The 288,358-nt window shown below is 38.3% G+C and overlaps 1 protein-coding gene across 2 annotated transcripts; it reads right to left on the bottom strand.

The window, feature by feature from the left end:
• Positions 1-36,405: 36,405 nt before the first annotated feature.
• LOC120535614 (BTB/POZ domain-containing protein kctd15) lies at positions 36,406-161,593 on the bottom strand. 2 transcript variants are annotated; one of them, XM_039763565.1, is made up of 5 exons: positions 160,791-161,593; positions 156,129-156,304; positions 116,959-117,103; positions 62,839-63,144; positions 36,406-41,142 (listed from the first exon to the last, which is right to left on the bottom strand). In XM_039763565.1, the coding sequence occupies exons 1-5, from the start codon at positions 160,797-160,799 to the stop codon at positions 40,984-40,986; spliced, it is 795 nt and encodes a 264-aa protein (XP_039619499.1). In that variant the 5' UTR covers positions 160,800-161,593; the 3' UTR covers positions 36,406-40,983. The 2 variants fall into 2 exon arrangements, with proteins under 2 accessions (XP_039619499.1, XP_039619501.1); XM_039763567.1 differs by lacking the exon at positions 160,791-161,593 and adding an exon at positions 159,361-159,624.
• Positions 161,594-288,358: the final 126,765 nt, after the last annotated feature.

Raw genomic sequence — 288,358 nt, forward strand, 5'->3', positions numbered from 1 at the left:
CATGATCAGCAGTTGATGAACCTTTTAATTATGATCGAGCGGGCCAGAGTACTTGCTCTCCCCTTTGTTGTGCTGTAAGTCCTGCTTTTTTGCCCTGATTCTAGCTACAGTTTGATTTATGGTTGTGTCATTTCATGGTGCTCACTGAAACCTGTGTATAAATGGATCCTGTCTGTTGATTTAAGCTGCTATGATCATCTCCTCTATTGGCAATTACAGTACTGGATTTCCAAAGGGCTGGTGTGCAAGTGATTGAGTCAGTTGAAGGTGGCTCTGGTTAATGCTAGATCCCTATAACAAAACATTTGTTCACCTCTCGATGACTGGATTTTTTATTTATAATTGAAACTTGGTTAACTGCTGGTGATTTAACCCCTTTTATTGAATTAGTACCCCTCGACTGTAAGTCTTTTCCTCGAAGTCTGTTGGTCAGGGTAGCGGGTGAGCAACAATATTTAAAAGCCATTATTACTGTTGTCAGTTGACAACTGACAGTTACTCCAGCTTTGAATTACAGTTGTTTCAAATTGATCGACCTTATTTTGTGTTATGTGCCGTGGTGTATCAACCACCAAAATTTAATAAGAATTGTATGCGTGAGTTCTTTGAATTTCTGGCAGGAATTACACCAGATTATGACAGACATTTAATTCTTGGGGATTGTAATTATGTGTTGTCCAAGCAAACCTCTGGTTAAAGACTTTTGCAACCTCATTCATTCTTTTCATCTTGTTTAGTATGTGAGAGGCCAAACACTTGAGCTTGGGCGTGCATTGAACCTTGTTTTATCACATTGTTTGCCTGTCTGTAGCACTGAAGTTGGTGATGCCTGCTTTTCTATTCACATGCTTGTTATAATTTATTCTTTCCTTTCCTTTGCAGTCAACGTTGCTATTGAGACTCGCTGCTCTCGCATATTGAGCTGCACCACTACTAGCAAGTTCTCAACGGCTTTTATAGATGCAGAGCACTGTTGGTGTAGTCACTCTGTTTAATGATACTTCTTCCAACATTTTAGACTCTTTTGCTCCATTTAAGGTTAAGCGTTCAAAATCTAAACCTGAGCCATGGTTAAATGATGCCACTCGTACAATGAGGCAGGCATCTAGACGGGCAGAACACAATGGAAAAAAGGACGGGCTTCAGGGAAAGGGAAAGTTTGTCAAATTTTCATAAAGCTGTAAAATATATTATAATAAAGTATTTTTTTTAGATATTATCTCAAGTACTGTAACTGACACAGAGCTAGAGTTTTTTATTTAACACTAAGCACTAGTGATGAGCGAGCATGCTCGGCTGACCATGTGTTTGGCTCGAGCATCGCTATGCTCGGAGCATGGTGCTACTTGAACCAAATGTGCTCATGCGCCATGCTTGAGTCTCCGTCCCGCACATTTCACGGGTTGGAGACAGCCAATCAAGGGGCAGGTAAGTACTGCCATCACTGTAATGCCATGCCTCAATGTAATTTCTAGCATTATTATACCATGGAAGACCCAAAGAGTGTCGGATTTAAAGAGAACATGCCGTAGAACTGAGCGTCAATGGAGGAAGACTAAACTAACTATCCACTATGAAATATTAAAAGTTAAAATAACAGAATACAATAACACTGTCTGTCTTGAGAGGCGCTGCTATTTCTCTAAGATTATAAATAACAATGCTAGTAATCCCAGAGTCTTATTCTCTACGATAGATCGTCTGCTAAACCCAGGTAACTCAAAGGAATGCCTCCTAAGTACTTCCAGTAAAACCTGTGAGGCTATCGCTGTATTGTTCAACCAAAAAATTAATGATATTAGAAATAACACAGTATATCCCTCCAACACTAAGGATCCTCCTAAACCCCAGCATTCTGTTATAAACAAATTAAACTCTTTCACTAGGATAGATTTACCTGATTTACAAAAAATAATCTCTCAATTAAAACCCTCTACATGCGTCCTTGACCCAATATCAACAAATTATTTCAAAGAAGTATCAGGCGTGCTAATTGATAATGTTCTTGACATAGTAAATTCGTCATTAGATACGGGGGTCTTTCCAGACTGTCTTAAGACTGCTGTAGTTAAACCCCTTCTTAAGAAACATAATCTTGACCCCTCGGCTCTTGAAAATTTTAGACCCATTTCTAACCTGCCTTTCTTAAGTAAAGTTCTGGAGGAGGTAGTCATTATGCAGCTAAATGACCACCTAAATAAACATGCTTTTCTTGATAAATTTCAGTCGGGTTTTAGAACAAATCACAGCACAGAAACTGCACTTGTTAAAGTAGTAAATGATTTGCGAGTGAATGCAGACAGAGGCCATTTATCTGTTCTCATCCTCTTAGATCTGAGTGCTGCATTTGACACCATTGATCATAATATTCTAAGAAATCGCCTTAGTCAATGGGTGGGCCTCTCTGGCAGTGTCTTAAATTGGTTTGAATCCTACCTGACAGGGAGAAAATTCTTTGTTAGTTGTGGGAATTACAACTCGAAGACACATGATATCCGATATGGTGTTCCACAAGGCTCAATCCTGGGTCCGCTGCTCTTCTCAATCTACATGCTTCCGTTAGGTCAGATTATCTCAGGGCACAACGTGAGCTACCACAGCTATGCTGATGACACACAGCTGTACTTATCAATAGCACCTGATGACCCAGATTCTATTGATTCACTAACACAATGTCTGACTAGTATCTCAGAATGGATGAATAGTAACTTTCTCAAGTTAAATAAAGAGAACAAAAAGATACATTAGAATTAAAAGTCAAGACGGAGGTAAAAAGCTTAGGGGTAATTATTGATTGTAATCTGAATTTTAAATCGCATATTAATCAGATCATTAGGACAGCATTTTTTCACTTAAGAAACATAAGTAAAGTTAGACCTCTTATATCACTGAAAGATGCTGAGAAATTAGTTCACGTGTTTGTTTTCAGTCGACTAGATTACTGTAACGCATTCCTCTCAGGACTACCCAAGAAAGACATAAATCGTTTGCAACTAGTGCAGAACGCAGCTGCTAGAATCCGAACTAGGAAAAGAAAATCCGAACACATCTCTCCAGTTTTGATGTCACTACACTGGTTACCTGTGTCATTCAGGATTGACTTTAAACAACAACAACAACAACATTTATTTATATAGCACATTTTCATACAAACAGTAGCTCAAAGTGCTTTACATATTAAAGAATAGAAAAATGAAAGACATAATTATAAAACAAAATAAATCAACATTAACATCGAATAAGAGTAAGGTTCAATGGCCAGGGGGGACAGAAAAAACAAAAAAAACTCCAGACGGCTGGAGAAAAAATAAATAATATAAATTTTTAAATAAGAATTTAAAATTCTGCTTATGGTTTATAAAGCCTTAAGTAATCTCGCCCCATCTTATATATCGGAATGCCTGACACGCTATATTCCAAATCATAACCTTAGATCCTCAAATGAGTGTCTCCTTAGAATTCCAAGAACAAAACTTAAAAGAAGTGGTGAGGCGGCCTTCTGCTGCTATGCACCTAAAATCTGGAATAGCCTGCCAATAGGAATTCGCCAGGCTGATACAGTAGAGCACTTTAAAACACTGCTGAAAACACATTACTTTAACATGGCCTTTCTATAACTTCACTTTAACTTAATCCTGATACTCTGTATGTTCAATTTCCTCATAATAACTATTCATGGTGGCTCTAAAATCCATACTGACCCCTACTCTCTTTCTGTTTCTTTTTCTGGTTTCTTTGTGGTGGTGGCCTGCGCCACCACCACCTACTCAAAGCTTCATGATGCTCCAACATTGATGGACGGAAAGCCAGAAGTCTACGTGACCATCTTCATCAAGTCCTTCCATGAGAACCCTAAATCCAAAGAGGACTTTTTCATTTATGTTAGGTAGATTACCCAGAGGGGACTGGGCGGTCTCTTGGTCTGGAATCCCTACAGATTTTATTTTTTTTCTCCAGCTGTCTGGAGTTTTTTTTTGTTTTTTCTGTCCACCCTGGCCATTGGACCTTACTCTTATTCTATGTTAATTAATGTTAACTTATTTTATTTTCTTACTGTGTGTTTTATTTTTCTATTCTTCATTATGTAAAGCTATTTGAGCTACTTTGTTGTAGTAGTAGCCATGTCAGGTGCTGGCATTACAGTGAGTGGCTGGCCGGAACATGTCAGCGGGTGCTATATATGCAGGCACTGTCATATAATGTTTTAGAGCGTCATTTTTCCTGTAAAATTGATTTTATTTTGGGGTTTGGGTGTTTTTTTGTCAGTCTGTAAAAGTGGCATACAACTCGGACAAACTGGTTCCCAGCAGCAACTTGGTAGTCCAAGATGCATCCAGATATCATCCCCATGCTGTTCCCGGTCCATTTGGGTGGTGTTTCTGTCACTTTCTGACCTTTTCCAATGGATCAGGCACCCTCCCCTCTTCAGAGCAGGGGGTGCCTGGTTGTCTCCCATTGACTTACATTATACTCGGGTGCTCGGTAGAGCACATGAACATCACAATGTGTTTGGACCGAACACCCGAACACTTTGGTGCTCTCCCATCACTACTAAGCACTATTCTTCACCCGTCTCTTCCTACATGGCTGGATAAGGCACAAACAGTCTGAGAGGATTTTCTCCAATTTTTTGTTCCCACATTACACCACCTGTAGATGAACCGTCTGTTCCTCCTACGTGTACAGCTGTGTGAAAAGATTGGACAGACGCAGGAAGAGGTTTGGGGGCAACCACCCGTATACTTGAATTATCCATCCATTATCCAACCCGCTTTATCCTAACTACAGGGTCACGGGGGTCTGCTGGAGTCAATCCCAGCCAACACAGGGTGCAAGGCAGGAAACATCCCCCGGGCAGGGCGCCAGCCCACTGCAGGGCACACACATACACTCACTAGGGACAATTTAGGATCGCCAATGCACCTAACCTGGATGTCTTTGGACTGTGGGAGGAAACCCACACAGACATGGGGAGAACATGCAAACCCCACGCTGGAAGGCCCCGGGAAGCGAACCCGGTTCTCCTAACTGCGAGGCAGCAGCACTCCCACTGCACCACCATGCCGCCCTATACTTGAATTAGGCTGCCAAAATTTAAAAGTTGGCTCCATAGAGCAGGTCTCAACAGACTTCATTCCAACACTAGAAAAAAAACATTCCGGGCAAAAATGGCAGTTTAAAAGCTGAACAGGGAGAGTATTGTCATTGGGGCAGAAATCGGAAATGACAGTCCAGGCAAACTTTTCATATTTTGGTTGGTCTGCTGATGAAAAAGAGGGAGGATCAGTGCACCCTGCCACCCCCTGGTCTGGCATGGAATTATCCCTTTGTGAGCCCTTCAGCTGCCTCCCATGCACCCGTGTGTGACAGCTGTTTTTCATCCATTTGAACTTGTATCCCGCCCTTTCTTGGCAGAAGTAATTAGTCTGCTTAAACCCTGCTAGATGTTGTTCCCACTTGTCTTCTTAAAGATACTTTTGAAATGATTAAGCCTAGCATTTTGGACATTTTAAACAGATGTCCTGTGACTGGTTCAGTCCAAGCCTGTTTTAAACATGTTGTGATGCAGTCTTTGATTAAAAAACCCAAACTGCATTTTACAGATTTTTTAAATTTCCAACCCATCTCCAAGTTTCCTACTCTTTCTAAACTTCTAGAGAATGTTGTCTCTCTACAGCTGCAAACTTTTTTAAATGAAAATGGCATTTTTGAAGTATTTCAGTCTGGTTTTAAGATACACCACAGCATGGAGTCTGCACTTTTACTGGTTCTAAGCAATCTCTTGTTAATAAGTGACACTGGGGATACTACTGTCCTGGTGCTATTAGATCTGACTGCAGCATTTGATACAAATGACCGTGACATCCTTATCGCTCTTCTTGAACAGTATGTGGTTATACAAGGAACTGCTTTGGAATGGTGCAGGTCCTACCTCTCGGGCAGAAGCTTTTCAATCAGCCTGGGCAATCTCTCCTCTTCTTCGGCCCGTCCCACCAGTGGGATCCCTCAAGGATCTATTCTGTGGCCTGTTCTTTTTTCACTGTACATGTTGCCCTTAAGGTCCATTTTGAAAAAACACAGTATTTCTTTCCATTGCCACGCAGATGATACACAATTATATCTTCCACTGAAACAGATCAAATCAAATTATCCTAGACCTTTATTGGAATGTCTGGAAGACATAAAAACATGGATGTCACAAAAAATTTTATCAGTTTAAAAAATGACAAAAAAAACAAAGATTGTGTGTTTTGGACCTTCTGATCATACTTCTGCTACAGAAATTAATCTTGGCCCCTTGACAACTTTCTGTAAACCATTTACAAGAAATCTTGATGTGATTTTTAATAATACCCTTAAATTTGATAAACAAATCAACTCCATGTTTAAATCCTGTTCCTATCAGCTTAAGTTATTGGCTAAAGTCAAGCCCTTTCTTTCTCTTGATGGTTTTGAAACACTAATTCATATTTTCACACGAAAATAGAATCACATCACATCAGTCTTACTTTCTCTTCACTGGCTTCCTGTTCATTACAGGATTGAGTTTGAAATTTTACTGTTTGTTTTTAAGTCCCTGAATGATTTAGCCCCTTTTTATCTCACTGACCTCTTACACCCTTACTCTCCTTCACAATCACTAAGGTCCTCTGACCAGAAGTTATTGGTCCTGCTGAATTTTAGACTTAAGCTTAGAGTGGACTGTGCTTTTATAACAGCCACCCCTAAGCTTTGGAATAGCCTACCTTTTTATGTTAGGCCAGAACCAACTTTTCGCTTGAGCTTTGTAAAGTTTTTATTTTATTTATAATATTACTTATACTATTTATGCTATTTATTTAATCAGTTTTAATGTATTTATTTTTATCTATGTGATTTTATGGAAGCTGTGCACCACTTTGGTCAACTTCTGCTGTATTAAATGTCCTTTATAATAAACTAGCAGGAGTACCCAGCGTTGCCCAGGAATCTATAACCGATGAATTTCCCAAATGAAAGAATTATAACATCGAAATAGAACAAACTGTTTTCTGATTGACATTTTATTGTAAGTTCCTTCACTGTGGATTCTGTCTGCTGTGCCGTTTCAGACGCCCTTGAAGTAGACTTTCTTGTGGCATCTGAAGTGGACCTTCCAGTTCTACATCTTTTTTTCGGTGGCACAGATATATTAGCGAAAAGCAGGACAAATATAATGTGTTACATAGTATTACGTATGGAATAAGCACCACAGTGAGATGAATCTACATTATTTACAATACGTCGGAAAGCGAACAAATAGCACCAGTCAGTCAGAAAGAGTAACACTGAAATTGTACTGTGAGTCGGAAAGTGAGCAAATAGCACCACGAATATGGAAAGCCAGTGAGAAAGAGTAGCACTGAAACCGTACTGGGAAAAATGGTGGGGAGGTGTGCTCAGTTTCTAAGGAGCGTCTGTGTTGAACCGTGATGGTATCTAACGGACGTTGGCAATGGTAACTACAGAGAGAAGTGACGTACAACCGGTGCTGCTTTTGGGGAAATTGGTGGGGGAAAGATATTGTCTTTTTAAGGCAAGTCTCTGTTGAAACGTGCTTGCATATAACGGACATTGGCGAATGAAATACAGCACTATCAGTGAGTGTGGAAGTGTGACGTGCAGAAATGCGGGTGTGTCAGCCGCTCACGCTTTCTGGGTCATTCACGTTTAACATCCATACGGCAGTTCGCCTTCACCCGATCAAAGCAGTTGGCCTTCTCATACTTGGACACTTCCACCATCTCTTAGCAATTTAAAGAAACATGGGTAAAGAGTGATGCACAGTGACCAAAGCTGCCGCTAGATGGCGCCGAGGTGAAGTTCTGTTACAACGTGCAGCCATCTTAAGTATGGGAAAATGTGCCGAATGTTGTGTCGGGAAAAAGGTGACCTGCGGTTAACCACAAACATTTTTCCAAACCAAACATACCCCATGACCTTTTCCTGGTCACAAAGGACCCCCAGGCCCAGTTTGGTGGCGATCGGACGCCCATTGCAGATTTGTTTAGCGGACAAACAAACATATACACACACATTGACTTTGCTTTATATATTCGACTAGCAAAATACCCGCGCTTCGCAGCGGAGAAGTAGTGTGTTAAAGAAGCAATGAAAAAGAAAAGGAAACATTTTGAAAATAACGTAACATGATTGTCAATGTAATTGTTTTGTCACTGTTGTGAGTGATGAGTATTGCTGTCATATATATTAACACACACACACAAACATATATATATACATATCTATACATATACACATATATATACACACACACACATATATACATACATATATATCTACATATATACATATACATACACACATACACACACATATATACAGTACACACACAGCTATTTCGTATCAGTGCAATACGCTGCTTGTTAAAACGGATAACTCCCTCTCTTACGTGCAAGTCTGCGTGGATATTATGAACTATCGTATTTGTTCAAGTTCTATTTAAATTTTAAATAGAAGGAATTTTTATTTAGTCGACAGAAATATCTTTGGTAGGAATGGTAAAAACAGACAGGAATATTATTCCTGAATAAATCAACTCAAACCTTAAACAACTTATAATATTTTGCTCTCCATAAAAATATATCCTGTCTAAATTATACAAGTTAGAAATAAAGTAAACGTTAAAAGAACAAACATTCAAATTTCTTTACTCTTATGTAATTTTATATAAAAAATAAACTTAGATTTTAAATATCCCAAAAGATTTTGCTCTCCATAAAAATATATCCTGTCAAAATTATACAAATTCAAATATGAACATGCTGCATAACAAAACCTGGAAATATAAATAAAATGTGTTCCTTTCAGCAATAACAAATCAAATCATTCAGTTGTCTTTGCTCATATGTCATTTTAGAGCTGGACGCCTGGCATCTTTTTTGGCACAGGTTCGTTTCTGTTTGGTGTGAGGTTCTGTGTTGTGGAGATTCTCAGGATGGATTGCAGGTGCTCATCAGTGAGGCGACTCCTGTGTGCTGTTTTGTTAGTCTTTATCACTGAGAAGAGCTTCTCACACAGATATGTGCTACCAAACATGCACAAGGTTCGAGCCGCATGTAGACGGACTTTTTTTGTTCTTCAAAGTCACCAAAGCGCCGTGCAAACTCAGTGCTCTCAGTTTATCAGCAAAGTGCGAATTTGGGAACACCGTAGTGACGACTTGGTTTAACATTACTTGGCAACAGGGAAAGTGGGGCAAGGTGCACTGGTGCATTTGTGTCTCCCATAAAAGCAGCTTCACTTGAAATCACTTTGTGATTGTGCACGGTTAAAACGTCCGCTGAAGTGTCAGATTCTTATTTAATTATTCTGCTTTCTGTATCTTCTGCATTGCATTCAGGTTACCCTGATGTTTTGTCTCATAGTGCCGTCTTAGATTAAATTCTGTAATTACAGCCACATTAGCTCCACAAATGAGACACACGGGTTCAGTAAACATATACTCAGCCTCCCATCGGTTTTTAAAGGCTCTATTTTCAGAATCAACTTTTCTCTTCAGCATCGTGTGAGCTAGCTTCGCAATAACTTGCAGCATCATAAGCTAGACTTGATTAACGCGGTAAGTGTTCGGCAAGGCAGCTGAAGCGCTGCATTATGGGATCTGTAGTTTATTGTGTTACCAGCGCTTCATATACCGGGCTTTAATAACAATAATACAGTATATAAAATGATCTCGGGCGGATATAATTACGCCGGGCGGATGTGGCCCGCGCCCTTGAGTTTGACACATATGGACTAAATAGAACTTGAAAAGATATATTTTTCAAATGTGATCGCGCAATTCAGATAGAGTTGACGCGCACTACAGCCTGCATCCTCCCTCGCTCTTACTTTTTACCGTTCATCTAATGAATACACTGAGTATGGCTTTACCAAAACAATCATTGATGGCGAATAAAGTATCCATTATTCGAGTATGTAGATCGGGTTATATATATATACATATATATATACCCGCGTATCAGCGGAGAAGTAGTGTGTTAAAAAGCTAGAAAAGAAAAGGGAACATTTTAAAAATAACGTAACATGACTGTCAATATACAGTATTTGTTTTGTGAGTGTTACTGAGTGTTGCTGTCATCAAGGATTTGATTATCATTATTTCTTTCAATCAGGTTCGTATTTGTAGGATGTGTTGTGTTCAAGTTACATTCCGTGTTTGTCAATCGTTGTAAAGATGACAGGTTTCATTCATCGATTCGTTTCTTACTGCATCAATAAACAGCTCGTCTTCTTCTTTATCTGAGACCTGACACACTGCATGCACGGTTTTTTACACTGTCTTCCTTTAGCGGGACATTGACTTTTTCCACGTGTGCTTTGTTTCCGCAGTAGCTGGATTTATGAATATGCTTATATGTATCAGACGCTTCATATTTTTGCTGCCTTTTCAATTGTGTAATTCGGTTTTGTTCAGCTCTTTGGAACTGTTGCTTTTATCTGTGCACTGCGTCAGTTCACGTGAGCCGCCGGTGTACATGCATCGAAGGTTCCCAGCTGTGCTGGTGCCATCTCGTGCTATGTCCATGGCTGTATTTAATGTTACCTTAGTCCTGGCACTTAAAACTTTCTCTCACAGTTTCGCTGAGTTTGTGTCAAACACCACCCTGACCATCTCATCTTCCTCTGCATAAGCACAGTCCTTAACCCGTGAATATTTAGTGGGAGTTTGCTATTGGATTGCCGCTGACGGACGGCCTTATATGGGCAGGCACTAAATTACAAACGCCAGCGCAGCCTGTCTATGAACTTAATTTAAAGTGTAGGTTTACATCGTGCTTTGTTTCAAGTAGCAGAACTCATGAATATGGTTGTATATGTCACTCGCTCGCTTCTTATTGTTTCGCTGCCTTCTCAATTTTATATAATGCATGTTTTCTTAAGCGCTTTTTTGAGGTCTTTCTGGTTTTCTATGTACTGCGTGATTACGTGGGAGGCGTGATGATGTCACACGAAACTCCGCCCCCACGGCGTTGAAGCTCATCTCCATTACAGTAAATGGAGAAAAACTGCTTCCAGTTATGATCATTACGCGTAGAATTTCGATATAAAACCTGCCCAACTTTTGTAAGGAAGCTGTAAGGAATGAACCTGCCAAATTTCAGCCTTCCACCCACACGGGAAGTTGGAGAATTAGTGATGAGTGAGTGAGTGAGTGAGTGAGTGAGTGAGGGCTTTGCATTTTATTAGTATAGATTAAGTTGACTTGACTTGTATTGACTTGACATGTTGCATATTTGATTAGCACATGCAAGTCACAATTTCACAGTATTCTGTGCACATGACAATTATGACCTCTAAGCACAGGCATTGGGAATGGGCATCAAATAACAGCAAAGAATAGAAAAACAAAACTGTAATCTCAGGGTCCAGCTGTCCTGGTGAACTGAGTGCCACTCTGAGAACCCCACAACACTCCATAGCAAAAACAAACTTTGAGGATTTTGGCAGAACACCATGAAGTTCTGCATTTGGTCCATGACTGGTAGGGACACATCAACTCCAAGGTCAGGAGGATTTTAGCCTGTGGATTGTGATGACCAAGCACCTTGAAGATCGATACATCAGTGTTGTCAGAATACAAAGTAGGGTAATGTCTAATGTCATGGTGGGACAACATTAAGGAGAATTGGGCTGCTTTTGGCCTAAGAATGTGATGCACAGAAGAGTGAACAATCAGCGACTGGCACGTTTTTTATCTGGTAAGGGATTGGTTGCTAGAGGGGAAAATAAGATGATAAATGTTCATCGACGACCATTAAAGGGGCAGAGTCCATACCCAGTGCTAGATTTAAGTGTAAAATCCAGCTGAAGCTGAACAGAAAGAATGACAGGAGGACATGAGTTAACAGAATGTGAGGCCCTGGTTCTAGCATTTGAATAATTTAGCATTGCCATTCAGCTTTACCCAAAGCCTACATGTTGGACAGACAGTTATGCACAGCTCTTCACCGTGAACAGACCACCACTGGCACATTTTCAGTGTAACTGTTCTGTATGACATGTTCACTAACCATGATCAGATTGACAGTTGTCGTCTGTGCTGTGTTTGAATAGAACACAAGATGTCATCTATGTCAGGTACACACTGACTCGCCAGGTCCATCTGAGGACAACACTCACTGACCTTGCAGCCCCCCTCATAGAGCAGAGCTGACAGTTTCCTCTATTAACTGATCTCTCCTCATTTCATGACACACAAAATCAAATGTACTGTATATGACTGCAGAGATGGACATCCCATACAACAAGAGGAACTTGAGCATGAGATCTCCTCCCGCACCCCAAATATGAAAATTCACCCCTCAAGACAATCTGGCGCACCCTCTGCACTTCTGTCCCTCCTTAGGCCCAGTGCTGTAGACACTCAACAACTGTAGAACTCAACAGGTTAGGTAGTCCAGTGCAGAGATCGGAAATATTCGATTCATTACCTTGTTAACTGCTTTGTTCATTATTTCAGTACACAGCAGTTCAGTCCAGCTGTCCATGTCGCCACACATTAATGGAGGGCCAGCACTGCCAGACACAATCACTATGACACAAGGTTGGCACATACTGTACATAAAAACTTCATCATACTTCAGTTTCCTCTTTTTTTGGAAAACCATAAAATGTAACAAAATTGAAAACACACAATACACAAATAAATGATTAGAAGCTACAGACATTTTAACGTGCACTGGGGAATTCACAATGCAAATGAACCACATTAAATCTTTCACAGATGTTTAGTATTTCGCTACTCTCAAACTATTTACAAAAATATTTTGCTTCATTCTTAGATACCATTGAAGGGGTTCCATGTGATTCTGAGGTTTTGAAACCTTCAAAACTCATTATTCTAGTCTTACTTTCTGGATTGACTGCTGTTTTGGACTTGTCAATATGTTATCACTTGCTGCACGTGGTCTTCGACACACACAAAAAAAAACCCCAAGACTCCCTAGCAGTTTTACTATTTAGGTGAACTTGCAGAGGCGTCAGCTAAGTGGGCCGGGACAGGTTGTATCTTGTCCGAGATGGACATGTAGTTGAGTGCAGTTGTGGGACAAATTGAGCAAGACAGGCTACAACCTGTCTCAGGCAAACTTATGGTAGCTTGTTGTGTGAACGTACAGTGTGCATGTACCATGAAGCTGAGTTTGTCTGCTTAGGTTGAATGAGAAGCGATGTGTATGCAAGCAATGAAAAAATTTTAAAGTGCATGCATGCGCCATTTCACCAAGTGCAAGGTACACTTGAATTCACACCGACTCCCGTGGCTGTGAATGACCGTAAGCAGAGCAGACTGCTCCATACACACAAACACATCTGTCATTGTGAGAACTGAAGTGCATGCATGCGCCATCTAGTGGTTGAGGTTGAGTGTGAGCAGAGCGGACTGTTCCATACACACACAGACAGGTCTAATAATATAACTGTGTTTACTGCACTGCCAGTTTGTGTATTATTCTGGGCTTGTTGTCATCAGCAATCTTTCTGTTACATGTCTCCTGGTGGTGGGGACATATCATCAGGATGCTGCTGCTGCTTATAACTGGACACTTCTGAAGTGACACTTGTGGTGTTAGAAATACTTGTTCATGGTTTACAAGGCTTTTTATTGATGCACGCTGTTGACAGTGATTTGTAGTTTCTGTAGTGGGCCCTGGTGCTCTATCCAGACCCCTAGCTGTCCAACTGGTTAGTGTCTGTAGGAAGATCTCTCTTAGGGTTCACAGCCAATGGTGAAATATAACAAATAAGCAGTGATCAAATAGACACTATGGTTGGGGTTTTAACGGCCTTGAAGTGGCTTCCACTAATATACAAGTAAATATTTAGTTTACCTTTATAGCCACATGATTAGCACTCGCAAGAAAAGGTTTTCACTGTACTATAGAATGAATGGTGACAAAATGACCTTGCAAATCTGCCAAAGATCTTAGCTTAATACAAAAGTAAAGTCAGATGCTGTTTGAAACAAAGCAGCATCAGATTTCAAGGAATACTTCACCCAAAAAGCTTATTTTTTTACATGTTACTTACCCCGTTTAAAGTGGTGCTTGAAGAAAAAAAATCAATGTCATGTTTTCATACAGAAAATAAAAAAACAAAAATGATATAATAGCTCTGTACAACTGATATACTGTATATAAAAAAGACTCATTTTGCTTGTGTCTCGTAATCCACATGTCAGTTATCCAGTTGCTCGCTCAAAACATTCAAAATGAATGCCTTTTTCACTAAAATATTTTTTAAGTAGTTACTTCTCGGTTTATCATTGTATACCAAAATCAGAAATGCAAAGCCTCCCTACATTTGTTTTTTAAATTTAAGCCCGCCTCTTCCCCTAATTCATTTGTCAAGTGTCCTGTCCTCCTTTCCAATGCAAAGTATTCTGGGACTGGTGTTTTCTCCACAAAAACATGAGATTACATTTTTTTGTTCAGACACCATTACAAACTACATGGGGTAAATAATATATCAAAAACAATAATTTTTAACTGCACAAAGACACACCCGACTAATTCAAAGAAGATCAGACTGTAGACAGAATACGTCGCTATGTTGAGAAGGGCTAACTTTATTAAACTAGTGGATGAAAAATGGACTCTTTGAACTGCATTTCTTAATTTCTGGTCAAATGCTCATGCTTGTTGAGTCAAATTTGGCCTCCTCAGATATTAATTCAGAACCTTTATTTGTCACTCATATGTGGCTGTATTGCCGTTCATTGCTGTCTCCTTAACCAGCTGCCAATTAACAATGAAATGTAAACAGCAAAGGAAACGAACAGCCCTCCTGCTGACTTCCTCATACTTTGCACCAGCGTCTCATCTTGTTTCAATAAAATATTTGGAAAGAAATCACAAAGGAAAAATGTGAATCGCTTGGTCCATTCCAAAATATTTTGTTAACATATCATCAACCTTCTTGATTTAATTCAGACTCAGGGCTACCAGAGTCTATTCTGGTTTTCACTGAGCAAAAGGCAGGGTTCAACCAGTCCATTGCAGGCCCCACTCACACACAAGGTATGTTGGCTAAGAGTTTCCACATATTTCAGTGAACATGAAGTTCAAACAACTGCACAGACACACAAAGCTGATGGTTGTCCCTTATTGTGATGTTTTTGAGTTGTGAATATGTTGCACTTGTGCATTTTAGTTACAGGTGGTTACACATGTGCCATCTGTGTGTCTTTTGTAGAACATATGCGGTCACTGAAGACAAGGTCACGCCAACACAAAATTCAAGGTGTGCAGAGATGTCTCTGTGCACTTTTTCAATCATCCAGATTGATGAAATTTTAATGAAAAACTCAAGTCTGTATCAATGTATGCAGAAAGTTTCAGTTGCCATCTATATTCTCATCTTTGGGAATGTGAGAAGTGAACCCTAGGAAAAAACCAAAGACACAGCATGCACATTCTGCCTGGACATTGACTGGGTGGATTATTCAAATTCAGGATGTTCATAAAGCAGCAATACTAACCAATAGGCCACATTTAGTGTTTCAAGGATCAATCTGAAAAATGTCTTATCAGTCACCATCTGAGCACACCACCTATTGTGGAGGGTCAAAGAGCAATTGATTGACAAATTAAGACACACTGCACCTTGACACTGAATCTTGGTGTGCAGAACATAACTTCTTAGTAATGGAGGAAGCTGGAACTCATACAGATGGTTTCTAAATATTGGATGGCTAAAATGAGGCTCATCTCTATACACAACACAAGCTCTGAAACCAGACTTCTTAATCAAAAATGGGTCTGTCACTCTTCCCTATTTTGGAGTTTGCCCCCTAGGAGAGGCTCTGGGTTAGTGTGGTGATACTTATTAGCCCCAAGTCGGGTGCCATACAGTTGAAATTTGTTTTGGTGGGTGAGAGGTTTGCCTCAGTGCAAGTAAAAATTTGACTGTTTTTTGAGTGTATGAAGTAGAAGTACCTGGAGGACCATGACTGGGTAGTGAATTGTTACAGGATTGTTGTGCTACTTATGGACTGTCACTACGAGACGCCATGTTTGAACACAAAGTTGCTCAGTGGTACAAAGGGTCAGTGATTGACTTATAATTGTACCATTTGATCTGAGATAATATGCTCTGGAAACTCTAAGATGCTAAGATGGTCACCATTTCTGAGGTGGATCAGAAGATTGAGCACACACTGGACATACTGTACCTGGAAGAATCAAACAGGTAGTAAGAGTTTGCTGGGAATGACTAATGGATGTCTCTAGTCAGGATGAGATCAACTCTCACCTCCAGGATATCTTCAACTGCATGTCAGAAGAGGTTGCGAACACCGTGTTACAAAGGACTGTGTTTGTCGTTGAGATAGGTGCAAGGAGCTGTGATATTTAACATGAGAAGAACCATTGGATCCATTGATGGATAAAAGGGGTAAGGGAAGCTGTCAGATTTAAGAAAAAGACCTTCTGTGGACTGTTAATAGAAAGCTTTCCAGATCGGACCGACTAAAATGGCAAACATCACTGGCAACTGAAGCGAACGCCAGTGTTTGTGAAGAGTCTGATAAGGTCATCAAATATTACTTTCACATGGCCTTAAAAAGTTTCTGAATAATTATTTGGTGACTCAGGAAGTGTAGGTGAGATTTCTAACAAGGCAAATGTGAGGTAATATTGACCTCAATTAGGGTATTGTTGAGAGGTGGAACAAACTCCTAAACCTAACTGATATGCAATCCTTGGACAGTTGACATGCCTGAATCGTTGGTTGAAGTTTGTCTATCTCTGTGGCTGAAGCCACTGTGGTGATTAAAAAATCTCTGTAATGACAAAACTGCAGGGTCAGATGAGATCCATCGGGAAATACAGAAAAAGTGAAATACTACTGGGAAGCTTTGAATAATATGCCTCTGCAGTGTTGCATGAAAGGTGTGGAGGAGTGGCAGACCAGGGGCCTCATGCATGAACGGTGCGTATGCACAGAAATGTTGCGTAAGAACTTTTCCACGTTCAAATCGTGATGTATAAAACATACACTTGGCGTAAAGCCACGCACTTTTCCACAGTACCTCATGCCTTGTCGTAGGCAAGTTCTCTGCTCGGTTTTGCAGACTGGCGGCATCCAGCGTCAAAGCAGTGCTACTGTTCCTGTGTGGTTACTCCTTATTTTCCTGATGCGGCTTTATAAATACACTGAAACTAACCGCATATTGTTTATTAGTGCAATGCATCTGATTGTAATTAATTTGTAACAATATAATGGTCCAGGGAATAGCCATAGTATTCCAAATACCATAACTGCTTTAGCGTTGTTACTCTCACTGCACCTTCTTCTTCTTCTTCTTTCAGCTCCTCCTGTTAGGAGTTGCCACAGCGGATCATCTTTTTCCATATTACTCTCACTGCACCACTCGGAGTATTTATATCACTGTATCTGAGTGTGAATCACAGCAGCAGCTGATCAGAAAGAGAATTATCGGTATACAGCATCAAGCACACGCTCTCTCAGCCACTGCAAAACGTTTTAAAGCCTTTCCTGTACGGACCTCGCGGTTCAGAAACTGTTTCATCCCAAGAACTATAAACACACTCAATCAATTGTTCCTTGTAGAACGGTTTGTACTTATAAGTACAATCACCTCACTGTAAACTTGCACTATAATTATAATATCGCACAACCTGAGCCACTATATAAAGAGCGTATTTACATATGATGACGGTATCATTTGTAAGATGAAATGCAGCAAAATATGTTGATTATATTATACAGATAAAACTTTAATTTCATTTAAATAATCTGTATTGTTAATAATTAAACATGTGAGGACACAGTACCGCATCGCTTGCATGTTCACGTATTGTTCCTGCCTTGCGCTGTATATTTGCTGAGGCTGGTGTGACACTGGAAGGATAGATGGATAGAATAATTAAACACGTACTATGAAGATATTTCAATGTTCCTTAAAAGTTTTGAAGAATCTTCGTTGTAAGCTTACAGATGGCTTAACATCTATTACAGAGCTGATTGTGTGGCGATTGGGTATTTGGGGAAAGAAAAGTAAGGACAAGAATTGAAGGTTAGTACGTTTGAAAGAGACAGTACTGCTACAATAAATTATTTCATCGAAGGTTGCACATCTTGTATGAGACATGCACCACTGTGTTCTTAATAACATGCTTTCATTCCAATCATCATGAAAATGATATCACGTATACATGTCAGTATTTTAATTATTCAGAGAGCTGTAATATCACGAATGTAATGGATTCTGTGTCCTGTCGGGGAAAGAGAAAGAAAGGAAGCATGTAGTGATTCACACACATAGAGCACATTGAAGATCAAATACAAAACAAAGCATTTAAAACGCTACTTTAGTTACAATGGGATTTCAGAAACTAGTAAACTAAATGATTTTGAGATGAAGTTTATGATCTACTTTAATGACAAAATAAACTACGTGATTAAAGTGGAAATTTTGAGATTAAAGTTGAGATTTCGTGCTTTTTTTGCACTGTGTGCCTATTTTTTTTTTTTTTGCACCCTAATAAGCTTCCATATGACACTCAGACGGAGGGCTACGTCTCGCCTTTTCACAGCGACTTTGATATGTGACAACTTCTTTTTTATGTCGGGCACTGTGCGACTTTGTGAACTTGAGCTTGTTTCTCCAACACGTTATGTCACTCGAATCAGCTTCTTTTTGTTGATTATACCACTGTATAAACCAACAAATAGTACGTTTTTCTTTGCCTCCACTTGGTATTCGCTGAAATTCTTAGATTTTCCCTCTTGCTTTTGCCATTGCCTTTACACAGAACGCTGAGCTTAAGGTCTATTTATATTGGTTTGCATATTCAAAGAGGCGTAATTCTGGGAGGAGTCGGGGCGGGGCAGAAGGCGCATGCACGTGTGTTAGCTTTCACGCTGATCGGGATTTATGGAGTGGAAGAACGCGGAAGTTGGAGTACGCACAGAACCTCTAATTCATAGTTCATGGTCCTCTCCTGGAAAAGAATAACTTGCTCTTCTCAGGTCAGCCTGAGCAACTGCTGCAAGTACCTGGAGGTTTTGCTCATGAATGAGTATAAAGGTGATCATGACATTGACCAATGAATGAGAGCAGTAGCAGTTTTATTTCACCCCCAATAGTGGGGTGCATTTGGAATTAAGATCTTGAACGAAGGTTTTTATTTACAGGTCAGTCTGCATCCCCATTCTCAGTGATGGTCATGAACTCTGGAAAGAGAAAATTAAATTTTGAGATTCATGCACTGAGTTGGGGGGCTCAATTTACATAACTGGGTGAGGAACTCAGAAATACCAAAGAGCATGAGCACAGCTTGTCTGTATCAAGTGGAACCAGTTGAGATGATATAAGCATGATATTAAATGATTGCCCAGCACCTCTCACAGATGGTGTTCACAGCACAGCTAACAAGAAGACGACCAAGGGGCAGACCCAGGATATGCTTGAGGGGTAATACTGTAACATTCAGTTAGCCTGGGAGTATCTGGTAATTCTCCAGAAGTGAATGGAAGATGTGGTCGAGGAAAGTGTGGCCTCAGGAACTTCATCAGGAAAAGTGCATCGAAAATGATGATGATGATGATGAAGACTGATTACTGCTTACATGTTTTTTTCCATTGGAACTCAGATTATGTGACTTGATTAGAGTCACATAAAGAGGTTGTGGCAGTGACTTAACTGTAAAACAATGTGGCCTAGTCAATGCAACACCTTTACTAGACATATAAAACAGAAAACAGTCCTAAGACATATTGAGCCAAAACAGCTCCATGATGAAAATTGCATTCCAGATCCCTATCTGTTAACCATGGTAGACCAACTCAGACTCATTTTCAGGTGGCAGTTTAAAATCTTTTAACATCTGCTAATTACAAAAACAGTGAAATGAGAACATCCATCCATTATCAGACCCATCCATCCATCCATCCATCCATCCATTATCCAACCCGCTATATCCTAATTACAGGGTCATGGGGGGTCTGCTGGATCCAATTCCCGCCAACACAGGGCGCAAGGCAGGAAACAAACCCCGGGCAGGGCACCACCCCACCGCAGATTATCAAACCCCCTCAATCCATTTTAGGATTACCAAGAAACCAGAACCAGGGTCATCTTAATGAATGGGCACAATGGGCCCAGTTTTGTTATACAATACAATACAATACAGTACAGTTTATTTTTGTATAGCCCAAAATCACACAGGAAGTGCCGCAATGGGCTTTAACAGGCCCTGCCTTTTGACAGCCCCCCAGCCTTGACTCTCTGAGAAGACAAGGAAAAACTCCCAATAAAAACCTTGTAGGGAAAAATGGAAGAAACCTCGGGAAAGGCAGTTCAAAGAGAGACCCCTTTCCAGGTAGGTTGGGCGTGCAGTGGGTGTCAAAAGTAGGGGGTCAATACAATACAATATACAGAACAGAACAATTCCTTAAGACAGCATAATAATAAAAATGTTAGAAGTGCGGTTTAACAGTAGAAGATATGACATAATTAGGTTTGGATATATTTATATATTTGGTTATCAACACAGGGGCCCCAGCGCACTACTTTGCCTGATGCTGTTAAGATGGCCATGACAAGAACCCAACCTTGATGGAGAGCTAGTCAGTCCAAAATTTACAGTCACTGACTTTTGTGACTTTGTGATGGAGGAGGACAATCTAAGTACCTGTGAGCAGATGTGAGGAGAATGTGCACAATCCATGTAGACAGTGACTGGACCAGGGCTTGAACCAAGCAGTTAGGAACTGCCAGATGGACCTGCTAATTACTGTACCACTTAAAATAAGAAAATGCAGTACAAAATAAAACATCACAAAGAGGTCCACACATCCTATTGAGATCAAAACTAAAGACTCCACAGGTTTTCTCTGTTTAATCTAACAAGGGTACTAAGCTGAGGCACAAATACCTAAACTTGTGTCACCTTTGCTTTACACTTCTTTTGATTTCAGTTTCTTCTCTGATGCAGAATATAATTGTGCTGTTGGACTTTTAACATTGTTTTCTTCTTTTTTGACACACAGATTAATATCTCTGGAAGTTTCCATTGGTTGTTTGGGCTGCTTTTTTCTGCATTCACATACATTCCAGACAGCAGAATAAATTGGCAGGTTTTGACTGGAGTGTGTGTGTTTGTGTGTGCTCTGAGACTGAACAATGGACAATACAGGCATCATGATATGAAGACGCCATGTCTTTTTCTGGAATAGAGTTTGTCATTCTTGACACCCTAAGGTTACAAGCAGATCAAATTAAAATTAATAATTCTTCCTCTTTTTTATTTAGTCTTTTCCATGGAACAAATATCAGTATCACAGACTAATTATTAACTTTGAATAGACCGCACCGGCTGAATTCAGTTTCGCTTGAGGCCTAAAAAAGCAGCATGATGGATCCTCCTAAGTGGCAAGTTTTGGACATGCCGGTTTCATTGGTTTTGTCCCGCAGTCCTGCTATTTAAGACGGATGCAGGCAGCTTTATGCCAGAAGCTGCTTTTTCTAACAATAGTTCTCTCTCTCTCTCTCTCTTTCTCTGTCTCTCCCGCGCTCCTGTCCCTGAATAGTCTGCTTCTAACTTTTGCCAACACCTGATCCCGGACGCTCTACATCCTGACTCAGCTGCCTTGGGAGTGTCTGTGCGTTCAAAGGCACTGCTTCCCTGCAGTCCATCTGGCAGGACGCCCAGCACATCACTCGGGGGACCAGAGGTGCAGGGCACTGTAGACGGCTACTGGGCTGAGGAGCGGGCACTGCCAACTGGAGTGCCGGCTGAGCTGCCACGTGCTTCTCAGACAGCGCAGTGCAGTAATTATGAAAATCATTCAGGAGTCTCAGTCTGGAGTGTGAAAACGAATGGCGAGCAGTGAATACGAGCTCATGTGAGGTGCTGTGTGCGAGCGGCCTTTGAAATGCAGATCCTTCCCTGCACATCCTTTCATGTGGCAATGCTGGCTAAGGGTTATTCGTTCCTGCAGGGGATAAATATCCCAGCGTTGAGGTTATAGGAGAGGCGTTTCTGCCTACATTTGCATAACAGAATTGTCCTTTATTATTTTCTCTCTGTCTTGATTTTTTGCTTTCCAATCAGGTGCGGACATTTCATCCTCAGGGCTTCACAAATGTAGGCTGCCTCCAAAGTGCAGTATGCCAGTTTCTCAGTGAAATAGTAAGTAAAGCAGAATTGAGAATCCACTTGTAATACCAGGGCTGCGTTATGGATGTACTTACTTAGAGTCACCAGATAAACAAATCTACTTGTGGAAACAACCCACAAGAACAAGGGGAGAGCTTGCATACTTCAAGCAGGGCCATTCTGGGTAATGGATCCTGGAGGTGTGCGACAGGCATGCTACCCTCTTCAGCTTACAGTACTGTGGAACGTCCATCTATTCACCCAGCCTGTCTGCCTTCACATTGAGCCTGGGGGTTTGTTTTTTCTCCTTGGCACTCTCATTCCATTCATTTCATCTCTTTGTGTTAACCTTCCCTGTCTGGATGCCCTCTGTGGTAATCAATCTATTGTCAGACATACAGAGTAAGCCTACCTCTATGAGGATGAAAATTAAGGGTACACCAGAGGAAGGAGTCTAGAGTTAAACAGTTGCTTGTGTATCTTCCAGCCAGATGAGTCAGAAGAAGAATGGTGACCATTGAATCTTCTTGCCCACTCAGTCTACCTTACAAATTCCCACAATCAGGAAGACATGAGCAGATATAAGGCCGGTAAGCTGATACAGATGGGCCCTTCTTGTTTCATCAACTTGGTCAAAAACCGTTAGATGATAAACAAGATTGACAACCTTTGCCATGTCTAGTATTTCCTTTTTTTATGCATTTGTCTTCACTGAAATAAACTTCAGTTCTTTAAATTCATCCAATTACGTGATTTATAGTGAGGCCATATTAGTTACTGATGACAAAGGGTCTCAGGGAGTCTACCAGGCATCATGATGGTGGAGCAGATCATCTGTCAGCGTTTGGAATGTTGTTTCTCCAGATGGCTGGATGCCATCTGAATGCTCTTCCTGTGGTTTCGTCCTTCAATCCAAGGACTTGTTACTTAAACTGAAATCCCATCCAGGATGTGTGTGGGTCTTGTGTGCTTTATGCCTGAAATGGGCAAAAGGAGATTGTTGCTGGAAAACAAAGGTGCAGAAAAACTTTTTAACAATTTATTAAAATGGTGCAGAAAGGGCCTAACTGAGGTGAGCCACACTGAGACAGGAAGTGATTTGTGGGAGAGAAACACAGGCAGGATGTGTAAGGATGACTATTGAAATGCTACCTTCATGATGATTTGAGAGAGAGGCAAATACAAGAGAACCCTGAATGTGGATGAGACAACACCATTAAAAACCTATGGTGGATTCCTGCTTCCTTGGGCAAGTAGCCATCATACAGTATGTGGCCCACACTTGATGCATCCAGTCAATCTTTGATTTTGAGCGAGTCCTCATAAGGTCATTTAATATGGAAGATTATTCATGCCAAGAATTCAATGCAATGCATAGGCATATGGTACATTTAATTTTGGCACAGTTTTATCGTGTCATAATTAAACACATATTAACCAAACAATCTATTGCCTTTCAAGATCCCATGCAATATTTGTGTCAGTTTAAAATGCCAATACAAAAGCTTACCACATTTTAATTCATGTCCTAAGTTCACACCTGATAACTAAAAGCAAATCAAACGTGTTGCATTTTGCTTAGTGACTGCTCCCCCTTGTACTCCCAAGGTTTCTTCCATTTTTTTCCCTACAAGGGTTTTTTTGGGATTTTTTCCTTGTCTTCTTAGAGAGTCAATGCTGGGGGGCTGTCAAGAGGCAGGGCCTGTTAAAGCCCATTGCGGCACTTCTTGTGTGATTTTGGGCTATACAAAATATAAGTTGCATTGTATTATATGACATTTTGATTCAAGACCACACATTAATCCTGTCAAAATAGAATGTAATTTAATGTTCAATCAGTGTCAAAAGATGGGTCAAGGGCCTTCAATAGTTGGAATGAGGCAAAATTTTGTGTTTGTCTGACCTTTTTTGCGTATAAAATGTATGTATTTATACCTGTAAAACATCGGCTCCTTGCTGCTTCAGCAAAGGCATCACCAAGCACTGCACTTGACCCTTTAGGAGGTGGGGATTTCTGTTTAGTCCCGAGGTTGTGTACATTGCAAGTTAAGACTACTCATTTTCAAAGGAGGAAGAAGGAGAGAGAAGACAGGAAGCACAAGACAACCATGATGCTCTACATCAAGCACTGCGATTCTTTCATCAAAGGCATCCACAGATCATTCATTACTGCTTATCCGGTTACTCATAGCAGTAAGGTAGACTTTTTCATCATTCATTTCCCAGGGTTGTCATCGGTGAGACTGTGTCTATTCATAAATCGAAACAGTACTGTTTGAATTCAGGTTTTATATCATTTTCGTTATTTGGGACTTGGCCAGCTTTCATCCATTTTTTCATCTCCACAGTTTCTATGCTTTCACTGGGATTTTTTGCGTATTTGAATGTTTGTTTGTCATTTTGTAAATTCTACATGTTTTCGGGTTAAGACAAGGTGAGGACCAGGGAGGTCGGTGCCGTTTTGTTTTTTTTTCTTTTTCCTAAAATTGTTTATATTTGCACCTGCATCAGGTTTGGGGAAAACATGGATTTCTCTGACTTATATTTAATTCTTTTTTCGGTATTGTGGCATGCAGCTGGGGGTGGTACCCAGTCGGAATGACCAGGAGGACCGGAGGAGGGCTTGCCCTTCCTCCAGTCCATTAGGGGGTTACCACCCTGGTTGCTTTGGGGACCACGGGTGCAGAGCTTTGAAGCTCAAACCTGTAGGGGCCCGTGGTCACCGTCAGGGGGCACCCCAATGCCTGGAGAGCCCTGGACCACAGCACTTCCGCCACACCAGGAAGTGCTGGGGGGGAAGAGGAGCAGGGACACCCGGAGTACTTCCGGGGATACAGCTGGCACTTCTGCCACACTGGGGAGTGTTGGTGGAAGATTGCCAGAGCACACCTGAAGCACATCCGGGGGGACATAAAAGGGGCCGCCTCCCTTCATTCAGGGCTGAAGTCGGGTGGAAGAGGACGAGGTCTGGAAGGAGAGAGAAGGAGGCGGTCTGAAGAAAAGGCATATTGTGGTTTTGGCCTGGACTGTTGTGGTGATTGGTGCTGCGGCACTGGGTTGTGCACTTCATTTTCTGTGTAAATATACTTGTGTTGGACTTTAAATGATGTCCGTCTGTCTGTGTCCAGGCTGCTTCCCACAGTATATTCATATTTTAATTTTACATACTGAAACTTTAAAATATGCCCAATTTGTTTGTTCTTACCATCGACCCAGGAGCTTGAGTGAAGGGCGGGTAAGGAACAACGGGGTAAGTACGGCTTGACGTGGCTTAGTCTAGACTTTGTTCCAGCACAGCCAAAGCATGTAACTTGCTGCCTCCGAGTGTGAATGTGGTTGTTACACCTGGTATACTGACATCTCAGTTGATGATCTACATAATTGTATGCTGCAGCTGCTCTCGAATGTGTTGTGAAGATGTCACCGTAGCAGGTGGAAATTCTTCTGATGTTGCTGCTTTTATTATGCCAGCCCTTTCCAGCAACCAGTTGACACAGAGGAGAATTAAATCTTCATTTACATCAGCAGCTTCCAACTGTTCAATTAGAGTACAGATCTTCCTGTTTTATCAACTCCCTGTTCACCATCTGTAGTGCTGGGTGAAAACACTCGTGATGGGACCACCTCTTACCCCAACTGTACCCCTTTTGATGCTGATTGGTCATTTGATTACTTTCAGTTTGGGCTGATTAATTTGTGGTCTTAAATCAAACTGCAATGCACTCTGAGTAGCTGCTAAACAAAATGCATTACATTTCCTTTATTTTTAGTTATAACAAACAATCTTTAAACATAATTTAAAACTTAATACGCTTTTGTATAGAATTTTAAGCTGACATGAAAATTGTGTGCTGTAGTGAAAAGTAATTAATCGTCTAGTTGATATACTTTTAATTACGATACAATAAAACCGTGCCAAAGTCAAATGCACCATGTGTCTATGCATTGCATTGCAATGTGGTTAACACGTTGGATTACATTTGATTTTGGCATTCATTTTAGTTCCACGTATATAAGAAAGGCAGTTAGCATGAAGACTGAGAAACGCAAATATTGAGCTAGTGCTGGTAGAGGTGTTAGATTTGGCAGTATTTCCTTTGTATGTTTTATACAGGAAGTTTTCTCTTCTGGTTCTGAAAGGGAAGTCTTGTTGATTTTGTGAAATTAATAAAGAATTTGGTGAGTCCAAGATAGCTGTGTTTCACATTTATGAATCGCTTATGTGCATTATAAAGCTTTCACTGTGTTTTGAGCTTTAAGTAGTTATACTTACAGTTATGGTGCCAGAGAGTGGTGCCAGGTTGCATGTTGATTAGCACATGTACTCTGAGCACGTGACAATAATGACCCTATAATCCTGCATTCGTATAATGGTGTTGTTTATCTGTTTTTGAAGTTGTCACGGCTTGTGTAACGATGACTGTGTCCTTTAGGGGGCACTCTACATGGACCCAAAAAATAGATCAGAAGGTTACATGTTGTCATGTTATTCCATCAGTAAACGGTTGTATACGGGAAGTATAAGAAACAGGTATTTGAATCTCGTAGACATGTGTTTCCATAAAGATTGGATCACAAAAACACAGACATACAGGGAAGAATGAATAAACACACCAAAGACAGACAATTAAGAATCCTAGCCATATGAGGTACCTGAGCTCCTTCTTTCTGCACAGCTCCCATTCTCTTTATTACCTCTTATGGCCTATCAGTTGTTCCAGCTGAAGCACACCAGTGTCATGGCTGAAAGGGCATTTTTAATGCCAGCCTGTTTGCACTAATGGAATTCCTTCCTGTCCCCTCTGAATTTCTTCCAGGTTAAGGTTGGCCTCTGGTTGGATCAGCACCATAAGGCTAATGGCTCCTGGAGTTCATGGTTTCCCAATGGCAGAACCCCATGGCAGCCCCCTAACTACATCCACTTACTGTCTTTTCTGTTCCTAATTACATTACTACTACCACTGGTAAAACAGAGAGGCTCTAGGAAGTGAGCTTGAAGACGAGTGGCAGGAGGAATAATTAAGAACCAAATTAACTAATTTAATTACCAAAAACAGAACAACCGTTTACTGATGAAAAAACATGACAACATGTAACCTTCTGAAGTCACAATCCGATGAAATTTTAATAAGAAAGCCCTCTGGCGTCCAATGGTGGCTGGCTTCAAACTCGCATGACAGAGCTGGGGCAGACGCCTCCTCCATATTTGATGTCCACCTTGTGATTCTTAATAACAGACTGACATGAAGAAAACAGATGCAAATTATTTCCTCCAGCAAAAATGTATTCGTTTTAGTGAGAGTGTCAAGTGCTGTTGAACCCCGGCAGCAGCGGGCTCTGAGAATGAGGATGTTGAGGGCTTCCAACATGCACTTTCCTGACCACCAAGTCAAAGGGGGCCAGTCCCAAGAGTCTGAGGTTGGGGCGTTGTTTTTTTGGTGTGTTGGTGTTATGTGCAGCTGTGATGGCAGAGAAGGCTGGAGGCCATCATGGAATTCTTTTCAGCAGCTGTAACTGAGAAGTGTGTAAAACTGATAGGCGGGCAAAGCTTGAAAGCAATGAAACCAGAGCGATACAGCAGGCATGGAGACATGCACCAAGGGGGAAATCTTTACCAAAAATGTCTGACTGTTTGTGGGCACATAGGGGACTGAGCTGACATCCTGCAAAAATGCTCAGTTATTTGTAGAGTTAGCTGTGCTTCAAGACTAAAATGAGAAGCAGGATCATCTTAGCAGGAGAGGCTGAATAGTTGAGTGCATTATTAAGAAATGCAACGCTTTGTATTAACTCAGACAAGTCATAGCTGCAGGGTGGGCTATGGAAGCTGGCCAGTGAGATACTTTGAGGGAAATTGTTGTATTTAGAGCCAAACATTCATCCACAGTGGCTCAGCAGTTAGTGCTGCTACCTACATGCTATTTATTAGCTCTCCTTTTTTTGGGGTTGCCAATTTTCTTCCACATCCCAAAGATGTGTGAGTACGTGTGTGTGTGTGTGTGTGTGTGTGTGTGTGTGTACATTTCATGACTCAGAATGGTGATCTAGAGTGCCTTAAGGCCTTCTGGCTTTCCACTTTCTGGTTCATCCTTTCCTTGCAACTGATACTGATACACAACTCTGTAGAAAAAGGCATAACAGAAGAAATCGGGGCAATACAATTTTTTTTTTCTAAGGTTACAATAACTTTGAAAACTTGGCTGTGGATCCTTGCCCACTAAGTGGAAATTAAACTCAGAAGTGCCAAAAGGCAAAGATCAGACCCTATGGTTGAGAGGACTAGAGGAGCTGACCCTGGGACTTTGTCCCAATTCACTCCTGATGCATGGCTCTCTCCTGACTGATAAATTGTCACTGTGAATGCTTCTGTCATATGAATGAAGACTGTGAAGAAGAGGAGATGTACTTTATCATCATTCATCAGTCCTGAGCAGAGGGCTCTGTGCCCACAGAGTTTCATTTCAGTTATTTTGTGGATGACACGATATGGTGACCTGTCAGCTATATTGCATTCTCAGCCAGCAACTGTGGTCAGGGTTGAGCTAGTTCCTCATACAGTGGGCACACCTTTACCTTCACACTAATAATCAGAATCAGAATCAGAATCAGCTGTATTGGCCAAGTATATGTACACATAGAAGGGATTGGACTCCGGTTTTACCTTGCTCTCAGTGCATGTGTATGTGTGTATACAACTGTCACAAAGTAACATTTCTACATATACAAGAAAGAAATATATATTTGTGTATACATATCTACATGTATGTAGAAAATGTGTAAAAGACTATAGTGCAATTGTGCAAAGTGCAAAATCGGAATAAATACAAACTATGGAATATAGAATAATGAAATAAGATAAGCAGTTACATTATATACACATGGGGACCAGTTCAGTACTATGGAAGATTGTTATTGACTGATTTATTGCACAAGTATTATCTCTGATGCTGTGAGATTAACTTAAGTATTCATGAAAGTGATAGCCTGTGGGAAGAAACTGTTCATGTGTCTGGTAGTTTTGGCGTACAGTGCTCTGTAACACCTACCAGAGGGAAGTAGTTGAAAAAGATTTTGACCAGGGTGTGATGGATCTGCAATGATGTTTTCTGCCCGTTTCCTGACTCGAGATCTGTATAGGTCCTGAATGGAGGGCAGATCAGCATCAATGATTTTTTCTGCAGTCCTGACTGTCCATTGTAGTCTGTTTCTGTCCTGTTTTGTGGCTGAACCAAACCAGACTATGATGGACGTGCAGAGAACAGACTGGATTACTGCAGAGTAAAATTGGATGAGAAGAGCCTGAGGCAGATTGAACTTCCTGAGCTGACACAGGAAGTACAACCTCTGCTGGGCCTTTTTGACAATTGTGTCTATACTTCAGGTTTTCCACGACAGACACAGTACTGTTGAGTAGTATAAGAGGGGGCAACACTGGGGGCTCCTCCTGAAGTCCACTATCATCTCCACAGTTTTAAGCTTGTTCAGCTCCAGGTTGTTTTGACTGCACCAGAGAGCCAGCTCTCTTCTGTTTGACCTCTCTTCTGTATACAGACTCGTCACTATCCTTGATGAGGCCAATGACTGTCATATCATCTGCAAACTTCAGGAGTTTAACAGACGGGTCTCTTGAGGTGCAGTCATTTGAGTACAGGGAGAAGAGCAGAGGGGAGAGGACACATCCCTGGGGGGTGCCAGTGCTGACTGTTCGTGTACTGGATATGATTTTTCCCAATCTCACTTGCTGCTTCCTATCTGTCAGGAAGTTTGTGATCCACTGGCAGATGGGGGCTGGTACAGTGAGCCAAGTGAGTTTGGTGTGAAGAACTTCTAGAATAATAGTATTGAACGCCAAACTGAAGTCCACAAACAGGATCCTAGCATATGTCCCTGGAGAGTCGAGATGTTGCAAGGTGCAGTGCAGTCCCATGGCATATTACCAATATGATCCTATACCTTGGGGCACAATTGCTAGTGAATGCCACAAGACACACAAGAGAACTCATGTTTTATTTGTTTATATTTCCTGGTCCAGGTTTCAAGGAATGAGAGCCATTGTGACTGCTATGGCCACAAGGCAGAAACCAAACCTTGATGAGACACTAATCAGCCATTGCAGAACTTAATAGTAAATGACATATCCAGCCATTTTCTAAACCCACTTAATCTATTAGAGGGTCATGATTTGTTGAAGCCCCTGGCAAAAGTCCAGAACCAATCTTGGATGGGATGCTGGTAAAATGTTGGATAACTGTGTAGAATTTCATCACAAGCAGATGCTAAAGTGAAGCTGGAATGGCAGGAGAATTCAATGGAAGGTGTGCTGTGACCTCTTGCATGATAGGTGCCAGGATATTTGAAATTCTAGATAAACCATCCAATGGTATATTCCACTGCTTCTTTATCATGTCTGGCCATGGCATGATTTCAGGCAAGAGCTCAGTCTTAGAAGGGAAACAATGTCAGCACAGTACATTGTTACATTTTCTATAGAGTGCTAGGCAGAGGCTAGAAATCAGTGCTGGCAGTGGGAAGGTTGCCGGTTTGAATCCCATAAACGTCAGAAGTGATTTCAGTCCACTTAACCTGCAATTGCTCTATCCTGTGTATGACATTAACCTGTATCCAACCCTACAAGCAGGTCCTCCAACTTGCATGGAGAACTCGGGGGGTTGATGGCAGGTTTGACACTCTATCTCCTCAAACTGATCCATTCTGTTCAAACTAGTGTGGTACTGAGGTGTCACCGGTTGCATGGCTGCGCTCAGGTCCTAATTTGGGATCCTGAGTTGGTTTGTCATGTGGTGGGTGCAGGAACACGCTATAACAGTGCATGTTTACAAACTCTCCCTCTGGGCAGGATGTCCGTCCACTGCCAATGTAAACTTTACTTGGAGGGACCCCTGCTGTTCATACCTTTGTAACTGAAAGTGAATTCAGAGATCGGACATATGGGTTGATATGTGGCTTTTACTTTTCCCTCCATTCTGACATTCAAAGAGGTTGTGTGCACATTTAGCAGGTGTGGCGGACGCCTGGAGGATTGAAGGACTGGGAGAGAAACAATACCTCCCCCAGGACATGAGAGAGCAGCCCCCCTGGTTTGCAGCAGGGCCATGGGATTGGAACTTAGAAGCTCAGCTCTGTTGGGGCCAGTGGCTGTAGCCATGGGGCATCTGGACAACTATGGACTGCCGCGCTTCCGCCACACCAGGAAGTTCTGCCGGAAGAGCGTCAGGGAGCACCTGAAGCCTGGACACAGACAGGTAGACATGTTCATTTCACCCAACACATGTTTATTCACAGTATATAAAAGTCCATAAATGCACCACAAACCCCGCAAGTCCTCAAAGTCCTGGCCACACAATGCCTTACTTTCTTCAGGCCGCCTCCTTGCCTCCTCTAGCAAGCTCAGTCCACTCCACTCCCGACTCTCGCCTCGAATGAAGGGAGGCGGCCCCTTTTATTCACACCCAGATTTGCTCCAGGTGCTTCCCGGCAATCTCCCACCAACACGCCCCCGTGTGGCTTAAGTGCTGCCTATATCCCCGGAAGCACTCCGGGTGTCCCTGCTCCTATTTCCCCCAGCACTTCCTGTTGTGGCGGAAGTGCTGATATCCAGGGCTCCAAAGGCATGGGGGTGCCACGGGCCCCTACAGGATGGAGCTTCAAAGCTCTGTACCCGTGGCCCCCAAAGGAACCAGGGCCTTCGCGCCCAGATGGTCTGGGGAAGGCGCAAGCCCTCCTCTGGTCCTCCTGGGCATCCTGGAAAGGTCGCCACCCCAGCCACCTCTGACAAGTGGTAAAGCTGTCTCCTGCCTATCTGTGCCTGGGTTGGCTTCACAATGGCGCCCCATCTAGTGTGGTGGAAGTGCTGCAGTCCAGGACTCCGGAGTTGTCCAAGCACCCCCTGACAGTGACCATCAACCCCAACAAGGTTGAGCTTCCAAGCTCCAATCCCGTGACCCCAATGCAAACTGGGGTTTCCGTCCTCTCATGTCCTGGGGGAGATATTCTCTCTCTCCTGGTCCTTCCATCCTTCTGGTGTCCACCACACTGGTTAGACGTTGCTGACTAATTTTTTTCACAGGACCTGCCATCACCCAGAGCCTTCAATGATGTGAATTAATGGTGGCCACTTTTTCAATTAATTGTTACAGCTTCTTATCATGAGCCATGCCTGTGTCACGTTCAGATGATGACATTATACTTTAAAGGTGCCATTTTAAAATACAGAAAATGATAAAATTACTTTATTATGACAAGCTTATGTCACAGCATGCCCCTAAAGAGTGCAAAAAATAACACTTCTTCAACTAGTGATTAAGAAGAGCAGGACCAGTACACTTACACATATTGTTTACAAATTTTATTGTTTACAAGGTCAAGGAAGAAAAAAATATTTACAGAACTGGAAACTCCAAACCGGTAACTGCTTATCCTTGCTTTTATTTATATGAAGAGTACATTTGACCCAAGAGTCCTGGTACATTTTAATATATAAATAACTATACAAGTCACTAGTCATCAGACAGAGAAGCTTCACGTAAAGACATGACCATTTCATGTACATTGGTTCACAGAAATAAATTTCCGTCACAAAGTGCAAGAAATGTTAAGTATACACATATACTTGACAGTTGATATAACATTTGTACAATAACAATTCATATACAAGTCTACAGTTATTTTTACATGAGAAAATGTAAATCTCTGACTGATTGTGAAGGGAGGACGCCAGGGGCGCTATCTGTTTAATGCAGCGCTCGCAGTCTGTCACCAAGTGAGTGCCATAGGAGACCTCGATCCAGGCCCACACTGTAAACAGCAAAACAGCCATCACTTCAGCCCCAAGTCGGGGCCCAGTCCTTTTGTTCCTTAAACAAGTGAGAAATCTGCCTTCTCAAAATTTACTGTACATTAGTTGCTTTCAAAAAGGCTGGGTGATGTCATTCTTATTGAAAATTGTAAAATAAAGACTATTCCAGATTCATGGCATTCATGGAAAATGACAATTAAGCTGAACAGATTTGAAAATTGGAAATAAACATTTTGTTGAGAATCAGTCACTGTGACTCGAGGGCCTGTCCATCCATCCATCCATTTTCTGGAGCCACTGTTTCCATTTCAGGATATGTGGAGGGCTGGAGCCCATGAAGTCAGTAGTCAAGACTGGGTGGGTCACCTACACCCCCACACTCACTTGCACAGGCTCACATTAGCGTATGCAACTTTGAGGTGGGGGAAGAAGCTGCAAATGTCGACACTCTAAGGATGGACCAACCACACATATTAGTAGGTCTTTAATCGAACCCTAAAGCTCCGAGGCAGCACCACCCTCAGGTAACACCATGAAACTTCATTACACACTGGATTGCAACATCAGTTATATCACTTATTGGTTGTTCTCATTTCACTGTTTTGTTCATGTGTTTTATTTGTGTGGTGTCATTTAGTCCAAAAAATAAACAGTGATTCCTGGAAATATGGCACTACCTAAAAAAGACAAGGGGCTGAAAAGAAGCCCTTGAAATGTCTGGCCTATGGCAACTAACTGCAGACCAGATCAGTTAAAAAGAACAGCCCAAATGTAAACTGGGTATGCCTTTTAGTCAATAAATACTCTCATATAGCACCTTTCACGTGAACACCAACACAGGACTTCACATGGGGATGACAATGCAATTTTAAACAATCCACATTACTACAGGTAGAGTGCACAAAGGCCAAGTGACCTTGGTTATGTCACTGCTGCAACTTGTCAGCCATTTCATAACTTACTGTATGTCTTTAACTATACAATACTTTTATTTTTAGAAATATAATGGAAGAACGTAATGTGATGCACCAAGCAGGCCTCAGAGCTTTTAGCTGCCACCCATCCAGGGCAGTGTACTGCTGCTTGGGGACAAAATGCTACACCACCACGTACCAAAGTGTCACAAATTTCAGTTTTGTGGCTGCTGACAGTGTTAGTCTTTTTTGTGATTACATTTTTGGAGGTGAAACATGTTTGGGCAACAATTATTAACAGACATTTTAAATAAAAGTCTACTTTCCTCTTTAATCTTGCATTCTGGCTGAGGTTCCAATGAGTTTTCTTGACTTTAGGAGTTAAGACTACAGTAGACAAGTGCTTCATGAACAAATGAACACTGCATCAGGGACAATCTTTGCGCTATCTAGTTCCTGTCTGGAATCAAACCCACAGGCCTGCGTCTACAGCTCCGCAGCAGACTAGAACCACTGAAGAAAATAACTGAACAAAGGAGGGTCCTATGTTTTGTGGCCAGTCAGCGGTAGCATCTTTATGAGATTACACAAGTAAAACTAATCCTGTAGGTGAAAGGGCACTCCTGCTCTGAATACTACAATAATTCAGGCAGTCTTTGCACTTACTGTCCCTACATCTGACCCCAGGCTACTGCTTGCTTGGGGACCATAACAAAATGAATTAATGGAGATCATCTTTAGCCTGAGCCTTCAGTGCCATTTTTATTTGAGGTGGCAGAGCTATTGGTATACAAAAACAAGGTCACCCTGACTTTGTCGTGGGAGAAGTATAAGTTATTCTAAAGCTATGCAATATACAGTAAGTATGTAACCTTGAATAAATGATGTTAACACCCAAGACTTATTTTATTGCTGGTTGTTGACATTCAAAAGAAGCAATGAAAATAAATACAATTAATGTATATGTGAAGATATTTGTGTTTATTACATAACAGAGCATGGTAAGAGATGCGTGTTTTATGTGCCATGGCATTTTGAGTGAATTGAATAATCTCTTAGAAGAAGCTCTGATCAATTTTAAAAATACTGAACCAACATGTCAAGGGTGCTCTCCACTACAACAAGTAGATGCAAGTAGGATCAATTGGAGTTTCAAAGAAGCAGGGTGAGTGTCTGGCACTGTCCTTAGTGTCCAGAATGTGTGGTCAGATCAGCCCCAAGTGCCCTTCTTCATCCTTAAGACTACCCATCTAGTTCTGTTGCTTGGCAAAACTTATGGTGGGAGTCGCCAAAATAAAAAGGGATTACAACAGCTTGGATTGTGCTCTAGCATTTTGCTGTCCCGCCACTACACATTTAGTGTTCATGTGTTTCCTGTTTAGGTGACACAGTTTTAGATTTATGAGTTGAGTGCTTGGATTTAAGTATTTTTGCTTTTTTTTCTAAGTGCTCTTTGCATACGTCTGTGTTACTGGTCTGTCTGTATTTTATTTGTGCAGTGTTTTCTTTCACCTTTGTCTTTGGCTCCTAACGTCTGCTTTCATTAATGTCCAACCTAAGCCCACTTGTTTAATATGACCGGCCACACTGAGAAGGGTCTTTGAAGTTGGCAGGACTTGACTAGAGCACATAGTCACTCAGAAAGATTAAGACATTCAGCTTGTCAAAACTACATTGAAAAATAAAGCTTGAGTGCAAAGCAAGACTGAGCCTTTCATAAAAAACAATGCTACTGGGCCATCTTCTTGAAGGTCAGTTCTGTATAAATGGGCAAGAACCTCAAGAAAACAGGAAAGGCAATTCATTGACATGCTCTGATAAAACATTTGACTTAATATTGAAGTGTTTATAGTTGATGGAGAAGTGTGTAAACAGCAATTATGATAATTGGGTACATTTTTTGTAACTCTATGAACCTGTGAGTGGATCTGATTTTTTTTATTTCTTCTTGGGAAGACCAATAATTAAAAGTACATTGTATCAATTTTTGAAATCATTAAGTTTAAATGGCAGGAACAAACACGCCATTCAAACGAAACACTTTAAATACTCTGTTCCCAATGTGGATGATGAATACAGGGCTGATGAATACAGTACCAGTCAAACGTTTTAGAACACCTCAGTTATTCTAGTTTTTCTTCAAATTTAATCAGTTAAAATGCACTGAATGACCTAAAATGGTGAATAGGTAATCAGTAAACTGCTAAAGGTATACATTTAAAGTTTAGGTTAGCAAAAACTGAAAAAATATAAATTTCAGAATATTACAAATGGGTATTTGTCAGGGAACAACTAATAGGCTACAACCTACAGCTGTTCTGCAGCAATTAAACTAAATGATGCCTTGCAAGTTGAAGCAAACAGTTGGCACAGGTGTCCCAACTTCTGTTGATTACTTAAAAACCCTCTGTCTATCTTAAAGCAGAGCTGGAACAGACTGTGTTACTATACCCTCTGAAGTACTGCTTGGAAAATATTCCAGTGATAATGGCAAGAAAATGGCAATTAACAAATAAAATGAGACAGAGCATTATTACCCTTAGTAGTGTAGGCCTATCATTTAGAGAAACTGCAAAAAAATCTAAGTGTTAGTGAGTACCTACACAAGCCAATGGCAATTAGAACCTGGAAGAATCTCTAATAGGAAGAATCTCTGTGAGACCCAAAGTCCCAACCCAATCACAAGACAAGTTTCTGAGGGCCACCAGCTTGCCTGAAATGCACCTCACAGCACACCAGCTTCAAGCACAACTTAACAGTGGCCGAAAAGAGCAAGGCTCAGTTTCTACTATGAAGAGACTTTGTGTTGCGGGTTTGACAGGGCGAGTGGCAGTAAAAAAAGCCATTTCTTAAAGGACAATATCAAGGAATATTGCAGACTGGAAGAAAGTCTTATGGACCGATGAATCAAATTATGAAATCTTTGGTTCATTACACAGAGTGTTTGTATGCCATTGAGTTGGTGAAAGGTTGGTTCCTCAGAGTGTGACACCAACTGTCGAACATGGAGAAGGAAGTGTGATGGTCTGGAGTTCTTTTGCTGGAGGCAGAGTTGCTGACTTGAACAGAGGGACTGGCATTTTGAACGAAAAGGGTTACCATGGTTTGCTTTTATATCAGCAAAAGATGGCAACTTTGATGAATCAAAAATGTGAATCAAATTTTGTACACTTAGTGATTCACTGGCTTATTTTTTTATTTGCCATTGTTTACTTGTTCTATGCTTTGATTAAGGTTATTAAACTCTGTGAATTTCCATAAAAACTGAGGTGTTCTAAAACTTTTAACTGGCAGGGTAAGTCCTCACATTCCTGAAGGATTGCAGTTTTCAGCTCAGAACAATACAGACTATTGCCTTAAAGGCTAAAATTGATCATTTAAAAGTAAAAACTAAATATTCATATTCTAGAATGGCTCTCTCAATGCTACTGTCACACAATATTTAATTTAGAAGAAGTATTTGCAGGACCAATAAGAACAAAGGATCCTTCATCTCACTGTCGGTTTTATTGTTTAGTCTGCTTTTTCTCTTCCTTTGTGAATGTGACTTCAAAACACTTCTCAAGGCCTGGCACTCCCTGAGCTTTCTTGTCTCTAGGGTGGCCCACACCTATCAGTTTGCCCCCAGGCATCCTTCTGCAGACACATTTCCTTTTCAGTAAGAACTCCACCTATCATTCACTTTGCCATCCTGCTTAAATAAAAACACTCAGCAATGCCCCCTTTACAATAAGAAGCACTGCAGCTTATTCAGCTCATTTTAAAAATAAACACAAACACACATGCCCCCTTCCTGAATCCCCTGCTAGACAGTCTCCCTTATTCAGTCATGAAACTACAATAACAAAAATGCTTTTCTAAATGTCTGAAGTTTTGCAAGTCTGGCATGGCTCCTTTGTTCTCAGGATCATTTGACAATCAGCTAGTGCAGATGCTGTTAGCCAAGTCAGAAGAGCAATTGATTTTCTTAAAAGATATACAATTTAACAAATAATGCATGCCTGTAATGAAATAAACGCTCATGTTTTAATAACATATGGAAGTTTACAAATGGCAGAATGCCATTCAGTCCATCAGGCCCTTACGGTTTCCCTGCTCCCTAAGGTTGTCGTTGCACGGCTCCATAATTCAAGATTAGTGTGAAGAATGGATTCTGTTTGCAATGTGCTGCCTAATTGCATAAAACTTTCTTTCAGTTTAGGTTACACCATACAGTCTGGGATCAGGGCAAGGGAAGGACAATGCTTTCAGTCAGCAATGGCTCCTGGTTTAATTCAAGATGACTTTTAATCAGGTGCCAATTCTGCATTTTTTAATGCATTAACCGAAGGAGGGTTTGAGAATGCCTGTACTGTCTTGTTCAGCTTTGATATTTCATTTTATCAGTCAACATTCTTGGCTTAGTGGTTAGTTGTACATTCCCACAGTGTCAGAGATCTGGGACTCCATTCCCAGGCTGCCCACTGCCTGTATGGAACAGACTCTAGGTTGGTATGATTCTAAAGCGGAAAAAGCAAAAATAGATGGAATGGTGGGATATTTGTTCAGTTTCATCAGAATCCTTTCTATGTGGGCAGGTTCACGATTTCTATTTAAATACAGATTCTTCTTACAAAACAGTCAAACTCCACTATGCAAAGACAAATGCGTGTGACAGGACACCTCCATGTGCAGCAGCAGCTAATATGATGCTATGTACTGCGCCCCCAGTTTTCATGGACAAGCAACCTTTTAATAATTTTTTTCAGTACAATAAAAGAGGAGGCCATTTTCTATAAAGGACCTGAGAAAAACTGCCTTCCATAGGAGAAATGTGATAGCTGAGCACTTCCTTCTGAAACAGGTCAAAAAAGAATATGCAGATATTGGAAAGCTGACTGATGTGTGTGCCAAAATTAATGCAAGCAGTTGAAATGTTATGACATAAGGAGTGTAGTGGAGTTGGAATCCTCCAGACTTTATTCTTACTGTACTTTATTCATTTTGGAATTGGAGGAAAGAGATTTGAATCACAAGACAGAATTAATTTCCAATAACAAGTTCTGATGAACAGCAGCCATCTGCCACTGTGGCCTTCAAAGAGCAGAACTGAACATCACTACTCTAATTGTTGCATCAGAGAAGTGTTATTAAAAAGTATTTTGTTAACTGAATTTTAGTGAATACTGTAAACCTCAAACATGATTCCCAGTTAATAAATGATTTATTGGGTAGGCAATTGTGAAAAGCATGATGGGAACATGCAGACGATTATGTGACACAATATGAATGGTTAACTTTTGTATACAAAATTGAGAACAACAATTACTGGCAGCAAATGGAGCTGAAATCTTTCCAAAATGTGCTGAGACAAATCGGTGAGTGTTCGGTGGTAATCTCTGATGCTGATTTAATTGTAAGGTGTATTCTGCACGTGCTCTCCAGATTTATTTATCGTTTTGTGCCTGTACAGTTTATTTACTCATTACTTCCAACCTAAACCAACCTACTTTTAGAAAATGTAGCAAGAAACAAAACACCTGCCTGGTATAAAAAAAAATATGATTTACAAGCGGGGTGAAGTGATAATGTGGAAGGGACTTCAGTGTCTTATTTGTGGGAGAAGCGAACTTGTAAGTTAGATATGGCTATGTTGTTGACGTAAATGTAGTGAGCATCACTCTTGCCAGAGGGTATGTTCTAAATGCTGCTATTTTTAAGTCCTTTGCACTATTAGGTCGCGCAAAACTTTTCTTCTAATTGCCTGATGTGGTAGCAGAGATCTCCCGTCATCATTCTCAAGCAAAAATAGGCTTTGTTAAAGTGTGTGAGTCACATGTTCTTTTTGGACATGCATGTATGGGAGGGTGAGACGTCTCTTTTTCTTCATTTTGTCCAGGAAGAGGCATGTTTATGATAAATGTTTCTTTATCGAAAGAAGAAGTGTTGTCTAATAATACATACACAACTCTCTCATTTCACAGAGATCTCCCCACATCAACAGTAACTCCCCAATAAAGGTGTCCTTCAATATTTTCCTAAATTATTTTTCAGGTCCCCTTACAAAACAAATTTCCATTTTCGGGCAGTAAAGACAATCAAAATAATCAGATTCCTGGCAATAAGTATGAACATGTATGTATGTATGTATGTATGTATGTATGTATTTATGCACAGTGAGTATGTGTGTGTGTGTCTATATATATATATATATATTCACACACACATGTTGTGCTGGCTTTATATCTAAGAGCAACCTTGGAAAATCCTTCATGTATTGGAAACTTAAAAAGAGCCAAACAAATAAGGGTGAACAGGAAGGACAAACTACATTGTATATTCATATTGTTTCTATCTCTCACTGTATACCGTATATATATATATATGTATATAATATCTGCAAAATGAATTAATCCTAGAATTATGTATAATATGTTTAAATATAAATTGCTTCAGTCATACGTTGGTGGGATAAGACAGAGCTGTTCCAAGTATAATAAGAGATTGGGGTCTTTCCTCTGTACTGGTTGTCATTTCAAGTTGTTTTTAAATGTTATTATTAGGTACATATTCTTGGGCCCCATAGCACAGCCAAACAGTGCAGTATGTGTCTCTGAGCAAAAGAACAGTACTGTGTCTTTTGGATAAAAGATAGCATCCTCCTGCCATTGACGATTTTGTTGGGCTTCACTACAGCTGTAATCCAAGGTTCTGCAAATGGACAAATACAAAGTGTCAGCCAAAGTGAGATCCACTCTTTTGGAAGCCAGCCCAACTGTTCATTGTTGTGTTGCTAACAGAGGGACTGCACAGCAGAAGAGGGCCATCATATTGTGTGTTTGAAATAGCGACTCCTTTGTTGACCACCATTACACTTAAATAACACTCATCCAGAATGTTGTGCCATCTGGCTCCTTCTAACACTGCAGGTCATGAGATTACATTCTTGTAATGTAAAACTGAGTGCCCTCAGTTCAAAATAATTGTTCGGAGTTAAAGACACCCATTTATAAGAGCAGCTTCAGTAGCTGGCAACAAAAATAAGTTCAGGTTCATCAACTTTGTTGCCTTAAGTTGCTGTTTGAAGTCTTTTTCTCTGGTGGATTTAGTCCAGGGGCTCCTGCTTTATCCTAATGGTGGTTGTTGTTGGCTGACATCGTCGGTCTTCACGACAAAGAACATACTCGCTAAACTGGGATGAATCCACTCCCCCTCCACAAGATGCCACCACATTGAACCCCTTCTGAAATAGCCTCTCCAGCACCTGCAAGGCACAAAAAAACAAAAAATTCTGATGAAACTGAAACATTAGCATATCTTTATAAAACATTAACATTAAGGTCTAAATTAGTAGGATGTCTTATTTTCTAATATACATTTTGAGGCAACACCCTTAGGTCTTATCCACAGCTAAGCATTGTGTGTTCTGTTTTGCATATTGTACTTACCTCATTTTTGACACCCATTGCACACCTATCCTATCTGGAAGGGGGTCTCTCTCTGAATTGCCTTTACCAAGATTTCTTCTGTTAAAGGTTTTGTTTGGGAGTTTTTTTTTTTCCTCTTAGGAAGTTAAGCCTGGGGGCTGTCAAAACACAGGGCCTGTTAAAGCCTAATGAGGCACTTCTTGTGTGATTTTGGGCTATACAACAGATACAATACAATACAATTTATTTTTGTATAGCCTAAATCACACAAGAAGTGCCGCAATGGGCTTTAACAGGCCCTGCCTCTTGACAGCCCCCCAGGTTTGACTCTCTAAGAAGACAAGAAAAAAACTCCCAAAGTAAAAAAAAACCCTTGTAGGGAAAAAATGGAAGAAACCTTGGGAAAAGCAGTTCAAAGAGAGACCCCTTTCCAGGTAGGTTGGGCGTGTAGTAGGTGTCAAAAAGAAGGAATACAATACAATTCACAGAACAGAACAAATCCTCAATACAGTATAAAAATAAAAATTTTAGAAGTACGGAGCAGAATTTAACAGTAGATGATATCCCATAATATAATTTGGATTTGTTTAGAGTCCTGGAGACCTCATCCATCAAGCTGCCTCCCCCATTTGGCCATTCCACAGCTGAAACAGTGCTGGGCTAGCCAATCCGATGAAAGGACCCCTCTTTCCCACGATTCCTGTGATCCTCCATCAGGGATGACTTTACCTTAGGCAGGCAAAACAACTTGGCAGGTGGGCCGTGGCACCAAGTGCCACATTTGAGTACCAAGAAGAGAAACAGAATAGGTGAGGGTTAGTAACAAATTATAACAATCATGTTACTTATGTTTTAGTGCTAATGACTAACAACAGAGATGCAGTATGTACAGTAAATCAGCAGCTCTAGTCAGGATATGCTAAACTGAAGTAGTGAGTCTTCAGCCGGGATTTAAAGGCTGAGACCGAAGGGGAATCTCTTATAGAAGCAGGCAGACCATTCCACAGTTTAGGGGCCCTGTAACTAAAAGCTCGACCTCCCACTGTTATTTAATTAATGACAGTGACAGATACATTTTGTTGTTGTTGTTTTTTTAGTGCTTTAGCGCTAGACCAGGATGCTCCTAATCTACTTCAAAAGTTACTTGCCATTATTTTCAAGAACACTATTCACAACTAAGTACTTTAGCAGTGAGCAGTTTTGAAAACTCCTGCATGCAGCAGTTTCAAGTGTTTTAAGGCAAATGCCTGTTCCATTGAAATCAATGGTAATGTTCATAAAATGCTTGTAAAAAAAAACAAAAGATTGTTTTTTGAAGTGTTTTACAAGACATGCTTTGGTTCTCTATTAATGGGTATTGAGGGACATATTAAGGTACGTACATTGCAATCAAATAAACGGAATTCAAAAAACGTTATAGGTATACATTTAGTTTTAATCAGGTTAAAATTTGGAGGAAATCCTTTAACAAATAGGCAGAGAGGCAGTGCAGAGGTCTTCTTCACGATGCCACATGGAATTTGCATGTGCTCATGCATTTCAGGATTGATTGGTATTATTGAGCATGTTGAACTGAGTAGCATTACCTCTTTTAACACTGAATACTTAAAATGTGTCAGTGATACTTCTCAGTTAAGAAAATATGTTTAGATGGTTTCAAAATATCTTTAACAAATGCTTTTCTGCTACCAGATTGCACACAGCACACTGTTTTCTTCTGGGCTTAGTGAATGAACCCTGAAAATAATTGGCTCACCGTGTACTTCTTATCTTATACCAATGCTGCTGTGATAATCACTGCCTCCCAGTGACCGTAAACTGGGCAGGTTATATTTACCTCTTAGCTCATGGAGGATTAAATGTACATGAAGACAATGTCTGTTCAATACTATCGTACCATTCTGTACGATAACCCCATCCTCATCAGCTGTTACAATACAGACTTGTCCTCTCGACACCAATGCTGCAGAACAAGCAATTTACCCAATATGTGTGCTCATGATGCTGATGAAACTTGTTCTTGAGTACTGATATCGCCAGGATTAAAAGCACTAAAGTCATAGAAGACATTCAGTAAAAACAACCATCACTTCACAACACAACTCTTCACAACCTAAAACATGGAAATGATATCAATCATATTTTCCAGCTTCTCTGAAAATGAAAGCTTCTTTGAAAAATGCTTAAAAAACACAAAAACACACCAAAAACGCTCGGGTAATGATTATAAAATGACATTAAAATGCTTGAAAAATGCTAAGCATAAGTATGAATCAACCCTTAAAGGGTACCACCCACTGATTTTTCCAAACCTTCTTGACACTAGACTGGGTAAGAGTGAACACCACCCGTAAAGAGCTCTGTAACAGGATAAGCTTAGGTGTTTTAACAGAGAGGAAATTTTAGTTTCTAATCATCCTGAAAACAAAACTATAACCTTTGGAAGACAACCTCAAGCCACAGATACAGGCATTTAAATTAAGAGCATATAAAAGCCTCACAGCACACCATCTTGCATGGTCAAGCAATGCCCCAATGCCCCACTGCATCCAGCCCATCATTCATAAAAATCACAAATACTGCCCACAGTAAATGTTCTGTTTTCCCTTCTTTTATCATAATAAAGGGTATAAAGTTAGGATACATGGTTTAGGTATAAGGAGTAGGTTGGGCTTAAGGCTCCTGGCCCCTCCTACCCATGTGTGTTGCTATGCAGCCTCTATGGTGTAGGAATCGCTTGATGGAGGAGCAGTTTTTGATGGGCTGGAGCATTGGGATTCCTACTTTTGATATCAGCCTATCTAGTATTCCACTTGCTATGTTTTGTCAGTTGATTTTCTGATGCTTTCGCTTCACTTTGGATCTTTAAATTTTCCCAATTTGACCCTTTTTGCTTGATTTGGATTCTGATTTTGGTCTAACAATATTTTCCAGTGACTTATTACTTTGTCTGTGTTTGACCTCCTCTGTAATGGATTCTCTTTTTTGGATTACAGACATTTTTGAATAAATCAATGGAGAGAAAGATTGTGACATCAAATTACACAGTCCAGAAAAGACTCCACTGCAGAATGCCCAAGAGCGGGTGGGCAGCTTACTTTGTCTTTAACTTTGCTTGTTATAAGTAATTGCAGATTTATTTTTTCAGGGGCGGTGCTGACTGGAATTTTTATTTTGCTCTCCTACATTGTCAACTGGCAATAATTCAACAATTAGTGCTGGGCTCCATTTATGACACTTTGCTTTACCGTCCGTTTAAATAAATCTGTGTCTTTATTGTGTACTCATTATGTAATTAGTAATTTGCAAAGTTTGTATTTGTATCTGCCTGTGAAATTGTCACAGCGCTCTGTGCCTGCGCTCAGTGAAGAGTGCTATACGAAAGAAAATCTGAATTGAATTTAAATCATTTACTCATTCAACATGTCTGGTTCTTCAAACGCTCACCCATACTTCCATTCTTATTTTAGGGCACATGGTCAACTGGGCTCACACTTCTTTGTGTGTTGTGAGTTAGTGTAATGTAAAATTATTGACATGTACTTTTTAACAGAGTTAGGTACAATTCAGGAATGAACTCAAAAATTCCAATTCAAATAAGGTAATGGAATTGGAATTCAAGATCAACAACAGGAAACTGAATTGGAATTGAACTGGAGTTTCAGGAAATGGAATTCAATTCCGTGTAATTCTGCTGAATTCCGTATATTTGCTGCTTCTGAGCATTGTACATAGGAATGTACATGTTATCTTTATTTATGGTGTCTTACAAATACCAAGTAATATATGAAAAATAGTTGATGAAATGTAAGTAAATAAAACTGGAACTGTACATTAACAATTTATAAATGACGAGTGACCCTGGCCATAAATATCTGAATATACTGATAATACCAGTGATTAGCAGTTTAATGTGATAAATTCTACTACATTGTATATGTCGCAATCCACAAAATAATGAGTCATGTTCATTTATGCATTTCATTCACATATATTCACTTTTTATTGCATCAAAAAACCACGATTTCCTAAAATTTGGAATCACTAAGATTGCATCTCTTAGGCCTAAATATCTGGCCAGCAATACTGAACACACGTTATACAAGAGCAGATGAGGCAGGAATACCTAAATACTAACATGCAGTTTGAGCTAAATAGGGGAACCTATTCTGGTTGCCCTTATAATACAAGAGAGGATAAGACTTCTCAGTATGGCAAGGTAGGCTTAGGTAACTTGGTACCTTCTTTGATGCTGGTAACTCTGTAGATGTGGATGGGATTTGGGTGTCCATAAATGCAAAACGTTTTGTTATCTATATTGGTGGTGAAAAGCAGTCCTTTGTAATTGTTACTTTCGGTGAAGAGTGAAAGGACCTTCTTTGTTAGAATGTCTTTCTCCACCCATGCAATTCAGAGTTCATACAAAAATTAGATCCTCAAAACAGTTCAAGATCATACACAAAAAGTAATCCAAGGTCAATCAAAATCATTGCAATCAAACTCACAGAAAATCTCCAATCTCACACCTTCACCCTGGGCCCTAACTGGTTTTCATTTATACTCATAGGTTATGAACCTTCAGCTTGCATGGACTTTTGGGAAACATAGTTTTAACCTAATTTAAGAAAATGTTGTGAGGGACATTAATGTACAGAATGACACATGTAAATGAGGCAATCAAATTTCATATTTTACTTTGTGATTTGTGAAATTAATGCATAAAACATACATTACTCTTGCATTTCTTTTATATGTTTGTGATTTATGTAATTCATTATATTTAATAATAAAATTTAATTTAATAATATTTAAAGCACTGTAGACTATTTAGAAAATCGAGTCAAAATATCTTTGAAAGTGGAATTTCATGGAATTTATTTGAATTCAATTCCATTTCCATTTCCCTTTAGCTACACTCAATTCCAATTCCAATCCCAGGAAGTGAATTTGAAATTACCATGCCTTCTCAATTAAATTCCTGAACGGCCCCAACCCTGCAATTTAAGGTAAAGTAAGTACTTTTCTAGAGTAGACATCACAGATTTCTTAGTATTCAAAAAACAACTTGGCTCAGTACTGCCAATGTCACATGGTGTACATGGTGAGAATTACTACATGTTCTTGGTGTTGTCTTAGCTTATATAAAAAGCAGTATTTCTTATAGAATGTGCTAGAATTTAGGTATCTATGTAAAGGCACAGCACTCTAACGTCCAGGAGTCTCTTGCTAGAACTGGCAGGCATATACTTCATAAGTTGTCCTCAGTACGCTCGGGAAGAAGTAAAACTCAAAGGTTCCCACAGGCAACTTGCACAGCCTCGGATTTGCTAACCTCTTTTTGTGAAGACATCCTGTGTGAGCAACTTTCTAATAGTATGAAAGAAGCACTGCAGGAGGGACCAGCTGGAGACAGGCATACAGTAGCAAGGCAGTGTTGCACCAAGTGCAGCTAAAACAGCAGTTGCTGGCACACTGCCATGCCAACCTTTGTGGCCTAATAAGTCGTTCTTATGAAAGGCAACACAGACAGATTTGCCCTCACTGCACCAGTAGGCTTTGACCTGATCACTTTCCTTTAATAAATACTCTGTAAATAAGTGAACTTGCACTTTTTTTTTAGCACATGCCAAATGCCTTGCATATAGTAATGTGGTAAGGTGAAATACACAGTGGAAGTCTCTGCTCCGAGCATAAATACAAGTGGGTGCTGAAACACCTAACAGCATGTCGCTAGGGATCTGAGCTGGGGAGGTGCTGTGGTGTACTTTTGACTTGATGGCCACCCAACCCACTTTGGGAAAACAAAGGGGCAGAACAAGTTTGTCTAAGCTTGGTGTCCAGGGTGAGTCATATGACCTCTAAAGTACGCTGAAGTCATCAGCCTCCGGAGAGCTGCGTGCTCAGGCTGGCGCCTTCAGGCTGATTTGCTGGGGGCGGTTTGTTGACTCACACACACCTGCCTCCTGCAGCCCCTCCTAAAGCTATTTAATAAAACCTGTACTTTAAAATGATATTGGAGAAGGTTTGAACAAAACAATGCCAGGCTCACCTGAGGCCTGAGCACATATCCATACATCTGATGGGTGGCATTGATAGCTGCATCAAAATGGGTGGAAATTTACAGGGAAGGCACCTAGTACTTCAGTATTTATAAAAAATGCAAGGAATGAAATGAGGCCTTTTTGCTGAACAAAGCCTGTCTCTTGCTCAGTCATTGCTTTCGGCATTTTTATAAATTATTACACAAGTTTAGCTGTTACAACCTGAACTGGCAAAAAGTCCTACTCTTTTTTTAGTCTACTAAGTATACTTCACATACTTTGGCCACTTACCTGCCAAACCCAGTGTTGGAATAAGCGGGTCTTCAAAAGGAATGAATATTTGGATATATCTTTAATAAAATTTGGGGTTTAAAATGAAAGATCTATATGCAAGTAACAGTAGATGTGGCCTAGTGGTTCAGGAATTAGACTGTAAAACACAAGATTACTGGTTCAGTCCTTTATAATGGATGTGCTGTGTGATTGTTCAGTAAGTCTTTAAACCACCTGCATTCCAAATGTAAATATATAGAGCCTATAGCGTCATGCACACATGCTTTTTGGACATCTTCAAAACTACTCTAAAAGAAAATGTTACCTCCCTGAGCACAGAGGGAACACTCTTGCTAATCACCTCTTCCCTTTTTGCCCTGACTTCTGAGGTTTGAACAGCAGTAGGCTCGTATCTCTGTTTCATTCCCTTCAAGAAGCCCTGCCCCATCTGGAGCAACCAAGACTTAAGCGCTGTAGACATAGGAAGTCTTGGTTCAGTTTGGAATCGATGCTGATGAAGGCAGAAGTTCTCATCTTCTTACGTTTGGCATAGCACAGGTTTTGCATATTCGTGTGCCTTTTCATTTCTACTTTTTGCCAGCAATGGTTAAATGGGGGGATCAGTTGATACCCTCAACCCTTCATATGTCTAGCTGTTTTTTTTTTCTCCCTTACAATATATATAAATAATATTTAAAAAAATATAATATAGCTCTGTAGTTTAGGCTATTAGAAGGTCCTGAAAATTTGAATTTTAGACTTCATTGTTTTTATTTAACTAAGCATTACCTGCATCAACATTCTCCTTCCTCTATTGATCCTTTATTTCCCACCATTTCCTGGCTCCATCAGCCTTTCCAAGGAGAAAAGAAAAACCTTTTGGCTCCTGCGCAGTGGTATTGTCCAGCAGCCACATCCTACAAATGCTGCCTAAGAATCTACTTTCAGATTTATGGGGGTCTGACACTGCAGGGTCTCAGTTAAAGGCCACTCGGTTGCTACATCAATAGAAATATGAGAAGAGCCTCTCCATTAACTTGTACCCTGGCAAAGAACCTGCACAAATCCTTCAGTGCTGGCAGTTCACTTATTAGAGGTGTGCTTCTCATTTCCCCAGTGTTTTGTATTATCTACTTAAAAATGTATCCCTATCTGTGTACTTCACACTCTATACAGCAGTCTTTTATATGGAACAAAATCTGAGGATATTTTGCAAATGGGGTCTCACCTTCATTCTTTAATATGCAATGGAATTTAGCCCCTCTGCAATATTACAGGGCTCCGGTATACAAGGGTGTGTTAATATTGGCACTTATTCGAATATTGAAATAATTATAAAATGTTCTCTTTGAAATATACTTTTTATAATGAACTCCTGCAAATACTGCCTCTTCCTGCAGAAAAATCTGGTTCCAGCAATATTCCAAGTGTTAGGGAGGTGAAAATTGAATGTGGTATTTGAAATGGAGTCATGCTAAGTTACCGATCAACATAAACATCACATCCTGTAAGTATGATGCTTCTGAAGATGGTTAACAAGAAGTTTAACAGACCTTCTGAAATTTGTGAAGGGTGTTAGCAAGGTTGTCTGTTACACTTATTTTTTTTTTTTTTCACAGGAGACAAGTCACATGCACAGTGGAGAGACCGAGAAGAAAAAAAAAATGTAATTCACTGAAGATATTTAAAAATTGTAGGTATGTTACTTAAACAAGACACAAGACAATAAGAGACAAGACAACTCAAGGAAGACTCTTTATACAAATTATTTTTGTGTTATGCCTTTGAACGCGTTATTTTACCACAAGCTGGCGAGCAAATTTGCACAGCGACTGCCAAATGCATAAAGACGAAGGACTCCTATCATGTCTTGGCCTTTCTTCTATAGCCAGCCCTAACACTTTGTTAAAAAGCTTACTGAAAATATTCTTCCCTATAGAGGTTTTAGGAAAAAGTCTTTTATACGCAAAATCCTATTTTTACTGTGTTTAATATTTTATTCAGACAAGTCTCATTAAGCTAGTTCTAAAAGAGTCAGCCAATTTAAATGAAAGGAAAAATAAAAGCAACTAAATATTTCTATGCCGGAAGAGCATGCTTGCAGATTAGTGCCATAAAGTCCAATGATTTAACTCTGTATTTATTTATTACACAGCTCTTTAGAGTGAGAAATCAAAAAAACAAAAAGAAAAAAATATTAAAGGTCTTGCTTAAGGGCAGTACAATGAGAGTAGCTCTGAAAGTTCACAAGAATTGGTGATAAATGCATTGGACATAAAAATATTCCCATTTGCTTTACTTATCATTAATGCGTCTGTTCCCTTCCTGCACCAACAAAGAGTCAATTAGGCTCTGCTGTTCTGCGTTTCGTCTTGTTGTGAAAGTCAAAAGGGAGAAATACTTATTATGGAACACAGCGTGCGGATAAACAGATACCTCTGGTTAAATGGGGGCTAAAGTTTCCATTTGAACTAATCACATTTAAATTATTACCGACCTCGGCCTTGTTTTTTTTTTTGAGATTTTTTTTCCATGCATTCATGCTGGAATAAAGTTGGCAAAATCAGCTGCATGCATCTAATACTAGTTAACTCTTTTTAGCTCACACAGCAATTGAAAACACGTATGTATCTGCGTTACTTTTCTGAATTTGGGTCATTGCCATTAAAGTGAGGAGATACACCTCATTGATTGAATGCATTAAAAAATGTATTTTACATATGGGCTCATAAAACTGGCAAGCTGCGCACTTGGCAGGTTTTCTAATTGACTGCTACAATTAAAACAAATGAACATGCCAATTTTCTGATGAACCTTTGCTCTCCAATTTAACTTAAAATAATAAGTAAAATGATGCATTTGAAAAAAAAAAACAGCTATCATCTTCCTTTTATCTGTATTCTCTGCACATAAATGCCATTTATTCTAAGCTTATAGAGTTGGTATGATGTGGGGCACTAAACTAGGATGATCATTGACATCTAGGACTGGGGCATCACTGACTCACACTCATCTTCAGTCAGGCTGGCAGACAGACGATATCGAGCTGGCAAAAGAGGAGTTGGAACTTGGGTTTTAGGTGCAAATGACATCAGAGAGCTGAAAGAACTAAGAGCCATATCTCCATGGGGTGGAAAGATCTTCACATTGGGATAATCTATGAAGTGCACCTGAGTGTAAATGCCCTAGTATGCAAGACAATCTCTAAGTTATATTAATGGACTAGCATAATGCATCAACTCTGAATGTACTGTCATAAACTAATCACAGAACAATCCTACAGCATACATTTACTGGTTATTTAGTCCAATAAAGCTTGCTAAAGCTATCCATCTAATTTCTCCAAAATAACATCAAACTGAGATTTGAAGGCCCTTAAGTCCTGTTCTCTACCATACTACTTGGTAGTTTATTCAATGTGTTTATGGTTCACCATGTGAAGAAACAATTTCTACTAACAACACAAAATAAACTATGAACAGATGTAGTGGAATTAGCCACTTTGAACTAGCCTTGTATCATAACTCCCAGATATCTACCTCTATGTTTTAGCAAACCATTAGTGATTACGAAAAAATGTTTTTTCTTTCTTGACATTGTGCACCCATGTAAATAAAGCAGCTCCAGCCTTTCACAATTATTTAGTGTCACTAAAATCAACATACTGTCAACATTCTGTTGGTTGAGATAACTCAGTGTTGACACTTTGTTTTAGAGTAGAGTACATGTTCTTGTGCCTACCTCATTACTCAGCTTGAAAACTGCCTATAGTACATCTTAACACATGGTAAGCATTTTGCTTCTAAAGGAAACAAATTAGGAGCCAATAGCTTTGATTTAAGAGACAAATAATAAAATGTGTAAAATATTAATGCTTAATTTTTTTCCCATTCTAACCTCCATGTATTTGTGCCTAATTATTTTCATTCTCATGCAGTGCATCCTTGTGCTTTTGTGTCTTAATGATTTGGGTAACTGAAAGGCATTATAACTTTATAACTATGTACAATCATTAACACTAGTATCCCTGAAACCTATGAAAAAACTTGTAATCCTAGGCCACCTTAAATTCCTTCGCACCTCTCCATTAGCATCTTTTGATCTGCAAATGTTAAATAAGCACAAGCAGCCTGCTATCCCATCCTCCCCACCGCCGCAGCTCAACTCTTGCAAAAATTTCTCCCAGCTCAAGACTCTTTATCTGTGTGGGAGGTGCCTGGAGCTTTATAGGGTAAATAATATATCGTTATTTGGACCACATGCAAGTCATGTGTGTTCCATGTCTGCAAATGTAGGATGACAGGAAATATGAGGCAGTAATTGCTGAACACATAACTAAAAACGAAACGTTTTTCATGTTTTAGTAACAATTGACAAAATGTAGACATGGTGTATAATGTGTGAAGACTGAAGTCCAAATATCAAATAAACATTTTCACAAAAGGTACACGTATAACAAAACAAGTGTGCTTTTAAACAAGAATATAACCGAAGAAAAAGAAATCGGGTTAGGGTACAACACTGACCCAACCACTTGGGTCGTGCAGATGTAAGAACTGCTGACTCAAAATCAAGAGTTTGATTCTGGGCATTTTCCAGAATTACCGTTTTGAGTAGTGTTACTATATACAGTAAAAACATACATTTGATTTGAGTCTGTAAAAGCCAGTGTAAATTTTTGGTACAGTAGAGTCTCGCTTATCTGACATAAACGGGCGGTCAGAACGTTGGATCAGTGAAAATGTCGGATAATGGGAGATGTTAAGAAAAAGCCTATTAAACGTTAAACTATGTTATAAATTTACACATTACGAACCTAATACAGAGGAACCTCGGTTCACGAACATCTCTGGACACGTACAAATCGGGTTATGACCAAAACTTTCGCCAAACTTTTGCATCTGTTCACGACCACACATTAGTTATACAAACGAGCCAGTTTCCCTTTCGGTTTGTGCGGGCCGATGATTTCCGCACGTGTTCAGTCTCTCCCTGTGCATTCCCTGTGCACCAAGAGAGAGAGAGTGCGAGAGAGAGTGACACAGACAGACATATGTGCGCACGAGAAAGAGACACACGCACACACACGTGCGAGAGAGACACATGCATACATATGCGTGCGAGAGAAAGAGAGACACAGGCATACACACACACACACACGCACAAGAGAGACACAGGCGCACATACATGCGCGCGAGAGAGACACAGGCGCACATACATGCGCGCGAGAGAGACACAGGCGCACACACACACGCGTGAGAGAGACACAGGCGCACACACACGCGCCAGAGAGGACAACAAAACAACAGAAAAATTTAACTGAAAAAATGAACTTAACAACTAAAAACAGACTACGCTCACGCTCGCAACTTGCAGTTCTTGTTTCCGATTGATGCGTTTTTTTTTTTTTGCGATGGGACGTCAGATAATACAGAATGTTGGATAAGCGAGACTCTACTGTAATTGTAAAGGAATTTAAGGTGGCCTGGGATTACGAGTTTTTTCGTAAGCTTCAGGGATTCTAGTGTTAAGAATAGTGAATCTTACTCAGACTCTGAGCCTGTGTCACTGACCATCAAAATGTAAGTGGCAGACGGCCATCCTATTTAATTTGGATTTCTTTTCCTTTTGTTTGAAGTGAGCCAGTGTTTGACACAGGGCTCAGGATTACACTGCTTAAGAAATCAATTTTCTGTGTTGATCTGACTAAATCCTCTATGGCTGAGACATTGAGAGAGTTTCATACTTTTGATTCTATACTGAAAAGCCACATTCACACTAAGCTGCTCAAATAGGCAGAACAAGAAAGATATTATCAAGATGTAGAATATTGGAGAAATCTGTATGATTAGGTTCTTTTTCAGTAAGAGTATCTGCAAACTTTTCCCACACTGTCCTGTGTTACCCAAGTGCAGAAAAACAATGTGCCCAGTAAATGTGGGGCAACCAACTCTTGGTATTCACTGCAAAAGGTGTGCATGTAAAACAGCCTAATTCCATATGCTTGCTTTTGGGGCTGAAGTAGCAAGTTTTCATATCAACTGTAGTAAGTCACAAACTTTGTAATTACAGTATTAGCTGTCCGGCGTTCATTTTGAAAGCAGAAGACAGGGGGCATGCACTTCTATGGCAAAGACCTAGCTAAGGAAATGTATCCCCTCGAATGGATGGAACAGAGGGGCACTGTAGACATGAAAGTGATATAGAAGACTTTCTTCAATCTTTTTAAATATTTTTGTATAATTTTTCAATTCCAGTATTCATCAAGTAAACAGCAGGCAGGAGGCACGCATTTCTATAGCTCTATAGCATTGGAAATGATTGTCCCTCCAATGGATGGGACAGAAGGCCATAGCAGATATGAAAGTGATTTAAAGGGTTTTCTACAACCTTTGAAAATACATTTTGAAGAATTTTAGCTGTCCAGAGTTCATTTAGAAAGTAGCAGACAAGGGGTTCTGTTCCAGCTGGGGAAATAGCGGAGAAAAAAGTGACAATAGACTTCCTAGTGTCGTTTAAAATAGGTTTAGCTCAATTTTAGCTGTCCATTGCTCATTCTGTAAACAGAAGAGCATTTCAATGACAAAGAATCAACTGTGGAAATGAGTTTCCCCACTAATGGATGGGATGGAGAGACAAATTAAACATGAAATTGATATTGAAGACTTTCTAAAGACTTTTAAAATAGAGTTTGAACAATTTCAGCTGTCCAGTGGTCATTTTGCAAGCAGCTTACAGAGAAATGAATTTCTATAGTGAAAGACTCAGCTGTGGAAAGCAGTATCTCCTCTAGTGGAAGGGATAGTGGGGCACAATAGATAAGAAAGTGTTATAGAAAGCTGCCTGATAGGCTTATTAAAGACACTGTGCACCATTTTAACTACCCAGTGTTCATTTCACAAGGGGGCACAGCAGATAAAGATTACCATTGAATGCTTTCTACAAGTTTTTTAAAACCTTTTGATCAGTTTAAAACTGCCATCATCAACTATGCATGTAGTATATGAGTTTTATAAGATAGTTATCTTCCCCCAATTTAAAGGGGTGGGCATGACAGGCAAGGGATTTTTTTTTGGACAGAATTTTAACAATTTCATTCACACGGTTTTAAGCACTCATAGGACAGAGGTGAAATTTGAGTTCCACAACAAAGCCTTTTCCGTGGAAATATTTTTCCCCTTTTATCCCCAGAAAAAAAACTACATGTGTAAATGTTTAAGAGCAAGTTACCACAAAAGGCATGGAAGTGGATTAGTATGTTTATTCTAAGGATTTTTCTTTTAAAATGTCTTTGTACAGAGTTCTTGGGTGTCAAGTAATGAATTCCATCCATCCATCCATCATCCAACCCGCTATATCCTAACTACAGGGTCAGGGGGATCTGCTGGAGCCAATCCCAGCCAACATATGGCGCAAGGCAGGAAACAAACCCCAGGCGGGGCGCCAGCCCACTGCATAAGTAATGAAATATTAATTATAATTATTACTATTATTAACATTTTATAAAATCTAATTTTACATGTTTCTTTGTTGATGAGCTCCCATTGAAGAATTTATTGGTAACACAACAAACAGTGTGCACACTAAAACGACTGAAGAAACAACTAACAAGTGGTGTTTTTCAATACCATTTTAACAAAGTTTACTATCCACCGTCAATCACAGAGCCGTCAGGTAAATCGATAATAACATGTAATAAACCTGCAACCTAAGAACGTAGACTTTGTGATGTCGCTGTGTGTGAGGAAACAGTGTGCAGGCACCTGCGTGTGCTTGTTTACTGATGGACAGGCTGGTATTTTGCATGAAGAATCAGTTAAATCAAAAGAGAAAAGGCATGCAAAGATGTGTAAACAAGAGTAGATCCATGACCAGTTTTGCCAGGTCAGAGATTTTCTCCCCCAATATGGCTATTTTTGATTGCCATCTGTGGGGAAAAAAATTGAGTCTCACAAGTTGCGATTTTTTGGGTTAGTTTTTAAAAACAATGCATTATTTTGGGCTATTTTTCAACCCACTCCCAACAAATTTTGACCATGCATTTCATCCATCTGGCACCACTTCCCCTGATATTAGCATTTGTATTATGTTTTTTAAAATTCTAAAATCGCCTCTCAACTGTGTGATGGCATTCAGGGGTGGGATGGTGGCGCAGTGGTAGCGCTGCTGCCTCGCAGTTAGGAGACCTGGGTTCGCTTCCCGGGTCCTCCCTGTGTGGAGTTTGCATGTTCTTCCTGTGTCTGCGTGGGTTTCCTCTGGGCGCTCCGGTTGTCTCCCACAGTCCAAAGACATGCAGGTTAGGTGGATTGTCGATTCTAAATTGGCCCGGGTGTGTTTGTATGTGTCCTGCGGTGGGTTGGCACCCTGCCTGGGATTGGTTCCTGTGACCCTGTGTTCAGATTCAGTGGGTTGGAAATATATATATATATATATATACCCATTCTATCACAGTGAAATATCTCAAAGGTAACCTGCTGCCAACTTGGGCTTTGGTATGTACCCTTTTGCTTTGACGCCACCCACACATTCGTGTCATTTTGTCTACCTCAGGCAATGCGCAATTTTTTTGGGCAAAGTCTGCCATTTTTAAGCAGTCATTGAACTATACATTTTTTAGGAACCTGGCAACGCTGTCCGTGATGATCACAATTTATGCACCTACGCCAAATCACTGGATTCACTGAACTCCATGAGGCACAGATATCCCTATAAAAGGTGACTTACATGATGGGCAGATGCATTTCAAATGTTTTGCATATTTTTCTTGCATTTTGATGAGCTGTTGAATCATATTCTGCCCGTTATCCATCATTATGGCACAAGCGTAACAAACTTATCTTTGAAATTCAACATTTGGGATAAATGTCTGCCACATCAGCACAAGTCTCAAAGCCTGATGTCACTTTTGCTGTTTCAAGTATAAACCAGCCTTTAATGGCATGCAGCTCATGAATCTCCAAGGAGGAACCTCACCCATACAGACATGTATATTAATAGCACAAATGATTAATGATAAAATACAGTCTGTTACAATATAATTGAAATGTCAATGATTTCATTCACCACTGGAGAACTAAGTAGAAATGATAATTGACAAAGCCTATTTTTGGTTGCATCTATAACTTTGTAAAAACTGTTAACAAAACTGTCCGCAAATTGGGGGCAATCATAAAATATGAAATGTTGTGGAAAAGCACAACAAAATACCTCAGATATATTTAACACTGATAGAAACATATTCTTCATGGTAAAAAAAAACTGGGAATGAACTTAAACAGATCTACTGTGTTTAGGAAGATGCAAATCTCAGAAAAAAATGTATAAAATAACTTATTAGATCTTAAAATTTTTCAACCCTGTAAGTCCCAACTGGGTTCATAAAGGAGAAAAAAATACCCTTGCATTGCATTCCTTAAAGCAATTTAAACAAGTTCATGAATTCAAGGCCACCAGATATGCTGGTCATCCAACCACACCCTAAAGGCATGCAGTTTAGGTTGACTGATGACTCTCACATAATCTACTATGAATGATCCTGGGTGTGTGTGCAAAAGGAAGTGTGAGCTATGATAGACAGTCAAACCATTCAGGGCTGGATCCTGTCTTGTCCCTGATGCTGTTGAAACCTTTAAAATGAATTTGGCATGTTAGGACAATTAGCGGAATGGATGGACTCCCAAAACTTGCAAATTTTAGGTTGGGCAGTAAGAGTGAGTGTGAGTTTATGTCTGAGTATATCCTGCAATGAGCTACTAGTGCCTGCAATGTTCCAGAGGACGTACTGTACTGCACCCCAACAATGGAGAGTGGGTTATTCTTAAGTTGGACCAGAAGTAATACTGTCATTTTGTCCTTGTATCCTTTTCTCAGTATTTCACTGGCACTATGGGAAGTGCCACAGGATGATCTCTTCTGAAAGGTTTAATGCCAAAATACCTCCAGTACTAAGCCTACAAACATTTACAATGAAATCAAGGATAGGCTTGGGTGTGGCTTAATTATTTACTGGGCAAACCTCCAGAAAACAAGCTAAATGAGTTTTGGATAGTTTCTGTCAGTTCTTTCTCTTTTTTGTCATTCTTGTTTAGTTTCTTTTTTAATATGTTTTGTTTTATTATTCCCAAGGACAACGAGTGATGTAGTCTTAATTACTCAGAACATTAAAGAGCATGACTTGGGTGTGGTAGGATTGTTTCATTTGTCATCTTGCCTCACAGTTTTGAGGTTGATTTTTTTGTGCCCTGTCTTTTACTTGTGACAGAAAAGCAAGAAAGTCATTTGTGAAAAGCTTCATTCAGCTTTAGCAGATGGTGAGGAAGAAGATGGGCACCCTCTATTCATAAACTGAAGCCTTAGATCGCATGCTATTCCTTTTGACGTTTAAAAAAACAGGATGCCAGTCCATTAACAATAAATGGTCCTTTTTTATAGTTCTAATGTTTTGTTTAAAATTATAATTATATATATTTCTGAAGAAATTCGGATAACTTGCATAGCTCGGTCTCAAGGCTTCAGAGTCTATTCAGGTACACACTGTGTAATGACATGGATTATACTAAAATGTTTTGTTAATACATGTGGCCAATTAAATATACTGTATGTCATTAAATGCCTTTAAAAGAAGGATAAACTAGTTTAAGATGTTTAAAAGATTCTAAGTACAGTATTAAAAAATGCAATACGTGTATTTAAACTGCTTTAGGCAGTCGGTTTAAAAGTGGAGTTATATCTTAAGAGGGAGTAATACATAAATTATGCATGCAAATTTTTTCTTTTTTTCCATTTTCCACACAACACACTGAGGACTTATTTTTTCATTACCTCATTACTGGAACACGCAATGTTCTTCTGGAGCATGCAGTGAGCCAAATGGGGTGGGTAGGGATGGTGAGGTTGAGTTGGGGGTTGGGAGGGCTGCATTTGGGTTACTTCTGTGTGGATCAGCACAAATGATTGAATGGCACAGACAGAGGTGTGTCTTGGTGACTCGGTCCCAGCCTCAGCCTCAACGCCACAAGCTGCATACTGGTTTTGATTCACACTTTAAACAAAAGGGGCCAGGGGACAGGCAGCCATCAATTTCCATTGCCCAACCCCCCTACAGGCTAACACAGACCTTGTAACTTGCTGCATGATTTTACTCTGTGTGGCAAGAGCTTGTTGCTGCAACTAAAAGATAAAGCATTTGCCTCTGTCCTCTCACCTTTGCTTATTATGTGGAAAAAAACCCGAGGCCTGTCCTGTCGTGTAATCATCCCCCCTCACACCATAACAGTACTTGAAGTCAGGGAATTCCTGAGGGATGCCAGTCTTATTTTGTAAACCCATGATTTTCTGAGCGATACTGCAAAAAAATGAAACACTTTTTGAAAAGAAAGCAGCAGGATGTCAGGCCAGTTGGTAGCTCCTGTATTTAATATTAATATCTCTGTAATGAACAACTTTTTTTTCTTTCTAGCTGTTCTTACATTTTTGGATCCAGCACATGCTGGTGCGTGGCAAGTAGAGGCAGTCTGGCAAATTAGGAATGCATTAGTAATATTCCCACACACCACTGCCGTGTGCAGAGTTATAGTCACTTGCATCCTGAAAGACATACAAAGAGGTCACCTTACATTATCCCCTAGCAAAATATTCCTGATGATGCTGTCTCTTTGAACATCTGAGGTCGTTTTTTAAACTTTGAAGAACAAGTATAGTGATTGGCTAATTTAACGTTGAGTTCTCTTTTGAGTAGCACATTGCCACAATCTGAGTTAAATGTTTTCTGTACTGTACTCCATTTAAGGGCAGCGTGGGGCCTCCGTGGGTACTGCGGGGGTTTCTTAGCTCCAGGGCTCTGGGCTCATTTCTTGGACTTAAAACAACAGTTTGTGGAGTTTGCACATCCTCCAGAGTGCTCTGACTTGGCAGTTAAATTGGACTGGTAAGTGTGTAGGTAAATGTGCATGTGCCTTGAAATACAGTATACTGGCATCTCATCTTGTACCTGATGCTCCCAGGGTAGCCCCTCTGTAATATGGCAAAGTAAGCTGGACGAATGTAAAATCAATATCACTATATATGTATTATGGATTGTAGAAGTCAGAAATGCTACTGCAAGCCCTTTCTGATTTAATTTTTAATAAGTACGTTAATTATAATAGGTTAGGAGTAGTGCACATGAGATCTTGGGGTGTACACATTAGCAGGATCCCATTCACCTGAACACCTGGAACACAAAACAGTAAAAACTATCCAAAAAAGTAGGCACTTTTCCATGCAAAGCTGATAAGACACCTAGATTCTGCTGTTCATTATTACTTTAAGATCTAAAAGATGTGGAAGGGAACCATAGTATCATAAAACAATCCACACAGACATGGGTAGAATGTGGAAGATTTACAGTATGTGGATCCAGAATACCACAAAAATGGCAATTTTCTGTATTTGCTTGCTCCAGAATAGTTTAATCCTTGTGAGCCCAATTTTATGTGATTCACGTCATCTTCTCCTCTTCAACAAGCTATACAGCTAGCATCTCATTTCCTTTATCATTTCATAAGTGCAATTACTTTGAAGCATAATGTAATTCTCCCTTTAATTAATAGTTTTATTATTTCATTTAAAAGAAAATGACCAATAATTCCTTTTATAATAGATATCATTACTTGCACCTCCGGCAATGGTGTAACTTTTATTTTGAAAGTGCATAGACAGAAATGAAAATTTTGTATCATGGATTTTGAGATTCGATGGTGTAAATCTTCTCAATTTTGCATCCCTGAGTATCAGTCTAGAGATGCTTACACAAGAAATGCTATCTCTAGACAAAAGTATTTTACTCCATTCCCATTATTCTTAAATCTGTGTTAAAAAGAGAGGTAGGGGCATACATTTATTTAACACTTGTCTTGAAATACTTTTACAGTTCCAGAAAAATACAATAATGTAAAGCAATCTGGTCTTTTTTTTTGTCAAGTTTCATTTTACATCCCAAAGATGTGCATGTTGTTAACTGGCCATTTCAAACTGATGAATGTGGCTGTCAATGTGCTCTGCAATGGAGGCTTATCCTGCCCATTCTGGTTTATGCTTTATGGTGCCAGATTCGCTCTGTCTCACCACAACACTGCATTGGGAAAAACTGCTTCAGATGATCTTGTTGTCTGGGGAGGGAGTGAACCATTTGGCATATCATGGATAATTAAAATGAATTACATTTTCTACGAATATTTGGTTCTGTGTGATCATTCATATTTCAGTTAATCCCTTTACACAATTAAAACTCCCATTGCCTAAATAATGTCCTGCAGATTAACTGCCAGAAAATAAACAGCCCTGAGTATACAGTAGTAAGGTGGAGTCTGGTTTGTTTGCAAAATGACATGGAATGACATTTCTTACCTACAGTGGTATCTTAACAGGCAAGTCAGGGACTTACAAATTGTGGACCAACAACCATAGGAAATATTTGGGTTGAAGCATTTTACAGGGAAAAACAGCTAGTCATAATAAGGAATATATAGTGTTTATCTTATGTTGCTTCTTCTGAATGACTAGTTTTGTGCCTCCAACATGCAGATTTTCACAATGCAATAGATGGTGCTCATATTATCATCAAAGTAACTTATATATATATCAATCACATGAACAATCAGTCCATAAACAAAAATCTTATTTTTGATGCCTGAGTTACCTATAACATAACATTTTCAAACCTGCTCAATCCAATTCTGGATTATGAAGGAGCAGAGCTTATCTCAGGTTTTATTATGAAAGATGATTAGATGTTAATTCTTTGTTCATCATATGGGTGGTGCCACTGAGTTTTTTTGTGAAATCTCATATGAGGAATTTATACTTACCTTCCGCAACATTTTGTTTCTTACTAATATTAATCAGTTTGACTCTATACTATAGAAAGAGAGTGTCTTCAGAGATGAAGACACTGTCAAATCGGGTGCTCCTGCTGTGTGAACATCCACAGTAATAACGAGCTGTTCAATCGAAGGTATGCCTTCTTTCACATTCCCCACCAACCGGGGAGTCAATCATGCAATAGAAAAAAATAATTCTCTAATAAAATTGCAGTGTAGTATTTAAAAGAGAATCTTAAATCCACAATAATCAATAGTCCTGTAACAACATGGTTTTAGGCCAGAAGCAGACCCATTACGTGACTTCTACTCAGAGGGGATGTCAAACTTAATGACTAATGATGCTAGATTTTGTTGCCTTGTGAATATCAAATTACACGACTACAAATTGCATACTACACAGCTCTGTACGGACATTTCAGCACAGTTTAACATTTCCAAAGTATCAAGAGCATTGCTGAATTCTGACAACCAGTAATGTGCTGCATGACATTGTATATTCACGTATGACAAGTTCACTACCAATATCATCCTTTTATTTTCCTTTTTCAATTCTGTTGTGGTATGAACAACACAAGACATCAGAGAAATCAGCCTCCCTTCTGTGGTCTGAAACACCTGGGTTCATTTTTATCTTATGCATTGTACTCACTCAGGTGAGCGCTCACTGCTTGTCAGCCCTTTCACACACACAAATCCACCCCTACGATCTAAGACAAAAATAAATCTTGTTTGACATTGTTGGAGTAAGTTTCAGACCAGTCGGACTGAGCTGCTATGGATGGTAAACTATACAATCGGAGGACACTGGAGCATGTTGCGCCACTCGCTATGATTATGTAAAGGACATCTGGAAAAGTCATGTAATGAATAATCTATTGTGATGATTTACAGTATGCCACTGCCAAGTCCCTTCTCTGCTCAGCTGCAACAATCCTTACCCTTCTAACCATAACACCATTTGAAAAGTGTCATCCTGTTTTGCATAAAAGTAGAAAAGATTACATTTACAAAGGGCAATTCATGAGTTTTTTAGAGTTTGGCAGATCCATGCTGACTTCAGTTGATTAAACATGGTGAGCCTTTGGTAGCTTTTTGGGTGAGTGCTTCCAAATCTTTCTTTTCTTTCGAAATGAACAGATGAGGGGGTATCTTATTCAAATAAGATGTGGCATTGTATGTTTGATTGACTTGTATCTTGCTCATTTTGATTTAATTTTTAATCTCAATAATAGTAAAAAGAAAAGAATACACTTTTTGTCTTGGAAGACCAGTAAGAAGAAACAGAGTGTCACTGTATACCTTCTTTACGAATACCACATAACCTGCAGTCTGCATGTGAAAAACAAAATACAAGTACCTGCACAGAGTTTAATCTGCAGTATCCATTCAAAGGGAATCTGATCACATGAGTTGGATCCTGGTTCCAGCCTGCATTAACTGAATTGCACATGACGTCTCCTGTCTCAGGGAAGATTTCCTCAATTAGCACCTTTTCCCCACTGAGGGCAATTCGCTCGCCAAGGTCAGGAGTTACTCGCACCACCAGACAATCACATGGTTGTGAATGCTTGCGCTGTTCCCTCTCCTGTTTCCACCTCTCCAGTTCCTTGATCATGGGAGTCAGTTGATAGTACCGTGCTTCCTCATACAGCAGACTGAAATCCTAAAAGAAAGCAGGAGTGTTTTTATATAGTAGTCTGTTGCATTAGGTATACTACAGAACACATGTAAAATATAGACATGGAAGTAAGGTGGTGTACCTGTACACAAGTATGTAAAATTTGTGTATATGAATATTTGTATAAAAGTATTGGCAACACTTGGGTACAGCAAAAATGCATTTGTTTATCATATATTGCTATTCATATACGCTATTTCAAAGAATTCTGAGAGGATTCAAAGAAGGAATCAAGACCTATTAGGCCTGTTCCTTTCACGTACACTGCTCTATCCAAATATTAATGCCTTTGAATATAAACCTATGGCACAATCCGAGCCACCAACAAGCCTGTATTGAAATTAGCAGCTCTTTGTTATCCAGACCAGAAGATTTTACGTGTGTTTGCTTTGTTGTTTTTTTTTTTGTCAAGTTTATTTAATTTTTTTGGAGCTTCTGTAAAATTTTTATTTCTACCTGAGGACAAATAAAGTATAATCTATCTGTCTATATAACAAGAGATTAGTTGGTCTTAACAGCACATATAAAATATCAATAAAGTGGTTATTCATCTCTGTTCATTGTGGAATATTAAGAGCCTTTGATATGCTGGTACAGTTACTTGTGAATATGTTGGATATACTGCATATAAAGAGAATGATAAGCCAAAGCTGAGTATTCAGAAATGAAGTTATCTTAGTAGGCCAAATTTCAGAGATAAATAAATAACCACTTTATTGATGCTTTGTAAGTGTGGATAACATCAAAATAAGCTTTTATTAAGGTCTTGTTAAGTAACAGTAAATGAGTATGGTTTTGCAATACCTAAACTGTTATCTATCTATCTATCTATCGCTTATATTATTGCATATATATGTGTATATATAGGGCGGCACGGTGGCGCAGTGGTAGCGCTGCTGCCTCGCAGTTAGGAGACCCGGGTTCACTTCCCAGGTCCTCCCTGCGTGGAGTTTGCATGTTCTCCCTGTGTCTGCGTGGGTTTCCTCCGGGCGCTCCGGTTTCCTCCCACAATCCAAAGACATGCTGGTTAGGTGGATTGGCAATTCTACATTGGCCCTAGTGTGTGCTTGGTGTGTGGGTGTGTTTGTGTGTGTCCTGCGGTGGGTTGGCACCCTGCCCAGGATTGGTTCCTGCCTTGTGCCCTGTGTTGGCTGGGATTGGCTCCAGCAGACCCCCGTGACCCTATTCGGATTCAGCGGGTTAGAAAATGGATGGATGGATGGATATATATAAATGCACATATACAAGATTTTCTGATATATGAATTGCTTACATTAGACATGCACTGGCCATGATACACTTGTAGAGTGTCTCCAAAATATGAACTCACTAAACATATCTTTAATGTCAAGTGGAGTAATAGTTACTGACACATGGTAAGTTAGGAGTTCAAATTTGTTTCTAAACACTTTTACCAATTACAGTCCTGTGACAGATGCAATGTAATTTAAACACAAATTAAAAGACAGACAGGATGTGTACCTTTAACATCATGAATATGATATTTATATATAAAAACTTAACCATCTTTTATTTCTATACCATACTAATCAGACATGGATAAATGCAAGTTAAACCATAAGTAGGCAAACTAAAACTTCCTCACAAGGAGTAATATAAAGGCAATTATTATTTACAAAGGCAAAACAATATACACAATAGAAGAATCCAAAATAATGTAATATGCATAATTATTTATGCACACATACCTGTTGAGGTAAACATTAGTAACTCAAAAATCTAAATATGGAGATAGTTTTGTTTCAAATACACCCAAAGGTTTAAAAAAGATCAGACATGACTGAAGGTTGCTGGATGCTGGAGCCTATCTTAGCAAAACTAGGCAAATGACAGAAGCCAGAACTGGAAGGGGCAACAGTCGACTGAAACACACCATATGCACACCGACTCACACACACATAGCATCAGTTAAACTTACCTGCACATCTTTTGGATACAGATTGAAGTCCCACATGGACAGAGAGAACCTTGTAATATCTACATAGGCAAGAACCAAGTGTTGTATTTGAACCAAGCACACTGCCAGTTAGTATTTGGTGTAAGGAAAAAAAAAGTTGTGAAAACTTTGATGAATTTCTACAAACTTTCAAGGATGTATTCAATATCTGTAAGACACCCAAAGTTACTACTATTGCCTGTTAAATGATAAACAGAGTACCAAGTCTACTAGCCATTGGATCATATCATTCAAAACCTCAGACACTGATTTGAGCTGGGGTGAAGCTGATTTATTTTTCTTTTATAATAATAGTCTTTCAGAAAAGATGAAAGATGAAATGGCCAAATGTTATTATAGTTGTACTTTCGAACAATCATCAGTTTAGAATTGTAATTAGGAACAGGTTTTGAAGGATGCAAAACAAAAATATTTATATAGCACTTTTATTAGTATTTAAAGTGCTTTTACATAGAGAGTTGGGAGTCACTTCAACCACCACTAATGTGTCGCACCCAGCTGGGCAATGTGATGGCAGCCATTCTTGTGCCAGTATGCTCACTACCTAATAGCTAATAGTGGTGAAGGGGTACGAGAGATAGCTAACCAATTAGGGAAAAAGGGAATAATAAGTTGGCAGAAAGATGAGGCCATGGTAAGCAATATAGTCTGGACAACAGGAAATACTCTACTTTTTGCGAAGGATGCCCAGAGATCTTAAATGACCACAGGGAGTCAGGACCATGTTTTTACATCTCATCTGAAGGACAGGGGCATTTTTTCAGCAGTGTGCCCTGTCACTGCACCGGGGAATTTGGATTTACATACAGACCACATGGTAAGTGCCCCCTGCTGGCCTTACCAACACCTCTTCCAGCAGTAGTCCAAGATTTTCCAAGATGGTCTCCTATCCAAGCACTGACTGTACTTGAACAGGCTTAGCTTCAGGTGGATGACCTTTTCTGAAGTGCAGGTGGTATGGCTGTTGGTCATGTACAAACCTAGGCAATCAGCCCATTGATGTTAAGGCCAGCATTGTGGCTAAAGATTTCCCCATCCTTTTTTGGTGGGAAGCACATCTGTTAGTGAGACAGAAGATAATGAATAAAGAAGGGTCTATGTTTTTACAAAGGGTCTCTGGACACTGAGCTTAGAATTGTCCATGTTGGCAGGAATATTAGAATGCTAACCTTACATAAATCAGGCATGGGTAGGAAGGGCAGCAGCTGTGGTCAACCCTACACAATAAATAGTTTAATACATTTTAATAGCTCCAGTTTGTACTGGGAGTCTCCATTAATTTATAAGTCCATTAGTAATAATGATAGTATCATGCTGGTGATTGAGTCTTCAGTACCAAACATATTTTGTGTTTTCCTTGGCTACGATGGTGCTATTCGCAATTTAACTGGCTATGTTGAGACATTATAATTACATTTCATCAGGTAATGAGACATTGTAATCAGCAGGACCCAATTAGGAAAGGGACATGTGGTAAGTATGAACCAATCGGAGAGCAATTTGGGTCTTATTTGTTTTTTTTCGCCTGTCCACACCACAATGCTTAGGCTGCACAGTACATTTAGATACAATCTTATAAGTGCTGAAATGACCTAAAATATATATGTTTTGTTTACTCACAAGTGTAAATTTACTTTTGCTAACCCTACTTTTGTACTGCATAAATATTAGTGGGTGTATTTTGTGAACTTAATCTTTCAATATTATATTAGTACGCAGGATGATTTTTTTTTTAATGCTGTAATTGTACTTGATGTATTGTGCACTGGGTTCATAAGTGTATTTGCACTGAGTAAATATATGTGCTGCTTGTACAAGGAAATTATAGTTTTGAAACAGAATGGAATAGCAACATGGCACGGAGAAATTAGAATTCATGGCGAGGTTGCAACCTGTAAAGATAATAATTAAATAAGAAAGGTCAAGATGTGAATTGCACTCAGAATTGTACTCAAACAACAGAGTAGTAAGTCACATGGCTGAAAAAATTGTTGTCATCAGTAAATTCAAAAAATAACAATATGAAATAACATGAAGGTTTGCTTTGTGGAAGCTGGCCCGGACACAGACAGGCAGACACGTTCATGTCACCCACAACACATTTATTACGAAGTGCCATATTTACAAAAGTGCCACACAAACCCCAAAGTCCCCAAAAGTCCTGGCGACAACACAGTGCCTCACTTCTTCAGGCCGCCTCTTTCTCTCCTCCTGAGCTCCGTCCAGTCCACTCCCGACTCTTGCCATCGTATGAAGGGAGACGGCCCCTTTTATACACACCTGGATGTGCTCCAGGTGCTTCCCGGCAATCTCCCACCGACACGCCCCAGTGTGGCGGAAGTGCCGGCTGCGTACCCATAAGCACTCTGGGTTTCCCCAGTCTTTTTCCCCCCGGCCCTTCCGGGTGTGGCTGAAGTGCTGTGGTCCAGGGTTCCAAAGGCATGGGAGCACCCCCTGGCAGAAACCACGGGCCCTTACAGGGTTGAGCTTCTAAGTTCTGTACCCATGGCCCCCAAAGGAACCAGGGTAGTCGCCCCCAGATGGTCTGGAGAAGGCGTAAGCTCTCCTCCGGTCTTCCTAGGCATCCCGGCTGGGTTGCCACCCCAGCCATCTCCGACAGCTTCTTTCATAAATCCAATTGTGAATCATTTTTAACAATTTTGAAAACTCATAAAAACAGAAAATGAATATAACACTTCACTTCAGAAACACCAAAAACAATACTCAAATCATTTTTAGAGGCCAAGGAACAGTTGGAAAGAATTAAACTGATAAGCCAGATCATGGCAGTATAAACTACATTGAATTAATAAAAATTCCAATTTTATTAAACTATATTATTATTTCAACCAAACTGTACAACCTTTCCATTAGAAGTAATTCAGGAATACATTTTATATTAAAATGTATATCTCTAAAACAAAACTAAATCTTGTCCATCTGCTTAAGAAAATCCTGTTTAGAAATCACAAAGGATTAAAGTTGACAAACAAATGATTAACAGGAAGCCCCAAAGACATTTCCTTGGTGAAATCTGTCGAGCCTTTTGAGAATATAGTATACGCATCCTAAAATGTTCATAACTAATCCTGAAATGGCAATCAAGGCATGGAGTCATCTTGTTGAAAGAGAAAAGAAGCATGACACCATAACAAGGACATGGACAAAAGGTGCCATTATAAAGCTGATATTGTAAATTCTGATTACAGGTAGGAAGCATCAAGTGAAGTCCTTAATTAAGAACATTTCAACAGAATTAGCAAGATCCTGGACATCAGTCAATGACATGAAATATTGTCTTTCACACAGGAAAAATGTTGTGAGCCTAAGAATTTTTTCTTGTCATCTCGGGAGCACTTCAAGTAAAATTTCTCTTTTCTTATTCTTAATTGTCATATGATGGACTTCAGGAACACTGAGTGGCAACTTTAAAATGTATATCTGACCTTCCCACAAATCTGGTTGCTCAAGTAATGACATCAGCATATGTACATGGAATACAATTTAAAGCAGACAGACTGCGCTGCTTGTGTATGTGTGAACATTACTGAGGGAGATTGGACTACCTTAACCATGCCTGTGCTTATACACACAAAGTGTAAAGAGACCCGGGCATAGTATCAAGAGTACATTAGGAATGTCAACTGTTCTGGGGTTGTTTTGCATGACAATGTCTTGGGTGTATTGACAAACAGACCATGGACAACAGTGACTGACAAAATTTGTGCAAAATATTAGGGGGTTAGAGGCAATCAACTAACAGCAGAGTACAGCAGCGGTATCAAAAAAGGCATTTTGCAGTCAACAACTTATTATAACTTGCTACAGATATGGTATGGGTGCCAAAATAAGTGCTAAACCTGTCAGCAAAAACATAAAAGCTATGGTAGTAGTGGGCTAAAGAAGAAAAACAGTGCACGGCGGAGCATTAGAATTGACTGCTCTAATGAATCAAGGTCTCTATTCATTTGCACGTAATGGAGAAACAGAACATGAAAGAAGCACACATTCACATAGTTTAAAATAACACAAGCTGATAGCTGTTGTGTAATAGTGTGGAAAGCAGTTGTATACTGCATTCTGGGTCCCTTGATTTTAAAGGAGCACCAAATGAATGCCAACCAGTGCACCCCTTCATGGCAATCTACTGGGGAATGGCCTTTTTATAGGTTTATAGGTCCATTATTGTCATATGTATAGAGTATATTGAAATTGTGCTGTGATTACTAATTTGGCTTGGAATGTCCAGCAACAAAACAGTTCAGAAAAGTGGCTTTCACACTCATCAGATCTCAAATCAAAAAAGGATTTTCAAACTGAGACATTTGCTTAATGAAGCAAATTTATTTACCAAATTAATTCTTATTTGCAATGGTGATGGACAGGTTGACAGATGAGATTAGACAGAAGTCTCTGTGGACTATGATGTTTGCTGATGACATTATGATCTGTAGCGATAGTAGGGAGCAGGTTGAGGAGACCCTGGAAAGGTGGAGATATGCTCTAGAGAGGAGAGGAATGAAGGTCAGTGGGAAGAAGACAGAATACATCTGTGTGAATGACAGGAAGGTCAGCAGAATGGTCAAGATGCAGGGAGTACAGTTGGTGAAGGTGGATGAGTTTAAATACTTGGGATCAACAGTACAGAGTAATGGGGATTGTGGAAAAGAGGTGAAAAAAGAGTGCAGGCAGGGTGGAATGGGTGGAGAAGAGTGTCAGGAGTGATTTGTGACAGACAGGTATCAGCAAGAGCGAAAGGAAAGGTCTACAGGACGGTAGTCAGACCAGCTATGTTATATGGGCTGAAGATGGTGGCACTGATCAGAAAGCAGGTGGTAGCAGAGTTAAAGATGTTAAGATTTGCATTGGGTGTGACGAGGATGGACAGGATTAGAAATGAGTACATTAGAGGGTCAGCTCAAGTTGGATGGTTGGGAGAAAAAGTCAGAGAGACGAGATTACGTTGGTTTGGACATGTGCAGAGGAGAGATGCTGGGTATATTGGGCAAAGGATGTTAAGGACAAAGCTGCCAGGCAAGAGGAAAAGAGGAAGGCCTAAGAGAAGGTTTATGGATGTGGTGAGAGAGGACATGCAGGTGATGGGTGTGAGAGAGCATGATGCAGAGGACAGATAGATATGGAAAAAGATGATCCGCTGTGGCAACCCCTAACGGGAGCAGCCGAAAGAAGAAGAAGAAGAAGAAGAATTGGCTAACCAGTGTAGTTACACACGTTTTCACCCTGTAGAAGAAAATTAGAAAACAAAATATCAATCCATAAACAGTACAAACAATTTTCAAAGGAAAATATGTTAGAGAAGGGTTAATTATTTGCATATATTGGTGCAGAAAAAGTGTAAAACTTATCTACAATAAGAAAAAAAATCTAATTCACAGTACAGTAAGAAAAAGCTAACTTTTTCAAACTTAGAAACATCTGGAAATACAGCCAAGATAGCTTACAGACAAAAGTGTGCACCTACATTAACAATGTCAAATCAGTTCTATACAACAGCGCTTATTCACATTCCGTATCAGTTGCCTAAGGATGGTTTGCAACATCTACTAAACAAACAAATAAAATAATCAAGCCAAAATCTTTTAACCCTCACAAAATCCAAAGGCATAATAACAAACCTGGGAGATAAGAATTTCAAACAATAAGGCTACTTGGTAGGAAGGGAGAAGGATATGATCATGAAAACTGCCTTTTTTGGATGCTGCAAGAGACTGAGGCCCACCCAACAGCAAAGAACAAACAGGGAGAAATGCTGACAATGAGGATGCCTTGAGCAGAGGCAGCAAAATTCGCTCAAGACCATCTGGCATGGTGTGGGCTCTTTGTGGCCGTGTGCTCCAAGAAGAAAGAAACCGAGTACACAAGTATGTTTTTTTTTTTTGTGCAAGTCATCAGAACACAGTGACTGATGCTCTTTGCTGAACTCTCTACAGTGGGATTAGGAAGTCTGTTTGAAGAATCCTCTTTGGGGGGTTTTAGGGTTAGGGGTTTCTGTGTAGAAAAGAATTTCACTAGGGACCCAACTCTACTTTGGTAAATTTGACAATTTGGCACGGTGGCGCAGTGGTAGCGCTGCTGCCTCGCAGTTAAGAGACCCGGGTTCGCTTCCCGGGTCCTCCCTGCGTGGAGTTTGCATGTTCTCCCCGTGTCTGCGTGGGTTTCCTCCGGGCGCTCCGGTTTCCTCCCACAGTCCAAAGACATGCCGGTTAGGTGGATTGGTGATTCTACATTGGCCCTAGTGTGTGCTTGGTGTGTGGGTGTGTTTGTGTGTGTCCTGCGGTGGGTTGGCACCCTGCCCAGGATTGGTTCCTGCCTTGTGCCCTGTGTTGGCTGGGATTGGCTCCAGCAGACCCCCGTGACCCTGTGTTCGGATTCAGCGGGTTAGAAAATGGATGGATGGATGGATTTCAAGTGGATACATATAATAATTCATATAGATGATCAATTAGTTTCAATCAGGATATTAAATATATCCCAACTTGAACACACATATATTGCTACATTGCTAATGTAAGTGCATGCTTTTGAAATAGATATACAGTATATCTTTCTATCTTGTCTCTGAGTTTGGGAATTCACACATTTTGCATGTATTTATAACATTTAACATTACTCTTTGTGAAAAGATTATTTTACCCTTTCTCCTGCTGACAAGATGCATCATGGGCCATTCCCCTTCAGGGTCATTTCTGTATCAAAGTGTTGCTCTTATCATTCATAAGTCTGAGTCAATGGATGGATATGTTTTTAACTCGGGTCTGTCTTGCAGGCACGTTAGTCATTCAGAGCTGAAAACAACATGGTAATCCTTCCTCATGAAGCAAGGAGAAAAAAGAAATAATGTATTGGGGGAATAAAACAATCCAAACCAATGCAATAGTTTCCTAATGAGTGTAGACCATACAGAGATACTGGGGCATGACAGGTAAGGCTATCAAAATGTCATAGCATACAACGATCCAAAGTTTAACAAGAAATGAAGAAATAACAGCAGATTCTCTAAACTTAGCGAGTGGCGTGTGAATTCTTTTCTTTCAAGAATCTCATAGAGAGTTCTATTAGGATATATTACTATGCCCTCGATGCTGAGCTTTACTCTCAAACTTCCTGTAGGCTTGCTACTTTCTCTGTGATGCTGGGAGATATTATCATTTTGAAGCACATGGTTTTTTGACATTTTACATTTGCACTTTACAGAGGGGTAAAATATCCAGCATGACATGCAGGTTTTACAGGCAGATGGACGACGGCTGCAATTGTCATGTAGATAAGTCGACAAGTATTTTAGGCCAGCAGAATGCCTTGGCAGTCAGAGGGTGGATATAGCCTGGGGCAAAGAAACAATCCCTTGCAAACTCATCTTCCTCACACAGTGTAAGCTGCTTGAAAGACAGCACTATTGCTATTTTTGAGACCTCCTGCTGTACATAACTGAAAAGAGGAGAGGAATGTGCAACATCCATTCAGTGCAAGGCAAGCTGCTGTCTACAGTACCAACCAAGCAGGCTTGCTTGCACAAAATGAAATGCAGAAAATATGAAAAAGTAACTTAGAACATATTACAAAAAGGACCAGCAAAGTCCTTGCTAGGTACCAACGATCATTTTTAAACAGTGGTACGTGCAGCACACCTGTTTTTAGAGGGGTAGCAGAATGGCCTAGTGGTTTGTACAGTACTGTTATCAAGTGATGTGCGGAGTAAGCACATTCCCCTTTTGTGAACTTGGGTTATCTCCAGACACTCTTATAATTTAATTTGAAGACAAGCATATTAGGATAATTACCGACTATATGAGTGAGTATGCCCTGTGCTGTACCTGTGTCTCCCAGCTAAGGTCTTTTTGTGACTTATGCCCAAAGCTGCTGCGATAAGCTCTGATTCTTTGTGCAAGCATAATGGAAAAAACAGGCTTTCAAAAGTGATGTTTTAATTATAAGTGCCAAATCTGTTTCATTTCAGATTACAGTTTTTTTTTTTTTTAATTATTGTCTCCTCTTACAAGTAGCATCAAAACTAATTTGTGCTCCTTCCTTAAACACTGGCTATTAAAGGGAATAAACCTCCTCATTCACACATATCCTTAAATATACAGTAAATCTCTAAATCCCATATTCGATCCATCTGTTTTCCTAAATCTTGAAAAAAATATAGGTTACTGATAGGTTTGGTTTTCATATTTAAAATCGCCACTGAATTGTTGATTACAATATGTTGCTCTTTCACTTGTCTGTCGGTTAAGTGATATGCAAACATTGAATGGGCTCCCTTTAGTGCTAAGCTTCCACCTGGCTACATACACATTGAGTTGTCAAATTCAATTTAGCATCTCAAAGCCACAGGGGACTAGAGCCTATAACAGCAGCAGTGGGTACAAGGCAGGAAAGAGTCCTGGATGGGGTGCCAGTCCATTGCAGGGTACATTCATGCACATGCCCACACTTACTCATATTCTGGGCAAGTTTGGAATCACCAATTTACCTAAAACACGTATCTCTGGGAATGACACTGGAGTACCAGGAGGAGAATGCACACAGACAAAGAGAATTCACAAACGACAGACGATAAAAGGCATGGGATTCAAACCCAGGATGTTGTTTTTGTGAGGCATCAGTGCTAGTGGTCACTGTACCACCATGCTTCTAACAGAAAGTATACATCATCTTACCTCATGTACTCCTTATTTCTGTTTCTAAAATACAAGTGCAATTTATTCAAATCTGAGTGATATGGAGGATTTTCAACCTGTGTTAATGCAGCTAAATTGAAATTTACATTTTCTAACTTTCTGTATAGGCACTGGACAATATCTTAGTCTTATGCATTGTTTTATTACATGTAGCGAGAAAAAGTTAACGTTTCATCTATGAACAAGTCAGGAATCAATTAAACAAACTACAGTACCTGAGATTTAGAGACTAGTATTTAAGGTAACAAGATTTTGAAGATGATCAAAAAATGTCCAATGCACATGGGGTGGGAAATAGATGTCTGCAGACAGATACAGTTGTTAGCCCATGAAAGGGTGAGAAAACAGTCGTATGAGGAACTGTGCAATGAATGATATTGTACCCATACAATGAATGAGCTGCAGGCTAGACTCAATAATGGTGCATTCTGTGACCCATACTTTGGCAAAGTGTGCTTTATGGGAAAAAAAAATATTACGTTATTATTTAAGCTACTCGTGTAGAGGCCTAGAAAGTGAAGAGTATCATAGGCAATTACACTGCAAGAATCTAAACAGCTGCATATGCTCTGAATAAAAAACAGGCAAACCCAGAAGTGGTGGTCATTTGTGAATAAAACTCATTTTGGAAAACATCTGAGATGTAAGTAATAAACTGTTGTAAGACTACAATTAAAGTATGATCTAGATTTGAGACACAGGTACCTGTCATCTATCATGCTTGGTGATAAAAGCAAGAATGACACAGAATCGTATGAATAATCAGTACAGCGCTGTAACATGTTCAAAAATGCTGTTTAAACTGGAGTTAACAGTCTCTAGATTTGTGCTGAGAAAGCTATTTAAATTTCCAGGAGTCTTCCACTATGCCTATTGCAGAGATGTAATGGTGCTGATATCACTTAGACACTTCTAGGAGATAACATCCATGTGTTACTGCATACACCTGTTCTAAAATAGTACCAGGCAAGTCTGCCACAAAAGGCTGAATGATGCTATGCAGCACATCATTGTCCTGTATATGCATAGCCAGCCCACCATTCACAAACAGCAGAGATGACAAGCTATCACATGCTACACCACAACATGCCACAAAGTTTCAGTTAGTCCCAATGACAGGAGTCAAATGCATTGTTCAAACCATGGCAGTCCAGTCGGCTCAAAGCCACTAAGAGTCGGAGGGGCAGTTCATAATGAATGCTGCTTTGTCCTTTATGCTAATGAGAATCAGGTGAAGATTAGGCAGTATGATTTGGAGAATGTTATTAAGTGCCACAACATTACAGCACCAGCTGTCTAACATACAATACTGTATTTATTTAGGGGAAGGTTGGCCCTGTGACTAAATGATGCCCACTTCATGACTTTTGTGACAGGTCAGCCTGGTGCCATTTTCCAACAGGACATTGCCTGATCACTGTTTTGCTTCAAGTAAAGAAAAACAGACATTTTTAAATGAGGACCAAATGATGAACGTTAGTTATAATAATATCCAATGTCATAATTATAATTCCAAATCAATCTTTCACCAAAGCCAAACAAAATAATGAACTCAAGGTCAAAAAATTCTAAGACTTCTTAGTTAACCTTTTCTGTCAGCCAAAAACACTTGTAGCTATGCATAAAAAACAAATGTATACAGTATACCACCCATTATCCAACCCGCTATATCCTAACTACAGGGTCACGGGGGTCTGCTGGAGCCAATCCCAGCCAACACAGGTTGCAAGGAAGGAAACAAACCCCGGGCAGGGCGCCAGCCCACCGCAGTATATATGATTACTGCCATTACTATTTGGAAATTTTATATATCTATACTAATAAAAAGCAAATCCCTCACTCACTCACTCACTCTGAATCCTACTTACGTACATATATACGTCCATAGCCTGCAGCTCGGTCACCGTGTGATATAGGGGACCCAACGCCTCCCACGTTGTTGGCTGCCTGCCTATATAAGGCCGTCCGTCGCTCCAGTCTCTACATTCCCTTCCTTGCTTTGCCATGGGATTCACGTCTCCCTGCTGATAACTACAGCCTTTTTATTTAATCCATGTCTTCTCTGCTGTTTTATTGTTCATTTATTACGATTATAGTTATTGTGTAGGTATTTTAGACTTACTTTACATTGTTCAGGTACCAATTTCCTTTATCATTCCAACCATACCCCCATTAACATGTCTATCGAGGTGATCACCATCGATCAAAGAACTGTCACTTACCGAGTGGTTTCCATGCCCGGAGATGGCACCTACCTTTTCCATTCTCTTTGTTACATATTGCACAGCCATATCAGGCTCACTCTTGATATCCGGAGGAACATTCTGTCTTATGTATTGAATGACTGGGACAGGTTCAAGGTGTGGACCGATGACGGTACAGGAGATAATTATACTACACAGGAGCACTATTAGAGTGAAATGCTTAAGCCCTTCACCTATGGATCTGCATGTGAGTTGATGGCTGCCGCTGAATTGTTCAGTTGTCGCTTTCAAGTGTACCGAAATGGCCAAATATTTTACACCTTTCGACAACCGCCAATGCCTTTTAAACATCTTAGATTCACAGGTGACGATTTCAGTAATGAACACTTTAATGTTTATGTATGTTTAAACTCTCAAAAGCTTGATGTGAAGTTATCGATGAAACCGGTTGTATACTTGCAACGCTTGACAGATGCCGAATGTCTCTTCAAAACAACAAATCCTGCAAATACTGTCATAATTGAAACAAACCATGAAACTCAAACTGATTATGACAGCAGCAATCCAAACTGTGGGATTTGAAACAAGAGTACTGTTCACATGGCCAACTGTACGTTGCATGCTCAAGAGTAAGCTCAGCGCACAGCTTGGTCATATTACAATCGGAGGGCTGAACTCACAATGTGGTATACAAAGAGATCCTTAACAAATAATTATTGGTATATTTTCCCTCAGTTTAAAAAAGTTTAATTTTCTTCTTAATAAAAATTTTAAGGCAGTACTTTGCCGCTGCGAAGCGCGGGTATTTTGCTAGTGTATATATATATGTATATTTATATATATGCATATATATGTATATGTATATATATATATATGTGTGTGTGTGTGTGTATATGTATATATATGTTTATATGCATGTGTGTGTATGTGTGTATATATATATATATATATATATATATATATATATATATACCAGCAACACTCATGACAATGACAAAACAATTACATTGTCAATAATATTACGTTATTATTAAAATGTTTCCTTTTCTTTTTCATTACTTCTTTAACACACTACTTCTCCGCTGCGAAGCGCAGGTATTTTGCTAGTATATATATAAATTTAACTGAAACCCAACATGAGAGACAGTAGTCATGGTCAATAGAACAAGAGGGTTAAGACATAAAGCACACACGAGAAAAGAGATCAAAGATAAACTTTGAATACTTCAGAGATTTGTTGTCTGCAGATTGGATAAGGATTTGAACTCATAGCTGTCCTTTAATCCTATTGTGTCAATTACGCATGGGTATTGACCTCAGGGGCTACGTACCTAGCAACACTGAAAGCAGACCTAATGACAGAAATGAACAATGGCAGCCTTTGAAGATGCAAAATCATACAAATCATGACATTACCAAAAAAACTTTACCCAAACACACTTGTTAACTTTCACTATCGAACCGTAACCTCGGGTGATCTGGGAATGTACACACTGACTTTTATATGGTCATGCTGATGTTGTCAAATGAAGCACAGTTCTGATTCTCTCTGGGTAGCTTTGCTACATCAACTGATAAGAAAATGTCACAAAAATGGTGGCATATACTGTATAATTAGCCATAAAGGTCTCTTAGTAAGATGATTTTTAACTATGTCAAAATGAAAATGAAACAAAAAAATATCAGAAATGAATTCAGCAACCTTAAAGACTATAATAATCATAGGACTCTCCTTTGAAATCTTTCTAAAATGAGTAAAAAATGAATAACAAAACATAATTACAACAATCACACAATCATACATAACTGTCATCTCCTGGTAATACCTAAATGATGTTCTAAAATAATTACAAAATCCCCTCAAGGAGGAGGGTAGCCAGTTGGCTTAGGCCAGCAAAAATGTTACTATGCCTGTTATACCTGTCCGGGGCTCCTCTACAGGTTTAATTTCTTCTGAAATGCCCTTAACTGGAGTTTTCTGTTTTCTACTGTTCACTTCTCAACTGGTTATTTCCCACAATTATGCTGTTTATATTTAAACAATAAAACTGATTCCTCTTTCAATGTTGAAAATTTTGTAAGGTTTTATACTTTATTAGTATCTTATTACAGTTGTAAATAGGAGTAAACTGAAAAGCACAACATACCTCATATTATATAGTCCAGTATCTATACTAATAAAAGGCAAAGGCCTCACTGACTGACTGACTGACTCACTGACTCAATGACTCACTCATCACTAATTCTTCAACTTCCCGTGTAGGTGGAAGGCTGAAATTTGGCAGGCTCATTCCTTACAGCTTACTTACAAAAGTTAGGCAGGTTTAATTTCGAAATTCTTTGCGTAACGGTCATAACTGGAACCTATTTTCGTCCATATACTGTAATAGCCTGCAGCTTGCTTGCTGTGTGAGGTGGAATTGCGTCTCGCATCATCGTGCCTCCCATGTAATCATGTGAACTGACTGTGTACACAGTACGTAGAGAACAAGGAAGAACTCCAAAGAGCACTGAAGAAAAAATGCATTACACAATTGAGAAGGCAGCAAAAGAATATCAAGCGAGTGACGCATACAAGCATATTCATAAGTGCAGCTACTGCAGAAACAAAGCACGGTGTAAACCGTAAGTTTAAATTAAGTTTATAGACACGCTCCTGCTGCCGTTTGTCATGCCTAAGATGAATACGATATTCGCGAGATACAAGTTTAATGAGAAGACACGAGGTATAAACGAGACTTTGGATCACTTTGTAACGGAGTTAAAATTGCTGTAGCGAGAAACTTTTAAGTGCCGCGTCTTAGCTAACATTAAATACAGCCGCGAAGCGAGTGACGCATACAAGCATATTCATGAGTGCAGCTACTTCGGAAACAAAGCACGGTGTAAAACTAAAGTTTAAATCAAGTTCATAGACAGGCTGCCTCTGGCGTTTGTCATGCCCACAACGAATACAATATTCGTGGGATACAAGTTTAATAAGAGGACGCAGGGTATAAACGAGAGTTTTGATCACTTTGTAACTAAGTTAAAATTGATGGTGAAGGACTGCTTATGCAAATTCCAAGAGACTGTGTTTGTGGGGGGATTGACAGTTAAGGCGGGTGGGGGAGTCACGTCATCATCTCCCCTCCCATTCACCTCATTTCATTCACTTCATTTCGCTCCAAGCTGAGCTCCGCACCTGACGTGGTCTTACCGTTTTTTTTCCTTAGTGTTTAGTCCTCTCTCCTTTACTGATTTATATAAACGAGAGTTGAGATCATCAGGGATAGAATTGTGTTTGGCACAAACTCAGCAGAAGTGCGAGAGAAACTTTTAAGTGCCGGGTCTGAGCTAACATTAAATAAAGCCATCACAATCCGAGAAAATGTGTTCGTGGAGGGATTGACAGTTAAGGTGGGTGGGGGAGTCACGTCATCATCTCCCCTCCCATTCACCTCATTTCATTCACTTCATTTCGCTCCGAGCTGAACTCCGCACCTGACGTGGACATGCCTTTCTTTTTCCTTAGTGTTTAGTCCTCTCTCCTTTACTGATTTATATAAAGGAGAGTTGAGATTCGAGAGACTGTGTTTGTGGAGAGACTTAGAGTTAAGGCGGGTGGGGGAGTCATGTCATCATCTCCCCTCCCATTCACATCATTTCATTTACTTCATTTCGCTCCGAGCTGAGCTCCGCAGCTAACATGGTCTTGCGGAAGCAACTTTGTGACGCTGCCACCAAATACTCACAGAAAAATCCACAACTTAATACACACGCTGTCTCTACAGTTTCTCCACACTCGGAATCCTCCAGGCACTACTGAGCATGATCTAATTTTGAGGGTTGGGACACCAATAATGTTACTGAAAACCTTACAGCCACCAAGACTTTGTAACGGCACAAGACTTCAGGTCACGTGTCTGCAAAAGAACCTAATTGAGGCAACTATTTTTACTGGCAGTTGCTCAGGGGAGAGAGTTTGTATTCCTCGCATCCTTGTTATACCCTCTGATCTCCCATTTCAATTCAAATGCCTCCAATTTCCAGTAAGGCTCTGCTTCGCGATGACAATTAATAAGTCTCAGGGACAGACCCTACAAAAGGTTGCCATTGATTTGAGGCAAAATTGCTTTTCTCCTGGACAACTATACGTTGCATGTTCAAGAGTGAGCTCGCACAGCTTGGTGATATTACAACCGGAGTGCTGAACTGACAACGTGGTATACAAAGAGATCCTTAACAAATAATTATTGGTATATTTTCCCTCAGTTTAAAAAGGTTTACTTCTCTTCTTAATAAAAATTTAAAAGCAGTACTTCGCCGCTGCGAAGCGCGGGGATTTTGCAATATATATATAGCCTGAGCTAGTGCGCGAGGTCGAGAGGTTCCGGCTAGATATAGTCGGACTCACCTCGACACACAGCTTGGACTCTGGAACCAATCTCCTTGAGAGGGGCTGGACTCTCTACCACTCTGGAGTTGCCCCCGGTGAGAGGCGCCGAGCAGGTGTGGGCATACTTATTGCCCCCACTGGAGCCTGTGCATTGGGGTTTACCCGGTGGGCGAGAGGGTGGCCTCCCTCCGCCGGGTGGGGAAGGGTCCTGACTGTTGTTTGTGCATATGCGCCGAACAGCAGTTTGGAGTATCCACCCTTTTGGAGTCTCTGGAGGGTTGCTAGAGGGCATACCTTCTGGGGATTCCCTCGTTTTGCTGGGAGACTTCAATGCTCACGTGGGCAATGACAGTGAGACCTGGAAGGGCGTGATTGGGAGGAATGGCCCCCCCGATCTGAACCCGAGCGGTGTTTTGTTATTGGACTTCTGTGCTCGTCACGGATTGTCCATAACGAACACCATGTTCAAGCATAAGGGTGTTCATATGTGCACTTGGCACCAGGACACCCTAGGCCTCAGGTCGATGATCGACTTTGTGGTCGTGTCGTCGGACTTGCGGCCATATGTCTTGGACACTCGGGTGAAGAGAGGGGCGGAGCTGTCAACTGATCACCACCTGGTGGTGAGTTGGCTTCGATGGTGGGGGAAGATGCCGGTCAGACCTGGTAGGCCCAAACGTGTTGTGAGGGTCTGCTGGGAGCGGCTGGCAGAGTCCCTGTCAGAAGTAGCTTCAACTCCCACCTCCGGCAGAACTTCAACCCGCCCCGAGGGAGGTGGGGACATTGAGTCGAATGGGCCATGTTCCGTGCCTCTATTGTTGAGGCGGCTGACGGAGCTGTGGCCGCAAGGTGGTCGGTGCCTGTCGTGGTGGCAATCTCCGAACCCGTTGGTGGACACCGGCGGTGAGGGATGCTGTCAAGCTGAAGAAGGAGTCCTATAGGACTTTTTTGTCCTGTGGGTCTCTGGAGGCAGCTGATAGGTACCGGCAGGCCAAGCGAACGGCTTCGGTTGTTGCTGAGGCAAAACTTCGGGCATGGGAGGAGTTTGAGAGGCCATGGAGAGCGACTTTGGACGGCTTCGAGGAGATTCTGGTCCACCGTCCGGCGTCTCAGGAGGGAAGCAGTGCAGTGTCAACACCGTATATAGTGGGGATGGTGCGCTGCTGACCTCGACTTCGGGGCGTTGTGGGTGGTGGGAGGAGTACTTCAAGACCTCCTCAATCCCACTAACATGCCTTCCAATGAGGAAGCAGAGCCTGGGGACTCTGAGGTGGGCTCTCCCATCTCTGGGACTGAAGTCACCGAGGTGGTCAAAAAACTCCTTGGTGGCAGGGCCCCGGGGGTGGATGAGATACGCCCGGAGTTCCTTAAGGCTCTGGATGTTGTAGGACTGCCTTGGTTGACACGTCTCTGCAACATCGCATGGACATCGGGACAGTGCCTCTGGATTGGCAGACCGGGGTGGTGGTCCCCTCTTTAAAAGGGGACGGAGGGTGTGTTCCAACTATAGAGGGATCACACTCCTCAGCCTCCCTGGAAAAGTCTATTCGGGGTTCTGGAGAGGAGGGTCCGCCGGATAGTGAACCTCGGATTCAGGAGGAACAGTGTGGTTTTAGTCCTGGTCGCGGAACAGTGGACCAGCTCTTCACCCTTAGCAGAGTTCTGGAGGGTGCATGGGAGTTTGCCCGACCGGTCTACATGTGTTTTGTGGACTTGGAAAAGGCATTCGACCGTGTCCCTCGGGAATCCTGTGGGGGTGCTCGGGAGTATGGGGTACGGACCCCTGATAAGAGCTGTTCGGTCTCTGTACAACCGGTGTCAGAGCTTGGTCCGCATTGCCGGCAGTAAGTCGAGCCCGTTTCCAGTGAGAGTTGGACTCCGCCAGGGCTGCCCTTTGTCACGATTCTGTTCATAACTTTTATGGACAGAATTTCTAAGCGCAACCAGGGTGTTGAAGGGGTCGGTTTGGTGGACTCAGGATTGGGTCACTGCTTTTGCAGATGATGTTGTCCTGTTTGCTTCATCAGGCCGTGATCTTCAGCTCTCTCTGGATCGGTTCGCAGCTGAGTGTGAAGCGGCTGGGATGAGAATCAGCACCTCCAAATCCGAGCATGGTCCTCAGCCGGAAAAGGGTGGAATGCCCTCTCAGGGTTGGGGGAGAGATCCTGCCCCAAGTGGAGGAGTTCAAGTATCTTGGCGTCTTGTTCACGAGTGAGGGAAGAATGGAGCGTGAGATCGACAGGCGGATCGGTGCGGCATCCGCAGTGATGCGGGCTCTGCATCGGTCTGTCGTGGTGAAAAGGAGCTGAGCCGTAAGGCAAAGCTCTCAATTTACCAGTCGATCTACCTTCCTACCCTCACCTATGGTCATGAGCTATGGGTAGTGACCGAAAGAACGAGATCGCTGAATACAAGCGGCTGAAATGAGTTTCCTCCGCAGGGTGTCTGGGCTTTCCCTTAAAGATAGGGTGAGAAGCTCAGTCATCCGGGAGGGGCTCAGAGTAGAGCCGCTGCTCCTCCGCATCGAGAGGAGTCAGATGAGGTGGCTCGGGCATCTGATCAGGATGCCTCCTGGACGCCTCCCTGGTGAGGTGTTCCGGGCACGTCCAACCGGGAGGAGGCCCGGGGAAGACCCAGGACACGCTGGAGGGACTATGTCTCCCGGCTGGCCTGGGAGCTTTGGGATTCTCCCGGAAGAGCTGGAAGAAGTGGCCGGGGAGACGGAAGTCTGGGCCTCTCTGCTTAAGCTGCTGCCCCCGCGACCCGACCTCGGATAAGCGGAAGAGAATGGATGGATGGATGGATATATATATATATATATATACACAGTATATATGTATGTAGATATGTATATATGTATATATGTGTCTGTGTGTCACATATATATGTGTGTGTATATGTATGTGTATATATATGTTGATATGTGTATATATGTATATATATGTAGAAGTGTATATTTATATATGTATGTGTATATACTGTATATATATATGTGTATATGTATATATGTGTATATGTAGATATGTACAGTATGTATATGTATATATGTATTGTCACACACATGCGCATGGGAGGCAGCTAAAGGGCTTGAGTGAAGGCAGTTCGGAGGCATGCCGGGATGTGGCAGAGTACCCTGACTCTTTTTCTCCCTTCCCTGTAGACAATTCCCGGGGGAGTCCACCTGGCTCTATTGACATCACTTCCGGGACTGAGCCAATGGAAGTCGACCTCACCAGCTCCGCCCCTCTGATGTCACATCCAGCTGTGATCCAATGGTTGAAGACCACATGCTCGATCCTTATGACCTCACTTCCTGTCTTCCCCTTTAAAAACCTGCCCTTTTTCCCTTTTCCCTCAGTCTTGTTTTGGACTCGTTTGTATGCACGTCAGTGCTGTATATTCTCATAAAAAGAACAAATTTGCAGCCAGGATACCAGATTATACGGGTGGCTGCCCCAAATCTTTATCTTGAGTATGTCTCGTTATTGTGACACTCGTTATTGTGACAGTATATATATGTTTATATGTATGTGTGTGTGTATATATATATATATATGACAGCAACACTCATAACAGTGAAAAAACAATTACATTGACAATCATGTTACTTTATTTTTAAAATGTTTCCTTTTCTTTTTCATAACTTCTTTAACACACTACTTCTCCGCTGCGAAGCGCGGGTTTTTGCTAGTTTATAGCATAAAATTGCATTGAAGATTTTTTTGCTTGTGCATGCTGCTCAGAGAATAATACAATTCTGTCAATGTTAATATGTTTCAGAATTTGCTGAAAGTTTCCTTTTTCATTAATATCTCTGTAGGACTATCTATACAGAAATGCATTTTCAATCAGGGTAAAGACCTGATTATCTTATTTTTAAATGTGTCGGCTAAAGAAATGACTTGTCAATATTTGCTTATACTCTTATTTTGGTGTGGTATAAAAAATATGAGGCGATTCATTTATTCATGCTTTTTGCATCTACTGTACACTTGTGATATTGCACCCAATTTCTTTGAACACCAGCAATATAAACAATAAGTGATTCAAAAACAAGTCTCACAGCTTCAGATTTCTAAGCTGGGCACAATCTTTATGATGTCATGATCTCATGTCATTGTGTCTCTGTGAGATTTCCAAGAAACTCCAATATTATTTCTACATCCTAAAGACATACATTTTAAAAGTGGTGCTCTAGATGTGAGTGTGCCATGAGATGGACTGGCACTTTGTCCAGAGGAGGTTGCTGGCTTGCAGCCAATGGCACCAAAATGGATCATGACTCCAGTAACACGGATCTGGATTAATAGAAATAGGATGAATGGCTAATGACCTAATTACTGTAAGTACATTTTAAAAATATCCAAGATAATGTGTACAGTTTTAAAATAATGCTGGCAGAAGATAATCATTTTTCTCTGCATGACAATATATGAGCAGAGTTAAACATGTTTAAACTGACTGAAAAAGTAATAAGAAAGACTTGATGAAATTTTGATGTTAGACTAGGATTAGACTAGGATTTACTGCTCTGTGTTTCTGTAAATATTGTAAATTAAAGTGATGCTTTTAAGCATTGATTACATATCGGGGAATGAATATAGTAAATGATGATTATTTTTTCTCCAGTCTGGAGTTTTTTTGTTTTTTCTGTCCCCCCTGGCCATTGAACCTTACTCTTATTCGATGTTAATTAATGTTGATTTATTTTGTTTTATAATTGTGTCTTTCATTTTTCTATTCTTTAATATGTAAAGCACTTTGAGCTACTGTTTGTATGAAAATGTGCTATATAAATAAATGTTGTTGTTGTTGTTGTTGAAGGAATAAATAAATCACTCGATTGATCCAAATGTTACTGTACATGTGACCAGGGAATACAGACTGCACGTAAGTACATTCCTAAGAGTAAATCCCTGTTGGTTTTGGTGTTTGTTTTCCACTGTTACACAAGAAGTATTACTTTAAATGGTAATTCATTTGTTAAATTTTGCTTTTTCAGCTACACTCCTGGTTCTTAAAAGGCACAATAATGGGTTAATGTGAATGTGGTCTGTATTGGGATAATATTACAGTAACGGATGCATAGCCAAACAGGAAGCATCAGAATTGAAACAGAACATTCATGGGCCTGGCCAGCTGTTAGCACAGCCATTACCTACGCTAACCCTCTGAATAAAGCATCTTGAGACCTATATGTTTTGGAAGGGTATTTCACCATTAAATAACCATGGCTTTATAAGCGACCTATGCCTTAGGGTACAATGCTCATAGAGCATTTAAATTTGTGCATGTACACAACCTATATTAAAAAACTAATAGTTTTCTAGGTTCTTTACAAATCTGGTTGATAAAATATAGACATATTGGCAGGTGAGGTGATTTGCTCACAATCACACAGAGGTGGACTCGAACCAGTAGCTCGTCCAATGCCGTAGCCTCTAGGTGTCCAAGTCTGCAATAGAAGTAAGGAAACAACATTCACATCTAATGTTTTCATTGCCTTTCCTAATGTCCAATTTAATTTTATTTTCATTACATTCTAAAAGAAAACATGACAAATATTATAAACCAAAATGTATCTCAAGGAAATTATTTGAGGTGCAATCTGTACTTTTAAATGATTACCGGTTGTCTCCATTTGTAAATCTTTGAGCTTAATGAAACGGTTCCCGGAGCTTTTATTGTGGTGTTCTTCATTCCTGATGTCCTTTAACAGCAACTCTTTGCGTCAGGATTAACTTATCCTGTGTGCCTACAAATCGCTGTTAAGCACATATTGCCATTTGCAAACTATGCAGTTCAATTGCCTCCTGCAATAGTTACTCATTTTGCTGCCATTATCTGCTCCAAGCGGCTTCATTTATTCCATCCTTTTAACACTGCTATGAAATAAACGGTAGCCGATTTGGCTCTTTTTCTTTTAATTATATGCTCCCTGCACTCTCTTTGCAAGCCTGCCATTTACTTCTTTTCAAATTTCACTTTTTCAGCTTAACTGCTCACTCGTATAGAACTGCTGGGTATGAAGACACTTGGCTTTTTTAATTGTGCACTTTTGCTGCAGCTCAAGTGGTAACATATGTACTCTGTCTGCTTTAGTAAATGTCTGTTTGTTACTTTCTTGCTAATCTATGCTCTGCTACTAATTACATTGCCCTTCTTTATACCGCATGAATTAAATGACTAACACAGAGGTCACTGTGGATTTTCTAAATGCATGAATTAATTTTTTAAAATGTAAGCATTGCTTATTTCTGTTTTAAGACAAAATACTTAAATGAATAACTGAGAGGGTGGCATGGCGGCACAGTGCTAAGTGCTGCTTTCTCACACTTACAGGGACCTGATTTGGGTCTTGTCTAGTCAGTTTCTGTGTGAAACATGCACATTCAATTTAAACCTGTGTAAATTTGTTTCTGAGTTCTTCAGTTTTCATTAAACATTCCAAAACATGAAGAGTGCAATGACTATAGGCTTTAGTGTGTCCTATGATGGACTGGTATTTGTTATTTCTTGGGCTGGGTTCTGGGTTTTTTGTCGAAAAAACAACAGATGGATGGATGATGGACAATTCAACCCAATTCAATTGTTGAGGTACTGCAGTAGTAGCAGCAGGTTTTATTTAGAATCCAGGACATATTTATATCAACATTTTGTAGAAACTATCTACAAACAGATGAACTAGAAAGTGTATTAAGTGAAGATCTAATTAATCTGCAAGCATTAACCACTGACTCCCAGGCGGGTTGCTGTATAATTCCTTGACTAAGGGTGCCAACCACATAATTACTCATAATTACTGTGTACTTAAAAAAATGGCTAAATAAATATTTAAATTTACACAAACTTTTCTAACAGCAACTAGTTTAACAGTCATTTTATGGATTTGACCAGTTGCCTTCTAAACTCCCCCTGTTTCTGTCTTCTTTTTCTTGTCACCTGCTACTGCTGTACTCTCATCCACCTTCATATTCTACCATTGCCAGCCTTTTACTTTACATGTTTACAACACTTCATCCTTTTTCTTCCAACTATTATTTTCATTTTCGCCACTTATCTTTGTCAGCTTCAGTGAAACTAATTGTCCACGTCATAATGGTCATGTCATACCTGGTACACACTAACCCAGATAAATTTGATTTGGTTTGACCTCCCATGTAGACATTTTTGGCCATTGAAAGTAAATCTTTATGAAATTCCTCTCCAAAATATTAAACTTGAAAATGTCTGGCCTCACGTGGCAGTGTGGATTGTTAAAATGTAGCTTTGTGAATATGCTGACATATGTCATATAATATTCAGTCTTGTGGTGAGGTACTAATTTCAGTTGTGTCCTGACAATTCCCAATGTTATCTCCTTACGTGGTGATAGTTCTTTCCTAACCTCTCTGCATCAATCAACATTTATTTTGCCTTGAAACACCTGAATATTTTGCTATATATTTGATATCAGGAAGTACAATCTATATTTTCATAGTTTTAGTTTATTCTTGTTTATAACGTTTGAAAGCAGTTGTACTTCATTGTGTGTCCAGTCAAAGAAGTCCATTTTGATCTTTTATTGTTAAGTATTTTGATTTATTTTTGTTTTTCACATTTATCTGTTAGTGCAGACTAAGTATCAGTCGCTTCAACGTTAGCTTCATGTTCATGTGACATTTCCCTCCTATACACCACAGAACATAATGTTTCCTTTTCTGTATCAAAGAACATAATTTCAAAGTCACAATTGTAACAGCTTGTGTACACATCTCACTCAAATGACTACCACTGAGCTAAACTTCAGCCATATAAAACATGTCATTTGGGTAGAAGTACTTACCTGTTTTATTCAAAATGGCTCAACTGCAAACAATTAAGCATCTCACACCCATAAGTAAAGTTTGTGTTCACTGCTTGCAGACAACTCCTCTCCACAATAAATCTTTCATAGATCCCCTTCCAGCAGGAGTTGCACCTGACACCTTTACTAAACTTTCTCTATGACCATCTTTTGGAATGACTTGGAATCAGAATGCCTCGGAAAACCACTTCCATCATTGTTCTGAACGGCAGCATAATCAGAAAGAATAAGGATTGAAAGTCCACTTTTACCTCAAATGTTTCATTATTACTTTTTGCCACCATGACCACTGTTTGTACTTTTTTATGAATCATGCCTCCAGGCCTAATCTTCCTGATAACCAAGTAACTATCACTGTCAGTAACTCTCTCATATGTCTTCTACCAATCTGCAGTTGTGCAATACATGGTGTTTCCCTTCATCTGATGCTTTTCTTACATTTTAACTGACATCCATTGTACTTTCCAAAGGAATACAAGAAGACTACGTCTTATTCATTGCTTTAACATAAGTTGCTTTAACATACTCTTTCCTTCATTTCTAACTCTGCGCGTAAATGTTTGATCATTTGATAAAACCCACATGCTAGTGGATCACTCTTTCATGTGAACACCAAAAGGTGTGCATTCATTTTCAATCTGTTGGTAAACCATGCTTTCTACCTGTAAATTCTTTTTTTTTAAAAAAAACCTAGAGGTAGCTCCTGCCATTTTTGTGCTGCCAGACAGTAGAACTAGGGAAGCCATAAGGGCAAAATAAAGATGGGCTTTGAAACTGGACAAAGTCAAAAAACAAAAGAAAAGTCAAAAACCAGGAATAAGAAAACCAATTGTTGGAACCAACACACAAGCTAATTTGGTCTCAACTGAGATACTATACACAAGGCATTGGTTAAAATACCATGGCACAAATAACATCACCAAAGCATGGCTTCTGAAACCATACCATCTGCATCAGTTTCTGTGTCTCAGCAATAGGGCCACAAAATGGCGATGCAGAATTTACAAAAACATAATGTTAATAAAATATAACATTGTTTCAGATCTAACTCCCTGAAGAACTAATAATAAATTCAGTTTTCCTGCTATTAAAAACCACCAGAGAACTGACTAAGAACCTCAAGCAAAATTAATAACGACTGCAAATTTAAAAAAATGTACCAATCTGTTACAATATTCTTATCACCCAGTCTATGACCCATCTTTCTTTCTCCTCATATGTCAATTTGCAATGTAACTATTTTCTCTACATTATAAAACTCCAGATCTTTTTCAAACTCAGTGCTAATGCACCAAAGCTAAAGTTCTCCATCAGCACTAACAACTAAATGTCCATTTAAGCCTCCACACAGTAAAGTTGTGCCTTCACTGATACACTAATTGTGTCACTAAGAATGACTACTCTAAATATGATCTTTCTTTTTGTTGTTTCTGCCAACATGTGTGGCACATAATGTGACGCTTTCCTCTAAAACTATAGATCAGTCTGTCCACCTCTTTACCTAGAAAAATCCACTTTTCCATTCTACCTTTAAGCCACAATTACTGTTATTCTGCCAGAAAAAAAAACTCTGTCCTTCAACACATCCACTGAGTGTTCTCAATCATTTTCCTCTTCACTTCATTTCCAGAACTCAGAATACATTTATTCCCTCTTCCATTTACATCTACTTTTTTCCCACAGATCTCCCAACCATACTTCAATTTTAATCACACCCAGCTCCTCATAAGCATTATCTCTCCAATAGCACCTGATTAGAAAACCATAAAGCTTCAGGTGTAAGTCATAAACTGGGTTTGCCCCAACTACAGTGTGTGGTTCCTATGTTCTCCTTGTATGAGCCTGTTGTTGGCATGTTTGAGTGCATATAAGCTAATTTCCTTTAGTGTCCTGCTAAATGCAATTCTAAAAGAGGGTCTCTGTGGTGGTAAGCCCTTCTGCCTCAACAGCTTTAAGAGACCAAGTTCCAATCCTAAACTGGTCACTCTTTTTGAAGTTTGCTTGTTTTGCCCAGGTCTCCATATGAGAGAGAGAGAGAGAGAGAGAGTGTGTGTGTGGGTGTGTGCGTGCATGAATATGCATTATGATGGGCTGATACCCTGTTCAAGAATGTGCCTGATTGTGCCATGACAGATCATTGATTCTGATGTGGATTAAGCAGTTACAGAAAACCAATGTATAAAAGACAGAATTCTATAGGCTTATATTACTGCCACAAAGCATTGTTAGCCTTCTCCATAAAATACATGACAGAAAACTAGAAGCACAGATTTGCAGTTTGCCAACATTTGAATCATCTACTAATGTTGCAATTCCAACCTTGCATTGCTTCAAAATGTAGCTTTGAATCCTGATTGAGATGCTTAAAAGAAAAAAGTTGCTAATTCTATATCCACAATTTGATTGCAGAGCACCTGTCCTCATTTTATGCAAAGGACTGTTTTGCTGTAGTAAAATACAATAAAAATAATGATAATAAAAACAGTCCAGCTCTCAGTGACCCTCCAATTGGATTAAGTAAATTCAATAAGGAGATAGTTGAACACCTTAACTATGCACAGTTCAGTACATTTTATGTTTTAATAAGCACTGCTGAGAAAGACAGAGACAGAGAAAGGTTGATGAGCCAGGCTGAACAAAGTCCTTGATGTGAAATGTATCAACATAGACTAAAAGGGCCTTCTGTTCAAAACTAATTGTACATTTTAAAATGCCTTATGAAAGCAGCATGAAATAGTTTACTGATTCAAGTCATTAAAGTTTCAGCACATTTTTCCCCAAAAGTACATCAAGCAAACAAATCTATTCATATAACTGCTAACACCCTAGGATATGAGAATAATGGTGTAGCTATATTAGCACTATTCACTTACCGGCACCTGTATTAAAGCTATGTAAACTTCCAAATCAAACACAACCTTATTTTTCTGAAGCATACATTAATTTGGTACCTGAGGCTCTGATTTACTAAATTTGGTGCCTAAACCAAATCGGTGCCAACCTAAAGATTAAAGGCTCTGGCATGGCCTCAAGTTATATTGTACTAGTTAAATGAGAGCATCAGATCTGCCAGAAATGCAAAGAGGACTGATCAGCCAATCAGCACTTGTGCCTCACTAGCTCCCCATTCACCCAAGGGCCCTTTCTAATTGTTTCTTCAATGTTCCTCACAATTAAACTACAACAGAAAATCACCTAGTAGGTTATATTGTGCATTTATTTTTCTCATCACTAAAACAAAGACAAATTCACTTTTTGTGCATGTTTGATTAATACTCAACATTTAATTCATAAATCATGTTAAACACTAATAGCAAGTAACTAAAAGACAATCCGTATTCTTCCATGTAAAAAAAAAAAAATTCTATTAATTTACTCAGCCAGATAAAAGCTTTGTTTCCAAAACTCAAATATCAGGGTCTGCTTTTATGATTAATATACTAACCCGATTCTGAATTTACCAATGCTTCCAATTAACCCAATCCAAAAATTTGCTGGAATAGAAAAAAACCTAACTGATAAAGCAATGAAACCTGTTTCTGAAAGGTGCAATTTTATACATGTCCATTTATTTTTTTCAGTCTCTCAAATGATATGCCATTAAACAGCAACTAGTGCTATGTTATTCCCAACATAGTAAATATCCATGTCATCAACAGAGTAATGTACAACATATTGCTCTTAAAAATACAGCAAACTTGCTAAAGAATGATTTACTTTTCCAAAACTATTTCAGACAGTCTTCATAGTGCGAACAAAGTCAAAACATTTCGGGATGCTCACATATGTCTATTCTGGGGGAATGGGGCAGGGCACAATAAAAGTTGGTTCTTGAGCTTAATATTAATTTGTCAGTTTGTGTACTTTTCACGTGAAAATTAAAAATAAGAAAATGTACTGTAGGTTTGAGGTACAGCCTCTGCAACAATCACCTTGATTGCTAAAGTATATTTGTATGTGTAGGAATGCTCAAGTAATGTAAGCATGAAAGAGAAAACATACTCTGACTGTCAAATACCTGATCATTTGGAGGAATGCCTTGGCTGAAAAAAAAAAAGTGGTTTTGGTTTTTCATTTGGAGGGCAGGACCCTTGATCACATCCCAGATGTCCTGAAGGAGCAATTTGTGAGTCACATAAGTGAATAGAAAGCTAGTTACATACACATATCATAACCCAAATATACAAATAGCTTCTACCAAAAACATGTTAAAAGAAGCTTTGAGAATTCATCGCTGTTTTCATTTTTCTTGAATAAGTTAAAAATATTAATGAGAAATGTACACCATAAATAAGACTGTACTATTAAAAATACATTTCTCATGTTCAGCATATCTATTTATTTTTAATCAAAGCAAAAAGGAATGCTATTAAAAAAAGACACCTCAGAGATACGCAATGCCTCCTTGAATATGTAATACACAGACTTAAACCAGCAGAAGAGCTACTTAAAGGGCTTTCATAATATTACAATTCAAAATATGGTTGTATTAAATGCTGTTTTCCACTTATCTTCATCTTGCATGTGTATTGACATAGGTTGAAGTTGTACATTTATTTTAACAAACATTCACATTATTACATTATTAGAAAGCAGGGGAACAACTGGTAATGTCAAAAAGGGCACTATAGCAACTACAGTTCAATAAAGAAAATGACTGCATAAGATGAGGGTTGCATAAAACTATTATTAAACATAAAAATTATATTCTAGGTATCTGTCCATTGTCTTGATATGGTGAAAGATTGAAATAAAAAGGTATTCACTTAAAGAAAAATTTAAGATAAGACCAGAAGATGAAATATTATAAAGAAGCAGTCTAAATCACTGACTAATATCAGGCAGGGGATGTTGTACCAAAAAAGACCAGGAAAAAATTATCAACAAAAACAACACCAAGCTCAAACATTATAAGTCAAATAAGCAAAAGAAAATGTCAGAACTAAACTAACAATAACTTTCACTAACCAAAATAAAACTTGGCCTCGATAAAAACAGTTTTTAGGGTTTATCCAAAAGCTTGGATGTTGCTGGTAAAGGGATGGCATCTTAAAGAGCAATCTCATGATGACATTACTCGTCAGGACACCACTGACCATTTGGTTAGCAACAGACACTGTAGTCATACACAACATTGCCCGCACACATAAAAACTAACGTAAAATAGTGATACCCGTGAAGAACACTTGCTCTGAAATGATGCCATATGATGTCATTACAAATAAAAATTAATAAGAGACAGAAAAACTAAATAAATTAGCACAAAAATGCACAAAATTAATCTTGGCAAGACAAAAAATGGAATCACGACAACTGCAGATAGGGTACAAGTTTGTTGCTTAGAAAATATAAGTGCAAAAAGCTAAGAGCAGGAAAAATATATTCCCCTGTTGAATAACATCTACACAGTAAGTAACTAATAAATTGAGTTTACTTTCCAATAGTTTGTGCCCCCATTAATTAATTAAAGTGCAACCTATTGGAGATGCTGTATCTTTGCCAGTGTAAAACGAGAGCAATGTAACTTTTTCAAACATTAAATTACTTCAACAAGTAAAAAAAAAACTTCTGAATGAAGAGTCTGAAATGTGAACCTGATTTTAATTCATTTAGACCAGTTTTGCACTTCCTTTCCTTGTAATTCAGAGAATGAACTTTTCAGATGCTTTTAAATTTCATAATGCTTACAAAAGTCCAACAAAATGAGTTTGTATTGTTATTCATTACATAGATGCATACAAGTGATTAGCATTGGCCTATTTTGATTTATGACATGGAGTAGTGTAGCACTTTCCTGAAAATTATGAGCTAAAGCAAAATACCAGTATATGGTCAAAAGTCTGAGGACACCTGACCACCTTTATCAGCTTGTTGGACATCCCATTTCAAAATCATGGGCATTAATATGGACTCTTTGCTGCTATAACAGCATCAACTCTTCTGGGAAGGCCTTTCACGAACTTGTGGAGTGTGTCTGTGGAAATTTGTGCACATTTAGCCAAAAAAGCCTTTGGATGTCAGGTTCTAATGTTGGACAAAAAAGACCTGACTTGCAATTGGGTGTTCCAGTTCATCCCAGAGTTGTTCAGTCGGCTTTGGGCCACTCAAGTTCTTCCATACCAAACTTGTCAAACCATGTGTTTACTGACATGGCTTTGTGCACAGCCTCAGATTCATGCTGAAACAGAAAAGGGTCTTCTCAAACTGCTGCCACAAAGGTAGAAGTGTACAACTGTCTAAAATATCTCTGTATGCTTTAGTAATAACAGTACCCATTAGCGAAATCATGGGGCCTAGCCCAAATCCTCAAAAACAGACCATTATCCCTCCTTTAGCAAACTTCACAGTAGACACCACACAGTCCAGAAGGTAATGATTTCCTGACATCTGTCAAACCCAGATTTATCCATCAGATTGCCAAAAAGTGAAGCATGTGCTTTACACCACTCCATGGCATTGTACACCATGATCTTAAGCTTGCATACAGCTGCTTAACTTAGCCATAGGAAAACCTATTTCATGAAGCTCCTAATGCACAGTTGTTGTGCTGGTGTTATTTGCAAGGGCAGTTTGTAACTCTGTATCAAGTGATGCAGCACAGGATAGGGATTTTTTACACAATATGTGCTTAGCACTTGGCGATCTCACTCTATGAGTTGCTGTGAGTGCCACATTATTGATCGTAAATGTTTCCGCTTCACAATAATAGAACTTGCAGTTGACCAAGGTAGATCTAGCATTGCAGAAATGTCATGTATTAACTTGTGGCAAAGGTGGCATCCAATAACAGTGCCATTTTATAGTCACTGAACTCCTCAGTATAACCCATTCTATTGCCAATGGTTTGTCAATGGAGATTGCATGGCTATGTGCTTGACTATGTGTACCTGATAGCAATTTGTGTGGTGGAAACACATGCACTCAAAAGGGGGGTTGCGGGGAGGGTTTCTGCCCACAATACTTTTGGCCATATAGTGTTACTTCTGTCAGTGACAGTGACAGCTTCATTTCCTGCAGATGGATTACCACTGTGGATCAGTGTATTGATCAAGTTGTCAAAATTAGTATTAATTTACTAACAGGACCATTTTTCTGTCTTCTCTGTTCTTTCTAAAGAAGGAAATAATCACTTCATAGTTCCTGCAAATGACAATGGCTAATGTTTTAAAACATGCAGCATATTCTGAAACCTCCTTATTTCCATGTTTGATGTAAAGTAAACAATTCAAAATAATCACATTTTTGTCAGACCCAACAAAGGCAGGCTTGAATTCTTACAGTTAAATTTCTAGATGTTTGCAACATTGCTCAGAACTCATTAAACCACCATTGGCAAAGGCAAAACCATTTTGGTGAAAAAGGAAAAGGTTATCCAAGGGATAGAAGCAAGTGCTTGCTTGCCATACCTAACCCATGGTGCTCTTCCAGGAAGAGGTGCATTTCAAATGAACCAAGGTGATTTCTGGACATTAGTGGTAGGTCTATTTTGTGCTCAGGGAGAGGATACTGGCGCATGCATGCTGTTGCCGCTCCTCCCTGTTAACAACACTTTTCGCAAAATTAGCCTTAATCCTACACTTTCTTACGCTTGTTTTATTTTCTTTATTATACGTATAGTTTGTGGATGTAGCTGACTCGAATTGTATTGATTTAGTTTAATTTTTACAGATTTTATGGACTTTACTTTGATTGAGAACAACTGAATTGGTGGATGACAGGATGAGACCTACAAAGATTTCTTTGTACCTGACGATCTAGGAGCCTGGGATGATCTGTCTCCTTGATTATATTTGCTATGCTGGTCTCCTCCCGATTCATTTTACTGTGCTGTATGACTAATAACTGATTTGATGTTCATACCCACCTGGCTTGTGGCTCTGGGGTGATCATGCCTGTAATACTTTATGGCTGTATATTGGAACCTCCAAATCCTGCTACCTCCTCCTGCTATGCTTTCTGCTGCTTTGCTATTGCCACTCATCTACGCTACCTCACCTGCCTGTCCTACCGGCTCTGCTGCTTCTCCACTGCTATCAGATAAATATTACTCAGTATCATGCTAAAATACTCTCCTGACAAACTCCTTCATATTAAACAGTTTGTCCAGAGCAAATGGTCTGACTAGAATATCCTAAAGGTCACCAGTATTTTGTGGCGCCTAAAATATGTACATCGCGGGTCAGGTCGCCATCACTGCTGGGCTGCGAATGAAAAGACCACCAGCAGTATTTGCTCAGGAATACGCCGTCCTACTCACAGCTCTGGAAATAGAAGTGTCAGTGTGCCAAATTTACAGGATGTGAAAATAAACTCCGGTCACGGCTCTGTGCTAAAAGAAGCCTCATTAAATAATATTGCATTGTTTAATACAAGATCCCTTAATGGCAAAGCATTGGAGCTGTCAGAATTCATCATTGACACCAAACTTGATATGCTGTGTTTAATGGAGACTTGGCAAAAACTAAACGAATTTACATCTCTCATGGAGGCGACACCTCCTAGATACACTTTCCTCACAGAGGCTCGCAACTCAAGACAAAGTGGTGGACTTGCAGTAATTGTCAGGATGGATTTACACATCAAATGAATCCCAATTAAATGTCCATTGTCTTTCCAGTGTCTGGCTCTTAAAGTAATAATGGAATCAGGTCCTGTCTCACTCTTTGTTATTTGTCTTCCTCCAAAATACAATGCATCCTTCTTATCTGATCTGACTGAACTTTTAACCCACTTAAGCTCCTTTTCCCAGACAGCTATCCTTCTTGGTGATTTCAACATCCATATTGACACCCCCACATCTAAACTGAGAAATGAATTCCTATCCTTACTGGACTGTTTTGATTTGACACAACATGTTGATTTTCCCACCCACTCTGGTGGTCATATATTGGATCTGATCTGTACTTCTGGACTATCTGTTGCCAACATTTACAGCACTGATTTGGAACTCTCTGACCATAAAGCAGTACTTTCATTATCTCTCCGTCCTCTTACCTTTAAATGACAAATTTCTTACAGAAACCTTAAAAATATCTGTCCCTCTGTTCTTTCTGGATCCATTTTTGATCTTTTACTGTCTTCACCTATTCCATCAACACTAGATAATCTTGTTGTCTATTATAACTCAGCCCTTCATTCAGCATTAGATAAAACAGCTCCTTTAAAACATAAGGAGGTTTCCTTTAAGCGTTCAGCTCCTTGGTATAATTCAGAATTGCGATCTATGAAAGCAACTGACCAACGCCTTGAGAGAATGTCACGTAAGTCTGGCCTCACTGTGCACATCCAGGTTTTCTCTGACCACCAAAGAGCTTACAGAGAAGCACTAACCGCTGCCAAGAACACCCATTATGGAAGAATAATAGAAAGTGGCCATGACAAACCAAGGGTTCTGTTCTCTGTAGTTAATAAACTACTCAAACCCGCTTCTCGCCCAACTACCTCTTCTACTGAAGTCTATGAGAAATTCACTTTTTCCATAACAAAATTGAAGATCTAAATAATTCAACTAACATAAATACATCATCTGTTTATATCTTTCCCTGTTCTCCCACTCCATCCCACTCCTTCTCTAAGTTCTCACCAGTCACATCTGCTTTTCTTAATAACCTGCTTTGTAAGATCAGGCCGACTAATTGTGTACTGGACCCCATCCCAGCACACTACTTAAATCCTGCCTTCATGCCATAATCCCGACTGCTACAACAATAATAAACTCATCCCTTGACACTGGCTCTGTGCCGCTCACTTTTAAAACTGTTTCTGTAACCCAAATGTTAAAAAAGTCTGGTCTTGATGCTGACAATCTTAACAATTTTCGGCCTATTTCCCACTTACCTTTTCTGTCAAAAGTTCTTGAGTGTATTGTAGCTTCCCAACTCACCAACTACTTAACTTCTAATAATTTGATGGAACCCTTTCAGTCTGGTTTTAGGGTGCAGCACACTTGTGAAACTGCTCTGCTACGGGTAATCAATGATTTGCTTATGGCAGCAGACTCTGGACAAACCAGAATATTAATTCTATTAGACCTCAGTGCAGCATTTGACACTGTCAGAGATGACATTCTTCTGTCCAGAATGGAGAACATGCTGGGTATCTCTGGCACTGCCCTCCAGTGGTTCAAGTCCTATCTGACTAATAGGCAAGAGTTTGTTAGTCTTGGCAACAACAGATCCAGCTCAGCGCCAGTCACATAAGGAGTTCCTCAGGGCTCTGTCCTTGTCCCTCTTCTCTTCTGTATTTATATGCTTCCCCTTGCCCATATTATTCATAGCTTTGGACTGGGTTATCATTTTTATGCAGACGATACTCAACTCTACTGTATGTCAATGTTAAAAGTGGAACTTCATCAGAGCTTTCTCAGCTCACAAGTGCCTTAGTGAAATTAAAACCTGGATGGAGCAGAACTCTTTATACTGCAACAAAATTGAACTCCTGCAAATTGGGACTAAAGTGCAACTTAATAAAATGAGCTCCTTCCAGTCCATCTTGTTGGTCATTACATGGACCAGCAGCAGTGAGTACATCACACCCATCCTGCTTTGCCTTCACTGGCTCCCTGTGTCTTACAGAATCGAATATAAAATTCTACTAATAACCTACAAAGCCTTAAACGACCTGGCACCAAACTACATCAGTGACCTTCTCCATCACTATGTGCCTGTCCACCCACTAAGGTTCTCTGACTCTGGCAATCTTGTTGTGCCCCACACATGGGTTACAGGGCCTTCAGCTGTATAGCGCCCAGACCCTGGAATGACCTACCGAAATTAATCAGATCAGCTGACTCCATGAATTCTTTTAAAAACCAACTCAAAATTCATCTGTTCAGGATGGCTTTTAGCTCAACCTGACTTTATTACCCTTCTCTCAGTTTACCTCTATGTCAAAATGCTCATGTAACCTGTGTGTATGTTGTAGACCATCAATTATGTTCTCTGTTAGGCTTTTCTCTGAATTTACTATCTTACTCTTCTTTATTTATTTATCTGGTTTAGTACAATTCTATGTATACTCTGCCATTCTTTCTTAAACTCTGTAAAGCGCCTTGAGCATGGGAAAGGCACTATATAAATAAAATGTATTATTATTATTAATTCTTTATTGGGAATTAGTTTACCAAGCGGATGCCAAACTCAGTTCCATCTTTAACACATTTAATGTATTTCAATATTAGACTAACGTCATCCATCCCTTATATCCAAAGTGTAGCAGCACAATTGTACTCCAATCTGTTTATGACCGCTTTGCACCTCAAAAATTTGGGGTTTGCTGTACTCCTCTATTGAATGCAATGATCTACATATTGACTTTGAGATCCAAGCATTTATTGTTTTCAACAGCACTAGATTTAGTATAGATGAAAAATGAAAAGTTGTTTTGCTAAAAATTAAATTGTGGTCATATCTGTCAAGATTTACATTTCTAATACAGTATTCTTAGGTGTCAGGCTATATAAAAGGTAACAAAAGGGGTGCAAAGGTTTAGTCATTGCATAATAACTGAGCATTAATGAGTCCAGAAAATAACAACTAGGGCTGTCAATTCAGTTAGGAAATAATAGAATTTTGTTACTGTCAGAAAATAAAATCCAGGTTACCTTGAAAGTTACATGCCAAAAATGTGTGTCTGCCAGCTCATCACTGAATTAATTTGTTTAAAAACTAAAGTTAACATACAGTATCAGTATCGGGTTCCATGAAAATTGAAATTTATTACAGCTAATGCTATTTTTTTAATTCAGCGTTGACTGCCATGCATATTAAAGTTGACATTCATTGTCAACCACAATCAGGCACTGGTATTTTTACTTTAAAAAATGTGCATATAAACTGGTGGGCTAAATGAAAGGGCCTATTCATGGGTGTTAACTCTAGTTCACCCTGTTGAAATTAGCAGAGTAAATCACCTATTATGAACATATTATATGGAAAAAAATGGTCTCTCTTTATTTGGTTCTTTAATAGCATATTCATATAATATGCAGGACTTTTACTGTCAAGAGAACATCACATTGGTGGGACCCTAGCCAGTGGAGCTATAGGGATATGCCTGCTTTTTATTTACTTATTAACAGCTAATGATGTGTCAGTATCTGTTCCCTTTTCTAGGTTAAAATTAAGTTGCAAATTGTTCAGTTTGGGTAATTTAGATGGGCATTTCCATAAATCCATTTGTAGGTCCATTCTTTGCCCCTGCAGTGATGCTGGTTGAAGATTCTCTTTGTGCTGAAAATACTGTTCAGAAATGTTCTCACTTTTCTAAAAAGTCTTTTACAGACACAATAGTCATTTAAATCAGTCCTGGTGAAGAAAAAACATGCTTAGATTTGAATGAATTGACAAACAGAATCAAAATTGTCCACAAGGGCATTTTGTTTTGGTATTTATGATCAGTGTTATTTTTGACTATACAGTACATTTTGATTTGGTTTCAGTCTTAGTCTTTTGACTAATGTGTGAGTTTAGTTACTGCTAGCTTTAGTCTAGTTTTAGTCAACAAAAAAATCATTAAGATTAGTCAAAAAAAAGTAAATTGTTTCTAATCTACTAAAAATAAAAGTAAGTCAAAATCAGATGGATATCTTGTTTAATATGAATATGTACAGAATATACTGTACCGCTAAACCAGCCTGGGGGTATATGAAAATAATATTGGTAATGGCAGAAAACACCAAAAACAATGAGTTAAGATAAAAAAAAACAAAGTCATAGAGTTTTGATTTACAAAGAGAGACTTATGTGAAAGTTGTCACTAGACCTGCCCACCACTAGTCATATTGCACGATTGCTCCCCCTCTTCTCCAAAACTGTCACTGTAATTGAAATCAGTTTATCATTTTAGTGTTCGATTGGGCATCAAGTGAGTAACATGTATTAATAGGCCTAGATCCTTTTTTTTATGAGTGCTGAATTTGTTTAAAGTATTTAGCTATTACTGTACTCATTGTTTTGAGTGACTTTCTATTGATATTGTTTTGTGCCCCAAAATGGGAAAGTGGTTGAAAACTGGAACTCTTAAGAGAGCTACAGTTAGCATTGAAATTCAACCTGCTGATTCGGCAGCTGCAAGTACTTCAAAGCAGTCTCATGATTTACAAATGCAAGGGGACCAGGGTGCAGTGACTGATAGGCCTGTTCTTGCAAGAGATAAAGTTAGCACTATTAAAAAAACTCAAAACATCACTGCTCCACTAAAGAAGAGAAAATATTCTTTTGATTACTGAAGATAAAGACTGGCCGAAATCATTTGTGGAGAGATATTGTCTAATGGTAGCATGAAACCATCTTTATTGATGCGCCATTTAGAGGAAAAACATCCAATTAGGGTTGGGTAGGCCCTAATCAAACTTCAATGTTGAAGCATTGTACAGAATAAGATACTGTATTGCTAAAAGTGATAAATATCATACAATCACTGAAAATTTGATATCTCCTTGTATCAAAGATGCTGTTCAATGTATGTTCGGTGAAGACCATGTCTGAAAAATAAACAATATTCCCTTCTGAAATTCTCTGAGAATTAAGGAATGTCTGACGACATTGAATCTACAGTAATTGAAAGAATAAAAAGGAGTCCCTTCTTTTCAATACAGGTGGTTGAAAGCACTGATGTTTCCAATCTGTCAATTTTGCTCGTTATTGCAAGATATTTAAATGATAACATGTTTGAAATTTTTTTTTTGCTTTGCTGTCCTCTCACTGAAAGATGTAAAGGCGAGGACATATTTAATGTCATTCAGTGTTATTTCTGTGAAAAGGAAATTGATTGAGCCAATTGCTGTGGTGTTTGCACAGATGGCGGAAAATTTATGACTGGCTGTTATACAGGTTTACGCAGTTGCATCAAAGAAGTCGCTCCCTATGTAGCTTGGAGTCATTGCTGTATTCACTGACAAAACCTAGCGTCCAAACCCCTGCCAGATTCAATGAAGGAAGTGCTCAATCAATCCGTCAAAGTTGTTAATTTTATTAAGGCCAATTCAACATCTCCAGACTATTCAAATTTTCGTGTGAAGAGATAGACAGTCTCCACACTACATTACTTTTACACACAGAAGTGTGGTGGCTTTCACGAGGAAAAGTACTCACAAGATGGTTTAAATTGAGACATGAAGTTCATGTTTTTTTTGAACACCATCCTTTTGAGTTAAGCTCTAAGTTTTATGAAAGTGAATGGCTTCAACAGCTTGTGTTATATTTTTTTAGAAATAAGTAAATTAAACTTAGGATTACCAAACATTTCCATAACTAACATTAAGGTGTCTGACAAAATCGAATCTATGATCAAGAAATTGGATTTTTGGGAATCATGTATCAAAAAAGACCAGTGTGTAGTTTTTGAGAAAAGAAGTAAAAAGTAGTATAATAGCTCACTTAAAAGGAATTAAGGTGTCATTCAGACAGTATTTTCCAAAGCGAAATAGTGAAGATAACTGGATTTTAAATCCATTCAAAGGATTGTTTTTTCAACAAGCCGAAAAACTATCAGTTTCTGAAAAAGCAAAAATGATTGAACTTTCGACTGATTCTTTTTTACAATCTGATTTCAAAAAAGAAATGTCATTGACTTCTGGGCAGCAGTGAAAGAAGAGTACCAAGAACTCAGTGATAAAGCAATAAAATATTTATTACCTTTCACGAACACAAAGCTTGTCGAAAGAGCATATATTAAGAATACATATCGCAACAAGCTTGACACAGCTCCTGATTTGAGGTTATATGTGTATTCATTTGAACCTGATATTAAAACTCGGATCCATGAAACAAACTCAAGGATCGCATTAAAATTATTAAGAGCCACATTGGAAGACTTGTATATCAAGATCAATAATTGTTATGTACTTTCATCATAGGTTAATGTGGGTAAACATTATTTTAATGCTGTTTGTATTTGTTTTGATCTTATGTTAGGCTGCTATTATAAAAAATTGAAATAAATTGTAAAATGTAAAATCCAAAATAAAAGCCTATAAATGTCATTAGGTTAATTTGAGCTGTATGATTATTTAGCTAACCTAAGAAAATTTAAAATAAAGAAACGTTTTTGTGGGATGGGTGGGAGTAATGAAAAGAGGGGGTACTCACAAGTGAAAAGCCTAATCAAGGGGTACGGGAGAGAAAAAGGATTGGGAACCACTGCTCTAAACTATTATACTAACATGTACACTAAGAAGCCAAACCACATGTAGTGATTACTGAACATAAAATGAAGAGTAGGTGTAGAAAGGATTTACTCCAAAAGCTCTTGGTCAGATAATGGAGGCTCTGGTCTATCATCACAGTTTTTTGGCATTCAACATGCCTTAGTTATGCTGCTATAAGATTTTACCAAAAAAGGCTGGACCAAGCAACACAAATTTCATTTCGGCATCAGGTTTGTAAAGAATGAGATCATCATGGACTACCTGATTTATCTGACCATATGCATATTTTGAATTTATTCTCTGATATTTATACTTCAGCAACTGAAAAATACTGCTTAAAATAGTATTGAAGATAAAAATTCAAACATTATTATATCTGTACTGTTGAATTAGTGAATCCCAAAATAATTTAGGAAATTTATATTTAAACATACCCTTAAAAGCTGTTTTTGTAGCAAATACTTTTAAAATCTGATTTGTTAGAGAATCACTCATTTAGGGTTGCAACATTTGCCATTGTAAGATTTATACTTACATTATTAGCTTGTTAAAAAACTCACTAAATAGTAACATTTAACGAATGAGTCATATTTTTCATATTTTTCCAATATTTCAGAATTGTAAAAAAGCCTTTGCTAGGCTGTTTCCAAAGTGAGTGATCAGACTTTGTTACTACTTAGCCTGTGTGCAAATTTACAATTACAAAAGTTACATGTAGTCAATTAATCATAACTGACAGACTGCATTACATTCACCAATGTACCATTCTAATATATGACATAAGTGTTTTTACTATGTTCTTCACATTTTAGAGGTTATGCTCATAAAAATGAGCTTGCCCTCGAAAACCAAAAAACACAAATTTAGTGTCTTCAGATTTGTATTCAACAATGAAGCAGTGCTGTTTTGCCATACTCGACATGCACATATCGTATCAATTGGGAGATGTGCTTCAAGCACTTCAAGGACTGAAATCCTAAATACATATTATGTTAGTATTAACAAATGGAGCAGCTGCATTTCAACGGTGATGTAGAGAAGCCAAATAGCCACTTCATTAGAAACATCCCTCGATTTTTTAATTGCTATGACTGCTGTAATGTTGTAATGTGTTAAATTTTAGCATTGAGTTTAACTTCCAATTCTTTCCTCTCTATAACATGGTTGGAATAGAGACAAGAGTTTTATGGCCAGATACAAGGATTGTTTGCCTCTCTCGGACTGACCCACACAACCTGGCTACATATACACATTGTACTGAAAAACTCATTAGAAACGTCAAAAGACTTTGTTGGACAGTTATCTTGTCCAAAGATCTGGCCTATACATTGTTCTCCTCTCCTTCTTAATGAATCTTAGCCTAAAGAGGTGTATTCATTTTTTACATTTAAGATGTCTCACTTAAAGGTTTTCTAATGTAGTGTCTGTCCTAGGGTCTATATAAACACAGGGAACTCCAGTATCTGTATTACATCGTGCCTAAAGAAGGGGTCTGAGCTGCCTCGAAAGCTTTTTAGTTAGCCAATAAAAGGTGTGATTTTGCTTGACTTCTCATGACACTGCAAACTAAACATACAACTCATGTCTGATTGCGCTCTCAAAGCTGCACAAATCTGTTTCTTAAGTAACTTGTAATACTAGGGTGTTGTACCATGTTAGCCATTATGAATGTAGTGATAAAGTCAAGCAAAATGACACCTTTTATTGGCTAACTAAAAAGATTACAATATGCAAGCTTCTGAGGCGACTCCTTCAGGCAAGATGTAATCATTACATTACATTAGATCTTGTCTGAAGAAGGGACCTGAGTTGCCTCGAAAGCTGGCATATTGTAATGTTTTTACTTAGCCAATAAAATGTGCCATTTTGCTTGACTTTTCACTATATTAAGTAACTTGTAAAGGGATAAAACTGGTAATAACAAAATCCTGTGTGTGTCTGCATGTTGGCTTTTTTTCATTAACATGCACGTTTTCCCAATTCGGACTAGACATATTTGTATTAGCAGGGTGAATGAGAGCCAGAGGTAATGGTATTGGTGTCGGGCAAGTCACCACCTAGATAATGTTACAATACATACCTTGGCATGAATCTCAGGATGGCGTGCCTCTAGACAACTCTTCAGGATTGTGGTGTTCTTTCCTGTGAGCTTCAATCCACGTGGCTTAAATCGGGTTTTATTTTCATCAGTGTTGTAATTAAAGTTGGTCTATATGTCTGATTGCTTTATTCGCCTAAGAATCACGTTGGCCGACAGAGGAGCAGGATTCTGGCTGACTTGATGATTTCCTGATGGTGCCCAAACTTAGTGTTATCCAATTACAAGCGTGCTTACAAATTTTTAAAACTGCACCATTGCATTCATGGTTGTCATTTGTTGTGTAATACCATGTGTAATAGAGATGTGCAAATTAAAAGATTCACATTGCTCACTGTTCAGCTGTCTGTCTCTAACATTTTGGTTTTGTTTAGTTTTTGTCAACAATGATTTTAAAAGCATTCGTCTCAGTTTCCGTCATTAAAGGCACATTTTTATTTAGTTTTCATTCCGTTATCATCACTAAGAAAATATCGTTGATGAGAATTTTTTGTCTTAGTTTTTATCAACAAAATTAACATTTGCGATATCTCCTTTCTGTTCTATTGCTAATGGCCACAGTAATTTTGTGGCTCTGCACTGACCTGGCTAATACTGCAATAAACACATAGGCCTACAAATTAAAAACATAAATTATGCACTATTAGTATGAGATCAGGTACACATGTGCTGAAATGACTAAATGCTTCAATAAACAAGAAAGTAACCTAAAAAACTCTACTAAAACTTCAAAAGAAATGAAATAAACTAATAAGCAATGAAATAATTATTAAATACTCAGTCATTCAGAAAGAACAAAAATAGACAACAGTTTAAACAATTTAAAATCCAATGCCAAAATTGCTAATCCTCAAATACAAAAACGATGTTTCAAAAGATACATTGAAGTTTCAAATGAATACCAACAGTCTTTTACCAAGAGCAGAGGAAACAAAGAAGACGGAAGCAAACTGTAGGTAATGCCCCAGTGAATTTTCACCCCAAGAGACATTTGACACAATTGACAGTAAACAAATGGAGTTAAACTTAAAACACAACACAAGAAAACAGGATAACAGTGTTAAAGTGAAGGAAAATGAAATGATGGACGAAGCACTGCAGTAATCTTAACACTGTAAATATGATAACCAATTGACTTACACCTTTTTTCAGTAGAGTCACAGACACAGTGGAGAAGCAAGGTGTAAAGAATCCAAATCTAGTTAATATCCTTGTACAGTTTGTATGCTTACACCATGCCAGTATTATCTGGTACACTGGTTTTCTGACACATCACAAAGACATGCATGTTATGTTGTCAGCATCAAATTGGCCAGATGTCAGTGAATGGGGATGGGGAAGAATGTCCCTTCCACAGTTTCTGAATTACATTTGAGTAATGTATAGATTGGCTGTGGCTTACCCTGACCCTGTAATAAAATAAGCAGATTCTGAATAGAGACACATTCCTCTGTTTGTGCTCTAACATGGGGAAGTGGGGTACAGAAGGCAACCGTAATAATATTAATAATAATAATAATAATTGCATTTATATAGAGCTTTTCTCACTACTCACTTTTCACAGACAGAGAGGAACCACTTCAGCCATTACCACTGTGGAGCACCCAACTGGATGACGCAATGGCAGCCATTATTGCACCAGTACACTCACCACACATTAGCTGCTAGGTGGTGAAGGGGTGAGAGAAAAAATAAGCAAATTAGAATTAGGAGATGATTAGGAGCCCAGAATGATCCAGCCATGGTGGACAATTTAGCCAGGACATTGGGTTAATTTAGGGACATTTAATGGCCACAGGGAGTCAGGACCTTGGTATTGCAGCTCATCTGAATGACACCACCAATTTTTATAGGGGGCATTGGGATATACACACAGACCACAGGGTAAGTACCCCCTGATGGCCTCACCAACACCTCTTCCAGCATAAATCCAGGCTTTTCCTAGATGGTCTTCAATCCAAGAAACAGTTGGGCCAAAACCTTGCTTAGCTTCAGGTGGATTATCTGTTCTGAAGAGTGCATAGTGGTAAGAGTGCATAATGCATAATTTACCATGCACTATGGCTATTTTAAGGCTAATTCTAGAAAGTTTGTCATAATAAACTCTTTTGTTACACTTTTTACATTGTTATCCAAGAATCTGTTTAACAATGTGGTTTATTTTGAATATATTAATTTGTGTGGATGACACAGTAACAGTTCTACATTTAAGCACTTTGCATATTTTAATGACAGTTATATGCAAAAATGTTCTGTTAAAAAAATGCAAACCTTTAATATTATTTGTATTTTGCCAATATAATAAACCAGGTTTGCAATTTCTTTGCAAGAAAATACTCGAGATCTAACTTGTGTTAAACAGTCCATTCTGAAATGTTTTGACTTCAGTTATTTTCAATTTCTTACTTTGTCCTTATACAGGATTATTTACTAAATTCTATCAGAATTCATTTTTATATTGAAAACCAGGTTTTCTTTGGCACTATATGTGTGGTTGTGATAGAGTGGTGCCTTACCTGGGGCTGGTTCCAGTCTTGCACTCTAAGCTAGGCAGCAGATTTCTGGTCTAAAGGGATGTTATAAAAGTTTGATAGATGTTCGAGTGGTAATTTCCAAACTGATCCTTAGTAACAACATCAGTGCATATCTAACTACAGTATATAACTTTGTGTAGTTACATTAGAATACATCTGGAGCTCACTATTTGGGGTGAAGTGATGGCTCTGAGGCTAAGGATCTGCACTAGTATCCTGAAGGTTGCCGGTTCGAATCCCTGTCACTACCAAAAGATATCCTACTCTACTTAACGCTGTACAATGGCTGATCCTGAGCTCTGACTCCAAGGGGTATGCGAAAACTAAAAAATTCCTAATATGAGAAATTGGATAAGGCAAAATAAAGAACAAAAAAAAAAAAAAAGATATAGGCCCACAGTTCCTACACAAGGTCCATATAGGAAAAATTATGTTAGATAAAAATTATAAAAAAAAGATATTGTTAATGTAAAACTAGTTTTTGTGTATCTTATTTGATGATGACCAGAGGTCTCTGAAAGTATAGAGAGACAGAGAGAGAGAGAGAGAGACAGAGAAAGAGGTTTGGAGCATGCGCTGATTACAGAGCATTGCTGCACCCACCACACGACAAACCACCCATATTGGGACCTGAGTGCAGCCGTGCAATGAGTGACACCTCACCACCACACTGGAACAGTGTGAGGTTTTTTTTATGGTGACTGGAGTGCCAATACATTAATTCTCTTCAACCTTTTTCTCAGCCTGTTTTCATTATTCAAGGTTTATGTGGACAACATGTTGTACTGTAGCAGTTTTTAGCAAGTACCCTTTCAGAGTCCATCTATCTATCTGTCTGTCTATCTATCTATCTAGCCTGAGGAAAATGATGACTGCTGAATAGAAATAATAATGATGAATAGTATGGTAGAGATGGCATTCCTTATCAAAAATAATAAACGGTTATTGTTACAAACTAAGAAATCAAGAAGAACATTGTGAAGAATAAGTAAAGGGTTTAAGGTACTTTCTCTCTAGTGTAAATTCATCAAAGGATGACAATAATAATGCCACCTTGATTTCTAAAAAAAAAAACTGTAAAAATGAAAAAGTGAGAAAAGCACATTCAAATTAATCTTATCAACAATACAATGTAAACTTAGAAATGTGTTATAATGTTTTACTGGAAACACAATTCAGTGCCCGTCTATATATATTACTTCAGGAATTACATCTACTTTTATACGCTAAAAATTACTAGCTTTTGTGGGATTCATTTTAAAACCCCCAAGAGCAAAGGTTAAAAAATGTTACTCATTTGATAGCTGTTTTATTTATTAAAAAAGAACAATGTGTTTTCACACAAAACGTTTTTTTCCTCATACAATTTTCTCTTGGGCTGTCTTTTCATGCAAGGTGTTATAAAGCACCCATAGCGTCAACGAATTTTGGCGGTGTGCTTCTGGGCAGACTTCCTTCAGCATCAATATGTAAGCAAGCTTCTCAGATTTTTCTTATGCTTTTACAATAAATTCTGCAAAACACACAGGGAAATAGCTCCAAGCTGAAAATATAAAGCCGGCAGGGATTTCTTAGTTGATTTCTCCAAAGATACACATCCTTTGTCAATGTTTTCTTTGCATTTTTATTACAGCATTACGTGGATAACGGCAGCATTTTTTTTTTTATTTTATGTGCCTGTTTTTAAAAGAAATAAAATGGAACTGAATATTGCACTAAGTAATTTTAACCACTTATTTGACGCAAAAGTTGCATTTTGGATGCTATAGCCTAAATTAACTCCCTGACCTCTGTATAATTAAAACCAAGGATGGTTAAAGTAAATGTCCATGTGTCCTGGGTAACAATGACACATTTAAAAAAATCTGAATCTGACACTGTTATTCACATCAAAAATTAATTACTGAATATTCACTCAAGTAGTTAATCTTTTAATCTGCATAAATCCCTTCAAAAGTAGTTTTTTCTTGATGTCTTGACTTTTTCATTATTTTCTTATTCCCTATTTTAGAATCTTTTCCAGTGTTACTTGAATGAAGTGGGAGAGGTCACTCGAATTTCTGCACATACTGACGGTCACATGGGAAACCAGAACTAATTCTGATTGGAAGTAAATACTGCAATGAGGCTTTTATCACCTGAAGAAGGAAGGCACTTTGACCTGATGGCTGTACTGAGATTTGAATCAAGAAGTAAGGTCTGAAGATCACAATACAAGAAGGTCACTGTTCTTGAACTGTCATGCGACAAAGCCACCATAATTTATAATTTTTCACATGGAAGGGTTTGGGTGTTATGGAAACTGTAATTCCTTACTAAGTTTTTATTTTGAAAAGTCTGCCTGGGGTAATGTGAAGACAGGAAGGACATTTATAGTGAAGTAAAGTGTGACAAGAAGTTCATCATCTTGTGGATGGTAGAAGAAAAAAAAAAAGAACTGGGGAAAAAGAACAGAAGTTACTGGGGAGAAGGAGATGCTCCATCTTGCGCAACAGCCCTATAAACTAAACTGCTGTGACTAGTATTAAGGATTACAAAGTGGTTGTGGAATTCTAAGTGGAATGGAGAAGCTTCCAGTTAATTTGCTTAATGGTCTAGGATCACTGGATTTTATCAGACTTTAGGAAAAAAAACCAAACAGCATTGGATACAGCAAAAAAGTTCCACGGGATGGGTGAGATTGATCATATTTCATAAAGAAAACAGAGACTATTCCCTCCCTTGCTCCTATTCTTTAGTTTATTCTAACCTTTTTTTTTGGTTATATAGATATATTCCTGTACCTGTATTTGTTTATAATTTTAATGTAAACTCTAAATACATTTGGCTTTGTTATATTCTAAACTTGAGGGTGTATAGTTATTTTTTTCCTTTAGCATTCTAGAGTTCATTCTTGGTATTTTAGTAGCTCAGCTTGGTGATAGTTGATTATTACAGACTGAACTTTTTGCATTAAACCTATCATTAATTATCAGAGCATACTGTCTTCCTTAAGGTTTGTTTTATGAGGTAAGATGTATATTTGAAGCCAATTGAAACAATAATTCCATAATTTTCTTCCAGTGTACTGCACAGTGTAAGGCATAATCCATCCAGTCATCTATCCATTTTCCAAGTCTTCTTTGGTTCATTACAGGGTTGGGGTGACTTGGAACATAGGGAACAAGGCTGGCACCTTACAACAGCAACACATTTACCAACACTAGAAAAACTACAGAAGGCAATAAGATTAACCTGCACATCTCTGAATATAGAACCAAGTGTACTCATCAGTAAAGATATGAGAAAAAAGTATTTTGACAAGAAAGGCTGCTCTCATTTTCATGACTATTTTGGATGTGTTGTCATCAACAACCGACCCAGCATCAGACATTCTTCATATTCCAAAAGTGATTCGAAATTTGTCTGCATTTGAGTATATTCATTAATGTCCAAAGAGCAATGGGACAGTAAGGCTGACCTGCCAAATGTTGATTTCTATAGAATATGTCATAGATTCATTCAGACTTGTGTTTTCGCTTCAGTTGCCAGCTAGCTTTAGCTTCCACTATTTATATCTTAACCTATTATTAACACTCACATTTTAATAACTTGAATAAAATGTCTATCAGTACTGTATATTTATATATGTGTATTGTGTTCTTTTATTGTTGAGCAAGGTTATTTGCATTTTATTGTATGTTCTGTTTTATTTTAACTGCTGTATTTGTGGGGGGTGAGGGAGCAGGGTCCTGTGATTGCAATCCTGTGTAATCCACTGTGCCTGTTCAAGTTTTCCTCCCACTGCCATAAATGTTCCCAGGGAGAATACTTTTTATATGTATTATTTCATTGGTTATGATTACTTTTATATTATTTATATTTATCATTATTTTATTTTTGCTATCACCACATCATTCCGATTGGCTTAGGTAACTCCATTTTAAATTGTATTGTGATGGTGGCCACCATATATTAATTGTAAAAACACTCCATTGCTAGTCACGTATCAAGGCATTGGTTCCATGAATGACATTATCACTCACACAGTATTTAAAATGGTTGCAAATAGCATATGGTATCCAACTTTTTGGATAAGAAACAACACATAATTGCATGGGTATATTTGTTAGAAAAAAATTAGTATAAGTACATTAGAACATCTGGACCCCCTTTTTTAACTCTAACTTTTGTTTTTATTTTGGTACTTGAAGTGGGTCACTATTCACCAGCACCTGTTCCAGTACTGGCACCATTTATTATGTTGTATGCGTGGTGTTTAAAGTTTCTTGGGGATGTCACACCACATTCTTCAAACGAATGCTAGTGTATCATTATAACCAGAGTATTTTTGGTCCCACTTCAAACAGTAATGTAATCATTGGTTTGTTTTGAACCTTGTTGCAAACAAATTCTCGGTTCAATTACATAACCTTCCATTCTGAATGATCTTTGAAAAAAACTCTTCATCTCCCAGTCCTTGATATTTAATAGCCTATTCTCCACTTAGACAGCTAAATACCATCTTGGCCTCAATAACCATATCCTCAAAGCCTTGCTGATGTCTTCTCTGTTAATTGAAGTGAGTGTGTGGATGTGTATGAGTGAGTCCTGTGATGGACTGATATACCCAGTGCTACCAGGATAGGCTTCTGCCTCTGCAACCCTGAACTGGATCAAGCAGGGTTGAAAATGTTATGTTATCATAGCTGTAAATCTGTGCAGTGTTTTTTTGTTTGTAAATGTACTATTAAAAATAAATGAACTGAGGTTAAATGAATCCACTCACAAAATTCAGCAAGATGATGAGGCTTACTTGACATTTCAGTGCTTGTCCCAAAAATGCAATAAGTCTGATGCGATGGCAGCAATTATTGTGCTAATATGGTCACCACACATTAGCTGGAAGGTGGTGAAGGGATGAGTGAGATAGCCAATTAGGGGGCCAGAATGAATTAAGTCATTGTGGGTAATTTAGCCAGGACATCAGAATAAACCCTATACTTTTTTGAAAGATGCCCAGAGAGTCAGGACCTTAGTTTTACATCTCTTCTGAAGTAGGGCACCATTTTTGCAGCACAGTATCCCCAGCAATGTACTGGGGCATTGGGGTGTACACACAGACCACAGGGTAAGTGCCTCCTGATGGCCTCACCAACACCTCTTCCAGCAGCAACCCAAGCTTTTCCTAGACTGTGTGCAGAGGCTGCAGACCCATAAATACCTGGGAGTGAAGCTGGATGATAAATTGGACTGGACTGCCAATAATGATGCTCTGTGTAAGAAAGGACAGAGCTGACTATACTTCCTTAGAAGGCTGGCATCTTTCAACATCTGCAATAAGATGCTGCAGATGTTCTATCAGACGGTTGTGGCGAGCGCCCTCTTCTACACGGTGGTGTGTTGGGGAGGCAGCATAAAGAAGAGGGATGCCTCACACCTGGACAAACTGGTGAGGAAGGCAGGCTCTATTGCAGGCATGGAGCTGGACAGTTTGACATACGTGGCTGAGCGACGGACACTGAGCAGGCTCTTGTCAATAATGGAGAATCCACTGCATCCACTGAACAGGATCATCTCCAGACAGAGGAGCAGCTTCAGCGACAGACTGCTGTCACTGTCCTGCTCCACTGACAGACTGAGGAGATCATTCCTCCCCCACACTATGCGACTCTTCAATTCCACCCAGGGGTAAATGTTAACATTATACAAAGTTATTGTCTGTCTGTTATACCTTCATTGTTATCACTCTTTAATTTAATATTTTTTTATATCAGTATGCTGCTGCTGGAATATGTGAATTTCCCCTTGGGATTAATAAAGTATCTATCTATCTATCTATCTATCTATCTATCTATCCATCCAAGTACTGGCCGTGCCCAAACATGCTTAGCTTCAAGTGAATGCCCTGTTCTGAAGTGTAGAGGGTATGGCTGTTGACAAAAAAAAAGTAAAAAAACAAAAACAAGAATTCAAATCAAAAAGAAAATATATCGCAATACAAAATAATTCAAACACAGGATAAAGTCTAAGGGCACAACTCTAGGAAGGACCTACTGTACAGAATTCTAAATGAACTCATCATATATAATATGGATAAGGAATGCTGTATAATGGTAAATTGGAAATAAACATCAGCATCTTCCCTGCTGTTAACTGGGATACTGGTACTCATATCTTGCCTTCTTCATATGTATCACTATGCAATTTCCTCTGATTCTCCCAGGAGACCTTATCAGCTTCTTTATATGATATGTTCTCCATTAATAACATATGTAAATGTGCAATCTCTGCATAACAATCTCAAGAATACATCAAGAATATATTTCAAATAAAAAGGGTCATAATCATGCCAATTAACAAAGAAGAAAGTAGATGTTTTATTATTCAAATCATGGTAATGTAAGTGACATAGGTACGAAAGTTGAAATTTGTAAGTTAAGGATAAATCAAATAAGTAAAATATATATTTCAAATTCTGAGACTGTATACCCCTCTTTGAAACTTTGAAATACTAAAATATTATCAATGAGATTGTTTTTTTGCTTCTTTGTTTCTTCTCAAATCGAAACAAAAAAATCAATAACAATATTTCAACTCAAACCCTTAGATCTCAGATTATAGACTGTTTCGAGTGTATATGTAATGACTGCAAAAGGCTTAGGCTCATGACAGACAGCATATAGCTAGTCTAATGTCTTTCTATGCTATCATATGATCTTGTTTAGTAAACAAATAAAGGGTAGCCCTTACATTCTTTATTATTGTAAATTAACATAAAACATCTCTCAATAGCTCTGAGTTTCTTAGATATTTGTTGTTGTTATGGGATGAGAATGAAATATGCCAGTTTAAAGAAGACCTCACAACACTGCGCCTTTGTGTTATTCATGTATCAGAAAAGACCACTTACCCTGCAACTTGGCTGAGGTAAAAAAAAAGACAGTAGCTCGACTGGTGCAGAAAAAATATAATTTGCTACAAAAGAAGGATCTTGATGTATATAAGGTAGAGAACCACATGCTTTTTTGGTCCATGAAAGCATCTGATGCCATTATGATGGTTGCAGAAGAAAAATCCTCCAAATGTACTGGTGCCATTTTCACTGTACTAAAGTATGATCCTTAAAGTCTTGTTGATCAACACTCTTCATAAATAAAAATGGCACTCATGAGTATTTTATGATTATGTTTATCACCAAACCTTTTTAATAATCTGTTAGAGGCACCAGAAACAGTATTGTGGTATCCATTTGTTGATAACATATGAAAATTTGGCTTTCACACACACAACTTGGTAACTTCTTCTGTGTACATAATGTTCTTTAAGTGAGGAAATATTTCCTAACATTTTTTAACATTGAACCTTTCCAATCATCCTTCTACAATGTTGTTGAAAAAGAATTGATTTTATATTTAAAGGTAGCATTCACTCTAGTAATACCCTTAAAAATGTTGAATTCTTTGATTTTGTTACCCCTTAATCTTTTCGGAAAACTCATTAACTCTTCAACTCTTTAAATCTTTCCTCATAAATTATGCTTGACAGGCCTTAAATAAGTATCATACTTCTCATCTCTAGACTTTTTCTAACAATGTTTGTGTCCTTTTTGTGGTATACTGTAAAGAATAAAACTGGAGGAGGCATAACAGATGTGACCTCAAAAGTGTGCTATACAACTTTGAAAGTCTGTGTGTTGTTCATGAGTTCATTTCCAATTTCCTCTGCCTAAACTCATGCTAACTACCAGCTAGTGATGAAAGAGGATTATAATGATGGAAAGTGTCCCAGAGAGCTAGGAAAGTGTCTGCTCACTAGGCTGGACCAATTATTATGGCCAAAAATGTGACCTGCGCTATGAGGCAACAGTACTAACCACTATGCCAATGTGCCTTAAACAACTAAAAATGCAAACAAAATGAACATCACAACCAAAATACAACAAATGGCCAGAAACAATAAATAAGTAAATAAAACATAGATCATTGCACTCACAAAGTTACAGTCTTGGGGCACACATTGACTATGACACAAATCAGTGGTGCGGGACTGGCTCTTTCAATTGTTTGAAGTCATGGCTCCATGCACAGCAGGAATGTCTTTGTTTCCTGTGAATCTGTACATATGCTTTGCAATTTTTTCTTCCATCAAGAAGAAAGAAACACCTTGTATATAGTAATAAATCTTCCATTATTATTGTTTCACAGCATCTTCTGTATTTTCTGACGAGGGGTGGGAGAGGGTTCCTTTAAGGATTATTTTTACTCATAATTTCATTATATGGTTGTGCAATTCGCCAATGCTGTGCTCGAACAGGGATCAGTGTTAAATATCTGGTGGAAGTACTCAGAATATTCTCATTCTGGTCAGCTAACATAGCTCTCAAATGTAAATGATGCAAGTTTTTTTTTTTAAACATATGCAGGACAGAAATCCAGCTGGAGTACTGAGCAGGTCGTGATGTCACATATATGCAATGTAGATCAGCAATGATATTACAGCGCATAGCTGTTACAGCTCTCTGATATTACACTGGCTTTGTAAAGCATCATGAGGTGCTGGGAAAAATAAATCTAATCAGGTCACACAATAAATTCTCAGGAAAACACTCATTGAACACTACTGACCACTAATGCATAAACCTACTTGTCTAGTTTGTCTTCTAACATTGCTTCCATTATTAACCTTATAGCTTAAAGTTAGCAGGTTCAGCTATATCATTTTGAACATAGTAGGACAACATTAGCAATGTTCAAGTGATTTGTGTATTCAGTGAATTCTGAAAAAACATACACGCACACGCACACACACACACAGAGTCAGGAATTGAAACGTATAAAAACAACTGCTTCTCAATGCAAGCAAATCTATAATAGTATAAGCACTAATAAAATCAGGCACGGGATAGTAGAAATGCATGTTCTCTTACCTTGAAATCTTCTGGGAGAAGCAGTTTAGAAGTCCGTAAGAAGCTCAGAATGTATCGAAAAATTTCTCCATCTCGATCAATAAAGTAGTGTTGTTTTAAGCTGTCCAGAACAATAGGCTCTGTTCCATTAAACAAACGGCTTATTCTGTAATGCAAAATAGTGAGATATACAAAAAATTTTTTTTCTTCCTAACTCCACTATATAAGGTGAGCAAATAAGTTGCAGTTTAAAAGTATAACAACAGAAAAGCTCTATCCTCACTGAAAATCTATGTCATTATAAATATTATGCCAGAGCAGATATAAAAAGTTTACACACCCTGACAAAATCTCAGATTTATTGTAATAAAAAAATGAAACCAAGATAAATCCTATCAGAATTTATTTCACCTTTATTACAAAAATTGTAATCTTACAAAGAAGGTGAAAACAAATCAGAAAATGTTTGGTGAAAAAAGAAAAAAAATATATACAAAAACCTAGCTGCATTGGTGTGCACACCCCCTAAACTAATACGTAGTTGAAGCACCTTTTGATTTTATGACAGAAATCACTTTTTATGGGTAAGAGTCTATCATTTTGCCACATCTGGGCTTGCAGGTTGCAAATAATTTCCAGATCTGTCAAATTGCGAGGGCATCTCCTGTGCTGACCTCTTTTCAGGTCACCCCACAGATTTTCATTTAGATTAAGGTCTGGGCTCTGGCGGAGCCATTCCAGAACATTGATCCTCCTTGGATGAAGCCATTGCTTTGTTGATTTTGATGCATGCTTTGGGTCAACATGTTGAAAGGTGAAGTTCCTCGTCAGCTTCAGCTTCCCAGCAGATGTTTGAAGGTTTTGTGCCATAATAGATTGATGCTTGGAGCTATTCATGATTCCATCTACCAAGCCCCAGGTCCAGTTGAAGAAAAGCAGCCCTAAAGCATGATGCTGCCTCAATTATCCTTCAATGTGGGTATCGTGCTCTTTTGATGATGTGATGTGTTATTTTTGTGCCACACATAGCTTTTTGTAATTATGGCCAAATAGTTCAACATTGGTCTCATCACCCCACAATACATTTTCGACATGGTTGTGTGAGACTGGGTATACCTTTTTGCAAAGTCAACCAGGCTAGGATGTGACAAAAGGCCTTTGTCCTGCTACACTAGTCCATGAGCCAGATATATGAACTATATAATTTATTGTTGTCACATGTAGGGAAGAGCCAGTACAAACCCTGCAGCTCATTTGCTGTTGCTGTAGGGCTCTTGGTGGCATCCCTGACCAGTTTTCTCCTTGTCTTCTCATCAGTCTTGGAAGGATCTTGGTAGAGTCACTGTTGAACCATATTTTCTCCACTTGTTGATGACTGTCTTCACCATGGTCCATGGGATGTTTAATGCTTTGGATACTTTTTTGTAACTCTGTCCTAATTGATACTTTTCAATGATGAGATCCTGTTCATGTTTTAAAAGCTCTTTGCAGACCATCGCTCTTTGCAACCAAAAGGTTATCAAAATAATATGACAGGAAGAGCCAAACATTACCTGAGCTCAATCAGAGCCATTTCAATTGATGTCAGGTGTATACTAATTACTATTTGAGATAAGACTTATTATGATTAGTTGATTCTGAACGCAGCCACATTCCTGATTATTAAAGGGTGTGCACACTAATGGTTTTTGTAAAATCTTTTTGTCCTTTTTTCACTAAACAGTTTCTGGTTTGTTTTTACCTTCTTTGTAAATTGGAGTTTTGCAATAAAGGTGGAATAAGTGCTGACATGATTTATCTTGGTTTCATTTATTTATTACACAAAATAAATGATTTTGGTGGGGACATGTAGACTTTTTTATATTCACTATATAAAGCCAGTCATGTAATGTTCAAAATGATCAGTTGCCTACAAATACTCTTTAATTACTGATGTCTCTCAAAAACCAATATGTCTTTTTCTATATGTGTATTTCTTTATCAAACACACAGGAAACAATAGTAATATGAAGTGACATATAATCTACACCTGACTGTTCTTTATATGGAGATATTTATAACATTCAAAAAAACACAGTGCAAAAAAATGGCAAACCAGTACATACACAGAAAATTTTAACAATGATGCCACTAAATAATGATGTAAGTCATTTAAAATGTCAAATAATTTGGTACAGCTTGATTTTTTAATCCACTTTTAAATTTGAAATTACAAAGACATTTCCTCTCTCTAATGTTTCATCATTAATCAATATAGATTCCATGATTATCGAGGTCTTCTTAACCTTTACAACTTTTACCAAACAAACATAAACTTATAACTTCAGCTGTCTGGTATAAGAAGTAACCTAAAATATGCACAGCTAAATATGCAGGTTTTTGCCTGTTTTCACCAATACCAATCACAAGTATTCTACAAGAAAACAGTAAAAGTTCTGCCCCTACTTGTTGTGACATCAAAGTATTCAGAGATACCAGGGTGTATTGCCAGCATCTTGTGGATGAGGCCAAGAAGCCACTGTCCAGTATGCAAGCTATTTGCAATAAAATTAAATGTGAATAAAGCCACTAGGTACAGAATTCACATATCACATTTGCTGCTTATACACATTATCCATTTTTAGAAACAATATTACATTCATTCATTAATTTTCCACCACTTATCCAATGAACCAGAATAATGCTTGCTAATATGCAACTATTTTGCTTAAGCTTGACAATTACTATCAAAATAGCATGTGGAATTTTTTTTCCATACAATAGTCTTAGATTTTCCCACTTATTATCACAGCACAGTCATTATTTTTCTGTGTGCTTTCACGGTGTACAGTATAAATAGTGTGCAGGTTTTTAGATGCTGTAGTCTACCACACTCTAATCCAAATTAAGAAAAACAGTGGCATGAGTGGCACCCAAAATAAACTGGCAACATTAAATACTCTAAGCGTGCTTAGTAAGTACCTAAGTATATGGTTTATCATGCACTGAAGAATATTATCATTTAACAATGTACTCTCTTTTCCCACTATTTTGCTTTTACTTTCTCTACATGTGAAATATTTGAACTACTGTTTTGAAAATGTATAACTTTGTGTCTGTAAATGTTATACACAGTAAATTTTATGCAATATTCTGTTCAATCAATCAATCAATCAATCAATATTTATTTATATAGCACATATTCATACAAAAAAATGTAGCTCAAAGTGCTTTACAAAATGAATAGAAAAATAGAAGACACAATAAAAAATAAACATAAGTCAACATTAATTAACATAGAATAAGAGTAAGGTCCGATGGCCAGGGTGGACAGAAAACAAAAAAAAACTCCAAAGGCTGGAGAAAAAAATAAAATCTGTAGGGGTTCCAAACCAAGAGAACGCCCAGTCCCCTCTGTTATTTTAGTCCTACTATTATATTCCTTAATTCAGCACTAAAAGAATTCAATCAGATCTCTTGTTCAGAGTATGGACAAAATTGTATACCTCACATGGTTATGGTGTGGAGAGCCCCGGGCATAATGTGCTATTCAGCATGATTCAAAAGGACAATAAAAAAACTGATCATGTTAAAAAAGAGAGAACTGGTGTACAGTACTAGGAATATGTAAACTAAAGTAACTATATCCTGAAGGAATTTTGCAGTGTGACTACCTGGCAGCTTAGGGCATATGAATGTCTGTATAGTGTCTACATTCCTGAAAAAGTATAAAATAGAAAATTAAACTAATTGAAAGTTGATGAAAGTTACTATTTAACCCTTGACATACTCTTTTTTAAACCCTAATATCAGCTGGTAAACTAATCTGACATGCAATATTTAATTCAAATTGAACTGAAATGTTACACTAAGTATTTATAATTCAGAAATAACCATGAATATGTGTTACATATGTACAAATATACCACTCCAACTCTAGTTGCTGGAAAGGTTAAATTTCAGTTAGTTAAAAATTCCAATTTCTCTGATTTCAGGGAGCATAAGTAGTGGTTTAGATTACTACCTTTGTCCTCTGTGGCTTTTTCCTAAATCTTCTTCAGTACTTTACTAGTCACTGTCAAATCAATGAAACAGCCTTACCTACCTGTTTACATAACATTGCCTGCACATAAAGAACTCATTCAAGACCTGAAATTCTCTGAAGGCATCACATCACATTTCAGAGGGCCTCTTGTATGTCCCGTTAACATGGTAAAGGACACTTAGCCTTTTGATACTCAGTTTATGAAAATCTCTCCCTTCATGAAGCACCTTTTGCTTCACCTTTTCCATTCGTTTCACTATTCGAGCATACTCCACATGTACATCAGGCATTCATCCTTTATAGAACCCAATTAATATGCTGTATTTGACAGGTGCTAAGAAAAGGTGCCCAACCCTAGCATAAAACATTAACCAAACCTGAATGGGGTGTCACTACCATTCATACATTGTGCTATAATAAGGTGCTTCACATAGTTAACAAGAGTGCAAATCAAAGTTAAATACACAATATGCTTTGTATTCAGTGTTCTTAACTATTTTATAAAATGCTGTGGGAATCGGATAGAAAAGAGCATGCCCGGTTTCCTTTGTAATACGGGTTGAAAATATACTTTCAATTGATTTGAAATCATTTTTACAAGCTAAAATTAACTGACGTCATACAATTATCTAAATAGCTTTTTTAAAAACCATTAAACTAATAGAATGGATAATTTATGGTTAATAAAAAAACACCTTTCCATATGGAGCACTGTACATGCTGTTTTAAATGACTTATTCAGGGTCATACTATGAGGCAGGAACTGAATTGATTGTCTCGGGGCACCAAGGAACTCTCCATGATATGATTAAATCCTCATGCTAAGGGTTGTAACAGTGAGCATGTAGGGTAGCTCATTGAAAACTGTGGTGGGGGCAAGAATGGTTCAGGATCCCCTAACACAAAAAGCTTGCAAGTATACTCTGAATCCTCCCATTCCAAATTTAAAGTAAACAGAGTAGATTCCCATTTCTGTTACCTTGGATTTTTGAAACTAAAGATACAACCACTTGATACTGAACACTCTTGTAACAGCAGTGACAAAACAACAGTTATAACTGGTTTTTGGTTCTCAAAAAATGTCTTGATGATAGTATGATAGTGTCCCACTGTCAAAAACTGAGAAAAACAAGCATTTACCTATCAATACAAAGACATACTAATGCAATAAGTGTCGCCCAGTGGCTGAGGTGCTGAACTTTAAACAATAAGGCTTATTATACTAACAAAAATAAATAATGTACTATGTCTGTATGGAGGCGGCATGGTGGCGCAGTGGGTAGCACTGCTGCCTCGCAGTTAGGAGACCTGGGTTCACTTCCCGTGTCCTCCCTGGGTGGAGTTTGCATGTTCTCCCTGTGTCTGTGTAGGTTTCCTACCACAGTCCAAAGACGTGCAGGTTAGGTGCACTGGCGATTCTAAATTGTCCCTAGTGGGTGTGCTTGGAGTATGTGTGTCTGTGTGCCCTGAGGTGGGCTGGCACCCTGCCCGGGGGTTGTTTCCTGCCTTGCACCCTGTGTTGGCTGGGATTGGCTCCAGCAGACCCCTGTGGTTAGGATATAGCAGGTTGGATAATGAATGGGTGTCTTTATGGCTTTGGTTTCTTGCAACTCTGTAATGGAGAAGGCTGGAGAAAATGAAAAGTATGGTTGGACATATTCACCAAAATTAATTAAATAAATTAATAAATACATGCAAATAAATAAATGTATTTTGAAATATAACAATAAAAACATAAGAAAATAATATGTGAGCATAAATAATTAAATAATGAAATATACATCTAAAACATATTTCATATCACATTTATTTAATTACTTCTTCATGTATTTGTTTCAGTTTCAATGTGGCACCACATGCAACATTTTCATCCATCAAAGTTGAGAGGGCAGGCTCTAGAAAGCACCATATTAATCAGTAAAATAGATGTAACTCTTTTGCTAAATCCTAGCCTTGTCCTTGTCAAGGCCTTATATTTCAATTCAATTAATTGTGTGTATTTACAACTGTAAACTTCACCAGGAAAATTATACAGACATTAAAATGAGTTTCTTTGTATATAAAAACTGAGTAAATATAATTAAACCTCTAGAAATATTGAGCTTTACTTTTTCCACCGATGTAAATATCTAACTTTGACACATTACATATTCTCAGAGGAGGAGATGGTAACTAGTATATTCCGATATAATAAACGCCTCTGTGACAATCATGCAGTTTCAAGAGTAAAATTTAATGACAGAACACCTCATACATGTTTTACTGTATTGTAAATGAATCTGTCTTTTTCAAGTGCTGCCTGGATGGGTTCTGGCCCCCCACAACCCCAAACTGGAGACAGCATGCTTGAGAATGCATGTTACATTACTTTTTCCTAATTATCATATTTCCCATTAGAGAATCTTGGGACACAGTGCATATATACACGTACAAAACATTTTACAATAAAAGAAAACACATTAAAACAATATATACTCAACTTATTTTTAATCTTTAGTGTGCCTTTATTTGAATGTTTTACATAATATGGTCCATTTGCATTACTGTATGCTTTTCATTCCTTTAGGTACAAAAGACTTTTTTACAATACACCTAATTTTTAAATCACCTGTAATATTTAGGTCACCAATATGGAACAGTTAAATATAACAATAAATGATCTCTTATGCATTAAGCAGCTGAGCTCTGATTCGGAGTGAAATTCAGTTTAGTAGTAATACATGAAGCATTCAGAATTATGATTTTCTGTAGCTGAAGGAAAAAAATTACCATATTTTGGATTGTTACTTAAGCCGTAACTTCATTTCTTTATTGCAACGTCCTATTTTTCTTCCGCCCCAAATAAAGTGTAAGAGAGGCTGAGAGATTGTTTTTCTTCTTTTTCTCAAATCAATGCAAAATGCTTTACAAAAGAACAATAACCATCCTACTGATAGCCTGAGGTAGAGAGCTTCTCAATGGCTGTGCTGTTCTTCAAGCTAAAATTTCTCTATTTGGTTACAGGCATTATGCACTTTTATTTATTTATCCTTATTTTAATGCAATTAAAATGCATAGACCATATTTTTAAAATGAGAAGGGGGAGGGCATTTGCTAAGAGTTTAATTTACAAACAATTGTATTTATATGGCACCTATCTCTTTTCTGTGAAAGGTAGGTGATGCAGATAACTGGGGCGAGTGTTCTGTTAGCAGCAGAAATGCAGCACTAAATGCAGTTAAAACAGAAAGTGATTGGAAGAGAAGTTGCAAATCTGTGATTTCACCCCTTACCAAAGTAAGCCAGGGTGTTAAGTGAAAACTGATATTTGGAAGCTTAGCGAGGGCGAGATAACTGTAGCCAAGACAATCAGGAACTAGGAGCTTCCTGCTTTTACAGTATCTCGGCAAAGATACCCTTACAGTCTCTGTATAACTGTCAAAAAGGGTTGTTCACTCTTTAAGAGAGTGATAATGTTTATGCTTACACCTTTTTTACAATGCTTATAGAGTTAGCTAAATTGGTATTGTTCTTTTTTCTTTTGTTATTTTGCAACTCTAATAATAATATTATAACAATAATATAACATTGCATTCTCAATCCTAATTAAAATTAAATTCAGGGTTACAGGGGGCTGGAGAGTATTTCAGTAGCAATGGGGAAAAATATTTAACATGTTTACTATAATAAGAGATATGATACAATGTAAATATTGAATAAATGCACTGATGTATATACATAATATGCATATGTACAGATGTAATGGTATTTGGAGCAACTTCTTTGTCAAACATTACAAAAGAAATTGCTATGATAATAACATATGTTGTTGTTAATACAACATCGGATTTCAAATGGCCAGTACTTATGCTGCTATGCTACAGTTTTATAGTTTAAGCTTTGGGCATTTTCAGTATGGATTTTGCACAATTTAGACATCCTCCAGGAACTCCAGTTTTTTTTGGCATGTCCCAAAGATGTGTCTCTTTTTCAGTGAGCCTAAAAGTGCTCTGCAATGATTCCTTACTGTATGCATAAAGCTGCTGCAATTAGATCCTCCTCCCCAAAGCCCTGTAACCAAAATGGATGAAACAAAGTGGTGAAATGTACAAGGTAGTATTGCCTCCTCAAACCACTTGGGTACATAGGACAAAAAGGGCAGTGCCCATTCAGATAGGCCTTAGTGGCACACCATACCTGTTAAGAAAGTAGATTTAACACTGATGTAGGCATCCAGCTGTGCCTTCCCACACTTGCATTCCAAACTAAGTGACTGAACTCTAACTTGTACCAGGATCTACCTGGACTTCATCTGATGACAAAGGTGTAAATCAGAGATGCACTGACACCTTTCCAGAGGCCTCTCTACAAACTTCTTGAACCAAAAGGCATGAAATTCACTCAGGCAGGAGCAAAGACCTATAATTCAAGGGATGACAACTAGGATGGCCAGAATAACTTTTATATTAGAAGACACTGATTTTGTAACTGGAAGTGACTTTAATTCTGTCAATCTTCAATTTTCCTTTAAAACCACATGCATTCCATCTCTCAAAGGAAAAAGCAAAGAATGGTAGAGAATGGGGAGAAGCAAAGAAAAGCTTTGAGAATTGGGAATTGAACACATTCACTGAAATTCTCCAGGGAATCCTACAGAACTCTCAAAGTAACAAGCACTGAGTCCCCCTTTCTTTATTAGGAGCTGAAAAGGTGAAATTCTCTTCTCCTTGTGGACCAGAGCCTGAGACCCAGTCTGTGAAGCCAAAGCTGTGTTCCAGTATTCTGACAAGGCTGAGAAGCCATTGCTTTAAGAAGGGAACTTCAGCATTTAAACTTTTTGGCCAGAATGAGTAATGCCTTTTCCCAGAAAGTGGCAAAAGACTGCAGAAGGCAAGCTGAGAAAGCAGCAGCACAGCACTGACAAGGATCATGCAGCAGAAGGAAAGAGTGCACTGTAATGCATTAAGAATCTTCCTCTTGAACCCAGAGCAACTACAGAGCAACAGCTCCACACAACATCAGACATTACCAACAAGCTATTTATCAGTGCCAAGGCAATTTAGAACTCTGAATAACCAGTAAACAGCCAGCCTATATATTATATGTGTCAAATCTTTGTCTGTGCCCAGTCTTATATGCCAATATATAGTATATATACATTTATTACACTTCTATAATCCTTGTGTTTATTAATAAATTGTATTGTTCTATTTCTTAAAACTATTGTGCCTCAGTCACCTTGATATAAGTATATAGGCCAGAGACCCTCTCCTACAATAGAGAAAGGTAAGATAAATAAAGTAGAAGCCTTGCTGAATTATTGGATTAATTACCGTTATTGCCGAAAGCAAAACTGATAATTAATTAACCAACTTACAAATCGCTAAATTCCAACATTTAAATGGACTATCCCTGAGTGGGAAGGTTCAAATATCTTTTTCAAATCCTACAGGTACTAGTATCACTTCCACATTACCATTTGTGGAGACTCTGCTAGCATTCATAATATTTTCTTTAAAGACTATCAAAGCAAAAAATGCTCTCTGTTACGGCGATAATCATGGCTAGATGTTGTGTATGACCTAATCCGGGTCTTCATGATTCTTAAAGGTAACATAACATTGCATAGTAATAGCGTATGGCATACTTGACAACACATGCTAAATGGAAACCATGAAATCTTGCTTCATACAAACATCTTTGATAATCTGCAACAAACTTCCAAGTCATGTAAAGTGAAGATTATGACAGTGTTTAAGAAACATCGGGATGAGATATTGGTCTAAATTGGCATTAGTTAATGAAAAAGCTTGATTAACTTAGTATAAAAATGTCCTATTATTTATGATTTGTAGGAGATTTTATTGGCTTGCCATTGTTGTGGATTATGTCACCTCTGACACTTCCTTACCCTATTTTTGACTAATCGCTTAAGTGATTCTGAGGCACAACCTGCAAATATAGGGATTAAGGGAAAGAAAATGTAAAAATACATGTGGGAAATAAAAGAGCAATGCTGAAAATGCAAGATAACAGGAAAAAAAAAACTCATAGTGATGGATGTTCACCTATCAACTGTCCCAATACTGCTCTTCAAAATAGGACTTAACAAAGGGTGGGCAACAGTTAAACCAGACTAAAAAAAAGTTAAATGGCACAAAAGATAGGACCTGTACTGTTTAACAATGGGCACCAATTCTTTGTTCTAATTTGAAATGCTGACCAGCTGAAAATTGTGCAGAAAGGTGAAGTATACACTTAGGGGTGTATAACCTTAATTGATAATACAAAAATGCTGAAAACCGAAGGTATAGAATATGCACTTTAGTGAGAAATTTTAATCCATTTCTTTATCCTCAGCAGCATGAGACAAGCTGGTTAAGGCTTCATTTTGTAGAAGGATAATGATCAAAAGAATGCAGCCGGAATAATTAAAACCTATTCCCAAAAGGAAGAACGAAATGGAGTCATTCAGCACATGGAATTTCCTCTTAGAATAATAACTAAAACTGAATGTCATCAGCCCTGATAATTACTGAAAAATATAGGAAAAAAGAAGGTAAAAACTAAAAATGAAATGACCTGTTCACTTGCCCGAATCAACAAAATACAAGCAAAGGGACAGCTAACAGTAATGCTATTAATTGTCCACCGGGACCCCCAGGGACATCCCAGTTCTTTTCTCTTTTTAGTGGCCAGGTCCCAAAAGCAAGATATTGGAAGTATCCCCTTTAACCTAAAAAAAAGGTACCACTTGCTTCACAGGGAAACAATTTGCTGCCCTCTACTGGCTTGGTGGATCTCTAGTAGCTTTCCTCCAATAAGCTGCAGTGTTTCTCTCGTTCATTTTGGTTCCCTTAAAGATTTATCTTCCACATTACCTTTAATATTTTGTGGGCTTAGAAGACATTGGCAGCCCACGTCTGTTCACCCTAACTGCCTAATTACTACTGCGAATATCTTTATTTCTTTAAATGGTCCCTGCAAGTCCTGTTCCATTTTATTATCTATTCGTACCACAGAAAATCTTAATGACTTGACAAAACTGTAAAAAATACTGTAAGCATGATTAAACCACATGTTAAAAATTGTTAGGAGACTGTATACAAAACATAAATGTGTTACATTAAAATATTATTTAACTTGAACAAAACATATTCCATTCATGTAATGAATTAAAAAGCAACAGGATCTGTTATTTCAAATATAAGATTTATTCCAATAGTAGCTGAGTTTTATTACATAAGACCAAGCTGAAACTTGTTATATAGAAACTCAGCAGCTAATTTCCCTCATTTGCAGATTTTCCTAGTCAGTGCAATTTCTATTAGCGCTATGTTGCTATCTGTTAGTCTGGGGTGTTACTGTGAACCAAATTTAAGGAACAATATATCCTCTAGTTCCAACTTTTAAAAGGACATTTCTCACATCCTGGAACTACATGCTCCTCTTTATGGGTGAGAACGTGTTCAATTCTCTTGCTAGCCCTCCAAGGCCCCTTTATTTTTTTTCCCGAGGTCAGGTACTGTATATACCTGGAGGGTGCTGGGTAGCTTGACTTTTTGTGTATTGAGGAAATACTGCCCACTAGGCAGCTCATTTAATTTGAAAGAAATACTTAAAATAACAAACAGAGATAGTGAGATGATATACTGAAAACTGCAGCAAAGTCAGTTATCATTGAATTCAACTCCTAAATTTTGGAATCCTACTAAAATAATTAATATATTATAAATGCATGATAAATTGTATACTTCTCAAAAAGGGGAAAGACTTCATAAAGTCATTATACTCTTTTTAAATGTTGCGAACCAAAACTCAACAACATACTTTGAGACTTAACATTTAAGACCATATATGCAAAACCAAATGAAAACTCTTACCTTTGGTTTTAACTTTCACACAATAATGACATTATAATTATATTGTACATATGGGGGCACTATTGCAAGATTTAAGATAATCATAGAGGGATGCATTTTTATTTTGCTCACCTTATAATCTTGTTAGCTATATTTTACAAACAATAAATTATTGATGTTTTCTTAACCTGCATATCCATTTTTCATATGAGCTTGCAACTTTCCATTGTTACACCATTTTTTGTACCTTACAGAAGTGCTTATCCAAATGTATCTTACATTTATTTGGCTGAAAGCACATGTTTGTAATGGCCAGTTGATTTTCCATCAGGATCTGATCAGTTTTTTTTTGACTAGTCACTTCTCCTAGGCCTCAAATCATCTATTTTAGGCACTTTTTCCTTTGCCAGTCATTGTGCTCCAACCTTCCCTAACCACCAACATGAATTTTTTTTTTTAATCAATTACATTTCTCAGCTTCACCATACTCATATGCAAACACATCAAAGTAATTTGAAATATACATTTCTTCCATTGTTACTTTTGTGCTTACGTGGTATATTTTATACTTAAGAGTGCCAGCCTTTCCATTTCTCATTAATGATTTATGAGTGTTTCTTTCTTTATTGCATTCATTCTCACATTCCAATCTCTAATTTACGTGTACTACTACTTTAAGGATTTCAGTGAAGGATGAAATTGTAAGCTTCATAGTTTTGACCACTGAGAATAATGTTTACAGCCGTCCTAAGTAACATGTTATTGTTATATTATTATTTTCTTTTACTTTTACATTACATTTATGCATTTGGTTTTTGAGAAATAGCAGAGGTCAATTCTAACATCACTGCTCAGGGCCTGCATTGGTATGTGTACCACTCTGCCTCAGACAGTAACTTCACTGACTTACCTCCTCCACTGCCCGGACATGTATAGTGTCTATTGGTCAATAATTATTATATCAGTCTCTCAGAGCTGAAAAGCACTCTCCCTGAGAGTTTAAAGATGCCAATATTAAGCACCGTATTACTGTTTACACTATGTATTCATAAGAGGACTTAACTTTATCTACTTTAATTATGTTAAGTCATCGTGAACTGCTGTTTGCTTTGAGATTAAGTTTCCTGTGAAACACAATACATAAAAAGAACACTGACTGATATTGACAACAAATACAAAACTAACTAATTAATGAATTTGTTCAATCATTTTCTAAACCTCCTTATTTCAGAAGAGCTTTGCAAGGATTTAGAACCTGCTTTATTGGTGCTGACCACAAATAAAGTGTAAATTGCATATTTCTTTAATGTGGGATGAAACAAGAATGCCTAGAGAAAACCTGTTTAGACTTATCCATTAGTTGTTAGATGCAAACTCTACTCAATGTGCTTCTATACCAAGATTCAAGCCTAGAACGTAGAAGCAATAGATACTGCATATACACACTAGAAGCATTAGATACCACATGTATTCACACATACCCAAAGACAGTCAGTGGACTCTTTAATAGATACCTGTGTCTAGTACAGGTAGGACCCAATTGTACCTCTAGAACAGTCTGACTTCTGAGACATGGAATCAAAAAGGTGCTGGGGACATGCATTAAGGAATTTTTATTCATGATAGCATCATGTAGTGTGTGTAGATTTTTTCTCCACACCGTCATGCTGCAAACTTCCCTTTCCACCTCATCACAAAGGTGTTCTAATAAATGGAGATCTGAAGACTGTGCAGGCCTTTGAAATAAACTAAAGCTTCAGGTAATATGTGCTCTTTGACATGCCACTCTACCAAACAAGATTATCAATTAAAAAAGGTTACACTTTGGCCATAATAGAATACTCGTGGTCATCAGGAATGACTTAGTATGATGTGACATTCCAATGATGGTATTAGAAGGCCTAATGTGTGCTAAGAAAATTTTTCCCACACCATTACACTATTTCCACCAGCCCATACAAATACAGGGCAGAATGTATCCATGAATTCATGTTGCTTATGCCAGATGCTGACCCTACAATCTAAATGTTGCAGCAGAAATTGAGATTTGACTGATCAAATAACATTTATCAATTTTAAATCATCAACATTTGGTATTTACATATCCATTGTAGCCTCATCTTCCCATTCTTTGCTGACAGGGTAAAACTTGCTCTGATCTTGTGCTACTACAAGCAATCCACTTCAAGGTCTAACACATTACATGGTTAGAAATGTCCTTCTGTACATCTCTGGTATAAAGGTCTGTCATTTCAGTATTTTGAAAAGCAAACGATTATACACAATAGGGTAGAGCAGTGGTTCCTAAACTCAGGCCTGGTGCCCCACTGTGGGTGCAGGTTTTGTTCCAACCAGAATCAGAATTAATGATAATATTTGATAACTGATCTCATTTAATTTGCAGGTCTTTTTTTCTCTTCTCTTATTGCATTCTCTTCTGCATTCAGAAAAGCGCAGCAGTATGATTTTTACATTTGTAAGACATAGACATAGAAATATGTCTATGTTTTCTATTGCTTTAAATGCTTAACACTCTTGTTTTTTCCTATTTTTCTTTTTTGGTGTACTTTGCTCTCTTCATTGTATCCTAATAATGACAATTAAAAACAGGTAAAGCAGACACCCTGAACAGCACTGAAATATGAAAGGCTGCAACCTCTTTAGCGTCAGACCCACTAATTAGTAAATGGATGAAATAACCAGAACACCTGGAAAAACAAGATGAAAAATAGATTTAAATATTGTTAAACAGTAAACAAGAAAGCTTAGTATATTTTAATAAACCTTATCAAACCTAGTTCTGTAATGTCTTCATTGACTTTAAAACAGAGAAACTGGGAAATAGCTCACTTAATTAGGTTAGGAGTCCAAAAATCTGCAACCACAGTGAGTCCCAAGCACTAGCTGGGGAAACACTTGGATAGAGTATCTAGTTTCAAAATCGCAAAAATAAGTTGTGTTAGGTTTCAAGACTGTGTATTTGTCTAAATTATTTTTTTCAAACAATTCATAAAACTAAGTGGATTATAAACTGCTGCCATCTATTAATGTATGACTGCCATCTGAGGCTCACTTACGATCACATTTTCATACTTACCTCTTATTGAATAATGAAAATATAAAGAGTAAGTTGCATTACTGAGATCACAATAAAGTATAAAAGAAATATATGAGGATGGTACAGACAGGCAAAAGAGAAGGTGTACTCCCTTTACACCTGAATTGACCAGTTCTAATCTTGCTGGAAATTATTTTGCATTTATTTTAGTTTATTACAGTGAGCCCATTGTATCCAGTCTATTGTTTCAGAGGTCAAAGTGTATACCAGCAGCACACACGTTAAGAATAAAGCCAGTCCTGGAAGTGGTATTAATTGATCTTAGGTGACACACATTCACAATAAATAGCTCTGCAAACTGTTCCATTTGTTGTGGAGGACATTTGATATTCCAACTTAAAAAGATTTAATTCTTGTATTTTTTTTACATTTTTCCCAGTGCCCTCTGCTATTTTCAAAATACAAACTTGTCACTATATGGCAATCGCCAGTATTATCATACTCATCAACACTGCTTTTCTCAAGCTTTACGACTGTCTTGCAACACTGCCAAATGTTCTTTTGACATCTGAATAGTCAGTAAATGAAGCTTAATCTGTCTTAATAAACTGGCACACCCCTTGATAATTTGTTAGGGTTTAACAAACTAATGGGTGGTTTTCAAATGGATCTGATAGCAGCAGTAGGATGCACTGTTGATGCATCAAGTAGAAAACTGACAAGAGAACTTCACTTTTTCACTCTTTGTGGGAACATTTTATATTTTAATTTCCTATCTGATTACACCATCAAATGAAAAGTCAAAATATGAATGATTGCCTATGTCAACATTCCTTTGATTGCTCTCATGACCCCAAAAGATTATTTTTGACCTCAGTGTGTTTGTGTTAGGAAGCTTTGGCCACCCCTTTTGAAACACACTGATTTAAAAAAGATATTCTGTGCTTTGGCTTTAGAAATAGAAACTATTTATTTGTGTATAGATATTCAATCTCTGAAACTATAGAAAAACTCGATGTAGTAAAGAATTATTTATTTATTTTTGGTGGGCTCAGGATCATTTTTCATGTCAGATTTAATGCTCTGATGATGTGATTTTTAGGTGCTTTATTTCTAGAAGTGACACCGTTACCATCCGGCCATTTTGAGGAGTCTTAAGTACTTAATCAAAACTGTTCCTTTGTGTTGTGCTCACACTGATCCACAAGCCTAAGCACAAACTCTGCCAAACTTATTTCAAAACTAGCTCATTGTTGTTTGAGTTTTGACTTTTAAGTTTAATTTTGATTGTTCTTTGGTTCTTTTTTTGAATAGTTCTATATACAAATCTGTCAACATAAAAATTGTAGTGTATAACGTATCAGTTAGATTTAACTCACATGTTATTCCTGTATTGCTTCTTCATATTTTGACAGTAAAGTTAATGCTTTGATGGGAAGCATGCAAATAGCTAAGTGTTTGGAGATTGGGAATGAAGGAGGGGTTGCTAAACTGGCAAAGGGTTTCCAGGGTACCATACTCAGCAATATTGCTCACAAGAGTGGGAAATCAAGATTGCCAGCAGACACCATTACTGGTCTCAGGCATTAAAACTTTGACGAGCACTAAGGTGAAAAAGAAATCCTTGTGCTCTGGGAAGAAGGTAACAAATATCCACCAGGATGATATGCAACTGAGCTTACTTTGAAGGGTGCCTGACTCTACCCTAAAGTGAGGAATGTGGGGAAATCAGATGGCAGGCAGGAGACTTATAGACCATTCAGCTGTTAGGTGGCAGCACGCCAGTCCTTGTTTGTTCTGAATGACATCATGCAGACTGTTTGGGTTTCCTGGGTCTCAAGATGCAATTAAGCAAGAGATCACAAGGGGAATCTCTAGAAGTCTTTGCCAGACATTTTTGCTTCTGAGAGTTTAATACATACTGTAGATGTAGATAAGTCAGGTTCAGTGTATTTGTGTAGCAAACACATGAAAAATATTTTTTAATTTGGTAAAACATTAAGAGACTTTTAAAGTAAATTGGGACAAGTATCTTGAACAATGATGTTTTTTATACTTTATATTTATCCAAGATTTAATATAATCTATTCACCGTATGGAAATTGACAAAATAGAAAGAAGATTTTTCCAAAACAATTCAGCATAATATAATATCATCTCAAGGGGCCAGGACCTATTCTAGAAGGTGCAATACAAAATCCAACCATAAAAAATGTGCCAGTCCATCACAGGACCCATTCATGTGAAACCCTAAACTCACACTGGCTCAAGTTTAGAATTGGCAATTAACATAACAAGTATATCCTTGGGATGTGAAAAGAAGAACAGAAAACCCTGAGAAAAACCTATGCAGACATGAAGAGCATACCTCCACACAGACAGTAAAACAGTGCAGAATTTAAATCTAGGATGGTGAATATGTAAGAATATGTAAAAAAAAAAAAACAGTGTCAATATTAGTAAATTTGTTTGCTTCTTGCAACGGTACATTTTGTTAGACAGCAACAAAAACTATTATTAATCTGGATTCATCTAGAAAAATTAAACCAAATAACAACTGTTTATAAAGAAGTGACAGCTGTATTAAGGCTACCCTTAGCATTTCTAAATTAAAAAGTTTCACTCTATTTTTTTCCAGGAATAACTATTATTCTAGTACCATTGAGTTTAGTATTGCATTTACTTTTGAAATTTTCAGATACCACTGGTCATTCTTTAATATAAAAATATCTTTACGTGGCCTACCACTTAGCTGAGTTGCTGTTGTTCCCAACTGCTTCCACTTTGTTATACTACTAACTGTTGACCGTGGAATATTTAGTAGTGAGGAAATTCCACAAATGGACTTATTGCACAGGTGGCATCCTGTCATGGTACCAACCACGTTTGAATTCACTGAGCCACCCATTCTTTCACAAATGTTTGTAGAAGCAGTCTGTATGCATGCCTAGGTGCTTGATTTATACACCTGTGATTGGAACACCTGAATTCAATGATTTGGAGAGGTGTCCCAATACTTTTGGCCAAATATATATATATATATATCTGTCCAGCCTGGAAGTGAGAGGTGGAGTCGGGGTAAGGGCTCCATCTCCGAGGATATGTAAGCGAGGCTAGCACATTGGCAAAATGAAACATCTGACGAGAGAGTCACTCGTTTATCCGCTAATACAGAAGCGAGGCAACTACATCGGCAAAACAGTATCCCTTTTAATTTTCCTCCCACCACTAATACACAAATGAGGCGAGCACGTCAGAAAAATGAAACCTCCTAGGAGAGAAATGCCCAGAGTAGTTCCTTTCAATTACCTGACATCTGTACATTTCAATTTTTTTTTTCTGGCGATTTCAATAATCCCTAGGACCCTGTGCTTTTAACAACACGGGCTTACACAGCTAGTAAATAAATAAATAAATGTCGAACCTTTGCAGGGTGACTTCAAAATATTTATTTAGAAGAAATCTTTAATTTAATATTGTTTTTTGTATCAGTATACTGCTGCTGGAGTATGTGAATTTCCCCTTGGGATTAATAAAGTATCTATCTATCTATCTATCTACAAAATTGGGCAGTGATTTGTCCTTTTCTCTTTAAAGAGTACAGAGATGTCTGAAAGAAAAGACCATTCTAACTGTAACTGCATATTGAGTAGCCCCCTTTAACCACTAGTATATGCTCTGTGTATAATATACCTTATCACAGTAAATATTACTATATTCTGTACCTGTGACGGTGTGGATACACATCCACACACCACATCCACCCCAATAACCTTCTTATAATTATTGTCTCAGATATAGTGTGATAAGAGTTAAACATATCATGTTGCTGTAGGATTTCTTTTAATTTTCTAAGAGTTCTTTCAATCACCTTATAGTTATAGTTAGTCTTATATTTTTTTTTCATGAATTTGTTGAGACATTCCACCTAGCTAATTATGCTACTGTATGTGAAGAATAATACACCATAGTCTTAGTTTGTAACAAGATAAAAACATCTAAAAAACTTCATCAAATGAGTTTCCTTTTTTTACTGTCTTTCCAGTTTGCTGTCAGACTTTGCTTTGTATAGCACAAAGTTCATTGTACGATTTTTTGATTAGTTTTTAAATACTTTGCTACTAATATTAGGGAAACAAGTATAAGCCATCTTGAAAGATTTTTTTTTTCATTTTCAAATAAATAAATATTACTTTCCTCAGCCACCAACCACTTGCCAGTCAGGCATAGCCTAAAATGTTCAATGAAAAGACATGCAAATGATTCATAGTTTAAATTTAACTAAACATCACCATTATTATCTGTATAAACTAAACACTCTTTGTTTCCCTTTAATTACATAATGAGCTAATAACTTGTAATGAATAATTTCCATCTCATTCTTTACACAGATATTCCACTAATGTTCCACAAAGTTTGTTTTATATGTCTTTCATTTCCTCTGGTCTCTATGCTTCTTTATGGTGGGAATGAAATTACATTTTGTAGGAAAGTGTTCGACATGCCGAGTTATTGTATTAATCTAAGCTCATTCAAACTGGATCACATTTTCAGTGTATCTTTCCCATTTAGAATTTGTTTTGCACAAACAAAATGTGATATTGTTTTAGATATCGAGTTCTTTTGGGGGTATTAAATGAAACCTGATCTTTCTATAATGCACACTTCATTAGTATTGAATATGCATTCATTACATTGTTAAACTCACTGCTCCATGCATCCAACTTCACATGGGAGAAAATGGATACAAATAAAGACCATTTTAAAAATAATGCCAAAAATGTGTTTTTCATATTTTAATTGTAAGACCTTTAAAACACAATTATTCTAAATTATTTATCTTTTGTCAATTTTCTTTTTCAAATTGCTTTCAACTTTGTAATTTTTTTCATATAATTTCCCCTTTTAAGAAACTTTTCAGCATTATATTTGACCCAGGAATCAGAAGCACAACACATGCTGCCAACATTCTCATTCTAGACAAAGTCAGAATGTGTGGGTTATATGCTGCTGGAAGAAAAAGTACCCTGGCATTTTTATCATTGCATATAAATTGTCACGGATTTAACAAACTGTATGAAGCCGACTGAAATTGAAAAACAATGCTAAAGTAGGTGTCCAAGTTGTCCAATGCAAATCAATAAAATTGGTTAAATGCAAACATTCCATATTGCTTGATCATTTATTTACAGAATTTATCATGTCAGAAAGTCACAAATATCGTCTGAAATTAGAACAATGTAATACAATGAATAAAATATTAATATACTATCAAACATTTCTCATAAAAGTTACTCAGATAGCCTACGCCTGTCACATAATACTTTGTGTTTCTGTAATCGCCTGACAAAGAAACAAAGCATGCGCTTAAAAAATATAGATTCGTTTTTCCTGCATCCATTTGGTAATTTTACTTTGATATAAAGGTTATTGTTTGCAAAGTTCACCAAACAGCCATAAAGTAGTGAAGAGTCAAAGCTGTTTTTCTCTAATTACTAAGGAATGTTCATTTTGTACTGTATCTATTATTTGTGTTACTGTATATCGACAGTCTTGATGGTTTAGTCAGTAGAGGCTATGGCTCAAACAGCATCAGTTCATTTAGGACCAAGGAAAGTTTAAAGTTTAAAGATTAAAGTTCACAGTAATCCAAGCTTTAGCCTTAGCATACAGCAAAGAAGAAGACAAATGGCCTCACAAATAAATAGGATATATCCAGAAATTTGTAAGCCTGTGGTTACTCTATGTGTTGCTTGGGACTTAAAGAATTTCACTGGTAACTACAAATTTGCAGGTTCAACATCCATCCTTGAGTCATGTCTATCACTTTTACTGCTTCTCTCTTTTATTTCTCTCTCTTTTATATACTTTTTCTTAAGGTTCCTGATGCTACCTGTGAAATGGTGTGGCTCTTGCACTGAAAGTGGAATTCAGGCCAAAAGGGAATTCCTTCTTGGAGATGTTGTGGTCCCAGCTGCTTTCAGCCTTATGTAGAGAACAAAATTGTAGTTGAAGAATTATTTTTAAACACATTATTCACTTGTTTGAATTGTTCAAATGCCTTGGACTGTAGGTGAAATGTAAACACTTATTGCAATTTAGAGTCATAACAGTTATACCTGGAAACTTTAATCTGTAACAGAAAAAATGTTTAGGCTCATCTGAAAGAAAATGGATAATAATAATAATAATAATTCTTTGCAATTATATAGCGCTTTTCTCACTACTCAATTGACATAACGTGCAGTGTAAAATATTGCTGAGAAATAATGTATACTAAGAAAAGGCAGAAAAAAAAACAATTCCCCCCCACATCTTTTCCGTAATGCAGATATCTATTTTGTATGTTTGATGTAATCAATGAACACATAATACTACCTCCTTGAGTGTACTTGCTTATAATGGATGGACAAGGTGGTCAGCCTCATTTTGGTTCAAGGTGCTAGTAAAAACAAATGGCATTACACATACTGGGCTTGCCATAAATAAGTATTTACATTAAAGAAAAATGAAATTTTTTTAACTAATGGGTTGGACTGTAATTTTCAAGGCTATGGGTTTATTCCCCACCGCTGACCTAGTACCATCAAACCTTGTAAAAGCTCCTCATTGAGCTATTGCTCCTTCCATCCATCCATTATCCAACCCACTATATCCTAACTACAGGGTCATGGGGGTCTGCTGGAGCCAATCCCAGCCAACACAGGGCGCAAGGCAGGAAACAAACCATGGGCAGGGTGCCAGCCCACCGCAGGCTATTGCTCCAACTGTACAAATGTAGAAATAAAGTGCACAATGTAAACAGCTTTGAATAAAAGTATCAACTAATAAAATTTCCATAGGTTCATTACCATTTGCTTAATGTTGTGAAAAAATTTGAAGGAAGGTGTTCCTTAGGTTAACAAATAACAGTGACTGAATAATTACTTCAGTAAATGTGATGGTGATGATAAAAGCAGAAACATGTGCATCTGAATTTTGGTTTCTTGAGTTCTGTTTCATTAGCCTTCAATGAGGATTTGCATAGCATACTCTGGAAACAAACACAGGCCATAAAGTGGAGACAGCTGGGCTGTATTACGGCTCTATCACTTGGGGGGTTAAAGCAATGACTGGTAAAAGTTCAAATCTCCTGACTATTCTCTACCATCATTTTAATTTTCACCATGCAGGAATTACAAAATGGCTTGAAGGCATGTGCTCTGTACCCACAAGCTCCAGAGTTTACATAGTAAGGGAAGGACACAAAAAATACAATAATTGTAAGAAAAAACATCTTTTGCTTACTACCACAAAAGATCCTTGAATAAAACCTCCTACTACATCCTTTTACTTTATTTTGTAAGGTTATTTCTTATTAAAAAAAACATGAAGTCAGCAGTACAGATTTTATTTCAGACTGATCAAAGTTGTCAGGTACATTGATAAAGATGTTGTTTTATTTTTCCCTTTAGAATGTCATCTTTGTAAGCATGTTTGCCTATGGAATCCCCTTGGTAGATTCATTGTGTCTGTTCTTTGTTAAGGTGCACTAAAGACAGCTTATTCCCAAATCATTTCCTCACTCCACACAATGCCGACAGCAGCTAAAATGTTTTCACCTCCTAACACTACCTGCAGTGTGAAGATTCAGCCTCACACCCGCCCACCCTCCCCCAATCAACAGCAGCAAGACTTCATGGTGTCTGTCATGCTGGCTGAATATTTTAGTGCTCTTGTGACATCTTCTCCTTTTTTTTCTTTTCATCAGTGCTCCGAATGCTCATGCCAAGAATCTGTCGTTCAAAGGAATTACTGTGAATCCTAAGACTGAGGGTTCAGTGTGACAAAGTTAAAATAAATGAGTTTGTAATTTATATATAGCGCCTTCTTGCTAAAGTTTACAATAAATAGTTTACATGAAAAGCATACTATAGGGGTACAAACAATAATAAAATTAAATTAATTTCAGTATCAGTGGAAGGGCTTTCTTCATCTTATATTAGATGGCAGAATTAAAATTCTTTGTCATTATCATGCCAAAGTTGCTACACTTTTCTTCTCATTAAAATACATTTGTAATATGAAAAAGTATAAAACAGAAACTTTCCAAATGAGAGGAAGGTATGACATGACCTATATTCCATCTTATGGAAGGAGGCAGAAATAATCTGTAATTACTTGGTTAAGCATGGAAAATCCTGCTCATCTTCTTTTCTCTTGGCATTGCTATTAAAAAGTATTGCCATTTATTGGCAATCCAGTGTTATCTCACTCATTCATAATTTGGTATTAATACAGGAGGCACTTTACCGACAAAATGCTGCTACTGTATCACCTGTTTCTTTGCACAATATTCATTGATTCCAGGCACACTTAACCTATACGGTATTTAACTCAAGGAAGTCACTTGGCTTGCAAACCTTTGAGACCTCTATATTGACAATAGGTATGCATCCTTCAAACAATTACACATTAAATACAATATTTTAGTTACACACCACTTTAACAACATTCAAAACATACACTATGCTAAAAGAAACCTTCTAACTTTCCAAATCTTTCATCAGTATGATTGGTCAAAACAATACTATGCAGTAATTATCCATCCATCCATCCATCCATTTTCCAACCCGTTGAATCCGAACACAGGGTCACGGGTGTCTGCTGGAGCCAATCCCAGCCAACACAGGGCACAAGGAAGGAACAAATCCCGGGCAGGGCGCCAACCCACCGCAGATGCAGTAATTAGGAAGATTTAAATAACATTTCTAAACTATACTAATGTATTTCAAAGAGTGCACCCCTAGATTATCTACGGAAATGTGGATATTCTTAATCAATTTGAAGAAAATGCATGGAAATCAATTCAAAACTGTATACATCAGAAATCTTTACTGGCTAACATTATCCAAAATATATTCAGAACAAGATCAAAATTGTTACTGTTGTCTGCAAGTGCCTGCCCCGCCTAGGTTATATGTTTTTGGAATGTCCTACACTCTGATCATATTACAAAAAAATGCACTTAATTTTCACATTAGTCTAGATTTAAAATTACTGTTTGCTCCTAGTCTTTCTTACCTTATTCAATTTGAAGAATACTAACCCACCCATAAAAAATCCATTAGGTTAGGTTAGGTTCAGTGTGGTAGAATTTATAATCTCAGAGGGTAATTTGTTTGCAACAGGAAAGTACAAAAATATAGGGAATTGTTACATAGAACAAGGAAATAAACAAAGATACAAAAACTGACAACCAGTGTTATCATGTATACACATATTTAATATTAGTGCAAAGAAGAATAATTCAGTTCAACAGTATGCAAAATAATAATTCAGAATTTAGCATTTTACAGCATCCCTACAAGTAAAAAACTTCAGAAGGCTTATAGCTCCTGGAATAAAACAGTTAGTCGGTCAGACATTGTCCAACCTGCAAAGTCCTGAGCAGGGTAAAGGGGAGTTGGAGGTTGAACACACACCCCAAACACACAAAAGAGCCAATTTAGTACTGTCAATCCACATAATCTGCATGTCTTTGGGCTGAGGGAGGAGACCAGAGCACCCAGAGGAAACCTATGTAGACACGGGGAGAACATACAAACTCCATGCAGGGAGGACAGCATAAAGGAATTCTTATATTTATTGCTCTTTACCTTCAGAAACCTAAATCTGCAGCCTGATGGCAACAGCTACTATTTGACAGAATTGGGCTTCTTTCAAACCTGTTTGTAATACAGTTCAGTGTCAGAGGTCTGCTGCAAAACAATAATTTTACGGCTAATTTTTACAATGTTATTAAGATGGTTTATATTCTTAATACTGAGGTTGTCAAACCAATATATAAAAGCTATTTTAACAATAGATTCAATAAAGGACTTATAAAATAGTGCCATTATAGTTTTGCCCATTTTAAAACAGTTGAGTTTCCTAAGGAAGAAAAGACGTACAGTATCTGCTCCAACCTACAAATCTGTTCTGTGTTAAGAGGGAAAAGTGTTTTTTATTTAATCCAGAATTCGGAAAAATAAAAATTTCTCTATGACGAATGATTGAAAGCCTTTATAGAATCTGGGCAGAACTCATTGTTATTTTAGAATAAACAAGCTTTGTATCAGTTAGGTGTTACCTTTTGATGTAGAAATACATATAAGGAACAGCTAATGGGTAGAACAAGAGTTTAGAGATCAAATAAGTCTGAACCTTAAATGTTTCAAAACCAAGCATACATTTTATTTATCTGTTTCTTATTCATTGTAATGTGATTTATAGAATAATCCATCTGTCCATCCATTTTCCAACCCGCTGAATCCAAACACAGGGGTCTGCTGAAGCCAATCCCAGACAAGAACGGAACCAATCCTGGGCAGGGTGCCAACCCACTGCAGGACACACACAAATGCACCAAGCACACACTAGGACCAATTTAGAACCACCAATCCACCATGTCTTTGGGCTGTGGGAGGAAACTAGAGCAGCCGGAGGAAACCCACACAGACACGGGGAGAATATGCAAACTCCACGCAGGGAGGACCCAGGAAGCGAACCCGGGTCTCCTAACTGCGAGGCAGCAGCACTACCACTGCGCCACCGTGCCACCCTTTATAGAATAAACAAAAATAAATAAAATTTAGGCAGAACTGCATGCTTTATTGAAGGGCTGGCAGACTCTGAACCATAACTTTGTGATGCCAAGTTCAACTTCATTCACTACACTGTATGTCTAAGTGTGGTGCAAGATGACCTGCAAGAAATGTTCTATCCATTAAAGAAACAGGAGGAGCAGAAGTCTGATAAAAGGCAGAAGCAAACGCTGGATAGGACCCAAGTTTAGGGCAGGACACAAGTACAATAAATAAAGTACATAACTCAAACCGATTCAGTAGCTCATCTTCAAAAAAAAAGAATTAGATTTACCTAAAAACTGAAAAATTATTTTTTTACCATTTTAGTAAGAAAGAAAGAAATTCGAATAATCATACTAAAATTTCAAAAACATTCTATTTTATATTATCTAAATATGTCATCTGACATATGCTTTTCCTTTTTAAATCTTTATTACTGAATAGCATGAAACAAATATAAGTGGATTTAAATGCCTTTGTTTCTCTTTAGTTTCTTTTGTAGTCTCTTTGTTTCTTTTTTTTTTGTGGTGGCGGCCTGCGCCACCACCACCTACTCAAAGCATCATGATGCACCAACATTGATGGACTGAAAGCCAGAAGTCTACGTGACCATCATCATCAGGTCCTTCCATGAAAACCCTAAATACAAAGAGGACTGTTTGATTTATGTTAGGTAGAATGCCCAGAGGAGACTGGCCGGTCTCATGGTCTGAAATCTCTACAGATTTTATTTTTTTTTCTCTAGCTTTTGGAGTTTTTTTTTTTGTTTTTTCTGTCCACCCTGGCCATCGGACCTTACTTATTCTATGTTAATTAATGTTGACTTATGTTTTTTTTTTATTGTGTCTTCTATTTTTCTATTCTTCATTTTGTAAAGCACATTGAGATACATTTTTTTGTATGAAAATGTGCTATATAAATAAATGTTGATTGATTGATTGATTTAGTATTTGTGACATGGATACACTAAAAAGCACAGTGCAGAATATGCTTTAACATTTGTTAATTTAAGCACTTTTCAAACACGCTTACTCCAATTCAGGACCACAGACACATTGTTGCTTAAAACATTCCATTGCAGGACACACTCATCCAAGACCTCTCATGGCTGATTTACTGCCACCAATCTAGAGTATGTGCAGAAATCTGCATCAAAATAGTGGAAATATATGTAAATGTCATTCTGTCAGTAACAGGCTAGGAACTGAATCCAGGATTTTGTACTGAAAGCCACAGTTTCATCAGTGTTAGTTAATTGTTCACTTTAATTTTGCCCTACATAAGTGGTTATTTGTGTATGTGCATATTATGACTGGTTTCAGTCTTGAATTCAGTGTTTTTAGGCTTCAGGTTACAACTACCCTAAAATAAAAGACACAGATTCAGAAAATGGGTAAAGGAAAGTGGACACATTGGTAGGAAATAAATGTGGTCTTGGAGGTTAAAGAGTGTTCTCAAGAATTTTATGTACAATTAAGAAATCAGTTTATCGCCTATATGTATTGTTTATAATAGAAATTAAATTAAAATAAAAAATATAGGAAAAAATAAATATTTCATAAGTTAGATTTTATTTGGTACTGGAAATCTTTCTGATTTTGATAACCAATGCACACAATGCCAAACAAAATAATTTACAGTGCAAGCAGTGTTGTTTTCTAAACTAGAAGATATGCTTGAGAAATGTGTAATCTACTCCTGCTAACCTCTCTGATCTTGAACTAACCATCAGATAAATCAGACTACTTTGACACTGAAAGCCTGACATCAATACATACATCACTTCCAATTTCTGAGTCAACATCTATCAATATTTGCGTACTGCCTAAAAGAAAAATCTATCTTTAAAAAATATATATGCAGTAATTATGAAAGTGTTCGACTACTTGACAAATTGGCTAAACTGGCAACAATTCTTACTTGATATATAACCTATACTATACATACATGAGGCAAATGACAGCTTTCTACCTTGAAAAACAAATTAGAGAAATATTCTAATAGCAATATTCTTCCTAAATACACTACAAGTGCATGTTTTAGTAAAGCAAATTCTACCAACAGGATTGTTACAATACAGTATATGAATAAACTTACTTATCCGTATAGGATCTTTAAAGCAATTAGACAACAGTTTACACAAAATTACATTTTTTTTTTTTACAAAACCCATAAGCCTTCAATTGAGTGTAATTATGAAACAGTGCAACATCCATCTCAGGAAGAAAACTATGATGTGCATGCTGAGGCGTGTGTGAACCTTTAGAAAAGAACACATTGTAACTAAAGTTGGCTTTCCGATGGGAGGAATAAAGTAATGGTGGAACTTCAAAAAAGGAAACAGGAACTAGACAATGATCCTTTTAGCCATGCTACTTTTTCTTTACACACTCATGATTGGCTCAAGTTGCCCCTCTTTTCTTTGCACATTTCCCTACAGCAACACACACAAACTATAGAGATAACTGAACTAACTGCCTCTCATTCAGGCCTGCAATTATTGTAGACGAGGAGTGCTCAGTCTCTCACTTTTGTATGGCCTCTTTAGTCTGATACACTGGAAGTAAAACATACATGTACTCCTGAATTAATTAATATAAATGAATTATTTTCATTCATATCACATTTTTCTAACTTACTCATGCTTTACATAGTATACAGAAAGTAGTTCATGAATAATAACATTATAGGATCTGTATATCATGCTGCCATTCCCAATGGGTGAGATGGTCTTGTTCTCCTAGTGGTTTTAAACTTCAAATTAACCTTACAACTAAACAAAACTCAAACTATAGCACTGCCCTACCTACTACAGTTAGCTGCATGAATAGGCCAATTAGCCTGTCATTATGGAAGGCTGAATTAGCCTTAAATCTGACCTTTGTGTTGTCACAATAAACAATTCTTGTTTATTCCCTATATGTTGTTTATGAAAAATTAACATTGTTTTTTTTGTTTTCAATTTTAGTGTTTTAGTATAAAAGAGTCAACTGATAAAAGAATTAGCTGAAGATGCAACATTATGAGTTTGTCTGCTAATAGAAGCACTATACAAGAGAATGCTGAATTAAACATTTAAATTATTATACTAACAAACTTTTATTGCTAACACTTCTCATTCATTACCAACTCCCTTGAACAGGCAGTCCTCAAAGAATGGCTGGATTTAGCTTTGTAGCATTAGTTGACAATTAAACCTAATCCTGCCAATCAACAGCCCTAGGGCTATTATTTTTGGATCTTTCTGTAAGAGTGTCTTTTTTCCAAATTTCTTTTTCCCTGTGTAGAAGAGATGCCAAAATATAATTTTGAGGGCAATATTTATAATTTATGGCCTTTCTTTGGACCAAAAGAGGATTCATGCAAACTAGGATTGGACTAGCTGTCTGTTATTAGATTTATAAAGAGTACTGTATGCATGCATAACATATTATATTATGTTCTGTATAAAATGAATAATTGCAAACTACATGACACACAAAAATTGTTTTATTCATAATTAAGGTGTACCATAAAGTGGGAAAGAGCAATTAATCTTTCTCATGATAGAATGAAGGTGACTAGCACAATGTTCTTAGATCTCATTTGTTAACTGTAGGAACACTGAGCCCTGGAATGATCTACTTGCCAGTATAAGAGGCCCTATCCATCTCCGCATGTAAATGCAAGCTAAAGATTTGGCCATAATATATTCCTGCTTGAGGTGAAGATATCAATTGCATGTTATTTTAAAATAATTGCAATCAGGTTTTATCATTCTCTCCCTGGTGTCCTCTGATGATACTTCTACTTGGACTAAGTTTTCCATCTGGCAACAGACCACATAAAGAATGAAAACACCACTATGAGTGACAAACCCAATAAAATGAATTTGCCATATTCCACCAAATTCATAGGCACCTGCTTGCATCACAGTATAAAATAATGGCCAAAGAACTGTTGGGCAATCAGTTGGTCTAGTCAGATAGGGTTAGAGATGTGTTTGCAATATCACTTTGGGCCCCATGGCTTTGTTTTATTTTTTCTGAAATCTTTGTAAACTGGACTATTATTTTCAACTTTTCCATTTCCAGCACACATTATACTAAATAAACTTCTATGTTACCTCGCCATTATTGATGAGTTGCATGTAGATGTTTTGGGTAAACACGCCCTTCCAATGTACCTGCCTGCCAAAACAGTGACACCAATATACTGTATGAAAACATAGTCAAATATCAATAGATGATGTGTGTTTGCAAAAATTTCAAAGGGCGTATGCGTAAGACTAAAAATTTAAGTGGCTTTGAATGTAGCATTTGTCCTGGGTATGACGTTAAACTGTATCATGGAGGTTGGTGGCAGAATTGGGACTCCAGCCACTGTAAAAAAAAACTTCACAATGCTCTGAGACGACAGAAATGACTCCTTTCTGCTCTCTGTGGGGATGAGGGAAAGCCCTTGGTAGTCCCATCCCCAGAAGAATCAAAACTGTCAGAGAGCCAATGGGGTCAGGCCTGTTGGGGGTTAGAAATTGTGTAGTGCTGAGGTGTCACCTGCTGCACCGCAGCCCTTGGTCCCAGTTTAAGGCAGCCCACCCGGGTAGGTGCATGGAACGCCTTGTCTGTCCGGCATGATGATCATCTTTCTTTGCTTTTGGATGAGCTGTGTAAACTCCACATTTCACTAGCAGCACTCTCTGAGGTGCACAGACCTGTGACTGGCCAGATCTCTATAGGTGGGTACACCTTTTATTAGTCCAGTTGCTCTGATAGTTGTCATACTCAGGGAATAGCTGTTGATGTTGCGGATTGGCTTCTTCCGATGGTGTCCGTAGTCACTCCTTTCAACGAGTGTATTATGAGACTCAGATTATGGCATTCTCTGCTCTGAATGTAGTGAGTGATGTCTCAGTGAGGGAAACATTTTATTTGTAGCTTCGCTTGGTGCTTGATGGGCGCCTGCGAGGTGACACTCCTCTGTTCATGGGTGACTTCAACTTCCATTGGCATTGACATTGCTGGCTATGAGGATTGTCTCGGTCCCTATGGCTCTGGTGACTGTGGTAAAAGTGGCTCCAGTTCCTTGACTTTGCAAAAGGTCAGGGGCTGCGAATCATTGGATTGTGGTTCCAGCACCATAGACTTTGTATTTCAATACTGGTGGTGAGGTGATGGAGATCAATCACATCCTCGTGAGGAGACACTGGAGGCTATTACAAAACTACAGGGTCTACAGAAGTGCCCAGTTTATTCATTCTGACCACAGACTTGTTGTTGCTACTCTTAAGATCCAGCTTAGGTCCAGTAGGTTACCACCTACTAGGAAAATGAGGCTGGACCTGGTCAGACTCCAAGATCAGGCTGTTTCTGGTGAGTGTGCATGCAATTTGTGTGAGGAACTTACAGATTTGGGTGCGACTGCCGATTCTATTGTGATATGGGAGACCTTCCCTGACAAGACCCTGAAGTGTTGCTGAGAGTTGTGTTGGTGTTACCGGTGTTCCCAGAAGGAGGTATTTCATCTCACAGGGCACTCTAGATATCATCAAGAAGAGTTGCAGCACACGTTTTAATGGCAAATCCAGTAAGTACCAGGAACTGTGAAGGACAGCTGCGAGGGCTCTGAGGGCAGATAAGGAGCCATTTGTTAGAGGAATCTCTGAGCAAGTGACACACCATCTATGTTCTAGTGACTCCCGTCTTGCTTACAGAGGAATCAAAGCATTCCGCACATCCAAATTTGTTCCTCAGAGAGTCGCAGTCAGGGCAGATGATGGAATGGTCCTTAGAGGTGACACTACAGATGTAACCTGCTGCTTGTTAAAGCTGATCCTCTGGCTAGGACATTGGATATCTCTGGGTCCATGGTCCTTAAGGGTGATCCTCCAATTAGCTGTGGACCACCCAATTGCACTGAGAATGCACAGTTGGTAAGGGTAAGGAAGGCTGCAGGGATCTGTGGTATCCAGAGTGAACTTGTCCAGGAGGTAAGGGTGTCCTCCTGGCATTGCAAGCAATGTTTACTTCCATTTGGGAGACTGACTTCATCCAAACTGACTGGAAAATGGGACTTGTCTTTCCTATCTGGAAAGGGAAGGGTGATCGCCTGGATTGTGGCAACTACAGGGGGATAACACTGCTCTTCCTCAATAGGATCCTTGATCACTTGCTCACCTACCAGTGACTGGAGCAGTCTGGTTTTACACCTAAGAAGTCTACCATCAATCGCATCCTGGTACTGAGGGTTCTCATGGAGCACAAATGTGAATATCAGCAGAGTTTCTTTGCAGCCTTTGTCAATTTTTATAAATCGTCCGACTCAGTTGATCGAGCTGCCCTATGGGACATCTTGAGACTTTGCAGGATCTACTCAAGGTTGCTGGATATCATGGCCAGCCTGTACACTGGTAATGCTGTGCAGAGTGGAGGCAGAACCTCTGTTTTTACCAGTTGATTTCCGCGGTTCATCAGGGATGTGCTCTTGCTCCTACTCTGTTCAATTCTTGCATGGAATGGGTGTTGGGCAAAGTCGAGGGGTATCTGTTAATGAAGAAATATTCACTGATCTTTATACTGTGATCTTCGCTGAGTCAATGTAGGCTCTGATTGGGGCTCATGAGAGACTGAGCAAGGAGTCTGAGCGTCTGGACTTGTGAGTATCCTGGATAAAAACCAAGATCCAGGCCTTTAATGACCTCTTAGGCACAGCCATCAGCAGTGTGTCTGACTGCAGAAAGAGTGTCGACCTTGTTGAGAGGTTTACTTACCTTGCCAGTGACATTCATGTCTCTGGTGACTCTACCTATGAAGTCAGTAGACAGATTGGGAGAGCATGTGGGGTCATAAGGTTGATGGAAAGGGGTGTGTGACGCTCCCGATATTTATGCAAAAGGACGAAGGTCGAAGAATTTAGAGGCCTGGTGCTTCATGTCTTTCTATATGGTTCTGGGACATGGACACTATCCATGACCTGAGACGAAGACTGGACTCCTTTGGTACTGTGTCTCTTCAGAGAATCCCTGGGCACCACTGGTTTGACTTTGTGTTGAATGAGTGATTGTTCATGGAGTCCTGAATGAGGCACATTACTTCCATTGTGAGGGAGTGTCAGTTACAGCACTATGGCCATGTGGCTCGATTCCCTGAGGATGATCTGGCTTGCAGGATCCTCATTGTTGAGGACCCGAGTGGCTGGACCAGGCCAAGAGAACACCCACATAACATCTGGCTGCGGAAGATAGAATATCATTTCCGGAGGGTGGGACTGGACCACGTGTCTGCCTGGGGGATTGCCAACCAGGATCCCAAGCTGTTTCGTCATGTGGCCGGTGTGGCAATGCTGTACCTGTGCATGCTCCACGACCAGACCTGACCTGACCTGAATGTAGCATGGTAGTTAGTGCCAAATGCAATACAGACAACTCATCATAAGTTATCTCAAGTAGAATTGTGTAATCAATGACCAAAATGAGTTACACTCCTGTTACCAAAAAAAGCAAATGTGTCTGTAGCAGAAAAAAAAAACAAATACGGTCTTGATACTTAATGATAAGAAAAACATTGTCTGGTCAAAAACAAAACTGTTGGTGGTAGTGCGATGGTGCAGATTGCATTTCTGAGGCAAAAATAGGGTTCAATATTTAAAAGCCACAGGTGATGTGAAATATCATTGTGTTACCAGTTACATTAATCCCTACATAGAAACAATATACCTAGTTGTGAATTAGCTTTTTAACAAGATACAGTAATGCTCTATGCCAGTTGTCTGAATATCCTGTAATTGTTCCAGAATCATGACAGTAAATTAAGCTTAATATAATGACCTCCTAATTATGTCAATAATCAGGAGAATAAGATGTAAACAGCTATTTTACTAGAACCACATGTCAAAGTGGCCTGCCTGCTTATACCACACCTTACTCACCTTGTTAATTCAGGTAATCATGGGAACAAATGGTGTACCAACTCATGATGTGGTAAAAGAGTCAATTAAAGTATCCACTCAGTGCATATTATTGTCTTTATCTAATTTAAGAACATACAGTCATATGAAAAAGTTTGGGAACCCCTCTCAACCTGCATAATAATTTACACTACTTTCAACAAAAAAGATAACAGTGGTATGTCTTTCATTTCCTAGGAACATCTGAGTACTGGGGTGTTTTCCAAAGAAAGATTTTAGTGAAGCAGTATTTAGTTGTATGAAATTAAATCAAATGTGAAAAACTGGCTGTGCAAAAATTTGGGTACCCTTGTAATTTTGCTGATTTGATTGCATGTAACTGCTCAATACTGATTACCTGCAACACCAAATTGTTTGAATTAGCTTGCTAAGCCTTGAACATCATAGACAGGTGTGTCCAATCATGAGAAAAGGTATTTAATGTGGTCACTTGCAAGTTGTGCGTCCCTTTGACTCTCCTCTGAAGAGTGACAACATGGGATCCTCTAAGCAACTCTCAAAAGATCTGAAAACAAAGATTGCTCAGTATCATGGTTTAGGGGAAGTCTACAAAAAGCTATCTCAGAGGTTTAAATGGTCAGTTTCAACTGTAAGGAATGTAATCAGGAAATGGAAAGTCACAGGCACCGATGCTGTTAAACCCAGGTCTGGCAGGCCAAGAAAAATACAAGAGTGGCATATGTGCAGGATTGTGAGAATGGTTACAGACAACCCACAGATCACCTCCAAAGACCTGCAAGAACATCTTGCTGCAGATGGTGTATCTGTACATTGTTCTACAATTCAGCGCAATTTGCACAAAGAACATCTGTATGGCAGGGTGATGAGAAACAAGCCCTTTCTGCACTCACACCACAAACAGAGTCGCTTGTTGTGTGCAAATGCTCATTTAGATAAGCCAGATTCATTTTGGAACAAAGTGATTTGGACTGATGAGACAAAAATTGAGTTATTTGGTCATAACAAAAAGCACTTTGCATGGCGGAAGAAGAATACTGCATTCCAAGAAAAACACCTGCTACCTACTGTCAAATTTGGTGGAGGTTCAATCATGCTGTGTGGCTTAAAGTCAAGGGTCGGATGAATTCAACCCAATATCAACAAATTCTTCAGGATAATGTTCAAGCATCAGTCACAAAGTTGAAGTTATGCAGGGGTTGTATATTCCAACAAGACAATGACCCAAAACACAGTTTGAAATCTACAAAGGCATTCATGCAGAGGGAGAAGTACAATGTTCTGAAATGGCTATCACAGTTCCCTGACTTGAATATCATCAAAAATCTATGGGATGATTTGAAGCAGGCTGTCCATGATTGGCAGCCATCAAATTTAACTGAACTGGGGAGATTTTGTATGGAAGATTGGTCAAAAATACCTCCATCCAGACATTCATCAAAGACTATAGGAGGGATCTAGAGGCTGTTATATTTGCAAAACGAGGCTCAACTAAGTATTGATGTAATATCTCTGTAGGGATGCCCCCAATTTATGCACCTGTCTAATTTTGTTATGATGCATATTGCATATTTTCTGTTAATCCAATAAAGTTGATGTCACAGCTGAAATACTACTGTTTCCATAAGACATGTCATATATTAAAAGGAACTTGCTACTTTGACAGCTCAGCCAATGATAAACAAAAATCCAAAGAATTAAGATGGGTTCCCAAACTTTTTCATATGACTGTATTTTTAAAAACAAATTAAAAAATATCCAGAGAGATATGCATACATATACTATTTATATTTGCACATATATTGTGCAAGGTTTTACATTATTTTGTGTATTATTTTAATGATAGTTCTAAATGTATATATTATTCTGAATTTATCAGTGTGAAATGCATCATAAAAAAGTCAAGAATATCCATGAGAACTCTCTCAATTATATGTAGAAACATACTATTGCAGCTTTATTTTTTTTGATGTACATAACTTGACTATATGAACACCATCTAACAAAAGCCAGCTTCTCCCATTTAGCTAATTACTCTGTTAATCGGAATTATCGATAAGCATCATTACTTCCTAGAGCTCTTTCCATCTAATACTATGGCTTATATTTTCAATGACACTGCCAAAAATAACTAGAACATTGAATAGAAACAAAATAAAAAGGAAATTAAATATAATCTTATGTAAAGCTGTAACATGTACTGATTGCACTGCTGCCTATTACCAGCCTATGGCACGCAGGTGTCTACATGAATATTGAAGAAAATGTACATCAACAAGTTCATCTGCAATTAAGGAAAACGGGAATCACATAAATAGCGAACCCCGATTGTTATTTATTACTCATTGGATTTTATTAGCATTTGTGCATAGGATTGTGTATGTAAGCAGCACAGGTGACATTTAATGATATCTTTTTTTCTGATCATGATATTGACAATTATCCCTATTACAACACCTGTTTTGACAGTAGAATTCTACTGTCAGCTCCATGATCACTGGGTCTACACTTAATAGTCCTTTGTGATAAACTTGGATGATAGAGTAGATCTAGTGCCTCCATATGGAGAACTTTAATAAGCACAATACTGTAAATAAACAATTATAAGGAAAAAGCAGTCATTGTGGGGCAAGAGTAGCAGGAATGCATTGTACTCACAATACATTAAACATGGAGAGACATCACAGAAGCTATTTTACTTTTGCAATGCTGATTTCCTGAACTCACTTTTTTCCATAAAGGATTATGAGGGACCAGGAACTACCAGAGCTATACCATGATATAGGCCAACCCTGGATAAGTTGTCAGTTTTTGGATGGTCACACTCATGCACACCTTCACAATCACTGGGGGTTGTTTTGAATTACCAATTAACCTTATATGTACATCTTTGGGATGTGTGAGGACAACTGGACCAGACAAAGAGAAGAATGCAAATAGATAAAGGAAGAACAAGCCAACCTAGCATCTACGTAGAATAACCAAAATAAAAGAGAATCTATGTATTACAAGTAGTCACATTGTTCTACTGTATATGGATTGTAGTGAATCCATTACTTTTATCTAAGAAGCATAACAGAAAAAGTCAAAATTGGCAGACCGTGACAGAAAGTCAGATTCTATATGCCTGTGTACTACAGAACTATGTATTTCATAAGGATGAGAAAAGGGAAGCTCTTTCAAACATCAGGTAGAGCACTTTGATGTCACACAATACTCAAAAATGTAAGCAAAAGGAAAAAACTTGTTCTGCTACTTAATTCATGCATGCTGTAAATTTTACTTTATTGTCAAAAAATGCTGAATTGCTCAAGGGCAATGGTTTTTAAGAGTAAAGTGAATCTTAAGTCTTACCTTTTTGAAGAATCTATAGAAATTAGCTTTAAATTATGCTATTGGTTAAATACCTTAACCATACATTTGTACAATACACATAAATTCCTTTAAAATTAGATGGTGTCTTTCTTACGTATGGAGCCAAAGAAAATGACTGTGTTAGGTAATAAGTATTTTTACAAAAATGTTTCATTCTTTAAACCAAACTTCACCTGAATATTGATGTTGATGATAGTCATCTATCTTGGCATGTCTGAAAATGCCTTACTACGAATAATCTCATTTTGAATGGAGTCTGATGAATTACAAGTAAAACAGAATGAAAAAAATTAACACCACATATTAAATGTTCCTGCAGATTGCATTTATCACAAACAATGGATATGTGTATTAGTCATTACCTGTAAAAAAACAAAGGAATTTCTCTAAGCTTCCTGTATATATGATGTTTTAGAAGGGTGGTGCTAATTTAACTTGAGCAAAAATCTTTCTTTTTTCATATGAACAAATATTTTACCCACCATACAAACTGGATTTGTATCTGGAATTAAATGAGAGTTCCATTTATTTCATACAGCTTGCATTATTTAATACGAAACACCAACTAAAGCCAGCAGTTAATAAAAAGAATCAATCATTCCACTTTGTTTGAGTTGGGGTGTGAAAAGCAGTGGAGTGCATGCATTATACTTAAATAGGAAAGCTTTAAAGGAAATGATATTTGTCTTGTCCTAATAATTAAGGGAAGTATTCACTAAAAAGAAAGATACTTAATGCATTTTTATGAAGAAAAACCTCTGTCCTAAAAAATTGTAACTTCTTCAAAACTAGTGGTGAATGACGGTCAGTATTTCTAGAAGCTACTATACACTATAATTAATAAACTTTATCACTTAGTATATATTTGAGGAAAACCATTCCTTCGTTGAAGAAGCACATCTTTCTTTAATGTACTTGTATGAAACTTATTTATTAACTTCATCACAAACTATTTAAATGTTTACTTTTTGTCAAACCTATCTACGTTAACTAAGGTTAATAACTACTATTAATCTCCTAAATAGCTTTCATTTTAGGAAACATTTGTAGACTTATGATGTGGCCCCAATTGTTACCATTCCTGACATGTGCTGCGTAAATATTAATGTTGATTTCATTTTTATATACACCATGCATGATGCTCCCAACCTGCCTACTTCCTACCTATGTATGATTTATTATTGTATCATATGAATTTTGTTCACTACTAAGCTTCATTTATTTGTTATATTCAAACGCTTTGACCTTGTCCTCTGTGTTTTTAACATTATATCTTAGTCTTTCTGTATATTCCAATTTCCTTCTTGCCAATAAAATATCTAGTGATTTCCTTTAAATGGATTAAGAATGCCTTCATAAATCGTATATTAAACCAGCATGTTATTAAACACCAACTAAAAATTTGAAAGCACACTTTTACCATTTGATCAACTAAATATGTAATACTTTTTTAATTCCATAGTGTTCACATAATTAGATTAGGTTTTTGGATGCTCGCTGGGCTCACTCTTTTCTTTTTAATAACAGCAAGCTCCAAATATGTAATAAACAGAAAAAACGGTAAAACTGAACAAAAAACGTCTATGAAGAAATACAGCTATATAAACAAAATGCCTCACACTATCTAATGAACTTCATCACTAACTATTTAATGAAGCTCTCATTTGTTGTTTAATCAACGCAACATCCAATTTTATAACCTCCATTACGTCTAAATAAAGCGAATCACTCTGCATCAAGTAACCATTAACAATGTAGTAAGCTAACGCACACTATCAACACAACGATCTGTCTGCAGATGTCCTGCTATATACCGGTATTGTATATAGCACCTCTCGCATCATGTTCTATCACAATAAAGCGTGCCTATCAAACACATTACAATACACAGCTCACATGATTACAATGCAGAGTGTACAGTTCAATGTGGTTTTATTTTCTGTTAGACAGAATTTGTCACTAACTTCTGCAGCTCTGGTCACAAACAAATTAGACGGTTGACACTTCGGCACTCGATTAGTTAAATTTCAAAGCACCTAGGGAGGTGCCTGTGTTGGCTTCTGTCTACAACATCTATCCATTCGCACAGGTCCTTTTGTCTAGGATGTTCGGACACGAGTCTGCATTATATAATGTATACTGTCAATCGCATAAATACTTGGAATTGTAATTATCCTTAAACCTTGTTGCCTCGAACCTAATTCAATCACTTTCGAATTCCCGCCGGTCAGTCGAACGTCAGCTGTCGCAAAACAGAAAGAAGGACTCGACTTCTTGGAGCCGTCCTACTAGTACCGTGACCCTACAAAATCATCTAGAGGCAGTGAGTCAACTTAGTGAAAGCAGCACCCGGCAATGCCAGATAACAGACGCCATGCACTTACCTTGAGTCCGGGTACTTGGTGAGGGTCGCCAAGCTGCTAGTGTACATGTGCCCTCCGACATCGATGTGGACTGGCGCGTTGGCTTTGGTCAGCTGAGCCGGGAGAGGAATTCCCTGCGCGGCCAGTGGAGAAACTGGGGAGCGGGTCAAAGACAAGCGCGACATGCTTCTTCCTTCCTGGAAGCAACACGAAGAGGGAAAAAAATGTTCAAGAATCACTAAAGGGATCTTTTACAGCTAATACTACCCAGAGTCCTATCAGATCAGTTCTCCATCTGCCTGATCGCATATTTAGCTTACAAATTATTGCCACAACTCTAATTAAGTGTATTTGCATCCTTTTTCCCATTATACCGGAGGGGGATTGGGAAGATGCTTATTAGCGATCAAGAAAGAAAAAAAATGCTAGGTGTCAGCCTCAAGGGGCATAAAACAAACTGCAAAATTCTAATTAAAGGTCGTGGGTTTATGTGTTAGACGTGAAATATCCCTTGACAAACGAATAACCAATTTGTGAATTGGGATTCAGGGGGTTTTGCAAGTTTGTCTCAATAACGAGACACCTCTAAATTAGCGACTTCCTCATCACCAAAGGCGCGCTTCTGATATGCTACCGTGCGCCAGAAAAGCAACATTTAATGGGGGGTCTTTTGCCTCACAATAGTTTAAAAAGTTTGTAAATATGATTTCGGCCAAGTGAAGAAAAAGAATATGTATACATTACATATACAAGGAGAATGTGTATATATAACATAGTATATATTAAAAACTGTATAAAGTTAGAAAAAGTCAAATAAAGTGTTAAAAAGAATGCACTTAAAGGACTACAATTCATTTAAAATACGCTAAAATTTCGAGATGAATCAGTTTCTGGGAGCCTATTCTCTCAAAACATTATGAGATTTAGCCGCAGAGCACTTCTTGGCTAATGCGCTCTTCACTGACAGTTACAATATTCTGATGTTTAGCATCAATAAGCTCTTGTTTTAGTTGCGACGTTTTGAAAATTACATACTTCAATACCTTATAGGTCAGCTGAACTGCCTTAGTTCTGAATATTTCATATTTATTTACCACTGACCTAAAAATTATATGTAATTTAAAACAAAATAAGTCTAATTTCCTGTCAAATTAATGAATCTTTTTAATACTTAGCACGTCCACTTCCCTTAAGCAGGAATCTTTTTTTGAATCTCTAGGAAATGATACGTGCTGCCTCGGAAGGTGTCATTATTATTCATAATAGTTTATAGTTAATTGCAATTTTTCAATCCTCGTCGACAAGCGGATTTGTTAACACCTGCTGGATGGGTAGAATCACCTGTCAGACTTTTCCGACGTTGCGGACGCCCCCGTTGATTTCAGAAAAGAGGACATCTTTCCATTCTGCGAATTAAGATGAAGAATTTTCCTCGCAGGCAGCGCCTGTCCATTAAAACTAACAATTGGACGGTATTGTCAGCATTTTACATGATATGTTTTCTCTCCTCGCTTTTGTTCCGTTTATAGATTTAACCTGAAAAGGCATCAGGTGTGGAGTGTTTATCTACTGCTGGAATGCATGTGTATGTAAAAAGGTTCAGCTTTAAAAATAGAAAATGAATATATATATATATATATATATATATATATATATATATATATATATATATATATATATATATATATATAGCGAGAGAGATAGAGATAGATAGATAGATAGATAGATAGATAGATAGATAGATAGATAGATAGATGTGAATGAGAAAGGGGCAATCTTTCCATAAACTGATCCAATCAAAGTGTATTTACTTATTTCAAAACTTATTTAGAAATGTTACATTCAGACACATTAGTAAGTCGGAAAATTAAAAACAACGTCCAACACACCCACGATCAAGCACATACATCATAGACCATTTTGAGTGCTGATATTCCCATTCAGACCTGAAAACATATGACTCTCTCCCTCTCACTCTCTCTCTCTCACTCCCTCCGTCTTCTATCCCTCCCACACGCGTAGCTCAACATGTTACGCATACGATCACTGGCTCTGCTGTTGTATATTTACGGATTGAAGTTTCAATGCGACTGATACCAAGGTCCAATTATCGTGATAAAGAAATAAACAAAAATAAAACAGTTTTTTAGAAGATATGTATTTATATTTTCCTCTAGGGGATTAGCCAGATAATTTGGGAGAAGTCGCCAATGATAAATGGAGGTAAAGTATTGTGGAAAAGAAGAAACTTTGGGGAAAAAATCCAGAGGTCACATGAGAGAAATTGCGTTTCTGCTTCAATGTAAAATAGATCACAATGAAATAGGGCGCCATATGCTTCCCTCTAGTCCATTTCCTGTGAATTAGGAGGGCCAATTACCGGGAATATATCTATAATAATGAATGTAAAAGTTATTTTCTTCACGTTCAAGTTTATGATTATTACTAAAACGAGTTTTACAATATTTTAAATAGAAACAGGCCATTTACAAGGTCGCAGCGAAGATTTGTATATACTGAAGGGCTATCCATGAAGTAGAGTACAACTGTTAATACAATTTGTAGGCCTAAACTTCTTGACCCGCTTCAGAGTCATCGCTGGTCTCTTAACACTCTATCGCGTTTGTGTATTGCACATACTGTATTTTCCGCTACATTTCTCCCACACTCATATCCAAGCAGTGATGCGCACGAGGAGCTCCTGCGGTGCCAAACTTTATTGCCTCTTTTTTTCCAAAGATGATCCTAATGGAATTCCGGCATGTAGATTAACCAATCTGCGGATTCAGCTCATCATGAATAATATACATAAAACCAAACACCGGTACACTTTTTTGTTTGCAGTGGGGCAAGACACTCCTCTCACTAAACGATTTCTTTCTTTCTTGGCTATTGTGGTCGCGCTTCTCGGGGCAATCCGGCAGCCTGCTTAGCTGTTGCGGCTTGAAATCATTTCAGAGAAGCGCTGCTCCATGAAGTTTCTCATTTGCTAAGATGTTATTTTAACCATAAAAGGTAAACAGAAGGCAGTTTGTTCGAGCTCCACTCAGATCCTAGCTCGGGGCCGTGTGCCCCGGGGCTGAGAGAGCTGAAAGACTACACAATTTTCCAGGGTGTTGGCTTTCTTGCTCCGTACAGTGCCTATAGGAATACTGTTCATTTAATACACAGCCAGGACGATACTTTTTCATATCCCTGTGAAAGAAAGACTTCAAAAGACTTAAGAACTTTTGGGCGTATGAAGCTATCCCACCTCTTCATATAGCCGCAAGCCGTGGTAACCAATACTGATGTGAATGCTCAGGGAATACAGCAGAAGTGAAGTTGGCCAGAGACAGAGAGGCGCGGGGAGGGAGGGGCTAGAAGGTGAAAGGTTACAAGAAAAAAAAAACGGCAGCCAGCCGCAGCGAGACGAAAAGACTAAAAGAAATGAAAAACTGGCAAAGGGAAAAAAAGATACAGCGACGAACGCAACGAGTGCTGATTGGATTCTCTTAACACTAAAGCGTCCTTCTGTTCAAGTAAACACCTCAGTTGTATACTTGGATGAAGGCAGATCAAACACCAGAGCCACCCGACAAGATCTCTACTAACTAGTCCGAACTTTGTTGAAGCGCCCGTAAGTCATCTGAGTGAATTTTCACAAAGTGACTCTATAAATACTGCATGAAGTTATTTCAGAGATTTAAGCCAAGAGGCAATTGCAAACGAAGAAAGAAAAGTTACTGATAAACAGTTAAACAGTATGACAGATTACTTGTAATATTCCTAAAATTTAAATTACATCATCCTAGCATCGAACATAGACGTTATAAATAATAATGAGATAAAACAACTCAGAAGTTTTAAGTTCCCGCACTATTGATGCTTACCCACATATCCCCGCATTATATTTTTTTATTTACATTCTTTTATACTGTCTGTAGCTGGAACAGGGAAAACACCAAAACAACTCCAACAATGCAGATGCCACATTTTTCTCCTCGTGTTACATTCATTTGTGCCCAGGGGAGGAATTCTGCCAATTATACAACATGGCGCCTTTTTACAGAGCCACTTTTAAATGATACGGATGAAAAGGGCACAGCTCGTAGAATATATTTTGTAGGACCTATAAATGAAAGAAAAAGTCACCCTTTTGACTTCTCTTTATCATTCTATACGTACTAAGTACAAACACCTTCGTTCGCAAGCGACCTGCACACGGATGGCACTACATGATTAAGTGCCTTTTATTCGATGCCCCCTATCCGCGTAATTCAGAAGCATGATGTCCCGATGCTAAAGTAAAATAAGAGATTGTATATATCCGGACACAGCAGTGGCGAAACGACGCAATCCTCCAGACTTCATATATTGCACGCCCCCCTCCCGGATCGCATCCTTTTCGGCAATATTCCCCATAAGTTTCAGTAAAGTGCACAAGCGCTGCCCAGTAAAAGCGACGCCTCACGAGCTCCGTGCCGCTGTGCTCACTCCGGCGAGAAAATAAGAGGACAAGAGCGAAAGCAAAGAAGGAGTCCTCTCCGCCACGCCGCTTTTAAATCGGCCGAAGTCAGTCGGGCTATACGGCTCTAAAAAGGGTAGCTGTAGCTTTAAAAAAATCTACAGAGTGCAGGCTAGACGAGTTCAGACCAGGCACTTTCCAAATAAGAAACACAGGAAGCAAAGCGGTGTCCTTACCTTGAACATAGAAGAATTCTCTTCTTGCCTTTTGATAAATCCCCCGTACTCTTATTTCTAAACACTTTTAATATCAGATGCTCGGCGATCGCTGTAAGGAAAATCGTTCTTCTGTTTTTTCCCCTTTTTTCTAAAATGAAACTGCCGAGGCTGTTATGAGAAGAAGAAGAAAGCCAATAATCCGTCTCTAAATAACAGAGGGAAGCGAAAAAAAGAATTCTTGCTCAAGGCTTTCCAAACGCCTGTAGGGCAAGGATTAGGCTACAATTAGCTCAACCCTACTCGCGCCCTAGCTAATTTCGCGATGAAAATTTGATATATTCTCCCTTTCCCCCACGCAGAGCTGCTGATGCTCAAAACAAGTGGGGTAATTTTTGAACCCCCTTTTTCTCATGGAAAAAATCCTTATAACGGTTTTCAAGTTCTCATTTGCTGTGGGGATAACGGTTTGATATTGTTGGGTATCAGGCAACTGTCACGTCGCTCAATAGACTTACTGATGGAAAAAAGCAGATTTTAATCATTGTCATTTCGTCTGATGTAATATTTCCCCAGGCATTTTCAACTAGGCATAAATTTTCGGTTCCCAAATAAGTAACGCGGGCACGTTTCTTGCATGTCTTGTACTTATAGAAGCGCTTATGGAAGGACAGGGTAACTTGTTGATAAAGTAATTGAAGAAATGCTGATGTTAAATATGCAGATCTCAATAAACAGTTTTCATGCGGCTATTTTTTTCGCTTTTCCTTTCCCCTCTTACTAATGTCTCGTATTGTAACGCCAAATTTCCTGTAGGCCATTAAAACCAAATGACGTCTATTGACATGCATTCTGCTATAGCAAAGAGCGCCCTCACAACCTGCCTCTGGCAAAACGCGCCATTTCAATTATAGTACACGGCTAGATGGAGATGTCTGCCACCAAGATTTCCCAGGCAGGCAAACAGGCAGGCAGACAGCTTTCAGATCTGCTAGCGTTTTCAACCTTATAACGTCTCTCTCTCTTTTTTACTACAATACCAATAACATGCTTAAAACTAAAAACACACAATTGTGTTGTTAACTCCGACTGCAGTTTATTTATTTAATAAAAGTAGATAGTTCTGCACTCCTCGGCTCTAATCATTAGCCAGTGCGTGAGGATTTTTTGCTTCTTGTTGTTGTCCGTCATTAAGTACGTTTTTAAAATTTGACGGCTTTTAAATCATCATTTAGGCTATGTTTAGAGCAAGGCGTAAAAGTGGTATTTTTGGCGCCTCCTAATGGTCAAGTAGCTTAACACACAAGGTGCTATGTTAAGGAAAGCCGTGGTCACATTTTGTTCCGTTTTAAAAAAAGAAAATTAATGAACAGAAATAAAATGTACAACGGCGCGCCCATTGATCGTACACAGATGTGTAGATGTGAATTTTATGAAATGATATTTTCTACTAGTAGTAATTAGATTGGATAAGAATAGATAGACTTTATTAATCCCAAGGGGAAATTCTTAAAACTCTATGCTTAAATGAAGGTTCTGGTGATAGAACGTGTGCCAGTTTAAAACTTTGGAAATGCTTAAGATAATTTAATAAGATGTCACTTTTTGAAGTTAAGTTCAAAAGTGTACTACATTCTTTATACAATATTCATGAAGTGGGTTTTTATATTGTCCCCTATAAAATATGCCAGTAGAGCCATTTATTTTATAAAGCAGCTATCACAGGGTACACCATAACAAGCACCCTTACACAATAAACCATAGTGTATTTTACACTAGCAAGTATAAGATCATTCAGGACATGACAAATAACAAGAAACAAACCAAAGCATGTCCTGTTATATAATATTAAGGAGTCAGGTTCTCCTAGCCATAGATCCTATTACAAAACAATATGGCAGATGCAATCAATTCAAATATAAGAGAGATAAAGCAACATTTTAAGTGGGATGTAGATGTGACCTCTTAATATAACATTATGGACATTTTGCAGGACTAGCCGTAACAAAACCAAATGAGCTGCATAAGAGGTCTTTGAAATAGTAATAAGGCAGGTGTCTGTGGTTCTGTTTTATCTGGCAGGTTACTTTGAGGATGGCAACCATTATTGATGTTGTAAGTCATTAGCTGTGTAAAGATAATATATTTTCCTTCTAGAAGTAAGTGTTGTGGTGACCATAGAAGCATGCTGTATTTATTATCTAGTAGTCCTATCATAAAGCAATTAATGCATGTAGAAGAGCTATACACCTCCTAAAAACAGTGAATAAAATACTGTAACCATGCAATTTAACAATACAAATTTGTCAGTATTGTACTTTGGTACTGGCTATTATTATAACTTTTGCAGAATGTGTAATGGTGTTTCTAGAGGTTAGTGCTGTTGCCTCACAACTCCGTGGACTTCAGCTCAGTTTGTTGTCTGCTTTTGCAGGGTATTCCAAATTTTTGTCACATCCCAAAGCTATTCAAAATAGGTTAACTGGAGCCATTAAACTGGTCTGATGTTGGTGTGTGCAAGAATTTGTCCTGTAATTGACTATGTTGATTCCTGCTTTCCTGCTCATAGAAGTTCTATATAGTATTTTTGCAACTGTGTACTGAGAAAAGCAGAAAATGAATTAATTGATACCTCTTTTAAAGCATAAGTAGTAATGGCATTTTTTACAAGACTTATTTTCTATAAAAGTGAATAATGTTTAAATTAATTTTCTGCTATTTTGTTTTTATCAGAATGCCATTATTTTAATGTAAAATTTTAAACTTCCATTATTGTTATATCTTTTGAGGAGGCACATTGTTACTTTTGGAATGTGTACACTATATCACTAAGTTGTGGTATAGTATAACATTATTATGTCCATTCCTGTAATATATAATTACAATTTTTACTTCTCCTTTATTTAGGGTTAAATTTGTAGTATGTTTAGCACATGTAATTATATTAGTAAAATTAAATAAAGATTCTTTAATAACTTTATTGGTATATCAATGTTAGCATAATTTCATCCATCTATTCATTATCTATACACATGTCCAATTCAGGATCACAGGGAATATAATATAAAGGATCCTATTTCAAGTGTTATGAATAACATCATATGTTATTATTGTTACAGTTATCAAAAAAAAAAATCAAAGAATCTGCACTTCAAGATTTTGATTTTGATGCAATTAAAAAAGTAATACTACACTGTTGTGCTGACTCTGTGTGAAGCTCAAAGGCAACAAACCTTTGCTAATGAACCCTAAAGGACATCTTCCATAGAGGATTAAAACAGCATAAACATTTCATATGGATGCTAATTATTCTCTTTTTTGTCTGTACGATATCATATTCTCTGTAAAAGTATTAGTGAGTGTACTCAGATTCCAACTTAATTCCAAAGCTCAGAAGTATTTTCCATGTCATGCGCATCAGAAACAAATGAAAGCAATGTGCAGTCAATCTCTTTCTTTTCCATTTCGGTTGCAACAGGAAAAAAGGGGGACTTTTTTTTTTCCTCCCCCGGGCAAATTTTGTTTTGTCTTCTGGAGTACAAACTACAAGGAAGACAGGGAAAAAATTCTCATTAAAGTAACAACCCTGCAGTTAGTTCAATTACACGAAGTATTCAGAAGATGTTGTAAATTTAAAGATTTAAATAGCTTACAAAGTTGCCTAGGGCCCCATCAGTTAATTTCCTTAATTTATGGATTTTTAGCTGAGTGTCTGAAATGAAAGAGAGACTGAGAACTAGGTCAGCTTAAAGATTTGCATGCAACATAGACTAAATATTGAGTGTTCTTGTCCAGTTTGCAGCAGGTAGGGAAGAAAACACCTTAAAGAACCACACACTAGGAGACAGTGAAGTTGCTCCATTATTTTATTGTGACAGGTCTTTTGATTAATTCAATGCAGAAAAAGAAAAGCCTTTCATCAGAGCTTTTAGACTACAAAATCCCAATTTCTATATCTCTACACCTGAAGATCTGTTGAAAATTAATACCTATGTACAGGTATAAATGCAGCTTCTCTTGCATTATGGTTGCGATCCATGCCCATTTCCTAATAATTAAGGCTCCAGTGTTTGTCTTTCTAAGTATAATGACTTTTGCTAAAAACGCTTTGAGTTGGCTTATGGAAATATTTTTCTTTGAAAGATCTTTCTAATTAATATCATGCAAAAATGCGTACTGTAGTAATAGAATATTTGAAGCTGAATACACTACAGCATAAATGAAATCTTTCTTTTGAAATCAAGGGCATTGTATGACTCCTTATTTTGTGATTTGGGTTATTGTGCCTGATTAAACCAACATGAAATAAAATACAGAACAATTGTAGATAACTTTAGGGTAATCAAGTGCAAGCCAAAATATTAATTTCCGTTTTTTTCTTACCAAAAAATGAGTGCCATGCAAGAGTCAAGCCTAAATGGGATGCCAGGCTATCCCTACTGTAGGCACACTGATCTACTCTAGTGTGTAATTTGTGATTTTGCCTTGCTACAAAGAATATTGTAAATATAATTTAAGAATGAGTCTGAATTTCCACTTTCAATACATTCAGTCTTCTTCTGTTGTACTAAAAGGGTAAAAGTCCATAGATGTAGTATGCTTTAGTAATGAAGACATTAGCCTAGGAGAATTCTAGGCTTGTGCTATTTGTCTTGGAAACAACTGCAGTTGTATATGAAATAGCCAATCAATTTCCATTCTTCCTATGTTTGAGTAAGTTTTTCCTCCAGATTTTCCAATTTTCCTTCTGCACATCACTAAACAATGTATGTCAGGTTAATTGGTATTTGCATGAGTTGGGGCTATGTGATGGATTTTCTCCTTTTTTGTTCCTGACACTGCTAGAATGGGGTCTGACTCCCTGCAACCCCAAAGCCTGAACATAAGCAGATTTGAAAATGTTATATGTTACATTTCTCAGTATTCTAATCTATGTATATGCATTTATCTAAAATTTTTTAGCAGTGAATAATGAAATGTGTGTGATATTCAGTTAAACAGTTAAGACCGTTTGATTGAGGATTTCTTCTCAATAGTGATAAAAAAACTTTCCTGGTATGATGTTATAACATATTTTACTTTGAATAGGCCTACATTTTTGAAGAAATAGAACCATTGGAAAGAATGGGTATATCATTAGAAAGATATATGCTTTAACACATGTTAATAACTATCAAGAATAAAGGTCAAAAGACTGGTGCCATTAACAGTGAAACCATATAAACAATCCTTAACCCGAAACCCAAAATATATTTGCTCCCTTGTCTGCTTCCAACATACAGAAAAGTCAGGTTAAAAAAACACTTTTCTTTGTTATGATAATATAATGGTTACACTGTATTCATTATCTACTCTGTGTCTTTTAAGTTTTTAATTTGTGCTATATATTTGTTTGATAATATATCTTGGATTACTAAGAATAATTTCTTATTAACGGAAAAGTTATTTATTTACTTCAACATGCCCAGTGACTATCAGGTAAAAAATGTAATACATTTATTTTCCAGGATCTGCAATACCCAAATAATTTTATTGCAGCTTCAAATTTTTGAGAACTTCCTGTAACTGGTGTAAATGTTTAACCTCACAGTCAATGAATATTTATTTTATACAGAACCATAAAAAACAAGCACCATGACAAGAAGCTATTTTGTAGTAACAAGATCACAGCACTGTCTCAAATATAAAGACTAAAGTGTACATTAAAACGCAGCAAACACAAACAAGCATACATCACATATTTTAAATGTCATCTAGCAAAAAATAGTTCTAAAAAGAAATCTCAGCCTCAGTACATAACTAGTTGAAAAGGTACATCACAATAGTTATATACAAATATGAGGAGTAGGTTGGAAAAGTTTCCGCACTTTTTTATTTGCATTGGAAATGGTGTAGGCAGGAGAAGTAGTAACTGGGCATTAAAAAGTTGGTACGACATTGGGAAAATTACATCGCAAATGAAGGTGACTATGCAGAAAAGTGATGTAATTTGTTTTTGATATTCTTAATAGAGTTAAGTGTGAAAACATTTTGAACGACATTCGTAGATAAGCCAACTAATGGGTAATGTCATCACAGTGTTTTGTTTAAGACTAAACTCTAGCAAACAGCATTCTAAAGTTGTTGAAACGTGCTTATACGCCATGCAGAAAAAGAAAAGTAAAACAAAAAGTTCAAATTAAGGAGTCATACACTATGGCAAAGAACTTTAAAATTAATCTAGAGCAGTATTGTTAAATTCTGATGATGTTTGCTAAATGGGCCAATGAGGTATTACCTGCAGAAGTGATGTAGTATTCATAGGACACTCTATTCTTTAGTATCTTAAGTATGACTTCAAGGCTGGTCACAGAACAAAAACAACGTTTCTTTATACACCACCCTCTCCGATGCAAAGTATAATACATGATGCTTTACAAATGATAGTAAATGGTAACAAAGAAAACCAATAATAATACTAGGGGTCAGATGGTCATTAGGTGGAAAAAAAAATACTGCAATTGAGAAAAGAAAAAAAATCTGTGTGTTTCTGCAACCAAAACCATGTCCAGGCCTAGCTGGGCATTCAATTGTACATTTAAGGTGCAAAAAATTATAAAAGACAATATTAGCCAAAGTAAATGTCATCAAGGACAGGACCTCAGTGTTCTTCTCCCTCCATAAGCCACAATGGAATAATTTGGAGAGATCCAAGGAAAGTAATGTTTTGCTTGCGATTACCTGAATGACACCAGACATCCAGATTCTGAGGTCATTGATGTAGGGGTGTATCCAGAATTGACCTTCAGGTAGTGTCATCAGCTTAGGAGTGGAAAATAATAACTTTTAGTTGAGTGAGTCGTAGCAGGGAAATGTTACAAATACATCTACCAAGAAGAGAACCTTTAGTGGTGGCACAAGATAGGTGCTGTAGGGAATCAGATGCTTTATTTACACACAACACTTTGTATGGTGCTTGGTATGGAAAGAAATCAGCTGCATCAAATTTGTCAAAAAATGAAACCATTTAAGAGGTTTCTATGTAGACAATATAATACACCACCTTACTGATACCATTACTCTGTGGATAAGCTGGAAACTTCAGCAAGTTATGTTTGCATGGTATGATGAATGGCACATCAGCCCTGGGGTCATCAAGTTCCTTGAGGAGGTTCCTACCCCCTAATTAGGATATGGACTAAATACAAGTTGGTAGTCTGTGTTAAGCTGCTTTCATTGAGAGCAAAGACAACAGAGACCTATTCTCAAATGTAAGGGTAAGTGACTGATGACATGCTGGACACGCAATGATGTGGTTCCATCCAAATCATGAATCCTATTATTGAAGCTTTTCCACACTCTAAACCTAAACGGACACATCATTTGATAAATACATATTTCTCAGTCACTGTTTTAACTTTTTAAGATAAGTCCTGCTTATAAGGAAGAGCAGATGAAAGGATACATAAAAATAAAAACAAACAAGCAAAGTATAAAGAGTTATTTAAAATTTGATAAACCATTACTTAGTTATCCTACAAATTATGATGTTATAGAGTCATCAGTTTATTATTTTTACAATCACTATTGCCATAGGCAATGGAGGAGAGGAAAGCCAGAACTCCAGGAAGCAGAATCCTGTAGAAAATAAACCTCTGGGGTTTATTTTAGTGATTTGTACCTTCAGCAAATAGGCTGTTCAATAATAAATAGTAGGTCAGCAATAATTATAAAGCATAGTTTTCTTTTTATCTTATTGTGTACTTTTTGTATATATTTCTTTATGTTTTTACATTCATTTTGCAGATGATAACATTTACCGTGCTCATTACAAAACACCTGTTATTAAAACTCATGTAATATATACATATACAGTTGTGCTTGAAAGTTTGAACCCTTCAGAATTTTTTATATTTCTGCATCAATATGACCTAAAACATCATCAGATTTTTCACTCAAGTCCTAAATGTAGTTAAAGAGAAACCAGTTAAATACACGAGACAAAAATATTATACTTGGTCATTTATTTATTGAGGAAAATGATCGAATATTACATATTTTTGAGTGGCAAAAGTATGTGAACCTCTAGGATTAGCAGTTAGTTTGAAGGTGAAAATAGAGTCAGGTGTTTTCAATAAATGGAATGATAATCAGGTGTGAGTGGGCACTTATTAACAATGGTGTGCATGGCAGGGTTGCAAGGAAAAAAACCACTGCTCTCCAAAAAAAACATTGCTGCTCGTCTGCAGTTTCCTAAAGATCACGTGGACAAACCAGAAGGCTATTGGAAGAATGTTTTGTGGACGGATAAGACCAAAATAGAACTTTTTGGTTTAAATGAAAAGCGTTACGTTTGGAGAAGGGAAAACACTGCATTCCAGCATAAGAACTTTATCCCATCTGTGAAACATGGTGGTGGTAGTATCATGGTTTGGGCCTGTTTTGTTGCTGGCTTGCCTTCATTGATGGAACAATGAATTCTGAATTATATCAGAGATTTCTAAAGGAAAATGTCAGGACATCTGTCCATGAACTGAATCTCAAGAGAAGGTGGGTCATGCAGCAAAGACAACGACCCTAAGCATGCAAGTCGTTCTACCAAAGAATGGTTAATGAAGAATAAAGTTAATGTTTTGGAATGGCCAAGTCAAAGTCCTGACCTTAATTCAATCAAAATGTTGTGGAAGGACCTGAAGTGAGCAGGTAATTTGAGAACACCCACCAATATCCCAGAGTTGAAGCTGTTCTGTTTGGAGGAATGGGCTAAAATTCCACCAAGCCGGTGTGCAGGAATGATCAAAAGTTTCCGGAAATGTTATTGCTGCAAAGTGGGGTCGCACCATATACTGAAAGCAAAGGATCACATACTTTTGCCACTCACAAATATGTAATATTCAATCGTTTTCCTTAATAAATAAATGACCAAGTATAACATTTTTGTCTTATTTGTTTAACTGGTTTCTTTTTATCTACTTTTAGAACTTGAGTGAAATTCTGATGATGTTTTAGGTCATACTGATGCAGAAATATAGAAAATTCTAAAGGGTTCACAAACTTTCAAGCACAACTGTATACCTGTAAACATACAAATATATACTAAACCAGTCTTCTAATCCTTTATGGATCACTGTTTGTGTAGAATTCCCATATTCTCTCTTTATTCTCTGGACACTCAGTTTTCCTTCCACATCCCAAAGACTTGCGTGTTAGATTATTTGGCAATTCTAAATTGTCCCACTGTGTCATATTGAGTGCATCTGCATGAGTATAGCTTGCAAAGGATATGATATTCTACAACCTACTTAATCAAATTTAGGGCCATAGGAGAGTGGAGTCCGTACTGGCAGCATTGGGAACGTTGCAGGAAATAGCTCCGGAGATAGCACTAGCCCACATACTCAAGCTCATACTCATGTAGGATCAATTTAGGGTCATCCATCAAATTCAATACATTTTGTAATTGGATTATATCAGCAGTATTCTTTATTTAAATGAGCAGTTTCAATGTCAGTGCCTACAAAAAGGGCAAACATGCCACAGTTATACAGTCACAGTTTTAGTGTGGCTTAAATAAGGATAGCTAGCTAACTAAAAGAAAGAGATAAAAATGAGCAATAGTCCATTAGATCAGTACTGGCAAATACTGCACTGTTTAGCACTGCATGATTTTTACCTTAAATAAATAATATATACTATATAACATTCAGTCAAAAATAATCCTAACCTTGTTTACTAAGCAGCAAAGGCAGCAACTGTGATAATGGTGATGATTTTGAATTGTTGGTAGCGATGTTTACAGTTCTTTCCTAGCTAGAAGATAGAGTGGTTGTCATAAATTGGGAACCTCAATGTTATTTTTAAGAATGCAGTCAAAAAAGTTGAAATCTAAACAATTAATGTAGACTTCAGCTTTAATGTTTACAGTGCACCATCTATTGAAATGTAATGAATATAGTAATAAAATGCATTACTACAAATATTTGTGATGTGCCATCTGTTGGAATGACAAGTACATCACATTTTATTAATACAAATCTGTCCAACCAGATGGACAAATACATAGCTAACATCTTGGAATAATCTTTTCTCTGTTTCAGATGACACTGTATTTTGTATGTTATTTGGTTTATATTTAATGATGAAGCCAGATAAGGACCTTTAAGGCATTTGTTTATAAAACTACAGACTCTGATGTACTTAGCCTTTATGCAGTTGTGCATCTGGGCTTTCCCTTCTTTCTCTGTCCTGGTTAGAGCCAGTTTGTCCTCTTTTGTCAAGTCAGTAATAGACACATTTGTATTAAATCCTCAGTTTCTTGGCAATTGGTCACATTGAATAACATTCATTATGCAAAACAAAAAACAAAATAAAACAAAGCAAAAAATAGTCTGACATTTTTCTTGAGAAATTTGGACCATTTTTGAACTTGAAACTGAACATAAGCAATGCCTTGGAACCCAAGAGAACTGATTAACAGGTTTTAGTTGTGCCAATACAGGTACAGTACAAAGGTTCCTTGAACAACCAATTAACATTTAAATATATTTAAAATTTAGGATAAGCTAAGGGAGTTTTAGGACACTGAAGAAGTGACTGGTGAAAATGGGGTTTTGCAGTCATATGTGAATAATACTTTAAAAATCCGTCATTTCAATTGGTAATAGCTATTGGAAAAACTCATAATGTCTTGGATATATACACCTGACAAGCTCCAATAAGGGAGGAACACATGTTGTGTACTCTTTGTATTATTTGGCAGGTACTGTATCACATATCTATGATCTGCTTCTCACAAGTGAGAGTACGTGGTGGATGTTTGCTGACTGGCTAACAAATCAGAAGTGTTACCTGGTAGGTAACCACCCAAATAATCATTTTTCGACTCAGACCTAAAAATGTAATACTCTGATCTTCACCCTGTCAAATAAGCGAACCAGCTGCCGTTACACAACTTCAGAGGCTTCACCTTAGGTGCTAGTGTCCAAGGTTCAATCCCTATAAGGGGATGCTAAACTGTGTACACCTGACAAGCCCAAATAAGTGCAAAATATATGTATTATTTGGCAGATACTGTATATCACATACCACATATCTATAAGCTCCTTCTTGCAACTGAGGGGACATTGTGAATGTTTGCCAACTGATCAGCCAACCACAAGTGTTACTTGTTGGGTAACCACCTAAATAATCAAATTGCAATTCAGAGCTAAGAGTGTAATATATATATATATATATATATATATATATATATATATATATATATATATATATATATATATATATATATATATATATATATATATATATATATATATATATATATATATATATATGTATATATATATGTATATAGTCAAAGGCGACACAGGTTGGCTGTCATCCTGACAAGGATGTATGGTTCCTTACTGGGTCTGGGTTGATTGCTACCACATTTCTTGGTCAGGAGGCCTTTATAATGGAAGGACAGTGGGATACAAGAGTTCCCTCTGTATTCTGTGTGGCAGCATCCCTCTGATGGACTTCCCATCTGTGCACATACAGAGCTACATGGGAGATGTATCCTATTGGGTGGTCTTGTTGAGGTACTCATGTGCCACCATGGGGAGCAGCCAAAAATACACTGTTCTGTCCTAGGTAAATTCTGCCCAATGCAGAAATGCTTCTCCATGGCAATCCATGGAATCAGGCAAAGCTCAGCTAGGAACAGTGGAAGAGAAAAGAGATAGAGTAAGAAAGATGAAAAGGAGAATTGTTAGAAGAACAAAAATATTTTCTATAAAATAAAATACTTTATTGTATGCTTCAGTTGTGTTTGGTGTTGGGTTTTGCTTTCCCCCCATTAGGTCTTTCTACAGTATGGGGTTAGGGTCAGCAGAGTGGTATTAATAGTATTACAATTTTTGGTATTCCATACCATATTTTTTTATGTATGCAGACTTCCTTAATGTTAACATTATAACTTATAATAACATTATTACAATAATATCTTTTTCTCCAAAACTGCCTGAAGAAGAGGCCTGAGTTGCCTCAAACTGTGTCATTTTTCTTGACTTCTCATTGCACTCCAGAGTTAATGAACTAGTGAAACATGCTAGATCATGTACGATTTGTATAAAAAACAAAAAAAAATCAAACAATGGGCATAGGTGCTTGGTCCGTCGTGATTGATGTCAGATCATTGAGATACTCACTGACATTATCATCTGACAAAATACTGCAAAACTATCTAAACATGAAGTTAGCTGTAGGCCTTGCTGACACCACCTGCCCATAAAAATCATTTGAGTATGAACTGACTAAATTAAAATAGCAACTACCCATTTTTATAATCAAACAGCTTTGAACATTAGTATATTATAACAATAGTAATGGAAATGAACTATTCTTCCCAAAAAGCATGTTCATCTTATTTACCTAGATTTGCTAAAATAACATTAAGCCAAGATTTGAAGGACCCTAAAGTTCTACTCTTTTCCCATTCAGCCAAAGAACCATTTATGAGGTCAGGTTCTGATGTTGTACAATAAAACCTGGCTTAGATTTGGAATTCATCCCATAAGTATTCAGTATGTTTGAGATCAGGGCTTTTCTCTGGCCACTCAATTTCCTACACATCAAAGTCGTGAAATTATGTCTTTATAGAACTGATTTTGTGCACAGAGGAATAGTTATGCTAGTATAGAAAAGGGCCTTCCATATATTTTTACATATTGTTACACACTTGCACTTAGGAGGCAGCCAACAAGCCCTGAGGTGAGTGAACGATCGTGAGACAAGGTGGTAATACCAGGTATAAATACCTCTTCTTTTTCCACCATAATTACTGAAGAAAAACAATAAGTTCATTCACTCATTGACAGTCCCGGATTCCCAAAAATCAGAAAAAACAGAAAAGAGGATTACGCATTACATGGTGTGCCTGCAGATTTGCAGTTGCACCTGTAGCGACAACCAGTCCCTGCCTGCATTAGCATAGTTTCATTGCACAACACAGTTGGGGGGTTATTGGGGTGTCAAAAATATATAATACTAATAATAAAGTATATACTGTATAAACAGTGCATACAGTGGAAACACAGAGACACATTAAAGGGTTAGGGTACCAATATGGTAAAACCACTTTTAATGCACCACACCTATTAAGAAAACAAAAATGCAAGCAAAAATCAGAAAAACAATAGTACTGTATTGAAGTGATCAGATTAGTTAAGTCTTTGAGAGCGCTTCTGGCGGCTTGAAGTGATTCCACCAGATACAGGTTCTTAGATGAATATAGACTTAAATATGCTAAAATATCACCCAGGGTGGAAGAGATATCAGTAGTCATCCTGTTAAGAATTGACAGGTTTGTGGGTGAATTACACATGTCCAGAAGATGCCTTGAAGATGCACTCTAAGCGCATGTGTCTGAATATATAGATGGAGAAAGAGAGACAGAGACAGAGGGAAAATATGTGAGTAGTGGGCAGCTTAATTGCTCTAGTGATTGTAATCCTCTGCCACCACAGGGCAGTGTTCTAATGCTGTTTATCTTCCTCCCTGTACAGAATGGAAGAATGACTGCTGTAACACCACTGATGTCACTTCCGATGTCTGTCCACATGGCCCTGCCTCTTCATTCCAAAAGAACTTTATACCAGAAGATCAGCCATATTGAATGAGTTCTGATATGAACAGATCTGTGAAAACGTCTCTGCAATTGTTGTGTATTTTCTTTTTTTTTCCAGCCATTCAATTATACAGGGTTACCAGTGCCATGCCACAAATCTTTATACAGTAGATAGATAGATAGATAGATAGATAGATAGATAGATAGATAGATAGATAGATAGATAGATAGATAGATAGATAGATAGATAGATAGATAGATAGATAGATAAGAACTTTATTTATCCCAAGAGAAATTCTTTTGTCATATATATGCTCAGTGCAACAAGAGGAATAAAGATAAGGTAATAAAGAGTTAAAAAGATCAGTAATAATAGTGCAAACAGAATAACTAAATACACAGAATAACAAAATAACTCTAAACAAAATATCAAATAACTATAACTTTAACTAATAGTTTGTATTACAACAACAACAACATTTATTTATATAGCACATTTTCATACAAAAAAATGTAGCTCAGAGTGCTTTACAAAATGAAGAATAGAAAAATAGAAGACACAATAAAAAATAAAAATAAGTCAACATTAATTAACAGAATAAGTAAGGTCCGATGGCCAGGGTGGACAGAAAAAACAAAAACAAAAAAAAACTCCAGACGGCTGGAGAAAAAAAATAAAATCTGCAGGATTCCAGACCAAGAGACCGCCCAGTCCCCTCTGGGCAATCTACCTAACATAAATGAAACAGTCCTCTTTGTATTTAGGGTTCTCATGGAAGGACTTGATGATGATGGTCACGTAGACTTCTGGCTTTAAGTCCATCAATGTTGGTGCATCATGATGCTTTGAATAGGTGGTGGTGGCGCAGGCCGCCACCACAAAGAAAGCAGAAAAAGAAACAGAAGAGAGAGTAGGGGTTAGTACAGATTTTAGAGCCACTATGAATAGTTATTATGATGAATTGAACATACAGAGTATCAGTATTAAGTTAAAGTGAAGTTAGGAGAAAGCCATGTTAAAGTAATGTGTTTTCAGCAGTGTTTTAAATTGCTCCACTGTATCAGCCTGGCGAATTCCTATTGGCAGGCTATTCCAGATTTTAGGTGCATAACAGCAAAAGGCCGCCTCACCACTTCTTTTAAGTTTAGCTTTTGGAATTGTAAGGAGACACTCATTTGAGGATCTAAGGTTACGATTTGGAATATAGGGTGTCAGACATTCCGATATATAAGATGGAGCGAGATTATTTAAGGCTTTTTAAACCATAAGCAGAATTTTAAAGTCAATCCTGAATGACACAGGTAACCAGTGTAGTGACATCAAAACTGGAGAGATGTGCTCGGATTTTCTTTTCCTAGTTTGGATTCTGGCAGCTGCATTCTGCACTAGTTGCAAACGATTTATGTCTTTTTTGGGTAGTCCTGAGAGGAGTGCGTTACAGTAATCTAGTCTACTGAAAACAAAAGCGTGAATTAATTTCTCAGCATCTTTCAATGATATAAGAGGTCTAACTTTTGCTATGTTTCTTAAGTGAAAAAATGCTGTCCTAGTGGTCTGATGAATATGCGATTTAAAATTCAGATTACAGTCAACAGTTACCCCTAGGTTTTTTACTTCCATCTTAACTTTTAATCCTAATGCATCAAGTTTATTTCTGATAACCTCATTGTATCCATTATTGCCAATTACTAAAATTTCAGTTTTCTCTTTATTTAGTTTGAGAAAATTACTATTCATCCATTCAGAAATACCAGTAAGACATTGTGTTAGTGAATTGAGAGAGTCGGTGTCATCAGGTGCTATTGATAAGTACAGCTGTGTGTCATCAGCATAGCTGTGGTAGCTCACGTTGTAACCTGAGATAATCTGACCTAACGGAAGCATGTAGATTGAGAAGAGCAGAGGACCCAGGATAGAGCCTTGTGGAACACCATATAGAATATCATGTGTCTTTGAGATGTGATTACCACAACTCACAAAGAATTTTCTCCCTGCCAGGTAGGATTCAAACCAATTTAAGACACTGCCAGAGAGGCCCACCCATTGACTATTATAACTATATAACTAATTTGTGCAAAGCAACAAACAACTATAACAAAAACTATAACAGATATAATAAAATTACAGATTATTAGTGCAAGTGGTAATGAAAAGTGGCTAGTGTTTATGCTATAAAAAAATGAGATAGCAGCATGTGATGATGAGAAGGATCACCTACAGAATAAGGAAGAATTATACAGTCTTATTGCCACAGGTAGAAAAGATTTTCTGTGGCGTTCGGTTCTACATTTGGAGGCAATGAGTCTTTTGCTGTGTGTGCTCCGATGACCCATCAAGGAGGCATGCATTGGGTGAGAGGGGTTGTCCATGATGCTGAGAAGCTTTTTCAGCATTCTCCTCTCAGACACCTCCGCCAGGTTCTCCAGTCTGACACCCAGGACAGAACCAGCCTTTTTAATCAGTTTGTTCAGCCTGTTGGCCTCAGCTGTCTTCAGCCCACTGTCCCAACACACAGCTGCAAGAAACATCACACTCTCTACCACAGAGTGATAGAACATAGTCAGCATCTTCCTACAGACATTGAAAGACCTGAGCCTCCTCAATAGGTAAAGTCGGCTCTGCCCTTTCTTGAAAACCGTGTTGGTGTTCTTGGACCAGTCCAGTTTACTGTCAATGCGTACCCCCAGGTACCTGTAGTCCTCAACCACCTCAACATCAGTTCCTCTGATGGTGACAGGGGTGGGAAAAGGAGCCTGTTTTCTAAAGCCCACAACCAGTTCCTTTGTCTTTGTGATGTTTATCTGTAAAAAATGTAGCTCACACCACTCCACAAAGCTGTCCACCACCTTCCTGTATTCATCCTCCTGTCCTTCCCTGATACAGGCCACAATGGCAGAGTCATCAGAGAATTTCTGCAGATGACATGACTGAGACCTGTACCTGAAGTCAGACATATAGAGGGTGAAGAGGAAGGGTGATAGGACAGTTCCCTGCGGCACCCCCGTGCTGCTCAGGATGCTATCAGGATCTTATCTTATTTTGATCTTATCTTTCTCTCATAATATATACTGTATATCTATATAAAAATATATGTAAAGATAAATTATGAATAAATTAAATTATATTTCATAATATCACAGCAAAGTGGTTATGTAGTTTTTCTAGCTAGCAATATAGGAAAAACATATTGTACCTTCTCAAAACGCTTGACAAATAGATATGTACCCAGATAGTGTAGTTATGACTTGCAGCTGAATCCGATTTGAGTATATGAAAAGGTCAGTTCTCAATAAATTTATTGAACTGTGCCACTATACCGCTTCTATTTTTATCTCACTGCTGTTTTGATCTGTTGCTCAGATACAAAAATCAAGCAGATAAATAAGTATAAGTATGTTTCTTGAGAGAGATGGCACTGTGGTACAGTGGTTAATGATGCTGTCTCATATTTCCCGTGTCCTGGACTCATATCCTGGTCTAGTCACTGTCTCTGTGATATTTGAATTTTTCTTTATTGTTACAGGTAAGGAAACAAGTAACAAAGGAAGACTAGTCCAAGAACCTTCATTTTATTTCTCCTCTTCCCTTCGCTCTCTTTTAAACTTCTGGCCCTCTCAATTCCTTTTTTAGCTATGACCCAGACACTACCTATCCCCTCCTTATGAAAAAGAAATGAACTTTATATAGAAATTAATTCAAATTTTCTAACTGGAATTTGATATATGCCCTTTAACCTTATACAGAAGTTAATACAAATTAGTGAAGTGAAATTTGCTATGTGCCCTTAAGGCCACCACTTCAATGTGCCAGCAACTTTAATACAAAATTTATAAAGTACTTGATCACAAATCCAAACTGGGGCCCTTCTCACATGGGCTTGTCTATGAGAAACCTATTGCTGAGGTTCCCTTCTAAGGCTAAGGTTCTTCTCTGTTTTCATCCCCCTCTGGAGCCTCAGATGGGGCTACCAACTCCTGAGTGTTTATCTTGTGCTACAACTAGAGCAAGATACAAAGTATTCAAGGTCCATTGGACAGTTTATGAAGTATTAAGTATATGACCACATATTTTGTAACACTTTAAATGAGCAGAATATTTTGAATTTCCTTTGCGCAGTATGCCCGGTTTCCGGACCCAGATAAAAGAGAACATTGAAAATGAAGTGCTCATTTGCTTTTGTTTTTTGTGCACTGCCTGTCTTATCCATTCTAAATGAGAAAGATGGAGCAATTGCTGCTTGTGGAGTCCTGTCAAGTGAAGCTTAGTATGTAGTTGCCTGCCATGCTACTTTATCAATTGACACCTTTTCCCAGGGAACAGGATTGAGGAGCATAGTGTGTGTGCTAGCTGTCTTATTCTGCTGGAAAACAGAACAAGACTTGATGGAATTTTCAACTTGGGTGTCCAATCCTAGGTCACCAGTACAGTCTCTGAGTCTCTGCTTGGTCCTTACAATATCCTGATGAGTTTTGAGTGCTAATTTTATTGATTGTGATTGCAGGTCCAGTGATACAACAAAGCAATGCTGACCCCTCACTACACAACCATCAGCCACAGACAGTTCCATTCTTACATTATAGTAACACATCAATGAAGGATCTAGATCTTTGCTGGATTTAGATCACTGTGAAGCTATTAGTTCACAAAGCTGAGCTTCGACACGGCTTGCTTGACATGCTACCTTAAAGTCGCTTAGAGAGATGGCAGATATACTCATTATAAGAGTTGCTACCTCCATATCCTCTTCATTCTGATTGTCAGTGGACAGTGGAAGCCTTGATAAGTGATCAGTAGTAACAATTTTATATCCAGTTTTGTATTCATTCTCATAAATAAATGACAACAACCTTGTTGACCATTTGATGACTTGCATTCCTGCTCTATCCAACCCTTTTGATGACAGCAAACCCTTTTGTACACCCTTGGAGCTGTATGTATTCTGCAGTGACAGCTGATACTCACTCCTCTTCAGGAACAGTGCACTGTTCTGTTATAGCTCTATTCAGTTTGCCCAAGTTTAGCAAACAGATCTTGACCTAATGTTGTAGTTCTGTGCTGGGTAATATTAAATTCAGAATCAGCAATATGATTATCAAATGATACTGAAACTTGAACACATTCCTTCACAACAATTGGATTAGTAACTCACAAGCCACAGTCTCAGGTTGCAGAGCTTGATGTTCAGAAATATTTCCATCCACAGTGGATATGGCAGAATAGAAACATATGATCCTGTGTCTAACATAAGCTGCACTTCACAAGCTTCATGATCATTCACTGGTCTGATAGAAATAATGCACATGATTTTATCTGCATTATGTTCTGTCATGATATTTAATATTGTCACTTCAGGCACTTCAGCAAGATTACTATGATTGTTTTTCTTCACTCACCCACTTTACTCCTTTGCAGACTCTAGCAAATTTTCCAGTTTTTCTACAGTTATTACTTCATACTGACTTGGCAGGACAGCCTTCATAATAAGCCTTGTGCCCTGGAAAGCTCCATCTGTAGCACATAGAATGTATTTTACAACAAGCGATTTCCTTTGATCCCTGCTTTCATATGTGGCTCTGAGCCTTATAGCCAGTTTCACTCACCACTTGCACTACTTCTGCCACAAGAGATCTACCAGTGGTACCCTGTTCCATTGTTATTGCATCAGCAATTACAGACTCCAATTGGTGTGCAATTGTAATTGCTTTCTATAATGTAAGAGGCACTTTGAGCAGCAGTCATTCTCTGTCTCAATGTGATTTTTTTCAAAGAGCTCAACTCTTATCATTTCTTCATAAAATGTCCTAAAATTAAAAAAAGCTGCTAATTCCCATAATGCAGTGACATGTCGAATCACTAACTCTCCCTGTTGCTGACTCCTTTGGTGGAACATATGCCTTTCAGCTACAACATTCACACTGGGTACAAAAAATTTCTTCAGAGCCTCTGCTGCATATACGAAGATGTCATCCTCCAGTGGTAGCATGTAAAATATTCTTTGACTCTCAATTCTAAGACTGTGAATCAGAAGCATACGCATTCTGCAGTCTAGTATCTTTTCCGCAATAGCCCGTATGTAATTCTCAAAACTACGAAAACAGAAGGTAAATGGCACAGATGGATCACCAGGTGTCATGAAAAAAGGAGGAAGTAGATTCAAATTCACAGCCGTCATAGCCAATATGTTGTAGGTAAGGAAACATGTAACAAGGAAGAATAGCCCAAGTACAGTGTAACCTCGGTTGTCAAACAATTCATTCTTAAATGCTGTTCAGAAACAGATTTGTTTGAAATAATTCTCAAAAGAATTAATGTAAAATTAATTTGCCTGTTCCCAAATGATTGTTTATTTAAACCTTTATAACAAGCACTTAAAGCATAAAATCTTACACAAGAAGAATGAACACAATAAATAGATAAAATATAAATGAAAATTTAGCTTCACTTTACCTGTATGGAGGAGAGCTGATGGTGTAAGTGGAAGGTGGTGAGGAAGGGGAAGGGGAGAGATGTTATCCCCTTTCATTAAAACACCAGGTAACTGTCCTTCTGGGCTGTTTTTTTTCCCCTTTCTCTTTTCTTTCTCTTGGCACCAATCAACTCTGCTTGAGGCTTACTTGGCCTCTGCCTCACTAAAAACCTATCCAATAAAATTTGTTTTTGCCTGCATTTTAAATTGTTTCTGAAGTGAGACAGGGCTTTGTCATTGGAAAGATTTATGATAAGATTTGTTACAGCATTTTCAGGATGACATCTTTCCTCAAAACTTTGCACCTCACCCCATTTTGCACACATTTCATTGATCAAAGAACCAGGAACATCCTCCATTCCTTCCTCTAGCTCTGAAGACATTTCCTCCACCACTGTCTTTTGTGCTCCTTCTGAAGGTGTTCCAGTTCTTTCATGATGAGTTCACTCATGTGGTCCTTCACTAACTCCTCCACTTAAGTATTGTCAACTTCCAAGCCCATGCTTTTGCCCAGAGACACCATATCAAAAGCAATAGACTCTGCCTCAAAGCCCACAATGTCTCTGTCTGCTACACAGACTGGACACAATTACCTCCAGGCCAATTTACAGTCCTGTAAGTCACTTGCCCCCCCCAGGTTTTGTCATGATACTTAAGCAATGGAGGATGTTGAAGTGATTTTTCCAGAACTTTCTCACTGTTAACTCTGTATCAGAGGTCACTTCAAAACAGCTTTGAAACATTGCTTTGCTGTAGAGCTTCTTAAAGTTTGAAATGACCTGCTGGTCCATGGGCTGGATTATAGTGAGTCATATTAGGGGGCAGGAACTTCACTGTGGTAAAATCAAACTCCTCCACCAATTTATCCTCCAAACCTGGATGGTGAGTAGAAGCACTGTCCATCACAAGAAGGCATTTTAATGGCAAAATTTCTTCTTGAAGTTATTTTCTCACACTTGGGGCAAAGGCTTAATGGATCCATTCATTAAGAAATTGCCTGGTTATCAAGCTTTACTATTAGCCCTCCGCATAACAGACAATTTACTTTTTACCATGTTATTTTTCTTAAACACCCTCGGATTCTCAGAGTGGTACACAAGCAGTGGCTTGACCGTTTAGTCACCACTTGCATTTCCAAAAAAAAAAAAGAGTCAGCCTGTCCTTCATTGGCTTGTGTCCTGGCAATGCTTTTTCCTCCTGAGTAATGTAGGTCCTCCTTGGCATTTTTTTCCAAAATAGGCTGGTTTCATCACAGTTGAACACTTGTTGGGGAAGAAATGCCCTAAATTCTAGCATATATTTCTCAGCAGCTCTTTGATCCAAATTTGCAACCTCCCCATGCCTGACCACACTATGTATGCCGCTTCTCTTAAATTTCTCAGACCACCCTCTACTAGGTTTGAACACATCAGTATCAGCATTTGTACCAGGATTTTCTTTAATAGATCATCATGTAATCGCCTTGCTTTTTCAAAATCTATAGCCTCAGAAACACTATCGCCAGCTATTTCTCATTTATCCAAATCAGCAAAAATTCCATTTCTTCAATCGTTTGTGGTGTTTGTTTAGTAAGAACTTTAACTCCTTTTGCAACATCAGCTCTCTTGATCATCTCTTTATTTTTGAATATAGTACAGATTGTTGATTTTGCCATACTGAACTGCATAGCAGGATCCGAGACATGAACGACATTTTGGATTTGACTTCTTTTGTCACCTCTATTGTGGTTATAACAACTTTTCCTTCACTTTGTTGCTATCACTATCCTTCTTCAGCCCCACAGTGGCTTATTTAATAACATTTTATATAAACAAAACAACAAAACACTAAGAAAATCAAGAAAAGGCATTGCAAATTTGAGCAGGAATCTATACTTAGTGGAGACTGCGGCGTAACTGACACTCTTCTGCTGTACATCTCAACCTGTTGAGAATGTGTGGTTGCTGGTTTGCCTGTTTGGGAACTGATCTTCTATTTGGAAACCAGTGCATTTTTTGTTTAGAAAATATCTTTGGGAACTGATTTGTTTGAGATGAGAGTAGTTCGACAACCAAGGTTCAACTGTGCCGTTATTTTATTTCTTCTCTAGTCAATAAGGATTCAGGAAATAAATTGATGGATATACCACAGAGTGATGTCTTTATTTTGTGTTATTCTAACTAGATTTGTAAAAATGTAGTACACTATACAGTATAAAAATAAATTAAATTGAGCTGAATGCTCTACCAAGTCCCCAGGGTGTTTTATTAAAAATGCCAGTTTTCAGTACTATAAGCATTTGCCGAGTCTATGATCTGAAAACACATATTTTCAATAAATAATAACGATTGGAAATGCCAAGTTATGAACCAATTGTATTTGTCTAATTAGGCAGTCTCAAGACAATAAAGAGACAAACATTTGCATTGGTACCAAACAGTAATTTCCAGTACAGCTGTTGTTTTTACAAGATAGTTCTCCTTTGAGTAGAGGCAGCTGTTTACCTACCTGATGTGGTAGTTTATCTATTTATGATTTTGCTTACTTTTTACTTATTTTCATACATATTACTAAATAATGCACTTTAAAAGTTAAGATGTGGGCATGCAAATTAAATGCAAAATATCACCATTTTAAATAAATGTTCACGTTAATGCTGAAAATGAAGACTGTTTGCTTATCATAATTTTTATTTGACTACCAGATGGTGGGTCATTCTGCTGAGACGAACGCAAGCTGGCAAAGCTGTAGAAGTTTGGCAGACAGCATAAATGAAAAGGTATAAAAAGAAAAGTAAGTAGTACTTTTAGATGGAGAAAATCTGATTTTCTCAAACTGCTTTTTCTACCACTTATCAAGATCTTGAGGAGCAGGGATCTATTCCTAGAGATACAGGTACAAAGCAGGAACCAGTCCTGAATTATATGCCAGTTACATCGAATAGCACACTCCCTCACACACCTATTCTCACCCATAGAGGGTCAGTTTAGAAGCTCTAATTGTATAATTTACATGTGTTTGGGATATGAGAGGAAGCTGAAATATCTAGAGAAACCCAGCAACAACACAATTAATATATACAGAATCCACATAGGCAGTGTCCAAACAGGGAACTAATTCAGCATTCTACAAGTGTCAAGCAGCAGCTCTGCTACAACACCTACAGTATAGTTTGCATATAATCTTTCTCCCCTACCTTGACCACATAACTGTTTCTGAAGTGATTGTCTCTAATTTCAGATCCTGTTTGAATAACAGCACATCTGGCTTTTGCTATGCTGGGCTTATTAATTTCTATCTTCAAATTGCTCCAGTACTAACAGCATCCCTATATAAAACTTGTCAGCTTCTTAAAACATTGCTACTATTATACAGTATAAAAGGAAAAAAATGGCATCTTGAGGAAAATGAATAATTTATTACAAGTTCAGCACAGCTCAGAAGAATGCAAAATGCTGAACAAAAGGTTTCACATTTCAATGATTTGGGTTATTCCCTGCTGTTCTGCTGTGGATAGAGAGAATGATCCATAGAACAATTTGGCCGATATTCTTTATTAACTGAGTGTACATTTATGGAAATAAAGATAGGCTTTTAAAGAATAAGAAAAAGACAAACATCCAAAAAGCACGTAATTAACCAGATTCTGAATTATGCAGAAAAAGATCAAAACAATACTTCATTAAAAAGACTGATTTTATGCGAGGGTATGAGTTGTTTTAAATCCAAATATTAGTTCATCAAATATATATAATATAACATTCTCAGACCTGATTAGTTCAGTTCATGGGTACAGAAGACCAGAATCCACACAGGCAGTGTTGCGTGCACGGTGGGAAACAATAAAGTGTGCCAGTAAATGACTCCCCATGCACATAGCCACACTTACACTCACACTTGCAAGAGTAAGAATCACCAGTTCACCTATACATGCACATGTTAGGAATGGTTGAAGGAAAACTAGAATATCTAGAAAAAAACCCACACAGACACAGGATTGCATTTATGTTAACATGAACAGGAACCAAGAACAGGGCTGAAATACAGAAAACTGGATGAGCTAAGGAGCAGTATTTCTTGCTCTGCCTCCATGCAGTCATTTTAACATATGTGACCTATTTTATTCAGTGATATTTATCAGAATGCTGCACTGATTTCTTTGTTGGTTTTTTGGATGCCTAGGATATCTTCAGTTCAGAGAAGAGCAGCACAGCACTATGTCACAGTGCAATGGTGGTGCAACCTTATGGTTCTAGAGTCCTGAGATCCAGTTCTAACCCAATCTTTCTCTCTATGGAAGTAGAATGTCTTATCCTATTGATGACTGAAGTAGGCCCAACTCCTTATAACTCTGAAATGTAATTATTATCTCATTATTGTCACCACTGCCACATTATAGAAAAGGAGTCAGACAAGCCAGACACCGTTATGGAGTTATGGAAACCTCTGCCAACAAGCCACATTCCCCTTACTGACCATTCTACAGCCGAGTCAGTGTTGGGCTGGCCATTCTGATGAAAGGACCCCTCTACCCGATGATTCCAGTGCTCCTTCATCGAAGTGATTTTTCCATGGTAGATAAACAAATTGGCTATAGAGCAGTGGTACCAGTTACCACACAAGGATGGCAAGATGGGAAACAGAATAGGGGAGGTTTAGTAACAGTTTATAAATATTGTATTATTTATACGTTAGCAAGGTGGCACAGTGGCGCAGTGGTAACGCTGCTGCCTCGCAGTAAGAAGACCTGGGTTTGCTTGTTCTCCCTGTGTCTGCGTGGGTTTCCTCCAGGTGCTCCGGTTTCCTCCTACGGTCCAAAGACATGCATGTTAGGTGCATTGGCGATCCTAAATTGTCCCTAGTGTGTGCTTGGTGTGTGTGTGTGTGTGCCTTGCGGTGGGCTGGTGTGTTGCTGCCTTGCGCCCTGTGTTGGCTGGGATTGGCTCCAGCAGGCCCCCGTGACCCTATGTTAGGATATAGCGGGTTGGATAATGGATGGATGGATATGTTAGTGATAATGATTAACAACAGAGAGCCAGTATGCACAGCTAATCAACAGCTCTACTCAGAATATGCTAAACGGAAGGTGTGAGTCCTGAGGCTGGATTTAAAAGCTGAGATTTAAAGAGCATCTCTTACAGTAGCAGACAGACAATTCCACAACTTTGAAGTTATGGGTGAAGATCATAATTAATCTACAAATAAATAGATTATTTGAGAGAATAATGCATCTTCACAGGTTTCTACAGGAACACACTGGGAAACAGTGGAAGCATTTTTAAGAGGACATATTATTTCATATGTGTAATAAAAAAAATTGGAAACCAAGAAGGAGTCAGAGTTAATTAGTAAGATTTCCTGAATAGGTCATTAATATGCTAAGTCTCCAAATTGGACACTTTATAGGAATAGACAGGCTTCTATGATCGGAATTTAATCTCTTGACAAAAAAGAAACTGAACAGCACATCTTTAAATCACAACGTCATCATTATGAACATGGAGAGAAGTCTGATAAGATTTTAGTGCAACAAATTCATAAGCAGGAAGTTCACAAAAAGAAATTACCAACACAACTGATGATAAATCATAGTTCATAAAATATAACTTACACATTCAAGGAATACTATAAATCTTTATTAGTTTAAAGAAGGTAAGACACAGTCTAAGGAGTGTTTTGATTCAGTTAGGTCCATAAATATTTGGACAGAGACAACTTTTTTCTAATTTTGGTTCTGTACATTACCATAATGAATTTTAAATGAAACAACTCAGATGCAATTGAAGTGCAGACTTTTAGTTTTAATTCAGTGGGTTGAACAAAAAGATTGCATAAAAATGTGAGGCAACTAAAGCATTTTTTTAACACATTCCCTTTATTTCTGGGGCTCAAAAGTAATTGGACAAATTAAATAACTGGAAATAAAATGTTCATTCCTAATACTTGGTTGAAAACCCTTTGCTGGCAATGACCGCCTGAAGTCTTGAACTCATGGACATCACCAGATGCTGGGTTTCCTCCTTTTTAATGCTCTGCCAGGACTTTACTGCAGCGGCTTTCAGTTGCTGTTTGTTTGTGGGCCTTTCTGTTTGAAGTTTAGTCTTCAACGTGTGAAATGCATGCTCAATTGGGTTAAGATCAGGTGACTGACTTGGCCATTCAAGAATTTTCCACTTCTTTGCTTTAATAAATTCCTGGGATGCTTTGACTGTATGTTTTGGGTCATTGTCCATCTGTATCATGAAACGCCGCCCAATCAATTTGACTGCATTTAGCTGGATTTGAGCAGACAGTATGTCTCTGAACACCTCAATTCATTCAGCTGCTTCTGTCCTGTGTCACATCATCAATATACACTAGTGTCCCAGTTCCACTGGCAGCCATGCATGCCCAAGCAATCACATTTCCTCCACTGTGTTTTACAGATGATGTGGTATGATTTGGATAATGAGCTGTTCCATGCCTTCTCCATACCTTTTTCTTGCCATCATTCTGGTAGAGGTTGATCTTGGTTTCATCTGTCCAAAGAATGTTTTTCCAGAGTGTGCTGGCTTTTTTAGATGTTCTTTAGCAAAGTCCAATCTAGCCTGTCTATCCTTGAGGCTTATGAGTGGATTGCACCTTGCAGTGCACCCCCTATATTTACTTTCATGCAGTCTTCTCTTTATGGTAGACTTGGATATCGATACGACTACCCCCTGGAGAGTGTTGTTCACTTGGTTGGCTGTTGTGAAGAGGTTTCTCTTCACCATGGAAATGATTCTGCGATCATCCACCACTGTTGTCTTCTCTGGACGTCCAGGTCTTTTTGCGTTGCTGAGTTCACCAGTGCTTGCTTTCTCAGGATGTACCAAACTGTAGATTTTGCCACTCGTAATATTGTAGCAATTTCTCGGATGGGTTTTTTCTGTTTTCGCAGCTTAAGGATGGCTTCTTTCACCTGCATTGAGAGCTCCTTTGACCGCATGTTGTCTGTTCACAGTAAAATCTTCCACATGCAAGCACCACACCTCAAATCAACTCCAAGCCTTTTATCTGCTTAATTGATAATGACATAACGACGGACTTGCCCACAACAGTCCATGAAATAGCCTTTGAGTCAATTGTCCAATTACTTTTGAGCCCCTGAAATGAAGGGATTGTGTTAAAAAAATGCTTTAGTTGCCATTTTTATGCAATCGTTTTGTTCATCCCACTGGATTAAAGCTGAAAGTCTGCACTTCAACTGCATCTGAGTTGTTTCATTTAAAATTCACTGTGGTAATGTACAGAACCAAAATTAGAAAAAAGTTGTCTCTGTCCAAATATTTATGGATCTAACTGTACATTACAATGCCACAGCTCAATATTCATAGCGCAGAAGAACTTATAAAACCTCTAACACTATCAGTTTATACTGGATGCTATAAACTCACTCCAAAATGAGAAAGCAGAAGGCCCTTGAGGCTACCAAGTTGAATTTTATTTAAATTTCAGCTAAATTAGCAACATTATTATTAACAACTTTCATAGAAACTAAAGAAAATAAAATTTGACCTCAAACTTTACACTATGAATTAATTATATTTTTCCAAAGAAAGCTAAGGATTACTACTATGTGCATCATACAGACCATTTTATCTACTGAATGATGATGTTAAGATAGTCTCCAAAGCTTTAACTAGAATGACTGAGAAAGTGCTTCCTTGTGTAATATCAGAATATCAATAATAAGACCAAACCAAATTTATTAAAGGCAGAAACTTGCCCTCAGTTCTTTGGCATCTGTTCAATTCAATACACTTATTTACAAAATCTAACACTTTTATTATATTTGGGCACAGAAAAAACTGATAGAGTTGAAATGGACTTTCTGTTCACTACATCACACAACTTTGGGTATGACACAAATATAACTGCACAGATAAAATTATTTTAGCAATCGGGGTTCCTCAGTATATATTAAGAACTTGATCTCAGACTACTTCGAACTAGAACATTGTACTTGACAAGGATGCTCTCTATCATCTTGGCATTTTGCAGTAGCCATTGTGCCATTGGCAATTCGTTTTTGAAGTACAACAGAAATTAAAGGGGTTATCAGAGAAGGACTAAAACAGAAACTATCACTATACACAGATGATTCAATGATCCCTACCATTAGTACTTAATGCACTCACAGAATTTTAAAAGACATCTGCACTCAAAATTAATTTGAATAAAAGTGTGCTCTCACCAGAGAACTTAACAGCACACCAAACTAGACAGGACTTGTATCTATTCATTTTATCAAAACAGTTTAAATATCTAAATATAAACATCAAATGTAAATATAAGGATCTATTTCAATGCAATTTTGGTAACAGCATTGAAAAAAATCAAACAAGATGTTATTCTTAACAGATAGTCTATTCACCATCTTACCTTAGTAGGAAGAATCTATACTATCAAGATGAACATCCTTCCTAAGCTTTTATTTCTATTTCAGAGTTTCCCTTTATATTTGTAAATCATTCTGTAGAAAACTGAACTTAATTATAACCTAATTTATCTGGAAATCAAGATAGTCATGCATTCAAAAGGTTACTCTGCAAAAACCTAAAGCAGAAGGTAGCATGGCATTACCTAACTTTCAGTTTTATTAATAGCAAATATTATTGATAGCAAATATATATACTGTAAAGACCCAAAATTGGCACAAATTAATGAATTTATGACAGCCTTGTCAGCAATAGAAATTAAATATTTCTGTACTTTTTAATATGACCTACTTTGAGCCCCAGTAAATACTATCATTTGTATACCAATAATCCAGTTGTCCACCAATCACTCATTTGCATTGCAGAGAAGCTTTTATTTGTTGCTTCTTTACAAAATAGTCATATTTTTCAATGATCTCAAATCTACTTAGTATTTAATATTTGGAGAATACTCAGGATTAATGCATTTAGGGAACTGTATATACTGTATATGATGTATTTGCATGTTGTGAACAATTTTGCTTCAAATTTAACTTTCCAGCAATACACTTTTTCTGCAATTTATTATTTATTTTAAGAAACCTATCCAGTTTTCCCTGTTCCACCCATTTATATTAGAGAAACAGTACTGGTCAGTCTTAAAGGCTCAGACAGCATCTCAACAATATATAAAGACATCTCACAGAATTTTCCCTTAAACGATTATAGTATATAGTGTGAAAGGGACTTTTCCCTTTGCATGTCAGAAAAGGAGTGGAAGTCAGCCATACATATAATACACTATAGTTCTATATGCATCAGACACTCAATAATACAACTGAAAATCTTTCACTTATTTAAAATTGTCCTAAATGAATATAGAGCAAGGTCTGACTTGTGAGCATTGCCCTCCAGCTCCAGTATCATTAGACCATATGTTTTGAGAATGCACCAAATTAATGTAATTTTAGACAAAAATATTTAAACACTTAGCAAACAGCCTTGGTGTCACTAACACTCCTAACCGCTATATTTGGTGTACTTCCAGAGGAGCGTAAAGTATATAAGCACAAGCTAAATATAATATCTTATAACACACTACTAGCACTTTGACATTTCCTGCTTACCTGGAAGAATCCCAACCCACCTTTTATAACTCAGTGGGTAACTTATGTTCTATATTATTTCAAATTAGAAAAAAATCTAATTCTTGCTTTACATTTTTTAAAAACATGACAAGATTTAATAAAAAATTAGTCTGTGCATTCACATAGTGGGTGGTGGTACTTGACAAGGATGCTTGTTTTTTTCTGTGCTTTTGGTACTCCACTCTTTCTCTCAGGTAGTGGTTGAATGATTGAATTCTTTTTTGTTACGTTTTATTTTTTCTCTGTTTACTTTTTTGTAGTGTTCTTCCTATATTGTTTTTGAATTAATATGGTGTATACATTCTGCAAATTGTATCTGTTTGGTTGTTTGCCATGTTACTTTCTTAAAATAACATTAATTAGAAAAAGGTCAAAAGGGATAGGAGTTCCAGGCCAAACAGCTTTCAGCCAGCCTTCAGATCAGACTGAACCTTCTTGATACTGGAACTGGAGGACCCATTAATCCCTGATGCAGAGAGCTCAAGAACGACCATGTTATAAAAAGAGTATTTCCTGAGATTAGAGGAAAAAGAGAAGGGGATTTTCAGTATGAGGCTTGTGCCAACTTAATTAGAGTCTAAGAACCTGAAATAATGATTATAGTGAGCAGCACATATCAGTCAGTACCTTAACAACATTATCATGCAAGGAGTTTTTGTTTTTAGATTAAGTTCCAACAAGACATTACTGCAGTCCTTTGCTCTCAAACACATCATCGGTTGATGTCTACATCATTGCACCATGTAGTCTTAAAAATAATGGCTGTATAATGACAAATGGAGACTGTTCTTTCTGGAACCTTTATGTCGATGGGTCCTATGGGAACCAAAAATGGTTCCCTTATGGTGTCATTTTGAAGAACCATTCTGCCACCTTTGATTTTAAGAGTGTGGGAACAGGAAAACCTCCTTAGGTGCAAAGTGCAGAACAACACAGTTATATAATTTCTGAGGCAACAAAAGAGAATGCAAATGTGTTGCCTCTAAAGGCTGCCATTTTGGCTGCCACCGGGTTCACTAGTGAATGCTTAGCCCTGTTTTCATGAGTGTCTGGGTATTTTTAGATTACCATGGATGTTTCCGTTTTACCACCAAAGATCTCTGGCACTGCTTGGCCCCGGTCATGCTCAGTCACTCTTCCATAAGTGACAACTCCCTTTCCTGCTACCCCAAGTGTTGTTATACCAGATATTTCTGAGACTAATGCGTGGGTCCTATATATTCACATCCATAATCTCTGCATGTAGAAATTCATCCTTCTTACATGTATCTTTCACATGAAAATCTTCAAATTTTTGACATTTTACTTTTTGGGCCAGTTTATACTTCATGTTCATGTTCAGAACTTGTACACGCATGCATCATGGCTGTCATGCATCCCTAGCATTCATTTGACATGTCCTCTGAACACATCCTCAGAAATTAACACAATGTGTGCTCGAGTTAGACCGGGTTTATACTTCACACAACATGATGCGTACTCCTATGGACACTACTGCTATGCAAGTGGTGTACTGTTTATACTTCTGCACATGCTTTACGTAAATCTGGGAGTTTCCACCAGGTGTCAGTATGAAATATCATCACAGTGAGAAAATAACATTTGACTTCGCTGTGTTGTGAATTGCCTGATGCATCCATTAAATTCCCAGGACACACATACACTAGCGTTACTTTAGCATCACCAAATGCCCAATTCTGGATGTCCTTGGAAGGAAACTGAAGCACACTGTGGAAACTCACCAGGAAAACATGCAAATTCCAGGCAGTGAACACCAGGGATGTGACTCCCTGCGAGGCAGCAGCACTACTGCTCTGCCATCGTGCAACACCCACATGTGTAATTATTAGCAGTATTCATTATTTAAATTAAGTTAATGTTTTATCTGTAAAATGTAACATACATACTGTAACACATTTCATCATGAAAGTGATATCAAGTATAAATGTAAGGATTGTAAATGTGCAGAGAGCTGAAATATAAATTCTATGTGCTCTGTTTGGCAAGCACGTAGGGATTAACAAATGGGTCAGTTTTAAGATTACATGTACTGCGTTCTACTTTAATGACAAAATAAACTACGAGATTAAAGCTGAAATTTCCACTTTAATCACGAAATAGACCTTTTTTCATAACAGTGTCCCTTAATATTTTTGATGCGTGTGTGTACACATTCTGAGCGTGAAGTATAAATTGGCCCTTACAATACCAGCAAAAAATAAAGACAGTGTGAAAAGGTCTGTTTCGTGATTAAAGTGGAAATATTGACTTTAATCTTGAAATTTTCATGGTAATCTCGTAGATTATTTTGTCAGTAAAGTAGATAGTTATAAACATCATCTTAAAACTGAGCAAGCTATTAATCGCTACATGCATTTGGGGCTTTCTCATGCTCTGACAGCAGTGGCAGGCAGCAATTACCACACAGAACATGTTAAATGTATGATATTCCATTTCTCTGCACATTTAGAATCCTTAGATTTATACTTGATATCACTTTCATGATGAAATGCATTAAGGTTTGTATATTACATTTTACAGATAAATCATTACCATCATTTAAATAATGGATACTATTAATAATTACACATTTGGGGGCAGCACAGTGGCTGCACGGTAGCATCCCTGGTGTTCCCTGCATGGAGTTTGTGTGTTTTCCTGGTGGGTCTCCACAGTGTGCTGTGGTTTCCTTCCATGCAGGTTTGGGGAGTTGGTGATACTAAAATGATACTAAAATGATACTAAAATGATGCTAGTGTATGTGTGTGTTTGTATTCACCTCACGATGAGCTGCCTTGCACCCGATGCCTGCTGGAATGAGCAAATCCCAGGATTGATGGATGTAATTATTAAACATCCTTCCTTTTCAGAGATACAGTATTGTGAAAAGGTGTCCTGAATTTAATGGATGTTTTGGGAAATTGACAACACAGCGAAGCCGAACGGTTCCTCACTGTGGTGTCCCACACTGCCACATGGCGGTGGAATTTTCCAAATTTACTGAAAGTATGTGTGCAGGTATAAACAGTACCCGACTTGTGTAGCAATAGCATCTGCCGGGACACATGTTGCACCATGTGAAGTATAAACCCAGCCTTTTGCTTTTTTTTTTCATGGTCTCTAGTCTACATAACGAAATTGTCCTAGTTATGCTTTCTTTCAGGCTCCTATGCTGTAAACTGCATTTTTTTTTCTGTGTGAACTTTCATTTTATCCCAAGTAGTAATATGTTTACAACCTCTTCAAGTGTAATGAATTAATTTTGAAGCTGACATTTCTTTTAATCTCTGTTTCAGGCAACGGTGTTATTTTTCATACATTTTATTACAAACAAAATAATGTTTACCCTTAAATTTCTTTTCCAGTATTCTCTTTTTTAGAATATTTTAAGGAAGAGCATTTGGCTGCCCTCTTCTGCTAGTAATACACTTTCAAAGTGCTCCCATCAGAATCTCAATTGCTGTTACTCTAATGTTTTGTAGTATATTGCTTCTTCGATAGTATTTTTAAATGTAATCTGCCAAAACCTTGAAGACTTTTGCTACTAATTCCACTGTATTTCCCAGGGAAGTCTTTTGTTCCAATATCAGCTCTTATTTGACTCATGCATTTTTTCTATGAATTGCATCTTTGCCTCAAGCTCATTGCAAATAATGCTGTCACTCTGTGTTTTGTGTCTTCTCGTGTCCACTCCATTACTTTTGCACATAAAAAAGCTTCATCTGTTGCAAATGACCATCTTTTCTCAATTTTTTCACATGGTTCTCATGACAGAAATTTTTCACATGATTCTCCTTGGTACTTGACATGGCTCCAAAAACATCATTCTTTAATGTTGCATATTTCCTTTGCTTTGCCTATGTTTTGCTCATTCTGTTTGGGAAATTTGTTATTAAATTTCACTTCCTGACGGATATAACACATTTCTTTTAATGCTACTTCTTCTGACATTTAGATTTGTTGATCCATAGTGTTATACTTTTATTGGAATGGAGAGACACTATTGGAGGCACTATTTGGAATACTTGGTAAAATGGTAAACACTAGAGGGACATGTAAAATTGTTACCATGGGACAGGGAGGAATTCATAAACCAGGAAGTCAGAGAAATCAAAGTCCAGAAACAAAAAAAGGTGCCAGCCACAAAGGTCCTGTACAGCATTGGCCTTCTCTCCCATAATTGTTCTAACAAAATGAATACCTTTTATTAACATTTTATGATCCAAGCCAGAAAGATTACAGATATGTGTCATAACCTTATACACATGGATAATAACAACCTAATACATCGTGTGACTGACAAGACACATAGCAGCCATACACATCATCACATCATGGCCTCCACTATACAGGTATACTGTAATTACAAAATTGTGGCAACTACCCCAAAAAAAGGATACAAAATAGTCTGATAAAATTATTATTGGAATGACAATACAATAAATAAATAACTATAAAGTTCATTAAATTCTAAAAATTAAATGTTGAATTTAAAGGGAAGCCACAATGTTAACACATGATAGGTTCATTAGTTCTCTTTCATGTTTCTAACATAATAATTTAAGGATTTTTCACGTTTGTGAGAAATTCATTTTATTCTTTCACACCTAGTATTCAAGCACTTACAAGTCTTACATATATTTTTGTTATTGCCTTCACTGTTGATGGCACAATGATTATGACAGCTGCCTCATGACTCCAGATATACTGGCTCAGCCTTGTCACAGTCTATGTGGAGTTTGCATGTGATATCTAGTGTGATCCAATAAACTTCACAAAATACAAAATAAAGATTTGGGGACCGTCCCCGTATATTGTCGTCAGACAATAAGAAAAGAATTGATTCAGAGTCTTTGAAAAAGCACAATGAACAATGAACTGTTTTCAAAATGGCGGTTATATAGCAAGAGAAAAACATGTGAAAGGAAAAAGTTGGCAAGATGGTGATGTGGAAGTGACATCATCGTGACCATTTTGGAACCTGGAAGTTGTGGTATTAGATTTCTTCTTGTTTTCTGTTGATGAGAGAAAAGAGTTCAGGTAAGTACCACGTCACAACCCCTTATCTCGCAATGTTTTACTCACCTTTAGGCTCTTTGACTGCCTCCTAATCGCCCATGTGTGACACTAGGCAATTTCTTTATCTTTGCTCTTCCCACATCCCAATGACAAGCATTTTAGATCAATAGAAAAAAAAGTACAATACAGTTAAACTGTATTCCATTTTTTCTGTTTTGTGAAATAACCAAATCAAAAAGCATCACTACATTCCTGCCCTTGCTCTACCATGTGTCACAAAAAACTAACAAAATGACAGGCATTTTTTACATTTTCATTTGACTAGTGTGCCCTAGTGACCCTTAAAGTCATGTTGTAGGGAGCCTTATACTGCTGGTAAAGTTATTCTTTTTTTTTTTACCGTGTCCTGTTCGGCTGTGAAGCAATCAGAATTGATGTCTGAATGCTGGCGACTAGCCTTACAGTTTTTCTCTCAGGTGGAGCGTTACAGCTTCTGCTGACGTCACGCCTGATACCAAAACTTTATTAGAAATATTTTCAGATGTTTTTAAGATTCGAACCGGACACTGAGACAAAAGTGAAAGAAAAAGAAGAGAGAAAAGGAGGAGATGGAGGTAAAGGGGGAAGGCGGGTTTTCGTATAGAATAAACAATAAATGAACCAGAATCCGCTTCTAGACCTGCAGAAAGGGGGGGGGCACAAGACAAAAACATTGCTACATGAAGATATATAAAAGTAAAAATGTTTGGTGACAATCACACAGTAATTATTACTAAGGCATTTAGGGCCAACCACAGCCTTAGGTCATGTGCTGAAGAAGTCCAAGTCATACTTATGAAAGCACCATGTGAGCACCTGTGTGCGTACGCACACTTGTATGTGTAAGGTTTCTCTATAGGAGCGTCTAATAGTGAGCGTGAAGGGCCACAGACCTGACCCCAAAAACATGCAGAAGATGGAGGGAGTTCCAAGCCCAGAGATTCAGAGGTCACCCCAGAGCGCGGAGACCCCAGGGAGACCGTCACCAGAGAAGCCCCAACCCCCCCTCGAGTGGCGCAGAGGATCACCCCGGGGGGCCACAACCAGCAGCCGACAGAGTCTCGGTAGATATCAACGGTAAACCCCCCGGCCTGCCCGCATCCGCTCACCCCTGAGTCGGCCGGACCCAGAACCCAGCAGCCCGGGACCCAAGGGTGACCCACCCCTCCTAGGACCCAACAGAGCCCAGGGACCCAGATCCCACCAAGCAGCCACTGCGAGCGACCAGACAGATACTTAAAAAAAAAAAATAATATGTGGCAGGGGGAGGGTAGGCAAAGATGTTGTAGCATTGCCAGATGCCCCAGGAGAGGGGAGGAGTCCAAAACCCCACCTGACATATACAGTCACACACAAAAACAGTCATACATTCCCTCCCTCATGCTCTCACATACACATACAACCCAAGACTTACAAGGATTTACGCCAGACACCCATTCACACTCCCCATATACACCCTACTAACTCTGGTCCCGGTGCTGCCGTACCGAAGGCCCAACCATTCCCGGACGCCAGAGTTAGCACCGTTCCGCTGGGGTAATAATGAGCAGGCACCCCCGTCTAACGCAGAGCAAAGCAACCCACCACTCTAGACCACAGGCAGACGGCCAGCTCACTCTCAAGGCCCTAAGTGTGCATTTGTGTGGAATGTTGTTTGTGGAAGTGTTTAATGTGCAAATAAAATTAGGGGGTAGGCTGCCACAGGACTGCGGAAATGGGATCCATACCCGCACCCCCTGACTTACCCACACCCCAAGGCCCTATGTTCATGTTTGTGTAATGATGTGAAGGAGCAGGAGGAGGGAAATGTCTGAGGATGGGGAGGAACGGTTGAGGGGCTTGAGCCCTCCAGGGAGCCAGCTCCCCTACTGGCCCCAATAGGCACCTTCGCTCCCAAAATCCACCCGGGGCATGGAGGCCCCAGCCCCTCTAGCCACGGCCCAAAGCAGCAGCATCAAAGAGCCCCACGAAGTCCGAGGCCAACAACCCACACTACCCCAGCAGAATATTTACTCCCATCCCCACATTTACTCAACATTCAGACTAAGTAAGACATAAGACACCCAGGTAAAGTTGTATCCCGGACATCCCCCTCCCCCATGGTGGAACAGAAGTGTTCTCATCCTGAGCTCCCGGAGCCAGGGCCCAGCACTGCCCCATGTTCTGGCCCTCTTCCCGGCAGCGTACATGCCAGGACCCAATCCCCAAGACCCCACCCAGATCCCCATCCGGGGACGGCCGCCCTCATACCCCAAGCCACCAGGACCCCACCCAGACCCACCCAGGGGCGATGCAGCCACTGTCAAGACCCCCCAAGGCCCCACACACAAGTACCAGAAGTCCACCCCCCGAGGCAACCCAAGCACCACCAGAGTGGGGCAGCAGCCCCCCAGCCCAAGACCCCCCTAGTGAACCCACCCCCAGGGATCCTCCAGATACTCTAAGCTCAGACTCTCCACCACATCAACCACAGCATCCCGCTGGACAATATCAATGACCCTCCATCATCGCTATGTGATGGAACCGATCAAAGGAGCCCAGAGAGATTGATTTGAAGTGGAGGCAGAGGCTGTCTCAAGTGTAATATGATCCAATAAAAGATTTCTATACTGGTTAATGCAAAGATTATCTTTGTTTTTCCAGTTTATGAGGATAGTTTTCTTAGCGATGCATATGGCAGTGAGAACCAAATTTGTTTCAATTGGGACATCCTCTAGGTTCCCCAGCAAGCAAAATGAGGGGGAAGTTGGGATATCACATTTCAGACACTTTGACAGGTCTTCACATACTCTATACCAGAATCCCTGAACAGGTGGACATGACCACAGTGCGTGGATATAACTGTCAGGAATGTTGTCTGTGCAGTGTGTGCAGGTGTCAGATGGCACAAATCCCATCCTGAACATCCGATGACCTGTATAGTGTACTCTGTGTAGAATTTTGTATTGAATTAATTGTAAATTGGGGTTTCTGATCGTTTTAAAAGTTTTTAAACAGGTTTGGGACCAGAAAGTCTGATCAAAGCTAACTAATAGATCCTCCTCCCATTTGCCTATAGGAATTGCTATTGTATCATCTATTTTGGTCAATGTTTTATATACTTTAGACAGTAATTTGGGGTGTTTGAGATTACAGAAGTCTAATACCCTTGATGGTGTTTGTAATTCTACTTTATTAAGCTTAAATTTTTCTTTAACTACTGATTTAATTTGGAGATATTCTAAAATCTATTCTTGTCTATCCCAAATTGGGAGACTATTCTGTTAAATGGAATGAAATCCAATCCTTCAAATATGTGTTCCATGTATAGAATTCCTTTACTTTTCCAGTATGGGAGGTTCATCATTTTATTGTTTTGCAATATGTCAGGATTATTCCAGATGGGTGTGCGTCTGCATGGAATTAGTGAAGACTCTGTCATTTTTAGATATTCCCACCATGCTGTCAGTGAGGTACTGATATTAATACTTTTAAAGCTTTCATGCTTTCTTATTTTTGAGCTAATAAACGGTAGGTCCGAAAGCTCTATAGTATTGCAAAGTGTCTGTTCTACATCTAACCAGGACTCATCCAGCGGGTTATGTTGCAACCATCTTGGTATATATTGGAGCCTGTTGGTTAAGAAATAATGATAGAAGTTGGGTAGATCCAGCCCTCCTCTATCTTTGGTCTTCTGTAGTGTTTTTAAGCTAATTCGTGGAGGTTTATCCTTCCAAAGGAATTTAGTGATGGAGGAGTCCAGGGATCTAAACCAATCAGATGATGGCTTGTTTGGGATCATAAGTAATTGATTCTTGGTAAAACCATCATTTTAATTGTGGCAACCCTCCCCATAAGTGATATCGGTAAGGATTTCCATCTAGCAAGATCATCTTCCACTTTCTTTAATAGTGGGATGTAGTTTAGTTTAGTTAGATCTGCCAGCCTGGGAGACATGAATGCCCAGGTATGTAATATTCCCTGATTCCAATTGTGTATTAAGGGAATTGACAAAGAGAAATTAATTGGAAGAACTGTGGATTTTAACCAGTTTATTGAATAATCTGAAACTCTTGAAAAGGAGTTTATTAGTTCAATTGCCTGGGAGAGAGAGGATTGAGAATTCTGAGAAAAGTAACACGTCATCTGCATAAAGACTGATTTTATGTTCTATGTTCTTACACTTTATGCCTTTAATAACTGTAGTTTGCCTGATTGCTGCTGCTAGTGGTTCAATAAAGATAGCAAATAGCGAGGGGAGAGGGCATCCCTGCCTGGTCCCCCTCTGAAGACAGAAGCTATCTGATGTTTGGTCATTTGTCCTGACGCATGCTGTTGGTGAACTGTATAATATTTTTAACCAGTTTATGAAGAAGTTTCCAAAACCAAATTTATGTAAAGTTGCAAATAAGAACTTCCAGTTAACTCTATCAAAAGCCTTTTCTGCATCGAGAGATAATATACTGGTTTCCATGTTTCTGCTATAAGAAAAGTCTATTAAGTTGAGTAATCTACGTGAATTTGTGGATGAATGTCTCCCCTTAATGAAACCAGTTTGGTCTGGATGTATTATGAAAGGGGTTACCTTCTCTAATCTTTTTGCAAGGGCTTTACAAATTATTTTCAGGTCAACATTAATAAGAGAAATTGGGCGATAGCTGGTAGGAAATATAGGATCTTTGCCTGGTTTTAACAGGAGACTAATGTTGGCTGAATTCATGTTTGGCTGTAGTCTACCATTTTCTTCTATTTCACTCATCATTCTGAAGAATGTTGGAGCCAGAATGATCCAGAATTCTTTGTAGAACTCTGCTGGAAACCCATCTGGACCTGGAGCCTTCCTATTAGGCATGGAGTTAAGAGCTTCCTGAAGCTCATCTGATGTTAATGGCGAGTCCAGGACTGTAGCTTGGCTATCTGATAATTTAGGAAGTATTATCCTGTCTAGAAACTCATTGATCTCATTATCTGATGGGTTAATCTGTGGTGAGTACAAGGTTTTGTAAAAATCTCTGAAAGTGTTGTTTATTCTTTCAGGGTCATATACTATATTCCCAGTTGAGTCTTTAACAGCAGATATGGCAGTTTTCTCTTTGTTTATTTTTAACTGGTTGGCTAAAAACTTGCCTGATTTATTACCGTGTTCAAAGTTTTCTATTCGTAGTCTTTGTGCTAAAAATTGTGTTTTTGTCAATAATTCCTTTAAGTTCTAGTTTACTTTTACGCAATTTGTTTTGTAATTCTTCTTCTGGGGATGCCTCTAGAGACTTAATGATTTCTTCTAATTCCTGAATACGTTTGTTTTCTATTTTTTTCTTATGTGATGAGAAGGAAATTATTTTACCTCTCATCACTGCTTTCCCTGCCTCCCAGAGAACAGATGCTGATGTTCCAGGTCATTGTGTTCTAAATATAAAGTTTTTATAATATTCCACAAAACCTTCATCTTTAAGCAGTGACGTATTAAACCTCCAGTTTTACCTGATGGGATTGTTTTCTTATTTAACAGAGTTAAAGAAACTGGAGCATGATCGCTGACAACTATAGGGTGTATCTCAGTGTCTGAAATGTCAGCCAATAATGAGCTGCTGACTAGAAAATAGTCCAAACGTGAGTGAGAGTGATGAACATGTGAGAAAAAAGTATACTCTCTACGGCTGGGATAAAAAGATCACCATGCATCACAAAGCCCATAATCACTCATATACTGTTTGACTATATTAGTGGAATGCCAATTGCGCTGAGTCCCAGCTGTACTGAGCCTGTCTGAAGAATAATCCATCCAAAAATTAAAATCTCCCAAGTATAAGTGGACAGTCCAAGTGTTCGGAGAGTACAGAGAAAAATTATGAAAGAATGCGGGTCATCTATGTTTGGACAGTATATGCTAACAATACATAAGCTTTGATTTTGTATAGATAGTTTTAGTATTATAAATCTACCATCTGGATCTGAGACTGTGTCCAATTGTGTGAAATTTGTATTTTTGTGTATTAAAATAGCTACACCTCTTTGTCTAGAGTTATAGGGGGCAGAGAACAGTCTGGGAAACTCAGATGTTTTAAGTTCATCTGCAACTGTGGCAGACCTATGAGTCTCTTGTAATAAGACAACATCTGCCTGCATTCTTTTAAGCTGATCAAAAATCTTTAATCTCTTCTCTCTAGTTCCGTGAACATTCCAACTGACAAACCTTAGTGTACCCATAATTGTGTGTGTGAGTAGCTAATGTATGGTGCCTTCATGTGAATAAATTAAGTAAATAAATGTATAATTTAATCTGAAAAAAATAAAGCAATAAATAAGTAAATAAAAAATATATGTATAATAATGCTAATAACAATAATAATATTATTAATGCTGATGATAATAATAATATTAATACTGAAAATAATAATAATAATAATAATGCTGATTATAATAATAATAATAGTGATAATGATAATAATAATAATAATAATGCTAATAATAATAATAATAATAATAATCAGACAGAACCAAGAGTGTTTGTGGTTGTATGATAAAATGTAATAATTAGAATCCAGTGTTTGTATGCTGTTGTGTGTGCTGGACGAGTGTAGGAAAGTTGTGTGATTGTGTCATGCGGATGTAAAGCTCCAGAAGCAGGTAAAAGAAGGAAAGGAAAGAGTGATAAAGGTTAAAAAAAGAAAAAAAGAAGTAAAAAGAAAAGGTGCTAGAGGTGTGGGGTGGTGAGAGAACAGGTGATCCCATCATCTAAACACGGATATAGCAGCTTTTTTTTTATCCTGACATGCTCATACCCAGTGAATCCCGATAAGAATAATAAACTTGTGACCTGATGTTGGGCTAATAAAGTCTGTCACTCCTCGCTCCTTGTACAGCCTGTTGTTGACGTAGAGCTTGTCCACTGAAATGACAGCGCGGCTCCCTTCTTGGATGAATTTTTTTTACGCAGTGGGAACAGAACTCTGCGACAATCCAAAATTTCTTTAGGAAATTGATCGTTCACGCTGAAATCTTTTCCTTTGAGCTCCTTCCCGCGGCTCTTAACAAAATCCTTTTGTTTAAAATGCTCAAATTTGGCCACGATGGGACGAGATCTTCTGCTGTCTGCTCTCTTGGCTCCAAGGCGATGTACCCGGTGAAAGGTGATGTTTTTTACCGTTTCTTCGGGTATCTTCATGTGGGTCTGGAGAAAGTTCTTGATTGTTGATTGGTAAAGTTATTCTTGTCAAACAGACTTAAGGGAAGGGACAAGCCAAAGTGCAATTAAGAGTTTCAGTAAACCGACTTGAAGCTCATTGGGACATGGATACAGTATATTGGCATACATACTGTACATTATTGTTTATTGGAAAGGGCCTAGTGACTTGGTAACACACATAACTCAGGTCTAAGAGAAGTCTAATGTATCTATATTGTAAGTTCACCATCAACAAGGTGAAAAGCTGGTTCTGATGTGATGCTGGTTACATGACAGGTTTGTGTATTTTCCTCACTAGAACAACACTAGTCAGGCGAGTTCTGAGTGCAGTACACTTAATTTAAATTAAAGTCTAAAATAGATGGCATATTGGTTGGAAAGACCAAAAAACCCAAGCAGAAAGTGAGTGTGTTTTGGGAACAGGTAGCATGCATTAGCACAAATTTGTTTTTGACTGCTAAATGTCCTTCAGATGGCAATAAAAAGAAGGTCTTCCATCTTACGTTTGTGGGTGGGTCTCTAGGAGTAATGGCAAGATACAAACACACCATTTCTGTTTAGGTAAATACTGTTATGGACAAAAAATGGGCATATTAAGCTAGCCAGGAAATGCTGAAAGCCCTATATATTAGTGGTGTAACCTATTTACTGATTGTAAATATATGGTATTGCATTGAAATCAGGAACACTTTCAAGATTAACAGACTTAAGACAGTGTGCTACTACTGAGTCAAGACATTATTTAGCCTCTCTATAGGAAAGCCTCTGTCTAGGTACTCTAAATAAGAAGCAACAGTAGTTGGTAATCTTCAGATTCAGGATGAACATTATAGGTTCCACACTGCTCATTGAACAGTTAATTAGTTCTTCCATCTCTCATAGATACTTCCAGATTGTAGAAGTTCACAAATTCTGATTATACGTGTTAGGTAAACTAGTAATAATAATTCTTTACATTTATATAGTGCTTTTCTCACTACTCGAAGCACTGCACAAAGTGAGTGGGAAGCCGCTTCAACCACCACTAATGTGTAGCATCCACCTGAGTGATGTGAAAGCAGTTTGCACCAGTATGCTCACCGCATATGAGGTATTTGGTGGTGAAGTGGTGAGAGAGAGAGAGAGAGAGAGAGAGAGAGAGAGAGAGAGAGAGAGAGAGAGGCAATAAGAGAGACAGGTGATAATTAGCAGTAAAAAATGACTAGACTATGGATGGCAGCATAGCCTGGACATTAGGATACTCCCTGCTCTTTACAAAGGATTCCCAGGGATCTTATATGACCACAGAGAGTCAGGACCTCAGGTTTACATCTCATCTGAAGGACGGTGTGATTTCTACAGCACAATGTCCAGGTCACTGCACTGTGGTATTGGGATCCACATTCAGACCACAGGGTAAGCAACCCCTGTCCCCAAGGATTGTGATTGCATACCCTTTCCCATCATGTGCTATCATATACTAAAATATAGAATTGTGAAGCTGCTAGTGCATGCAATTCTATTTCTGTATTGGCTCAGCAATAGTTGTATATACGCAATTGCCATTAAATGGCAGCTACAAGGTTTGCCTTGCAACCATTTCTTTTCATGATTATAATTTAGAGAGCATTCATTTGGAGAATCAGAGGATGCCATCTACTCTTTGCACATATTTTATATTACCCATAGCCACATCTGACTATGATCTGAGGTCATTTTCTTAAAAATCTTGTATCAGATAGTAATGGAAAAACAGATACAATGTGCTCAGAGACAGCTTTGAATTTACAGGTAATTCTACCCCTTCATCTTCACTAATATTTTTGTGCTTGGTTAAAAGGATTAACAAAGACAGATGGCGAGTACGAGAACGGTAAATTATTGGTAGCCTGAGGTTCTAAAAAGTGTTACTTTTTGTATGTTAGAATTATAAGGATTGAATAAATTTTTATTTGTTTATGTTCTGAGTTATTCAGAAAAGAGTGTCATTTTATGAAAAAAGAGTTTCGCTGAGTGTGTTATTTATTTATTTTATTTCACAGGTGGCAGATGTAAGAGTAACAAATAATGAAATCAGAATCACAAGACAGGCAACGGTTAATCAATTTGGTGATTTTCTTACACTGGACAAAATCAGAACTCATTGGAAGGAAAGCAAATAGTAAATAGACTAAAATTTTCATTTTTATTATTTTACAAAGAAAAAGATTAGTTTTGCATAAAGTGTAGTCAGTTAAATAGTGTAAACATTTATTCTTAAATACCATGGCCTCTGACACGCAAATGAAACAATATCTACTGTAGGTCCAATAATTTGACTGCTAACCAATGAACACAATTGAGGTTCCTGCTTAGGTTTGCGATTGTGAGAAGCTCAAGAATACAGAAGGACCTCAGTCTATAATTGCTGTTCCTTCATATTTTGAAAAGTTAGCTCATCTAGGAATCTAGTGAAAAAAAGTCTTATGTACTTCCTGCCCTGCAATGTACCAGGATGCCAGATGTGGGACCAATACATCTTATGCTATTGTATCTCTGGCCTGTCCTGGGAGTGCCTGTGAATTTCATTGGAAACAACTGTTTTTCTTGCATTGCACAGTCTAGATAAGCCAACTAGGCTTGTGGCCACATTTAAGTTCACCACGTAACATGGAGAGCAAAGTGGACGTCCGAGTCAGTTATATGTGTTTTATAAACAAAATTTTAAATGTGTAGCCAAGTGCAGATCCATGCTTTTTTCATTTTATTTATTCTTGTCTTTTTTTAACCCACATTAATTTATATAGGCTGTAGAGTTTATTCTACAACATAATACTATTAATTTGTCTGCCAGTCATTCGCAGAACACACTCATACAAAATCCACATGCATAGACAGATATTTTAATTAATAATAAAAATGTATAATGATTATGTCCTTGCAAGGCTTTATTTCAGTCTCTATCAGTTTGTCAGCAATGCTTAGCAACAACTTCCAGGTACTTTTAGGAAATATTCTAGTGCTTCCAAAGCAGCAGAAGGATGAAATTCTTTGAGTATGAGCCAGGTTTACACTAGGTCTTCTACCATTGAAATTGGGCACAGGGAAAATCCTACATAACCAAAGTATATTCATTATTACAAAAGACATTTGATTTTAGAACAAAAGGGCAACAACATTACATTGGATAATAGTTACTGAAAAATGATTTTAATTGTCAGTAGCTATTCAACTACAGGTAGTAACAAAGTTCAATTGATATTTAATAAGACACTGTAGTCTGTGCATTCAGAAAGCTTTGCACTTGTATACATAACCTGTTTGTAGATGTATTACTCCAAACCAATACTATGTTAAAGTAGACCCAATAGACATGCTGGTGCACAGCAACCTGCTTAATGCTGGGTTTTTAAATTACAGCCCTCCATAACCTTTCAATTTCCACATTTCTGCCTGCTCTGACAGCACATAGAGAAAACAACAACTGAAACTCTGACAGCACCTTCGCTAGCTGCAGTGCTTATTTTTTTCAAATTTCCAATGTGGTTTTACCTGCAGTCCCTGATGTGGATTATATGCTTACTTCTTTAATACATTAAAACATATAGTTATTTTGTATGTCATGATACTGTTAAGTTTTTGCTATTGTGACTGTCACCATTGGGGCTTTGATGACTGTACTGTAAGCAGAACTACCTTTCTACAGTGTATTTCCCAGGACTAAACCTGGTCCTTTCATGAAGCTAAATAAAATAAATTACCTGATTTTGAAACAGTTTGTTCAAATGATGGCAGAACTAAAGAAAAGTCAAGAAGTTATAATGTGCACCTTTTGATGAAATTTCAGTTCAGCAATGTATTACACCTACTTGTAAATAATTTCACAGTATGTATTTTGTTACATCATTATATAACTTAAAAAACATTAAGCAGGACACTGGAGAGTCACAACTAGTTGTGTATCTGAGTGTTCATACTTAATACATTTCTGAAAAAAGATACACCTTTGAATGACCATATCTGAGATAATATTTTTTACAATGTGTAACTAATAACAATGCATGTTGTATAGTTAATATCAACTTATATCTTAAAGTTATCATATTTAGACAAACCTTCAGACTACTTTTCCAGTGTGATTAGTATTCTTAATCAAGCTTAAAATTAACCTGGTTAATACTAATGACATTATTTTGCCAGATAGCAACCAAAAAGTGTGACCAAAAAGTGTCTCATAAGGTGAACTTTGAAGTTTCTGACCTCTCATTGTACTGTATATTCAAATCTAACATTTTTACTTCCTGTGTGTAATATCTTACATTTACTTACATTAAATTTAATCTGCCTAAGCCTGTATACTGTCCAAGTGTCTCTGTAATAATTTATCTTATTCTAGATTATCTGAGAATCCATCTAGTCTAGCATCATCTGCAAACTTAATCAGTTTACGGATTATATTTTTTGTCAATATTAAGAATAGAAGCTGCTCCAGCAGCTTCTCTGATACAGTAAATTCAACTTTTAACATCACCTAATACGATGAAGTTCCCTATACCATAACCCTTTGTTTATTGGATTTGAAGCAATTGTGTACCCACCGACAAACCATGCCCTGAATTCCCAATTCTTTTGTGTTGATCACTACCTTTTCATGTAATACGTTAAAGGCCTTCCAAAAATCAAGGTAAATAATGTGTTACATACCAGCCGTTTTATAAAGGGTTCCCAAAAGGTGAGGCCACCAGCCCTTCACTGCAAGGAACTGCCCACAGACCTATAAGGTGTAGGGATAACCCACAGGTTTTTGTGGTTCATTTGAATGCTTGAGAGTTAGTGAGTTATTCTTGTGATTTCTTTTGCTATTGTGTATCTCTGAATTTTTTACCTCAGTGTTCTTTTTTTTAACAATCTTTGGATTTGTGATTTGGACTTCATTGGATTGCTTTGGCTTTGCAAGCATTCCGTGCTGTGGCTGTTTAACAGAGCATTTTGAAAATAAATATTTTATTTATAAACATTCTACATTGCTGTCTGTGTTACTTTATAATTGCTTACATTAATTTACCAGAGATTCATGTTAAGCTTACTGGCCTATAGTTACTTTATTCAGTCCGATCAGCCTTTTTGTACAATGAGACAATATCTGCTAGCCTCCGGTCTTTAGGGATTTCTCTAGAGTGCAGAGATTTTGGAAAAACGTGCCAGGGGTTTACATACTGTATGTACTCACTAACTTCCTTAAACACATGAGGATAAGTGTTATCTGGTCCTGGTGATCTGTTAGATTTCAGCCTATTTAGTCCAAGAAATACTACTCCCATAACAATTTCTGCATCACTATGTACCTTTGTAGTAGTCCCTTTTACTTTTGGGAGGGTACCAGCTTCTTCACAAATATAAACTTAAATAAAATACAATTTAAAAGCATTTGTTGTTTCAGTGTCTTCTAGTTCACCTTTACCATCCCTAATACTATTCACTCTCTTTGAATCAACTTTCACTTTTTCTGTCTTTAAGTATTCCTAATATCTTTTTTAACTATTACTCTCATTGGCTCATATGCCCTATGGTTTGCACGTGAGTTGCTAGTCTTACATGTCTTACACAGAGGCATAAAGCCAAAACTTCACAGTTAAAAACAATAATGTCAAGGTCGTAGAGTGGCTGAGTCAGAGTTTAGATTTCAATCCATTTGAGAATTTATAGCTGGACTTGAAAAAGACTGTTCAGTTATGATCTCCATACAACCTAACAGAGCTTCAGCAGTTTTGAAAAGAAGAATTGGGAAAACATGCAGTCATCAGATATGCAAAGCTGATACAGATCTGTAGACACAGACTCAAGCCTGTTTTAGCTGTAATGAATCTATTTAATACTGACTTGAATACTTAAGCAATCAACTATTTTTGTTTTATACTTGTAATTAAATTAATTCATTTTGCAGGGATCTGTTTTCACTTTAGCATTAAAGACTATTTTTCTTTTGATTAGCATCAAAAGAGTAAAGGTTAATCTACTGTGATTCAATACTGTTTAATAATATGGTGTATAATAGTAAATGCTGTATAATAATAATGATAAGTTCTGTGTTTAAGCTATTCTGCTTAAATTAATTGACCTGAGTCCATGGCCGGTTGCAAGACTTGACCAAAGTGAGCAGTGTGAGGTGAAACATATATGAACATACAGACAGTGGACACTGCAGGGACAAGTTTATTAGAGCTGCTTGGAAGGAGGCATGGAAGTTTGGAGCAGAGTCAGTGGCACTCTAGAGTGCCTGCAATATGTCTTGCATGAGAAAGTGATGAAAAGATATATCATTTCACAATGTATTAGGCTACCAGCACCAGTGATGATAAAATGCCATCTGAATAATGCCATAAAAAGAAGATCTACTATATTAGCATGCTATTTTTGTTATAGAGTACAACTACCAAATTACAGTATTAAAAGATTTCCCATCAACATCAAATACTCAAAGTTGAAAGCAGAAATGCAAATGAGTATTCATAAATTTACAATTTTTGTTCAATGGGCAAAGATTAATGTGACTCATAATAATGAAGAATAGCTATTCAAAAACAGTGAGACATTCACACATCCTTAAAAAAAAAAACAATCGATGGCTTGCTTAAAAGAGTTCTAGCCATCAAGCCCGAAGGCAGATTTGAAAAGTTGAGGCTGCACATATGCACACTTGACCAAAGATATGTCTGTAACTCTTCAGGGTCAAAGGGTCTATCTACCCCAGTAACCTGGAAACAGTCTAGCAGACATAAAGAATATTTTACATACTCCAAAAAGAAATTGTATAACATTGAAAACTGAGAAAAAGTAGAAAAAGAGTGTGCAATAAAGATTTTAACAAATGCTGAATTTTTGGCACAAGTGTCTTATTAATTCATTTTGGCACAAAAGTATCTTCCTGGGAAAGCAGGGGGAGTACCCTACATGCCCTATATGCAGAAGTGCCATTAATGATGTTAAAATTCTAAAAGGTTAAATCTGAGTGGTACTTCCAGACTTTGCAAGTGTTTGGCAAGCTGTCAGCTTCCCAATGCAAATTTGCCACCCTAATTCCTCATGTCTGAACATTCTCATATACCAGTAAAGCTGGGCTCCAAGCACTACAAACCAAGGACACATTTGGAACACATTGCTACTAAATAATACTTTATTTAAATTCACTAAATGAAAAGGAGCAATAATGATTATGATTTACATATTTTAAAAGCAACACAAAGTAAAATGTCAACAATTTTTAAGTAAAATGGGAAACATTAATACACTGCAAAAATACAAAACGACAAAACAGTTTTTTATTGCTCTGTGTTTCTGCTTAATCCTCTAAGTAACTGTATAGGTTGCTGCTGTCTCTTTCTTAATATTAAATCACAGATGTGTATCATGGTGCGAGTACACATTTAAACTTCAGAAGCAAATTATTTTAGCTGCATGTGCTTCAGCAGGTGTGAAATGACAGCTCACAAAAAAATCAAGTTCAAATGAAAGTTTTATTTAACATTTGTAACAAGTACATTGGATATCAAAGTACACACATCCTTACTGAAATGTCAACATTTGCTGTTGTAAAGGCTTAAGTCAAGACAAATCAGAATTTTGTAAAGACGGGTTTTGTTGAGCCTATTTCAGGCCAACCTGGGAAGAAGGTGCCATGGCTTATAAATTCATGGTAATGGCATTCCAAGTCATGCCAGTGTAACAGAGTTGCCAGCATTAGAAGATATTGCATGTCTGAATAATGGAATGTGCCACAAAGGTAGACATTTTGAGTACATTAATATAACAGAACCAAAGTGGTAACATTTCCTAACAAAACAGAAGGTTATGTTCAATCAAATGGCATACAGATTCTCTAGGCACAGCCCTCCTTAGATAATCTCATATATTTCTATACATTTGAGGTCCAGGCTCTGGTTAGGGCTTTGCAGGGCACTGATACTCCATTTTTAAGGAATTCCTTGTTTGACATGGCTATATTTATCTGATTGTTGCTATAGTGAACAGTGATGTTTCTCTTTATGTTGATGGGCAGCATGATTTGTGCCAAGACATATTAATATTTGCATTAATTTTCTCCTCCAACCTGACCAGAGTCATTATCTTTTTTGAAAGAAAATTAGTGACATTCTGCTGCCCCTATGCTTGGCTTGCAAAATGTCTGTTTGTGTGAACTACACTCACAGCTTGCAAAAGTCCAAAATGTTTTACCTTTGCTTCATCAGACTAAAAGCTACTTTTCTGAATGCTCTGGGATATTAATGTTGTCTTCTGTATTGCTGTATCTAAAAATTGTGAAAAACATATAAAATGGTGGTAACGTTAAGGGAGTAGCCAGTTCTTTTAAAGCTTTTCTTGGCCTCTTGGTAGTTTTCCTAGGGTTGTTCTCCTTACTCAGACATGCTTTTCTCTCTTGTTTGCAATGTCTTGGTTGATGAGTTCTTATCTCTGAAGAAACATCTAATTTAACCTGGGAAGGAATCTTTTGTTTAATAAAACATTATGATGTGCATCCCACCAAGAATAATATTAACAAAACTCAAAGAACACACAAATCATACCTCTTATATGTTCAGTATGTGACAGGCAAATCACATTCTTTTCATATAACACTGGAAATGCCATATTTCCTCCTCTTGTTAATGATGGTTTTCACAGTGTGCCACAGAACATGTAATGAGCTCAGAATTCAGTTGAATTCAGTACACTTTATTCTTAGTAAGACCATTCCCAACTTACTCTAAGAAATACTGAAATATTTATACATACTGTATTTCCTTTGCCATGTGTGTTTTTTTTTAATTTGCCCTTTTCTGTAGAATTTGCTCTCTTAATTATATCCAAATGCTGACAACTTTAAACAATAAAGGGAAGCGATTATTTCAGTGCCATATTACCCTGTCTGCTCATTTGCAAGAAATGTTTCTTAATGAACAGACAAGTGAAAATGGCAGTGAAGTCAGCATTCAAAGTTGTTTGCACCAGTGTCTGAGCTGCTTATTACTATTCAGAAGCATTTGGATAGAATTATGGGAGCAAACTCAACTGAAAATGGTAAATTAAAATTAAATGTAAGAATTTAAAGAATTTAATGGGAAAGAATACTAAAATTTATAAACTTCATAGAAATATTTGGTAGCCAAATATCTAGACAATGAGATCAATTCATGAATGATGACTTATTGTGAAACTGGTTGATTGGTAGTAAAAGACTGCACTTTGAAATCACTGCATTAGCTGTTTGACATCCCAAAACTTAAGAAACCATTTTAATTTTACAATATTTGTAAGAGGGAGAATAGAAGTTTTAGAAAGCATGATGACTGAAGGCTAGATCCCTTTCAAAGTTAATAATTAAATACATTTAAATTTATTTGCTTGGTAGACACTTTTATTCAAAGTTACTTTCAAAAGAGTTAAACATAATCCAGTAATGTTTTGTTCACCAAGTGTAGTAGGACAAGTAACAAAAAGTTTACTGCCACAAGTGAAAAGATGTAATAACTAATACATTTACAATCATAGATTAAGTATCAATAAATCAATTAAACTTAATGAAACAACAAATCAACCAACAATATGAAAGATCAAAAAAGCAATTTTTTAAATATTAAATAGAGTCATCCTAAATTAAATTCAAGCCTTATGAGTGAAGAGTTTTTAGTATTGTATTACTATTCACTGCTTTACCTCTCACTAATAGAACTCTAGTTTTTTAGAAATGTAAGAACAAACAACTGTTGGGCATCCATTATAAAACTCTTTTAAACTACACTCCTGATCGATTACCTTTTTAAAATAATATTATTGGATTGGTGTTTTGTTCCCAGGGAGGCATGGTGGCATAGTGGTAGTGCTGCTGCCTCACAGTAAGGAGACCTGTGTTTGCTTCCCGGGTCTTCCCTGCATGGAATTTGCATGTTCTCCCCGTATCTGAGTGGGTTTCCTCTGGGTGCTCCGGTTTCCTTCAACAGTCCAAAGACATGCAGATTAGGTGTATTGGAGATCCTAAATTGTGCTTGGTGTGTGTGTGTGTGTGCCCTGTAGTGGGCTAGTGCCCTGCCCAGGGTTTGTTCCTGCCTTGCGCCCTGTGCTGGCTGGGATTGGCTCAAGCACATCCCCCGTGACCCTGTGTTAGGATATAGCAGGCTGGACAATGACTGACTGACTGTTTTGTTACCTTTGTACCACACAACCTAACCTTCGTGAAAATTACAGAGAAAGAGTCGATTCACAGCAATTGATGTCAGATGAAAGTAAATTGTACTTAAAGACAATTTAAAATGTGATTTAATAAATGTGAACACCATTACAAAACTGGTTTCAAAAAGTATGCACCCTGTAATTTTACTTTCATAATAGGTGTACAATTTATTTAGCTGGTCTGGCTCAGGCCTTTGACAATTGATTGTGGTTTGAAATGAAAAACCACTTCTACAGTCATTGAAGGTCTATATTTCATTGACCAGCTCCAGGCTAGAACCTGTAGTGCCTGCTGCTATTACTGAACTCTGTGCCTTTATTTGCCATTAACCGGTTGAGTCTCCATGATATTTCATGTAATGGGAGTTATATGATAACTTCTCAGTTGCAGTGTAGAAGTTGCTAATCTGCTTGTTAAAGTTGAGGTAAGGAAGTTTACCTTGAACGCAGTTGATTGGTGTTTCCTTCTGTAACATTTCAGGGTTCCCTCCCTAGCTGGGGTTCAGAATCCGAACCAGAATCAGAATTGCTTTATTGCTAGCATGTGAAATATACCAGAATTGACTTTGGTTTGGTGCAAAACATGAAATACAAGACATAAGCAACTCAAGACAGCGTAATTTCAACCCACCATTAACCTAACACTGTGCAAACCTCTATACAAAAACAACATTATTTTCAACAAAACAATTACAGACTTCAATAGTTAACTCAAATAAATAAAAAACTATACAAAATACTGTAGATATCAAATAGTACAAGTTGAGTGAGTATAAAGTATTTAGGAATAGACAAATAGCACAGTTACCAGTGACATGCTGCAAAAACAGTTAGGAGTAACCCTGTTTAAGTTTATTTAGGATCTGAATAATCTGAGGAAAGATAAGGGTCACAATAGATCTGTATCTCCTGTGTGATGACAATTTAATGAACAGATGGCTGCTGGGGTGGGTGGAGTCAGTTGCAATTATTTCTGCTCTGGCGATAAACATAACTTTTAACGTTGGGAGACAATAAATAATGATTTTCTCAGCTGAACAAATCACCTGCTGCAACCAAGACTTTGAAAGAGAGGAGGCAAAAGGAAATCAAACAGTGATGGAGGAGGTCACATTACTCTCAATAAAGGCTGAGTAAAAATTTAACAATATACTTCTTGATATGATAAGCTTCTTAAGCTGGTGAAGCAAGAACGATCTCTGCCTCGCTTCATTGATTATGGAGGTGATATGCTTGTCCCATTTTAATGTATTAATGGAAGTAGTCCCTAGGAATGTAAATGACTAAAGTACAGACACAGTCTGTACATTAATTGGCAAAGGTGGACAGTTAGTGACTTGTCTGCAGTGAGAAAATGACACCTTTTATTGGCTAACTGAAAAGATTACAATATGCCAGCTTCCGAGGCAACTCAGGCCCTTAACATCTTGCCTGAAGAAGGGGCCCGAGTTGCCTCAAAAGCTTGCATATTTTAATCTTTTCAGTTAGCTAATAAAAGGTCATTTTGCTTGACTACTCACTACATTCATAATGTATAACATTGTACAACACCCTAGTACTAATGACTTGTTTGTGGAAATCAGTCCTCATTTCCACTGTCTTAATAGCACTGAGCACTAAGTTGTTACAAAAATACCATTCTATAAGGCAACACACCTCTCTTTCATAGGAAGACACATCATTATTGGAAATGAGACCCACTACAGTTGTATCATTTGCAAACTTTAAGAATTTTACAGATTTTCTTGCAGATCCATGCCTTCCTTGGATCTATAGACACTTGTATAAAGAACTTATGCTATTTGACTTTGCATCTGAAATATAAGGGCTTATTTTCACACACTGCTTCCTACATGTTAGGAAACTCAATCTACTGGTAGACACCATATGGTACACCAAACTGGATTAGTTTACACTAAAGCAACTTTGGAATAATGGTATTGAAGGCTGAGCAGAAATCCAGGAACAAGTCCCTCACATAGGTGATAGACAAGTCCAGGTGCTGAAGAATATAGTGGAGGCATAAGTTAACTGCATCCTCCACTGAGCAATTTTCCCTATATGCGAATGGAAGTGGATCAAGGAAAGGGTCAATGATGGACTTTGGGAAGGGAATCATAAGACATTTGAATATTGTGAACGCTGGCCCCGGCACAGACAGACGGACAGCATATTTTCAATCCACACACTGTTTATTATGTACACTATTTACAAGTTCATGCTCACGTGCACCCCAGTGCCTTCTCGCACCGATTTCCCCAAAGTCCAGGCCCACAGTCTCTTGTGCCTTCCTGGCCGCCTCCAGTCCTTCCTTTCGCTCAGTCCACTTCCTCCCGACTTCCACCAATCACTGGAGGGAGGCGGCCCCTTATATAATGCCCCCGGATGAGCCCCAGGTGTTTCCGGCATCTGCTCCTTAGCCACGCCCCAGCGTGGCGGAAGTGTCGGCTGCCTTCCTGGCAGCTCTCCGGGCGCCACATAAAGTCTTCCCCGGGATAATTAGGCACTGGGGCGCTACTGGGCTTCCATGCCCTGTACCCGAGGCCCCCTGCCTAACCAGGACGGATGCCCCCACTCTGTCTGGAGGAGGCACTCACCCTCCTCTGGTCCTCCAAGGCGTCCCGGCCGGGCTCCAGCCCCAGCCGAGGACCGTACGGGATAAACCGGCATCGGGGCGCCGCCTGGCGGTGACCACGGGCCCCTACAGGGTAGGGCTTCCATGCCCTCGACCCGTGGCTCCCAACAGAACCAGGACGGATGCCCCCACTCTGTCTGGAGGAGGCACTCGCCCTCCTCTGGTCCTCCAAGGCGTCCCGGCCGGGCTCCAGCCCCAGCCGAGGACCGTACGGGATAAACCGGCATCGGGGCGCTGCCTGGCGATGGCCACGGGCCCCTACAGGGTAGGGCTTCCATGCCCCCGACCCGTGGTCCCCAACAGAACCAGGACGGACGCCCCCTCGCGGTCTGGAGGAGGCACAAGCCCTCCTCTCGTCCTCCTGGGCGTCGACCACAATATTTTCATAATCACCGAGGTCAAAGCAAATGGCCTGTAGTCATTAAGTTCAGAGATCTTTTCCTTCTTAGGAAATGAAATGATAGAGACTACCTTAAAGCAGTCCGGAGCTTTTCCTGGCTGCAGGGAGATGTTGAATATGTCAGTGAAGACAGGTGATAATTGGTCTGCACAATGTCTAAGAGGACCAGGTGAGACTCTATCAGGGCCAACTGCTTTCCTAATATTCTGGTTCTTAATCTTCTTGCTTCACTGAAAGTATAGTGTGGAGTGGAAAGGAATGACTGGGGTGTGGAGGGGAGGGGGGTGAGTTGAAAAAGTTGAATTGGACTTCAGTGAAGGAGGATAGAGACACTGAAATGGTTGCAAGAGGGGAGAGAGGGGAACTCTAGATACAGAAGGCAGAAGGTCAGAGTCCAAGCAGGGACTCATGTTCTTATCAAACCAGCAATAAAACTCATTTTGCTGATTAGCCAAAATGGGGGAGGATAGGGCTTGGGATAACTTCTGCCTGTAATTTGTAAGTTGTTTCAGAGAACTCCATATTGCCTGGTAGTTACTGCTAAAGCTTCTCCTGCTGATCTTTATAAGTGGCTTTTGCAGCTCTCAGAACTTTATTAAACTGCCGCCGTGCAGATTGATATTCATCCCTGCCACAATTATGTCCTTTCTTAATTTTTTATGTTAACAGTGCAATTTTTTAGATACTGTATGTTAATGTGCATTCTACTATGGTTTGTGTGTTTTATGGGTTGTCCCCCAAGAGTTGGAGCCACCTTCTCATCCCTGCTAGAGACTGCCCTTAATCCTATAAAATCTGAGGAAAACCCACAGTCGCTAGTGATTAATTTTTAATGTGCTCATGGTCACAGTGGTGAGTTACTCTTGTAATTATTGTTTTTGTGTTTTTTGTGATTCATTGGCTTTCTGACCTCTATGCTCTATTTTTCCCACAATTCTTTGGATTTGTGTTTTGGGACACTATTTGCCTTGGATTGCCTTTGCTTTTGCAGGCAACTCCTTTTGCCTTTTATGGTCTTTGGGAGCTTTGATCATTACAGTGCATTTTTGTAAAATAAATCTTTTTAATGTAGAATAAAGAGTATAAAGAGTCTTTGTTGCCTTTTTATGATTATCCTAGGTGTGATAGTTTTCCCTCTAGGAAGCATTTTGAACTATTTTAGGACTGTACTTCAGAACTATTGAGTTCATAACGGCTTCTAACTTGAAGACCCTGCGTTCATGGCTATTCTCTGTTAATGACGGCATGAAACAAATGGCTCACATTGATTCTTGCAGGCAACAGCTCCCAACCTGCTTGTTCTATTAGAAGAGCAACATAGTCTCATATATTATTTTTTGGGGCTACTGTATGCACTGCCCAGCAACGCAGTGGTGACATCACCTCTAGTGGTGCCTCCCTAGTTTCACTCATTTTAACACTAGCGCTTGTGATATTTGGTGGAGTACTTGTCCCTGCCAATGTCTTGCCAGCCAGGCACCCCCTTGTAATTTATATTTATAGCTTCTCATTACCTTATTCCACTGAATGAATAAATGCATACATAAAGGCTGAAGGCTGTGTAGCCTTCTTTAGAACAGACCTGGTGAAGGCTACACAACCAAAACGTTGTCTCTAGGCTTCTTTTCTTTTTTCAGCATGGGAATAAACTTTTAAATATTTTTTTTTTACTTTAGCAGACACACACTGTTGCAGCCCTTTTCTTACTTCATCAAAAAATAAATAACCAAGAAATCACTGAGAAAAATGATAACTTTTGAAACACCTGCTGCTTGCTGAAATTAGGTGGTATCATTTCACTGTAAACCTTTACTTTAAAATTCAGAATGATCAAAATACTTTTTTACACTCCTCTAATTGTCAAACTGTATACTTTCATGTTACATTTTAGCATTATGGTTGAAAGTGCTGTTTTTTTACAGAGGTTACAATCAGAATGACAATGAAAGAGGCCAGTTGTTGATAACAATATTGTGTCAGAATAAATACTGAGGGTGGCACGGTGGCACAGTGGGTAGCGCTGCTGCCTCGTAGTTAGGAGACCTGGATTCACTTCCTGGGTCCTCTCTGCATGGCGTTTGCATGTTCTCCCCATGTCTGCATGGGTTTCCTTCCAGCTTAGGTGCAACGGTGATTCTAAATTGTCCCATGTGTGTGTCTGTGTGTGTGTGCGTGCACCCTGCGGTGGGCTGGTGCCCTGCCCAGGGTTTGTTTCCTGCCTTAGCTTCATATATCATTGTATGTGGCCTCCTCAGATCCTGAGCTGACTTGCTCTGTCTCTCTGTTTGCATATCTAATTAAAGTGTAAATTAAATATATAAGAAACTTTTGTCTTATTTCTTATGAATACTAACTATATTAATGGGGGGTTGGAATGAAGATAAGAGATTCTACCCATAAAATTACATTAAGTTCAAAGCAAATAGTGTACTACGGCTGTAGCAATTTCTACTTCAAAGAAAAGCCACAAATCAGAATCATTTGTTGTGGTCAAAATTAATAAGTGCAGTCTAATGACATGATTTTTCAGGGTTGTGTCACATTTATTCACCCATATATCCTCCAAAACCAAGAGTGAATACTTTGAAATGTTATTAGTGGTGTTGCAACTTAGAGGAGTATTAGAAAGGCCCTTAACATTGCACCAACACTTTGGCAATGTCTAAATAAAATTATTTGGCAATTTACAGGGAAGGAAAATTCCTGGAAAAGTCTGATATTACTTGTGATTGTCTAGATTCTTCATGACTCGACTGATTATGCAAGCAAGCTAACAAGCACATTTTATTTATAAACCATGCTTAAAAACGACATTGTGTTAACCAAAGTGCTATACATTTAAAAGATGAAAGGCTAAGAAAAGGACAACAAAGTTACAAATGGTAAATTCATTATCACAAAAACTTGCATCCAGATTGATTTGAAAGCTAATAAAAAGAGGTATGTTTTGAGTCTACATTTAAAAACAGTAACAGAATCAGTGTCTCCATGATGGGACAGTTAACTTCGTAAGCTGGAATGTTAAATGCCTGAATCACGAATTAAAGAGAAAGAAAGTACTTTCTCACCTAACAGGTCTAAATGCTAAAATAGTATTTTTATAGGAAACCCACTTACTAAGCAAGGATCAGTTCCGGCTGCAAAAAGACTGGACTGGTCAAATGTTCCATTCTAGTTTTACAAAGAAAACTAGAGGGTGGGAATTCTCATACATAGAACAGTACCATTTGTAGCATCAGCTGTAGTATTGGATCCTGAATGGAGATATGTAACGGTCATGGGAGACTTATCTAACTGTAAAATGATTTTGATAAATGTTTATGCACCTAACGTTGATGATAAGGAATTTATACAAAATTTATTTGCATCCATTCCCAATCTGAACACTCATAAAGTTATAATGGCTTGGGACTTTAATTTTGTTTTAAATCCATTTTTAGATAGTTCCCCCACAGGGGGAACGCAACTAACACCGCAAAGATAATTACAAAGTTTATAACTGATCACAACTTATCAGATCCCTGGAGGTTTTTAAACCCAAATTCAAGAACATATTCTTTCTACTCACCAGTACATCATTGCTACTCAAGGATTGATTACTTCTTTATAGATAATAACTTCTTGCCTAAGATTAAATCTTGTAAATACGATGCTATTGTTATTTCAGACCATGCACCTATGATCTTGGAGCTGAAATTACTAAGCCCCATACACTCACCCGCAGATGGCCTCAACCGCTTCTATTAGCTGACGAGAATTGTACTGAATTTATATCCAAACAAATCAAATTCTTTCTAGAGACAAATACATCCCCCGAGATCTCTGCAGGAATACTCTGGGAAACTCTCATATCTTTCCCACAGAAATAAATCCGAAGCGAAGAAAGTAGCAGAGATAAAAAGCGAAATTACTAAAATAGATGAAGAACACGCCAGACTACCAAGCGAGACTCTACATAGGAGGAGGCAGGCTCTACATTCAGAATTAAACCTCTTGACAACTAAAAAAACTGAACAACTAATTTACAAATCCAGACATCATTATTATGAACATGGAGAGAAAGCTAATAAGCTTTTAGCTCAACAAATTCACAAGCAAGAAGTGCAACGCAATCTCGTAATCACTAACACTAACGGAGATAAAATCATCGAACACAAAAATATAATGCACACTTTCAGAGACTACTATAAATCCCTATATACTACTGAGTTTAAAGAAGACAATATACAATCTAATGCATTTCTGGATACATTACAGATACCACAAATTGACGCTTTTAGTGTGGAGGAACTTGATAAACCTCTGACATTATCAGAATTACTAGATGCTATAAAGTCACTCCAAGGTGGAAAAGCAGCAGGCCCTGACGGCTACCCTGCAGAGTTTTACAAGAAATTCTCCGCTCAGCTAGCTCCCTCCTATTAGCAACATTTACAGAAGCCAGAGATAACCAATCTCTTCCACAAACCTTTCGCCAAGCACTAATCACTGTCTTTCCAAAACAAAATAAGGACTTATTACAATGTGCATCATACAGACCAATTTCACTTCTGAATAACGACGTTAAAATACTCTCTAAAATCATAGCCAGAAGGATGGAGAAAGTGCTCCCCTGTAATATCACAAGACCAAACTGGATTTATTAGGGGCCGACACTTATCTTCAAATCTTGAGCCTGTTTAATGTAATATACTCACCAACTAAATCAAACACCCCAGAAATATTATTATCATTGGATGCAGAAAAGCATTCACATGATTGAATGGAAATACCTTTTACTATATTGGAGAAGTTTGGGTTTGGCCCAACATTTGTGCATGGATTAAATTACTGTATACTAACCCAGAAGCTTCAGTTTGCATCAATAACATTTGCTCAGACTACTTTAAACTAGAACGTGGCACAAGACAAGGATGCCCTTGTCACCCTGCTGTTTGCATTGCCATTGAACCACTGGCAATACATTGTCGAAATACTGATCAGATAAAGGGGATTAGCAGAGAAGGACTGGAACAGAAAATCTCATTATATGCAGATGACATGGTACTGTATATATCGGACCCAGAAAATTCTGTGCCTGCAGTCTTAGCAGCACTCACAGAATTTCAAAAGATCTCTGGTCTCAGAATTAATCTGAATAAAAGTGTACTCTTTCCAGTGAATTCTCAAGCATATAATATTAGATTAGACACCCTACCTTTTATCATTGCAGAACAGTTTAAATACCTAGGGGTAAACATCACAAGTAAACATAAAGCTCTTTATCAACAAAATTTCGCGTCTGCATGGAAAAAATTAAACAAGACTTGCATAGATGGTCAACCCTTCATCTCACACTAGCTGGAAGAATTAACACTGTTAAGATGAATATTCTTCCTAAGCTCCTTTTTATTTCAAAACATACCAATATACATTAATAAATCATTCTTTAAGCAATTAGATTCAACAATAACCTCATTTATTTGGAATTCAAAACATCCACGCATCAAAAGAGCGACCCTACAAAGACAAAAGGCAGAAGGCGGCATGGCTCTACCTAACTTCCAGTTTTATTACTGGGCGCAAATATACAGGCGATAAGAACCTGGACACAAATAGAAGAACATACACAGGCATGGACCGCAATAGAAGTAAAATCCTGCAGTACTTCTTTGTATTCCTTGCTCTGTGCTCCAATAAACACACGCTATCGGCAATACACTAATAACCCAATTGTGCTCCACTCACTTAGAATCTGGAACCAATGTAGAAAGCATTTTAAGACGGAGAAGCTTCTATCTGTGGCACCCTGCAAGAGAACCACCTCTTTCAACCTTCACAAACATATGCAGTTTTAATATCTGGAAAAATTTGGAATTAACTTGCTTAGAGATCTTTATATAGACAACGTCTTTGCATCCTATGAACAATTACATTCCAAATTTAACATTCCAGCTACACATTTCTTTCACTATCTTCAAATCAGGAACTTTGTTAAACAGAACCTTCCAGATTTTCCTCATCTTGCACCCTCATCCACGCTGGAAAAATATTGCTCAATTTCAAGGATTAGACTCCATCTCTACAATATATAAAATCATTTTACAATCCCTTCCTTTCAAAGATCCAAGAGGACACTGGGAAAAGATCTCTCAATTAATATATCAGAAAAGGAGTGGAAAGTAGCAATGCAGAGAATTCACTCGAGCTCCATATGCGCAATGCATACAATTATACAACTCAAAATTATATATCGAGCACATCTGTCTCGACTAAAACTCTCCAAAATGTTTCCAGGGCATGATCCAACCTGCGAACGTTGCAACCAAGCCCCAGCCTCACTGGGTCACATGTTCTGGGCCTGCACCAAATTAACATTATTCTGGACAAAAATTTTAATTACCTCTCAGACAGCCTTGGACTCACAATCCCTCCTAACCCATTAACAGCTGTGTTTGGGGTTCTTCCAGAGGGGCTTAAAGTGGAGAAGGACAAACAAATTGTGATTGCATTCACTACACTGTTGGCACGCAGACTTATTCTGATAAACTGGAAGAACCCAAACTCTCCTCTTTTAAGTCAGTGGGAAACCGATGTGTTATATTATTTGAAATTGGAAAAAATCAAATACTCAGTTAGAGGATCTGTGCAGACTTTTTTCAAAACATGGCAGGATCTAATCAGTAATATTTTAAAATAAGTTTATAAAGCACAGAGAATTTATTAATTTAGGTATGTTTACAAGCCTTAAATTTTACGCCGTTTGGCTTGCTCTCTCTCTCAGGGTGGGGATCGATCTGTTTTATCTTAATTCTTCTTTTTGTAAAAACTTGATTGTTTTGTATGGATTGTAATAAAAATAATAATAAAAAAAAAGTAACAGAGGGAACATTTCTGATATTGAAAGAAAAGCTGTTCAACAATCTTGGGTCAGCTACTGCAAAGACAAAAATCCCCCTTATTTGTAAAGACAAAAGTATGTGAAAATGTTGCATGTTAAATTAAAAAAAAATAAAGACATTTTCAGGTATTAAGATCATTTGGAAGTTGGCATACCAACATCCCGAACACCGGCAGCCTCTCTTGTAGTAGCCTCAGGGAAAACAGTATACAAGGGGCCAACTTCCACATTTTGCTAGAGGCTAAAGTAGAAAACATTAGCCTCATAGCAGTGAGAGAACAAAAACACACCCCATTACCCTTAACCACATGTAATCCTATACATATAACTACTTTTCCACACTGCATAAATTTTGCACACTACACACAGACAACTACCAGGCGCAGGATTTTAACTTAGTACTGGATCTAAAGTCGAGCAGCACTAATCACTGTCACATCCTAAGATCTTTGTAATGTTCTGTAACAAATGATATCCTATATGGTGTTCCACAAGGCTCTATCCTGGGTCCGCTGCTCCTCTCAATCTATATGCTTGGGATTAATAAAGTATCTATCTATCTATCTATCTATCTATCTATCTATCTATCTATCTATCTATCTATCTATCTATCTATCTATCTATCTATCTATCTATGCTTCCGTTAGGTCAGATTATCTCAGGTTACAACATGAGTTACCACAGCTATGCTGATGAGACACAGCTGTACTTATCAATAGCACCTGATGACACCAACTCTCTCGATTCACTAACATAATGTCTTATACTGGTATTTCTGAATGGATAAATAGTTATTTTCTCAAGCTAAATAAAGAGAAAACTGAAATTTTATTGATTGGCAATAATGGATTCAATGAGGTTATCAGAAATAAACTTGATGCATTAAGATTAAAAGTTAAAATGAAAGTAAAAAACTTAGGGGTAACTGTTGACTGTAACCTGAATTTTAAATCTTATAATAATCAGACCACTAGACAGCATTTTTCATTTAAGAAACATAGCAAAAATTAGACTTCTTATATCATTGAAAGATGCTGAGAAATTAATTCACGCTTTTCTTTTCAGTCGCTTAGATTACTGTAACACACTCCTCTCAGGACTACCCAAAAAAGACATAAATAATTTGCAACGAGTTCAGAATGCAGCTGCTAGAATACTAACTAGAAAAAGAAAATCCGAACACATTTCCCCAGTTTTGATGTCACTACACTGGTTACCTGTGTCTTTCAGAATTGACTTTAAAATTCTGCTTATGGTTTATAAAGCTTTAAATAATCTCGCTCCATCTTATATATCGGAATGTCTGACACCCTATATTCCAAATCATAACCTTAGATCCCCAAATGAGTGTCTCCTTACAATTCCAAAAGCTAAGCTTAAAAGGCAGCCTTTTGCTGTTATGCACCTAAAATCTGGAATAGCCTGCCAATAGGAATTTGCCAGGCTGATACAGTGGAACATTTTAAAACACTGCTGAAAACGCATTACTTTAACATGGCCTTTTCATAATTTCACTTTAACTTAATCCTGATACTCTGTATGTTCAATTCATAATAATAACTATTCATGGTGGCTCTAAAATCCGTACTGACCCCTGCTCTCTCTTCTGTTTCTTTTTCCAGTTTCTCTATGGTGGCGGCCTTGCGCCACCACCACCTACTCAAAGCATCATGATGCTCCAACATTGATGGACTAAAAGCCAGAAGTCTACGTGACCATCATCATCAAGTCCTTCCGTGAGAACCCTAAATCCAAAGAGGACTGTTTCATTTATGTTAGGTAGAATGCTCAGAGGGGACTGGGTGGTCTCATGGTCTGGCATCCCTGCAGATTTTATTTTTTTTCTCCAGCTGTCTGGAGTTGTTTTTTTCTTTCTTTTTTTTTTGTTTTTTCTGTCCACCCTGGCCATCGGACCTTACTCTTATTCTATGTTAATTAATGTTGACCTATTTTATTTTCTGACTGTGTCATTTATTTTTCTATTCTTGTATGAAAATGTGCTATATAAACAAATGTTGTTGTTGTTTAATTTCTAACTCAGCATTAGAAATAAATAAAACACTGTCTTTAAATGAGTCTGGTAAAGAGAAAGCTAAACACAACATGATCCAACAAAATGTTAGGCACACATTTTACTAGAATAATTATTATTATGAACCTCTCTAAGAAACAGATATCCAGACCTTCCTGTGCTTAGAATAAGGAACTTTGACTGTTGTCATAATTAGGGCTGATATTTGAGGTCTTATAGCCTCTTCCTGTTGTCAGGGTCGTGCTCCATGGATCTATTGAAGTGGTCTCCAGGATTGTGACCTGAAACCAATCAGCAAATGGGATAAAAGGTCATCCTGTTGCACGGACCCTTATCCAATCTGTGGATAAAACATTCTAAACCTTTTTGAACTCTCTTTGTGAGTGTTGTTCATGTGTTGCCCGGTTTTCAACGCATTGCCTTATTATTGACTGTGATTTTTGCCTCTTCTGTATATTCTGGTGACTTTTTAAAATTTTATTTTGCCTTTTGCACACATCTCCAGGTTTACCACAAGAAACTAGTTATCTGTTTTCCTGACAAGTCTGGACTACAGTGTGATTGGAGGAATCTTTTCATAGATATACTATATAGAGCAGGGGTTCTCAACGTTGGTCCTGGAGACCCCCTGTCACTGCAGGTTTTTGTTCCAACCAGCTTCTGTTTTTAATTGAACTCCTGGGCTAATTAAGTGAACTGATATTTCCCAAGTTCTGTGTTTAGGGAACAATATATTAATTAAAAAAAAATATTAAAATGTACAAAGCAAGGAATATCCATCCATCCATTAACCAACCCGCTGAATCCAAACACAGGGTCACGGGGGTCTGCTGGAGCCAATCCCAACCAACACAGGGCACAAGGCAGGGACCAATCCTGGGCAGGGTGCCAACCCACCACAGGACACACACAAACACACCCAGCACACACTAGGGCCAATTTAGAATCGCCAATCCTCCTAACCTGTATGTCTTTGGATTGTGGGAGGAAACCGGAGCGCCCGGAGGAAACCCACGCAGACACGGGGAGAACATGCAAACTCCAGGCAGGGAGGACCCAGGAAGCGAACCCGGGTCTCCTAACTGCGAGGCAGCAGCGCTACCACTGTGCCACCGTGCCACCCAAAGCAAGGAATAATGTATTGTTTTTCTTTTAACAGTATTTTCATCTTGATTTTCATTCTACTTTTCTAGGTGTTCTAATTGTTTAATTAATCTATTATTTACTAATTAGTGGGTCTGGCAGTAAAGAAGTTGTAGCCTTTCATGATTCAGTGTTGTTTGCCAGCGTGTCTGATCTGCTCGTTTTAAGTTGTCATTATTAAGATACAATGAAGGGGGAAAAACTGCATAGAGAAAGGACAAAATATAATGAAATCAACAAAAGAAAGTTAAGCATTTAAATCTATAGCAAAAGCAGATATATTTATAAATGTAAAATTCATGCTGCTATGCTTTTCTGAATGTTGAAAAAAAGAAAAAAAAAATACCAGCTAATTAAATGAGATCAGTGCTATCAGGTGTTGTCACTGATTAGGAATCTGGTTGGAACAAAAACCTGCAGCCACAGGGGGTCCCCAGGACCGACGTTGAGAAACACTGATATAGAGCAGATAATACCTCTGAATAGAAACTGTTATGATATGGGTGCATTCCAAATAGCAAAAGGCTATGAGGCCTGAAAAAAGATCTATAAACTTGACTAGGGCCTTGTCTAGCCTGCCTAGAATAGGCCTCACCCCAGGCAGCCTGGCCTCAAATTCTGATGGATGGCTTTGGCTGGACTTCAACTACATTGGAGTGAAAGGGATTTTGGCTTTGAAAGTTTAAAATATACTTTAATGTCACAAAAATATAAAAAATGTCCTTCAAATAAGGGAAACTATAAAAAAAACCATCTGGCTTAGAGAGACAAAGCCAAAGCACACTTTTTGGAATCAGAGATACAGTGATCCCTCGCTATATCACACTTCGACTTTTGCGGCTTCACTCCATCGCGGATTTTACATGTAAGCATATCTAAATATATATCACGGATTTTTCGCTGGTTCGCGGATTTCTGCGGACAATGGGTCTTTTAATTTATGGTACATGCTTCCTCAGTTTGTTTGCCCAGTTGATTTCATACAAGGGACGCTTTTGGCGGATGGCTTAGAAGCTACCCAATCAGAGCATGTATTACATATTAAATAAAACTCCTGATATACGATATGCTTCCCGAGCGGTGCTTGATTGTTTGCTTCTCTCTGTCTCTCTCACTCTCTTTGCCTGACGGAGGGGGTGTGAGCAGAGGGGCCGTTTGCACAGAGGCTGTTTGCCTAGAGGATACGGACGCTTCTCTAAAAAATGCAGCTTTATTGCGGTGCTTTGGCATACTTAAAAGCCCAAAGGCACGTATTGATTTTTTGATTGTTTGCGTTTGTCTTGCTCTCTCTCTCTCTCTCTCTCTGACATTCTCTGCTCCTGACACGCATTCTTTGAAGAGGAAGATATGTTTGCATTTTTTTAATTGTGAGAAAGAACTGTCATCTCTGTCTTGTCATGGAGCACAGTTTAAACTTTTGACTAAAGGGTGTTATTTCATGTCTATGATCTAATAATGTTAACAGTATGGGAGAGTTTATAAGGGCTTAAAATATATAAAAATAACCATACAAACATATGGTTTCTACTTCACGGATTTTCATCTATCGCGGGGGGTTCTGGAACGCAACCCCCGTGATCAAGGAGGGATTACTGTATTTATTTGAAAATAAGAAAACAGCACAAAATGGTAAAAAGACAGAAATAACTAGAACACATTCCTTGCAATAAGAATCAATGAATCACTAAAAGGTCCTGCTCCCAGCCCCAAATATATAGGTTGAGCATGGGCCTTTATCAATGACATCAAGATAGCCCTAAATCTTGGAGTTAGAACATTTGAACATTAGAACAATCTAGATGAGAACAGGCCATTCAGCCCAACATAGCTCAGCAGTCCTAAACACTTAATTCTTCTAAAAAAAAGTCTAGTTTTAAAAGTCCCTAAAAACTTAGGATACACCACACTACTTGGTACTTGGTGGTTCTCTGTGTAAAGAAAAAACTTCATAGTGTCTGTATGAAATTTACCTTTAACAAGTTTTCAACTATGTCCCCTTTTTCTTGATGAACTCATTTTAAAATAACAATCTTGATTAACTGTACTAATTACTCTTTTCTGGACCTTTTCTAGTGCCACTATGTCCTTTTTGTAGCCTGTGGACTAAAACTGCAGACAGTACTCTGGATGAGGCCTCACTGGTGCATTATAATGCTGGAGCATAAACTCCTTGAAATTGTACTCTACACACTGTTCTATATAACCTAACATTGTTAGCCTTCTTAATAGCTTCTGAACACCGTCTGGAAGTTTATTGTGTAGAGTCCACTACAACTCCTAAATCCTTCTCATAAGGTGTACTCTCGATTTTCAGACTTCCCATTTTGTATTTGAAGCAATATTTTTACTTCCTATCTGTAATACTTTACATTTACTGACAATCAACTTCATCTGCCACAAATCTGCCTAAGCCTGTATGCTGTCCAATTCCCTCTTTAATGATTTGACGAATTCCAGATTATCTGCCAATCTACCTATCTTGGTAAAATCTGCAAATTTAATGAGCTTGTTACTTATATTCCTGTTCAGATCATTCATATACAGGTATATTAAAAATAGCAGCAACCCTAGCACTGACCCCTGTGGAACACCACTATTATCATCAGCCAATTCTGATAAGGTTCCTCGCACCATCACACTCTGCCTACTGTGTCTGAACACATTCTGTACCCATCTAAAATCATCAACTTGAATTCCCACTTCTTTTAGTTTGATGACCATCCTCTTATGTGGCACCTTATGAAATGTTTTCTGAAAGTCCAGATAAATAATATGATAAGCTCCACTTTGATCATACCCTTTTGTTGCTTCATCATAGAATTCCAGCATGTTAGCAAAAAATTACCTCCATCTTCTGAACCCATGCTGGCTGTTCAGAAAAACTTCTGTGTTGGCCATGTGCTGCTCAATCTTATCCGTAATAATTCCTTCCATTAATTTTCTTGTGATGCAAGTTAAGAATACTGGCCTATAGTTGCTTGGATCTGCCCGGTCATCCTTTTAATATAACGGGATAATATCTGCCATTTTTCAGTCCTTTGGAATCTTGCCAGTGTGCAATGACTTCCTAAAAATGTGTGTCCATGGTTTATATATGTACTTGCTAACCTCCTTAAGAACTTGAAGGTAAATATTATCTGGTCCTGGTGATTTGTTTGATTTCAGCCTATTTAATCTGAGCAGTACTTCTCCCTCTACAATTTCTAAATCACACAGAATCTCATTAATAGTCCCAATTACCGCTGGCAGGTTATCCACTACCTCACTTGAGAAGATCTCGGAAAAATGCAAGTTTAGACTGTCCGTTATTTCACTGTCTTTATCTTTTAATTCCTCTTTACTATTCCTGATGCACTTCATTTCCTCCTTAATTGTTCTTTTACTACTAAAATACTGAAAAAATCTCCTAATGTCTATTCCTCTCCACCTGTCTTTTAGCCTCCATAATATCCTTCTTAATGGTTGACCTCATGTTCTCATATGCCCTACGATTCACTTTAAGGTTATTAGTCTTATACACCTTATACAGCCATTTTCTCCTTTGCAGCTTCTTTTTTTAAATCTTAACCCATTGAAGAGTTTTTTTTTATTAATTTCTTATTATTTCCAAAATTAGGTATGCATTTGTCCTGCATTACATGTAAAACAATTTTAAACCTGTTCCACTGTTCCTCGACACTTAAAAGTTTATCCCAGCCTACCTTCCTTAGACTTTGCTGCATCTGCTCAAAATTTGCCCTACCAAAGTTAAACTTAACAATTTTAGTCTTTGTATCTGCACTCTTCCAAAACACTGAAAACAGTATTATATTACATTCACTTGATCCTTGTTGTTCAATCATCTCTACTCCCTCAATTCTGTCCTGATTATTATAAAATAATAAATCCAGACAGGCTTCAACCCACGTTGGTGCTTTAAGAAACTGTGTTAAAAACCAGACACAGATTACCTCTAAACACTGCTGCTCTTTATCCCAGTTAACATTTGGATAGTTAAAGTCCCCCATGACTATATTATCCCCTTGTAAACTTGTCTTTTTAATATTGCAAAATAGATGTATGTTAAAATTACTGTCTGCTTATAACACACTCATAAAATAAGGACTCTTTCCCTAATGCTTTCCAGGCAAGTCCTCACTAAGATGAGGCTCATCGTCCAACCAAAGAGGACTTGCATTTAAATTCTTTTTGACATAAGCAGCAATCCCACCTCCTTTTCTGTTCTGTCCATCCTTCCTAAAAATGTGTCTCTCACTATGTTATACTCATCCCCATCTTTGTTATTTAGCCATGTTACTGTTATTGCTATAATATCCTAATTATGCTCTGCTAAATACAACTCCAACTAACTTGCCTTATTTTTTATACTTCTAGAATTAAGGCAAGCTATTTTAACATGTTACTTCTTTTACATTTAAATTTTGGATTAGAGTTTACATTATAAGTATTTTATTTTTATGCTATTGTTTGTTCCTCCATGTATAGCTCTAAACCTGGCCTGCCCCAAACTTCATGCCCCCCACCCCAATCCCTAGTTTAAACAATCCTCGACTAACCTACTCATACACCTTCCCAATACATCGATGCCCCTCTGGTTCAGATGTAACCCATCTGAGGTCCCATCTGGTCTAAAAGTAGTCCCAATGCCCTATAAATATATACCCTTCTATCCTGTGGCAAGATTTGAGCTATGCATTAAGCTTTCTAATCTCCTCAGTCTTACCTGGACTGGCATGTGGTACACATAGAAATTCAGAGAGACTACCTTGTTAAACAACTAACAGATTACCCTTATGTATTGTAATAGATGGCCGGCTAGACTCCACATGGCATCTACCCTGCAGAATAAAGGTGCCCCGGATTCCCACAGGTCGCCATGGGAGATGGAGTTCAGCTTCATAGCCCTGCTGGGTGCCGTGGGTGCTGCAGTGTGATGCTGCAAGGAGATGTGGGCATTTTTCTTTACCCTATAGCCCGGAAGTACTCCCAAGTCAAGGGGACGGAAGAACAGAAGTACTTCTGGGCTGAAGAAAAATGTAATTCTGCATCTGACCTAGAAGAGCTGACAAGTCACGTGAACAGAAAAGGAGAAGCACTTCTGAGTCAAGGACTTGTGGAGGACTACCGGCTTTCCATGCCGGTCCTCACCCCCAGGCCACTAGGAGGAGCTCTCCCGTCAGCAGGATCATGCCCCGAGGTCCAGCAGGGCCTCATGGACTTTGTAGTATTTTTACACAGCCCTGCTGGATACCTTGGGGGCCACCAGGAGTCGCTGTGGGGGGACTTATGGGCTCTGTCGTGCCTTATGACCCGGGAGTACGTCACGGTCACGTGACAGGAAGGAACGACGTGCTCCCGGGGTGAAGAAAAGGACTGTTTGCCCTGACCCGGAAGGAATAAGGAACTGTGGTCTGTTGGGACAGGAACACCTCCGGGTCAGGGGCTATAAAAGGGCGGTGCCTCGCTTCAGACAACGAGCTGAGCTGGGTGGTAGGAGGGCAACGCGTCTGGGAGTGGAGGATTGTGATTATTGTTGTAGTATTATTGGAGTATTTGGGAGTGGAGAGTGCTTTGTGCACAATTATTATTATAATAAATAATCATTGGACTTTTACCTGGTGTCTGACGTGGTGTCTGAGGGTACAAGGGTGCGAGAAAGCACTTAATCTGTCACAGACTATACAAAGGACTATGTGAGACCCAGCAAGAGAGCTGGAGTTGGGAGGGAGTGTGACAGAGCTGCTGGGAGAAGAGGATTGTATTATTGTATTGTTATTGATTATTGGGAACTGGGAATTGTGGTGATTGTGGTGGTTTGTGCACTTTATTGGAAAAAATAATTAAAAATTCTACTTGGTGCTTTTAAACATGTGTCTTGAACATCTGTCTGTTGGGATTCACGGGGCAACAGCGCCCTCTAACATCCACAGTATGTCATTTATTCCAACATTGACAATGACAACTAGATCCACCCCTGCTCTGGCCCTTCCTCCTGTGCACCCGGAAGGCAACCCACAATGTGAGAATGTCTCTGGAGCAAACCTGTGCTTCAATCTTCCTAATGATTAGGTCCTCAACTATCACTACCTCTCTCTTTCTGGGAACAGGTTTTGAGGTTACTCGTTGGGGCTCCTCATTCCTGCCTATCACATCAGAATCATAAAAGACACCAACCAGCTCTGCAAGGCACTGAAAACGGTTTGACACTTCCAGTTCTGGGGTTGATGCCTCTAAACCTTGTGCCTTGTGACTGTGACCCACCTATCTCTATCTGTCTGGAATCTCCTCCCATGCCACTTTAGGGGTGCACACTATCTTTCTAAAGGACACCTGGGCCAGGTCCGCCAATTCTGTACTGCAATACAGGCCAGCCAACTCCTCCTCCAGTTCAGCAACCCTGAGCTCAAGGTGCTGGATCAGCTGCAGCTGCAGATATAACCTTCATAGAAGACTGGATCCTCCAAGCCATCATTTAAAAAGTCCATCAACCAACAGGTCTTGCACTGTTCTGCCCACAAAGAACAAGCAACATAAGAGAAAAACAACACATATGGAAACTGAATAATACAAAATGTGCATAATTAATGAAAACACATAAAATGAACGATCAGAAATAAAAAAAGACAAAAGAAATCAAAGCAAACAGAACTTGAAGTGAGTACATCCTGGCTGAACCATAAGGTAAACAACAAAACATAGGACGATATGAATTTTAAAACTTATTCAACCTTATTAGCCTGTTGAATAATAACCTGGTGTTTCACATTGCCAAATATAACAGACAGTAAAACCTTGCAAAACCATTTACAAAAACTATAATGCAGTGGGCAGGAGATACTAAATAAATATTTAGGGTATTTTCATGACAGTATAAGATGGAATATGTTTAAAAATAAGTGCTGTGATCTTAATGAGCTGCCTCATGCATTGACTTCTTTTATTTTGTTTTTAGGAGAGTTCATCATTTATATATGAGTACCCTTACAGTATATAACAAACACAAGCCCTGCCCCTCCAAACAAAGTCATTACTAAAAAAGAAATGCAGCAATTTTAACATATGAGATTTGGCTTAATTTAAAGCCAATAAATATGAGTTACAACAAGCAGCAAAGGTGACCAAGACTGAATATAAGATGAAATCTGAAATAAAATAAGCACCAGAGACAGCAGAAGTGTGTTGCAAGGCATTCAGTTAATTACTGATAACAGAACAAAACATACTGTGTCTGCTGATGACCCATTACTCTAAATGGCAGAAGTAATTCTACTGCAAGTTTAATATACAAAGCAAGACGAAACAGCAGGCTGATCAGAGAGGTTTGCCTTCAGCTGTCACTTACAGTATGATTCAGGATCAGAACATAAGGTGGCTTCTTAGTGTAAATAACAGCAGAAGAGCATCGGGACTTGTTCTTGTTAATACAGAAACATATGATTACTCTGGTAGGTTGCTTCAATCTATTATTTTTATCTGTTATTTTAAATTTCTCACTTGTGCTGGAAAAAGTTCAGAAGACCTTTTAGGTGGCCACTGTTAAACATGTCCCAAAAACATTCACTGTGTGCTGCCCCAGTGATAACTTTAATAATATTGATAATATTTTTGTCTTGATACCACATTTTTGCATGTAAAACTCTTCTGTAAGCCATTTCATCATTACTGTTGATCAACTCATGACAGTGGTGTCATCAGCAAGTTTAAAGATGACGTTGGAGCTCTGTCTATCTATACAATCATAGGTGAACAAGAAGTATAGAATAGGGGCTCAGAACACAACCCTCTGGAGTATCTACAAAAGGTTGAAGGCCAGCGTGCAGGATATAGAACTGCCAGACCTTGAGGTCTATCAATTGGGAATTCCAAAATTATAATTCCAGAGATACTATGCCCTTAATTGAGGAGTTTGTTGGTCAGCTTTGATGATACAATAGTGTTAAATTATGATCTGTAGTCTAAAAGCAGAACTCTGCTACGATACTTTTATTATTCAGCTGTACCAGGATGGTATTAAGTGCAAAGGATATTAAATCCTCTGTGGACTTGTTGTGATGATATGCATACTGGAGATGATCATAACTATTTGGAATACTCTGTTTAATGTGTCCCAACACCAGTCTCTCAAAGCATTGAGGTTATCGCCGCCTATTTGTAGTCATTCAGACAGCCTACTTTTATTTTCCTAGGCATAGAAATAATTGTCATCTATTGAAGTACAGTAGGTTGGGACAACAGATTCTCTTAGTGAAATATTAAAATATATCATTGACAATGTCATCTAATTGATAGCTGAATTTTTTTTAAACATGCTGTGAAACTCTATCAGGACTCTGTGCCTCATGGACATTAAATAATTTAAAAGTCATGTACAGAAACAAAGAAGCATGAATCATGTAGTGTTGTGGGCAACTGAATGAGTGCCCTATAGGTTTGCATCTTACCACCACTCCTTTATTCTTTGAAATGAAAGACTACATTTCACATGTAAAAATGGTCATGTTTCCATACCAATTTTGTATATCTCAACACAAATTATGATGGGCATACAGAATTAAGGCAGCAACTGGTCAAACAGTGTAACCTTAATAATGTAGAATTAAATGTCAATTAAACGAAATAATTGGTAGTGAAATTTGAGTGAGGCAAAAGATCCTTCTCAAATTAGGCATCAACGGCCAGGCTGTAGAAGTAATGGAGAATTATAAGTTACTGGGCAGTAATGTATCCTGTACCAATTCAACAGAGACTGTGGTTTGAAACAGTTAAAGGAGTTTGGGAGCCATGGGAAGAAATTGCCATTATCTATAGGTCCAGGTTTAAGTTCAAGTTCCAGGTTTTTATTTAGTCATGTTTACACAAGAAAACATAAAATTTACCTTCTCAGTTGGATCCAAAAACTGGCAGAAATTAAATAAAATTAACAAATAGAGACAAAACACAATAAAAACTAAATTATTTCTAAAATATTTACATCATTTAAAACAGATTACTTGTTAACTATGCTACAGTTTGATAGTGTGTTTTTACATAAAATGGTTACACAATACATACAAAAACTCTATACTTCTGAAATTATTTATTATCTCTGATATTGATTATTGAAAAGATTTATTGAAAGAAAGAGGTTCTGGAGCAAATTTGTGTGGGCTTTTAAAGCAGCTATACCGAAGTTATGTTCAGCGTATAATGGGTGTCTGTCGTCAGGTCAACATTGCTCTATGACACACACTTAATCAAATCATCTACATCAGCCACAATACGTTTAGCTGCATGTTTGGTAATCTGCTGGAGTTTTTTTTTTTTTTTTAATTTTAGTGTGTCAGATTGCTAAACCAGGCAAAGAAGCTGAAAATGATGGAAGGCTGGATCAATAAAAGGACAACATCAGGTCCACTTTAAAAAATTCGAGTTCATTGAGGAGAAATAAGCACTAATTCAATTTAGAATATATGTTTTTGTGTTTATATTCCAATTAAGATTATTATCTAGGATAGTTCCTAAATTTGTATGTTTAGTCCTCCCCCAGAACAATAATGGGTGAACATGAAGATTACTGCCTCTTAACACTGAAATATCATTTCTAAGATCTTTCTGACATTCAGAGGAAGATAGTACTTACTGCACCAGTTTACTGAACAGTCCTCTTGACTTAAGTAATGGCTTTCTTCCCCTGCAGACATGTGTCCTATCAGCAAGGTGTCATCAGTATACCAGGTCCTTGGGGACAGTGCAAATAGTAACACAGAGAAAAAAAAAAACATAGTTAAGAGTCCTAAATTTGAGAGTAACTTTTGAAGATGTGTCTTGTACTTTGACTGTCTGCTAATGATTTAAAAGAAAATGTCACAAATCAATAAAGGACTAAAAGGTGTAACATTCATACTTTCACTTTCTCAATCAGTATGTGAAGCTGGATGGTATTGAATGCTGAAGAAAAATCCAGAGAGAGTGTTCTGACATAATAAACCAGGCTCATCAAGAAATGTGTAGATTTAATGTAGGATAATCAGCAAAGCATCTTCCACACTTCTGTTTGCATAGTAAACAAATTGGTGGTTACCTTGAAATGGCATTGTCTCATTGGAATGGAAGTACATCTGGTTTGTAGTCATTCAGACTGCTTGGCCAGGAAACTTTAGGATCTGGGGTAATGATTGACTGTTTTGACTGCTCAGAAACAATGCCATAGCTCAGAGACCAGTTGAAAAGCAAACAAAAAACTGGAGAGATCTTTATAAAACAGGACTTCAGGAGTCAACCTGATATGCCATCTGGCCCCACTTCCTCTGCTCATTATTACCTTCTGTAAAGATGTCTCTACTTTAGTTATGATGACCTCCATTCCAGCAAAATTTCTGGCATTTTTATAAGGCATCTCCCTTACTTTTGTATTATGGGTACTAAAATCATTGCTTTCAAATCTTGTAAAAAAAAAAAAAAGTCATTAAGTTCACCTGCTTTAAGCTTGTGATCGTATTGGAACGGTTACACTTTTTTTTTTTTTATAGAATCCAGTCCTGTAATTTCAGACCTTTTCATACCTTCTTTGGAGTGTTATCAATAAACCATATGTCTTTTTATTTTTTAGGTTACTTTTTTCATAGTGTTTTGAACTTCTCCATCGCAGTTTGGTTTAGCAATTTCTGTACCAAGGATAGGAACCAATGGGAAGAGTGGTGTTCACCACTTTCAGAATCATTAGTTGTCATCTTTTCATCAGAATAATTTACTCTAATTTTCTACAGTGTAAATCCATTAAGATCATATCTTACATGCAATTTCATCAACAGCATATTCCATAAAACAGATATTTTAATGACAATACAGTAAAGCAAAATTAATACAGAAAAACAGAAATGAAAAAGAAGTACCTTTATTGCCATTTATGTTACCAGAGGGAATGCTGAAGTTCCAGGTGTACCTCAAGTACACTCCTCCAACCTGCTGCAGTTCAAAACAATAAAAGGTCAAGAAGAAGACTCAGCTAACATTAAAAGTTACCAACATCAGCACCATCCAGCTTAATAAAATAAGAATCAAACAAATGTTAAAAATGCAAAAAATACTCTCATTAGTAGACATGAATTCTGTGGAAAGTTTTAGCAAAGTGTAGTTTAAATATTATTTTTTCAAACATCTCTTTCTCCTGAGTATGTAAACTAGATTTATAATAATGTTTGTAATTAATTTAATTATAAGATATAAAATATAATTTTTAAGGTAACACTTTTACTTAATTGTTTAAATATTGCCTATCTTTGGGATAAAATAAGACAAAAAAATTGGAGTTTTGTCCTCATATATGGTAATTTCTGGGAAAGTTAAAGGAAGCTACACAACCAGATTAAAAATTACTACTTGACTGCATAGAGAGGTATTCCCCCTGAAAAGAAATTGAAAAATCTCACTGTCAAAACACAAGACAAAAATAGGACATGAGCAAGCAGCAGAGCTAGTCAAGAAGATGAGACTTGGATAGTGCTAAAGCAACCATTAAAGCACTCAAGTGAATAAGCCAGCAAGAAATTAGGTGGAAGAATAAAAGCAGCATTGGAAAATGTCAGACTATAATTGTGTGTGTTTGCTTGTGAGTGAATATGTATTCATATTAGTCATATTAGTATTCATATTATTTAAATGAAGGGATTTTAATTGAAATATTGTATTTTATTGCCATTTGAACAGTATCTTTCAAAGTCATTTTAATTTACGATCAATTGTCCAACAGTCATTGATCTATTTTCTATGCTTGATATTTTTTCTATTCAATGTCTAAGGCAAGGACTTTCATCACATAAAATGCCAGTACACTATAGGACAAAATCTCTGTTACAGTCAACAAGGGGTGCCAGTCATCCCACCATTCTGCCAATACTAAATTCTCATTTTATACAGAGAGCTAAAGAACTGTCCAATTAAAATTATTCATGGTATGTGGGGCGAGGGTAAGGAGCTCAAGACTGAAAATGTGTTACTCATTAGAAACTTTTATAACAGTTGTTAAAAATTACGAATATGATAATACTATGGAATATTTCAAGGCTCCACTTACAATTACTGTGGTTGCCGCCAGAACAAATTTAGCAGAAAGCATTAACTTTTCATTGGAGGGTCGATGCCTGATTACATTAATTATAAAATACAAAACTTTCCATCTATAACAAATATTTTAGAGAGTACATGCACAATAGACTAGAGCAAACAGAATTTCTTCCTACACAATTGAATGCCACATGTACAAACTGTTGCTTAAGTAAGGACAAGCACGGGTTGCATCAATCAAACACACATAAGCTGGCAACAGAAAATGCATGGGCTCACACATACAGAAAACCAAACAAAGAAAACATAGGCATAAAAATTTAGGTTGATGGTGATCAGGTATTTGAGATTTAGATGTTTTGTGATTGTTGTACTTGTGGTTCTAATTTTTTTTTTAATGTTGCATTAGTGTTTAGGACTGGTCTTGGTTGCCTAGTTCTGGTATTAATGATCCTTACCTTCTCTGTAGCTTCATGCTCTCCATCTTGACAAAATGAATAGATGCATGCAGAGTCCGTACCTAAGGGTTAGGGAACTCTAGCACAGTTCTTAATTATTTATTGTCCTGTTGCTATTTAGATACTTATTTAGTACATGTTTTGCACTTTTTTGCACCGCCATTGTGTTTCTTCTTTTCTTAGCATGAATACTGCCATTTTCTGTCTTTCTGGTGTTAGTGATGTCACCCTTTACTATCCCATGAACACCAGTCCTTGTACAAAAGATGGTGGCACCCTGTGATTTGTACTCACAAATGTGAAACCAACTTGGAGTTTTGTGGAGAATTTTGCAAAAGAAAACCCTTTACTTAGTGAAGAATTGTTTAGTGGTTATTGCATCTTGTATGTTATTTTCGACTTTGATTTTTCTGGTTTCATTTTGGTATTGGGTGAATCAATTATTTACTACTTCTTTGATAAGGACTGTCCCATTTACAGACATTTTGTTTGCTATTTTCATCAACATGTCTTGCATTTTGTGCATTTATCTGCTGTGAGTAAATCACATAAACCAAAGATAAAGAGTTTGGGCTACCAACTTGGTAGTTAACAACTTGGCATTTGGTTTAAGCAAGTGAATATACAGCCTTTACAGACAAGAGTTTGTAACACAACTGAAAAAAAATGACAAAATGGAGGATATATATGGCCGGTTGACAGGAAGGGGCAGATCCAGAAGAATGAGAACCAGAAGTGATATCAGTGGTGGAAGAGTCAGTCAGCTGGTCTGCAGAAGGAGAAAGAGAGAAAGTATTAGAGCACTGTGCCAACCCCTGGCTTGGCAGGTAATTAATTATTCCAGCCCTTAAGCTGTCTCCCATGCACATGTTTGGAAGGACACAATAATGCCAGCGACCACTAGGGGTGCTATACATGGTCTTTACCTTCATGGAGTCTGTTAAATGAGCTCATCAATACTCTTTCGTCATGTCAAGAGTTGTCAGTCCCCCGTGGAGGTCATCCACTGACAGTAACAGATAAGCATCAATTTGAGAGACTTGATTAAGTCGAGGAAGTCTTTGCAAATACTCCCAGTTCCATCCACCTTGGGGACCAAGACAATGGGACTGGAGCAGGGGCAAAAATTTTCCTCTATTTTTCCAAGGTTCAGCTTGATATCAAGCTCCACTTCAGCTCATTTTGCCTCTGAGAGTCTATATAGGTGTTCTCTGACAATTATTCCAGGTTTGGTGACAATGTGGTGCACAATTATAGAGGTCCTACTAGGTTTCTCGCTCACTACCTCCGGGACAGACAGGATAACTGCTTCCAGTTCCTGTCGCTGTTTGGCAGTCAAATTGGTGCCAAAGTTAAAGACTGATTTGTGAGCAAAGAATTGACGGGGCTATCAGGAGTGGGGACTTGGATCCCTCTCCTTCCACAATTTCAGCAAAATGATATGATAGACCAATTTGCTCAACTGACGATTAGGTTGTTCTACCAAACAATAGACAAGCCTTTTTCTCTCCTTAACTTTGTAAGGCCCCTGCCAATGAGCCAATAATTTAGAGTGGTTGGTGGGGACAAGAACCATGACACTATCTTTAGGGCAGAACTCCCAGAGAGATGTAACATGGTGATAACAACTGGCCTGTACAGTTTGAGGTTTCTCCAGGTGCTCTTTTAAGATTGGCCTAATTTTCATAAATCTATCACGTAACTGCACAACATATTCTAAGATGTTTGTAGAAGGAGATCCTCTATGTCACAACCCTCTTTGAATATGTTTAAGAGGCACCAGGGTGTCGACCATAAAGTAATTCAAAAGGGGAGTCGCCCGTGGAGGCTTCGAGAACTTCCTGATAGGCAAATAACATGAGGGGTAGTAACTGATCCCAACTCCTCTAATCCTTGCTGAGCACCTTGTGTAGGAACTGCTTTAGGGTCTGGGTGAACCTCTCCATTAGACCAAAAGTTAGATGATGATATACTGAGGACTTTAAGTACTTGATCTTGAGTAATTTGGCAACTTCCCTGAATATCTATGAGTTGAATATTGTCCCCTGGTCTGTTAAGACCTCTTTGGGGATGTCAAAATGTGCACAGACCCCTACCAATTTCTGTGAGATATGTTTTGAAGTGGCTGCTCACAATGGGATAGCCTCAGGACAGTGGGTAACATAATAAACTAGCTCTAAGATATACTTATGTTATCTAGCCAAGGGTTCAATCCCTACACACACACAAAGGGAAAAATCAGCAAGAGGAATGGAGACTTGAGAAGCTTGGGCCCTCCTAGGAATCTGTCGCAATTGGCACTCCAGGCAGGAAGTGCAAAAGCAACAGACATCCTCATTAATCCCCAGCCAATAGAATCAGAGAACACTTGATAAGCTCAAGTGTTTTATCGGCTCCCAAATGGGCGCCTAGGAGGTGGGTGTGTGCTAGCTCACAGACCTGCTGCTGAAAAGTCTGTGGAACTAGTAACAGCAATCTCACCTCGCCCTCTTGTTCTGTTACATGATAAATTAAGTTATCATTAATAACAAAGTGCAGCACCAGTGGCATGGGATGCTCCATATATTGGCCATTTATCAGAACTACTGCATTTTTGGCAAATTTAAGGGAATTATCATTCTATTGTTCCCTTTTAAAGGAAGTCCGTGTTTGTCTAAATTGAAAATGTAACAGGTATAGAGGGTCCGGGCCAACCTCAATGGGTGTGGCATATGATCGCAACAGCCCAGCTTTGGCAAAAAGTATGTCAGTCTGAGACATTGTGGTGTTCACCACATCACACTGGGAGCCACATGACTCCTTGATAAGTCTGGCTGTGAACATAGTGTGGTGACAGCTTAGGATGCCACTATTTCAGGAACACATAACTGCGAGCAACAATGGAAATGTTGCTGCCAGAATCAATTAGTGCAGTAACTCTTTGCCTTTTTATTAACAGCACTCCTGTACAGAGAAAAGATAAGGGGTTAGCAACTGCACAGTACTTTCCTCCCTTCACCATGCTACAGTCCATAGGCACATTGAGGTAAGGGCAGTTGAGTATGGTATGTCTGGCCTCCTCACATTTGAAACAGCTGGGGAAAGACGTATGCTTCTCCTTGGGCTTCACTGCAGGTCCCATGTTGCGGCAGAGAGCCTCACGGTTGGCAACATGTCCCATTCGGGCAGTTTAGTGAGTGAACTGTTCGCTCCCTTTGCGAAGCCGCCTTGTGCCATTTGAGGGTTTCAATAAGGTCCTTCATTTTTTTTAATTCTTGCCTGTGGACCGTCCAAGCAAGGAACTTGGAGAGGGCATTTGCCAGGATGTCACAATCAACCTGCTCAACAATTTTCTCAGAGTCGTTCATATCTGGCCTTAACCATCGCCCAACTTTGCCCCAGATGTCAAAAGCCTGGGCGCATGACGGCTGTTTTGGGTCAAATTTCCACTTCCGGAATAATTTTTGCTGGTCCGAGGAAAATTCATACGTTTTTAAAACGTCAGCTTTTAGGGTATCGTAGTTAGTTGTGGTCTACTTGTCGAAGTCGTAATAGGTCCACTGCGCCTCGCTCTTCAAGGATGGTGCCAGTATATTGGTCCACTCTTCTTGCTCCCAGTGACAATGGGTGGAGGTGCATTCAAAAAGAAGAAAACACAATTCAGTGTTGTTGTTGTCTTGCGTGGGCATTAGTACCTGGGACAGAGCCAACAACTAGTTCTGGTGGAAAGCCACATGTGCTTGATTATGCGCCTCACTCTTGGTGAGCTGTGTCCTATGTTTCCCAACCTGGACCTGCAGGGACTGAATCTCAGCGGCCATGGGGGTAATAATGGAATTCAGGACTTTCTGCTTAGTCATTTTTTTTTTAATCAAATTCCTGCTGACTACACCACTGTGAATAAAGCACAAAAACATAGATAAAGAGTTGGGGTTACCAGCATGATAACCCCGTATACTTGGTTTTGGCAAAAGAATATACAGTCATTATAGACAGGAGCTCATAACAGAACTGAGGAAAATGAAAAAATGGAGGATTTATAGGACCAGTTGTCAGGAAGGGGAAGATCCAGAAGAATGAGAACCAGAAGTGACATCAGTGGTGGAAAAGTCAGTCAGCTGGTCTGCAGAAGGAGAAAGAGAGAAAGTATTACGGCACAGCGCCAACCCCTGGCTTGGTGGGTAATCACAGTTATTAGAGCCCTTAAATTGTCTCCCTTGTGCATGTGTGTGACACTGCCTATAACATCTTTAATGTGGAAGTGCATATTTTTTGAATAATATTTTGGAGAGCATTTATCTAATAAACAATATGGTTAAGTTTTTTTTAGAGATGAATGGACACCCCGGCTGGGATGGAAGAAGATTTATTACCTGGATGAGTGACCAGAGAGAAATGATGGATGGATGGATTGTCTGGCTGGACGAATAGATAACTTAGTGCCCAGCTAGTATAAAATAATGGATGGACCAGCGGAAGCCGGAATTTGGGAACAGGTCTATCCCTCATACGGCAGGTGGCAGCCCAGTCGGGAGACCCATAGGAGTTCTTGGGACTGTGATTCCAAAAGAATAGCCCTGTCGGGGTCCCTGGGTGTGAAATGGGTGGCACTGTCTGTAGAGGACATCCTTTTTTTTCCTATGGCCAGAAAGTCCAGGGAGACAAAGCCTAGCACTGGTAGCATTTCCTTGTCCGTCTTAAAAGTGAGTCTGTTGCCTTAAATCAATGAGTCGTTAAATGTTGATTTATTTCATAATTGTATCTAATTGATGAAGAGGTTGTTGGAAAGGTGCTTTTGAGAAGAATAAAAATCCTTTATTCATACATTGTGTGCTGTATTGCTGTGTCTGTGATTTGGGGCTTTCTGGCATCCCCTTATTATTATATAGTTTATTTTATATGCTAGAATGAGTCTCACATACTTAATTTTACTCAATATTTCTACCAATCATGGGGTTGAGGCCCCCAAAAAATTGAATGGGAGATACAGAAGGTGCTATAGCTCGTGGTCTAGTCCTAATGTTTATGTACCTAACCTCAATGACTTTTGGCAGTTACATAATGGCTCAATTGAGTCTACACATTTAAACTAGTGGGCGACTGGTGGCGACTGTGGACATGTCACTTAAGTGAGTATGTTGCAAACCTTACATTGGCATTTAAAGGGGGCACTGGCCAACATTTTCAGGGAGAATCATGGCTACCGGTTTGTCCTTTTTTTCTGTAGCTAGGCTTTGACCTATAGGATTTCCTCTTAACATTTACCCTAATATTCTTAAAAATTAGCCATTGTGGAGATCAGCTTGTGTGGAAAGAACACTGGTGTGACTTACACATGTCTTTTTTGTTTGGTTTTGGCTTTAAATGGGGTTTCCCTGCTGCATCCCCAACAGTTTTTGACTTACTTGTCTTATCCGTTTCACAATATCATATTAAGGTTCTTCAAGAAAATGTAGGGAAAACCATATTTTAATGATGAAAAAATAAAAAAATGATAGGTCCAATGTTTTATATTTTCAGGATTAAAATAATCTATCCCTATCTTTCCTTTTGCAAATACTCACTGATGCAGCTCCAACTCCATAAAATTCAGTGTACTGTACTTAAAATCAACACATAGTTTAGTTTGATAATACAGAGTGGCACATGAAAACAGGAGATTTTCAATTGACAATCAATGATAAACACATTACAAAATACATTTAATAATGAAACATACAGGATATGCAATTAATGATGGTAATCAATATTATTTCAATAATCAGTTTATATTTTGAAAAAAAACATTATGAAGGTGTTGTCCATTTCTGTGTACACATTCTGATAGCCTGTTATGGAAATTCTGCATTGCTTGACGTAACATGTCAAGAGGAATGCCAGAGATTTTCTATTCAGTCCTCCTTTTTAGTTCAGCAATGATTGCAGGACATGCGCAGTACACTTGGCTTTTAAGATGTCTCTACAGAAAAAAAAAAAAAACACAAATAGTGAGATCTGGGGATCTCAGAGGCCATGGAATGTCACCATTGTGTGAAATGGTTCGCCTTCCAAACAATCATCGAATACCTGCCATTGATTGTTGGGCAGTATGTGAAGTGGCTTCACCTGGAGACTTCTTTTACAAGATTGAACCCATTTCTTCGTAATTATGCACCCATGTTGTAATTGCATGAGCAGACTGGACACACATCATGACGTTCTAACTGGTAAGGACGTCAAAATTCCTTTTGCGTAGCAGTCACATGATCACCATTCTTATAAAAGGCTTTCAAAGTGAACATGTGTTGCGCACCAGTCCACTGCTCCATTATAACTAATGGCAATGGGTTCTATACGAAGGTTGTATTGGTCCCAAACAACTGCCGACGCCCAGGGTTGCTAACACCTATAGTATTTCCAAAATTTCCCATTTTTCTGTGTCACCCTGTACCTTACTGGTAAAAGACAAATTGCTTTTAACCTCTCCAGTAGCTATGACAACAGCGATTTTTAAGAAATTAACTTCTAAAATATAAAAAATAACAAACATTCAGAAGTCGGATCTTATTTTAAGTTCACAGGTTTAATGTTTCTAGCTATTTATCTCAATTCATCATTGCACATACTACACTATATGAATTTCTCTGAGGATTTGGACATTTACTGCATTTACTACAATACTGTATATATTCATGTGCCTATTCCAGCTTGTTGGTGTTAATCTTGGAGAACGTTTTAGTTTTCTCCAATGCAATTTCATGACAGATTTCTTATTTTTCATTCATTCAATTTTATGATCCTTCTGAAGCAAGAAAAGTAGGTTGAGAAACTAAATGAAATTATTTTTATCTTGTGATTTCTGTCACAAATATCAAGCTGTTTCCTTGTAATTTTCAAAAATGACACTGGTCCCATTGCAGTTCATGAAAAACTGTAATACATTTGCACTTTTTATCATGTAATGCTTTTTTGGTTTAAAACAATAAATTACAATATACCCATATTGTTAATGAGTTTAACCATCTCTGAGCTTCCATCAGTTATGTAATCTATCTTTGCACTTAATCAAAGTGTTCTTCTGAGCTGCTATTCTAGCTGTTTCACCAGCTGACATACTGTGCATACCATCTTTAAGAGCCAAAATATTCAAACAATTTTCTTGGATGCTGTTCTTCCCATGGTTATGACAGATGACATTTTCTAAGATTTAACCATTTCTATCAGTGGTATGCAACAAACAGAAAGGTCATACTAAGCAAAAAGTGGAAACTTGAATGTTCCATTTTAACTATCCTGCTTTTATATTCTATGGTCAATGCAGAAAAGCTTGAAAAACATAATCCAATGTTAAGTTTTTACTCTGAGTAAATTAGGTGTGAAGGGGACTCTTTAGCCCTAAAGGCTCTTAATGTATCCCTTAAACTGTTTTCATGGTGTATAAGCAATTTGAATTTTAACTGGCACAGAGAAGATGACTTAAAGATCCTTAGAAAGCTTTAGTTTACATTTGCTTATTTGGCCGACATCTTTATCCGAGACAACTTACAACATTTAAGATAATTTTGGCTATATTTCCTCTGTTGTTTCTAGTAGGAGCACAGGCAGGTCAAATGATTTGCTCATGTTCATAAAGTGTCAGTAGAAGAATTTGAACCCACAACCTAAGGGCTGGAGGTACAAAGCCTTACCGCTACACCACACAGCCTGCCTAGCTCAACTGCAATCAGTATCATATGGGCAGCCATGGTGTCTTCTTTTTAACCCACTTGGTTTTCTGCATCATTGCTGAAGATGTGTCTTCACTCATTTCCAGAGGTGGAAAAATACAAACAAAACTAAAAGTATAATTATGCAGGCAAGCATTGTCCCTAAAAATTTCAAAAGAAAACTGCTCAAGTGAAAGTAAAAAAAAAATCAGGCCTAGAAAAAAATTCTCAAATAAAATTATCTTAAAAGTCATTATAATGATATTGTGGTGAAAGAGGCCGTGGTAGCGCAACTTTTTTTTTTAAAGAAAGGCAGCGTGTTTAAGCTGTGGTAGCATGGCAGAGCAGCCGGTGTGTGTTGATGAGGGAGTTTGCAAGCACAGAAGGACCACTTTTTAAATAGAAGCACATTTTAAAAACCACAGTTATTATATTATCTCTAAAGAGAAAAGTAGAAAACAGTACAAAATCTTGATGGGAACTGTCGTGATGGAGCAGGCAGGACTGGGCTGTTATCTGAAACCACAGTATGATAAAGCCTGTGGAAAAGCGTCAGCTAGTTCAGGATGAGATATGAGCAGATGTGATTGGCATGTGCAAACAGACAAGGTGGTTGAACCAGATGGAAGCATACAGAACCTCACAAGATCACCTAGACAGAGCTCTGGACAGCCGAACCATTGCACAGAAATACTGTTTCTCATCAAATCAGAGTCTATGATATTATCCCAAGCTGGGCCAACATGCATGAAAAAAACTCCAACATACTAACTGTACCAGAAAACTGACACTTCGGAGCACTTTATTAGTTGCTGCCTAGTGGTGTTATGGGAAGGGAGATAACTTAGGTGCAATGACTATGTTCTAGGGCCTTTTGTGAAACAGTCAAACAAGTGATTAAAAATAGTATGAATTAGCATGCCCCCCAGCAGTCCATAACCTTCATTTAAGCTGGGGAGAAGGCACATCATCAGCTTGGCTTCTTGTCACTGTGCAGGACTGTGGCAACTGCAAGTCTTCCCATTAAGGCAGCTTAAGTTCCCAGAGAACATTAAAGCCTCTGCACTCTGCCCAAACATGGTGTTAATATCAGTGTCTACAAAACAAGTGGTCCTTCTGATACTTACTGTCTCCTGGAAAGACCAAATAGATGCAGCTAATGAGCATAAAAGGGCTAAATATGTAGATCTTGTTACACAGTTCTGAAGCAAAGGCTGGGGAACCTGCTGTGAGTCATTCAAAGCTGGGTGCCTGGGCTTTGAGCGCCAGTTGTTACAGCAAACTCTCAAACTACTTGTAGTAAAAGGACAGCAGTACAGATAAGCCATGTAGAACATCCTGAAGGCTGTGAAAAAGACTTCACAGAGTCTATACATCTGGAGGAGGAATACGTGGAGTAATGAGCCACTTGAACACAAGCTATGGACATCTGATGATTAAAGAACCAAAACACCCTAAGAACCTTGGTTCATCACAGAAGTTTTTTCTAAGTAGCACTAAAAGGTGTATTGTAGAACAAGTGTTAAAAAAACCCATAGACAGGTGGTGCAGAAGTTATTTGAAGTCATCTGTGTCATCAATATAAAGTCATGTGTGTCATCAATGTAACTTTGCAGGATTTTTTTAGCTAAGAAGAAGCAGCTGTTACTTGCAGTCCTCTGTTTAACCTGTTGTTAAGAGACACATGAGTACATAAGGCATCACAATTGTCAATGTGGAGTTTTCGCTATAGCCTTGGTCTAATTGTTATGTCAAATACTTTCCAAGCACCCATATTGTTATGTGGAAAATCATTGCTAAACATAACCTTCTAATGTACAGTATACAAGGGCAACTCACATATGTATTACATGCTGAACGGGCACATCATTTTAAAAATGATGCTGTCTCTTTTCCTTTTGCAGAACCAGGTTCTACTTCGGCCACAACAATTAGTAGTTATCAGAATTTTACTGTAGTAATTTCAAATACTCGTACTGCTGGGAAACTTCAATGCTCACGTGGGAAATGACAGTGAGACCTGGAAGGGCGTGATTGGGAGGAATGCCTCCCCCCCGATCTGAACCTGAGCGGTGTTTTGTTATTGCACTTCTGTGCTCGTCACGGATTGTCCATAACGAACACCATGTTCAAGCATAGGGGTGTTCATATGTGCAGTTGGCACCAGGACACCCTAGGCTGCTTGATGATCGACTTTGTGGTCATGTCGTTGGACCTGCGGCCACATGTCTTGGACACTCAGGTGAAGAGAGGGGCGGAGCTGTCAACTGATCACCACCTGGTGGTGAGTTGGCTTCGATGGTGGGGGAGGATGGCGATTAGGCCTGGTAGGGTCTGCTGAGAATGTCTGGCAGAGTCCCCTGTCAGCGGTAGCTTCAACTCCCACCTCCGGCAGAACTTCGACCATGTCCCGAGGGAGGTGGGAGACATTGAGTCCGAATGGGCAATGTTCCGTGCCTCTATTGTTGAGGTGGCTGACCTGAGCTGTGGCCGTAAGGTGGTCGGTGCCTGTCGTGGCGGCAATCCCCGAACCCGTTGGTGGACACTGGCAGTGAGGAATGCCGCCAAGCTGAAGAAGGAGTCCTACCGGTCCTATGGGACTCTGGAGGCAGCTAATGGGTACCAACAGGCCAAGCGGAATGCAGCTTTGGTGGTTGCTGAGGCAAAACTTGGGCATGGGAGGAGTTTGGGGAGGCCATGTAGAACGACTTTTGGATGGCTTTGAGGAGATTCTGGTCCGGCGTCTCAGGAGGGGGAAGCAGTGCAGTGTCAACTCCATATATGGTTGGGTTGGTGCACTGCTGACCTCGACTCGGGACATTGTGGGTCAGTGGGGGGAGTACTTCGAAGACCTCCTCAATCCCACTAACATGCCTTCCAATGAGGAAGCAGAGCCTGGGGACTCGGAGGTGGGCTCCCCAATCTCTGGGGTCGAGGTCACTGAGGTGGTCAAAAAACTTCTTGGTGGCAGAGCCCCGGGGGTAGAAAAGATAGCCCCGGAGTTCCTTAAGGCTCTGGATGTTGTAGGACTGTCTTGGTTGACACGTCTCTGCAACATTGCATGAACATCGGGGACAGTTCCTCTGGATTGGCAGACCGGGGTGGTGGTCCCCCTCTTTAAAAAGAGGGACCGGAGGGTGTGTTCCAACTACAGAGGGATCACACTCCTCAGCCTCCCTGGAAAAGTCTATTCGGGGGCTCTGGAGAGGAGGGTCTGTCGGATAGTTGAACCTCAGATTCAGGAGGAACAGTGTGTTTTTTGTCCTGGTCGCGGAACAGTGGACCAGCTCTACACCCTTAGCAGAATCCTGGAGGGTGCATGGGAGTTTGCCCAACCAGTCTACATGTGTTTTGTGGACCTGGAAAAGGCATTTGACTGTGTCCCTCGGGGAATCCTGTGGGGGGTGCTCTGGGAGTATGGGGTACTGGACCCCCTGATAAGAGCTGTTCGGTCCCTGTACAACCGGTGTCAGAGCTTGGTCCGCATTGCCAGCAGTAAGTAGAGCCCGTTTCCAGTGAGAGTTGGACTCCGCCAGTGCTGCCCTTTGTCAACGATTCTGTTCATAACTTTTATGGACAGAATTTCTAGGTGCAGCCAGGGTGTTGAGAGGGTCCGGTTTGGTGGACTTAGGATTGGGTCACTGCTTTTTGCAGATGATGTTGTCCTGTTTGCTTCACCAGGCCGTAATCTTCAGCTCTCTCTGAATCTGTTCGCAGCTGAGTGTGAAGCGGCTGAGATGGGAATCAGCACCTCCAAATCTGAGACCATGCTCCCCAGCCAGAAAAGGGTGTAGTGCCCTCTCAGGGTTGGGGGAGAGATCCTGCCCCAAGTGGAGGAGTTCAAGTATCTCGGGGTCTTGTTCACAAGTGAGGGAAGAATGGAGCACGAGATCGACAGGCGGATCGGTGAGGTGTCCGCAGTGATGTCCGAGGCTCTGCATCGGTCTGTCGTAGTGAAAAAAGAGCTGAGCCGTAAGGCAAGGGTCTCAATTTACCAGTCAATCTACATTCCTACCATCACCTATGGTCATGAGCTACGGGTAGTGATCGAAAGAACGAGATCGCGAATACAAGCGGCTGAAATGAGTTTCCTCCACAGGGTGTCTGGGCTTTACCTTAAAGATAGGGTGAGAAGCTCAGTCATCCGGGAGGGGCTCAGAGTAGAGCCGATGCTCCTCCGCATTGAGAGGAGTCAGATGAGGTGGCTCGGGCATCTGATCAGGACGCCTCCTGGATGCCTCCCTGGTGAGGTGTTCCGGGCATGTCCAACCAGGAGGAGGCCCCGGGGAAGACCCAGGACACGCTGGAGGGACTATGTCTCCTGGCTGGCCTGGGAACGCCTTGGGATTCTCTCGGAAGCGCTAGAAGAAGTGGCCGGGGAGAAGGAAGTCTGGGCCTCTTTGCTCAAGCTGCTGCCCCCGCGACCTAACCTGGGATAAGCGTAAGAGGATGGATGGATGGATGGATGAATGAATTTCAAATACTATCAGCTATGACTTTTTTCATTTATGCTGTAATATTTTAAACACCCTGCTGGTTAAAAAATTAACTTCAATTTTTTTTGTATATTTAAGGAAGGGTTTTTGTATGCAGGCAACTCCACAGTTTTTGAGATGCAATTTATGTAGCATAATAAAGCTGTTTTGTCACATGTCCTTGAGGTTGAACAGTCCTTCTAAATGTGACCAGTGATATACCTATCATATTCTTTTTAAAAAAGTATTGCTGTTAACACTACACTGAGATCTTTCTGCTAATTGTTCTCACAGGGCTCCCCACATACAGCAGAAGTATAAAGTCAGTACAGCATACATTTAAGGCAGTAATGTCTACAGTGCACACTCAGTTATTAGCCAAATGCCAGGTCCATTACAGCATGATGTACTGAGATGTGTCCACATACTTGAACTCCATAGCCATTACATAATTTATTAAAATACTTTCTATCCAAGATTATGACATATGACCCTGAAGGTTTTTGCATGACTTTTTTTTTTAAATGGTCAAGTTTCAGATTTTGAACACAACTATGTAATGATACTCCTTGAAATGCAATGAAGTAGTAAAAGCATTTACATTTAAAAATACTTCAAAGAGAACAATTCCATACATAATCTACTCAAGTACATTAATAAGAATAAATTTAATTCATTACTTTCCATCACTGTCTATGTCTTCACCCTCAAAAACTTTAACAGCACCTTCAGCAAACCTACTCAGCTTGGCTGAAAATGACAGAAGAAAAAATTTAGGAAAGAGAATGGACCTGCAGGAAAACATGTCTAACATTCTTCTAAAGCTCCACCTAAAATATTATTTCCATTGCTCTACCACTAAGGCTGAAACAACTTAATAATTCTGACTTAGCCATTATGAATGTAGAGAAGAACCAAACAAAATGACACCTTTTATTGGCTAACTAAAAAGATTACAATCCTGACTTTTACATTAACCTAACATGCAATGTCTCCAACAAGTTATTGTGCATTCCTAAAGAAATTAACAGGATGTTGTTCTCAACTGTTTGTGCCCCTTTTAAATTTTGACCTGTTGTGTCATCTTTTGATTTCTCTGTAAGTGTGGTTCTAAGTAATAACTGACTTTAATATCACTGATAGCCACATGTATAAAATATATTACTTTGCTTTGTGTTTAATGATAATCATTTTTATGCCACTCTTTAAGTTTGTTTCTTCAAATGGCATCTAAAATCTTCAACTGAGGTGTCAAAATATTCTTACTAGTGCTTGCAAAATTAATACTGGGAAGTAAAATCAGCATTACAAGCTTAAATCATCATGTGTATTATTTTAACAGGCAGAAGATCAACATGTACAAGTTCTTTCAATGAAATCTCTCTCCAAGGTACAAGATAAGTCAAAATCAACAAAATGAATTCCTCAAAGACCAAAGGGTTACACTTTGTGATCTTGATCTTGACATCTGAAGCTCACATAGGTAATCAGAAAACACAGCTGAATGACCTAACTCTTTTCCCATAGTAAATGAATTAAAAGCATTTATATCTCTCATGATCTGCCTGCTAAGCAGCTTACAAGACAATCTGGCCTAAGGTTAACACCATCTCAGGAGTTTAAAACATATCTCACAGCTTATAGAATCTTCCTCCCACAGTGCAAAATATTTGTAATTGCATTCTTACTTGTTCCCTACTGAAAGGAAAAAAAAAAAAGTAAAATATCCCCATTTAATGGCAGGGCTGTATAGCTGTTAACACTATTACTTCACTGATCCAGTCTCCTGGTTTGGAATCCCATGCCCAGTCATTGTCCATATGGGGTTTTATACGTAATGGTCAGTTCTGCTAGGATAGTCTGTGGTTTTTTATTTGATCCCAAATTGGATTAGGGAGGTTTGAGGCTGTTATATTATTTCTCCTGCCACAAGTTTGGGTGTTATGCAAGCCTTACATCTGTTTATCATCCACAATGTGATATTCTGGTGAATTGATTTAACCAGACATTTAAAACAAATAAAAAAGAAGGTCATGCTGTTGGGATTGTGTTTTCTTTCTTAACCTCTTTCACTTTTTTATTTTTCATGAAATTTTTTCATTGAGTAGGTTTGTTGTGATTTTGCCCTTGTCGATTGCCCCAAAATAAGTGATGTGTTACACCTAGCACATTTGGAGCAGTGGTTCTGAACTCTGGAATGATTTCCCCCATTGTCAATTGCACTCTGGTAAGGACTAAATAACCTGGGCTGAAACCTTCTGAAGTGATGGCCTTAGTGCACTAACAAGTAATCTCTGGAGCAACTTGAATGAGGTATGAATGTGATCCTACATAGGATCAATCTAAAACAGAAAAATGTGAGCATTAAGGGTAATATTTGTGGATACTGTGGTAATCACACTATGCCAATGCTGTCAGTAATTCAGTTGAGGGTTAAAATGGAAAAGTGAGGATGTCTTCTAAATATATGGGCTGACAACCATATATACATATATAAACTACTCAAAAAATATATAAAAATATAAAAAAAGTCAAAGTTTCACATATTTTGTGAAAACATTTAAGAGCTGAAATTTAATAAACATCATTATATAAAAAAATACACACATACAATGCATCCGGAAAGTATTCACAGTGCATCACTTTTTCCACCTTTTGTTATGTTACAGCCTTATTCCAAAATGGATTAAATTAATTTTTTTCCTTAGAATTCTACACACAACACCCCATAATGACAATGTGAAAAAGTTTACTTGAGGTTTTGCAAATTTATTAAAAATAAAAAACTGAGAAATCACATGTACATAAGTATTCACAGCCTTTGCTCAATACTTTGTCGATGCACCTTTGGCAGCAATTACAGCCTCAAGTCTTTTTGAATAAGATGCCACAAGCTTGGCACACCTATCCTTGGCCAGTTTCGCCCATTCCTCTTTGCAGCACCTCTCAAGCTCCATCAGGTTGGATGGGAAGCGCCGGTGAACAGCCATTTTAAGATCTCTCCAGAGATGTTCAATCGGATTCAAGTCTGGGCTCCACCTGGGCCACTCAATGACATTCACAGAGTTGTCCTGAAGCCACTCCTTTGACATCTTGGCTGTGTGCTTAGGGTCGCTGTCCTGCTGAAAGATGAACCATCGCCCCAGTTTGAGGTCAATAGCGCTCTGGAGCAGGTTTTCATCCAGGATGTCTCTGTACATTGCTGCAGTCATCTTTCACTTTATCATGACTAGTCTCCTAGTTCCTGCTGCTGAAAAACATCCCCACAGCATGATGCTGCCACCACCATGCTTCACTGTAGGGATGGTATTGGCCTGGTGATGAGCAGTGCCTGGTTTCCTCCAAACGTGACGCCTGACATTCACACCAAAGAGTTCAATCTTTGTCTCATCAGACCAGAGAATTTTGTTTCTCATGGTCTGAGAGTCCTTCAAGTGCCTTTTGGCAAACTCCAGGCAGGCTGCCATGTGCCTTTTACTAAGGAGAGGCTTCTGTCTGGCCACTCTACCATACAGGCCTGATTGGTGGATTGTCCTTAAGGAAGGTTCTCCTCTCTCCACAGAGCACCTCTGGAGCTCTGACAGAGTGACCATCGGGTTCTTGGTCACCTACCTGACCAAGGCTCTTCTCCCCCGATTGCTTAGTTTAGATGGCTGGCCAGCTCTAGGAGTCCTGGTGGTTTCCAACTTCATTCACTTACGAATGATGGAGGCCACTGTGCTCATTGGGACCTTCAAAGCAGCAGAAATTTTTCTGTAACGTTTCCCAGATTTGTGCCTCAAGACAATCCTGTCTCGGAGGTCTACAGACAATTCCTTTGACTTCATGCTTGGTTTGTGCTCTGACATGAACTGTCAACTGTGGGACCTTATATAGACAGATGTGTGCCTTTCCAAATCATGTCCAATCAACTGACTTTACCACAGGTGGACTCCAATTAAGCTGCAGAAACATCTCAAAGATGATCAGGGGAAACAGGATAAACCTGAGCTCAATTTGGAGCTTCATGGCAAAGGCTGTGAATACTTATGTACATGTGCTTTCTCAGTTTTTTTATTTTTAATATATTTGCAAAAAAATCAAGTAAACGTTTTTCACATTGTCATTATGAGGTGTTGTGTGTAGAATTCTGAGGAAAAAAATTAATTTAATTAATTTTGGAATAAGTCTGTAACATAACAACATGTGGAGAAAAGTAATGCGCTGTGAATACTTTCTGGATTCACTGTACATACAGATGTAATAATATCTTATGAAACAGCTTGCAGAAGTACCAGCAATCCTAGCAGAGGCTTAGAGCGTCCCTATGTCTCTCACAAGCTGATAGTGTAATCAGAATATAAGTTTAATGTCACTGTGCTCTGTACAAAAATCCACTCACATGTACAGGCCAGGCCAAAGTTAGCACACATGAGCTCTCAGCATTTAGATCTGCTAGGCAAGCATTTAAAGAGAGAAAGGTAGAAAGGTAGAACTATGAAAATGGGCATTGTACTATTTCTGTATGTTAGAGATGAAATTGAACCCTCTCCTGGCCTTGTTTGGAACCTAAATGGGGGCCTGCACATGGAGAAGACAGTATAAAAAGACTTGGACAGCAGCCAAATACTTTGAAGCTGATGAACTGATGAAAGATTACATCATCTGTCCTGAAAAACGATGGAAAATGGCAGAATGTATACATCAAGATCCCACCTTGGTAATGTCTTGCTATGGCTTCCTTTTGTCTGTAATGCCAATTAATTGTCATTAAGGAAAGCTAAGTTATTTTCTCTTATGTGATTTCTTACCGCCATATCACTATGGGAGAGATATCACCTTTTGATATTATATCTATATAGTTTCGGGTTACTTAAAATGCCACAATTACAAAAGAACTTATTCCAACTAGGGAGCTATCGCCCCCTACAGGGAACATAAAGCAATTGAAAACATTTTAAAAAGTGTAAATTTGCTTGTGATTGAGTCAATCAAACCACATACAGACATGGCAAGAAAGAAAATAGCAGTGTCCTGTGTGACCAATGCCCAAATCCCCTAACCTTACACCACAAGAGTGATGCACACAGATGGAGTATAATACTCTTTGGGCATAAGGTGAGCTCTAGAGGCATGTAACAATGAAAGATGTCCACAGCACGCCATCAGGGTGTTTATTGTTGCATTCAGGTTTGCACAAATGTTTGCTGAGTGAACAACAATTAAGCTAACTAGGGATGGAGGTAAGTAAGTAAGTAACTAATCATCCCCTAATCTGTCATGCACCCAAAAGTTGCAAAAACACTTTGAGACTCCTGAAACTGTAAATGCTTTGCTCTGGCATTAGCTATCTTAGTTGTGCTCTTCAGCTACCCTATGTGTTTTGCTTGTTTGTTTAAAGCTTGTTGGTGTTTTGAAGTTTTTAGTTTCGGCTATTTTTTTTTGATTGTTGAATTGCTTGTTTGTTCTTTTCTTGAATATGCTGGTTTTCTTGATTAATTTAGTATCAAGTTTACTGTAGATATTTAGCATTGTTGAAATTTATTCTTTTACTTTGGAAATTTTGGATTACCAGAAAATGTCATAATTTTATGGTTGTTGTATGCTCAGGGCAAGAGGTTTGGCAATGCATGTTTTTTTTACTACAATCAATATGAATAAGGGCTATTGGCAGATATCTTTGGCAAGTGGCAAGTGATGTCACTAGTGCAATGTTTAAAATTGATGTTGTGCAGTGGATGATAGGGAATTCATCCAAAATGTATTTGCATCCATTCCCAATTTGAACACTCATAAAATTAAAATGGCTGGGGATTTTAATTGTGTTTTAAATCCAGACCTAGATAGGTCTCCTGTCACAGGGGCGATGACATCTAACACTGCCATGACAATTACACAGTTTGTAACTGACCACAACTTATCAGACCCCTGGAGATTTCTAAACCCAAACTCAAGAACATATTCCTTCTACTCACCAGTGCATCATTGCTACTCAAGAATTGATTATTTCTTTGTAGATAACCATTTCTTACCTACGATTAAATCCTGCAAGTACGGCGCTGTTGTTATTTCCTACCATGCCCCTCTGATCTTGGAGATAAAATCATTATGCCCCACATACTCAACTCACAGATGGCGTCTTAACCCATTTTTATTAGCAGACAAGAACTTTTCAGAATTTGTATCAAAACAAATCATTTTTTTTCTAGAGACAAATACATCCTCTGTGGTCCCTGCAGGAGTACTCTGGGAAACCCTGAAGGCCTTCTTAAGAGGACAGATTATTTCCTATCTTTCCCACATAAATAAATTGAAAAACCAAGCAGGTATCAAAGCTAACCAGCAAAAATACTAGAATAGATCAAGAACATGCCAGGTGTCCAAGTGAGGCTCTTCATAGGAAAAGGCAGGCTCTACATTCAGAACTCAATCTCTTGACAACTAAAGAAACTGAACAACTCATTTTTAAATCAAGACATTGTTACTATGAACATGGAGAGAAAGCTAATAAGCTTTTAGCTCAAGAAATCCACAAGCAAGAAGTTCGCAATGCAATCCCAGCAATCACCAACACAAACGGAGACAAAATCATTGACCATAAAAATATAATGCACACATTTAGGAGCTACTTTAAATCCTTACATTCTACTGAGTTTAAAGAAGACAAGGCACAATCAAATGCCCTCCGTCCTATAAAGCCTCCTGCCTTTGCTCTGGCAGGCAGTTCTGTTTTGGACTCTGTTGAGTAAACTTGACTGTGATGAATCGGTTACTTTTGCAGCCAGGAAACCGGATTAAACGGGTGGCTGCCCCAAACCTTGCCCTGCCTCATGTCTCTTCTTCTTACAATATATATATATATATATATATATATAACTGATCAGCCATTGGCCTCGCTCACTGAGTGCAAGTGAAAAAAATAAAATGTAGTCTATAAGCTATTAAACAGTAAAACATTAACGTTTCAAGAAGTAAAGATACACTGAGCACCAATGGAGTGGTTTCGGGTAAGGTACATTTTAAAGCCGGTATAACATAACAGGTAAGTAGTACTAACAGCAGCTAAAATGTATATGGATCATCTTTTGGTAGTTGATCCCTTTTGAAAGGAGCTACACGACGGCTGTGGTATAAAAATTCCATTTTATATGTGAACGTCCAAATTTCTGCGTGTGGTAATGTGCCTTACCGGCATTATCAGCAATTAAAAGAAAATCATCTTTGTGTGCTCTGCAGAGTTAAGAGAGAAAGGCTTTGGTTGGGGATAAAAGGAAAAAAGGTGTAAAGAAAGGAAACTTGCCTTTTTCTTTAATATAGTGTAGACAGAGGTCTTCACTGACGATATGAGCGTCGCGGTAGGTCTCGTGTAGACTGGAAAGACGGCCCTGCCATTTACTTCTCCGGGATGGCACTGTCGGTCCTCCACTCCTGTGCGTGTCTTCATAATCCGACCTGACAACCTCATAATCGTATATGTGTAAAAGAAAGTGCGAAGCACCTTAATATTAGCTTGCTGCGGCCTAGAAATGGGATCCCGTGTTTACAGTTGTCTGGGCTATAGCTCATGGGAAGGGGGAAAAAATTAAAAGTGTTTAGTTTCACTCAAGGCAGAAGCGCAGTCAGCGTCTCAAAGGCCGGCACAGCTACGCAGACGTGCTTGCGCGCTGGCCGCCCGACTTTTGTATTTTTGCAGTGAAGTAAACGCCACTTTTTGCAGACACGTTTACTTTCACTTAAGGCAGAAGCTTAGTCAGCGTCTCAAAGGCCGGCACAGCTACGCGCGCGCTCCGACTGCCCGATTTTTGTAGTATTTTTGCAGTGCAGGACACGCCACTTTTTGCAGACACGTTCACGTAAGCAAAACTCTCCACGCTCCTTAGAGTTCTTGCTTTCTCTGCGCACTGCGCTCATAGTCAGTTCACGTGAACCGCTCGGAGTACATGCATCGAAGCTTCTGAGCTGTGCCTGTGCTATCTAGTGCGATCTTGCAATGTCCACGGCGTTATTTAATGTTAGCTAAGACCCGGCACTTAAAAGTTTCTCGCTACAGCAAGTTTAACTCCGTTACAAAGTGATCCAAAGTCTCGTTTATACCTTGTGTCTTCTCATTAAACTTGTGTCTCGCGAATAAAGTATTCGGCGTTTTTCTTCAGGGCTCTTCCTTCTTTTCTAGGTACTGCGGTCACAGTCAGTTCACGTGATTACGTGGGAGTTGTGATGATGTCATACGCAGCTCCGCCCCCCACGGCCATCGGGCTAACGTCCATTACAGTATATGGAGATAAATAGGTTCCAGTTTTGACCATTACGCGTAGAATTTCGAAATAAAACCTGCCCAACTTTTGTAAGTAAGCTGTAAGGAATGAGCCTGCCAAATTTCAGCCTTCTACCTACACGGGAAGTTGGAGAATTGGTGATGAGTCATTGAGGGCTTTGCCTTTTATTAATATAGATTTTACAGTCCCTCCCATTCAAAAATCCAAATGGACAGTGGGAAAAGGATCTCTCACTCAACATATCAGAAAAAAAAGAGTGGAAGACAGCAATGCAGAGAATTTACTCGAGCTCCATATGCGCAAAGCATACAATCATTCAACAGGATATAATCAATAACATTCTAGAATAAACTTTTAAAGCACTGAAGAAGCAGATTCTCTCCCCACTTTCTTCTCCATCGATCTATATTCACTTATTAATTTATCTATTTACTTATTTTTACTGGTTTCTGGTTTAATTTGTTTTTAATCCTATTCTTGTAAAATTGATCTACTGCATTTGCATGGAATTTTGTGTGATTTCAATAAAATCGATACAATTATAAAAAAAAAAAAATTGGTGTTGTGCAACTCCCATAATCCTTATGAATACAAAACAACAAAATTATCTACAAAGTAAAAGATATAATCCTTTGTTTCTGGACACTCTACAATTCTTAGTTGTGCCTTGATATCCTGCCCATAACAATCATGAACAGAAAAGAAGGCACACCATTGGCAAAGTTCAACTCCCACATTGAAGCCAAGCAGACAAAAACAATTCCTTCTCTGTAAATGCAGTTAACACATGGAATCTCATATTATTGACGCACATTCCCCAAGATACTAAGGAGTACATGGTCCAATCAACAAAGTATATTTAGAAAAGAGAGGCACATTCCATTGATATTTCAGATATCTGTGCAAGAGTAAAACGTTGATCAGCTATTCCAAGGTCAGGATGGAATCCATATTGTTTATTCTGTATCTGAGCTGCAGAAATTGGATGAAGTCTCTTTGACAGGGAGGATGATCACTGTGATCCTTCCATAACTGAAAGATAACCTCTTTATCAGCTTTTTAAATGTGAGCAATGGACAGCTGTTTCCCTCCTGGACAGGAAGTGCCTTCTGAAGCATCATGGCACCTTTGTGAGGAGAAAACTTACTTAAAGGTATAGTTCTGTTAAACACATTATACAATCATTCAGACTGAAAATATACATAAAATAGGTAAAATACATTTCAATCAAAAAGTAAATTTATGTGGCACTGTTGTATCTCTTTACCCTTTCAGAGTAATCCTATGAATCATCACATCTGGAATCAAAAAAGATCCAAATCATGTTCTAGGTCTTCCCTATAGAGCTCACTAGGTTAGTCTTGAGTCCCACTACCTCCCAAAATACACCTAAATTTCCAGGAGAGCTTAGTCACACAAGTACTGCATGACTTCTATCAGACCTGTACTCTCAGGAGAAACTTTCAGTACTCTGACAAGTACTAATGACCAACAACAGAGTTGCAGTATGCCCAGCTAATCAGCAGCTCTACTCAGGGTATGCTAAATTAAAGTAGTGAATTTTCAGCATGGATTTAAAAAACTTACCCCATCAGTCTATCTCTTATAGTAGCAGGCAGACTGTTCTACAGCTTTTGGGACCTATAGCTAAAATCTTGACCTCCCACAGTTATTTTATTAATCTTTAGAATCATGTGCAGACTGGCAGATTTTAAAGTGTGTAATGATAAGTTCAGATAAGTAAGCTGGAACTTGGCCATTTAAGAATTTATATGTTAATAGGAGGATTTTGAAATCTTCCCTAAACGTAAATGGAAGCCAGTGTAAGGATTTATGAACTGGAGTTATGTGTTCGTATTTTCTTGTTCTTGTAATAATTGTTGCAGCAGCATTTTGAATTAATTGAAATCTGTATAAAAGAACAATTTGAACAGCCAGTGAATGCCACATTGTAGTAGTCAATCCTACTAGAAATAAATGCATGAATTAATTTCTTAGTATCCTGCAAATTTAGAAAATGCCTAATATTTCCAACATTTCTAAGACTGTCTAAAACATGTTTTGAACAGTTTCGTTATGCACACAATAATGGCATGCTAGTATCAATGATAACCTCTAGTTTGAAGGGTGATTCAGTAAAATTAATGGTAACTCTAACAGAGTTAAAAAATTACAAAATATTGTTGCGATCAGCATTATCCCCTCCAATAATTAACATTTCTGTTTGTTTTCCATCCACCCATTTAACTCTCTAACACATCAAATTAAGGACATAGGAGAAACATCATTTTGTCTAAAAGAAAGGTATAACTGGGTGTCACTTGTGTACATGTGAAAATTAACCTTATGTTTTCTAATGATAGATTCCAGTTAAAGCATGTAAAGTAAAAATACCATATCTCACTTCTGTGTATAATGATGGAATATTGTTAGCACATTTCTGTACATGCTGAAAATGATTTGATAAATAAGAACTAAACCAGGCAAAAACAGTGACTGTAAGCCCAATAATTATAGTGTAATTTTCTACCTCAGAGGATATCAGAATATAATTTACAACATGTGTTAGTGCCATTTCTCTAGTCATTACTACTGTCATTTAATTAAAATATCTATAAACTGTTACTAATACTTGCCTATTCACTTTCTCATCTTGATACTCACATGTAACACTTGCTGCCACTGCTACACTGCCAAGTTGTTTGCCTGCCTATGGAAAAGTCATCTCTGATAAAAGAGCATCGGTATCATTAGGTTAAAGGGTCCTTTCATCAGATTATCTGGACCAGCACTGATTCAGCTCTGGAATGGTCAAAAGTGCGGAAGTATCTTGTTGACTGAGGTCTCCAGGACTCTGAACAAATCTGTATCCTCATATGTGCTAGTTCTGTATTTAGTGAGTGAAATAATCTATTCTTGCATTTTACTTTGTAATTTGTACTATTACTATTGTGCTATTGTATTGTATTCCTGAGGTGGCAATGATAGTTTGTCCATCTAACTCTGTGCAGAAGATTACTTGTGTTCTGTTTTGCATATTGTAGTTACCCCATTTTTTGACACCCATTGCATACCCAACCTAGCCTGGAAAGGGGTCTCTCTCTGATTTGCACTTCCCAAGATTTCTTCATTTTTTTTCTCCCACAAGAGTATTATTGTGTGAGTTTTTTCTTGTCTTAGGGAAAGACAACTGACATTGCTTCCTCCACTGTTCTGAAAACCATGCAACGGGCGTCAGCCTTTTTTTAAGTAAGAGGGATTTAGTGCTTCTACAGTGGTGTTTAAATTCACCCGCATTTTGCCTGATTTCAGATGGCAGCATAGACTATTCTTTCTCTTTTTTTGTTTTGACACACTTATTATTTAGTTATACCATAGAGGTACCTGTGATGGTGTGGGTCGGCTCCACACTCCCTGTAGCGTTCGTGAGTCTCTTAAACCTGCTGCTGCCCCTAATGTACCCGAGGGATGAGTCGGCAGATGAAAACACTCACACAAAGTAAGGGGGAGATGCCTAAAGGGGCCAAGTGCTTTTATTGAAGACAATCAAAAACATATAGTGTTCAAAAGTGCAGTGTAGCAAAATGTTCAATATGTAAATAATCTAAAGTACTTGTGGAGGTTAAAAACAAACAAATTATCCATTAAAACAAGGTTAAAAAGACTGTACATGAAGATGTCCAAAAAAACATGAGCCCCGGTGCACTTAACCCTAATGGGTCCTTGCAGCCAAGGAGGTACATAATTAGCAGTTCAACCAACCTTCTATGCTGCTTCTAGGTTCGGGCCCCTGTTGCCGTTTAGCTCCCAGCAAGGCTCCATCCCTGAACCATAGACTCGTGCTGCCAGGCTCACGTCGCTGTGGTCCATGGCTTCCTCATTAGACACCTCACTGAACCTTCTGTTTCCCTGCAACTGCGTTGCCTATCTCCCGGCCTTGCTCGGAGTCACTACAACTGAGCAGTGCTTTATTTACTCCAACTTCCTAAGCGCTCAGCTAGAGTGTACTCTTTCAGACCCTGAGCATTGAGCGCATGCTCCCTTGATGGACTTCCTCCCGGCTGTCTGCCACCTCTCTCTCTCGTTCACTTGCACTGGCTCTCTCTGCCTCCTGCCTTCTCTCTCTTTTCTTTAACCTCTTTTCTTCTGATTGTCTCTATTCTTTCCATTTTTTTCTCTGATTCTTTCATTTATTTTCTCTTGAGTCTTCATTCGCTCCCCTCCCTTTTCTCTTGGGGGCTCTTTCTTATGTCTCTGTGGGTGCAGCATCTCAATCATGCACTGTAGGAAGCCGATGAAGCAACTGAGCCAGGCCGCACCCTCAATAACAGGTGTGCCTCGTCCCCGTTACTCCACTAACCCCCCGCAGCTGCATGAGCACACACACTCACTGAGAACAAGCCAGAAAATTAGAATAATTTATTATTTATTTATTAAAAATTATCACCTTTTTCTGAGCTGTAGTCCTGCTGTACGATGGTACCCCAACCCTTCATTGTGTTCTTTTCCTTTAATTTACCTTTAAAACTAACAGTAGTATCCCCACCTGTTCAATACAGAGAACTTTTTGTTCCTCCTGTCCAGCCTTATACCTTCTCTCATACATAAATACTTCAGAAATAATCACTTCCAGTGCAGCCAATAATTCATAAGGGTTAGCTAGCTTTACCAGTGGCTTGCCATCTTTGTATAGTCTATACTATCCTAGGTGAGATACAAAATATGAACCGCACAAGGTTTGTTGCCATTTTTTGCATTCTCAATTCCTTACAAACTTGACACCACTTTTCCAGCTTGTGCCCTATCACTACACACACACACACACACACACACACACACACACAGAGTCATGCACTGTCTAATACCTCCATTTAGGACCAGCTCTTTGGTCACAAAGCCTACACAACATTGAAATTTAGGCCCTGTGGGTCTGGTGTTAGTCACTGGTATGCATACCTCATAGTCAGTCAGTCAGTCATCATCCAACCCGTTATATCCTAACACAGGGGCATGGGGGTCTGCTGGAGCCAACACAAGGCACAAGTCCGGAACAAATCCCAGGCAGGGTGCAAGCCCACCGCAGGACACCCACACATTAGGGACAATTTAGGATCGCCAATGCACCTAACCTGCATGTCTTTGAACTGTGGGAGGAAACCGGAGCACCCAAAGAAAACCCATGCAGACATGGGGAGAACATGCAAAGTCCACACAGGGTGACCCGGGAAGCAGACCCAGGTCTCCTTACTGTGAGGCAGCAGCGCTATACATCTATATAAAAGTTATGTTGTATATATATATATATATATATATATATATATATATATATATATATATATATATATATATATATATATATATATTTTTTTACAACTATGGGGTATTGTCACAACTTCTCATTTTCAGTCTCCTTTCACTCATCCGGAGTTTTATCCTTCTTCAGTGCTAGGGCATAGCCCATTGGAATTACTTTGGGTTAAAAGGAAGTCCAACAAAGTGGGGATCATTAATCCCAGCTGCTCCCCCTACTGGCCCCCACGGAACCAAAAAGGGCTGCTCCACAGGACTACAGGTCCCAACATGCCCTGCAAGTGTCCATATTGGAATCCTGGCCTAGGGATGTTGCCAACTAGCTTAAAGGGGGAGCCTGTAGACCTGACAGGTTATTTCCTCCTGTCCTTCCGTTACACTGGCCTCCTGGTCAGGTATTGTTCTTCAGTCCAGCTCTGCTGGGATGGCAGGATGCCCTTTTCTGTACTAGCATCATCTGCCACTCTCCTGGTTAAGTCAGGGTACACCCTGCCACTCTTTATGCTCATTTGCCATTTGGGCCTTCTGGCCAGTTAAGGGAAAATGAGTCCATATATGTACACACACACATACACACACACGCACACACGCACACACACGCGCACACACACACACACACACACACATAAAAAAACAAGGGAAAATCAAAAAGTAAAGCCAAATTAGCCTTTAATTCTGGTAACTGGGAGCAGGTGACCAAAACAGTTATATCACTTGTCCACATAGTGTCAATGCAATTAAATGCACTTCTTGTATCTTTTCACTTATTTCTTCATTCCTTTGGAGAAGAATGTTTCTGGCTGCTCTTAAAATCCAGGTCTGCATCATTTCCTTACCCTCATTAGAGGTTTACCTATGACCACACAGAGCCCCTTAAAGTGGACTCTTTAAGTGGTCACTGCAAGGAAACATGACTTGTCTGTTTTTGGCAACATTCATCTTCATTTGCTGCGAATAGCAGGTTTCAGTCTCTCTCTAAGCATAGCACAGTATGTTGCACTGGTCATTGATTGTCCGTGTTCCTGAAAATGAACCAGGAAAAAGACCCTTTATGTCCCAGAAGGTGGTCATCAAGATTTTCTTGACAAAGCCCTGTCATTTGAATTTGGTCTTTACTGGAGAAGAGAGGTATTTTCACTGCATGCTTTGTCTTTTGCTTTCCTGCTCACAGTGATGGACCCATGTCTCCTCTCCGGTGACAATCCACTCCAAAAACTTACATTTTCATAATATTTCAGGAACTGTCTGCAACCTCCAAGCACCGTTGCTTGTGCAGATCAGTAAGCTGTTTGGGTACCCATCTTGTGTAAACTTTATGTCATCAAGTCATCATGCACTATGGCATACACTATTGTGTACACAATGTTGATGGTCAACCAGAGCGAACTTCGTCAGTTTATACTTATTCTTCCCATTTTAAACCTTTCTATTCATAAAATTTTCTTTGAGTCATGCTGTTTTTACTTCTGTACTGAACCAACATTTTTTTTGTAAATTTCAGCAGGTTTCACTTCCTCTGCCCAAAGAAATCTCATTACTGTATGTTGTTCATCAATGGTGCAGTCTCACAGAAGAGCATCCACGTTCATTTGACCTTGGCTTCAACTAGATTAGTGGCAGATCATTGTGCTGTGCATCTTTGAACTACCTATAAGACATTGCGAATGTGTTGTATTGTGTCAGCTTGTATACGTTGCGGTTACTACATAATTTTCAAATTGTATTTACTTTTAGGTAAACCCTTGTATATACACAATGGTTTCAAATCAAATGCTGTTATTTCACATAGTACCTTTAATGAGGTTCTTTTACTCAGTACAGTACAGCAGAATCCTTTTCTTTCTCCTCCATTCTTCTCAGGCAAGTGTTTTCCTTCTCTTCTTCCCGACTCTGTCTTTGGCAAAATGGAGGGCTCCCTTTTATGGCAAGCCAAATTATCATTTAGATGTATCTTTAAAATGTTTAAAGAGATATCTTTAAATGAATTCAATATATTTTTAAATGATCTCGAAATTAATATTTGGGTTGCCTTATGGGAGTACTTCTGTGGCCCAAATCATTGTCTCCAGGAAGCACTTCCAGGTCAAGTGGAACCACTCTGGAACAGGGCATTCATCTCCCACTACCTCCCCCTGACAGCCCCCACAGAACCCAATAGGGAAGCCCTATAAGACCACAATTCCCATGCTGCCACAATGGATGCGGTTACCCAGTGTATGGTTGGACAACCTGCTAATAGTGAGGTAGTCTCCCACTGTCCCACATTTCTGACTTCCCACACAGAAAAGGGACTGCTAACTGTGTCAGCTGGAACATTTCTTAATCCAGGTGGGTAAGGGATTCCCATCCATTTTTGCTGGAATACCAGTCCCAATGCACCAGCTGCCGCAGTGCCCTTCCATGTCCGTCTCCTATATTATTTATATATATTTATATTTTATATTTATACACATACGTGACTATTACCAGAATGATCTCATTTATCAATGTGTATTTGACTCTGTCCAAGTTGCTTGCCAGTACTCTTACAACGGTGTTGTCCCTTCCTTCCTCTGAGTCTCTTTCAGTCATATGACAACCTTGTACTCAAGGCCAAACGTTGTTTGAGAATATAGCTTTCTTTATGATTCATTTGTCATCATCTCCAGGGGCACAGTGTCTAAAGATCTCTTTCTCAGAGGGGATAAGGGTGCATCCAGGTCTAATTTCTCTGTGCCTGGCTAGAATCTCACTATACAGCTGTCTGTGAACCTATAAATAAACTATTCAGTTTCAGAACATCAAAGGACGGAAGAATGAGAAACTGTATGAATGTTTACATTTGCATCCTCATTGGAGATCTATCCCAGTTTACTGATGGTATATTTTTCTGTTCTTACATTTAAAAAATAATACTGCAGTTGACTCTTAGTAACAGCATACTGATAAACATTTTCTGGAGTCCCTATTGGCTTGCCAATGCCACTTATCACAGTGCCAAATAAATTCTATATTTTCATATTGACAATGGGATTCAAAATACAACAAATCACAGGTGGATTTTCATAAGGCTATTTTTTACATCTATTATTTGTACAATCCAACCTGCATTACTATTCACAGCGACTTTTACTGGGTTAGCCTTTCAGAAGCCTGAAGCAATATTTTCTAAACAATGTCATTTGTAACTACATTATAATAAAAACATGCTTAGAACAAGAAGAAATGCCATTAGATTTATCAAAGCCTGATGGCGTGCAGTTTAAAGCTGTAACAGCAGTTTCATGCTGTGACCATGTTCATTATGTGCATTTACCTTTCTACCTTATTGTTTTTTCCTAAGAGAGTTACTATTTTTGTTTCTACATAGAAGAAAACATTGATCAAAAACTGTAACTGTTCTTTAGAAAGTATATTTTCAATTCTGTCTTCTTTACAGTTATAATTTTCTTATATACCTCTCCTTTTTATGACAAAAATATTGGTATTAATGTTAAACATTTTAAAGCAAGTGATGGTTTCATTTAACACAATATAATGATAATATTAATAAACAGATTAACAAAAATGGTCAAAAATGAATACTTGGGACTTGGATTTATTAAACATCTTATAACAGAGAGTGTGCAGAGTGTTTTGGGTTTTACTATTGAATGTACTGCAGACTTACTGTAAGACTTTATATTTAATAGTTAGATTTTCTGTTGGGCCCTGAAGAGCTCATCATTTAACAGGATCTATTAAAGACCGAAACAATTCAACACAGATCCTGAAAACCTGGGGTTTGTCGCCCTGAAATGCAGCTGTCTCTTTAGGTGTCTATGCCATCTTTCCCCTAGTGGCTCTCCTGTTTTTCTACCATGGAGGTTTAGGTAGTATCCCTCCTTTCTGTCAATCTTTTTGTTTTTCTCATACTGTATCTCTAGCTTTTCTAAGGATTATGTGGAAAAAGGGAAGAATGGAAGGTGGCTAAATGTCATGGTAGGGAGGGGTAGTATTTAACTTTCTCTTGCTGTAGCTGTGCTACAGTTTTTCATGTTCCAATTTATTTGTTACACTGGATACTTAATAAACAATCACTGAAATGTTTAATCAAACATTGTTTTACAGAAGGCTTTCTTCTTAGTAAAATGGTTTTCTATTCTCTAGATGCACAATGGTCTGGATGGGATTCATACCAAGTATCCTGGAGCTGTGAGACAACACTGCTAACCATTGCCTTACTATGTTCAGCAGGAAATCTTCTAAAAAGAAACAGAAACACAGGATAAAATGTAAAATCCGCAGAGTAGAATCCACAGCTCAAAACTAAATCAGGACCTACAGTTGTGTGCTTGCACCTATGGATGCTCTGCAAGGCTGCACAAATTTACAAGTATCTTTAATGTAAAAAAAATTGCAGAACATATAAAAAATAATTATATTATTTATATTTTAAGATTCCCCCATTCAATCAATTTTATAACTTGATTACCTTAGATCGTCGTTATGATACGATGAAGTCTAACTGTAACAGACACAGGACATGAGCCTGTCCCAGATGGGTTGTAATTCTGTGGAAATGTACACAGATACACTATATTGATAGATAGATAGATAGATAGATAGATAGATAGATAGATAGATAGATAGATAGATAGATAGATAGATAGATAGATAGATAGATAGATAGATAGATAGATAGATACTTTATTAATCCCAAGGGGAAATTCACATAATCCAGCAGCAGTATACGGATACAAAGAAACAATATTAAATTAAATTAAATAGTAATAAAAATGAAAAGAATTAAAATAAAATTAATGTATGCATTTACTCCCCCGGGTGGAATTGAAGAATTGTACAGCTGCATACACAATAAGACTGGATTGCTTACACTGCGCTTAATGTTGAGGCCTTAAAGATTTGGTGGCTCGACTTCAATTAACCATTTTCAAGCTTGTCTAGGTGGGTTTTCTCTAGGTAATTCAGTTTTTTTCCAGCATCTAACGGATATAAAGAATAAGTTGAATTTTCAAGAATGAGTGAGGATGTGTGCAGAAGGGCGACAGTCCTAGGGTGGAACATACTTAACACCTGAAATAGTGGAGATTCTTTCCAGCTCAGTGAAAACCTGTACTGGACCTAGACCAAAAATAGAGGCTTGGAAGTCAGCCATTAACCAGCCCGCTATATCCTAACACAGGGTCACGGGGGTCTGCTGAAGCCAATCCCAGCCAGCAAAAGGTTCAAGGCAGGGCACACACACACCAAGCATGCACTAGGGACAATTTAGGATCGCCAGTGCACCTAACCTGCATGTCCTTGGACTGTGGGAGGAAACTAGAGCACCCGGAGGAAACCCACGCAGACACAGGGAGAACATGCAAACTCCATGCAGGGAGGACCCGGGAAGTGAACCCTGGTCTCTGTACTGTGAGGCAGCCACTGCGCCACCTGACTTGGAAGGGCAATTTTCCTAATTCTAAATGTTTAATTAATGGTCTGCGATAAAAGTGATTTGATATGGAGATTAGTGAGGTAAGTTGGTGCTGGTTAGCGGAGTTGTGTGTCTATTGTTTAGAACAATGAAATTATTACCTGAAAATATCTCACAAGGAAACCTGTGTGTGAAGGCAATGCTAATTCAGATAGTAAAAATGCTGTAAAACTCTAAATGGCATAAATAGCTCCTATAGAGCTTGTTTACCAGTACTGCATTTAATATTTGAAATTGAGTCCAAAAACTGTTTTCCAATAAACAATTTTTGCTTTTTGTGCACAATTTGGCAAGGATAAATTAATCTAAAAAGTGAGGGACCTTCCCAAAAAATAAGGAATCAAATGTACCTTTAAGTATAAAAGCTTTGTATAATGCTTAGAAGAGGCATTCAATTTTGATTTGTGAAAGTAATTCTGTTTAACAGCACCTTAAACAACTATTTCCACTGAGGTTAAAACATTTTTTACATGCCAAGAATCTGGAATGACTAGTGATATGTGACAACCCCATGCTTTTTCTTTTTTTTTTCCACCTTGCACTGGCCCATTTCATGCACCACTTATAATGCTGTTCTAAAGCAACATGCTGCTTCAGGGTTAGCGATGCCACTGCCAGCAGCTACATACAATTTCTTTTATGCCATCCAGACTGTCTGGTGTACTAATGGTGCTCCCCGTTGGCTCTTTGAGCCACATCTGGGATGTCACTTCTTTTATATTGTTTTCTACAAGGTGTTCATTCATTTAATCTGTGCCCTGGTTGCCCTATTAGACTAAGGTAGTGCTTCTGTGTCACCATATGCTGTCCCTGGCCTGTTTGTTTAACCCTTAAAACAGTGCTTTTTTGTTTAAAAATATTTTTTGAGTATTTAGTTTGTGGATATTATTTGAAAAATTGACACATGTATTTAATTATTCAACTTGTATTTGATGCATTTTTATACACTTTCCAGGTTACAGAACTAAATATCAAAATTTAAAAGTGGAATGTTCTCCTGAAAGAAAATACTTTCATAATTAGTGAAAAAAGAAACAGCTTGCACCATGTAAACCAACAGCAGTATCTTTTTTTTTGTTAAGGTGACAAAATGTAAAAGCATATGCTGCAGCATACAGTAGATGAACAAAGGTTTACTGAAAAAACACTGGGAAACAAATCCCTTCCATGTTTTTTAGCAGATTTATACACTACTCTAAAGCTAAAAATTGGAAAGATTGTTGGAATAGTTTGCATACGTATTGAGAGAATTGGAGCAAGGGAGCAAACAAACCTGGTGGGGGAAATGGTGTATTACATAGCATCCTGCAATTCATGTAAATATTTACAGTTCTCAGTGAAGAAAAGCAGTGGGTATGGGTGTATGAATGGACAGGAGTATCTGGAGAAAACCCATGTGGATATAGGTGGAATGTGTATCTCCATAGTGGCAGTGCCAACAAATGAAACCAAGTCCTCATAATAGCAATACTTATCGTGGTTGCACCATGAAGCACAGATTAGGGTAAATGATTACTATAAATTTGTTCAATATGAGTCAACATGTGTAAGCTCTCTTGGTCATATACTAGCATCACAAACATAGTTTACTTCTTGATTTTCTCTTGGTGTTTTCAGGACAAGCTCCAGCATCTTGCAACTCTGCATTAGAATGTCTTTCTTAAGAAAACTAAAATAAGGAAAGGGATGGGCGTCTGAGTTAAGAAAATAGGCATTAGGATACCCAAGAAAAATCCATTACAATGAATCAGAATTCCATGGTATTGTATTATAATTAGTCTAAAACATCCATCTATTTTCTGAAATGGCAGTCAAGTCACTCCTATATAAAAAAAATCATGTAGCATATCTCTCTATTATAAAAAAAAAAAATCATGTGGAATGAATGACTAGGAGACGATGCGTGATCTTCACGTTAAGATCACGAAAGACAAATAAAAGAGAATGGGCAAAAAAAAAAAATCAGTAGTGTAAAGGGAAGCAGAAAACACAGATACAAGTGTCTCAGTGCATATAAAGCATATAAAGGACAATACATTATAAATGAAATGTCGACAAATAAATGATCACATTAGCGCAAAAAAAGGAAATCAATTATCAGGACCAGGTGTAATTGAAAAAATAGCAGGACAAAGCGAGGTCAGAAATAAAAGGAAAAGAGCAGAAAACAAACTCTTTTCGCATTCGCATCATTCAATGCACAAAACGTAGATTCAAACAATAATGGGACATACGCTATGACAATCTGTGGACCCGCAACAGTTAAAGCAAAAATAAGTTTAATTTCAAAGAAAACACAATTCGGTCAGGTGTATATTTATGATGACGGAGAAGCGATCACAACTCGAGCAGCAGAGACACAAAGTAGCAAAAAGGACAGCGGCTAGACAAACTTTAAAGAGATCGAAGGGCAGCGCGACAGTAGCCAATCTCCCACCCCTCCTTATAGTGCGCGGAAGAAAAAATTTAACCACACCCGGGGCCGGAAATAAAGGACAAGTATTGTTTTTACAACGTCACGCGAGACCAGGCAGTGAGCCGTCATTTAAAACAAGTCCACAGACATCTAACCTAGCAGTTGTTGGATTGCTTTTGCTAGACAAGCATCATGTGCTCCCAGCTTTTAAAACATTGACATGCGACAAGCAGAAGAGGCAGCTCGCAAGCAGCAAAAAGACAGCAAATGATCCAAAGGCATATCCTTAGTGTACATTCAGCCCCACACCCGTCCCCCCCTACCCCAACACAAGCAGCATTATACATCTGGCAAGAAAGAGATGTCAACACGCACGGAGTCTGGAAATAAAGGACAAGTATTGTTCTTACAAATGTTTTTAAAGTAAAACTGAAAATAATGCATATATAACAATTTCCAAAAAAATAATCTCTTTAAATTGTATATTGCCTGCCTAAGGTAAAGTCATCCCTGATGGAGGATCGCAGGAATCGTGGGAAAGAGGGGTCCTTTCGTCGGATTAGTGCTATTTCAGATGCAGAGGCAGCTTGATGAATGAGGTCTCCAGGACTTAAAACAAATCCAAATCATATTATGTGATATTATCTCATGTGAAATTCTACTAGAATTTTTATTTTTATACTGTACTAGCAAAATACCCGCGCTTCGCGCGGCAAAGTACTGCCTTAAAAGTTTTATTAAAAAGAAATTTAAATCTTTTTAAACTGAGGGAAAATATACCAATAATTATTTGTTAAGGATCTCTTTGTATACCACATTGTGAGTTCGGCCCTCCGGTTGTAATATGACCAAGGCAACGTACAGTTGGCCATGTGAACAGTAATCTTGTTTCAAATCTCACAGCTTGGATTGCTGCTGTCATAATCGGTTTGACTTTCATGGTTTGTTTCAATTACGACAGTATTTGTAGGACTTGTGTTGAAGAGACATTCGGCATCTGTCAAGTGCTGCAAGAATACAACCAGTTTCATCGATAACTTCACATCCAGCTTTTGAGAGTTTAAACATTCATAAACATCAAAGTGTCCACTACTGAAATTGTCACCTGTGAATCTAAGATGTTGAAGAGGCATTGGCAGTTGTCCAAAGGTGTAAAATATTTGGCCATTTCGGTACACTTGAAAGCGAAAACCGAACAATTCAGCGGCAGCCATCAACTCACATGCAGATGCATAGGTGAAGGGCTTAACTCTTTCAGTGCTAATTATTTTTTCATTTTTCACCCAGGTCTGAATATTGTTCCCCAAAACTAACATTAAACATTAGCTTTCTAAGATCATCTGTAACACGGCTTACATACTTACTACATACCTGTTTGTCTAACCATTTATATTCTGAAAGGCACTTCCCAGAAAGGAAACAGCTACATGCCTTTCGTTTTTGATTTCCAGATCACTTGCATCAAAATCAGAGTTTGATAAGTCCGTCTGACATAGCAATAATATGCATAAAGCAAAAAAAAAAAAATAATAATGCCCAAAGAGTATTTTGCTTTGCACAATCGCTTTGCTTTTTTGTTCGACCTCAATGCCATTCTAGATGTTGTTCACTCTACGCTCCTCATACACATACACACACAGGGATTCGATGTCAAGTCAATAAGTCTAACAGTTCTCCTAGCAAAGGTGGTCTACCGTAACGTGATGGCGAGTTTTGTTGACGTCTACAGCTGATTATAACCCTCTACCCCTGGAAGTTAACTAAAGTCAACATCCAACCTCGAGCCCTGCTGTTGACAAAAGTTGACATTAGCCCTAAAAGAGTTAAGCATTTCATTCTTGTAGTGCTCCTGTGTAGTATAATTATCTCCTGTACCATCATTAGTCCACACCTTGAACCTGTCCCAGTCATTCTATACATAAGACACAATGTTCCTCCGGATATCAAGAGTGAGCCTGACATGGCCGTGCAATATGTAACAAAGAGAATGGAAAAGGTAGGTGCCATCTCCGGGCATGGAAACCACTCGGTAAGTGACAGTTCTTTGATCGATGGTGATTACCTCGATAGACATGTTAATACGGGTACGGTTGGAATGATAAAGGTAATGGGTACCTGAACAATGTAAAGTAAGTCTAAAATACCTACACAATAACTATAATTGTAATAAATGAACAATAAAACAGCGGAGAAGCCGTGGATTAAATAAAAAAAACTTGAATATATAAAGTCATCGCTAGAATATATAAATTCAAAACTTGAATATATAAAGTCAGCGTCAGAATATATAAAGTCAGCGCTGGAATATATAAAGTCAAAACTTGAATATATAAAGTCAAAACCTGAATATATAAAGTCAGCGTCGGAATTTATAGTCATTCCTGATTATTTAAAGTCAACATCGGAGTATATAAACTCACTCCTGAAAATATAAAGTGAAAGTCAAAATCTATTGATTGAAACGACTCTGAACTGAACTAAGTTAACAAAAATGTATTCAGAAAAATAAATTAAAAAAACACTGTTCGGTTAATGTTTTGAAAATGATGCATGTGCCCTGCCCAGGATTGGTTCCTGCCTTGCGCCCAGTGTTGGCTGGGATTGGCTCCAGCAGACCCCCGTGACCCTGTGGTCAGATTCAACGGGTTGGGAAATGGATGAATATTCCAGCGCTGACTTTATATATTCAGAAATATTCCAACGCCGTCTTTATATACTCAGGTTTTGACTTTATATATTTAGGAAAGACTTTATATATTCAAGTTTTGACTTTATATATTCAGAAAGAAGTTTTGACTTTATATATACCAACACTGACTTTATATATTCAAGTTTTGACTTTATATATTCGGGAATGACTTTATATATAAAACTTTTGACTTTATATAGTTCAATTTAGTCATCATTGCATAACTTTTTCTTTACCATAGAAATTTAAAGACTAAATTCAACTTCCATTCCTAACAAAGATATTTCTGGCGACTAAATAGAACCCACTAATATCCAAATTCGAGCTATTGAGCTGTCGCCTGCCTGCCTGAATAAGTCACCCTCGCGTCGCTCTTACTTTTTTACCGTTCATTTAATCATGGCTAGTGGCGGAAAAATTATAAAATGGGAGGAGGATTACACTGAGTATGGCTTTACCAAAACAATTATTGATGGCAAATCGATTATTCATAAAGCTTCAATTGGTCGTCTGTTTTATTGCGTTAACCTCATATTTTTTCATACTTCTTCTCAAACCAAGGGGGTGCGAGGGTAAAATGAATCGGGATGCGCTGATCAATGTAATCGGTGTACCAGGAAATCATGCATTGACAGAAGTTCCCCTTTGTTTGTAATGCAAAGTGTGATTAAATGCGTGATTTTTAACGCGTTATGAAGCACATGCATGGGAGCTTCTATATATATATATACTAGCAAAATACCCGCGCTTCCCAGCGGAGAAGTAGTGTGTTAAAGAAGCAATGAAAAAGAAAGGGAAACATTTTGAAAATAACGTAACATGATTGTCAATGTAATTCTTTTGTCACTGTTGTGAGTGATGAGTGTTGCTGTCATATATATATGTGTGTGTATATATATATATATATATATTGTACATATACATACACACATATAAACATATATATACATACATATCTACATATATACATACACACACACACACACATATATATATATATATATATATATATATATATATATATATATATATATACAGTATATATATATATATACACATATACATATATACAGTCTTTGGGGTGCGAGCAACTGTTGCTGGGGATGCCAGAATCCATGAAGGAAGAAAAATGAAAAACATTATTTGTACAAAATCTTAATTTATTTATCCATTCCTAAATAATTAAATGGGCAGGCTATTTCGTATCAGTGCAATACGCTGTTTGTTAAAACGGATGACTCCGGCTCTTACATGCAAGTCTGCCTGGATATTATGAACTATCGTATCTGTTCAAGTTCTATATAAATTTTAAATAGAAGGAATTTTTATTTAGTCGACAGAATATTATTCCGGAAAAAATCAACTCAAACCTTAAATAACTTATAATATTTTGCTCTCCTTAAAAATATATCCTGTCTAAATTATACAAGTTATAAATGAAGTAAACGTTTAAAGAACAAACATTCAGATTTCTTTACTCTTATGTAATTTTATATAAAAAATAAACTTAAATTTTAAATATCCCAAAAGATTTTGCTCTCCATAAAAATATATCCTGTCAAAATTATACAAATTCAAATATGAACATGGTGCATAACAAAACCTGGAAATATAAATAAAATTTGTTCTTTTCAGCAATAACAAATCAAGTCATTCAGTTGTCTTTGCTCATATGTCATTTTATCAGAGCTGGACGCCTGGCATCTTTTTTTGGCAACAAGTTCATTTATGTTTGGTGTGAGGTTCTGTGTTGTGGAGATTCTCAGGGTGGACTGCAGGTGCTCACCAATGAGGCGACTCCTGTGTGCTGTTTTGTTAGTCTTCATCACTGAGAAGAGCTTGTCACACAGATATGTGGTACCAAACATTCACAAGGTTCGAGCCGCATGTAGACGGAGCTGGAGCATTTCTGCGGGAATGGAATGAATAAACTGTGCGGGCCGTGCAGTATCGTACTTTGCCTTCAGTGTGCCATTACACTGCAGCTCAACCACCCCCATCTGAATCTACACAGGTGCAGCTTCCACATCGACGGCAAATGGGTTGTGAAACAACCTTAAAATTATTTTTTTGTTCTTCAAAGTCACCAAAGCGCCGTGCAAACTCAGTGCGCAGTGCACTCAGTTTATCAGCAAAGTGCGTATTTGGGAACACCGTAGTGCCGACTTGGTTCAGCATTACTTGGCAACAGGGAAAGTGGGGCAAGTTGCACTGGTGCATTTGTGCCTCCCATAAAAGTAGCTTCACTTGAAATCACTTTGTGATTTCGCACGGGTAAAAACGTCTGCTGAAGTGTCAGATTCTTCTTTAACTCTTCTGCTTTCTGTATCTTGTGCATTGCATTCAGGTCTTTCAGGTTATCTTGATGTTTTGTCTCATAGTGCCATCTTAGATTAAATTCTGTAATTACAGCCACATTAGCTCCACAAATGAGACACACAGGTTTACCGGCAATGTCAGTAAACATATACTCAGCCTCCCATCGGTTTTTAAAGGCTCTATGTTGAGAATCACCTTTTCTCTTCGGCATCGCGTGGGCTAGCTTCACAATAACTTGCAGCATCATAAGCTAGACTTGATTAACGTGGTAAGTGTTCAGCAAGGCAGCTGAAGCTCTGCATTATGGGATCTGTAGTTTATTGTGTTACCATCGCTTCATATCCCCGGGCCATTAATAACAATAATATATAAAATGATCTCGCGGGCCAAATATAATTACACGCCGAGCCGGATGTGGCCTGCGGGCCTTGAGTTTGACACATATGGACTAAATAGAACTTGAAAAGATATATTTATTCAAATGTGATCGTGCAATTCAGATTGAGTTGACGCGCACTACAGTACATCAAGCCCGTGTGCTATTGTGGTTTTGCCTGCGTGCCTCAATAAGATACCCTCCTCTTGCTCTTACTTTTTTACCGTTCATCTAATGAATACACTGAGTATGGCTTTACCAAAACAATCATTGATCGCAAATAAAGTATCCATTATTCATAAAGCTTCAATTGGTGATCTGTCTTTCTGCGTTAACCGCATATTTTTTCATACGTCTCAAACCAAGGGGATGTGAGGCTAAAATGAATCGGGAAGCACGCATACATACTCAGTGCATCCCCTCTCGGGAATCGAACCTCGGACGTCGGTGCTAGAGGCGAAGCCTCTACTATTGCGCTATGGCGTGTGGTTTGTCTATTTTAACGTAGCAGTATAATTCGGTTTTTGTTCAGCACTCTTTGGAACTGTTTCTTTTTGTCTGCACACTGCGTCAGTTAACGTGAGCCGCTGAATATTATTTTATATGTCACTCACTCGCTTCTAATTGTTTCGCTGCCTTCTTAATTATATAATGTATGTTTTCTTCAGCACTTTTTGGAGCTCTTCCTGGTTTTCTACGTACTGCGTGATTACGTGGGAGGCGTGATGATGTCACATGAAACTCCGCCCCCCACGGCTTTCGAGCCATTACAGTAAATGGAGAAAAATAGCTTCTAGTTATGATCATTATGCGTAGAATTTCGAAATGAAACCTGCCCAACTTTTGTAAGGAAGCTGTAAGAAATTAACCTGCCAAATTTCAGCCTTCTACCTACACGGCAAGTTGGAGAATTAGTGATGAGTCAGGGAGTCAGTGAGTCAGTCAGTCAGTGAGTCAGTCAGTCAGTGAGTCAGTCAGTCAGTGAGTGAGTGAGGGCTTTGCCTTTTATTAGTATAGACGAGGATTTATTCCGTTCTATGTATTGTACTGTATTGTATTGACTCCCTTCTTTTTGACACCCTCTGCACACCCAACCTACCAGGAAAGGGGACTCTTTTTGAACTGCCTTTCCCAAGGTTTCTTCGATTTTTTCCCTACAAGGGTTTTTTTTGGGGAGTTTTTTCTGGTCTTCTTAGAGGGTCAAGGCTGGGGGGCTCTCAGGAGGCAGGGCCTGTTTAAGCCCATTGCAGCACTTCTTGTGTAATTTTGGGTTATACAAAAAATAATGTATTGTATTGTATATCCGGTAAACTAAACACAGGGGTGGGCGAGCGAAGCGAGCAGGGGGTGGAGCCCCCAGTGTATAATATGAACTTGCATGCTAAACTCTGCAAACCAATAGCAAATAGCCCTTTAACTACATTTTGTAAAGGTGACACAATTTAAAAGAATATTCTGCACCATAAATACACTGATATTTATTTTCCAGACCTCACTATTCCAATAATCATCTGTCATAGCTTACAGCAGGGGTGCCCAATGCGCCGATTGACCGGTAGATAGCAAAGGTAGTGCAGGTAGATCGCGTTGCATTAAAAAAAAAATTTTAAACGTTAGTTTATCATATATCCTCCCTATGGCATTTCCCACTTGATTGACATACAGGGTGGCCAGTCTGAGATCTCTTTTCTTCTAACACAATGGTCATCCCGCACGCACGATCAATGCGTGTGCTACTGCAAAACTCTGGCTGTGATCTAGTTAGCCTTCCAATTTATATCGACTAAAGAAGGGATTTAAAAAAAAAACATTGTTTGGGGAGGGTATGGGCTGAATATGGAATTGGAAGAGGATTTTTTTTCTCACAATGTCACAATTGAAGTGCGATTGACTGATCTGTCAATCTATCATTGCTATTCCAAAGAAGGGAAATGTGGAAAGGCACTTTCGAACTGCTTATAAAAACTACGAAACTGACTTCCTTCCGAAAAGCGATCTGAGAAAGAGATAGGAGAGAGAACTAAAATCCCAGTTAATCAGACAGCCGTCATTTTTCACCCGACTGAATTCAAAAGCAAAGGCAGACACACGAAGCATCATTCCGAGTGATATTTGGGGAACATCCAAAACCTCGTGTCAGAGCTGGAGACGCAATGGAACAACAACAACAACATTTATTTATATAGCACATTTTTATACAACAAAAAATGTAGCTCAAAGTGCTTTACATAATGAAGAAATGGAAGGTGTTTGTGCAACTTGACAGCATATGCTACAGAGCAGATTGAAAATTGCCTGTCAGACTTTGACAGACGGTTTCAAAACTCAGCTTTATTTGAGCCAATCGCTAACATTTAAGTGCTATCCATTTAGGGAAGATATTGAGGGCAAATCACTCACATCAAAAATTGCAACACTGTTTCACCTAAAACTCCTCTACAGTGGAGGATGAGATTTTGACACTACAGGATGACATTCAGCTGAAGTCTGGGGCTCTTGGACAGTTTTGAAACTTACTCACAGAGGAAAAGTACCCAAACATGAGGAAATGTGCTACCTCCTTGACTGCATTATTCGGCTCTACTTATTTATGCGAGTCAGCCTTTTCCCATATGAAGATTATTAAATCCAAATACTGTAGTGACCATAAATGTATTGAATTGTTATTGTGCCATAAAGGATATTAGGTTATGCAAGGTATGACAACATATATTTTATGTATAAAGTATACTCAGTAATATATATATATATATGTATTATATAGATGGATATAATCATTTTAAAGTAGGTAGATTATTTTGACCTGGTTATTTTAAAAAGTAGCTCGCAAGCCAAAAAAGTGTAGACACCCCTTGCTTACAGCCTATCTTAGCAGCACTGGGTACAAGACATTAAATGGATTTAACCCTAATTAGGTGGTAGTCCTTCAAAAAGCGGGTTCATGCTCACACCTACCCATACCAAACAATTTCATGTCATTAACATGCACGTCTTTTGGATATGACAAGAAACTACAGTGCATGGAGAAAACTCTCACAGACACAAGGAGAACATTCATCCAATGCATAGACAAATCCCATCTTAGGAAGCTGGAGGCTCTGAGGTTACAGCGCTAACCAATGAGCCACCGTGCCAGCCAAGAAGTACACAATACAAGTAAAATCTTCTAAAATATCACATAGTACTGTACACTATCACCCGTAATAATGCCTAAACTCTAACTTAAATTTAGTAATGTATTTGTTTATTCATTCCATTATGGAACTGTATGGTTCTGTATAGCACTGATAATGTTTACATTTAGCCCAGGGGAATTTATTTTTCTGTAAATATGTATGCATTCCTTCATAAAAATGTTGGTTAAAAGGTACATGATGATAGCTTATTGCTCTGAATAATCTAAAAAACAATTGAAGTGAAGCACACAGTAAGACACTCTTTCACTCAGAAATGGATCCAACCAAATAATATCCATCCATCCATCCATCCATTATCCAACCCGCTGAATCCGAAGGGTCACGGGGGTCTGCTGGAGCCAATCCCAGCCAACACAGAGCACAAGGCAGGAACTAATCCCGGGCAGGGTGCCAACCCACTGCAGGACACACACAAACACACCCACACACCAAGCACACACTAGGGCCAATTTAGAATCGCCAATCAAGATAATATCAATTTGAGAATATTAAATTGGGCATAATTATGCATCATATGAGGTGCACAACAAATCACTTTTTTAGTCCTATATATAGTATCTTCTTATAATTATAATTTACTTACTGTATAAATACAGTAATCTTAATCATTTGGCCATTTGGACCGGTAACACATTGAATGATAAACCAGGAGATAATTGCACTAAGATTTTCCGATCATAACATACATTCTCAAAATCTCTTAATCCGAATCAATGTTGCAGCATACGTTTGACTGCCCATCCCAGCATCTCCGGGCGCAACTCGGGAGGTAGATGTGGAAATAGCTACTGTCCATTTCAAGGCCCCACTGCTGCATATAACACACTCCAACTAGGGATACCCAATCAACTTAACCATCAAGTATTTGGAATGATGACGGAAAAGCCACACCTTGAGAGGGAGAAACTCCACACGGACAAATGTGCGGCGTGATGTAAATACCAGGGCACTAGATATATATCGTGACAACGATACCCACTGCGCCACCCGGATCGCAGCTCAGATTTACAGAAGTTGCTTATGTGATAACAACATAGAAAATCGGCATAGCCTAAGACTAACATGATGAAAGACTAAAAAAATAATCTGTCTGAACCCTTAAAGTTATGATTTTAACAGAAAAATATTCCAAGCCCATACTCGCAAAATAACATCATTGTGTACTGTATAACATAATCTGCCAGGGAAGTTTTCATTTCATCAATATTAATATGCTGCCAACGTAAATGCATTACTCGAAAAGAACGATATATGTTTGAGTCAGAGACTCGCATCCATGTGCCCGACCAGACAGACCGACCCGACTCCGAAAGTGGCCAATTCGTGCCTTAGAGGGTTAAACAAGATCCCATCCACTGATCCATCTGTTCTAGGGATGCCTAAAACCAAAAAAGGCTCAAAACTTAAACTTTAACTTCTTCGTCTCAATACCTTCTTAACATACAGGTACGGTATACTAAAGAAAAAAAAAACAAAATTTCAAGCAAGAGTACAGCGCGACCTCTCGTGGAACACATTTAAATATTGCCTAAAAAGATAGTATTTAAAAATAACTTTAATTGATATCAAAACGTAGCTTTTCTGGAGAATTTTTTCTTCAATTAAACAGAAAAGTAGTATATTAAGTTCGATTCATATTATTTATCAGTTGAAGAAAACACCAAGTAGCTTTAAAAACTAGAACACTTTATGTTGCTGCCCTCTTGTGGGTGAAAACGTGATCTATAACTTAAATGAAAAAAAAAAAAAAAATCGGTTTCCACATTACTCGTTAAGGTTTTGAGACTAATATTATCGACAGTAAAAAGAGTAGAGCACCATGAATAAACTCTGAACACTGAAGTTTAACCTGCTTGATCTGCTGATTCCAAACGATTGTAACGTCGAAAAGCCAGCATCTGAAAAAAAGCTGATGGCACGCATTCCTCCACAGACAGGTAAATTCTCGCCACACCTCTTCCTGCATATACAGCTGGCATCTTAAATTGACCTGCCAAACTTTGGCTTTACAATTCCGTTGTATTCATTTGGGCACGGTAGGAGCTGTTTTTTCAGTCTTTGCCATGTAATGACCTGGTGTCTTGTATTTGAATTTTAATAATAATAATAACAACAAAACATGCTATTTATATAGCGCCTTTCTCATGCTAATGCTTATGCACATATTCGCATTTAGAATTAAATAAGATTTCATCTGCTAAATTTCTCAAAAATTAAAGAGTGCAAATAATTAACTGTAGTTGTGTGTTAAGTCTTTTTTAAAGCGTCATCCTAGTTGACGATCAGGATTTCTAGATTCCGTTAAGTGCACTTCGATTTGGGATTTCACCTAATTTACCATAATTAGGAAAACGGAATTTTGGGAGCAGAGTTGGCGAAATTTTTAAAGAGTAAAGGGTTCTTACTATTATAGGTAGATCCTTTAGATTGAATGTAGTGCGATTCTGTGAATGATTGAAAATGTTTAGCATGAAATTCTTATCACACTCAGTTGCTTCACAGCAGCTTGTTTCTCCTTACAAGTCCTTCAACGACCCCCTAGTTTCCTCTGATCGCTTTGATTTCACCCCACAATAACTCTGAGGCTTTGCTTATGCTTCTTGTCATTTGACATTGTCTCAGTCGGCTGATGTCCTTCTGAGAAATGGGCTATACGGGGATTCCCAGTGTCATTTTGCTTTGTATAAAGCTCTTTAGGTTTGTGATTCTAAACAATGTTCAGTAAATGCATTATGGTTACAGCTCTTTAATTTACTGCATGAATGCTTTTAAAAATGGCAACCTCCACGACACGTAGAAAATAAAATTTCGGGCGTAGGCAATGCATTCAGAAACATCAGTACAGAGTTATCTTGCTTTGATTGTTGTTAATATTATTATTGTTCGGCTTAATTCTTAATATACTGACAACAGTAGTGTATATGTTCCCCATGCATCATGCATGTGTTGAAATTAATTAATGCAATTTCATTGTGCTGGGGAAACGCAGTCCCGCAACAGCAGCTTTTCAATTACACCTAAGAGCTTGATGAACTTTCTGTCTGTACTAGTGTCCGTCCATTTTTTAACTCATTCATTCAGTTTAGGGTCACAAGGGAAACGTTCTTTCTCAGCAAAACTGGATTATTATGAGACCAATGATGGAGAGGGTGCCAGTTAATTTATGTTGCTGCTTTTTTTTGTGCAGTGTCACTTTAAACAATCGACAGACCTGACAGATGAGGGATACCAATACCATTCTGGAATTTCACCAGACTCATTAATACAGAAGACATTTAATATAGCCAGACAATATTACATATATTAATATTATTAATATTATCAGACAGAAAGCAGCTTAGCTGTGAGTGAGGTCAGGTTTGTAGTGCTTTGCCACAACACCACACCAAATTAAAAAATTATAGTTTTAATTAAAAAATTTGCTTCACCTGTTTCACTAAATTACTCCGTTTATTTGGTAGTAAAGCCAATTTCATTTTGAAACTTTCTGTTTTGTCTGAGCGGTATTTTTTTGTTTGAGGCTCCCAACAGCCACTGGGTGCCCACATGAGGATTAGTGTTCAGGGAATGTTTGTTGCTGTTAGCCTCAAAGCAAAACGATGCATGTTTTTACTTTGTTTGCCTAGATACAAAACAAGTTGAAAGAACTCTTCATTGGTTGTGATTCTTTTTGTATCTGCATTGTGAAGATCTATTAAGTATAATGTCATGATTTGCTGCAAATAAGGTAAAAAAAAATGAAGGCAAACAAAGTACAAAGTAGCCAGCTGGACAGATAATGGTGATAATGATAGCAAATACAGATAAGTATCTTTTATCAGGTTTGTAGCCATACTGTTTACCTTGTTCAACTTTACAGGAAAACACACACAACACATGAAAATAGAACTGCAATCATGTCCTTTCATTGAGTGCAGAAGTGCCCCTTTTGTCTCCTTTCATCATGGTCCATGTGACATGTCTTTGCTTGTCTGAGGTCTCAGAAAGAATAGTGCGATGTAGCACCTTTACATTTTCATGATGTTCTAGTGCTTTAAGGTTAGAAAGCTCTGTCAATATAAGAAGACATAACTTAAAAATGATCAAATCGTGTACTGCAGGTTGATAGAAGTGTGCCGCAAATTAATTCTTGTATAAATGAGGAAAGAACAGGTCAGAACATTTGTGTGTAGGGGACTAAACTATGATTAGCAAGGTCAGAAATTATTGATCACCTCTAACACATACCACAATCCTCTCTTTCCTGATCAGTTAAATGGCTATGCATGATTATGAGTTTATAAAGTGGTCTGCTACCAAGATCAGTCAATAGAAAAATGTTTGTCAGTACAACTGTATAATACATTATAGTTCTAAGTTAAATTTTATCTTTGTCTTTTTATGGAGACTAACCTTAATCAACATTATTCTTGCAGGATGGTACATTTCAGTAAATAAATGAGCAACTTGTGATTTCCTAATAATAACTAGGATGTATCTACTGTATTTGGTTTCATTTTAATAATAGAGTAGGAAGGCAGAAGAAAAACCAAGAGCAAAGGAAAACTCACTGTGACTATAGAAAATGATTAAAGATAACAGAAAGCAACAGGAGAAAGAAGAACTAAGAGTGGAGAAATAAAGAAATAAAAAATCAGACTCAAACACAGTCCTCTGCTGCCATGTACAACATTCACCCCATTATCATACAAAGCCTGATCTTTTTCCAAATGAGGTTTCATTTAATGCCACTTTGAGAAATTCTTTCTATGCTGTTGTTACAACCCACTATTATGTTGAGATTGCGGGTTTTTTGTATGAAAATCTATATTTTTTTTCAATAAATGTATGAAATAGATATCAAAATATTACTCTGTTTCTTATAAATTTAAGATTACATCTTGCCTGAAGAAGGGGCCTGAGTTGCCTTGAAAGCTTGCATATTGTAATCTTTTAGTTAGCCAATAAAAGGTGTCATTTTGCTTGGATTTTCCTTAGCAATTTATGAAATAGGTATAAATGTATAAAAGTCCTGCCATAAAGGTTAATGTTCACTGGCTAGTGCCTGATGGCTAGGTCACTCATGCAGTTTGTTTGGACTCTGATTAAAGAACTATATGGAGCTGCTATATCACAGTACAGAAACTACACTCATTAAAGTAGTAAATGGCTTGTGGGTTAATGCAGACAGAGGCCATTTATCTCATCATCTTAGATCCGAGTGCAGCATTTTATATCATTGATCACAATATTCTTACAAATTTCCTTAGTCAGTGGGTGGGCCTCTCTGGCAGTGTCTTAAATTGGTCTGTCTTAGTCAACAGGTAGAACTTTCCTTGTTAGTCGTTGTAATTATACTTCAAAGACATATGATATTCAATATGATGTTTGACAACGACCTATCCTGGGTCCACTGCTCTTTTCTATCTACATGCTTCCAGTTAAGTCATATTACCTCTAGGCTTATTGTAAGCTACCACAGCTATGCTGATGACACACAACTTTATTTATCAATAGTGCCTGATGACCCTGACTCTCTTGGTTCACTGACCCAATGTCTTACTTGTGTTTCCGAGTGGATAAGTAGTAATTTTCTTAAACTAAATAAGGAGAAAACAGAAATCTTAGTTATTGGCAAAAATAGATATAGTGAGTGTATTAGAAATAATGTAAACTTGATCCATTATGCTTAAAAGTCAAGACAGAGGTAAAGAATCTAGGGGTAATTATTGACTCTGACCTAAATTTTAAATCACACATTAATCAGATTACTAGGATAGCATTTTTTCGCTTAAGAAATATAGCAAAAATCAGATCCCTTATAACTTTGCAAGATGCTGAAAAATTAGTTAACGCTTTTTTTTTAGTCAACTAGATTACTGTATTGCACTCTTTCAGGACTATCCAAAAAAGACATAAATCAGTTGCAACTAGTTCAGAATGCAGCTGCCAGAATCTTAACTATGAAAAGAAAATCTGAGCACATCTCTCCAGTTTTGATGTCATTACATTGGTTGCCTGTGCCATTTAGAATTGACTTTAAAATACTGCTCATGGTTTACAAAGCCTTAAATAATCTTGCTCCATCCTATATTTCGGAATGCCTCTCATCTTACACTGCAAATCATAACCTTAGATCTTCAAATGAGTGTTTACTTATAATTTCAAGAGCTAAACTTAAAATAAGTGGTGAAGCAGCCTTCTGCTGTTATGCACCTAAAATCTGGAATAGCTTACTGATAGAAATTACTAATACAGTGGAGCACTTTAAAAAACTGCTAAAAACCCATTATTTTAACATAGCTTTCCCTGATAAACTATATATGCATTGAATTATCATTTTTAATATGGCTCTGCAATTCATACTAATCCCTACTTTTCTCTGCTGTTCTTTTTCTATTTTTTCTGTGGTGGCAATGTGCACCACCACCACCTGATCAAGGCACATGGCAGTCCCTACATTGATGGATTGAAGGCAATACCCCAGATGTCCCCATAACCTTTATCATCTAATTCTTTCACGTGAAGCCTGAAAACAATGAGGACTGATTTAGATCATTTAGGTTAGGTAGAATGCCTAGTGGGGGCTAGGCAGTCCCGTGGCCTTGGAACACTTGCAGATTTTGTTTTTTTTTTCCAGCCCCCTGGAGTTTTTTTGTTTTTTCTGTCCTCCTGTCATCGGACTATTCTTTATTCTTTTTTGCGCAGTATTGCCTAATGTTATTTTTATTTTTTAAAAACTTTTTTTTCTTCATCTTGTAAAGCACTTTAAGCTACACCATTTATATGAAAATGTGCTATATAAGTGTTGTTGTTGTTATATGAGTTCATCACTCTCAAAGTGAAATATGGAGTTTAGGTGTGGTGCCTATTGTGTAACATACATGGATAACAGATAAGGATGAATTAAAGTTTGTCAGTTTTAATTGACTCTTGGGATATAGAATGTAACATCATTAACTAAAAAGCTGCTATAGCTTGCCCTAGAGTATTGACTCTGGAATGAAACTTCTCAATTAGAGTGACATTTGTTATAGTCTGGAGGTGTCCCAGGCAGATGTGTTTGCATATTCACAAGACTAGGCAGTTTTAGTTTGTAGTGTCAAAAGATGTCATTTTTACATGGTAAATAGAATGTGCTCAGATCAAAATGTAAAATGGGGTTTGTGCTCATATACACAACAACTATTTAGAGTATTCAGTATTTTTATGAAAGATGATTCACTACTGGAAATGGTACAATTTACTGACTATAGATTTACTAGAAGACTAGGAGCACTCACCTGACACATGACATGGATACCTGGAAGGTCTTAATTGGAACAATCAGCCTTCCTGATTTGACTCAAAGTGGGGTATTGTTATAATTCTGTGTTAGTTATGGATTGTCCATAACTAACACTATCATTGAAACCAGAATACCATAGGCAAAAGGTCAATATGTACAGTAATTTAAATAGAAGGCATACAGTATGATCCAGTCATTCATATGAAGTTTGTTTCTGAGTTGATAGTGTGGGGGAGGAACAATCTCCTAAGTCTGTCAGTGGAGCAGGACAGTGACAGCAGTCTGTCGCTGAAGCTGCTCCTCTGTCTGGAGATGATCCTGTTCAGTGGATGCAGTGGATTCTCCATGATTGACAGGAGCCTGCTCAGCGCCTGTCACTCTGCCACGGGTGTCAAGCTGTCCAGCTTCATGCCTACAATAGAGCCTGCCTTCCTCACCAGTTTGTCCAGGCGTAAGGCGTCCTTCTTCTTTATGCTGCCTCCCCAGCACACCACCGCGTAGAAGAGGGCACTCACCCCAACCATCTGATAGAACATATGCAGCATCTT

This window comes from Polypterus senegalus, chromosome 9 (genome assembly GCF_016835505.1).
Source record: "Polypterus senegalus isolate Bchr_013 chromosome 9, ASM1683550v1, whole genome shotgun sequence".
NCBI lineage: Eukaryota > Metazoa > Chordata > Cladistia > Polypteriformes > Polypteridae > Polypterus > Polypterus senegalus.

What these genes read in the sequence shown, in the direction of transcription:
- LOC120535614 (XM_039763565.1), bottom strand. An exon ending in ACCAAGTACCCGGACTCAAG is followed by an intron (nt 117,104 to 156,128) that starts GTAAGTGCATGG and finishes TTTGCATTACAG; the next exon opens with AATAAGCCGTTTGTTTAATG. An exon ending in GCAGATTAAACTCTGTGCAG is followed by an intron (nt 41,143 to 62,838) that starts GTACTTGTATTT and finishes TGTGCCTTGCAG; the next exon opens with GTGCTGGAGAGGCTATTTCA.